General features: G+C 36.7%; 1 protein-coding gene across 2 annotated transcripts; it reads right to left on the bottom strand.

Moving 5' to 3' along the window:
* Window positions 1-114,998: 114,998 nt before the first annotated feature.
* COL11A1 (collagen type XI alpha 1 chain) lies at window positions 114,999-248,714 on the bottom strand. Of its 2 annotated transcripts, XM_088060257.1 has the most exons (68): window positions 248,351-248,714; window positions 232,149-232,316; window positions 228,049-228,262; window positions 225,432-225,594; window positions 212,945-213,073; window positions 202,225-202,341; window positions 201,809-201,955; window positions 201,520-201,615; window positions 199,110-199,355; window positions 196,462-196,524; window positions 195,868-195,909; window positions 195,451-195,513; window positions 193,815-193,889; window positions 192,435-192,518; window positions 192,212-192,268; window positions 189,739-189,792; window positions 188,323-188,376; window positions 188,154-188,207; window positions 187,511-187,564; window positions 184,146-184,199; window positions 183,986-184,030; window positions 182,613-182,666; window positions 182,480-182,524; window positions 181,994-182,047; window positions 181,486-181,530; window positions 180,315-180,368; window positions 178,196-178,240; window positions 176,614-176,667; window positions 176,466-176,510; window positions 172,241-172,294; window positions 171,232-171,339; window positions 168,571-168,624; window positions 165,549-165,602; window positions 163,408-163,452; window positions 163,228-163,281; window positions 163,096-163,140; window positions 160,002-160,055; window positions 159,100-159,153; window positions 154,934-154,987; window positions 153,872-153,979; window positions 153,018-153,107; window positions 152,677-152,730; window positions 147,253-147,360; window positions 146,654-146,761; window positions 145,535-145,588; window positions 141,989-142,042; window positions 141,315-141,422; window positions 140,747-140,800; window positions 139,770-139,823; window positions 139,615-139,668; window positions 133,206-133,259; window positions 132,631-132,738; window positions 132,396-132,449; window positions 132,049-132,102; window positions 131,490-131,543; window positions 126,386-126,439; window positions 125,902-126,009; window positions 125,767-125,820; window positions 124,691-124,744; window positions 123,600-123,707; window positions 122,935-122,988; window positions 122,811-122,846; window positions 122,654-122,707; window positions 121,577-121,826; window positions 119,846-119,958; window positions 118,990-119,058; window positions 118,088-118,321; window positions 114,999-116,426 (listed from the first exon to the last, which is right to left on the bottom strand). In XM_088060257.1, the coding sequence occupies exons 1-68, from the start codon at window positions 248,463-248,465 to the stop codon at window positions 116,280-116,282; spliced, it is 5,571 nt and encodes a 1,856-aa protein (XP_087916383.1). In that variant the 5' UTR covers window positions 248,466-248,714; the 3' UTR covers window positions 114,999-116,279. The 2 variants fall into 2 exon arrangements, with proteins under 2 accessions (XP_087916383.1, XP_005520987.1); XM_005520930.3 differs by lacking the exon at window positions 201,809-201,955.
* Between the last annotated feature and the right edge of the window lie 39,644 nt (window positions 248,715-288,358).

Below are 288,358 nucleotides of genomic sequence, written 5' to 3'. Positions count from 1 at the left end.
AAAGAGTCCAAATTTGGACTCTTAAGATGGGAAAGGGCCATAAAGTTGTAGTGTAGAAGAGAAATTTTAATTTAAGAAAGCATTTTCAGGTAAATGAAAGAGCTATTATAATTTGATATTTTTCTGTTTAAATAGCGACTTTAATACAAATTGTATGCATTTAATTAAATATGCTTTTGAATAAAACTGTACACAGTTTATTAATAAAAAATCATATTATGCTAATTTGTATCTGCTAGGTATTCACTATTTCTCATGCATATATTAAGTATTCATTTAGAACTTTAAGAATACTGAATTTCAGTGTTTAAACAATGACAACCTATTACAGGAATTAAAGGTTACACCTAGCAATTTTAATCTTGTTCCAGCAAGATGTATGGAAGTATTTTGTGGTACTGATATTGAATTGCTAATGATTTCCAGAGCTCCTTTATTCTTTTAAACAATTAAGTATACAAAAGGTAGTTTTGATGATGGGGTATGATTCATTATAATTTAAGAAGTTACTTTTTCTCTGCTGTCTGAATTTCTTTGCTTTGTGGAACTTGTGTTGAGGGTTTCCCCCCCTTGCTTCTCAGCTCCTGTGGGATGCCAGTGTTATAACTTAAGGAAAGTTCTTGCACTTCCTCACAATTGGCTTCAACAACTCTGGTATGGAACATTTTCACTGCAGGGTTTCTCTGAATTATTATCAAAGTAGAAAGGAGACACTGTATTGTTAAGTTGAAAGTCTGAAAAATATTTGATTCCTTAAGATTACCTTTTAAGAGCAGAATTCATGCTAGTCAAACAGTTATTTTAAAGCAGATGAACAATGATGAATAATTACATTTTCTGTGAAGCTCCTGGTTGGTGTAAGGTGTATCCAGCAAGGCAAAAAACCAAAAAACCCTCAGTAAGATTGGAAGAAGCAATTATGAAGCTAACAAGACTGATTAGTTGAAACAGTGCTTGCAGGTACTTGAAGTCTTTCAGGATCTGGCTGCACATAGCCAAATTTAAAGAAATGTCTGATCCTAAATAATATATTAGGCCCAGCTGTGTCATGACCGTAAGGGAAGTGATCAGTTATACTTGAGGTTTGTTAGACCCCAGTACAACCGCAGTGAAGAGTGAGCTGCAATTGATTGTAGACCAGAAGGCTGTAGTGACAAAGATGCATTCAAAATGGATTTTTTTAAAATTGCAGTGTAAATTCTTCCTGAAAAAAGGAAAACTCTGACCATAATTCCTACATCACTTCTAAAATTCTTAAAATTCAAACTTTCCTGTTCTAATACACTGGACATATTATAGAAAGTTGTGTTTTCTGAGAGTCATTACATCTCCAGTTGTTTTATTTAATTGGTGGAAAAAAGTGATATTAACTGACCACTCATTCAGCTTTTAAACACAACATAAAGTTGCCATAACAGCTTTTAAAGCCATTAGAATTGTTTAAGTTTAGTCAGGAATATAAAGGATTTTGAAACTTTTGATGCACTTCCTATGAATTGTACATGTAGTAATTTATAAGTGCCATGGATGCTTCAAACTTGCCTGTGAAATTTTTAATTTTCTAATTATTGCTGTTTACACTTGTCTGGCTGTTTACAAAATTTTGGATTCTCATTTATTTATTCCTTCTGCTGCAACTTCGTGTAGGTATTAAATGGTGTGTTTCAGTAGGAATAGATAGAAGCACACCAAAACCTCTACTATAAATTGAAAACTTTAGCATGTGTGCAGCATTCACACAATGACATCCCAGAAGGGGAGAAATAACCTTTCCCTTAATTCTCTCAATTAAGGAAGAATTGAATGGATCTGGTAGTCTCAAGAGTACAGCCTGTACATATGTGTATGTATAATCCTTTGATTACAATACACGTAAGGAGGCTAAATGCAACTTCAGGACATTGATTATTTTACCTTTGTAAAATAATACTTTGTATTGACTATTGACTATATTGACTATATTGACTATTACCTTAGTGGTAATCCTCATATGAGAGATTTTTTTCTCTTGATGTCTGAGCAGTGCCTGAAATTTAGAAGTTGAATATACTAAATGAAAACTTAAGATGATGCCTTAATATGCTAATGGTAGAGAAGCATCAGCACCAGCACAAAATACAGATCATAGCTGGAAAAAGACTTGAGGCTTTGTGGGTATTTTCCATGTTTCATCATGCTAAAAGAAAAAACTTTTTTAGTCTAAGCCTAGTCCTATGTATGTGACATGCCTCAGAGTTGTTGCCTGAGACCTTTGTAAGATTAATTACTATAAGATGAAGTCTGGTGATGCTTCCGACAACCTGGACTATGACAGAGGCCATATGAAGACAGCATCTTTACAAATGTACCGTAAATCTTAGTGGGTCACATGCTGCATGAAGGAAAAAAAGCTTATTATAAGAAGTAATTTTAACAGAATGGTTAACCTTTATTAGGTGCATATAAGAGTAAATTGATTTACTAAGAGTTCATGGAAAATGTTTTCTTGTCTCTGTGGATACTAGCTTTAAGATTTGTCTGGGAGAGTTAAACTGATAAATAATATAAAAGTAAATGTAAGTGCATCCTCTTCATGGTTTTCAGAGTGTTTGGAATTGATCAGCGTTCTGTTCAAGTAAGAACAGTGAATTGTTCAATTTAGGGTTATTTTGTGCATTGCACATCTGTGCAAATCATTGCACTTGAAATTACTCGACAATATTGCTCAATGAAGATATTGAAGATGTCCTTGTAATCTACTTCTAGAAAGGTCTGGAGGCATTTTGAGACACCAGTAGTTCTAAATTCCTGCATTAAGATTAATTCTGTTGCCTACACTTTTAAGACCATCAGAAAGTACAGTAGTTGAAAGTGGTGTGTAGAACTGGACTCTTTTCAGAGCTACAAATAAAGTTAAGGCCTTTATACTTGTTACTTTTTATTTCTGGTAGAAAACATGATAGTTTTTCTACATTGATCAAAATCATCTGATGTTATCACTGGATGAATAAATGGTTGTGTGTCAACTTCTGACTAAAACATAATGGACAGACATGTTCACACTAGAGCTTAAAGATCCTCTATTGTTCCAGATGAACACAGTCCATAACAGGAAAAAAACCCCACAATTGCTGATTAGAAATAGATATGTATATTTCTGGAATCTGACACAAAACACCATTAGCTGAACTTCTCTTTGCAAATCCTTTCCAATAGAAATAATTTACAGTTTTTATTTAGAAGGAAATGGGCCATGGCTCTGTTTGTATCTGCAGTCTGCATTACTTTTGTTCCCTTGTAAATGAATGCTGACAGAACTTAGCCAAAATGGTAAATGCTGGCCAATACTGTTTAGACTAACAGTATAAATTAGAGCTCAAGAGCTCTCAGCATCCACAAGGCATGTAATTAACTACTCAGCAGCCTCCTACTACCACTTACTCAGTTTTTACATACCACTAGTGACAAAGGTTATAGCCATGGCTCTTTTATTAGAACATGTGCGCAGGAGCCCTTCCCAGTGTGGCTGCCCAGGGTGTTGCAGGTACTCTTACTGGGGTAGATGCTGGTAGCCCCTGATGACCAACAGAGAGGAGGCACTGCCACACCATGGGATGAGCAAACACTGAAGTGTGCAGGGTTTGTCTCAGCTTTCAGCCCAAACTGCTGGGACAGACACAATGTGGGTGAGGCATTTTTCCAACAAGCAAAGTGACTGCTGGGATGAAGGAAACTCTTTGATGACAGAGTAAAAGGAGAATGGAGTGGTAGAGTGGCAGTGAATTGAATATACTGCAGAGAAAGAGAGAAAAGGAGCTCTGAACAACCACTTACAAAACATGGGGAGACAGAACCAAGGCATAATCCTAGAGACTCTCGGAGTGTCTGCTGCTGTTGTTGGGCTGTTTCTGGACCTGCTATTTTCAAATTACCTTTACTTCTCCAATAGGATGAGCTTTTAGTGTCCCTGAAGCAAAGGAAGGATTTTCCTTCCTCTTTTGGCTTTTTATTCCACTCAGAATTTTTCATACTAAAACCAAATTAATGATAAATTACTGGATGAAATTTTACTCTGCATTTTACCAGTATCAATCAGATGTTACTGACTTCAACTTGCCTTCCCGTTTTTTTGGGGTATTTTTTTCTGTGTGAATGTATCCAGACTAAATTTTCTAAACAAAGTTTAGCCCCGTTGGTTCCTAAGAGTAGAGCTTTGAATTGTTTTCTGGGGATGCAATAAATTCCTGTGTTTGTGCTACCAGTTACATTATGGGTAAAATTACCACAGATGGCCCTCCAAATGAGATGTCAAAAAGTGGTGTGATGTGATTTTAATGACAGAAAATAGCAGAATGTGAAAAACAATGTACAATCTTTAATCAGTTTATCTCTTATTTTAACTGCCACAGTCTGGAATTCAGTAAAACAAAACTGAATAATTTTGTGGGCACCAGACACAATGGTAAATTTATTTTTACTTTCTATAATGTAGTGAACATATTAAGTACCTCACATAGCAATAGAAAATTTTGCAAGAGGACAATAATCATAATACTCAGGTAACAATCAGAATACATGCCATTATCTGAACTGTTCACATTTTGTATAAATTCATGATCAGCTTCAGAGGAAAAGTTGCAGTTCACAAGGAGGAACTGTGAAATGGTTCATCAGAGAGATGGGGAAAGTACACTGACCCCTCCCATTGTGAAAGTTCACTAAAAGATGTGTTTATAGTTTAACAGGAAAGGGGCAACACATGAACAGAACACTCTGAGCATTCAGCCAGTGTAGTCTGGCACAAACACAGAACTACTACCAGACAGGCACCAGACCAAACTCAGAGGAAAGGCATTTTATCATCTTTATGTTATTATTTACCCACTTTCTTTCCTACTTCTGAAAGGCAGAGGAGTAGCAAAGATGATATATTGTCCTGTGCAGGAATTAGAGGTGGCAGATGTGAGGTATTTTGCGAACCATTGTCTAGACTGGCTAGAAAGTCAAGGGAAGTAATCTAATTTTTGTCCTGCATAAACCCCTTTTTTTGCTTGTTTCATATTAATCACTGGATATTTCAAAAGGTAACAGGAATGTCAGATGAGTTAACCTTCATTGCACAGATGATGTATCAAGTTTCAGGAGCAAAGAATTGGCCTCTTTTCTGCTCCATTAGCTCCACTGGTATCACAAGGACAGTGTAATTATTTACTCAGCTCAGTGGGAAAGATCAGCTGTATTCCATTTAGCACTTCCTCTGCTTCATATCTGTAAGCAATGGGAACCTATCATTAGGAATACTTTAACATTGTAAATATACTAGACAGGCATGAGACTGCCCAGAGACTAACAATGCAGTATCTAGTAATTTTTCATGGATTCAAATTTTTTTTTTACAGACTGAGACTGCTCCTTGGTAAGCCCCTACTATTTTATGTTGCAGAGCATTTCATTGCAGTGAAGTAGTTTGTAAACATTTTCTGAATTCCTACTGTATTAATAAGTTAGTGCTATAATATGTAGAGCTATAAGTACTAACTGTTGGATCCAATCTTTAAGTTTAATGATGAAAGATTTGTACAGCTTGTTTGCAACTTCCTTGTCACCCCTCAGTTATGCAGCACCCCTTATCTAGTCAATCATTAAAAATACATTTGGGATCTTCACGGTATCTTCAAGATGATGGAATGGAAGATGCTGTAAAATATTTTTACTTGTATGCAAAATAGGTATTTCGTTCAATATGTGAAAAGCAGCCTGGTGGGAGAGAGGAAGCAGTTGGGTTTTTTTTACCTTTTTCTTTTTTAAGAAGGAAGCTTTAAAACTTTTTCTTGTTTGTACTCCATGCATTCAGCATTGTGATGGGACTTTACAGTCTGAGCAGTCTTTTCTGTTTGGAGCAATGCAAAATAGTGCTTTGCCATCACTGCTAGGTCATCCATGGTTCCATGCCTCTTTTTACTGAGTGTGTAGTGTTTCCCTCTGTGAGATGTAAGAGAAGCAGGTATAGTCTTATGATTTCAAAATGTGTAATCCATTATGCTGATTTCACACAAAGAAGCTATTTTTGAAACTCTAAATTAGTCTGCTTAAAAGACTTTGCAGTGAGCATCTTTGGAATGGCAGAATTTTCAAGTATTTCCTTCACTTGTTTCTCATATTCCCACAGGCTACACCCTTCTGAGGCCATTTACATCCCTGTAATATTTTGAATATTCCTCTTTTGCATATTTTCTCTGAAACTGGAATGTGGTAGCACTCTATTTTTGCCTTTTGAATTTTATACTATTGTTTGTTATTGTTTAGGTAATGAGAAGATGTAGTCCATCCTTCTTAGCTCAATGGTATTTACATATTTTATAGAAAATGCATCTTCTCTATAAGAAATTTTGCTACAGTTGCATAAAAAATAACTGGGATATGATGTTTCTACTCCAAGAAAATGGAAGTGGTACCAGGTGATACTGGGAAGAATAAATGGAGGGAGCATGGATATGTAAGAGGATACTGAAATAACTTAAAACTGTGAAACTGTACTTTACATTGTAAGAGAAAACAAATGTTCATCATGAAAACTTTGGCAGTAGGTTCCTAAATAGCGTTGTGTAGAGATGTTAACAGATGCACATGACAGAATTGTCTTCAAACCCCATCTCAGTTTCTTCAAACTGTACTGTGTTTGAAAGAAGAACAAGCTCTGTTTGCTTTGAGAGAGAGAAGAGAGAAAGAGAGAGAGAGAGAAGGGTGGGTCAGCCTTCTCATATTAAAGGAGGATGAGAATTTTGGCAGTGGAAAGGCAGTGTGTAGCACTAGAGCTAGGAGGAAGATCAGGAACATGAGTTGGCTTTAGATAATTGACAGCCCAGGATTGTATTTTCCAAGGAATGTCTGCATTTTAAGGAGCCCAAATGGTCAACCCTGGAAACGAATGATTTCAAGTCTAGCTACTTAGTATGCAAGCCAGGCTTCTTCTTACCTCTCTCTTATACATTTGGTACCATGCTAACTGTCCATCTGTTTCTTTCACAAGTCCCTGATAATTATTGTGCTTTTCTTGCTTTCCTTGGATGACGTTTTAAGGTTTGGGATTATCTTCCACTACAGGCTATCAGCTAGAAAAGAATAAACTGTCCGGAAGACTGGGTGGGGCCAGGCCACTAGATCTCACCTGCTGAACACTTGAAGCCAATGTTATTTTTTACCACTTTGAAGCAGCGTGAATATCTTATTTCTTCCATTGTGCTCTTTCCTATTGATTTTCACCATAGCAGCCTCGCTTGATTTAACTCCTGGCAGCCAGATGAATTTATATCAGACTGACAGCCTGTGTAGCATCAGCCGTCTATAGAAGCAATGCATAACTGCTTCATTCTCCACAGAAGATACCTGTGATACTCTTATATGAAAGAAATGTGAGAAATATGTAAACATACTGGTTTTATACAAATGGTGTTCAGTAATGTAAAACAGTTGTAATTTTGCACCATACTGTTTTTGCATTAAATGAGTTTTTATTAGATTCTGTTATTAAACTAAGCACATCCTTGACAGTATTTCATTACTGTAGCTTAATTAATACTTGTAGAAGGTGCTTTTATAAAGAAGAAGCATTTAAATGCAAATGCAGTTCTTCAGACAAATGTCCTTTCTTGTGTTTGGACAGTGAAACAAAGCACTGCTTGTTACTGATTCACTGCAAGGCTGTCATTTTGCACAGTTCAGTCTGCGCAACATAAATCTAAAGAACAAAAGCAAATAAGTAATTTCCTCATTATGGATGGGACCAAGCTTAGCACTATAACCTGCAGTATCTGTAATGTATAATGGGGTATAGCTGTGTCACATGCAGTATTTAACTCAGCAGAAAACAAGCGCTATGATAAGCCTTGTGATGTGAATACATTGACCTGTTTTCACTTCTGTTGCTGTTCACTGCACATTGATTTTTGCTAACTGATCCTGTTTATATTACTTCATCTTTGTATATATTCATATATAGCCTTCATTGCTGGGATATGGGAGTGATTAAAACATAAATTCCTGGGTATTTCAGTAAACTGTAATGCAAATTTTGTGACTGTTATACAGTGCTTCTCTTCTGCTTTTAGAGAGTCACTCTGATAACTTAGGTTTCATGCTTAGCCCTCCATTAAATATAAATTGTTAATGGAACCTTTTAGGGTTTATAAAATGTATCTGAAGCTTATTCATGCATTACTTTTTTCAGTATTTGCACTGAGCTTGAGTGGATTTAGGGAAATCATTTTCACCATGAGGACAGTTAAACAATGAAGCGGTTTGCTCAGAGAAGCTCTACTGTCTCCATGCTTGGGGATTTTCAAGACCAGACAGGATAAAGCCCCAGTCAACCTGGTTTGGTCTAATAACTGGTCATATTTGGTTTCTAGCATTAATGTGTGCAAATTAAAATTCCAAATGCCTTAGAAAAAGCCTGGTCTATTAAATATCTGGCTGTGCTGTGTTGATACCCATTGACTATAATTTCTTGAGACTGGGATAACATTTTAAAGTGGTTTGATAGCCTATGATTACACAGTGACTTAAGTCATCTGGGTGCACAGAGATGAGCAGCAAGTGAGAAATCAACATGAAGTGATTGCAAAATGCCATTGCTACTTTATTATGTAATAGTTGTGTTCTCACAGTAAAGTAACTCATGCCCAATGGTGGTAATTTGACTACAGACTATGACAACGTCATATGTCAAGACAGAAGAGCCACTGTTCAGCTGAATTACAAGCATATAAATGAAATGCATGGATATCTGTGAGGTATGATTATGGGTCATTTGCTGGAGAACCACAACGTATGGGTGTATCATGGTACTCATGATCACGCCGTATAATTACTACATACTCTGTCTGGTGTCCCACAGCTGGTGGGCTTCATCTCTGCCAGTGTATATTCCAGCTGCTGTGACATCCCTCAGCCTAGATCTCTCTGTAATTATTTTTATTTGCCATAGGCCAGGAGGATCTTCCTCCTTTGCAATTTTTTGTATCTGTCAAGATAGATCATTAGTTGCTATTCCTGAAATAAAACCAGAAAATCAAGCAAAAGATGACGAGAGCCTTCAATTTTAAAAAAAGAGCGGAATGTGACAGATTTATTCTTAAATCTCCAGAATTTTTATTCTGTGAGAAGATGTGTTTCCTAAGTTCTATGAAACACAGGTAATAAAGATTAAAGACCATGAGCCACTGTCATGTCAGTACTTTTGACTTGGTTCTTTTTCTGTCCCAGGGCATTCATGTCAGACTGTGTTGAGAGAAAGAATTCTTGTTTTCAGGAAACCAATGCCCGTTCTCCTGCCAAATACTGCCTTTGATATGAAAAACACTTTCTTTGTGCTTTCCCTTCTTCCAAGTAACAATGCTTTTCTCCTGACACAGGGTTTTAAAGCATGTTTTTTGTGCATGAAAAAAAATTCTTTTTTTCCCTTGGTGTGTCTACCTGGGCAGAAAACCTGTTGCTTCTGAGAATACCCTTACGTCAAATTTAAATAGAATATTGTAATGTAAATTGTAATAATACATTTCTATTTCATTTGTATGCAGTCTTATCAACTGGATTTCTACCCAATTAGGAAAGAAAACCTGTTACAAAGGGATTCTATTTATTGTTCTTTCTGTTATTACCCATTTTTTATGTTTCTATCTTCCTGAGGAAATGTAATATTACATTATTACCATTCTGTGTTTGCTTTGTCCTTTGTTAATCATATGCTCCTGAGTTTCAATAGCATGAGCGCACAAGTATGATCCATAAAAAAGGGGAAGCTTCATCCAAATCTAAGTGAAAAATAGTAGGTCTGAATATGGTTTCAGTTTTGGAAATCTATTTTCCTACGGTCAGATTTCAAAAAAATCAAAAATTCAGCAGTTTATAGGAGCAGATTGCTTATTTCTTCATTCTTTTGGTAGTTTGGCTGAGGTCAGAAATCGTGTGTACAATCTGAGCATGATTACAGATCAGACTAAGTGCTGCTGTACTGAAATAGTAACAACTTGTGAGATACATGGTGTGAAAATTCTTTCTCTTGTATCCTTTTACAACTGCAGTTGATTTTTCTCCAGTATAGTATGCAGGCTTAAATTTTAGGAGTATGCAGTCTATTTCCATATTTATTGGAGAAAAAGCTAGGAAACTGAATCCTTGAAAATCTTTCTGCAAGCATACATGAGAACTGCAATGCTAGCCTTTCCTTAGACCAGCAGCTCCAGTTGCATGAATGAAAAGCTTGTATTGGTCTCTGAATTGTGAAAATTTTCACCTTGAAAATCTGTCTTTTATAATGAAACAAAATAAAATCTGAATTCTGTTACTAAGTTACAGATGTGGGACCATATGGCAATACACTGAAAGGTCTATGATAGATTGATTGTAATATAGTTTTCCAAGTCCAGTTTGACCTATCTTCTAGTACTAAGTCACTCAAGATGTACATATTGTCCTGGTGTTGTAATTAGGATGGCTTAGACTGCATTAACCTCACCAGTTGTGACAATTCCTTTTTCTTCCCCCTCCTGTTCTTGCTTTCTTTTAAAAACATCAGTTTAAAAGAATCAGTTTGATTCTGCAGTAGAATCTTTTCATTGGCTAAGCTGGATTGGAAGAAAACTCAAAAGGACATAATTTTCATTTTGTCACCTGTCATGTAATAGAATTATTTATAATAGTTGTATATAAATGTTTATACACACACGTCTGCACACACAGATTTACCAAATTCAGTAAACTGTAGCTATTAAATGTTGAGTTGATTTCAAAGCCTTCAAGTGACAAAATGGAAGGCTAATGCTTCTACTGAATCTGCTTGACTCTTATCAGTGAACAGAGTGCAGCTGTTTTTCATCAAAACTATTTCTAAAAAATCTCTTTTATATTATTCTCAATAGTCAGAATGAATAATAACACATTTAGAAATCTGGAATTCCAAATTATACCTGCTTTTCATACACATAACCATGTAGTCCTTATAAAACAGGTAAGTTATTTGAACCCACAGATGGATAAGCCCCTTAGTTTATTTATAATAATATATATTATTATTATTATATTATATATTTATAATTGTTTATAAATGGTAAAACCAAATCTGTGTCCATATGTGTTTACTTAATAAATTAATTAATATTAATTAATAATTAATTACTTAAGCAATTAAGTAATTAATTATTTAATGTAATTTACTTAATTTCTGATAAAAGGGAATCTTTAAGGTTTGATCAAGTGCTTGCCAGAGAACCAGAGAGAAATTAACAAATATTTCTTGCCTTGTAATTGACAGATCCCTCTGTCTGTCAGTCTGTCATTTGTAGTTTTCTATTCATGCACCTGAACTCATATTCACTTTATTCAGGTACTTATGTTTGGGAACAAAAGTATTGAAAGATATCTTGAAATAGAAAATTTTTAGGAGAATCAGCAAAGTTGAAAAGCATTCCTATGTTTGAGAGGAATGTCCATAGAATTTATTGTTTGAGCTCACCATCCAAGTAATTTTATTCAGTTCCAGCACTTGTTTTACAAATGTTCTGAAAACCAGTGTTTGAGACTCTCGGGCGAAAGACAAGCTATTTAATTAATTTGTCAGGTCTGGCATAAATCATAACCCTGTTGCACTTGATGTTGTACAAACAGAGTTAATAAATGATCCTTGCCCCAGGTGCTTAGGAATTAAGTCTAAGACATAAGATGGTGTGTAGGTATGACAAATAGAAGAGGAAAGAAACCAAATAAATAGTGCCAGTTTGGAAGACAGATTACCTCCTGGCATGTCAGCATCAAGGGTTTTGTAGACTTCCCAGAAAGGCCAGGTTTACATAAAGGATTTAAAGGACAGGGGGAGGAGACTATCTTTACAGTATTTATAGAGAAATCCTTGCAATCATGAGGGGGAATATGGAAGAAAAGCTGGAGTTGGCTTGTATGGAAGATAAATAGACAAATAAGCTTTTTATACAATTTTAGGGCGTAACATTTCTCTTCTGACTGAGGGTAAGGTGCAGCTTGCTTTATTGGCATTTTCCTCTAGATTTAGGACATAACTAGGAAAAAAGTAGGTGGAGGTGTTAAGTAAGATACTCTGGAATTGCTAAGGGAGATTCCAAAGACTGTTCTTCCTTCCTTATTTGACTGACAGCCCTGAAGGCTCAGTGTTAGAGCACTCTGGACTTCCCTTCAAATATGTCACTTCAAATTGCATGAGCAAAGAGTGGTCTATTGAGAGTTTCCTAGTCCTGATATCAAGATGAGTTTGGGTAATTACTTTAATGAGTAAACACATAGATATATATGTATATATATCTATATCTTGAGAGGAACATACATAAAGAGAGGATGCTGAGTATCCCATAACAATGTAATAAATGACTTCCTCATACCAATAATAAAAAGCAAACTGGCAGAGCATCTAAAAATGCAGAAGTAAAAATAATTTTAGTTCATCATCTAGAGGAAATTATCCATTGAGAAGATTGGTAGACTGCCAGTGCCTCAGCCTTCATACCCAAGTGCATGGGAAGAATAGAGAGGCAATTAATGAAAGGATTTTTTTTTTGTAAGAGAAAAAGTTTTTTTAATGGTTCTACAGAAACTGTAGTAATTGAAGAACAGCACTTATTCCAAGCAGAAATCTGAATATATGGGTAGTTTGTGCAAGCCCTCACATTTGTACTGCAGAATGAACAAAAAAATAATTAACCACATTTATTTACTGAGTAACTGAAAGCAGCAAAAGCTTTTAGCTCTGAGAAAGTACTATTATGAAAGCTATATAAGGCAACAGGATTAAAAGAACTAACTGAAATCATCCTGATTCAGCAAAGCTGGCTGAAGTACTTATATGTTCCATGTCAAGCAATCTTTCTATCAGAATGTGATCAGACTGAGCTAAATGTGCATAATCCTTCAGCAGCTTGCAGCCACCATAACCTATAAGGAAGAACAAAAATGCTGAGGAGTGTCTGTGGAAAAGAGAAGAAGTTACAGTGTACTTTTGAGTCAGTATACAGCTATCGGTGACAGTTCAACAGGCTGAAAAAGGTAGATGATCTCAAGGAAGAGCATGGCAAAAAAATTCTTGATTAAAATTGCAAACATCACATAACACTGCTCTGAAGATGTAGCACAGTTATATCTGAATACTGTTGGTTTCTGTTACTTAACATAGGTCTGGTGTAACTGTTTTTTTCAATGACTGTACCAATGTCATTCTTTGTAAACATGGACAAATACGTGATGGAAACTACAGTTTGTCTCATCCTCTGGAAGAGGATAATTTTCTTCTAATAATTGTGTAAGGCTTCCTTGAAAGTCCAGTGTGGGTGGGCTTTTTGTGTGTGTGCTGGTCTTTCTGGTTTTATTTCTTTGGTTTTCTTTTTTAGGTTTTTTTGTTTGTTTTTTGTTTTTTTTTTAAATTTTTCTTTTTCTTTCTATTGAAACAAACCACACAAGCTGTAGTAATTGTTTCTTCAATACTGTGGTTCTGGGATAAAACATACAGTATAATAATCAGACCAATTTTTTTGTGTAATTGTAACTGACAGATGTCTGAGGCTCACAGTCATTTTAGCTTGACATTTGCAATTATTGCAGCAGTATTGATGGAAGAGGATTAAGGAGCTCTCAGATGCCAAACCTCATTATTTCAGCTTTATGTAGAGCTGTCAAGTCCTAATAATTCTGCAGGGATTTAGCCTTTACAGTGTAAAAAGGCATGCAAAAGGTTTTCATAACAATCTTAAAACTATTATGGACCATCAAAATGTAAATCATCATAGTTTAATGAATATCTAATGACTGTATTTTTTAACTTTCACTTAGTAATTTTAAATTTATGTCCTGTTTTCTAAGTGGCATAGTGGTCAACAGTAATATCCCTTAAATAAGTCCTAAAACTGTATTTTTCCTGGCATCTTAGAATTGTGATTCATGAGAGTGCATAGTCTAGTCCAATGAAAATATATCCAATGTGCAATAAAATGGATTGGATAGTTTTTCTTTTCATCTGACATCTTCATGTCAACAATCTGCAGTCTGGTCTTTCAAGTCTTTTCAAAGGGAGATAATTCATAAAGAGCTTCTGTGCTTTATTTTTAAGACACTTCCATGAAAAATGAGTCATACTCAGTACATTGCTGAACTCTTTTGTAGTATTGTAGGATACTGTAAAATGAAAGGATTCCATGGAGAATTGATTTTAGTCTATACCCTCTTCTTTTGGAGATTCTGAATATTGTAAAATGCTATTTTTTAAATCTTAGTGTGCTCAGGAAGCTAACTCAGGCTTAAAATCTTAGATGAAAGAAACATATTCTTTGTATTAGACATAGCTATTTCTCTTTAATTACTTTTTTTCCTGACACCCTCTGCTAAGGCAGATACTGGATTGTCCCTTGAAGATGACCCTTTATATCTCCTGGCAGACCTTTTACCATGAAGACTTTTTCATGCTGAAGATTCTATTCCTTTAGTAGTTTGAAATTTCACAAAAAGTTTACATGAAACTTTGCACTTTCACCAGCACAGTTATTTCATCTTTATGGATGAAAGAAGCTGATGTTTTTGGAGATAATGAATGGGCACTGAAAATGTATCCAGAGACAAAGTAGGCTCTTACGGAATTCCGGTGTGTTCCGCTCAGCTATATTTACCTGTTGAAACCTAGATTGACTGTATTCCATTTTTCTAATTGGATTCAGCAGTGTTGCTTTAATTCCGCATTTGTAACAATGAATTATATCATTCCAACAGAGGAGGTGAAAAATATGGCAGTGAGAGGCCACTGTATATCTGTTTGACTGAAATGGACCAAGGTTTAACTGCTGTGATAATGTGTTTGTTCAAGAATAGCGACAGTTCTATAGGCTTTCCAGTCTTACTAGAGCTCTTCTGGAAGAAAAAATACCCATAAAACGTAAGCAGACTTCTGTTCACTTTCTCAAAGTTGTTTCTGGTTTTCAGCCACAGCTGGTAATAATTTCATAGTCTGATAAAGATGCTGAAATAAAATTTATGTTTATCCATTGGTTTACTGAAACATATTCATACTTCTGACAGCCTCCCAGGATGTCTTTGGCTCTCTCAGGATGGAAGATGTTGCTTTATCATGACCAGGCTTTCATTGCCCTTTCCTCGTTGCAATTAGGCATTGATTAGAAGCCACTGTAAGAGCCCTTTTGAACTCCAGCTTTCTGCACTGATCCTTTCCAAGAATTACCCAGACCTTTCAAGGTAAGTGCTGGAATATATCCAGTGAGTTTTAACACTAGTTTACTTTTGAATGAAACCGTTGGTCTCAGTGATAAAGTAGCTGCTCACTTTGTGAGTAACAGACCTCCACAGGAGACAATAAAGTCATGGAATATCTTGAGTTGGATGAGATTCCTAAGGATCATCGAGTCCAACTTCCTACTACATCAAAATTAACCATATGACTTAGAGTATCATTGAGATGCTCTTTGGTTTCTGACAGGCTTAGGACTGTGACCACTTCCTGAGGGAGCCTGTTCCATTGATCACCCTCTTGGTGGTAATTTTTATTAGAATACATAAAAATTAAAGTATTAAAGAAAATGCTTGTTTTTTTCAGTATAGCCAAAAGCCTGAGATTGTTGGATAATAACACTTCCAAATCCTACCTATCACTTTTGGATTTTGAGAAAAATGTAGAGACAAAAATCCAGCCCCATTTGAAACATAGGTCTGTTTCTTCTTCAGAATGCCATAGGACTGTGAGAGTAAACCATGATATCAGTAAACCTAAAGAATCCTTTGTGAGATACAAGACTCAAAAAAAGAAATAAGAATAGCTGAAACAAACAGAAATTAATTTATAAGTAAGGCAAAATGAAAAAAAACTGTAGAATCCTTTGCCCAAATCCTGAGCCCTATTCATTTTTTTATTCTGATTTACATTGTGTAATTCCAGTGAAAATTGATCTACAACAAATAAAAAACCACAAGGTATATTGAGGTGCAGACAGCAAAATGGTAAGAGGACAATTTTGTGCAATTGAAAATGATGAATAAATCTCTCTATCTAACAGTGATAGCACTCTAGGAAATGATGTGGCCTTAGGGAAACTGTTCTTTGGCCAGAAGAGTTAGAACTCTGCTAAAGTCATAGAAGTGCCGTGGGCATGCTTGAGGGAGGGAGCTACATAGCATCACTGACATGGAAGTACATATGAAGTTTTGACCTGGCAAAAGTGTTAATCAGATCCCAGGCTGCAGTACTTGCTTATTACATGTTTTTTGTCTAATTTTTCATGATGATCAGTTTTTATCTGTTAGTCATCAAGACATGATAGCTTTTTGTGTATTCTTCCTTGACAGCTCAAAAACCATCAAGAATTTGGCTGTTGGTTTGACTTTGTGTTTGCTGTGAATGATTACTGTGTATCTTACGCTCACTCTTTTTTCCCACTTCAATTTGTAGTTAGCTAGTTTGCCTGGAGCCCAGTAATTTGTTGCTATGACTGTTGGATGCTATCCCATGCTTGTGTCTTTAATGAGCTCAATGGTTTGTTTTGAGCTTCTGCATCTGGTAAAGATAATAAGGATGACATCTCTGTTAGTCACAACCCTGCCTGCAGTGAAGGGCACACTGAGTTTTGGGCTTAAAATAGATTTTTCTTCTATAGTCTGTGTGCTCAAGCCTACAATAATTACTGAACAAAATGTTCTTAGACATTTGCCTGAATAGCATCAATCAATGGCACTGTTTATGAAGGAGAAAGCTATTTCTGAGACATAAAGAGGCTATGCATATAAGCTGGCATTTACTTTTCTGTAGTTCCAAAATCTAGACCTGACATTTTGTTTCCATTGTCATTTAATCAATAGCTACACTTTGATCAGACAGCTAAAACTCTGTGTGTGTTCCTTACCTACAAAACAACAGATGGGGAGGGCAAATCCCTTTTGTCCTGAAACAATAGACCATTAGCTCTTCATCACAGCAATAGCTGTATTGGGGTGGTTTTAATGGAAGCTCACATAGTTCATCTGTGCAACAGGAAACTGCCAGAAACGGAAATAAAATCCAAGGAGAATCTTCACATAGTGAGTGACCTGAAGAGCTGGGGATTTTTTTATGCAGAGAATAGGGATTGTCTTGGTTTATTAAAATGGGCTTTGTCTCTCTTTTGTAGAAATTCTCCAAGACTAATTTAGCCTCTTGTTCTGCAAGTTGTTCTCTTCAGGAATCCTCCTTGTAACAGGCAGAGCCTTAAACTAGGTAGCTTCTACCAAGATTCATGTCTGAGCCTCTTCCTTTGAAAGATGCACATTAAGAATATATCTTTTGGGGCCAGCTGTTGCAGCTATTAGGAGTCACAGTGGGGAATTATCAGCATATTTCTTTAGAAATATTTTACAGTACTGTAAATTGGTCTTAAATGCTATAGATGATGTAATATCTGGTGTCTGGCAGTTCTCCATAGATTAGCAAGTCATGAAGTCCTATGGTCATGTGAACAGGGCGGATGAGTAATTAGAGCACAGTCACACAAATGTTGCTTTGGAGTGACAGGTTGGGGCTGGCTGCTGATCTGAAAGAATTGCCACGGGGCACACTCTCAGTCAGCTGCAAATGCAATTAGCATTAGCTGAGTACTGCGACTTGTCCAGGCGTGTAAGCCATTACTTAACAAAATATTGTTTCTGATATGCAAGTTATTAAAGAAAGACAAGGGAGTAGCTATGTTTTAGCCATAGGGTACAATTAGCTTTTTGGGAAATGGCAAAGTTTGGAGAAAACATCAGATAAAACACAATCAGGACAGCATAAAAAGTATTTTTAAGTTGGGGAAGAATGAAAAAAGAAGAAACATAACATTTCCAGACCTTTCCTCCTCATGTGATGACCACCGAGGCACATGTGGGTTTGAAGAAAGGAAGAGAATTTCATGATTTCTTCTATCAGGTGAAAGAAGTCACAAAAAGTCACCAAAGCCTCATGGCTGTGTTGAATAAATTACTGCCAGTAGCTCACAAAGGCATCGTAGTTGATTGCCCTAGACCTTACACATCTGATTTTTTCTTTCCACTTGAAAATCAAAGCAAAAATGAACATATGTAAAGATCGACACAGGAGAGAATTGTGTGATTAGTTTGAGAATCTGTAGAACCTGGGTCACCAAGCGAATTTTTAGTGGATCTTCTTTAAAAAACACAGTGGTTTTTAAAGGAGCAGTGGTCTTTTATATACCAGCAATTTCTGAAGAATCTTGCACCACAGACATAAACTGTGATAAATTATACAAATAAGTATATCAAGAAATCCAGTAATAGCATTTAAAATCAAATATGTAGCTTTAGAGTGCTTAGAAGATACTGATCTAGATTTGAAAATGTGTATTCATATTTGCTTTGGTTTACTACTGCTGAGGTAAGATATGTAGCCTGTAAACTGTTATTGTTATAGAAAGCCAAATCAATGTCCTATTGATTTGACAGGAATTGACAAGGAATAGTTTCATTGCCTCATTTTAAAGAATGAAATCTTGGCTAGTAACTTGAAAAGGTAATTATTTGAAAGCAGTATCTTTCTGAATTGAGGCATAATGATGGAAAAATGATTTCTCAGCTCGAGGTGCAATTTGAGTTTCAGATACTGTTGACTTCTAAATGTAAAACTACCTCTATGTGCAGTGACGTTGCTGTTGCCACACCTAAGATGTGCACAGGGTCTAGGCCATGTGTGTTCACTGGGTTTTTATATCTGGATCACATTCAGAGAGAGAGACAGACACATCTGTGAATCTGGCCATGTTTTGCTGCTGAATGCTTTGTGGAAATTTTGGTGATATTAGAGTTCTGAGCTAGTGGAGAAGGGTATGAATGAAAACCATGGTATTTCATGCTGCAGAGTTACAACACAAAGGGAATAAGTACAAGTTCATCCTTTCTAAAATCAAATAGAATTAAAAAAAAAAAATCAAGGGAAATAGTGTGTATTCTTCTGTTATGTTTTGGGTGAAAAATCTAAGCTGTTATGAGAAGTAGGAATAAAAAAGTAGCTTCTTGTCCCATATTGCTATTTTTTATTACATTTGTATTGACTTAAAATTTGAAAATTTTCAAAATAAGCCCCACTTCTCTTTTTACATTTAGTTTAGAATACTAAATTCTTACAAAGACAGATTTTTTGTGGCAGGCATTTTACTGGGTGATGGGCTGCTAAATAAGATCCTTTTTTCCAAGAATTTTAAAGATTTATGGGCAGTCTTCATGAACACTCTCCTTTCTCCATTGTTCTCTTAACTTCTGCACCAAAATTGATACCTGTAATTTCAATCTGTATATGTAATTGCTACAATACCAGTTAGGGATGCATCCAAGAGGGAAAGCATCTGTACAGTTTTCAGATCTGAGCAGCTTGTGCTTATTTTCCTTTCCTAACCCAAAATCTTGTAGGGCTTGAAGGGAAAATTAAGTTTGATAAGCACTGAAGTGAATCTGCAGTTGGATAGGACCTGTTAAGTCTCTGCACAGACTATATTAATTTAATTCTAAAAAATAGTGACACCATAGAATGTTGGAATTTCTCAGTGTTTCCTTATTTATTTGGGCAAGAAGACACAGAGAATATATAAGAAATACCTTTTCCTTATCCCATAAATTTTCCTTAAAGCAGTTTCAAGGATATTTCCTTTAAAAAAGGTAGAGGTAAATCTCTACAAATATTAGTGCTTTGAAAGACATATCTTTCCAGATGAATAAATTGCATTAAACAATATAATTAATACGTCACTATATGAAGCTCTTGTAATTCTATAAAAATATTAATGTTTCAAAGTGAAACTTGGCAGCTTCTCTAGTGTTCCCATAGAAACCAATGGGATGTCATAGGAGGAAGCAATTGTAGTTTTGTATTGGTATGTATTTCCAAATTATATATATATATATATTATTTTTATTTTTAAATTTTTTTTTAAAGTGGGTGCAAATTTCAAAGTTCTGGCTGAAGTCCTGCTATCAGCCATGGCTGAATTTACAGCAGGTCTAAGGCCAGCATGTCAGGATACCTGGAGAGACAGTGCATGGATTTAATATCGTTTGCCAGTGGGAATTCCTGGGGCTCAAAGTAATAATGTCTTCTACATTAATGTGCAGTGAAGTGAGTGTAGCATTAATCTTCATAGAAAGTTCAGTTCTCTTGAGAATGTGGAAGGATAATATAAACCATGGTAATAGGAGATAGGAGCCAGGTAACGTGGGGTTACTTTTATGTAATTTCAATCTGATTAAAGAAAGTTAGAATTTTCTCTCTGCCATTTGCCAGAAGCATGGCAAGATGGCAGATACGAACTGTCTCAATAATGAGAGTATGTGTATGTGACTCATACATCTTACTTGAAATTTAAAGATACAATTAATAGAAAGAATTATTTCTATATTACTGTAGCATCATCATTTATGCCATTGTTCCTGAGAAACTGGATATTATAAATACCCTCTTTTTCAGAGGCTGTATTTCTGCTATGAGAAATGTGCATTAGTCTGAATCATAATTCATGATTTACCAGCCAAGAACAAATTCTTTTCTATATTATCAGTATTTACTAATGTAGCTAGAATTTGTTTGATTGTGTATGGGGAAAAGGATAGAAAGCTGGATGACTTCAAATGGGCTGACTTGGTAGTACAGAACTGTACAAATGAAAATGTACCACTGTGGTTTGTTTTTTGCCTTTATAAACAGAAAAGTCTTTGTATTTGCAAAAGTAGTTAATTGTTGCTCCTTTAATAAAATGAAGTGTGACTTCGTAACTTTCTCCTTTCTTGCTGTCAGTGAATCTCATCAATTGATTTTAAGCATGACTTCAGGATCAGAGAGATGTAGGGTAAGAAGAAGCAGAGCCTGTGACAGTCATTGAACTTGATGTTGCAATGGAGGGTGTGTGTGGGAGAGAAAATGTGCCAAAGTATAAGAGGAGATTTGATAAAGAAGTCAGAGTTAGCAGGAAGATAGACTGGTGATCTGATAGGAGAGCTGTGCCCTGCATTCTTTATGAAATGTTGTGCAGGAACAGCAAGGGCGTTTTTTCACATGTGTCAAAAAAAGATTTCTGTCCCTGTGGCTAATCCACGTGACAGTCTCAGCTCACACTTTCTGTCAAGGTCAGCTCTCCAAATACTTGGGCAAAGCAATACTCCCGGGATGTAGGAGGAGTAAGATGACAGGGGGATGCTAAAGTTCATGTGTATTCACTGAACTGTACCTAAACCAGCATGACCTTACCATGCCCCGTGTCTGCCCTGCCACTCAGCTGCTGTCTCTGTGTACATCAGGCATTTCAATTTACTTGCTCTGCTGAAGCCTAAGCATAATTTTCCACACCCAAGTTTTCGTATATATCCTTTGTTGTTTTAGAACTAATTGCTGGATCAAATCCATTCATTTTTGTAGCTGAGAAGACTGGACTAGAATTGTGGTTTTCTTAGTGCAGCAGAAATCTCAATGACATTGAGGGAATAGGCCTAGAAAATACCTCAGTTTACAAATGAGAAAGAACACAGAATTTCTGAGGTTTAATTTATGGATGTTCATACAAGACTTCAAAATTTCTGGATATATGTATCACTCTGCAAGAAGTACAGTGCAGCCTCCTCTTACTGCACACAGGGGCAACCCAGACTCTTGCAAAAGGTCCTTGAAATCAGTAAAGCCAGTCAGCTGAATGCAGTTTTGGTGGGAGAGTATTTTAATTATCCCAGATGACAGTGAACAAATTTTAGATAGGTACATGTTGTAATACAGTATTTAGATAGAGACATACCTATTTTAGTATTACTAGGTTCCTTTAAGTGTCCACCTCTTGGTTTTTTCCCAGGCATGTAAGATTTTATGAGTAATTTCTTTTACTATCTGCCTGATCAGTGGTATCTGCTCCAAAAAATTATTAGGCTTCCTTATCTTCTCGTGCATGGAACACAAATGCCTTTTATACATGATAAAATACATTGAATGGTGTGACAATTAAAGCCCTTGTTCTTTTTTTTATGCTTGAAGTTTGTAGTCCAAAGACTCATAGATCAAGGAAACTTAAACTCAGGTCGGGACAAAATTGCAACCAACTCTACAACCAGTAGGTTGTAGGAACTTCTGCCTTCCAGATGCCTTCAGAAGGTGAGGGAGGCTTCGCTTAGCATTACAGAGTTTTTTCACATACACAACTAATGGACATAAATATCAGAAATCTTGGGCTACTGCAGTTTTCAAATATCTGCACTGAAGTGAAATGGTCAACACAAATTCCCTGAATTCTCTAAGCTGGCCGTGGCTCTTTCCATCTGGACCTCAGACAAATAGGACAGTATCCACTGCTGAGTTCCTCTCAGGGCTTTCCTACTGTTCTGTACTGATGTGGTGAGGGAGCAAGAGGACAGCTTTGATGTGCTGATGAGAATTATGGCCAGGTTTCTCCTTTATGTGGCGTGTGGGCTCTGATATTCAAAGACAGAACACCATCTTTGCATCCATTACTCATGACAAAGTCAAGCAGGAATGTTGTGGGTGTGAATGTTTCCACTGGCAGTGCCAGCAATGGAAAGCTGAAACAAAAACATCAGTACCTGGGTCAGATATCTACCTTTCAGAATATATAGTCACCACCTCTTCCTAAAAAATAGTAGTACCTTAAGAAATGCAAGTCACCTGAATGAGACCTTAAGAAAAAAAACCCACAAATGCTGATTTAGTGATATATATATATATTGTATTCCATATATGTGTACATATGTATAAGCAGGTCTTAACTGTCACAATAATTTCAGAAGTATATTCAAAACTAAAATGGTACTTCCTGTGCCTTTTCTCTGTTCTTTGGAGAATACTGTGTTACACAAAAGGACTGCAAGGATTGATTTTTAAATACCTGGAGTGTAGACAGCAGAGATTTAATAATTACAGCTAATTAGTTCACCAGATAACAAAGGGCCATGCTTCATGCATGTATGCTGTGAGGTTGTGGGTGTTTAAAGAGAAAGGAAACAGGTAGACTGACCTGCAAATTAATTAGGAAAGGAATTAAAATAGAGCTGTATTTAGGACATCAGAATTATATAAGGTTGAGTTTTTCATTAAAGTCTGAACCATTTATAGCTTCTGTCTTCAGTTGCTTAGAATTTAATTTTAATGTACAATATTAATTAATATAAATTGCTTTTTAAATTATTTTTTCAAAGAACTTCTCATTAAAATAAATTCTGACAAATCAAGTGTTCTACAAGGACTCCACCGTAAATTCAAAAGGGCTTTTCCTGTATTACACATGATGGGCTTCACTTCGTTTAGTTATTTATAGCTGATACAGTAGTGATACATTGACTTTAATCTTGAAGTGATTAATATGTGGTAAGGTATAGAAACCAAGTTAATAAAAAAGTATAATGAAATATGAATTCTGCCTTTCTGAGATAAGTTAAGTGCAGAATTCAGACCTGCATTTTCTCTTGAGCCAGGCAAGTAAATGATACTTGTAGAGGAAGAGTGTTCTCTTACAGTATGAGTGCTCTTTGTGGATTTCTGTCTTGCTCTACACAGCAGTGAGTTTCTAGAGTGCAGTTTGTAGAATACAGTGTTGGGATTTTTTCCCTGATACAATTTTTTCTAAATGGTGAAGTGCTAAGCATCCCCCTTTTTTACTGCTTTTCTTCACAGTTACTTGTTTCTCTACTGAAACATTTTATTTAATTTTTAGATTGATTCTCTCCGCCCCACCCCCCCCGCCCCCAATTTATCTTGGTCATTACATCTTTCTGTATAGTGCTGAAATTCAATCTTATATTTAATGAATCAAATAAAAGTCATTGCTAGAAACAAATGATCATGCAGACATATTAATTGTTTGAGCTAATAACATTTCTTTCCACAAAGCCACAATTTAATGGTACATTAACAGAAAAACTATTCAAAGCTCTTGAAAAACACTCAAGGAAATTTTATATGTCAGCTTGAGAATACTCTTGCCTAGAGATTATAATGCACAGACATTAGAAATAGGGTTTGTGGTTTTTGTCCCTTTTTTTTTTCTGAAAGGTGTGAAAGAGGAACAATTACCTGACTAAATGCAGGCTGGAGCTGGGAATTGTAGTTATGGGGAGAAAAAAATCCTACATTAAAATGCAGATAAAATGAAAAGTAAGATAATTGATGATAATTTAATTAAATATAAGCTATAGAATATGCTGTTGTACTATTAAAAGTTAATGTACATATGAATAGAATTAAATACATTTTTGTCTGGTTCTAGGGTTCCACTGAATTTTCTTCCAAAGGTCTGAGATACATCCTGAAATAGGAAAACACTTTAGGGAAGCACCAATTAAGTGTATTCAAATGCTTCTGGAAATTTAGAAAGCATTTGCAGTTTATGTGCTCACATAAGACAACAGTTACAGGAGAAAACAAAGATGTTTTATTATTTTATTTTTACTGAGCATGCAGTAATTTTGTCTGTCTTTGGAGCAGAATTTAGTACTGGGTATATGGTGAGCAAAACTTCAGTTACCATTCAGAATCCCTTTGATGTGTGGAGACTGAACAGGGAGAGCCTGAGAAAATGCTGGAGGAATAAGGAAAAACTTAGTCATGCTTTCAGAAAGTTAATTGTAAGTAAAAGTGGTAAAATTCTGGTGTGAGTCACTCTGAAGTCAGGGTGATTTGGTATGGTATAAAGCATTGATTGAAAAATGCATTTAACACATGTTTTAGTAGTATGAGAAATTGTGGCCTAACTGTGCAGCATTACTGGGAGAATATAACTAGAGAAGGTTAAAAGAGGTCTGGGAACACAACGCAGCACTAAAGTTTCCCAAAGTTTAAAAATCAGTTTCATTGCTTTATCATGAATCATTAGTTTCCATCAAGTCAGACTTGTATGCAAGGTAATAGAAAAGCTGAAAATCATTTTGGGACAAAGAGATTTTTTTTTTTTTAATGTATATCATGATTCTTTTGTATTTCAACCTCTTGTCTTTCTGTAGCTATAATGAAGGGAAATCCATACTGCAGACTTGTGATTCTAACTGCTTTTTGTTTTCTATTGAATTTTGTTTAGGCACAACAAAGCTGCTGGATGAAAGTGTCATAGTCATAAAATAGAAGAGTGGGTTAGCAAATGGAGAGGTTATTTTCCAAAATAAAAGTAGAAATGGAGAGAAACTGTGTTGATTACTCTTATCCTTCCTTGCAACAAGGTCTCACAGTACTTCATACTCTGTTTAATTAACATTATTCATACATTAGCAATTCCCTTCTTTATTATTGGTTAGAAATTTTTTCTACTTCACTGGGGGCATGTATAAATAAAAATAAAATAAAATTAAAATAAAATAAAAACATTGTGGCATCTTCAGATGAAGATTCATGCCCTTTTACTGTAAAAATAGAAACAGTATATCATAATAGTATATCATGTAAAATATTTTTTTAAAGGCAATGTTAACTCATTGTTTCAAATTTTTATAGAGCCTCCTGGGAAATGCATGTTCATGTAGAGGACCTTAGTGTTTCTATCTATAAGGGAGTTGGGCACTGCTTGTACTTACATATTTGTTTAGAAAACTAGATTGATTTGCTATTTAAAAGGGAAAGATCTTCTGGTTTTTATTTTAGTCTCACTCGCAGGACATATGAGATTATTCTGGAAAAAAGTTGCTTTCGTTATCTGTGCAATGGAGGTGAATCAATATTCCTTTACAGCTCTTGTGGGATGTAACATGGTTAAATTCAGGGGTGAGTTTATCAGTAAGGACAAGGGCTGTGATGAGGAAGTGGCTGTGTGCTTGTTCAGCCCTGAAGCCAGATGACAGCTGGTTCCCCTTCTCAAGTACAAGTTGGTTTCTCAACTACTTGTATTTGCTTCAGTGAAATCTAGACCAGCTTGTGATTTATAGAGACGTTCTGATCCATTTCTGATTCCATGACTGGGGTTTCCCTGCAGACCCATTGTGAGTTAAACATTCAAAGTCTGAGTGCTGCTGGATCCTGATGAGATGAATCTTCACACTGTAAATATTTCTTTGCCTCATTGTGTAACAATAACAAATCTTGATCTCTTTAATGGTAGCAATTTTTTGTTTATGGAAAGTTATTTACTACTTACTGTTTTTATATCCAGTGTAATTGACATGAAGGAACTTTGTATATGTAATTACACTACCCTGAGATTATTCAGGCTAATGGTTTATAGAAAATTTAAGCATTAGCTTTGTAGCTTAAACAACAAATTCTTTCATGTGATCTGTGTAGTGCAGTTTTAGGCAAATACAGTATTTCAAATTCTTTGCATGAATTATTTTGTCTCACATTTTCTTTTGTCACTTTAATGCCAATCCTATTTATGGATGTTATTCTACAATAGCTGCTAGTGTTAAATATTTTATTTATTTCATGCTATTATTATCCTCACATGGAATGATTAGTATTTTATATGTCTTTGAAAAAGAATATTCTGCAGCATCTTCCAGTCTTTGGTGTTTCCTTGTATAAATAATAATAAAGAAAATAGCTGTATATATATATTGTTTGTAAGAGAACGCAGATTGTGTTTGTACTCTGTTATCACTTTATTTTTCTCTTGTTAATCATGCTGAGCTTAAACTTCCTATTTATTGACCTAAGCAGATGAAATAAGTGCATTTAGAATTAGGTTGTACTTGAAATACAATTGCAATATATAAAGTATATTAACTTTTAGCAGCTGTATACCTCTCTGAGCTTCAGCCATCCCTCAATAGTCAAAGCAAGTTTATCTTCAGTTGTCCCTTTTTGGACAGTAGTTGTTTTCTGAGGTGAAATAGATTGCTCTTGGTATAACAAGTGTCATTTTATGTGTCTGTGATGTTGTCAAAAAGAAAAATCTGTAATCTATAATGTTGACATGATAAAATTGCAACAAAGCCTGCTTTAATAGCATAGTTACCTAACATTTGTTGTTACAAGTGCAACAATGCACCACGACAGGGTCTGATTAAAAACATTGATCAATCCCAGTTCTCACTTCCTGCTGTGGACAGTCAGGGGAATTTACTGAAACACCTCATGTTTCTTATTTCTGATTTTTCTAGAGGGAAACTGTGCCGTGAAAAAATTGGTCAGTGTAACTGTATTTACAAAAATTACTGTGAAATTTATTAGAATTGATGGATAAAGACAAAAAAAGATAACTTTCTATATAATTTTTGCTCTTCTTACGTCACTTCCAACACACAAGTGCTTAGAAAAACAATCTATTTGATTAACACAATTTTCACAATCCAGGGCCATTTTCTTCCATATTAGGAAAAAGAACATATACATAAAAAAATTACATAAAATTTACCTAAGGTACTGTGTTTGTAACAGAAAAGTTCCTCTTTTTTTATTTATTCCACTTTTTCCTTGTTCTGTCCACTCCCTATTGCCTGCCAAAAGGGATTGATTCTATTGCCCATGTCTGCACATGAATCAGACTGGGCTCTACTTTACTCTGAAGTCTATTGTGCTGTACAGAGTGACATTCAGATAACTCTAAGTAATTGCATGAAATATTTTAACAATACACACTGTAGTAATTCATTTTTACAAAGCAGTGCATTAATTATGGTTGGATAGTTGCTGACGCTGCAATACTTTGAGAGAAAATTGATTTGTTTATTGATGTCCCTTTCATCTGTACATTGCTCCTACTTTATATGCCTTCCTCCTTTGCTAGTGTATGTGTAAACAGTCCCAGTTTAAGCTGATGCATTCATTCTGAGGCAAAAAAAGAGGCTGAGAGAAATTCAGTGGCAGGAGAGAGATTGAACTAGAAGCTTCTGAGCCCTATCCATGACCTACCATGCATTCTTTTTAATTTCCTAAAATGCTTCAAATAGTATAGGGAACCATATAATTTTAAATGTTTGGATCTTACAATATATTTTCTGTGATAGCTTTTTTTCAAGATTGCTCTCTGTATTTCTTTATCTCCTGTCCCAGGATAGGTGCAGAGTGATTTTGCCTTGAGATGGAAGGTTGGTAACAAGTCTTTACGTGTCCTGGATGTAGGGGGCAAGAATCACTATGGCTTGATGAGGAAGACTGCTTTTATATGAAGGAAAAATAAAGTAGTGCCAACAGAGATGTGTGGGAGCACCATATGAGCCCTGCAAAGTGATGCTGTGACTCTGGCATTGATCTCAGTGACTAATGCAGCTCTGTTGTCCTGGATTTTAAGGGGGAATTCAGATATCCTGCCTCTGCCTGTGTTATCTCTGTAGAGGAGTGTTTTGGTGTATGGCAATAGTGGATTTCACTCTTAGATAGCTATCGAGATGCTTTCGTGTACTCTGAGGTTTAAACTGGTGCAGGGCATTGTAGCTTGAGAAATTATGCATTATTATTTCTATTAGGTTCAGCAAAATACTTGATAAGATGTTTCCTCCAGAGAATATCTCCATGGCTGCTGCTTCTTTCTTTTAAGCTGAAGAAGTCATGCCACTGAGAAAAAAAGAACCTTTTGTCAATAGATAAAAAAGCTGGTGATGTCTGTGCTTGGTCAAACATCACTAGGTTAAATTTGTAATTATCAATTAAGTGGTTCGCCATATAGGCCAGCTGACAAACAAGTGACTACCAAGTTCTAGGAGTGAAAGTGTGTTTATATTAATTGATTAGAAACAAAGACATTAATCCATTTGTTACTCTTAATCATTACTCTTACTATTACTCTGACCTCTAAATATTCCTGTGGATGAATACTTTTTGCCTCACTGTTCATAAAAAAACATCAGCTTACCCACTTCCTCATTAAATATGTTTTTATCATACACAGTGATGACAAGAAAAAAATTGTTGTCTTTAGGAGGATTAGGAAAAATGATACCACTATTTAATCATCCAGCTGAAATACCATCATCCAAGGACTCTGAAGTTTAGTCTCTGGACTCCCCAGATATGTACTCCCCAGATCCACTTGGTATTAGATTTGTGAAGAAATACACTGTTTTGCTGAAGTACTTGCTTCCCCGGAGCAGAAGTTGACACCTAGGTTTAGAGATTACACTGAGTGTAGCGAGTTAATGATTTTCTATTTATTGTCTAAGTGCCGTTTCTGAAAACAAAGCTGTATTGCAGGGCTCTTGAATAGTCACTTTCTCCCATATTGTGCTGTTCTGCATTACACTTTCCACCTTCTTCTGCCACTTTCCAGGGCAAATTTTACAGATACTGCATGGTTTGTTGCTTCTATTTTTTTGGAGGAATACCTGGAGGGATGCTGCTGAGAGCACTATAAGACGTAGCAAGGGATCTGATATGTCATGAATCATGTTATTACTAGGAGCTGGTAGCTTCTGAGCTTTTCTTTCCTCTGCTTTTTCTTAGAGAGAAAAGTGAATAAACCTCATGAAAGATGTGCTTAATTTCCTCCTGGTATTTTCCATTAGGGATCTTAGAGCTTGTTTCATTCCTTTTGGAATTCTGGTTGAGCATATGGAAGCCCTTCATAAAACTTGTGGTATGTTTCCTTTTTTTAGTATTAATTTATTTAGGATTATGAATTTTTTCTTTCTGCCTTAATGAGGTTTAAAAAGGAAAATCAAAATCAGCTGACTTACAAAAGGGAGGACTTTCCACCCATATGAATATTAAAAGTGATAGTCACCATTTAAAAAGATCCACTTTGCTTGTAAAAGCTTTTTTTCAATGACCCTTATGGATGCTAACACCAAAAATGTCTAGAAGATTAAAAAAGTAGCTCACCCTAAAACAAAAGCAAGCATAGATGCGATCTGCAGAGCTTTTAGTACCGGATGACCCCTGGCTATGGACTGTATCTCTAAAAGGAAGGGTTTCTGTGAGGCAGCAAAGCGTTTATGTTTAGATTAGAGTAAGAGCCCACTATGTTGTACAAGAGATCTTATTTTTCTTGCACTTATTTCTACTGCTGTTTCTCCTGTCTGACAGCATGTCACTTGCATTCATTCTGTGATTGAGCTGGTTGTGATTGACCATGTATAAATGGCTTGGTTTTTGTGTTTTGTTTGGTTTTTTTCCCTGCACAGCTTTATTTTACTTTTTTTTGCTTTCATATAGTTACCAGTGCTACAAGTAGGGTGGGGAAAAGGAAGCATGTTTCTGACAAGGCCATTGGCCTTGTTTTTATTTGATGGCACTCATAGCTAAAATCAGATCTGTCACTGATGTCAGCACTTAAAGCTGCCTGGGTTTCTTCACCACTGTTTTCATCCTCAGAATTGTAAATCAATACCCTTTGATCTAAACATAAAAGCCTGGGAGGCTTATGTTGAGGATATCTTCCCTTGTGTCTTGCTTCATTCAGTTCAGCTACTAAATCTGGTCTAAGGAAATCAAAAGTGATACTGAATTGACATTTAATAGCTCTCCTCAAGACTGCCAGAAAGTAATTTCTCAGGAAGTTTGAAGTTTGAAACAAACTTTGCATTTTACTGGTTTATTATTAGCACTCTACTTAGCATATGCAAGTAGGTTTTTCAAAGCAGCAGATAATATCTGAACTAGGAACTATAAATGCTTCTGCTTTAATTAAATTGAATTTTCTGAGGAATATTCAAAGGAATATGGAAGAGGAAGAATTCCTGTTGGGGAATTCTGAGGAACATATGTGCTTTGTCAACTGGACCAGTTTGACCATATGGAGTAAACTGCAACTAAACTAAAACACAGTCGCCTCCAACTTTTGCAAAAATGAATTTTTAATTTTTTCAGTGTCTTGTTAGTTCACTTCTACAGACTAGTACTCAATGGTGTGTCTCTTTTAGTTCTTATAGCACAGTAGGAATTAGTGTTTTTTTCCAAGGTGCCAGGAATCCTAATGTCTATTAATCAGTTGCTACAAATCTGTGCTTTCTTTTAATTGATTCTGTAAGGCAGTAATGAAGTTTTTATTCATAAGTTTGCAACACATTGGAAAACTAAAATGTTGGGAAACATTAACTGGCTGTTTTTGTAGAGTATAAAGTAAAAAGCAGTGTCTCTGCCAGTTGGACTAACCTGAGGAGACTTCCTGTAAAAGCCGAGCTTTTTCCTATGTAACTTCTGTTATAAGGGTGGGGACTTACATCATTATCTAACTCATGCCTTCAGCATTGGAGCAGTACGTGCTGTTATGTCTGGGAACTCAGCCCCCTGGACTGAAGGAAACCTTATTTCTGTTTGTTTGCTGTTTAGGGGCAGCTTACCCATCACAAATGGTTTGTTTGTGACGCTTTCCGAATATTTTCAGCTGGGAAAGCTTTGATATGGCTTGCAGTAGAAATATTTTATCCTGAGGAATGTGGATATATGGGGAAAAAATGTTACTCCCACAAAAAACTTCATACAAAAAGAAACCTGGCATGACTAATGAAGCCTGTTGTTTACTCAGGAATTATCTCAGTATAGCTGAAAGCTGATTTTGACCTACTATTTTATGCTTTTAAATTTTTATTTATTAAAAAAAACTTATACCTCTTAGATGTGACATAGCTTCCTGTTTGCTTGTTCAGGTAGAATTTAAGTAAAACTAGAGTTATCATTGATGGGCAAAACTTTTCATGGAGAAAAGTCAATGAAATTATGCTGGGAAAAACAAGATTGAAATTTAATGAACAACTGTTACAAACACATTTCTTATTCAAGTTCTACAGCACTTAATATCTGACGTCTGCTGCAAACCAGTAATTAATGAATCTTCATAGAAATGTGATTTTAAAGCACTGAACTACCTGGGGAAAAAAAAAGCTGTTTTGGTTAATTGCACCTTTGCAATTGGATTTACTAAAAAGCATGGCAATTTAACATACATATAGAAGTGGTGAGGTTTTCTGCTCTCAAAAATGGTGTTGAAGTGATTTCCCATTTAAATGCAAAAATAATCATGTATTTCTGAGATAACCTACGTTTTGTAAACTCAATAGTATCAGGAACTAAAAACATTCCAAATCATTACGCCCGAAACTGTCAGTCCAGTTTTCAGCTTTCACTCCAACTCACAACTAGAGTTCTACAACGTCCTATTAAAGATTTTCCTGGTTTTTATTTTATTAACTTCTAAATGTATGTAAAATAAGCAAAAAGTGTATTTTAGATATTCTCTGCATTTTATTTTGCAATGGGTATTTGGAACTGAAGCACCCATATTGAGAAAATCTTGGCCTAAAACTCAACAGGTGTTCCTTGGCCTTCAAGGAAAGGTGTGTTGTCCTAGTACGAAATGTGTAATGAGCCATCACCACTCTTTTATTTTTAGTGTTTTTAAAAATATTTTTTGTAGGAAAAATGCTTTGAGAACCACAGGGAGAAGGAAAAAATGCAGAAATAAATTCATTCTCTTTCCAAATTTCCAAATTGTATGTGTGTTTCACAGGATTTTGTTACAATAAAAAATTTCTACCTTGCTTCTTCCTGTTTCCACAGGAATGGTGACTTTCTCTTTGATTTTAATCTTAGCAGTGATGTGAGCACTGAGTGTTTCTTGTAGTTGAGTTCTCTCTGTGACAGGTCTGTGGATTAAACCAGCCAATAAATCAGGGAGGTGGGTTAGTTGACTTTTCTTTGCATGAATGCAATTTAAAAATACAATGGTTTTCAAAATGTCATTTCCTGATTAGTGCCAAGCTTTATTAACATTACTGTGGTGTGGCCTGGCTATTTCTGCTGAATGGAAATATATCTGGACTTGCTAAAATGGCAACTGTTTTATTGCAACTTAGTAAGTCTGTGTATTGCAAAAAATGCCGTGTGTTGCATGGCAGAAGTGAAAATGTAAATACAGGTGGTCCTAAATACAATAAGAATGAGAACAGGAAGAATACCTGTGTGTGTAATAGTTCTTATCACAGAACTAAGATATTGGAGGTAAACATGATAACCTGTGTTCAGCTTAGCAGATCAATAACAATATCCTTAGCTGACGCTTTCATAAAGCTCAGTTGTCAGTGATTGTCACAGCTTTCATATCAACTTGACTAAATTACCATAACTTTCATATTTTATTTTTATATTGTTTATCAGTGTTCATAACTCAGCTGAAACTACAATGGTATTTCCTTTGGTAATGTATTTCTGGTAATTACATTTCTATGTTTATATCAAAATGCCTAAAATGAATTTTAGTAATTTTCAATTTATTTCTACTCTTCTGGAACCTAATAATGAAAATTAAAGTTTTGTCCTCCATGTTAAATATATGAGGCATAGATACAGGACAGGAGCTGCTATTTCTTTCAGGTATTTTTAACTGGAGTTACTGTGGCATCATTCTGCTGGAGTTGTACAGAAGTCAGTATCTTCAGCCATTTTCAATGTCAGGGATGCTGAATTCTTTAAATTGATGGCAGTGAACACCTGAAGTATTGCTACAGAAGCTGATTGCTGTTTGCTGCTGGATCAGGAGTCTAGAGAACATTTTGAACAGTTTTGATTTATAGTGAAATTTGCAATCTGTTTTCTGAATTGTCATCATTCCAGAATGAAAGTGATATTTTGATGTCTCATGTTATTCATCATCACACAATGTGGGAAAACTAACTATATATACTGATAAGAGTGAGATACATGGGGGAACCTGTGCAGGGCCTAAATATTCTACATTGAAATGTCTCATTGCTTCTCTGCTTAATAACACTCATTTTTCCCTTGCTACTACCTTCACATGGATTTCCTACATCACTTCCATGACAGAGGAGAATATGATGAAATCTTATTTTATCTGTGAGATAAATATTTTTGTCCTCTTTTATCAGTCTGAAGTAACAAACAATACAAGAACAGGGAGTTTAAAGGCTTTGCTGTCTCCTTTCAGTACATTAACCCAGGACTTCACATTACTTTAAACTAAGAGTTTGTCAGCTAGTTTACTCTTCTTATCAGCAGGGCATCTAGTCAGAACTAAATTCTTGGGACAATCTCTGAGATTTTAAGTTGCTCTAGGTGCTACTCCAGCCCTCTGAGGTGGAGGGGTCACAACCAGAATGTGTCATTGCCCAGAGGGAGCTCTCAGCACTGCTTGTGACGAGAACATTCAGAGCTGCCTGATTGCTTGATGGCTGATGTTGGATAAGATTAAATTTACCTGAGGAGGTCAAGTGAAGTCTTTAGTAACTTGTTGTTTATAAGTGGTTTTTATACCTGAAAATTATTTTCAGGCATGAAATATACTTCAGTAGACACTTCAGGTGTGTGTCTATCTATATGTCTGTCTATCTATCTATCTATCTATCTATCTATCTATCTATCTATCTATTTATCTATCTATCTATCTATCTTTATTTTACTGGTGTACTTTGAAATTCCAGAAATTCGTCAGAGATTTATTTGCTGGGACCAATTATATATCCTGACATGTTAATCAGTATTGCTGTTGTATTTGTAAGACCATACTTTCCTCAATATCAGTGCCTAACTGTCCCTTCCCATCAACATAATTCTCATGGTTTTCCACTTCTTTGTGTAATTTAGTGGAGTTAGTGCAGTTTGTGAAGCCTTTTTATGGCTATAGGGATGTTCAAATAACAGGAAAGTTTATAAGTCTTATGATCCCAACTCTAAAGCAAGGCCTGTTTGTCAGTGGAAATACATAATAAGAGTTTTCCAGCTTTCCTAAGGGCGGAATAGCTTTTCAAAAATTTGAAAAAGAAGATTTTATTGGGAATTTTTTTGAGAGGTTAATAGTTAAATATGTTTGGATGCTTGAGGGATAGCCTTTATCCATATTGGATACTGTGTTATGTGGAAGGTGGTACATTGTGTGCTTTAGTAGGTGGGAGATTAATTTTAAACTCTTTTCTAATTGATTTGTCATTTTTCCTGATTGAATTTTGAATGTTATTGAAAGGAAAATAAATAAATAAATAGCTATATATTTTCTCCTGAGAAATTAAAAAGGTGGTTTTTGGATATTTTGGCTCACCTAAAACTGCAGTAGCTACACATCTATGGACGGTTGAATAATAACAATGACAACTACCCTGAAGTTTTCTGAAGAATATATTTTACATGGTAGCTTTTCAAGCTGCAAGATGAGATCTGATATATAATCTTTACGCATATCACCACACAAACGCATGATGCACGTGTTTGTATAAGCTCAGAGACATTAAAATATTCAGAAATACTTTAATAAAACTGATTTTTTTTCATGTTTTATGTGAGCAAAGCCATACTGTCTGAAACAGCAAAATCTGAAAGTCTCACAGACTTTTAGAGAGAAGCCCTTTCCTCTTGTTTCCCCCTATCGCTTGCTTTCCTGGGAATGTACAGTAGTCTGTCCATGACATGGAGAAGCTGCATCTTCCCAGTAATGACAGCATCCCTGATGGCTGCTTACCTCAGAATCTGATACTTCTAAACACAGTTCCGTCTTTTCCTGAATGCAATCCCCAAATCTTTGTTCAGACAGTCTTCTTATATCTGATGACCTTTCCATTTTCCCATAAGTGAAGTGGAAGTTTTAATATGATTTTTCCTATTGTCAGAGATATTTTATTATTATTTTTAATATTTATGCTTTTTGCTGGAACAGATTTGGTTCTGTGTGAAGAAATAACTTCATAAGTTCAAAAAAGAGCCCTAGTCCTGCTTACAACGCAGAAATCCAGTGCTGCCAGTGATGGTCTGACAGTGTATATGAGAGTGGGAATCCCTAGTACTGAAATGTTCAATGGGGTAAATAGAGCATTGCAAATCTCAAGGGCTTCTGAAATAGAGAATATGCAAGGATGATTTTGAGAATATGTATTACATTGCTGCTTCCTCTCACAGCATCTACCAAACATCTCTTTCCTCTCTTCAGTTTCTAAAAATCAATTTTATGTGACTGCCTCCAGTTTGAAATTAGTATGACATAATCTGGTACAGGAAAAATCTCTCTCCATGGAAAAGGCCCAAATGGGAAATCTAATGATAGCATATTCCCCAAGGAAAGCTGCCACCTTAGACAGTGTCCCTGTAGGAGGGAAAGTGAACAGCTGCAATATTTCCTGTATAAAATGTGTGTGTGCATGTGTATGGTGACGTGACACAATACTTTGTGACAGCTCTTTTTATTCTGGGTTCTTCACATGACGGATGAAATGATTTCTGTAATTATTCTTAGGTATAAAACACAAAGTCAGTTCTGTTAATACTTGGACTGTTAGGCATAAAATACATTTAGGTATCTCATTGGAGCATCCCTCTGGAAAAAAAGCTCTGGAAATGAGAAGTGATTGAGTGGATGAGCTGCAACTGTATTGCTTCTAGGCCCAGTAAAAAGGCAAGTATAAGGGGCTGATTTTCATTTCAAGTGTTTCATTTGAGGTGAAGTTTCATCCCAAGGCTTACATAACTAGACTAGCTTTTCTTGTAGTTGAATTAGCTCTTGTTTTACTTCTAAGTGAAATTAAGATCATTACATTTTTATTCTAAGGAGTAGGAAAAGTTTAAATATATCCTTCCTTTAGAAGAAAAATGTACATTAGCCATAACTACTTGCCACTGCAAGCTTTTACCACTACTTAGGATTAGAAATAGATCAACTATATAATTTGACATACTTCTGGGGAAATTATTGTACATGTATCTCTGCCTTATTTTAAAATAATTGTTAGGTTTGTAATTTAAAGTGAATGTAGAATATTTTAAAAATACATACTACAATTAGTAAACTAAGTAAGAAAAATCTATGTAATCTCCTAAAGAATGAAGAGGATTTGTTGTGTCTGTATTTGTTGTATAGCAATAATACAATTCTTATTATTCATTTAGAGAAAATACTCTTGAACTTTGGTGAAAATTCTTTTCTCTTTCTGAACAGTCAGTGTGACTGTCATACGTTTTGAGGTTTCCAGCTGGGCTGGTTTGTTTTCATTCAGGATTGAAGTCCGTTGCTGTGTTTTCAGTATTACTGAGAGATTGAACCTTTTCAATGATATATAGGGTCTACAGGATAACAGTTTTGTAACTTATATTCTTAAGATAGAGGGAATATATTCAGAAAAATTCACTTAAATCATCTCTCAAAGGTGCCAGCACAGCTAGTGGCTTTATTTCTCAGGAAAGCACAGAGAGATGGAAAGGCATGAGGGCAGCTTTTATCAATTGCTTTCTGGGAAAATTATTCTATGAGTTACTTTTGCAAAAAATGTGATTTGCCTGGGGTATAGCAGGAATAGTATGAAAAGCTCCAGGAGAAACAGTGCCCTGATATATAACTATATCAGCTCCACAAATATCACTAGAGGTGGGTATGACTTCATGTGCTTGATAATGCTACAGGTAACTTTTGAAAGGTCTACTGGAAGGAAAAAATGGAAATTGGGAAGAACAGAGATTTTTACTTCTCAATGAACTGTTCATGTAACAACAAAGAAGGCAAATAATTAATTGTGGGATGTACTGACTTACAAGGCTACTTTCTTTCCCATATCTGTGCTGAAAGCCTTGAAAATATACTAGTGCAGATCATGATACTTTTAACCTCTACTGTAATGTTTACTGTTTTAAGATCTGACACCAAAAACATCATCCTTAAAATTGAAACTGGGACTTTTACAACTCTGTCAGTTTTTCCACATCAAATTCTATGTATATGGCTGCCAAACTGTGATTCAGATATAGGCCCATCTCCCACAGGTGAAAGCAGCTTAAAAATTAAAAAAAATCTCTGTTTAGACATTATATTATTTTATGAATTTGTGTAATATTTACCATTTTGCAGTATTATAGAAATCTGATAAGTGAATTGAAGTTGAAATTGAAATTTATATAAATGTTTGTGGAAAACTAGTATTTTATAATTAGGGAAGAAAAACAATATTCAAGAAGAAAAAACACAAAAAGAAAAAAGAACTTGGTGTCCCTGCATGTGACAGGTGGAAGGTCTAAAGTCTGAGGAAATTGGATGTCACTCAGTTACTATCAGTCCTCATTGCTCACTGTCACCCTGCAGAAGAACAGTTAATTTTTTCTGAGTTGCAGAGCCTTACTGTACAGCCACACACTGACATCATTTCACATTGGTATTAATGTACAATATTTGTAAAACAATCTTGTTGCTGGAAAACATTGCTTCGGTAGTCAAAGTGATGGAGTCATGTTCTAAATTTAATTTTGATACACTGTATTGTTTCTTAGAGCAATTGCAGGCTGTGTATGTATTTTTGTGCTCAAAAATCAAGAATGTATTATAACTCACCTCACAAGAGGTGACTTACTTTGTCCTCCTCCAGACTAAGATGAGACCCATATAATTTGAAGTTCACAAAGACAGCAACCAACAAACGAGCAGAATTATAAATGAAGAACTGTTCTGTGGTGAATAAACTGAAGCTTTCATACTTTGGGCTTCTTGAGTGAAGATTCTGTGGCACATGCCTCATATAAGTAGAAATGACAAAGTATCAATAATAGATTGAAACCTCAAGGAATTGTTCTTGCAAACAGTAAATATAAAATAAAAAATGAAATATTTATTACTGTTTCACTACTTTAGCTAAAGTATTTCATTCTACTGCAGACCTTTGTTTTTCTTCTGGTTTGATGAATATTCTCACATTTTACTGTTATTTTTTGACATCTAATACTAAATATTGTAGTTTCCTCCAACAATTTCTGTAGCTGTTACCAATTAAGCACTTTTGACTGGTAAAAAATCTAATCCTTAACAATCTGAACATCCCATGGGTGCTTTAGTTGCAGTTAAGTACTGTGGAGTGGCACTTCAGGCACTGACTGTGTAAGGACCTCTCTGTTTTCATCTGTTCTGGTCACAGTCAGCAAGTAGATAAAGCCCATTTTTGCCAAGTTGCATGAGTTCTTGCTGGAGACTGTAATGTTGCTCCGTGAGGATGCTCCTTGGTGCAGCCCCAGGCCAAAGAGCTGAGAGAGAATTGCAGTAGGCAGACCAGGATTCTTCCCACAGGGCTGAGCCCTTGAATGCAAAACACCTCCTGAGGTGGGTGCAGGGGTTCTAACACTGCTCCTTTCTTTCCTGATATGCACAGCCTTCACTTTTCTGGAAAGCAAAGCCCAAGTATCTGTAAGTGATTGTGAAAATACTGAGCTTCTTTCCTGTGAATTTACTCTTTCTGGGGCACTGACTGCACAGAAGAATAAATAAAAAAGGAACTAAAATTTGGGAACTTTTTTTCCCAAATTGTCTCTTACACTGTTTTACTGAGGCCTTGATTTTGTTTAGTGGAATAAATGGTGGAATAAATATTCTGAAAATGATTTGGCATGCAGATACCACGTTTTATAGCTGAGAAATTATTTTAAGGATCTCTTGATAGTTACAGAGAGAAAATCCCACAAATTCTAGTGAGATTTCCATGCTTAAATCCTTCTGAGCCAGTATACTGGTCAGTAGCAAGAAGATGATGGCTGGAAAAACTGTTGCCCAAGAGAAGACATTTTCCTAATTCTCCTTCAAAAGGAGGCAAGGCTGGATCTGCAGTGGTTTTCTAGAACATACAGAACTTGTCTTAATGGATTAGCCTCACTCTCTTGTGTGGCTTTTCTCCCTTGTAATTGTGCAGGAAAATGTGTTTGCTATGCAGAAGCATTGAGTGACTGCCTCATCCTCTAGGGAAAAACAAAAAGACTTTACAGCAAAGTAGATTTTGCTCCTTAGTAGTTGTAATGAACCACAGAGAGCTTGTCAGTAAAAATTATGTATGTGTATATACATATATATATATATGTATATATGACATGCACGTCTTTGTTGTTGTGTATGTATAATATTTATATTTGCTATATGTATGCATATGTTTAGTAAATGCATGTGTATTTAAATGTATTTATAGCTATATATGCACATATGTGAAAGAGGAATCAGGAAGTGGTCTTTAAGCTCTGTGGAAGAAATAGAAGATAGTGCTATTACTTCCAATATATGTCTCATGGGAAGTATCACTTAGCATGACACTTTTTGGCTGGTAATGACTCTTTTCACTGTTTGCTCACTTCTTCAAGCAAATGTAAGACTGATGTTAGAGCTATTACGTTCTTTAGATCTATAACTTTCTTTCCTCTGTTCTTTATTTTCTGCCCAAAGTTTATTGCCCCATCCAAAAAGCCTTTAGCTGGTACTTTCTGAATGCATTTGCACTCAGCTCAAAGGATTTTGTATTTCTCTGGCAATGATGCCTAAAATGAAGAGCTCCAACACACCTTGTGATTGAGCACACTGCCAGCATAACAGATGGATCTGATTGCTGGCAGCCAAGAAGCCTTATGAAATATCGGTGTCAAATGGTTAGAGACAGAATTTTTAAATCAAAAATACATGTTAGATGCTCTGGGTTTATGCACATGGTGGAGCATAGTCTAATTGGGTTGACAGAGTTATTTTCAATTTTAAACTATAATTCTTTAGTGTATCATTTGAGTGTTAGTTGCATAACTTTCAGCTGTTATATTTCTGTGACTTCAAGAGTTATATTTACTTTGCCCTAAAAAGAATTGTGTTAGGAATAAGTTCAAAGATTAATACCTGTGCCGACTTCTTAGACCACGTTGTGTGTGATGTGATATGGTATCAGTATCATGTCATATATCCTGATCCCTTGCACAAATCTAGATCATGTGGAATTTATTGCAGACATTTATTTTCTTTTCTCTTTTAATATCACATACTGCTGCTTTTTCATGTTGTATTCTTTTATTTTAGCTAACTTAATTATGCTGAGGTAGGGTGACATTTTTGAGATAAAACTGACCTACTACTTTTTTCTCTCCTTTTCTGTTCCACATGGAGAGAAAATATTTACAGGTAGAAAGCAGGGTAGGTATTTAGGAGATCCCACTGGATGCTTGTCTGTATTCCTTAGTTCGTAATTACCTTGGAAATGAACCAATTAAATAATGTTAAACCATACTGATTTTTATTAGGGTTTTGTGACCAAAAATCAAGTAAGTGCTTTAAGACAATTACCCTAAATAAAAAAAACAGTAGGCTTCCTTTTTGGAAAATTATTTGGTTATCCTGTTGAGTATGAAATGCATATACAAAATACTTGAGATCCTCTGGTTTGTTACACTGCTCAGCATAATCCCATAAAACCAAGTTCCTGCCTTATTTGTTAACATGTTATCATGTATTTCTGTTAATTTAATTGCAAGAGAGCTTTCTGTATCAGAAGGTGAGGGGTGTGATGGTATGTGGAAGCTTTAATTTATCGTAACATAGTGTTCACATCCAGATAAGTGAAATAGGGAATATTTTCATGAAGAAATAGAAACAAGATGTTCTGAAAAGAAGATTCACAGCTTATAAAATCACTGTAATGTGATAAATTAGCGCATTAAATCTACTCCCATAAATCAATTTTAAGCTAAACACAGTTCTATTTCATATTTAAAATTAATGTCTGAGGATATTTTTTTAAAACTGAGATAGTTTCATTTCAGCAACTATCAGTATTATCCTCTGAAATCCAAAGCACTATTAAAGAGATAGGCAAGCCAGTAGATAGCAGGTTGGAGAGTAATTTAAAAACATGAAGTTCCATATTCTTATCATAAATGTGGTGAAATGACAATAGAGAATGTCACGAGGAATTTAATGGAATTTCCTTCATCTTAAGGTTAAGAAGATTTCTGAGTTTGCATTTATTCTGGTTCTCAAGTATGCTTAGGATGCCTGGAAATGAGACATCACAAGCGCTTAAGACTACATGAATATAAAGTACAAAGAGAGATAGAATAATTTATAATGCAGTGTTGATGTTTCTGATTTTAAAACACCATCATGTCAACCCCATTTTTTTCTCCATCACATTAAAAAGAAAAGACATATATTACTCCACAAGAGAGTTTTACTTTAATTCAGGTTTCATATTATGCTTTGCTTATTCTGCAGCTACCTAGATATTTTCATACCAGATATGATAATGAAATTATATACTGGATGAAAGTGTATAGTCAGCGTTTTAAAAAAGTAATTAATTTTATAGTCATTCAAAGTGGCAGATTCTAAGATGACAGTAGAAAAACTTCACCAATGTCCATGTGGTCATGTATATTTGTAAGATTCTTGCCTATTCTGTAAAGCAAGTCCAAATTTAGGATGTTTTAATATTAGACTTGAACCATAAAACCCCCACATAATTTTTAGTCGTGTTTGTTACTAGAGGCTCAGCCTGTTCCTCTTCTTCAAATATATAGAGAACTAGAGTTTGGTGTGGGAACAGGAGAGATCACCTTCATACTGAGAAAGTGGTGACAATATGTATCAGTGTACACATCTATACCCATAGGATATGGGGAAGGCCATTACTAGGAGGAAAATTCATCCTCTGCGTTTCCAGGGCTGACACCCACTTATAAGCTTAGGCACTTGCACTGAGAACTATGATAAGGTATTGAATAGTTCCAAAAGCCAGGCCAACCTGTGACTGCAAACCTCAGCAACAGTATGCCTGCTGATGAAATTGTAAGCATCTTCCAGGAAGTCAAGGAAAGGTTCTCAGGCTTGTTCCTTAGAAAATGCCTTCAAAGGAGTTTTTGCAGTGAAACACCTCTACTGCATTTCAGCTCTCACTCTTTTCAGAGCAAGACAGGCCAATGTACACACTATTTTCGGATCTACTGTGACAGCATATGCTCCCTCTCTTACTGAAATAATTTTATTTGACTTCTAGAAAAGCAGCAGAACACAGCAGGTTGAAATGGTGTTCTTTTTGGAAATGGCAGAACAGTATGTCAGTGTTCTGTGTGATGCTGTCTCTCAAATGAAAGTAAAGAGAGAGGTTAATTTTTCCCATCTCCCATAATAAAACACACTTTGCTTAAATTAGAAAATAATTTAGATTAGTTTATGAATTTTCTACACTGCTTTTAGGGGCAGGGTCAAAATGTTATAATTCTAGTTGATAGGTTGAAGCTGCATCAGCAGAGATTAAAATGCTGAGATGCATCTTTAATTCATGGTACTGACTGATGAAATGAAGTAAGGAAGTGGTGGTGTAAAGCAGTGCAGGACAGAGCATGGGATTTGGATATAATTCAGAGTGAGCTACAGAATCCAAAGGTGCTGCCAGGCTCAGCAAAGGACTGATGCTGACTTGAAACAGCCTTTTAGGTTGAGGTGGGGAAGTATCACTAAACTGGGGATAAGTGATTAGAGTTGAATTTTTGTCAAGGTTCAGGTAGCAGGTTCATTGAGTTGGAGAAAAGTTTACCTAAAAAAGGCTTGGTATTGATAGTGAGGAGCCATTGTCTGGGGCTGGGGACTTGTGCAGGGGGAGGATGACATGTCCAACTTGCCCAGGTTGATCACTGGTGGTAGCACTGGCTACAGACTGCTGATGAGGCTGCTTATGGGTGTTGGACTCTGAGAGGGCACAAGGTATTTCACTTCCTTTGGCAGTCATTCGTCAAGGTGATGAATAGCTGTCTTGCATGGGGCTGTGTATTCTTTGTGAAATGAAGATATGACTGCTCAGACATACACACCACGAATAGCTGCTGTTTTGGCATTTACAGAAATTAAACACATTCAATTGTGATTCCCTACATGTAATATTTAAGTCAACTCTTTTTTTAATCCGTAGGTTTGTAAAAAGAAAATAAGGCAAAAGGCTGTTGAGCTGGGTGCTGCTACAAAAAGGAGACTGTGAAAGTAAAGAAAATTTCAAGAAACCAGAGGAAATAGAAATCAGAGATGGCTGGGTTTACTCCTTCCTGTTTGAAACCATTTGCTTTTTAGGGCTCAGATTTTATAAATCATATTAGCATCTGCGTAACCTTTATCACCATAACAGTCCCTTTGATTTCAGTGTATTTACATGGGGAAAGTTAGAGATGTGCAAGAATCTGCAAAAAGTAAAATGAAGGTAGGCATGGTGGTAATATATTTATACTCTTACATCCAGCAATACCCTAATGCTGCGTGTCGAAATCCTAATGAAATAACACACAGAACACCACGGTAGTGATAAGCATTCTAATTCTTAAGTTTCCCACTGGGATTTAAATTAGAATCTGATTTGCAGACATCAAGGCTACATTCTGAAGGCAAGTCAAGTCTTGTTGTAATTGCACAGGCTCTGATTTGTTTTCTAAACCACCTGTTTCTATGGTTGTGCTTATTTTAGGAAATAAAGCTTATGTTGGATGGGAAGTGATCTGAAATCTTACAAAATATCCTCTGTATTTGTAAGCATTTAAGACAAAGACAAATTAACCATTTTGAAAAAACTCAAGTGCAGCAGGAATAGAAATGTAATGTATAGATTGGACAGGGCTTTTTCATTGGAAATCTATCACATATTTAGGTGAGTTTTCCTGTAACTAGCTACTTTTATACACCAGTATGTCAATGATTACTGCATGCTTTTTTTTCAGCAAAGGCTGTGTCTTCCCTTCTGGCCATTGCTGCACTTCCAGCTTCCATCAGTGGAAGCTCTGCCCTGTGTTCCAAATCTACTCTGCTTTAGCATTTACCAAAAGCTTGGCAGTGGTGGTGGTTCAGCAGGAGACATCACTGTTTGGCTCTCTAGTATAAACATAGCACTTTTGTGTTTTCCTGTGATCCCTTTCTCTCAGCCTTTCTCATTTCCATTGAGACTTATTCCTAAAATAGAAAGTCACTGTGATATGGGATGTTATAATCATCCACTTTTAGATGTAGTGAGAGGCACATCAGCTGCTTGAGTGGACAAAGGTGAGCTCATGCCTTGCAGGGAGGTACCAGATCACCAGAAGCCTTCTGTCTGAGAGCTGGTTGGAGACACTGTTCACACTGGGGAACTTCACAGTGCTTGGCTTCTGAGGCCCTGAACTCTCTATGGCACTCCAAGAGCTAATGCAATCCAGAACACTTGATCCCTACCTGTTCAAGGTCTCCATCTCCTCCCCTCTTAAACCTACGTTCTGATTGTCAGGGAGAATAAGTCTGTACATCAAGGTCAGAATGAAGTCATGTCCTTTGCATTGGGAGCAGCCCCCAACGTGATTCTGCAGGTCAATTTCTAAATGTTCCTGTCTTTGTTGGTAAGGGTTAAATGTCACTTTTCACCCTCTTGGGATTGATAGAAGACCTGAACTTTGTCCCAAGGGAACCAAGTTTTCCTGTCTTGATGTGGTGATGATGATAGTTCAATAACTAACTATGATATGAGAAGTCCAGGTTAATTTTTCAGTTTTGACCAAAGCTGTTCATCTTCCTGGCATGTGGTTCTTGAGGATGCCTTAACCATTATGATGGGATAGAGAAAAAGAAGCAAGGGAGAGAGTGAGGGAATTGTTTAAATCTGTTGAAATTTTTCCCCAAATAGTGATACATACCTCTAGTGGTACAGTGAAAAATTAGAGGAACCAAACCCAGGAAATTAACATTTTAGAACTGTTTTTAAGCATGTCTAATCCTTTCAAATCCCTTGAAACAGCTTTATGAAAATGAATTCAAAGTAGGAACAGCTTATGAAAATTAATTTAAGCCAGGCATATACGTGAAAAGCTGCTGAGCAGTGCTACTGAAACTGAGTTACATTCAGGTATTCAGGTCTTTGGAGACCTGTACAGTGAGCAGCTGATGTTTCTTTCTGGTATGAGCAACTTCAGTGTTAAGTAAAACTCCAATAGAGAGTTTAGGGTAATTTGGGAACTGGGCTCTGGGTTTTCATGCAAATATTTCTTTGATTGCTTTTCTTGAACCTTACCCCATTTTTTTCACATATTGTCTTCTAATGAAGTGTTACCTATGACTCAAATTTGAAGACTACTCCAAATAAAATAATAATTGAAAAAAAATTATAGCAATATCACTAAGGTCAATTATAGCAATATCAATAAGGTCAGTGGGATACACACTCTTCTAGATAGTATTGTAGAGTAATTTTCACTATAGTTTTATTCATAATACTGTGAAATCTATGAGAGTTCTGTTTTTTAGCTTCATTGGGTAGTAAACCAAAGCCTAGATCCTCTACCTCAGCTGTGGTAAAGATATCTGAATCCAAATAATTCCTGCAGTTGCAGTTATGTACTGAGCATTTTTGTGTTGTTACTTCTGAGTTATTGCATCTTTGTTTTAAAGAGAACAGAGACTTTTAAAACATACAGTTAAGCTAATTAAAAATAATGCAGAGTTGTCCTACCACATTGATTTTGAGTATGAAAACAAAGTATGCTGATTTGCACTGAATAACTGATAAGAGATTGTCAATAACACACACATCCCCACTCATTTTTAATGCTTAAAGCTAAGCCTTAAATTGTAGCTTTTGTCTTGAAGATCTCCTGGAGAATGCTTGCTGAGGAAATTAAATTATTGCCTTCTCCTAAGGGCCTCTCTCTTTTATCAGTATGGGGAAGAGTTTTGGGGACTAATTTATGCCTTCAGTCTTCACTTGTGAAATATTTTATCTCAACTGGATTGGTCAGAACTGATGCCCAGGTTAAGTTAGACCAATTAAACAGCAAAACATGAGTCTGTCAGATTATACTTTCCTCTAATTTGTGTAATTTCATTGTGTGGGATTAACACTGGTAATTCTGTTTTATAGTGTTTCATTATGGTAAAATGTGATCTTTCTAAACACATCTAAAAGAAATGCCTGTGCATTCTAGTCTAATTAAAAGCAACAGTTCTTCTCAGTAGGAAGTATTCCTATTGAAGATCAAACTATTTTGCTACTTTTTAAGAGTTCTTCTCTGAAACATTGAGTTCAGCAGGGTGTATATACTTGGAACCTTTGAATTTTCAATGTGATTCATGATATATTGTATTTGTCATAGGTTGGTAATATGGTAATATTTCTCAGGGTGCTGTTTAGATGCTTCCATTGAGTGATGTGAATTGATATCTAATTCCAACTCTTGATAACATTGTTCAGTCATTATTCAGTGCTGTGAGATGTGGAGAAGCTGATTTATGCAAAGGAGAAGCCTGTGGCATTAAGCATGTGTTAAGCAGAGTTTAAGTCTTATGCTGGGCTGCAGCATGTGAGTGGATGTCATATTGAATGAATGTAATAATTAAAAAAATAAACCTTTTTCATGCTCAAAAGTCTTTAATCAAATCTCACTAACTTGGAATTTATTAAAACTGGATTTGAGGGAACTTTTTCATAAGATTGAGAGCTGGTGAGCAGACAAATATTTCATAACATGTATTGAAAAAACTCTTTGTTTGGAGAGCTACAATAATTATAGCAGGAATTTGGATTTATGTAGTTCAGGAAGTTCAGTCTTTGGAATCATATTAGTATATACCAATTTTTTTGATAATTCCATCTGTATTTTGTAAGTTTAATGCTGTTAGAAAATAAATTCTATTATGGGAAGTGTGGCACCATGTGTGAGACTTTAAAGTGAATTCACATCCATGTGATCATGTGGGACAGAGCAGGAGGGGATCAGAGAATGGCACCAGCTCTGAGAGAGCCAGAGGGAGGCTGTGAGCCTGTTTGCAGCAGCCAGGTGAACAGAACACAGCTGCAATGTGCTACATGCATCACCCTCCTTCTTATCGCTTCCTTTGGGCTTTCTTATCGTCTAGAGCACCTGTGCTTTAAACACAGGCTCCTGCCAGTCTGTTTGCCTCTCGCTCTACTGATTCAAGGCACCTCCTGGCAGTACTTTGCTAGTCATTAGGATGAATCCCCATGGAAGTAACTGGGAGTCAGATAAAGACTGGGAGCCTGGAAGGTGAAGCTGACATTGGCTTAAGTTTCCTCCAATTTTGCATAGCAAACTGTGGCAAATAAAGGAAGTGTTTTAAGCACCCTTACAGCCATTTTCATCTCTGTGCCCATATTACCACAGTACCTGTGCCCCAGCCAGTGACCAGTCCTCACATCTGGGGATGCACTCAGTGCTCCTCACTGAGAGATTTCAGCGTGGCCTCGAGGGAATGAACTGAGAAAGTCACAGCTTCAGTTCTCACTAGTTTAATGAGGTTAGTGATAGACTTTGAAAGAGGTCACTTGATTGATTTCTTGGAATTACAGAATTCCTCATAAGGATGCCTCTTTCTGTCTCTCCTAAATTATGGTGATCAAACAGCCCAAAGCTGACCAGGAAATCAACTTACAAAACTTTTGTTTAGGGCAGAGTAAAGTGAGAAATTTAGAATATACACTTGATTTATATCTAGGTAATGTTAATTCTTACACCTACATTATTTAGGTTCATGATTTTTGTTGCTGCATGTCCAATACAGTAAATGTAAAGTTTCTTTCTAAATTTTTTTTTTTTTTTAAAAAGGTGATGAGGGGATGGAATTTGGTAAAGTTACAAAGCATGGGATAAAACAAGACCCAAACAAGTTCTTAAATTAGGTTTTTCTCTCTTTCTCCCCATTTTACATTAAAATAAATATATATTAGAAGAAATAAAGTACACCTGGGTAGTTTAAGTTATTTGCATTCCCCTGAATACTTCATATTCCACTATTCCACCATATTCATATAGCACTGCAACCTACAAGTTGAAAATGCTTTCTGTGGTGTAGGAAGTCATACACTAGCCTATTAAAAACATAAACCTGTGAAAACTGGGACATCTCAGCTATTTGGAAGTTTGAAACATGTGCAAATATTACTCTAGGTCTCCCTGCTTGCCTGTGGGCAATTTGTTGAAGTTGCACATAGTTGATTTTCTAGTTTGTTCAAGTGAGTTGTCTCTCTGTGGAGATGAAAAACTGCTAGCACCAGATTTATAATTTGAATGCTCACAAAAATATTGTAAACGTGTATTTTCCACTGCATTTACCCACCACTTAGGGGGAAGAAGTGAAATCCTGAGGTAAAGTAATTCTAAAAATCTTACTCAAATAATTTCTAATGTTAATTTAAACTTTATTGAACTGCTATTCCTGTCCACAGGCTGAATGGCTACCAAAGTGTATAAAGGTCATGCAAGAAGAATTCAATTATCAGTGCATCTCTGTCTTACACTCTTACCTAAGGATACATTCCTTCATCATTTGCCCATTGTTTAAACAAAATGCCAGGCTGAATGCATCTGTGCTTTTCACTGGTACTGCCTTCTAGCAGTAAATGGCAAATGCGTGTTGGCTACATTACAACTGCAGTCCCACACACTTCATGAATATTCATTAAAAGAACAAGATTATTCATTGCAAGTAAACATAGAAAACAGGTAAACTTAATATAAAAACCAAAACACACAAGTGAAATTTGAGTGCTGTTGCCAACACAACTACCATGGAAACTTTGTTACTGCATTTTTAAAATATTCATCAATGTTTCCTTTTCAGTTAAAATAGTCTTGTTATCTAAAGGCACAATTTTTAGGAGATATAAAGCACTTGGCTGGGAGACCATTTGGGGATGAGGGAAGAGTTGAAGGTTATTTATAGTGAACTTTTAGAATACTTTTCCACTAGAAACAATTCCCAGTGAAGTAAAGACATTTAAGTGGAGTATGGTTTGTATGGTTTGTGTTCTTTTTTTGTTTGGTTGGGTTTTTTTGTTTGTTTTTTTCTTTTTTTTATATTCTCTTGGTAGTTCTCTCTTAGAAGGTACCATCTAACTGATCTGTTTGATTTCATGTAAATAGTAGCAAAAATACCAGAATGCCACTGTGTGTATTTCCAGAAAGGACAGAGTAGAAACATAAAGAGGTATTGTGTATTTGAAGAATTAGATTGCATGCTGTTTTTCTGGTGTATCTTTCTAAACTGGTTACATTTCTAGCTTTGGATTTCCCCAAGGGACAAATTCCTGTGGAATTTCCCTTTTGCTCTGTCATCCCTCACAAGGCAGTATATGTGTGGGTCAGACATAATTGTTTTCTGATTTATGATTTATGGCTCACATTAACTGGCTCTTCAAATGCCTTTTTTAAAATACTCAGTAGAAGAGCAAGAGTCCTTATTAGGTAAACTTTTTTTACAAAAAGGTGAAACAATTTGGTTATATTTTTGAGCTTTTTGTTATTCTCTTCTTTGAGTCCGCTGCTGTTCTTTTATGCCTGCCTAAAATCATGATAAAATATAGCAGTTATTATTTGTATTTCGGCAGGTACTGTGGCTGTTTCCTCAACAGCTAAAAATGTACCAATCTCTGAAGGGTTTAAAAGCTGTGCTGAAATGCAATTAATCCTGCAGTGTTTTGTTGTATTTTTATCATCACAGATTAAAGTCAAGGGGGAAAAAATCTATTAGGAAAAGGAACTTGAGATATTTCAGAGGAGGAGGGCCCAGCTCTCCTGTGGCATTGACCCTATTTTGATTACAGCTGGCCAGCAGACACCAGGAAAGCTGAGACAGTCCATCAACTCTGTTCGGTAGAATTGAGGCTGACTTTAATACTTTATAGCATTTAATTCCCCTTACTGCTAAAAAAGAAAATTCACTGAATTGAAGTTATGGTTGAAGCCTTAGCTGTATGTTCAATTTGTTCAGGACAAGAAAGTTGGCTGAATGGGACTATATATTAATTGTTTAGGTTGGGAATGTGGGGCATTTCAGTAGCAACTCGGTTTAGTGGAAATCCAGCTCTTTCTTCCTTCCCATTTATAAGCTTTGAGAACATAAGCCATGTTTTTATTCTGTTTTATGAACAAAAAGGGTGTTAATCCATGGCTTATGCTGCTCATCTCTACCCTAGTACACCTCAGCAGTGAAGTGGCAAGTGGTTGCTTGATAATAAACAGATTATTGGACAAGGTTTGGGGGACATGGGTGCAGTGGGGTGTTGTTTTTTTCCCTTAATCAATTTTTAAGAAACACAGGATCAAAGGCAAGCTTTTTCTATCTAATCCTTCCCATGATCCATTTGAAATTGAACTGTTTGAAGTGTTTGTATATTTTATAAAAAAATTAGGGTGGGCATGTTTTGAAGCCTCCTTTTTTTTTTCTTATCTGTATTAATTTTTGTACATTCACCAGCTCCTAATGTGTGATATGCTAATTTGTAGCTAATTCTAAGTGGATCTTCATATCTCTTTCTAGTGTGTAAACAAGATGATTCAATTTTGGTTTTGTCTGTCTCTTACCTAACCTCTACCATTTGTTCTACTGTTTTGAAGTACTTATTTTTCTCTGTGACATTCAAGAAGATAGATCTTCCCATGCTTCACTGCACAGCTCTTAGGTTTATCTTCATATTTTTGATGGACTGTTACTATATTTTATTGATCCATACTTCACGGTTGCCATTAAGCATATCTGGAACTGGAATACTCTGTCCTCTAAAATAGAAAGTTTAGTTTTAAAAGTATTTTTCCAGTCCATTTACAGAAATGGAGTTTCTTAATATAAGTATGTTCTTTTTTATTTTTAGTGAAAATTTAATTTTTAGTGTAGTAGTGGATGCTATAGGTTTTGTTTTTTTCAGCAGAGAAACAGTCTGTCATTAGAGAATAGTTAGATAGTATTTTTCTGGCTGACTGTGATTGCAAGAAAAATTGAGATATTCAGAAAATCTTGCAGTGGTGTTAACTTAAATTTTGGTTCTGATCAAAACATCTAAATACTGGTATCATTACAGATTTTCACACTCCGAAGAGCTAATCATGCTACCCTCTGTAACTGAGCATATACTGGGCACTGACTGTGAATGACTGTGCCAAAGTGTAATTAGAACACCAGCTGAGCTGCAGAACTGCAGGAATTTCTCTTTCAAGTGGGAAAGGGATTCCATTTCTTCAGTAATTTTCCTGCAAGCCACAGCACTTGAAAGTTTTTCTTAATTTGCTACTATGTCACCACTGCTATGTTTTAGAAGAGCTTAGGAACAATCTTTTAAACAACTTGAGTGCAAAATCCATCTCTCACTTTTCTATATATCCACCTCAGCATATTGCTGGGGTTTTTAGTTTGTTCAGAGTATTTGCAAGACATCATGTAAGCATTTCTTGCTTCCTTTTCAAAATCTGAGCCTTAATGATTGTAATTTATTTGCAATTGCAGTCCTAAGCCATTGCCATGGTTTAAGCTGAAGGCTTGGCATTGTAGATTGTTTCCTCTTCAGAAATCTCCTTCCTTTGCACTGATCTTCTGGAATAAGATAAAGCAATATATCTTATTTTGTGTCAATCACCACAATTCCATTCTTGAAATAAATTGCTCTTGTTAACCTTAGGTTCATGTCCTTCTCTTCATGGCTTGTCTTTTTTAATGTTCATTCTCAAGCGTAACTAAAAAAATAACTGGAACAAATGGAAGTAAGCATGGAGTGAGATACTATAGCTATGTGATGATTTCTGATGCAGTTTTCATCATGCTAATAGTAATTATTTGTGTCAAATTACGTGATGCATCGTTAGCTTCATTCTCACTATTAATAAAGGGCTCTGCTTTGCAAATTATTCTGAGCAATTAACAATAGTTTTTCTTTTAATTGAAATGAAGAAAAATCATTAATGTTCTCTGCAGATAATTAATTTATGTGAAACAATGTCACTAGGTTCAAGTTGTATGTTTTTTTGTGAGTGGAGTTAAAGGCAAAATTAATATTCATCTCTATTAAAACTCAAATGGACAAATTGCTATAGAACTGCTATTCTTCTAAAATGGAAATAAGTATGTCTACTTTTGTAAGTGGTTAGTAGTCATTTTAATACTAAAAGACTTTAATTTAGTATGGAAATTCACTCTAATGTTGTTAAAACAGCACTATGAGTTCGTCATATGTAACAAACATTTCCTCACACAGTTCTCAATAGCGTAGGTATTTCTATTCTGTATCATGACAGTGGTTCAGAGGAGCACATCAGGATTGATGCTTCACATCCCTCTGAAATGACAAGCCAAAGAATTAATACAAAGTCTAGCAAGCTGTCTCTATGGTTGGTGCAGATGCTAAAGAGAATTCCACCAACAATTTTTTTTTGTAGATACATAGAAATAGTAGCAAGAGTTTTGTCTGAGGTTTATCTGGATGTCTTTATTATCAATTATAGAAATAAATGCACAATAAAAATCTTCTCATTATGAAATAATTTTCTCTATATATGTGCTTTCCACAAAATATGTCTACCATGACAATGGTGTAAATACATATACTTTGGTGAACACTGTGGAAGAGTACAGAGTATTGTTTTGGTATGGGGAGGTTTGTAAAGAGTTGTATCATCACCCTTAACTGGCCAAGAATATTCCAAGAGAGAAAAGTTTATTCCTCACCACTAGTGTTTAGTAGCTATTCATCTGTCTTGAGGAATGACAGCTCAAAGTAGAAACATCAGTGGATGTAATAGAAGGGTCTGCCTTTCTAAGCTGCTGGATATTGATGGCACTGAAGCTACTGGGGGAATATCCTTCAATTTTCTTTGGGAGTAGTACTTACATGGTTTTAAAAGTTTGGAGTGAAGGCATCAAAATAGTGTGTGTTTTTGAGGGCAATGGCTGTGCTAGAGCAGTTAGGAGAGCTCTACCTCCCGTGCACTCTGTCTGACAGGGAGAGCCCAACACTGGAGATGCTGCAGGGGTAGTGGAGGCTGCAGCTGCATGGAGACTAAAATGTGACTTAATTCCAGATAAATCTGGTCTAAGGCCTTGGCCTAACCCTGTATGAGTGCAGGATTAAAAAATCCAAAGTGCTCTTCATGAAAGCATTCTGATTTGTCTGCCTGTCTTTTAATTTTCTCTCTATCTCCTCTATTTCCCCTGCCCCCACCAAGTTTTATTGCTTACATTGTTCATTCTGTACATCAAATATTAAAGGTATAGCCTGATATAAATAAAATCATTCATGCTGTTTGTGTTGGCTTGGGATCCATAGCCAGCTAAAGAATACTATTCTGAGAACTTTGTTGCCGTCAGTTGAAGCTGCTGTGTTCAGCAGGGCCTTGATGGGCTCGATTGCTATGTGTAAGGTGGAGCCTTTTTGATTTGGGAACCAGAAAAAATCACACCAATTTCAGCACCAGCTAAAATAAGAAAAATCCCTGTTTTGGAGAAATAGAAAAGGACAAGAGCAGAAAGGAAAACTGAATACTTGGTGCCTGTATATTGCAAGCATTTTAAACAACAAGTGAACACTATGGAAATTGTGCTAACTCTCACATCATCTGATGAGATGATTTAGGTTTATTCAGACCACAGTGAAGAAATTGAAAAATTAAGATGACAAATTAAAACAGGTTGGTTGTTCTTTAATGAAAGAAGTATGCTTAGATCAAAGTGAAAACTGAAAAGGGAAGCTAAAAGGTTAGGCATACATTAATAATTCAACATTCCTTAAGATTACTTTCATCATAGTAATATTAAAAAGTGCTTTAGTCTGTGTCTTCATGTTCATCACTGAATCTGTGTGGAGTCTTTAAGTTGTGATATAGGTTGTCAAATAGGCAAAGTATAGCATTTTGGTTAGCTTGGCCCTTCTGCTGCCTGTGGGAGGCAGTTTATGAAAAATTCCAGGGCTTCAGAAAGATCTCCAGGACTTCCAGGGGACACTGCTAGTCAGAGAAGGTGAAGCTGAGAGGGTTAGCTAAATAAAATATGGGTATTCTGCCTAGAAGTGATCCTTGGAAAGGGGAGTGAGGTGAAGGGAGCAGCAGAAGAACTTAAGAACAGAGAGCAACCTCAGGACTAACTACAATCCATTTTTTTTTCTCATTTATTTGTGGTATCGTACTGGTGGTGTGATGCATACAACAAAATAAATTAACAGTGTTTTTATGATAACAAAGGTGTCTGTATTTTGAAAATCTAACTTTACCTTACATTCTTGGATTATTGGGGAATGCTACATGTTTTCATAGGACAGTGGCTGTGTGTGTGTACACAGTGCATGATATAATGTATAGACCTTTAATATGCAAATATCAGGTGTCGCTTTAAATTATGTTCATACGCTAAAATGTATCCATAACAAAAAAATTGTACCTTTTTCTTGCTATAATTAGTTATTGGATATTTAGTGTTGATTTTTACTATGCACTTTCACTTTGGTTTTGTGCATAAACCAAAAATAATTAGAATATGTATCTGTGCTTGCATGCCCAAATGTCAATTTTGGTTCAATAAAGAGTTGTCCATACGTTAGGCAGCTGGCCATAGCAGTCCCTGCAGTTTAAAAGATTTAGTGAATCTGTTTTCCCATCATTAAACTTACTGTGAACACATAGGCAAGACTGAAGTTGTGGGGTTTTTTGAATTTGCTGGTTTGGTTTGGTGTGGTTTGCTGATTTTTTTGGCCCAAGTTAGTAAGGGTTTTTTGTTACATTGGAAATCACATGACCATTTCCAACTCTTAAATTGAAATGGGAATAGCAAAGAGCCAGGCAGACAAGATTTACAAACATCTGGCCCGGGGAAAAACTTTCACATCCAGACTTGTTAGAATTCAACACAAGTCTTTGGTTTTTTACAAGCATGGTTTTAATTTTGGCCTGGATTATTTGTGTGCTTGCATTTTATGTTCCAGTAAGAATGACTTTCATTAAGTTTAGGATGCCCTTAAGTGTTTCCTCAGGGTTTGTTTGAATTATCATGTTTTAAGACTTTTTTTGTGACAAGGAAATTTATTAGACCACTATGTTTTCAGCAGGTATGTTGTACTTCTACAAATACACTCACTGCAAACATGGAAGGCTGCAGGCTTGGAAGTAAAATTCTGAGAGAGAATAAAAATGCAAAAGGCAGAAGTACTTCACTCTGAAATATTATTAAATGGGATGTCAGTCATATTTGTGGAGTGCTAGCAGAGAGATCTTGACAATGATTTATGAACTTTCACATAATTATCATTGCTGGGGACTCCTTTTTGCCTCTGCTCAATGCAGCTCTTTAGTTTTTTTCATCCCACCTAGGATTCCTCCTCTGAACCTGGTTTGGTGAGTCATTGTATATTGTGTTTCAATAAGAGAAATGGTATGCTAAAGAAGAAAGAAAGATAATTCAAAGAAACACACCCAAAGAATTTGAAAACAAAATTTTTTTAAATCAAAATTCTTTCCAGTTTTGCAATAAGAAGAAACAAGAGTAGCTCGGAAAGAAATGCTCTGCTTATATTTGTGTTTGAAGATGAAAATAATAAATATTAATTTTAGACCATATAGTTGATGATCAACAAGATGACTGACTTCTTAATTGTCTATCTTTAGAATAAGGTATTGTAGATCCCAAGGCTTGTATTAGTTTATTTTCTCCTTTTTCACTAGGACAGATATTTTTATGTTGGTTTATGTAGATAGTTTGCTTTGAATTATGAGATAATTTAATCTTAAGAGTAGGTCAAAGGAAAGTCCATAAGCTGCTCTATTTGCCAGTAGAAATACAGCCTTCATGTTCTCCCCTCCTTTTCCAGTGACACAACACAAGGTCTCAATTACCCTTCCTGGTTATTTAACATTCTTTTACTGCTATCCCAGCCCTCCCAACAGGGATAACTTGCGTGGAAACACTTAATTCTTATAATCTTGGCAGTGTACAGCATTTCAGTGCGCAGGCTCCTCCTTCAGCACCTCTGCATTTGAAACAGCAGGCGTGCAGCACATGCACTTCCTGCTGCTCCAGAGAGCTCCTGCTTTGCAATTATCTGGGCAATCCTGGCTCTGCCTCACCAGTCACTGCTGTGACACAGAACTGACACTGGACAGGTTTTCTTAGTTCTCCCTTGCTTTTATGCTGTGGTCAATTTCTAGTGGCTTTTAACCTTTTTCTTAGCTCCTGTAAATCTATTTTGTCCTAAATATACTAAAATAGGTAATACATAATCTATTTGAGTCAATGTATTAAATCTTAGAAATAAATCTTTTAAGGACTCTATAAACAACTCAGAAGATTATTTTTTTTAATGTATACTAATGTAATCTACCTTTCCATTTAATGCCTAGCCCATTTCAAATCGTTAATACTTCCCAGTTACTCTGTGTTTGAGATCTCTAACATGTATTTCTTTTTCAGCTTTGGCAGAAATTTTGCAAAAGGGTTGCAATCGTTTGCAGTGGGTACTATACTGAGTCATTACAGAAGCATTCCAATGTGCTTGAATATGCAACATATACAAGGTCCTGGTGGGATTTGTAAATTATAGCTGTAGAGCAACTGTGAGATGCAGGACAAGTGGTAGAAAAAGTAAGGCAAAGACCAGGATAATTGGGAGAAATGGGTGCTGTGGATATCTCAATACTACTTTCTGCCATGTCCCCTGTATTTATAAGCTCTCCAAATGCCTTGCAGATCCCATGAGGGAATGTATGTGCAGTGTGTGTGCAAGTGTCTACCTTGCCACTACTGCCCATTACTGTTGGCATCCCTGTGAGGCAGATAAAATGTGTTTAATTAAGGTAGTGATCCTCAGCCATTGCAGCCCAGGTATGCCAGGTGGTATGTGCCAGATGGCATAGCCCTGGTGAGGGCTTCCAAATACCCAGCTCTGAAAGATGAGGGAAACATCAGTGACAGAATGATACAGTGTCACTGAGCACATACTCCCAATACTGTTTGTATTGCCTTGGTGTGGATCTTATCAGAGAATTTGTAAAAGCCAATTTGTTTGCCTATTTCATACAGAAGTGGAATCTCCTGTATGGTGTAAATAAGAGGCCATGCAGCTTCAAGTGTAGAACTAGCCTTACTGTCTTCATAACGTTAAAATTACACACAGGTTCAATTATCTCAGTCATTCAGGGCTTTTGATTGTTTAACCACCAGTGAAACATTTCCAACACTTATGTACTTTGCTAGGCTATGTAGAGTGCTAGCACAGATGAAGACAAGATAGCAAGGTTCACAAAAAGGACTAATAGATCATTAGACTTTTTACAAAGTAATAATTGCTTTAAGTGGTAAGCCTAAAAGCTTAATTGTCCTTGGATGTTCTGATCAATATTGCCAAAACCAACTGTTTCTTCAGGTTGATTAAGTGTAATGCCACAGCCGAGGTTGTTAGTGCAAAATTGAAACAAATATTATTCCACACACAAAAGAAGAGAAAGATGGAAAAATAGAGAATTCCTGAAAACAATTTTTTTCCTTAAGTTTAGGGAAAAATACTGTTAATTCTCATTGCAATCAAATTCTTATCAGCTTTTAAAATGGGTAACTAACAGTAAAGATGATAGATGGAGTGGATAGATATTTTAAAAAAATTGAAGGGAAGAGGGAAAGTGAATTGAGGAGGTGTGTGTTTGTATCCAAACAGACTTTACCACTGTGTCTGGGGGTTTTCATGCCATGTCTTTATATTTTATGGCATTGAGTAGCTTTCCTACAGAAGTGAGATCTTCATCTGAGCAGTCTAGTACTTGTTGAGCTGAGCTTTCAACATCTGACATTCTTAGCATGGAGACCATAGCTGTGTAAATTCCTCCAGTATTTGTTAGTGTGACCTGTTTAGCCATCATTTTCTTTCTGCCATTTGACATGCAAGTCACAGTCCCTTGTTGTTCTTAAGTTCCAGTTTAATTATTTTATGTCTGCACCAAATGCATGCCCAGTCAACCCTAAAAGCATAACATAATACTAACCATTAAAATTAAACTGCTTTTCTCTTTTGGCTTCTCAAATTCCTGCAGACACTAGAAGTCTCAAACTACATTAATTATGCTTTGGGTAATTGCAGCAGAGTTGCACATTTTTATGATGTTACTTGAGGTCTCTCAGTATTGAAGGTCCCTCACTTAAGCTTTCCCAGATAATTTAATTGATGTTGGATTAGAATATCAGTGTCTCTTTTGTTTTCTTTTTTCTTCTTCAGAATTGGTCAGAAATAATTTGGTTATGCTAGAGAGTGATTTTGGTCATTATTAATTGACCCCCAAAACATTTTCCCCACAAAGAAATTGACAGTCTTTTTGCAATGTGATTCAGGTGATATTATCTTCATTAATTCATCTTCCATTTTTATTCTTGTGGAGTTCACTGTACACCTTTAGAGACATCTCTAGTGCAATTGTTAGTATAGTGGACTAGATTGCAATGAGAAGAGGTTAGTTCAACATCTGTCTTTCCTATTTTGCCTACACAGTAATGCACACCGTTCTGCTACTTTATAAATCTCTGGAGCACAATATAAACTGGTATTTAATGACTTGGAACCTGCTGTTTCAACTGATACTCTGACAAGCTCCTAGCCTGCTGTAGCTTATGCAAGATTGGTTGTTGTTTATTTCAGACTGCATGATTTCACCAAAACATTTTTAATCACCAACTTCAGGGTATAACTAGTGGATACAGCAATTTCTTGAATGAGAGACTCACCAGAGTTTAACCTGTCCCACTGAAGTGTTCCTCAGTGTTTTATTAATTTCTGCTTTCAGCTTCTCTTAGGCTTCACTAGTTTTCTGGGAGGCATATCTCTTTCTGTGACATTTATCAATGCTTTACAATAGCAAATGTGTGACATGCATCAGAAAAAGTGATTGATTTTTTAACTGAAGTCATTATGCGTGTCCTATACTCCAACAGGTTACAAGTAGCAGGCGGTGCGAGGTTGCCATGAACATCAGTATATCAGAGTTGGGTCTTGGTTGCCTAAGTCTAATCACAGCTATCCCATGTCAACTATAGGAAATTACTCTGCTTTTACTGAGATCTGAATGTTGTGGCTTTTTCTTTCAGTGCAGGGTGTCCTTGAGTAAGCATGTGCTTTTTTGTTATTGCAGGGTTAGCAAGAGGGAAAACTACTTTTAGTTAATGTGATTAAAAAAAATTAGTCTCACTTTTCAGTAAAGCAGGGCATGGGCTATATGTAAGATTCTTAAATATTCTGAGCTTACTTTGTTCCATCCATTCTGGAACATATTTAAATCAGTGAAAAGTTCTGCTTAAAAAGAGATTTTGCAGTCGTTTTAGTAGAGAAGATTCTGGGTTTGGGGCTTTTTACAGTCATTGAAAGTTGAAGTAACAGTTAAAATTAATACGTTAAATAAACATGGTTAAAGCATTGTGTCTGGATTTATACATTCAACTAATTAGTATGTCAATTAAAAATTGATTGATTTATTTTTTTTTATTGCAGGGTACTTAAAGAAAATGCCCTGCAATTAAAAAAAATAAGACATATTTGTCTTTTCCTAGTAATTTACCAGTTAGGTACCTTCTCTTTGAATATTGTTCCTTCAATAAATTTCAATACATGTGGATTACTTTAGAAATACAAATCCATGTTCCCCTTCAGAGCACTTTTCTGTGGAAATGAAATGTTGACTTCTATTCTAGTAAGCCTGTGACTACTAAAACCATTCATGGATTTGGATTTCTCACCTGACCAAACTAAGACTGCCTGGAAAATGGGACAGCATCTGTAGGTGCCTTGCAAAGACTGTCTTTGGAAACTTGAGTTAAAATTAGTCTCTCCATGCCTGTTATTCTCAAACCAGGAGGGCAAGAATAACAAGCATATGAGTTATAGTATGTTTTCTTTTTAAATTATAAAACTCAAGGCCAGAGTAATTCTGCTTTCCTTGTCCTTTTTTTGAGGGAATTTTTTGGTCATTCATACTCTAACGAAGAAGACCAGACATTCTGATTTACAATAGTGTGGGTTGCAATTCTATAATCAAGGTAAAAAAGATAACCTTGTTTTGTAGACTCAGGATATATGGGATTATAATACAATCATTTATGTTTGTTTTTCTGATCAAATCTTTCTTCTAATCTACTTTTTGAACCTGATAAGAAGCTGATGTGAGGTTTTTAATGGTATTTATTATAACAACTAGTTGAAAATTGAAATATAATTTGAGTTTGTTGCCACTTGTAATCTGTTCAGGAACCTGTAACAAGAGTTTTAACACTTGCTGATGCCTCTGGTCTAGCTGAGCTCTCACAGAATACTACTAATATTAGAATGAATAATGACATTAGCAGAAAATATATTACTCTTTAATTGCAGTATTTTGGAACTTACCACAAGTGCCCAAATGTACAGTACCACAGCTTTATTTTTTTCTTAAGTTTTATGAAAAATCCAGTAATATTAATAATGTATTATTCCAATATGCTTGGAATCTTATAAATAAATAAATAAACACATTTATTTTCCTTATGTCCTACAATGCTACATTAAAAAACCCCTCCAACTTTCAAGAACTGTTCAAAGACTTGGAAAAAAAAATTGTTCCAATAAGAAGTGATGTAACTGTTACATTGATCGTGTGAACAAGTGATGTCAGAAAAATATCCTCTCATAAGTCACTGTTAAATATACTGTGTAGGTTCTGTTCTCTCCATTAACCTATAAGCTCAAGGTAAATAGTATCTGTTTCAGTAAATATGCCCCTTTTTATTGTATTTTACGTTCCAGATGGGTTTCAACCAGGTCGATGTTGAGGAAATATTTCTACCAGGTAGTGAGGCAGATTAAACCTTTTTTCTGGATTCCAAAAATAGGAGATTTGCTTGCCATTCTGGTCAAACTAAATTACCCTAGATCCAGAGAGTCTATTGATTTTTTTCATTATTCACACTTGAGAGTTTCAGCACTTATTGCAGTGAATTTTGATGTGCAATCCCAAAGGACTGAAAATTTGCAGGTTTTGCCTCTAATTTTACTGTAACCATAAAAAAATGCAAGATAATGCAAAACCTAGGCATTGAAAAATCCTAAATAATTTCTGTTTCTTATGTACTATGGCTGTAATTGTGTCTTGGCAGCTCTTGTATGACCAGCCATTTTTGTTTTGGAACAAGTTAACAGCCATGGTGAGTCTCCAGACATGGTGATTTTCCAGACCAGCTGAACTCTCCTCTGTAAATACTTGTCACTGCTCCCCAGTGCAAGGAACTACAATACTGCACAACCTCCACCACCAAATCCTGTCCCAAGACTTGCTTTGAACTGCAGTCTCACTTTCTGGAGCTGTTCTCTGATAACCCAGCTTCCAAATAACAAGGTCTGTGGGAGACTTATTATTACGTTTTGCTCCTCTGGTAATCCAAACAATAAAATTACCTTCCAAATTGGACAGTTATAAAATCATCCTAGAAATCTCCTTGGGCTACATATCACACCAAAACATGCTGATGAATTTTAAAATGTACTTTGGTGTTTTTCCAGTTTTTGGTTTTTCACTGACCTGGAAATTCTATGTGCATGTTCCTATTTCTTGTAGTTTTTCTTTGACACAAAAAACATTGACATTTTGAGACTGTTTATCATGAAAATGCAGTATGAATATTGTCCTTGATGTCCTTTCTGGCTGATCCAACTTTGTTTCTTCTGCAGATTATCTAATTTTGTTTTATTAATTTCTATTCTGTTACAGAAAGCTCCCTTGTTTTCCTCACAGAATGTATGATGGTGGTGTAGGATTGGGGAGCCTGGCATTTGAGGAAAGGTTTTTCAAGGGGAATGATTAGATATTTTCTTTACAATCTGAGCTACTTATGGATGGGCTGGAGTCATAGTATCACTTTTTATGGATTTCATAGGATCATGGAATAATTTTGTTTGGAAAAGTCCCTTAAGATCATGGATTCCAACCATTAACTTAATGCTACCAAGTCCACCAAGACTTTGCAACACTTGTGCAATATCTCTGCTAGGACTGTGATCTGATCTTTACAGATAGCTCAGAGTATCTGGCTTATGCACACTGTGAATGTGGGAGACACTCTTGAATAGCTGAGTTCATATTAAGCAGAAGAAGGTTTGAGATAAATATTTTAATTTTGTGTTGAAGCTACACTCACTGGTAGAGGCCTAGAATGTCAAATTTATGCATCAGATGTATTACTGAATCTGTACCACTAGCATCTGAAATTTGCAGTTTCAAGGGGAATAGGGAAAGTGTAAATAAGCAAGTAAACAAAATACTCAAAATGCCTTTTCTTAAAAAAATAAATTGCCCAAAACACCATTATTTTCCTTTTATTTTCCAACTCCCTACAGGACCCTTCTGAATGCCACCAGTCAAGTTCTGTTTTCTCTATATGTTAAAAGAGAGAAAAGCTTATGTTCTGCAAACAAACCATATAACTAAAAATAGCATGTTTTGCTTTTGTTTGGTTGCTTTTTTCACCTTCTAGTGCAAAAAGCCTGAGATTTCCTTAACTCAGCAAGTAGAGGGCTGTGTCTCAAAGACTCTAGGGCTTGCAAATTAACAGATGCATCTCTGCAAGAAATCCTTATGCATACAGGGCTGTATTTAACATGATCCTGTCATTTAAATCAAGATTACACAAGGAAATTCAGAGAATTGTTTAAGCATCTCTTAAACTTTTTCTAAGTCCTTTGGTCTTTGTGGTATTTTATGTTCAGATGTTCTGATAAATGTCAAATTAGGAAAACATTCACTCTAGAGAGAAGAAAGAGATTCTCATGATTGAGCACATTAACAAAAGTGTGATAAAGTTGTTGATATATAGAGTGAAAATTCATCATCAATGACATTCTCTTGAGGCACTAATTCTGATTAGCCATCATTTGCAACTACTGGGCCTCCACTATATTGATTATTTTAGTCATGTGCTTATGATAACCAGGAGTGCTCAGAGTGGGACTGAAATTCCAGTTTTCTCTGGAAAAATAATAGAGCTGAGGATTGAAAATTACAAATGGGATGATTGGAAAATTTCAGGAGAACTAAAGAAAACATTTTAACTTAAGTATGTATTATTAAAATATTCCTCTGATTATGCTCAGATTTAAGCGTACGATTATGTGTGTTGAAAATCCAGGGCCTGGAAATCACATATTTAAAATGCAGCTCTTAGCCAAAATGATGTTATTTACTATTCATTCTGGAGTATTGAAATAAACACAGACAAAGGAACAGGGGAAAGCAGCTTATCTGAAATATATATATATTACTGTGTAACTTAATTAATCATTATAAATGCTATAGGGTTTACTTACCATCAGCACTTTTAGTATCCCTCTTCATTGGTACCCATTAAGTTTTTTGGGGCTTTTTTGAGATCAAGTGTCTAATGATGTTGACAATCACACTGCCATATTTTAGATGCCTAGCTGAATCTGAAGTGTTGGTTCCCCTGAAATCAGAGGACAATGCTGAATACACAAAGAAAAATTCAAGTTCAGTTGTCCTAGGAGAGATAGTAATGATTTCTTTAATGGCATATATAGATGTATCCCCCATATTTCTCTTTACTCAATTCTTTTTTATTTTTGAGTTCCAGCCACAGATTTTCCAAGGGACTCTAGGCATGAAGCCCAGATAACTATCTGGAGTGTCTTATAATGCTGTAGGTTTTTGTGAGGAAGATAATAAATAATTGTATTTTTAACACATATTTGTTGTAAGCATTACTTAATCTTCTTTAAAAAGGTAATTTTCTTTTTGCTTACATTCTTTTACTTACATTTTTGCTATATGTTCCTAAGCAAATTTTACTGGAGGCTGCTTTTACACCATAGAGCATATTTACTAACATTCTGATTATGGACATTTAAATTAAATGCTCTCTTCTTTATTACATTATTTTAATTGAATGTTATTACAATTTATACAAATTTGTATAAATTAATTGTATAAATTATTATAAATGAAGGGATTTACATGTCTTTGAATTATGTAAATCCCTTAATTTCACCTTAAAGGTGTCACATATCCTATTTTTGCCACTGTCTTAATAAAAATATTCTGGAGTCTTTAATTTGCTCATTTAATATACATTAATCATCCCAGCTAATGAGCATCATTTCTTTCACACAGAAGATTCACTAAAACTTAAAAATTAATTGCTCATGACCTGGAATGATACTGTGTCTCAGCTGTCATAATGAACACTATGGTTTTCAAACCATATTTTCTTTTTTTTAACCTGTATAACATCAACTGCTATTGATTGAAACAGGCTGGTGCTGCCAACTATCTTACACTGAGTGCAACAGCAGAGGAGTAGCAGGAAAATCATTAGGCCCCAGCAATTAAACACACAAGGGTACAAATTTACACCGCTGTCTCTTAAAACACAGTTAATTTGTTCATGTTTTCCTAAGAGCAATTAGCAGCAGGCAGGAGTTTTAATGAAATAAGCTGGTGTTTCCCACAGGGACTATTTATAATGAGCATTACTGAGTAGCAACAACTTCGAAGTGTTTACGTTAAAACATGATTAATAACAAAGCTGTTAAGCTACATGTTAGGTAAAATGAAGACCCAAATCAAGGGATATTTCTAATGAAGTAATCAGATCCATTGGCGTTTTCCCTGCCTAAGTATATTTTTGCAGAGAAGAGAGGCGGAATTTACCTCTCTTAAAATTTTTTTTGTGCAAAAGCAACAGAATTCAAGTCACTTGTTGCACAACGATGTAGTTGTTTTCAACAATGTAATAGTTCAGTAAAGTGGGTGTTGAAATGTTTAGAAATTTCCATTAGTGTCTTTTTATGAGTTGCTTGGAGCTGTACAAATGAGCTTTTAAAGGAATTAATTAACTTTCTGTTAGGGTTAAACAGGACATTAAACATGCTAGTGGAAATCAATTTTGGGAGTTTAAAAACTGCCAAAAGTTTAATAACCAGATTCTTAATTTCCTTATGACTATCAAATCAAACATTTCTTTTTTTTTTTTTTTTTTAAAAAAAGAAGGAGCTCTTTAGGTGAAATAATTATCCAAAACATGAGACATGTTTTTGAGAAATTTCTGCTAGAAAGTGAGATTTTTAAAGAACCTGAGTAGTTTAGAACCAAAACCACTGCTTGAAATCAAGGAGATTCATGCTTCTAAGGAATGTAAGTACTTATGGAAATCTATGGAATGATGAAATAAATCCCTGGATTTTTCAAAATGTCATATCATTGTTCTACAAGACACTTGCATGCTCTGTGAATTGTAGTGTGATGTAATTTCATACTTATTGGTGTCATTGAACTCAACTGGTATTTGACTCAGATTGCTTTAAAATACTGCTGCAATTAAAATTCTGGGTTGTGTTTCAGTAACCTCGATGAGTGTCAGCCTTTTGACTGAGGGGCCTTGATGCTTTGGCACAGCCCTTGCCTTGCCGTTCACAGCACGGGGCCTTTAATCTGATTCACTGTGGCAAGTTTGGAAATCAGAAGCAGTTGTGCTTATAGTTCCTGACTGAGTAAACTAAATCTGCTCTTTTGATTGCACTTGTCTTACTGCAGTCCCTTAAAAGTGGGACATATTAAGTAAAAAAATGTACTGCCTTCATTATGAACCCCCCTCCCAAATCAACATAATCAAAGAGTAATCAACATTTAAATATGGCATCTTTCCAAATCAGAATTAACTCCCTTATTTTGGATTCACAATTTTTTGTTTATGGAGTGCTTAAGCATTTATGTGAGAAAAATCAGTTTAATGTAATTTGGAGTTGTTTCTGTTGAACTTGTTAGGCATTCACTTGTGTTTAGGACAGGAGTTCTACCAGGAGCTCTTATTCCTTGAGGAGACCACGAAAGGCAGCAGAAATGGGAAGTGCAAGTGAAGGAGCACCTCTGCTCTGCACTGCCTTACACCACCATGGAAAGAATTTGGCCAGGGTGCAAAATTACACTGCAGTAACGTAGACACACTAATGTGAGTGCTAATGCATGAATGGTCCCGTGGACAAACTGCCACTGATTTCTATTGAGCTTAAAATTTACTACAGTAAATTTTGATGGTGCTTTTATTTTTTGCTGAAGTTGCTGTGTTTTCTATGCTACTTCAGATAATTAGGAAAAAGAAAAGCTAAATGTATAAAAAGCCATGAGATCATTTATATTTATAAAGTTTATTGATTCTAATACTGGGCCCAAGATTTTGTGACCTGATCTTTTCATAGAAAAAAAGAGCATAATACTTGTGTTGGTGGACAAGACCTTAATTTTTGGCTTCCTTTGGGGAAGATGGATGGTTCCCTCTACTAGGACAGGTTAGGTGAAGAAGAGGCCTGAAGTCATTAGAGGATTTAGTCTATTAATTAACCCTTTAGATTTAGAAAGGTTACAAGTATCTATTGAAATGACTCATATGAAGCTCTGCTTCATTAAATATCCTGCATTTTCCTCTGATGATGATAATTACCCACAGTAGTCAAATCCCTTCTCAAGCCTTTGGTAAGATAAATATACCAATTTCTTTGTAAGGCACTTTAAAAACAATATTCTTGTTGAGGCTACCTTCTTTCTAATCTTCTCTCTTTTCTAGTAATTGTTTTGCTAAAGCAATTGTAAGGGAGATTTTGCTCTTTCCAAATAAATCCAGCTTAATAATTGCTGTTCTCTAGCCTTGAGTTAATCATTAATTCCAAAGCTATTACATTGCTGCTATAAAAGCACCATTACGCATTTTTATCATACAAGCCAATTATTGATGTAAACAATTGTACCTACAGGATAAGCTTATAAATTGGGAAAATATAGAATGATTTTGTGAATAGAATAAAAGATCCTAAATATGAAGGAAAACTTCATGAAGGGATTTTTTTTTTTTTTTTTAACACAGTGAATCTAAAAATGCATTCCATTTTGGTTTATGCCCTGGTGAATATAGCACCAAAGAATTCACACTGCTTCTTTCTGGGTCTAGTCCATAGGTTTTGTTTGAAAGGGCATAAGGAAAAGCTGGTTTCCTATACAAACAAGTACAGCAGTGACTTTAGTAGAGGACCGAGTGTTGTGAGATAAACACGTACCTGATGTGATGGACTCGAGGGCTCCTTTGAGTCAGCTCTTGGCCCCAGAACTCCAGTTAGTAATACAGTACTCTTTCTACATTCCCAAAGTGTTGGCATGCCACAGTCTGCAAAACTTTCTTTCCAGCGTGGAAGGATAGCACCATGCCAGGGAGTTTCAGAAAGCACAAGTCTCTGTGAGCTTAAGGACTGTTCCAGCTGCAGAAATGCAGTGAGATACTTGCCATAAAATTAAAACAAACAAACAAACAAAAAAAATTCCACAACACTTCCATGAAGTATGTTGTATATTAGAAATATTAGAAATAAAGAACAATTCTGGAGAGCTTGGATGAAAGGGTGGACATTAACATTTCTAAATCTAGTAAATCTTTTAAAACAGCCATTATAATCAACCAATGCCAATGTAATTAAGTATGAAGACTGCAAATCATACATTAATTCTTCTTTTTAATTTTCAGCATCACTTCATAAAAAAAATCCCAACTACCTCTCAGCACATCTGTTGATATATTATAAATTTGCTATTTATAAAATTTTGGAAAAGTACTTGCCTCTGATTACCCCATTTTCATTATATACATATTCAGATGTATAATTATAGCTATTCAAATTCAGTGTGTATAGCGCAGTGTTAAACACAAGACAGGTTTCAATTAGAAATACAGACACTATGGGGTTTCTACTTTTTATTTCTATTGCCTATTTTTAGGTATTTATACTTTATATTTAAGTATTCATTTCTAGGTATCTTTTTACTGAATTGTTGTATATTCAGTATTATTTTCCCCCAATTCTGTATATGCATAGTCTTCTATGTCTGACAAGAGGAAATCTATGTTTCTTCTGCCACCTTAAATATTTTTTTCCTGTTACTCTATCTATTCATAAAGATTTATCTTTTTTTTTAATTTTTTCTGAAACCATATGGTTTTCTGCAATATTTATTATCTTAAGAAGCAATCTTTATCCTCTGTTCATTTTTGTTAAGGTAGCTTTCATTTCGATATTGATGCTGTGACCAGTAATGTTCTGCAGTGTATTTGGCATAAATGAGCAAGCTTCTTCTTAATAGTTCACAAATACCTTATTCCTTAAATACCCCAGTGAATTATGGTTAAAGACATGGATTAAACCGCAAAATATTTCAACAGCCCATACTTGCATTCTGGTTAGTTTGGTTTGTTGTCATCCAAGTGGAAATGAAGGACTGCAGTTGTGCTGTGTACACTCAAAAATTACAGCAGAACAAAACTCTCCTAATGGACTATATCTGCATTTGAAATATGGAGTTCATATTTGAAATAGGAAATGTGGAGTTCCAGCCTTCTTATTCCCTCGATAAACATCGTGTGCAGAGAGCTTTTCCCACTGAACTTGAGTAAGTTGACTTAAGCTTTGTTGCCAATCTCTCTGTAGGGGACTGGCACTCAGGTTGCTGACAGAGGAACCCTGCAGATTTCTCGGGGGCATTTCTGCATCACTTCAGCTTCAGCTATTATCAGCTTTTTAAAGTTCTCCTTGAAGATGGACTGTAGCAGTTTGAAAGGCAAACAATTCTGGTAACAACACCTAGAAGACAGAAGTATTACAGTCAAGTTCTTGGTGACACAATTGAAATATCTTGGTGATATAACTGAAATAATTACTTGCAGGTCAGTGAAAAATCCTGTGAGTTTGTGTGTTGTTAATTGAGTGTGTCTTCAGGGATAGTCCTGCCACAGCATAATGAAGAGCACAGCCTCAGCTATTTTTTCTGATGAGAAACTTAGATAACACAGAAAAGTGATGGGATTTGGAAAAAAATATCTTTTAAATATGCTGGTATCTGTGGTCAACGCTATGGGCAAATGACAGGGTCTGATTGTAAGTGGGACTCCTTTGTGCTCAAAGCGTAGTTCACTGGTCATCTCTTAGGAAATTTGAAATTCTTTTGAAATGGCTGCTTAAAATGCCAATTTAACTTTCTCTCTTTACAATTTTTTTTTTAATTTTTACATTTTTATAATCCTGTCAAATCCATTTAAAATTCTCATTTTATGATATTACCTCAATTTCATCAAAAGTGTTTATGAATAACATAGTAATGTCCTGGTATGGATAATTTAAATTCTCTGACAGTCTTTACTTCATTATTATACAGATTTTCCATAGTTCCAGATTACCAATCACAGTAGAGATGATTATACATGAGAAAAGTTATTTCTAGCTAAACAAATGAGCTTTGTCTTACAAATTACTAAATTACTAGAGTGCCATTATGCATGATTAACCCTGAATTTTGATTACAAACTTCAGTGTTGGTTAGAATCATGTCAAACTGAAGTTAACCACAACTGAAGTAGGAAATCAAACCTAGTAAAGTGTAATATTAGTCTAGGTGTTGCTAATACAGTTGCATATCTTAGATAATGCAGTTTAATAATTGCTCTTTCTTACAGTCAGTTCTACTGTAGGAAATCCATGTTGTGATCTGAAAACCAGATACAACTCCGAGCATTCCTGCTCTTTTCAGGCCAGAATGATTCATAAACATACACCTTCCATGAAAAGAATTCTTTTGTTTTCTCTCTTTGAAATCCAGTTCCCTTACAATCTAGTTGAAAATCAGGACTTCCCCTCTTACTGGGCAGTCTCCTGTCCAACCCACCCTAAATTTGACTATCATTTGTTAGCTGCCTGCAGTTTTGATAGCTCTATTCTGCCTTCCCTTGAACCATGCAAAAGATCTTCCCTCACTACACAGAATGAGGATGAGCAGAACCTGCTGAAGCTGCAGAGAATTTGGATAGGAAAATTTGGAGGAAAGAGGTTGGGGAGGAAAGCCCAGTTGTAAGTAATAGATGAGAAGGGGATTAACTGAGTGGGTAAGGAAGATTGAAACTGGGTGGAAGCATGAAGAGCAGCAACAGAAAAGCAGTTTTTAATGGTGAAATAGAACTGGAGCTATGGCTACCATAGCTGTTTCTTTTCCTGAAGCTAGAATAGAGCTGAAGATTGTGAGATTTTTAACATGTCTGTTATTAGCAAATTGCTGGGAAATTCAGTGATTGTCCTGTGGAGCTCTGGTTTGCATCTAAGTTATTGAAAATATGAGATATCATAGCTGTAGAAAACTGCAGGAGAAAACCATGAGGGACTCAAAAATCTCAGCACTTATTGTCTGGCTATATATTATGCTGTCATCCCAGGCATTTTATAATCCTATAAACACTTCAGTTCCCAAGAAAGTACTATTCTTTAAAAAAATGTGTCAGTCGCACATAAAGCACCTGAACTTGTTATTCTATGTAGTATGTTTTTTGTCACAATGTTACCAAGTTTCCCTTTTGAGAGGAGGAAAACAGAATAAAACTTATTCAGGGAGATGGGAGCCATCTGTGCCTGTTCCGAAGAACACCAAGGGGATTTCATCACTTTTTAGTTTTTTAATCAATGACAGATTGTGCTAAGTCAGGCACCCAATAATTTAAGAATTGCCAGTTTCTGATTCATAGAGCTTTCTGAAAATTGACTGAGTGACTATCTGGTGTCCCATATTATTTTTGAAAACAAGTTCAGTGTATCTTTCCAAAGCAAACCATATGGATGTTTTAGCTGATCAGATACAAACAAAAATAAACATTTGAGCAGCACATTTTAAAGGCAGTATGCACAAATTAATATGGAAATAATTATTGCTAATTACTAGACCTGAACAGGAATGGAATTATCTTTTGGAGAAGAAAATGTTTTCTGCAGCTTTCCAAAACAGAATAAAGCAATGCATTTTACAGAATGAAATAAACCCTACAAATACTCAAAGTCTTTCAGCTTGACATACTAAAAAAATTCCACTTTGTTTTTAACTTTAAAAAAAAATGTTCACTATGATATTCATATTTACAAATGTATTTATTTTCAGGATATTATTATTTTTCTTATTTGCTCTACTTATATTGAAAGTTACTTTTTTTTTACATTTTCAAGGAGTTAGGTGACTAGCACAAGGATTTTTCCTTTCTTTTTCCCCAATTCCTTTTTTGAAATGAAGCATTGCTCACACACTAACAAATGTTTTCTGTTTGTCAAAACTCCCACAAACCCTTGGAATTTGCTGATAAGTTTGACTTCTTTCATATGCATAAGCAGTTCAGAGTTTTAGTAATGCAGATAAAATACCCAGTAAATTTGCTTTGCTGTATGTTCTACTTTAGTGAACAACAGTGTAAAACAGGTTTTCTTTAAAGTATGCAACAAAAATTTAGGAACACTTAGGTTAGTGGATTTCAATTATTCCAGCTTTTACATTTTTATTCTACTAAAGCAAATGTAAATTTGACTAATGAGAAAAAAGTTTTAAATTAAATTAATATTTTCAAAATACAAGGTCTGCTTTCAAGCAGCACAGTGGTACTAAAAATAAATAAGAAAAAGAAGCAGAAGCAAAATTGTGTACAGAAACAATTCTATGTAAGAATAAAGAAGAATGGCAGACAAGAATGAATAATGTAAGTCTTAACCAACTGGCTCTTCAAAAGAATTATCTTACTAGAAAAACATTGTCTAGCAACACATGGAGGGCAGAGCTTCCCTTCTGGGTCATGGATACCATGGGAACATTTGGAAGTTTGCTCCAATAAAGATATTGCAACTCTAGGTCTCTGTGCTAAAAGTGTTTACTCTGTGCGAAGTGTCCTGCTGCTCATAGTCTTTCTAGTGTCCTTTAACCTGTAGTAACTGGGCTGCTACACATTTTTCCTCGGTGGAGATGCATTCTCAGTATTTCAGAATGGGTTATTAAGCTATCATCTTCCCATACATAATGTTACTCATTAGTGTATTCTAACAGCAAAGGCTGTCTCATTGGCTCTGAAGTACTATGGAAGATCCAAATGCAAGAGAAAATCTCCATGAACATAAACAGTAAAAATACTTTACTGTTAGGAAGTGCTTTTTATCACTTGGCCCCACAGTTTGTATCTAAATGTTTGCATGTCTGTCTTGTGGTTGGGTATTTTGGAGAATAAAAGGACAAAGCAATTGCTCAGCATCAAACAGCACAGCTCAGAGAAACCTCCTGAATTTGTGACTTAAAGCTGAGATAAAGTATGCTATTTTGTGTCTGATACAACCCACCATAATTAGGTTCATAAAAGGAATGAATAGTGAATCCAGCTGATGAGAGAGGAAGCCAAATTTTTGTAGCCAATATGATGCAAATCATGATGTTTTCATACCTTTTTTTTCCCCATCTGTTCATGTTGGTTATATCTGTCCTTCCCACATGTGGCTGTAGAAGAAAAGGAATAACTTTGGCCCTCCTCTTAGAAAGATTATTGTTTCAGTAATATACGTGAATGATTTGGTGTGAAAAGATGTGCTGGAATTACCACAAGAAGGTATTTTTCTCCTAAGTTCTTATGTTCTACATCATAGAGAGGCCAAGTCATTATACATTTAGATTAGATTATTTTCTGAAGTTAAAGCACCTTTCAGTTTTCCAGGTTAAATTTCTCCTAGGTAATAAACATTAGTTGTTATTGCCACATTGTTCTAGCTTCCGTAGCTGTCTTTTTCCTTCTTCCTGGTTGAGCCTTCCAGCAGAAACCCAGAGCTCCTTTGATCTTCCTTTGCTAGGCTCCCTTTGAGCAAGCTCTCTGTCCTCTTCACCTGTAATAAACACATTAATTCTGGTAATGCTAGCAGCCTTCCAATTCGCTTGTTTCAGTCTGAGTTCAAATTGAGCATGGATTACCATAATTGTGGTAGTACACTTAATCACTGCACTTATTCAAGATGCTGCAGCTGTGTTTGCTTTCCCTGAAGATTCCAATTGTTCCGTACAATTCTAGCAAGAAAACATCTTTTCAGACTCCACAAGTTTTAATATTAGTCAGGGAACTTCTTATGAGAATTTTAGTCTACACAAGTATATAGTATTTGGAGTTGCTTAAGGCGGTTCTGAGATTCTTGCTTACAGATATATTTGAAAACAATTGAAAGTCACGGCTGCATCTCAAACACTGCGGGGTTTGGTTTCCAGTATTGAAGCTTATTTTTTCAATAGACGATTCCTAAAAATTCTACTACCAGAGTACAAATGAGAAAACAAGCATTCATATTCTAAGTGAATGTTGAGATGGAAGTGAAAGCCAAGTGAAATCCTCTCCTTTTCATGCATCATGACCTTTCATAAATATTCTGTAAGCTCAGACCCTAAGCTCCACTGTAGGAATTCATTTTGCAGTGAGGTGGCATAACTATAATTAAGGACAGAAATGACTCTGCAATTTGTAATCCAGTTCTGGTCTTCAGTGGGTATGAATTACCAGAAGTTATGAACTTCATTGGAGATGTTCTTATTTATTCTTGGTACCTGACACACAGTTCATAAGCCTGCCAATACTTGTTGAGGGAAAAGAAAACTTGGAATACTTTCTTCTTGGCTCTTAAGGCTAATGCAATTTAAAAATGTATTGTTTTCTATTCAAGTAAGGAAATGAGACTAGGAATACAAAGCAGAGAATGAAACAGCTGAGTTGGAAGGTGACATTTAAACAAGATCATTTGTTGTAGTGTTTTGTATTTGTAAATTATCATATACTATGATCTAAGGTAGATGGCTAAAATTCTGATTGTAGGATAAACTCTGCACTGCTATTGTCAGGGTAATTATCTGCCAACAAGGTGCTGCAACATACAATATCCCCACTGTTATTGTCTGAAATAGGTACCATTTGTGTTCTTCTATTTTTGGTGGGTTTTTTTTTGTAACTACTGATTTCACTGTCTTTCAGTTGAATTTTTGTCTTACTGTTTTAGCACAGCTGCATTTCACAAGGTTCAAGCAATCTCACATCTTAGTTATGTTGTATATTTGAAAGACAATATGCTGTGAAGAGATTATCCCCTAAAAACAGATTTATGACTCTATAGAAAAAAATTCAAAGATGACAGTTGGTGGATGATAGCAGCTTGTACAACCTGTGTTATAAAACCAGAGCCACTGTGTGATAAATTGATATCAGGTCATCCTTTTTCCCTGTGAACAGGTCTCACTCCTTAGATTTCCATTCAGTTGACATGGGGTCAATACCCATGCTACCTCTTTTTTCCCAAGTCCCTGTGAGCCTGAATCCTTTGTTCCTAGTGTGGCAGCAGCAACCATCTGTAAAACCCAGAATTTGGGGTGTTTTCTGTGACCTGTGTTACCTACATAGAAACTTACTGTAGATGCCCTGCTTGCCCTGGCCCTTGCATGCGTCTGCTGAATCCTTTACATAAGTTTATTATGCTCAAAACATTTTAGGGTGTGCTATTTTTTCTGAGATTATAACAGCTCAATGAAAACAAGGCTTAATGAAATTTTAATTTTTCTCTTAGGATACTTAGTAATATTATGAGTAAAAATATCTATTATAGAGAAATATTTCAGTGATCTGTGTGGAAGAGCTAAAATAGAGTGTGACCTTAAGTGCAATTTTAGCTAAAGAACAGGCTATAAAGGTAGAGCAAATCCATCTTGGAATGACTGCAGTCTCTGATACTTGATCGTGCATGAAAAGATGATTGATCTTCTGCTGTTAAAAGAGAGTATGCTGGGAAGGCCTGTATAAAAAAAGTCAATGGCAGCAAAAAGCAGGGACATAAGGGAAGCTGGAATAGCTGCTCAATCCATAATAATGTCATGTATTTGATGTAACTGCCTGACTTGGAAGAGCAGGATTATAATGAAGAGGTTATACATAAAAGAGGTAGATAATATTCCATTAGCTTTAAAAGAAAATTGAAAAATTAGATTGGAGGCCATGTTTCCAAATTATTACCTACAAGCAAAAAGTCACAGACAAATGCTCATGCAAGTCCACCTCAACCCCTTAGCTGTGGCATGCTTACATCTCTCAGGAAATGGGGATGCAAACACGCCTCTACTTAAACAGATAATGAGGGGAAAAAAAAGAAAAGAGGAAGGTGTAAAATTATAAACTTTGGAGGAATAATTAGCCACAAAGTTATCTATGATAAAAGCAAGTGTGATGCAAGAATGGATGAAGTTAGGCATTTCTAGGAATGTGGGTGCTTTGTTATAAAGGCTCAACATTAAAAAAGAAAAACTTGAGAATAACATTGGCAAAAAAAAAGAAAAAGGACACTTCCTGGTAACAATTTCAGTCTGCAGATGAAAAATCTTAATGTGTGACAACTTATGGCAGAAGAATATCCTTGGACCTTGCTGGAAAAGTAATCAAAATGTTGATGTTTCTGGGGATTTTGACTTTTATTCCTTCCATGCTGGGTGTTAAACCTAGAGAGCAGAAGCAGTGCTTTCTTAGGGAAGTTTTGTTTGCTGAAGGAGCTCATATGTGTGGCTCTTGGCTTTTGACAGATGTTGAATGAACTGAATGGGTTACACTGCTTGTCTCAAGGAATATAACTCAGTCACAACACAACAAAGCAAAGTGACACCATACCGAAAAAAAACAAAAAGCAAACCTATCTTTTTTTTCAAAATACCTGTGTGCCCTGAAATTGCCTCATGATCAGTGCCTCTCCAGAGCCTGAGTCAGAAGGCTGGAGCATTAGCCTTCATTTTTCATACAAAGGCAAGTGCTGATCTGTGCATGGACCCAGTGCAAAGCCAGCTGCCACCAGACTCTTCTGACCTGCAGACCTGGTGTGGGAACTACAGGAGCCAGTTCCAGAAAAAAAAGTGCATAATTTTTCTGTGCTTGACTTCCCTTTTTGACCTGATTGGAGCTGAAAACCTTAGCTTAAAAACATTCTGCAAAAGGATCCGATTCTTCTTTTTTGTTTCTACCAACTCTTTAAAATATGCGAAGTCACTAATTCTCTTGCAGCACATTACGTAACTGAAGTTGTGGAATATCCTCTAGTGAAATTCAAACCCATCTGGGCAGAACCCAGAGGAACATGCTCTAGGGGACCTTCCTGAGCAGGGAGGTGGGACCAGGCTCCAGTGGTGCCTTCCAGCCCTCCCCATTGTGTGTATGATTCTGGGATAGCGCAGCTTTGGGCTGGGGCTGGGAATCCTTGCTGCTGGTAAAGTCTGTACACTCAACCCTGTTCTTACTGGGTGCCTCTGGTTTCATTTGGCCATATTTTTTTTTCTTAGCAGATCAACCTACATGTTCATCAATGATATCATAACAAAGTCAAAGTGTCTTTTTTCTGAACCTTTCTTTGTGGGAGAAAATAGAATGCTTGTGGAGAAAAAGAAAAGTTTTGGAATCATACTATTAGTTAGAAATATATTATTGGCTCTATTTTTTTGGCTAAGAAAGTAAAGCTATTTTGAAAATATAGAAAAATTTCACTGGGGAGAGGAAAGTTGGTATCATGTCTTAAATATTTTATTTCAATAGTAAAATGTTTTGGCCTAGACAAGAAACTTTGCTCAGTACGAAACTTTGCTCATAACAAAAAGTTAATGAATTAACTAAATGCCTTGGGTTGTTTGTGTTTTGGTGCGTTTTTTGTTTTTTGGTTTTTTTTTGTTTGTTTTTTTTTCTTTACAAAAAGACATTTTCAATGCAATTCCAGAATGCCAAAATTAAAATTCACTATTGGGTAGTTATATTAAATGACCAAGACTTTTAAGGTAATCATCAACTGGTATGAGATATGTTTTCTCATAATTTTCATATTTAAGATAGTAAATATAAAATATGTGGGTTCTCACAAATGTAAATTTCAGTCTTTACATACACGAATATATGGGAGACTTAAAATTAATAATATTAAATCCAATATTTTCCTTACTCACTTAACTGTGGTTAGCTGTGAATTGAAGACCTATGTATCTATTTATGGATTAACAGATTAGTGTTGTGTATTCAAGATCCAGCAGCATCTCTTAGACCTCAGCTCCACAGTGTTATAAAAAACACATTCTCAGGAAATGATGAACTTTTGCATTACAGAAGCATTCTTCTTAGAGATTTTCACAAGGTTTTATTTCAAGGGACTGAAGGCAATATTAGAGAAAATGGATTTCCACTGAGTCACGATGACACAATTACAACTTTGCTCCTGAAAAAGAGAGACCCGAGTGATATCAGGAATTTGCACAAGGCCCATTTCTCTGCTCACCATAAAATAAGTAATTTGCCTTGGACATTTAGCAATGCTTATGAAAGTTGTAATTTGCTGGGCATTTCTCTTTGCTGTATTACATTTCCACTTCTGATACTTGGTGTTAATAGAAGGGTTTCTGCAATACTATACATTTGTTTTTATATTTATTTGATTATGTCAGATCAGGAGAAATGATTCATTACATTAATAATATAATACTTTCCAGAACTTGTGTTTAAAGGGAAAGGTACATTGAAATGAAATACAGTTAATATCAATGTTTGAGACTAAAAAATACACTAAAATTGCAAGTGCCATGTCAAAAGTGCAAACCCAAACTATATTTATTTCTCTGTTTTACAGAGTTCTCATGTCAGCATGTACAGGGTTAATGTGAACATTAATCTCCTAAGATTTTTGTTTCTTAGGCCCCCCCTTGTGGAATGAAAACCCTAGATGGATATGTCTGCAAGAAGTGGGGTGATGCTGTAGAGTAGTGGACTAATTTCAGGACTGAGAAGACAAAACCTGTACTTTGCACAGTTGTGATGGAAGTCATCAGGCAGTGAAGGAGAACAAAGAATCTTCCTTTTGTGAGAACATTGGAATGTTAACAAGAGCTGTGGCTTCTACAGTGGCAAGAAAATAGATTATAGAATTTTTTTTCGGGGGGAGGTGAAACCCCAAACACTCAAAGCAAAAGGAAAACCTTTTGTGATTCCCCAGAATTTTATACTTTTCTTATGCTACTTACCACAAATTACATACAGTGGGGCAAGCCTGTAAAAACAGCATTTGGTTCACAGGCTGGAGGCAAAGGCTTAAGATCTCAGGGCAATGAAATACAAAATAATTGGGTGTTATAAAGAAATTTGAGAAGCAGGAGGAGAATGGAAACTAAGAAAACCACCATTTTCCTTATAATGACAGAAGTCTGATGACTAATAGTTTTTCTGTGGCAGAATTTATCATCTTAGTTTGATTCAGGACACCCTTCAGTCTTACAAGGGTTATCTGACCTAGATTCTTGCCTTCTTAGGAAACCTTTGTCTCTTTATTGCAAAGTCTTGTAGCTGAGAGCAGTCTTGCCTTCTGGGTTGCGTATTCTGTCCACATTTACTTGATGTTTTAAAGAATCATTATACATTTCAGGAAATAATGGGAGATTTTGTGAAAATTAATTACAATATTGGGGACTCAGTGTAAGTAACTTGATGCAGGATGTAGATCTTTATGGATATATTACTGTTGAGACAGAGAGGAGGACAAAATGGAGTTAAGAAAATATGGGGACTGTTGGCAACAGAAATGCAGGCTCAATTTCTTTGCTAATAAGGTAAGAAGAAAGGTAAAGACTAGGAGTTCCTTTCATTAAGTACAAAAGTGTCAAGGCTACTGGTCATTTAGTGACCCTTCACCATCTCCTTGTAAGGCTAAATTATTCTAATATATGTGTTATACTGGTAGGTATGTCAGGAAGGGAAAGAAAAGCACACTAGTGGACAATCTATGGTAAGGTAACTGAAAGGAGAGCTCTCCAGTTTATCTGTTGTTATCCAAGCCTTACTGTAACTTCCACTCTGCTCTCTGAGGTGGCTCATCACCACATAGACCTTCCAGCTGGTAAGGGAAGTGAAAAAGGCAGATCAATCTTCTCTGATATATAATTTTTTGGGCAAGGTTTGTAAGGAGTCACAATGTCATTTCATAGGTGAAGCTTCTGAAGGGTTTGTTTTGAATAATAAACCTTCAGTAGATGAGCATTCCTTTGTGTGTTGCAGTGGCAGGTCTGAAAACTCCTGTGACATTTCCAGCTAGGTGAATTGCTAGTCAAATGTTCCTCTCTCCCTGTAGGTTTTGGCTTTTATTTACCCTTAGGCCACTAAGCTACAACAGCTCTATAATCCAAATTTCAAGAGAAGCATTTTATATAACCATACAATCATCTGATCAACCCCACGCTGAAGGACAACTTCTAAAAAATTTTAAAATATAAATAATGCAAATAATTTTGATAAATTACTATAAGTTTCCTATTTGCATTAGGTTCAGATAGAAAAGGAAAACAAAAAAAAAAGTCAAAGACAAGGTTGCAAACAGATCATAAGAGACTGAAATTAATTAAATATATTAATTCATTGCCTTTAACTTTGAACAGAAGTGATCATAAGGACAGCAGTATGTGACAGCATCATGACAGTACTGCAGAAAAAAACAGAGTGGATATGCATGTGTGTGTGTGTACTTAATGCCTAGAACTCCTCAGCCAGTTCTGCAAGTAATTCCAATAATGAAATGCACATTCTGACACATAGACATGGCTTTAAACTCTTGACAAGCTTTGCTGATGTTGCACATGAAATGTGTTTGCTGAATGCATGACCATCATCTGAGAACATTACAATGTCTGCGCACTAGGATGTGTCACCATTGGTCGTGTTCTAGCTGCACTGGTTTTGAAAAGTAAAAAATGCTTTCTGATTATTTTGCCTTAACTGTCTTGAAGAATGTTGGGTAAGTTGCACAATCATTTTCATTTATTCTTCAGGCACTGTTGTAGATCCATCCTTAAATTAGGCTGTTCTAGGATAGGCCAACAATAAATCTTGTAGCCTTGCTGATGTTGCAATTAACAGGTCAGCCATTGGCAAGGAAATGCATGTAGATTAGACCCCTGAAATAGTAAATGAGGATGGTGGATACTTCAAGTGACATATTAATGAATTACTTACTTAACATGAATACAATAACCCATACATTTCTCAGTGTTGGAAAAAGTACATTATATTCAGCAATTAATCATTATTCTTCAAAATCTAATGAGCCCTTAGGAAAAAGACACTGGAGTAAACATCATAAGATGGCTAAAAATGCTAGAGTGAGTGTTCATTATTACTTTTTGAGCAAACTGAAATATAACTAGTCCTTAACATCTTTCTGCACTGGGAGAGAAATGAGCTTGCCTGACAATTTACCATTGTAAAAAAAGGAAAATGAAAAAATGAACTTATATTAAAGAAATAAAAATGAATGTAGGGAGGGACTGGAATTTTAAGACTTGGTTCTGTACTCCTCTGCATTCCAAGCCCATAATATTGTAGTTATGTAATGTTAAGCAATCTATTTTCAGTATAATCACAAGAACAACAAAAGCAAATATTTAAATACAAAGAGTTTTAAGTGTTCTCAATAACACTATCTGCAGGTGTACCTAGGAGCTATGTTATTTCTGCTCAGAGCTGAGCAAAGCGGCTAAAACTACTCCAAAGAGTAGTGATAAGCACAAGACATAGGAAGAATGATTAAAAAAGGAAGTAAAAGTCCATATAACAAAGAATGTAAGAATGTAAGAATGGTTATGTTGTTCCTGTTAATGGATTGAACCATGTGAAGTGGTAATTGTTAACTGGTACCTATGCAATTCATTTATGATTCGATGTTTAGCTCATATTACTGCCTTTGGAAACATATCAACCTATCTGCCTTAGTTGTTTTGTGTGGGTTTTAAAAAAAACGTTTGTGAGAACTATTACTCAATAGCAATGGAAGAAATACAGAATTTAATTTGATTTTCCTGATTGTAAAGCAATGCATTTATTTAAAATGGTTCAGCTTTGAAGATGCTCCCAGAGTTTCAGCGTGTTTGCTCTCTGAACTGAAATAATGATACCAAGCAAATGAAATGGGGCAGTTTTCCTGAGTTTCCTACAGTGGTAGAATTTACAGTGCCTGAATTCTATCCTCAGAGGGAAAGGCAGAGACAATTTGAGTGAAGTTTATTAAAATCCATGAGGATATCCCTGTATCTGAGCTTTAATGTCATTTTCAGTGCCTTTATTTCAGCTTTTACGCAGAATCTTGGTTTTGCCCTTAAGCCATCACAGACAGGGAATTGAAGAGTCAACTTTCATTATTTTTCTCCAGTGCTTCAAAACCACAGTGTTCAAAATACACAGAAATATTCACCAATAATTTTTTTTTTTTTTTTCTAAAATATTAATGAGAAGGATGACCTAGTAGTGATGAACATCTTTATTACTTTCAACACTTGGTTTGGGAGTCTTGCATGTGGCTTTTCCTCTTTTTTCCATGTCCCAGCAGACATTACAATTTTTTTTACAATTCATGTGTGGTAGCCCTTGCCCCCACATACTATTCCAGAAGTCTGATACAGAATTCTTAGATCAAAAATATAAAATTTACAATTTTTCAAATGCAACAGTAACCAGTTCTAAACTAACACCAGGCCACCCATTAAAATGACATAAAAATACAGTCAAGATACAAAGTAACATTGCCTGAAGGAGTGATAGCATTTGATTGATTGTGCAGATGCAGAGTCGGATAGACAGAATAGAATGGACAATTTCAGTTGCAAGGGACATACAATGATCAGCTGCTCCAGCTGCCTTAAATAATTTTGTTTTCCAAATATTGCAGTGATGCTGGAAAAAAAAGAAATTACTATAAAACAAAGAAAAAAAAATCACAGAACGCTGTTGCTGGGCTTGCACATGAAGGTCAGAAAATTAAATGCCCTCTTTCAAAGCAAAAAATGCACACTGTATTTTCTATATGTGCAATCTGTTTAAGGGTGACTGTGCTACTCCCTTTGGAATTACAAGGCAGTGTTATTTACATGATTATTAATTTATTTGGCTTTTCATTCTACCTGTTTTATATCATAATTAAGGCCATATCTAATGGCAGCAGGATGAGTCTGCAAGCCCAGTCGTGCCAGATATGCAGAACTGAGCACTGCATGGGAAGTGTAATTGCTGAGCTCTTTATAGAGCATTCACTGCTTGACTCCAAACTGGGAAGGGCTGCTGCAAGCAATTTTGAAACCAAGAGTAGAATTGAAAACAGTGTAGACAAGTAGGAAATATAAAAAAACCCCACCAAAAACCCAAAACCTTAAAAATGGAAGGCAGTTCTGTGAAGCCAAGTACAAAGTTTCGTGCTTTTTACAATACTGGTAGTCAACTGCAGAGCAGAAGGTGGGGTATGGCTGGCTTAGGAGCACTTTAATTGAATCTGTTATTCTTCTGTTTAGAAGAGGAAGGAAAGCAAAGTGTAAAGGGTATAGAATAGTTTGTACTATTTTTAACATAAGCTTAACTGAAGTTCCAATATTATCTTCAGGTGCGTGTACTAGACTGCAATTTAAAGATGAGAAGTTTACTTTGGAGAAGGGAAATAGGAAGGAGCAGGTTACAAGACAAGTGATTTGAGAAACAGTTGCAAGCCGCAGGTTGTTTTGTTTAGTCAAGCTAATTTATAGCTGCCATATTGAAACCACCAGAATTATTTCCTGTCAGCTGACCTGTGAAACCTATGAGATGGCTCATATCTTGCCTCTCTTGTAAGAGCCCTTGCTTTTAACTTCAACTGGTTTTATGCACATCCCCTCACAGCTGAGCCAGGAAAGAACAGCTGAGTTATCCAAGGTGGCTTGGTGGGTGGCACAAACACATGACCTCAGATAAATTTAGTTTTTGGTTTTTTTTAATAGATCATCACTGAGAACAGTCTTCAAATGTTAAAGATTACTGCAAAGAGGAGGAGACTACATTGATTTCCATATTCATTGTGTGTAAGAGAAAAGTATGGCAACTACAGCATGAACATTTTAGATATTGGTTTCCCAGCTATAACAATTGTTAACACTGCAGGGCATTTCCTAGGAAGGCAGTGTAGTCCCCTTCAGTTGGGATGGTGAAGAATGCACTAGGCAAATATCTATCAAGAACTGCTTAGGTGTAGTTGAGCTTGTCACAAGGACTTTTTCTGAAGTCTTCAATGAAAAGAGCTCAATTTTTCTTGCTTGCCTGTTCTCACACACATAAAAACCTCAGAAAGTAATAACAACACCCTCTCCTCCCCCCCAAAAAAGCCCCAAACCTAAATCAGCTTACTTCTAATTGTTCTATATCAGTGGAAGTGAAAACTTAAGCAATAAAATTTCTAAAATAAAAATTAATATGTATGTCCCAAGCCAGAAAATGGCTACTGGCATATGATTACATATGGATTTTTTAAAATTAAATGCTCTGACAATAAAGGCCAGATGCAAGTTATCCCAACTTTTGTAGCTTCAAGCTGGCTTTATTAAAAGCTCCAAAGACTTTCTGAAGTAACAGAATTGCTCTGCTTTGCTTGTAAAAACTAAGTTTAACTCTGATACATACAGAGTAATGTCAAAGAGCCTCCTGCAAATTTAGCTTCTGACAATTTTTCTGTTGATTTTTTTTGCAATGACTTTTTGGAAAAAAAATCCCACACTTAATTTCCTTCCTATTTTTTTTTTACCAAAATAACTTCAAAAAAGATGTTCAGTCAGTCAGTGGTGTATTCTGGCAAAAGACAGCTGGGTAAAATTATAGCAGATAATGAGAAACTCACATTTATCATACTGACTGATTTTTCAAAACATTCAACTACATCAAAATGTAAATACTATCAATCTTTGCCTGGTATATAAATCTTCCTGAGAACACACCCTACCAGAGCAGTTTCAGCTGGAATCTGCTAATTTCTCTCTCCTACCACCTGAATGCTTCTATTGCCATGACAACTAACATGTTCTAACTCTGGTCAAGGTTGCAGGGGAAAAAACAATGTTTTGTAACCAGCTGATGTGCTTCAAAAATTACGCGAAGGGAGTTTTTTTCCAGCTGGTTAATGGTGCATATTCAGTACATAATTTTTAGCAATGCTGCTAATTATTTAACGAATGGATACCCACTGATTAAAGGTATGTCAAAATGAGTAATTATGTATGTAATTTTGTAGTTTTTTTTATGAGACAGATTTCCTTTGGAATAACCTGTGTCTGGTTAGGAAGACTAAGGTGGAAAGAAATGGCTCCATCCCACTCAAGATGACACATGCAGCTCAAAAAAGTGGGAACTTTGAGCTGGTTGGAAGTCAAGGTAGGCCACAGGCAACTAATTTAGTGTATCAAAACTTTTAGCCCCAGAAACATCAAGGCCTGGAACTTACAGTTCAAGTGATTTGCGTGCAGAAAAAATTGTGTTTTCATGCAACTGGGTGAAAAACCTACCACTTAACCTGTTTTTAAAAGCAGGATGTTTAGATTTCCTTTCTAAGAAATGAAATTCCTACTGACTAGGCTGAAGAGCCTGTTTTGAGTTAAGTATTAAAATTGAACATGAAGGCCCACCTGATGGTCAGGCTGTTAATCTATTGATCACACTTTGGTGGCACTGTTTTTTGGGGTTTTTTTTAACTGCAGAGACCAGGATATAGGCACCTAGCTGTAAGCTCTGTAAGCTACTGCCCCTTCCCCAGTATTTAATATGTAACTACAAGGTAAGGTATGTTTCTAGTTTAGGAATGCTGCTCCTTTCTCAGAAAAGAGCCCTGAAAGCTTAACCCCTATCTTGTATTTCAGTGTGGATTCCACTAGATGACTGAAGTCATAATGATTGTTGTGGGCTGGGTCTCAAACCTTGATCTGCCATTGGCACTGAGGGGAATCTAGGGTTCCTTTTAAATATGTAGAAAATTAAGTCCTTGATTTCTTCTGTATAACAAGTTGTGAAGAATATTAGCAATTAAAACTAAAACTATAGAGTTGTTTGCCTTTGAGGATACAAAGATTCAGTGAAAAAAAATACTAGGTTCTTTGTAAGTCTTGACCTTTTGAGAGGCGAGAGAGAAAATCCTGCAAAATGTTAGATGGAAAGGCTTACTGTTTCCTAAAAAAAGCCTTGGTATGTTCTCATCTCTCTCAAAACCCCTACTCTCTGTGAAGCAGAATGCTTAGGAATAATTTTCATTTTTATTTGCAGTTAGGAAGCTAAAGGACTGAGGAGGATGGGATGGCAAATGAATTGTCTGTCTCATTAACAGAAATTCTTGGGGTTGGCAGAGCTTGCAGGGTCCACAGGAGAAGAGCAGTGAAACATAAATTGTAACAAGCCTGAAATCTCATGTGACCTACTATTGAACCAGAACGAGGGAGACTGCAGACAAGACGTATAGAATCTGAAATCTGCACCATCTGAATTTGTCACCCAAATTAACTGCTTGTGTGTCTTTGGACTCTCAGCAAAAAGAAATTATTACAGCTTTTAGATCTAAATCACAGCTGTTTAAAACACCATGACCTTGAAAGGGAAAAGAAGGTAATGTTTGTAACCCAAGCAAAAGAAATACAAGTTAGAGGTGACTTGTGTCTTGCAAAGGCACACAGACCTTTCCCGGCGGGGGCTTGTGTACACTGTGGTGCCCCTGACCAGTGCCAGGCCATGTCCTGAAGTTCTCTGTCAATTCTCTCTACAGCTGAACCACAACCTCCCTTGAGGTGGGGAGAATGGATGAGAAATAGAAGACTGTGTCTAAGAATGGAATTCAAGACAAGGGGAAGAAACAGAGGGAATCCACTGTGTTGGAAATATACTTCAATTACCTGCTTAAGTTTCAGCACATAAAAGGAAAAAGTAGATTGCTTAACCTGAAAAGGTGGCTGAACAACAGGTCAGTAGGTTCAAACCAAAGAAATAACAATGAGATAGTTGCCAAAGGAAGTGATTATATACAGATTATATACAGAAGTATGACAAACTTCAAAATCAGTGACAAATGTCTTCAAAGGGTAAAAGAATAGAGAATGCTTTCTAATAAGAAATGCAAAGATTATTGTATGTCTAAACTAAATATTACAGTCTAGCTATTTAACAGCTTTCAAGAATTAACTGGTGATGGATGAAGGGTCCAGATCGCCTTGCCTGCTTTTCCGAGCCAAATAAGGTTTAGTTGGAGTCAGTAAGATTCACACAGCCACTCTTCTAGAAACTGAGAGGCATACTCTTACATGAAAATGAAGAAATCAGAATCATTAAGCTTAGCATGTAGTCTAAAAATTAGTATTTGTCAAAAAATGTATATTTAAATCCAGAAGAAGGAAATTAGTCATTTTATAACATGAATAAAAGGAAAACTTGTCCTAATTAAGCTGTGGGAGTTGAACTCATGCTATGGCGGGAGATGGATTGAGCAGAGCCCCACTGCTCTGGAAGTGGCAGAATACAATACTTGAAGCAAAGGAGCATTGTCTTGAGAGGAGATGCTGAGGGCTGACTCAGAAGCATATTTTTGCCAAGAAAGCCAATTTCCAGTCCTTTTGTGCTTTGAGTACTAGCAACTCTATTATTGATTTGCAAGGAGAGGACACTGACTAACAAGTTGTATCTGACAAAATTTCTTTGAGAGGTATTAAAGTACACTCAAAGTGGTTTTGCTCTAGTTCTACTTCAGATTTTAGTTGTTATATATAGAAATTGGAGAAATGGGAGGAATGAAAGTCTTCCAGGAACATGTGTGCTCGAATCTATTTTGCATATTGAACTGTATTTTTACTAATTTGAATTTAGAAATTATGGGCTTTTGCAAGTATTAGTTAACTTTTAGTTTCAATGAATTATTAGTTTGAAGGGGAAACTTCTTATTTTGCTGGTGAGAACCAGTCACAATAATCAAAACAAACATGTTTTGGGGAGGGATGGGGAAGGAACTTTCATCAGACTTTGGTCTTGGTAGCAAAAATTTAACAGGTAACAAAATCCCACAGAAACCAGATAATATTACACCAAGTCCACCAATTATTAATTTTGTAAAAATTGGTGTAGTCTTACTCTGTTATATTAATCTAGTAGCTGATTTTTACAGTAAAGTAATTACAATATTTCAGTAAAAGGTAAAGCAGAAGAAGGAATTTATAACAATAGCAGTAGTTGCAAGTTGTCTATATAAACCTTAATAAAGTCAATCCTGGTAGCTGAGAATGTTCTGAATTAGCTTTATCTCAGTTTCCCAAACTGCAAAAGAAAAGGAGAAAAAGCTGATGTAATGCCTAGTGAAGTACCATGTGAAATGAAGCAAAATGTGAGACAAGATATTGAAAAATAGTGCATCTGGCTTGTAATACATCCTACAAACCAAATGTCCTGGAATATTCATCATCTGGTGTTGCATTTCAGGCTTTTCAATTTCTGTGGACAACATGGGAACTCAAATTATGGCTTTACTTTTTCAAAGCCCTGTGAAACTCAAAAAACTGGGAGAGGAAACAAATATCTTTGAAACAAAATGATGGATTTGAGACTTCCTCTTTTTGCTGTATGTGACTTACTGGCAATGGTGAAAGATGCAAAAGATCTTGTCTTTGCACAGTCCAAGTCTTGTTTTTTGCTGTCCTGGGTTGATTATGATGTTAAATTGTATCGCCATTCGTCCACCTAACCCAGACACAGGTGGCCTTGGCTTTCCAACTAGCCGGAGCAGAGAGGTCTTCCTGGACTGTTTTATTTCCCTTTTTCTGAAACAAATCGAACCTGCTCTGGACTGGGGACTCGGGGGAGCACCGGGAGCTTGCACCCATGGACTACCGGGAGCCCAGCCTGGGCAGCGGCATTTTCCAGCGCCAGAGGGACTGATAACAGAGTGAACACCCACAGGAAAGAGACCCTCTGAAGTTTGTCATCTCTTCTGAAGGGCGAGAGGTTTTGTAATTTGATATCATTCATTTTTGTGCTGGGTAGTGCTGAGCCTGTGAAATAAACAGGTTTTTTCCACTTCTCTCAGAGAAATCTCTTCCCAAACCGGTTGGGGGGTGGGAGAAAAGGGCCACGTGGGTTTGCTTCCCGGGGGGAGCCCCACTGGAGGTTTTCCCCCAAATTTGCCCTAAACCAGGACATTTGCTTTCCTGGATACACAAAGTTCTATGGCTGTTTAAAACCAGGAATGCAAATGTGGGCTTTTCTTGCAGGAGTGATGGAGGATTGGACAGTTGCAGGACCAAATTTGTTAGGGAGTTGGAATAAGCTACAGAATGAGAAAATTTCTGTGCTATATTGGTGGTGCTTGTGCAAAAACATTCACTTCCACACTTTTCCTGGAAGGCCTTTTTGAGAGGTGATTGGGAATATAGTACTCAGTGCAGCCTGTCTTTCACTTATTCCCCTGAACGATGAGCCAAGCTGCAAAGTGCCTCTGAGCCTCTCATCATTCTCTTATGACTTCTCACTCTGCAGGCCAAGCTAGACAAGGATGCAGCTCCTTTGTTTTTTCATTTGGGGAAATCTTGGTGCCAAGTCTGTAAGTGGCAAGGGGTTATGTTGTCCAGAATGCCTTGCAGCATCTATGACTGAACTTTTGTATCAAATTAGAACATATTTTATCCTTAACAAAGGTTTATTGCTAGAAGAAGTAATTGGTTCATTTTTTTAATGACTTGAAGGTCACCTGGAGAAATCTTTACACACTTCCAATGTTCTCTGAGGGGACATTTTGGATCAGAAGAAAACGGAGATCTAATCTGATGGTAACTGGTTTGTTCCTTGGGTTCATTATTTGGTGTTTTCTGATATTAACTGTAACATACTCTAGTAAGAGAAATCACCATCGCCTATTCCAGTGGCAATAGTTTGATGGAAAATGTGACTGCAATATCGTTCTGTATGAAAGACAAACTGTGAGTGTTTGATCAGTGTACAAAGAAGAAGAAAATATATATGAGGCAATAAAAACATAGGAGCTAGAGCAAAAAGTTAAACATGCAGAATGAGGAATAATGTGTCAAGTAAAGACTTCTTCTTCATCATCTTTTTTTGCTCACTGGTGAGGCTTGTTCACTATCTAGTCCTGCATGTTGGAATTGAGCATCAATTTTGCAAACTAAGTAATGAATCCATCAGTAGTATTTCTCTTTACAATAGGTGATTTACTGTGTGGTTGAAACATAAAAAATACAAGAAAGTGTAGGAAATAAAAGCATAGAAATCTGAATAAAAGCTTGATCTGAATTATATTGGATATTCCTACCAAATGCAGAAAATTAGGGACTAGACCCAGATGCTAACCTGAATAAGTTTTGAATTCACTGATTTGAACAACAGAGCTCTGATGTGAAAGAAGTGACTCTGTCAACATGATATATATCAGGCTGCAGAGCCTATACATTGAGGTGAAATTCAATGCTATTCTTCAAAGAGTTGCAGCTCATAACTCACACTCATAGAATGGCCCATGGCACAATTTTGAAAGCCCCAAGGAACTATCTAAATGAGTTCAATCTGTCTTTGCCTACAGGCCAGCAGCACTGCAAGTTCTCTGCAGCTCTACCTGCAACAGTCCTGTTTTTGAAGTCCTGCCAGACTTAGCTCTCAGCTATCTGCAGTAGAGTTAAAAAATATATAAATCAGGGTGGAACTTGGTGTGTAGATTCTAAAATGCAGATGATATTTTTTTCCCTTTTGAATAATTTGGGATCCAGTTTTGAAGAACTGTCATGAAATTAGAACTATTAAAATGGCTGAAAGCCATTGAATTCTGAGAGTCTCTGTATATATGGAAAATAATGGTTCAGAACAATACCAGGGCTGTAAAACTGTATTAAGTCACTTGGGTAATGAAGGTTTAGAACTCCAGCATGTAGACTTGCAAATTGTACTGGTTTTGGTGACGCCATGTCAATTTACACCAGCTGAAAAATTTGCTTTAAAGTGTTGAATAAAAGATAACCATAATCCATTTGAATAGGTGATTTTTTTTCTTTCTAATAAAAAATGTTTAAAAATTGTTTTATATGCTAGCTATTCTAAAACTTTTACTTCTGGATAATCTTTCACTATTCATCTGAATTCTTGCAAATAAACACATTTCTGACTTTTGATTGGGAACTTCAGAACTATAATTTAAGTACCTTGTTAGAAAAGTTGCATCAAAAATATAATCACAAAAGCAAAGCCTAAGGTATGTCCCTATGTTAGAATCAACTGACTTTATAGCTGGCATAATTTCTGCAGAAAACAAAGGTGTGTTTTATTTGCAGTAGGTCAAATGTTAAGTCAAACAATGAAATATGTATTATTTTTACCAAAAAAATATTTTAAAAGTTTTCTTAGGAGCTTCCACTGTGAGCACTCCTGTATTAGTGCCATTCAAAACAATAATGAAAAGTAAGATGAAACCTAAGGACTAGTGAAACAGTGCACAGCTAAGGTTAGAGAGAACTTGGCAAGGAAAGGAAGTCAGGCTTCCAAACTGCCGGGTTCAGCCTCAGTTTGCAATATAAACCTGCCTGTTCATCCTTTCAGCACTCAGTGGAACTGAACTGATTGGCACACAGTGTTTTCTGGATGGTTTCGATGAAGCGGCGCAGTCTCCTGAGACAGACATTCCCTCTCCCATTGAAGATAAGCTCTCTACTTTTCCTCAGAAGTTAAGGCAGAGTTTTATGCTTACTTGGCAATGTAAAAATAGCACTGCTGAATATGCTTTTAACTCTTAAATCTGCTTCAAATTATTTTTTTTCTTTTTTTATCCATAACATTAACACTGCTGTGGAGTGCTAGTCTGAAAATTCTGCAACTCTTGGAAGAGAAAGTGATCACCATGAGAGACTTTGGTCCTAATGACCTGTGAGCTGTACAATCCAGCAGGGACTTGCTGAGCACCTCTTTCCCAGGTGGTCAAGACAGACAAAACCTTCTGATAAGAGGCTTTCTGTGGTGTGATACAAGCAGCATGGGCTTAGCAAATTAGACTGTAAGCAACATGCTGGCTAAAATATCCATTATTTTGAGAAACACTTACTGGATGAAAAATTAAATTTAAAATTTTTGAAAAAATTCTTAATTCTAATTTTTGAAGCCTTTTTTTTTTTGACAGCAGAGAGGTTATCTATCTCTGGAATGTTAGTTCTAAAATGTTGTAATTTCTGGTAAGAGCTGCGAGGATCTAGGAAAGAAGAATCAATATTTAAAATAAGATATCATTCAGGACTAAGCAATATATTTTCTTGTACATATATTTTTTCCTACAAAAACTTGTTGTCACTCATTTAAAAAGGTAGTTCTTAAACACCTAGCACTTGAGTAGCCCTATGGACAACAGGAGGTTGAGGAATGTATGGGTAAAGCAGATTTTGCAGACTTCTTTTTGCTGCTCAAACAATCAAATTGCTTTTTGTATGAGCAATTACTAAATACTGTGTGAACGTGTCTTGAGGTAATGTAGTATTGTGTCCTCCCAATGTTGGTAGAAAATAATCAGATCAAAGATTATCTCAAATATTATCTCAGTTAGTTCTATGGTGTAAGCCCTAAATATGGCAATTAGGAAGTAGTGCACATCTGGTATCTTATGATAATAGATCATCAGAAATGAAAAATACATTACAGTTTTATACAATGTATAGTTCCAAACCCACAGAACTCTTAAAAGACAACATTCATGGGAATAAGTGGTGGGTGGAAAGAGATTGATTAGAACCACCTGCTGTTTACTGTGAGCTGTTACAGGTGATTATGATATAAGGAAAAAAAAAACCAAAACACTTATTTCAATAAAATTAAGGATAAAAAATTACATCTGATGTCACTAGAAAGGAATATAAGAACTGTTAAAAATTATAAGATCAAGCCTCTAAAAGCTGCAAAGTATTTAGTACATAGCAAGGTAGGGCAGAATATTAAATAGCTGCAAATATGGAAAAATAAAATATGAGCAAACAGTACTACTTTTTTATCATCAGTAAGTAGCTTTAGGCATAAATAGTTCTCTTGAAATCATCTAGAATTTTTTTTTCTGTGCAAAAGGAATAAAGTTTTTTAAAGAAGAGGAAAAACCACTAAAAATTGAATAAGCACTCTGTGAGAATTGTGGTAATTATTGAAGCCCTGCAAGGTCATTATTGGTAATTGAAATCTGATCACTTTTAAAACCCAACATGCCCAAGCAATTGCAAAATGTTATACACTCTTTAAAACATTCCTTGAGGGAGCATGAAACAAAAAGAGGAATTCAATAATTTTAAAACAGCAATATATTTTTTAAACTTGTTTAGTAGAAGTTTAATTGGAAGTCATAGATTGAAAATAAATTATATGAGAAGGTGGAGAATTCTTTGGAACTGAGCAATGGAAAGGAGATCTCAGGTTACATTTTTAAAGCTGTGTAAATGAGTTACAGACATGGGCGCAACAACTTCCATCATTAGGAAACAGCCATAGAGAAAACATGGGGCAACAATGTTGTGTCAGTCCCAGAAGTGATTTAAGCCTTTTGGACTGTACTTTCAGAGGTATTTTCCATAAAAGAAATGTGGGAGTTTCTTTGGAGAGTCTGTTGACTTTCAGCAGAACTTAGACACTTGAGTACACATAAATAGAAATGGTACTGGGAGGTGAAGATGTTTAGCAGAAAAAAAATGGAACTGATTATTTTGTACATACAATGACTGCAGATGAGGAAAAAAGATAATGCAGAAGTGGAAGTTCTGAGGCCTTTTTATCTGTTAACTAGAAAAAAAATTAATAACAGTACGGAGAACATAATATTCATGTGTGCAAACTGGGTGACAGAAGAAATAGACAAATCCAGTAATATCCAGTAATTTAACTTTTCTAGTTCCTTTATGCCAGTCAGTTATTCTGCTGTGTTCCCCAAGCATCCAAGTTGAAGATTGGCTGGGTTTGAAAAATTGATTTCTCTGTACTTTATCGAGCTTTCAGATCTCTTTGATGACAGCTTCTTAGATCAGTCAGTCAGACTCCCATGACTGTCTAAAAAAAGATGGCAGCTGGATTATTTTCAGACAAAACCAATGCTGCCAAATGCCTTTCAGTGACTCTCTCACTAATTTGTCATAGTTTTCATTTCTACATAAAGAAATGCCACCTTATATACCACCTTAATTTCCTTTTTTGGGTGCTTGGGTATGTCCTATACACTTGCAAGGTATTCAGCTGCTATGTGAAAATGTATTACCATCAGCAAAGTAAAAAATATCATTCATAAATGCTAAATGTTTTCCTTAAATCAGGAGGTATCTAGAGTACACGAGTGAAGTTTTTTTATTTTTCAAGAATTAGAATGAAAAAATCTCTGAAGATGATTAAATAACAGTACTGTGTTACAGGTTTAGCTAAAATAAAAGAAAAAGTTTTAAAAACCCCAAAAAACCTTTGAAAATTGCCTTAATGAAGGCAATTCTTTATACATATCAATACATATCAAATAAAGATTAAATTATATTTTAAATTGTCCTCCTTAGAACAGTGCTGATTTGAGAAAAATTCTGATTTGAGGGGGGAGAAAATAAAACCTCAGTGGGTTATTGTTGCCAAAGCCAGAGAAAATTCTTGTTCAGAAAAGTGTTATTACCTGTACAGACCTTGTGAGCTTTTAGACAGACTTGTGCAGTCATGTTCCCACCTGTCCTGAGACACTGGCATCTGGGAATCTATTTCAATATTTATAACCCTTTCTTCATTCTGACTGGTTCCAAGCAAGGGAAATGCTGTTTCACACCTGCATGCTTGCAGAGCTGACTCCACACAAGCAGCAAGGGAGGTCCAGCAGACCCATGGGATAACAGATTTCAGGAGGAATACCATTCCAAGCAGATCTTCAGGAGTTGCAGGAGCTTTAAAGTGCTGCTGGTGGTCTGCACTTTGTGTTCTTGGCACTTGGCAGTTTCTGGCCTGTTGTGTTCCTGGAGTCAGGCTTTTCCAGCTTACTGCATGAACACTGGCAGCTCTTAATGAGCACTTCCATCAGAATGCAGCTGCTGCTCAGCACTTGGGGCTCCTCTATTGTCCAGCTGGGTATGTAATGACTTTTTTATCCTCCTCTGTGTAACTGTGTTTGCTTGGATGACTTCACCTTGCTGGGTTTCCCTGACAGAACTCTGGGATGTGACAAAGATTCTAGTCACTGTCATGGTTTCTGAGAAAAGTTCTAAAGCTAAGTTTCAATATCTGATCACAGGAATACAAGACAGATGATCCACATACTGAATAATGTTAGAAAAAGGAATCGGTAGTGAAAATGAAGTTATTTAATTTCTGTATGATGTTATGTAGCTTTTCAAAATCAACAACACTGTGAAAAACATTGCAATATCTTGATGAGTGATAATGGCAATTCTAGATTTTTCAACACTTTTGAAAAAAAAGGAAATATAATTTGCTTATTACTTGTATGGGAAGTGTCTGAAGGCATCAACATTGAGAGTTGTCTCTTCCCATAGTGAAAGGAAGGTGTGGCCCTAGCCCAAGAGAAGGGAAGAAAAGGAATCACTTTTCCATTTGACAGAACAAAAAATGTATAGCAAGAAAAAGAAATAAACTAATTACTTTGGATATGATATCTTAGACAGTGTCTCCTTTCCTTTTTTAGATAGTGCCCCTTGTCAAGCTCAGAACTCTCCATTTTGTTGAGATAAGTGCCACTCCTGCATATACTCCCTCTTGGATCTCACATGGGTAGAATATCTCCACTGATGGAAACCTTGCATTTGTGAATTGAGTTGTGCTTCTCACTGAAGTCTATTTCCTGTTGTGCTGTTAGATAGAAATGCAGTTTGATGTGACAGCTCCCAATCCCTGTTGTATGCGGTCATTAAAGATTCCATTATCTATTTACTAAAACCTAAGCCATACATTCTATTGTATGGAATCTTCAGCTGGATTCCCTTCTTTTATAATATATTTCTTGTAGGTATAGTAGACATCACATGAACTGAAGTGAAAAGAAAAGAAAAAAAGCTGATTTATGACCTATCTTCTTCTAGTGAAAGACTGAAAGGTTATTCCCTAGGAAATGCTGAGGTAATTTGTTACCTTGTTTTATGAGTGTGCTGTTAAATAGCTGATATGTTTCCAATGAGAGGTGGCTGCAGTGGTGAAGTTAAATCAATTGCTTTGGTGAAATAATCCCCAGAGCTTGGTAACTGATTGCATTTTACTTTAGGTTTGCACAGTCTTTTGATGTTCTTCAGGACCAAAAGCAATACATAATTAGAAGGTTGCCTTTATTTATTAATGAGGATTTTTTAGCACTGAGTATAACTGAATGCAAAGTAGAAGTTGAGATATAGAGAAATGCAAACAAATGAAGATTCTGTCTTTTCTCTCTCTCCCCTTTCTTTTTCTCCTTTTCCTTTGGCAATAACAGTCCATTCTCTTGGTTCAGGAAATTTCAAAAATTAAGGCAAGTGAGTGCAGGATTAAGTGATTAACTAGATAAAGATAAATGAAATCAATCATCTCTATTATAGCTTTCTTTTTAGGTGATGTTTGGGTTAGGTATAGCCCAACCCTAAGGACATCATGTGATGGAGAAAAAGAATTAATATTAGCAGAGTAAAATCAGTACTAGGGGAGGATTAATAAAGTCTGTGTATCTACCTTCAGACCTCATCTCTGAGCCAGGATTAGTTTAAATATTGCATATTAGCACTTCTACACACTCGAGAACAACAGTATCAGGTATTTTGAGACACTATAGTAGCAGAACCAGTTGTTTTAATTTCTCTTTTGACTTTGCTAATTTTTTTTTTCTGCAGAGGAGCTCAGATGAGTTTCTACATTTCTTAAACATGGTTTGGCATTCTGCAGAGTATCAGAACATGGCAAAGTCCATCTGTTGCTGATGTTTCCTTTGTTTTGCTTACAAACATGACACAGCACTGTTAAAACTACTTTGTCTTTAATAATTAACTTGGGCAGCCTAATCAGCAAATCTCTTCCAGATGACTGCTGCTACTACTTTGTATTGCAGTGTTTTAGAGCCCAGAAATTACTGGCAAGTTTATAAATTTGTCCAAATTCTGCAGTCTCCCCAAAGGGCAGCTGAGGTAAACATCAACACCAGAGAAACAATGCAGAGGGGCACACACAAAGCCTTTGCTTTAATTTGCTGTCCAGCATTTCAGGTCAATATATCCTAATGCAGAGTGTCAAATTTTCAAGGAAATAAAACTTGATTTTCCAGGCATTTCCTGGTTGCTTGACATCAAATGCACTTTTTTTTTTTCTTTTCATTGTTACTAAATCATTCATATCTTGCATGTCTGTTAATTGTGTTGTAACTGTATTCACCATAGCTTTACTCTTCTCCAGGGTTTGCTTAGCTTCAAAAGGCAATTGTTAAATAAAAAATACCAACAAGTATTATGACAAACCTATCTACAAGAATTCCTTTGCTGATGGTATAAGAACAATTAGAAAAGCTCAGATGAGCAGCTCTGCATTGTTTCTTGGTTTATGTACAAGAAGGACTACACATTCATATGAGACCCAGAATCGGTATTGAACAGCTGTAAGATAATCACTAGAGACTCAAACTTCAGTAACAAGACCCTCTAAGGTCAGAAACACCCTTATATTTTGTTTTTAAAAGGAGAATACTCATTAGATGCACTTTCTCATTGGACATCTGAAAGAGGGAATATAGTATTCCAAATAAATTAAGTGTGGAAGAAATTAAGAGTCGAAATGTATCTTTCCTCTTCTTTTTGAGGAGAAAAATATAAATACTAAATAGTTTCTTAATCTCACAAATCCCTACTTTTCAATATAAGAGAAATTTCCAGATCAGATGGAAGCTTCAAGATCAGAATGGGATGATTAGAATGACAATACCATGCTTAACATCAAGCTTTATTTTAACTTTTGAAATTATGACCCACTACAGAGTGAACAAATTTAAGATCAAGAGCTTTAAGTGGATCTGGCCACAGCTGCTTCTGAGGATATATTCTGAGGTGGTGACATTTTGTAAATGCCTTTAAGACATGTAAATGACTGTGCCAGCTACAAGATGGTTCATAAACGGTCCCAGACAGGAGGTCTGTAGCACCAGTGAGCAGATCCACCATATGTTGATGAGGTGAGCAGCCAAGTGGAAATTTGGAAGGCATGAATTAAAAATAGGTGGGTAGTGTTATATGAAGAGAAGGATTTAAAGCTAAAGCAGGGAGGTGGGGGAGAGGGGATGAATAGGGCAGTAAAGAAAGAAGATATTAATATTGCTTATGGGCAAGTGGAGCAGATGGTCACTTGGGAATTGATATAGGCACTGAATTTGAGTCTGGTTAATGTAGGTCTCGTATTTTTTTTGATTCATAGTGAAATCACCATGATTCAAACATCATTACCTCTGAGGTTTAAGTCTAAAAATATGGGAAAATCCCTATGCAAGAGCAATGTTATTGCTACAGGTATGATGTTTTTGATATTAACCGGTACAGAAGATGAACCATAAGTCTCCAGATTTTAAAATTATGAACAGTTGTAGCATGAACCAATTCTTCCCTGACTGAAGCTGAGTTGCTTGAATTTGCTGAATCTGGAACTGTAGTGGAATTAAGATCTATTTATTCATTAAAAAAGTAGAACAATCTTTTAAGGTGGCCAGACATGTAGTTATGAAGAAGGGAAGCTGGGTTTCATGCAGGGTTTTCTCTTTAGCTTGTCTACAATAAAATGTGCTCTCAGGATGATAGACTAAAGCATCCATTTATTGCCTATTGGGAATACACTGATCCAAGTATTGGAGAGGAATTTAATATATTTATTTATATTTATTATATACATTTTTTTACCTGCAGAACAGGCAGCCTATCCAACCAGTTACAAACCCTGCTAGCATTAAACATTAAGTTGAATGCCTGAGTATAAACAGTGCTGAACAAGGAAAATAAAAGAAAATTTCTTGTTACAGTTTGAAATCTTGAAGGTGAAATTTTGGTAAGGAAAATCTTACATGATTTTAAAAAGTATTTTGAAGTGATAGTACTTAACAGATCTCTATTGTATAAAATTAACATGTTTCTTTTTTGAAATGCAGATGACAGATGATATGGTTAACTTTTAGTAAATACTTTATCTGTCCACAGATTCTTGCTGTGATAGAGTAAATGTATCTTATTCCTGTTAGGATGACTTGAAAGGAAAAAAAGGTATGGGTCCCTTCTTATCTTCCATTTAGTGTGTACAGCTCAGTGAAAGCCCTTAATTACAGTGTGGCTTTGAGGAATGCTTATGTTTCCTTATTTGAGGCTTTGCTCTTTTTGCAAGAATTTAAATATTTGGCTTTATTTCTATATTTAGGGGCTTTACCATATTTAACCTTCTTGCTAAAATCCTATGATCTCTTTTCTTAGATGATTCTTGGGTAGCTTCAGTAACTGCAATAGGAGAACTTCTGCTTGGAAAGGTCTTCTGGGAGTTACTGACTCCAGGCCCCCACTCGAGGTGGTGCTGTAATTAGAGCTTGGTCCAGCCAGTCCTGGCCTTGTTTTGCTGAGTCTCAAATGGCTCCGAGGTGTTCTTGCTGAACAACCTGTCCTGTGAGCAGCATTACCTTTCCTGAGAAGGTAACCCAAAAAAGTGGGTTTTTTGGTGTCTATGTAACTCCAACTTGTTTTTTTGATTATCACTTTCATATTAATCTTGAGTTTTTGGAGCAAAAGAAAGCCTTTTGCAGCTTAAATTTCTATCCTGTTATCCTGTTATCAAGAGCTGACCAAATCCATCTGTGGTTTGTTGTTTTTTGTTTTTTTTCCATTGGATCTTGCAGTATCATCAGGGAAGAAAAAGTGAGTTACTTCTAAGAATTCTGTTCTTTTTTATAGACCACAAACTTTTTTTAAGGAGTAAACAAAGGGAAAAAGGAAAAGATTTTCAGGCTCCTTAATAAATGAAAACAAACTTTTGTTTCCTTACACAAAAGGAACACTCCTAGTGAAAACTTGTGGTTTGGGGCTTTGAATAATAAGTGCAATAACTGGTCATCAAAAATAACTTACAAATTTGTCTGATTATCTATTTATAATTTTATAATATAAGTTGAAAATAGTAAGGCAGAAATCCCAGTGTAGTGGATAATCTGGTACCAATGAGCTCTTTGAAATCATTTTACGTCTTCAAAGCGCAGTACACTTCCTAATGCTAACGGCACCTCATGGCTACAGGATTCTTAGAGGAGCTAATTACTGCTGGCCTAAGGACACCTCCCCAGCACGTGCTCTTCCAAAGGCTTGCTTATGTACTCAACAAAATCTGTACCTGCAATGAATGCAAGTCTGCTAGGGCCTAACAATGACTTCAGACAACCACCCCTTACCTGTCCTCACAAAATGGGAATCTCAGTGACATTTATGGCTTTTGAAAGTACCCTGGGTTAAAAATAATTTTATTTGCTAGAGTACTGGCCATCTGAAGCTGTAATTTAAGAGTATGGTGGGGTTTTTTTACAATTTTTCAATCATTCTATGTCCATAAAGATAAATTAGGAGAATCTTCTAGTCAAGACTTTTTCTAAACACAGTATTAGAACTGAAATGGACTTCAAAAAGTGGTGGCAAAACACTTGTGTGTTGTTTTGCAGTTAAGTTATAGAGTCTGTGTCCAGAATTTTCTGTCTCTGATTTACCTTTTTGTTGAAACTGAGACCTCCTATGATCTGAAATCCACTAGGACCTGGGATCTCCTATGACCTTCCCACACAGAGAACAAAAAGCCATTAATCTGTAATTTATGGCACCTCTCTGTCCTCCAGGAAACATTGTAAATAGTTGATCTCACTTCATTATGAATACTCTGATCTGAGGGATGAGGATGCTATTCATGCAAGCAGCCTGGAAACTTGGGTTTTTTAAAAAACAAAGAGAATTTTGAGAACAGGTACATTGCAATGTGATTGCCTGTATCTTATTTTCTGTTGTTGTTGTAGAGTTCCTATTTATAACAAACAAATTCTTTTTGACAGTTGAAACAGAATGAGAAATAGAGGTCTGGATAATACATTGATCTAGGCTGTCAAGCTGAGGGTTGATTTGAAGGTCAGTCAATATATATTCTTTTCCCACATATTCATAAAATGATGACTGTAATGATATATGTGTATTGTAATTTGGGAAGAACAAAAGAAGGGTTTTCAGATTTCTGACTATATTCCTGTACTAATATATGAAAGTAGGTGTTTCCTTTTAATTGATACAATTTTATACATCATTGTCCTTGTACTCTTAGTCATCAGAGTCAGGCCCTTTTTTGCCTTAAGTGTAAAAACTGACAGAATCAGAGCAAGCTGTCCTGCGTGAACTTGTTCCTGATTTTGTGAGATTTCAAGGGGAGTGGGATGTCACATCAACGGTTTTCCTCTCTCCTCAGAGAGCAGAGCAGGCCAAAATCCTGAGGAGGTGCATCTGCAGTGGCAGTACTGGGGTTAGCTATTGTAACACACATTGGTCAGGGAATTTGATAAGACAGGTACATATAAATATACACACTAAAAAATACATCAGTTCAACAATTATCAGTTTATTAAACAATTATCAGTTTAGCAGATTAGATTTGATTTACATAGTCCCAGTGCGGGCTTAAAATAGCAAATATAATTACATGGGAATACATTTCTGGAAAAATGGTGTAGAGGGGAAGGCCAGAAAGAGAGCTGAGAAACTCTTCAAAGAGAAAGCTTCTTCCAAAGCTAGTCATAAAACAAAGTTAGGAAAAAGATATGTTAGCATCAGAAATATAGATTATAAGAGTTTAGTTAACACACATGGACGTAGATAATTTACTGGACTGCGGCTTACTCACAAAATTACAGTTTGTGATGGTTGTAGCTGGGGTTGGTCTCCCTTGCTGGTGGGAAGTAGTTGTGATTTGACCCTGCTGATGGATTGAGACATTCTGAGTTTGGATAGCATCACTCTTGCTCCTCTTAGCTCTGTATCCACACTCATTATGTGACTGCTATATCAGTGAGAGATGAGTGATTTCTTCTGACCTACCTGCTGCATCTGCATGTTCACTGAAGTTCACTTTGAGCATCTTAATTCCCCCATGGCTAATGTGGAAGGAGAATAAGTACACAAAGGAGTACATATAGGAACCCATCCTTAATGAAGAAGCTTCTTATCCTGCAGACATTTTTACTTTTAATTTCAGAGAAAATGGAAATTGCAAGTGTTTCTGAAACACATCTGCATCTAATCTGATCTCATCAGGTCATATGCTGCTGCACAGTGGCAAATAATTTTGCTTCTAAAAAAGCACTAGACTTATAAGCTGTGCACAGCCCCCATGAGTTCATTTCATGCAAGAGCTGGGGAGCAAACCTGAGATGCTGATGAAAGTTAATTCTTTGGTGAAGTGAGGAGTACTCAGTCAAATGAATATATTCCCTTGAGTGTGCATTTTAAAACTTATGAAGGTCAGTACTGTAAAAGGCAAGCCATCCTCTCCCATCCATACATTTTGTCCTCAGGAATTACATTTCTTTTTCTACCAAACACTGGAGGCCAATGACTCATAGTAAAAGACTGTTATGTCAAAAGTAATGATGGAAATGCTGAGCATAATAAGTGCTGGAGACAAAATTAACATAGGGACTTTGTACAGCTGTATGGGATTAATCTGGTCTGGAATCCTGAATCCTCCATGATCATCACAAGCTGATTCAGAGGATAAACCAGCAGCAGGTACTTATATGAGACAGTGTCTTCAAGGAAAGCTTTACTTTTTAAGCACAGTAGTTAGAGATTGTAGCTGAGCTTCACATGGTATTTAAAGAGTCTTGCATCTTTCTAAGAGCTCGGTATCTTGAACATCTGCTAGATATTCAAAAGTGATTCAGATGAGGTCTCTAAGGAGGAAAAGTAGCAAGGGTTTGTAAATATGATCAGATCCTACAATAATAAATGAACATCAGTGCCAGCACTAATGAGAAAAACAGAAGGTGTTAAAATGAACTAGAAAGTTTTTAGGCCTATTAGTCTCTCTGCCAAATGAACTTTTGAGCTTTAATACACAAGCTTTTAGGATGCTCATGCAGTTAACTCTCTATGTTTTTTAATGCTTGTCTTGTCAGTAGAAGATAATAATTTCACTGAAATATAACAACTTTAGTGAAAATATCTGCTATTTCTTGATTTCTTAACAATTCTGATTTTTTCTGATTTTCAATCTCATTGCAAGAATTACAAGTAAAGGAAGACTCCTATACATCTGCTTCAGGAATTTTTTATCTGCAATGGCACATTTATTTTCCATCTGAGTGTTTGCTTAAATTGCATTTCATCCCTCATTTATATTTCTCATCTACGTGTACGTTGTGCACACTGATGCAGTTTCTCTTGCTGTCATCCACATGACTCTTTGTGACTTCATTTGACACTGTATTAAGGTAAACCACAATCTTGTTAATGGCAATAAGCACCAAGGTGGTTGAGTGCTCCTTTGAATGAAGACAAATGAAGGTAGGGAAATGTAATGACTATGCACACTGTGAAGTAAAAGGGCTGTCTTAATGGACTAAAATCAACTTATGTGAATAAAATGACTTGACTAACAGTTGAGATTAACTTGACTGATTCAGCCAACAACTTGCTTAAGGTATCTTAGTATTGCCATATCACTAAGCTCTAAATCATAACAGGTTCCCTGAGTGATACCTCTGGTAGCACTCATGTCTGTAAAACCTAAATTTTACTCCTGGGTAGGTACTTAGTCTAATTTATTTCACTACCTAATGCTTATTGCAGAGAATATATTTGGACATGACATTTGTTCCCAAAGTTTTTGAAACAAAAACCCCCTCAGCTACAAGAAATGTCCTATAAGAACAGATGGCACAAAGAGAGTGGCCAGTTCAGAGAATTTTCAATGAAACTGGCTCTGAAATCACACTAAGCTTTTCTCTATTCTAATATTTATGCATTGCTTAAACTATCAGCTGCTAGATGGCACAATATATTTCCAGTTCCAATAGGCAATCATACAAACACTATATTATACATGCAGGAAAAACACATGATAATGATTTAATTTTGGTTCATGGAGCTGTAGAGCTCAACATGGTGGTACACCATATCTGCAAAAAAGGTTGGTTTTCCAGAACTTACTAAGACATTTAAATTGGTATGAATACTGGTAGAAAAATAAACTTTAATATTTGAAAGATGGTTGAAATAAAAATACTTTAAATCCAATGCAAGATTTAAAAAAAAAAACCCCAAACAAACAGTTGGGAGTTCTTCTTTAACCTTTATTTTGTACTTTCGTTTCTAACATACAAAAACATCACTGTCTTTCAATTTCCAAAGGGTTTTGCTTTTTATTATATCATTACTTTATTGGTCTTGTAGCAAGTAACATCCCTGGCAACAGATCAATGTATGTATATGGACAATTTTTTCCAGTAGTTTTATTTAAAAGTTTTGATAGGGTGAAATGTAGATGTAGCATGTAGTATTCTTCCTATCCTAGGAAAGATGGATAACTCATTTGCCAAGGATTCTCTGGAGAGAGAGAATTTTGTCATGTCTTTTATTTTTGAGAGTGAATTGAACTCATGGTTCAGTCATGGATTCAACCAAAGAACAGACTTTAAGGAAACCCTGATGTCTTTTGGTTGTTTTTGATGCAGTATTGGCACACAGAAGATAATGAGATGGGAAAACAATGCCCTAAGGCAACTTGGGCTTTGGGTGACTTGTAGCCAGTCTCTTACTCCAGTGGTGCAGCTGACTCTGTGGAGAGTCAAAGCAATGGCTACACCTGGGCTGTGCTGAGCTTCTGATACTGTCCACTATGTCCTTCTCATGTGCAAACCATGGAAACAAACTCCAGGTAAATGCCATTCAGAGTCTTAGTGATAAAGTAACTGCCACACTATTTCCAACTTTGCTAAGTTCCTGACTCCAAGCAAGAAGCTGCTTTACTCAGAGAATATCAGAGGCCATAACTATGAATGCTGCTTTGTTGTTTACACTTGGAGTGATTTTTTCCCTGCTACCACAGTCTTTGAAATTATATTTTCCTTAATTTACTTTCAGATTCCTAAATAAAACAGGCAAAGGGAGGGACTGCCATCTGATTCTCCTGTGATGCACAGTACTCTTTGCTGTGCTGAACATGTCTGAAATGCTGTCCTACTGTTCTGCAGCTTACCTTTTTTTTTAGCGGACTTTCTTCTCCAAAATCTTATGTGAATAATGAGAGAGCAACACAGTAAATAAGTAGGTACTTGACTAGAAAGTTCAGCTACTGATCTGCCTGCTAGGGATGATTTTACATTTCCCAGCATGCATCCTTTAGAAAGTTATTGAGGGGGATTTGGACTTCCAGGCCACTGCAGTATAATCACTGAACACTTATTTGCTGGAGGCAATCACCATTATTATGGCCCTTACTCCACATCTTTTGAAGGCACTGAAGGATTGATATTGATTTTTGAGTAGCATTTATAAGAGGCCTGTGCATTTGAGAGTAACTGGACCATATCATTAGATTACCTAGGGGATTTTCCATCAAATATATTTCTAAAGGTAACACTAGTAGAAGAACTCTTAACCTCTGAATCAGAAGATGGATGTATAAGAGACATTAGAATTTTAAAGGAAAGAACTTCAAGAAAACAGCTGCTAAATGACTGTTTGAAGTTATGGTTCACAAGCTAACTCTTGATTTATGAAGGCAGCATAGTAAGAGTTTTCTAATTAATTGATCTGATTGTTCTCAAGAGTGTTTGAGTCTTAATATTCGCAGAAGTCAGTGATTAGGAAAAACTATTTCTTGGCATCAAAACAAAAGGAACCCTAAGAATAGTAAAAGACTATAAGAGGTGCTTGGCCACACTCATTGCACCAGTGGCAGCTGATAATGTAGCATGTGGGTCCTGGCCAGTGGACTGACTCCCACAGCCTTGTCCTGTGACATGGTCCCTCCTCTGCTCTATCAGTATTTTAGGTATTCCCAGCTCTGCTCTGAAGCTCCCTGGCTCTGACAACACTGGGCACTCAGGAGCAGTGGCTACAGGTGCAATGTGACCTCAGTCCATGAGCAAAGCTGCAGCTGGGGCTGCCAGTGTGACCCTGTCCCCCGTGTGGTCTGAGATACACTGGTTTGTGTTAGGCTTTAGATTAACACATCTGAATCAGTTGCAGAAATCCCGGAGTTTTGTAACAGGATTTTAGAGTCAGGTCAGATTAAGATAACTGAGATTTAGGTGAGATTACAGTAAATTTCACTTATAGTTAGCTGAGAGATAGCACCTCAGCCAGAGAATCTGCCACTATTTTTTAAGAAAAAAAAAGATTTCACACCCAAGTTTCAAATAAAACTTTAACATCTTAACTTGGAAACAATATCTTTTCTTAAAAGAGAGTACATATTCCCAGGGTTTTACACTCAGAATCAAGCAAAAGCATGAGGAAAGTAGTCTTCAGCTTTCAGATTTTTCTTTCTTACTGCAGGCTGGTAATTATCTTGGCCACCATCTTAACTAGCAAATTTGCGCACATACCAGTTCTGCATTCTACTAACAAAATGCCTATGAATAACTTGCCCAAACTTGAGAATTTTTTTAAGAAATAAGAAATATGAGCTTGAGAAAGGCAGCATATTTTTATGTTCATTAGACTGAATATGTCCTTTGAAAGGACACAGAGTTTTCCCAAAAGTTTGGCTTTAAGAAGTCAAAAGGATTTTGAAAACATTTGCCTAAACCACAAAACTTTGCATGTGTTTCCCTTGTAAATAAAGGATAATGTAATTCAAAAGAATCTTATTTAAACTTTGCGTACAAATATGCATGAATGCCAATTAGATTCAATTTTCCTGACTTAATTTGAATTAACTGATGGGTCTTTTGACACAAGCTGTACTAATTATTGCTTATTTGGGTGCACTATATCAGTGAGCATGGCAATCAAAAGCTCAGCCAGATGTTCATATTTTCTTTGATTGCCCACAGCCTTGGGTTTGAAGAAAAGTCAATCAGCAAAATTATTCTTCTTAGCATCTGTCAAGGTACTGATCACATTACCATAATGGCAGTCAGAAAAGCAGAACGGCTCTGATTCCCTTTCACTTAACCTGGTGTCAGCCTTCAGCTCTCTGCAGTCTTGGTTTGATACCATCACAAAACATGGAAATTTTGTGAAGTTAGTCCAAGTGTATTTATGAGTGGTTGAGTTCACCACTGAAGAGTGAATGTATTTTTATCTTCATATAAACTTATATTTATGTGAGTAACTTCTATAAAAGTATATTTTGTATATTTTATATTGGCATATATTTACAATGTCTTATTGACTGAAGGGATATTTTTTTTCATATGTCACATAAAAGCTTTTGAGAAGTTGAAAAACTAAATGCGTTCCACCTATGTACAGGAAATCTAAGCCTACTGAAACAGTTTCTTTTGATATGCATTAAAATTTTTGGAAGCCTGTAAGATACATAATTTATATTTACAGCTCAAACAATTTTTTTCAATTAATTAGTATTTTTATGAAAGCATTAGGGAAAAAATAATTTTTGTGGGTTTGGTCTTTTCCAATTATTCTAAAAGCATCTGCCAGAGAGAGAATTTGCATTTGTTTTCAGATGGGATACAGATCAAGACTGTCTTAACCTTTCCCTCCTTTCATCCCTAGGTGTTTAAAGTGCATCTTTGCATTTCCTGCATAACTGGATCCTAGCTCATTAAGGGTAAGATTTTTTTTTTGCAGTCCCCATAGGAGCAGTGCCTAGCAAGGGAGAGTGCATAGTTTGCACCTTTGCTAATTTAAGAATTTACCATGGCCTAGAGTTCTACCCTGCTCAAGAGTGTTTTAACTTGCAATCCCCACCTGCCTACCTGGCAGCTGAGTATTTTGAGCAAGATTTATCATTCCATTTGTTTCTGTAGGATACCTTCAGCCTAAGATAATTCACAGCTAAGGATAACCATGGGAAGAGAAACTAGCCTAAACTACAACTTTAATTTCCTGCTTGTCTATGTGTAAGACTGGTGCAGGTCTCTCACTTTGTTGTACATGTTGCATAGAAACTTTCTAAAGCTCTGAATGTAGAAGAATCCTTGCCGTGGTCCCTAGAGGTAATGGACTGTGGACAAGAGAATTCTTTATTTTCAACTGTTAATCTTTAAAATTCTGTTTTGTATTTCACCAAATTTCTGAAACCAGACCTGTCAACAGTAGCAAAACTCTGCTGCTTCTCCCTATTGAGTAGTGAAACTTTTGTTCCTTGTTTACAGACTTTATTGTATGTCACATCAAAAAGATGAATTTAACCTGACAGAGAAAGATGAAAGGGACCTGACAGGGAAAGATTTTGAAAATATTATTATGGGTGATGAGCTCCAGCAGCAATTAATTCAGGCAGTTTACTGAAGGAAGCTCCCACCCTCAACCACTAAACTCTTAATACGGCTTAGCTCTCAATCAAAGCTTTCAGAGAAAGATATTGCATGAAGGAGGAGCTACTGTATCTGCCACAAAGCTGCTTAATATGACTCATGTTATGACTCTCAATGGAAGTATTTGAAGCATAAAAACTCTTTAGATAGTTCTTCAAAACCAGTGGCATACTTCCCTAGCTCATTTATAGAGTTGATTAAATATTTGCATGCCTGCTGTTCGGATATTCACAGATACTCAGGTTTTCAGCCCATTCTACCACAGAAACACCTGGGTAAAGAAAACAAACCCTTTTTGTTCCTTCACTCTAAAAAGATCTCTCACCTCAGGTTGCGGACATCAGCCTCTGGAGAGAAGACAGAGTGGTGCTAACTCCTGGGAAGTGCTTTGCACGGCATGACAGGGAGAAAGGCCAGAGTGCCATTGCCCTTGAGCATCATGGGCAGGGATTTGGAGCACATGCACAGGTTTGGAGGAGGAGAGGTCAAGGTTTCTATTTGGTGGGGTTTCAGACTTTGTTGGTGGTTTTTTTTTTACTTTAATTATGCCTTTGAAGAGGTAACAACTAAATGAGAATCCACCTCTTCCACATGTATAAAACCCTGTGAGTGCTGCAAGTGGTACATTTTTTAATATGCTTTTAGAAGAAATGAGAATTAAGGGGAGGAAAATTCCCAACAAAGAGATAATGTTGGGTTTCAGCTAGGGGTAAGAGGAGGTACATCTCTTTTTGACACACACATAGGCTCGAAATTATCTTGTGGGCTTTGGAACCACCTGACAGAGCACAGCTTCCCCTCAGGCCAGGCTCCCAGGCCCTGAGTGGTCACCCAGGGGCTGCTGCTGAGAGCGCCCAACCCAGGCCTCTGCAGGGAGTTTTGATCAGAACAAACATCTAAAAACATCCTTAAAGCCACCTCTTAAAGAAGGACTTTTGAGTATTTCCTGGAGTATTAAACTTTAAGTATCACCTTGAGTGCAGTTTTGGGTGCCATAATAGAAGAAAGTTTTAAAACAATTGGAGACCTACCAAGACAGTGAAGGGCTTTGAGGGGAAGCCATCTCTGGAGCAGCTGAGGTCACTTGGCTTGGTAAGTGTGGAGTAGACACAGGTGAGACCTCAGGGCAGTCCACAACTTCCTCACGGGCAGAAATGGAGGATCTCTCTCTGGTGACCAGTAGTGGGACTCAGGTAACTCATGTGAAGCTGAGAAGGGGCTCAGGTTGGATATTAGACAAAGGTTTATCCCCTGCGGCTGTTTGGGTTCTGGAACAGGCGCCCCAGGGCAGTGGTCACAGCATCAAGCCTGGCAGAGTTCAAGAAGTGTTTGGACAATGCTCTCTGGCACATGGTGAGTCTTGGTGATGGGCCTGTGCAGGGCCAGGAGCTGGGCTTCGATAATCCTTGTGAGTCCTCCTGAACTCAGGGTACTCTATGATTTTATGATCCCTCAGCTGTACTTGGTCATCTTCCTCTGTAACTTGTCACACATACATTGTTTGCAGGCTCTGGGCTTCATCCTTTTCTGGTTTTTGCTGAGTTGTTACAGCCCTGATCTCTGTGTGTAGGAGTCACCCCGCATTTATTTACAGAGATCTGGAGGCACACATCAAGCTCTGTCTTCCTTCCCTGTTGAAGCAGAAAAGGAAGAATGCTATCTGGCTATCAAAAATATTCCAGTGTTGAAAGAGAGCCCTTAATTACTTTGTGCTTTTGCTTCCTCTGAGTTATGTGTCTGATTAGAGTTAAATGTTATCATTTCATACACCATCACAGCTGAGTTCCACTTGGGTAACATGCATCCAAATTTGCTGTATATCTATATGATGTATTTATTGTTCTGCATGTTAAGAGGGTATTAACTAACTGTACTTGCATATGTTTCAGCCCTTAGTTAGCTTTCAAATTTGTGATTTTGCTTTCATCTTAGTTTTATAGTAGATAATTCTAACCTTCTCATTAAGTTTAATGAGTAATCACATTGGCTTACTGCTGTTTCTACATGGTACACTTGTGCATACAGTCATCAGAAAGATTATGCAAAACATGAGAAATGAATGCACATGTGCAAAACTGCATAATGCATTGAAATAGTCAAGAATAATTTAATCAGGAACATTTTCAGGTATCCTCAGTTCATGTTGACTGTCCATTTTAAAATTCTTTATTGTTTATTTCAAAAATATTTTCATGGAAAAATGTGATGCTAGTTCAAATGTGGTTCCTCAAGATATTGTGTATTTTGTTTGAGGTTAATATGTTCAAAACATGAAACAGGTTAATTTTAAAGTGTGGAGAGAGGTTTCAAAGGGTCAGTAGTGTGAGCTGATCTCCCCATTGTTTTTATCTGTCTTTCCTTACAGAGACAGTCTTCAGTGCTGCCTGGTCTGTATACTTCTCTGTGGTAGGGAAAGGACACAGAAATTGCCTGTTCCTAATCTGGATGGTCCAGACAGGCTTTATATTTTATGGGTCTGGCAGCATGTTAGTGTGCGTGTATATTGATTTCTGAGCCTGCTCACCCTCCTCTGCCATCCATTCTCTCTTCACCTTAAAAGTTAAGCATTTCATCCCCCCTTTCAGACCTTCTGTGCTCTCCAGTGCCCCAGCAAAATGTGGGTTCTCCACAAGAATTGAGTCTGCAGAGTGTTAGGTGTGTCTGAGAGAGAGGGGAGGGAGGCACAGGGATGTGGCTGCAGGCAGCGCTGTTTCCCACAGAGGCCTGCAATCTTTTCTACTCTTCAGGTGTGTTGTTTATAAACCAGTTTTGCTGCTGCCTCCTAACTATGGGGCAATTTCACCCAGCCTTTGCATGGACTGTGAGGAACAGACCTGAGCCCTGCAGTACCAGTGATCACATGGGATGCTCCCAGACTGCCCACAGAGATTTCTCACCCTCCTGCCTGATGTTGAGGGAAGCCAGTTCTCCTAACATTCTTTTCCCATGTACTTCCCCACTGCTTACTTATTTCCTCTTTTTCCCCCTTCTACATTTTCATCCTTTCTGTTATACATTGAGAATTATTTTATTGTGCCTTTCTTTTCTAGAGATGCCTTTATTTCAGTTAGTATTGTACTCAGCTTTTATCTCCCAGCACATGAGAAAACAATTTTGGTGAGGGTCCCAGTGGACTTCCTCCTATCAATCAAATACTTTCAACGAGTTTGGACAAAAACATCTCATTATTTCAAATGGAAACATCACAATTAAAAAAGGGGGAGAAGTTGGAAGGTGAAATGTACTTTGTTCTTTTCAGAATTTGGAGTGCTGTGGTAAGTTTTCACAAATTAGAATTCCATTTTTGGCCCTTTCTGACAGTAAACAGCTTTGATCTTAATATCTGTGCACTGAACAACTCTGCAGGCTTAGAGCAAAGTGGATATTTCAAAAATCCTTCTGAGAAATGACAAAGGGATAAGTGATCCCTATATATCCAAATCAGAAAGTTACTGAATAGTGAATGTTAGGAAGATTATCTATTTATGTATTCTCCAGAGCCTGAGCCCTGATATTGTGCTATTTTATTTTGTGAGCTAATTTGGGCACCAGGACCACAAAGCATAGCTACTTTCTCACCTGAGCTGCCATTGAGATGATATTGTAACAAAAAAAGGCACAGGCTCAAGAGACTGTAAGGATAGAATATAAAACCTTACCCTTTTTTTAATTATTATTTATTTATTTATATTTAACAGAATAGCTTTTATGTCAATAAAAACAACATTCTAAATCTGTCCACTTCTCATTCCACTTAATATACTTTCCTGCTGTAATGAGGTGGACCTGCTCTAGAAGTCGTGCAGCTGCATGATATACCCTGGCTGACTTGTGTGGGCTTTCTGAGTAACATTCTGGGTAAACTAACAAACAAGAAATCAATATTTCCCTTTCAGAAACAACAATTATAGTGTAATGTTTTTATTTTATTAGTCACAATCTGAGTCTCTTAATTTAGTTATTTTTAATTGAAAAACTCAGCTTTATGGCTCTGCTGTAGCTATGTTTACTTTTTACTTGTGCTGGGGAACTTCAGAGCTGGCAGGCTGGGTCTCTGCAATCCTCGACTCACTGGCCTTGCATGGCTGCAGCCCACGGGGGACCAAGGCCATATGCAAGAACTCTGGCTATGAAATATTTCAGGTGAGAAGGGAGCTCAGTGTGAGGCTCCTGTGTGCATTCCTGTTTATCAAGATGACCTTGGGGCTCTTGGCAGCTTTGTCCAGTCCTCTGAACTCAGAAAGGTTCTTTTAATTAACCATTGAAAACACAACAGAAGATCCAGTTTAGAGAACTTCTGGGGCTAGAAGAGAATTAATTTGGTTTCCATCCACCACTTTATTGTATTGACTGAATTTTTAATTTTCATACACATTTTAATCACAGTGCAAGCTGGAACTCTTTCATGCAAGATTTAGCTACATTGCCTTTTTGATGTTAAAAAAAATAATTTCTTAGATTATAATAGCAAGCATAGGAGGCACTTAGATCCCAGTCCCACTGGTGAGTTTTTAACAACTCTTGTCTGTCTTCGTGAAATTAGGTGTTTTGATGGAGATCACTTCTTCCACCCTTGAGATATTGGAGACAAAGTCAAGGTCTGCCAAAGCTCCCTGGACAACCTAGACAAAACATGTCCATTGTGGGCTTTGCCTGCATCCTCTCTCATTAGAACACAGCCTTCATTCACACAGCCGAGAAAGAAACGCGGCCAATTTTGGCTAGAACAGAGTGTCTGAATATCTGTAAGCTTGCAGCCTTCCTTACTGTATTAATCTTCAATGTTCTTATTGAAAACAAAATATATAAATAGCTTTAGAGCCATCTACTCCTTGGCAATAATCTTGGCATTGCTTTTCACTGAACTAACAATGAGTCGCTGATAATTTATGTGCTTTCAAAAGGAACACAAATAAGACACGTTTCCAGGTAAATATAATAGACATGACATTTAATATCCTGTCTTTGTAATTTTCAATTTTTTTTGGTGCATCTACAATAAAAGATGTTCTTTCACAGAAAAATGAGTGTGCTTGCAATAGAGAATAGTGGCTATTAAAGCCTCTCCGTCCAGCCATTAGCATTTGAAGATTAATTTTAAAATTAACAAAGCTGTTCCCAAGGGGAAGAATCTTAAGGAGCTCACTGTCCTTATTTTTTGTAGCTTTTTGTGTTGCAAGGTGACTGTTGATGTTAGCCATAATGGCTCTCACTTGGACTGGAAAAAATATCTTCATTGCATTTTATGAAGTTTTCCAAGAGATGTGCCAGTCATGGTCAGTTGATATTACCCTATCCTGGGTGAGAGAGAGAGAGAGATACAGAGGCAAAGAAGCTCTGCTCATGCACACAGAACAGTTTCTGCCAGTCAAGTCAAGTAAATCTCTCTTGTATGTCCATGTGATTCAGGACAGAAGGCTGCCTCAGTCTGCAGTATCTTTGGGCTTGGTTTGCCATCTGCTGAGTTACTTCATTTCCATGTGACACAACCACAATCTGTGTTTGCAGTGAAGAAACCATCTTCATGGAAGAAACCATGGCTTTCTGTTTAGAGGGACTTGAAGCAAACTTTCAAAACAAATTGCCAGTCTGCTTTAGATAGGGTGAACCCTCAAGATCTCAAGATCACAGAAAATCCAAGTTCTGTTTCTAGAGTAAAATCCAGATGTCATGTAACAATTTCAGTCCTTTTGTGATTGCACATCTTTAATTTAGAGTATGAAGAATATTGATCGTTATTTTATTTTGGGCTTGGTTGAGTAAGGATTTTGACTTGCATGGTTTTGGAGGTTTGATTAGTTTCTATGTATTTTATAATACTGTATCATGAATCTGAGATTTTATGTTTTTATGGCTATTATGATTTGACTATAGAATCTGAAGCTTTATTCATAGGAAGACCAATATGTGAGTTTTGATGTGAAATTTCTTTCTGTTCTGAAGTGCCCTTCTGGTTTGTTAATTTGGGTTTTAAGCACTGCTAATAGGAGACTTCTTTCAAGGGAAAAACAAGAGCATAATTTTTGCTCGAAGGAAGAATACATAATGGATTTTTTTCACCCTTTAATCTGAAAGCATGAGAGAACAAGAACAGCAGATTGAAAAAAAGAATGGACAAAGAGGAGTTAGGTAACAAGCAATGATGAGATCCTTTCATGACAAGGATAAATAGTAAGGTAAGTGGTTAAGACTTAAGGAAGGTTAAAGGATAAACCAGATGGGTCCTTGCAGAAAAGTGTAGAAGACTCAAGTTCATTTCCTCTTTTGTGATGTTGCCAACACAAACCTTGGCAAGATGCTTGGACTAATTCTGGAAAAGATCTCGTTTCATTTGGCGGCTTGAATACATCACTGCATTCTTAGAAACAACATTCTGCTGCAGACTAATCCTGACTGCCAAAACGCAACCATATTTATTTGTTACCCTAAAACACTCACCTGAGGAAGTTTTTTTTTTTTAGATAGGCTTGAACAGGTGAGTTCCTGACTTAACCCAGCCCCCTGAGCGGGAGAAAGTGGCTGCTTCTTTGCCAAACTTATTGCAGTTGCCCTCACATCTTATTTAGACATAGCCAGAGTTCATAAAGAACAGGTAGCAGATTGAAAAGAGAGAAGGTTTTTTAGAGAAGGGGCATATGTTATGTCATTGGACCCATCACTGGTTCCACTGTTAAATCAAGGTGCTGGACATTTTGTGTTCCATTATTTTCCAAATCTTGGTCTTGTTCTTGTCTTCCATTTCCTATTAATAAATAGGGTCATTTGCCTACCCCATGGAGTCCTACAAGGATAAGGATTGAGGAATGGACAGTCACTGTAGGTTGTGAGTGGCTGGGGAAGGGCCACCAGGCTCCTCTCTTGTGTTTGATGGTATTGTCTGGACTGCTGGAACTATAAATCCATACCAATGAGGTGTGAACTTATCCCTGCTGCCTACTGCCAATGGCCAGATCAGCACCCTGTCTGTCAACACTTCCCAGTGCTGTTGCCCAGTGCTTGCCAGGACATGTAGTAACATTCCTTTTTTTCGAGCCTGGACTGTCTGGAAGCAGAATGAAGTTACAGTAATGGCAGTGGGTGATTTTGGACATTGAAATAAGAGAATGACCAATCCAGATAAACAAGACTTGATTTTATTAATAAAATTTGTATTTCCCTCTTTGAGGTGACAGTTACAAACTTTGGTTCAAAAATAAAAGAAAATATGAACAGCAAGAAGATGACTTTTGGAATCTCACTTTTACATGTATAAACGTGCATAAGAAAATACCAGTTGGAAACGAGCCAGCAGAAACTAGTACTATTTAATTTAACAATTTATAAGAAATAGAAACAAACATTTCTTTTCAAGTCTTACATATATTATGAAAAATAATTACAAAAGGATTTGTGTTGTAAAGCTAAAATGTAATTTCTACTTCCAACTACCTGAATAAAATGTTCAGAGGGAAGGCCAAACCAACATGTTTTTTGGTGAGCTTTGAATAGTGAAATGTAAGGTTTGGGTCAAAGACAGCTCTTTAGGAAGCAGTCCCTTGTCTGTTGCTTAGCAACTGTGTAGAATCACATGACCTAGACATATTGCATCCCTGGCCTTCAGGTGGAGTGACAGGAAGAAAAGTAATTCATATTAATGGGACGGGCAAATATCGTATAGACTATTCTGTGAAACCGTTAGTAGCCAGTTCAGGAAGAAAACATCCATCATTGCTTACACAAACATCTAAGTAAACACTTAAAAAATCCATAAATAACTGTTTCAAATCCAGTTTTTATACTTATGTAGCCCAAATAAGCACAATGGAAACAAATCCAGATGAGATTTAAAAAAAAAAAAAGCTATATGACTAATTTATTTCACAGATTTTTAACAGTTCTCTTACACAGAAGTTTGGTTTTTTCTTACATATTTTCCCCACCCAAAAATATAAATTTGTTTATTTTAGGTATATACAGTTATCTTATGAAATTATGGAATTAGAATAGAAAATAAAAAGTCTGAGGTATAGCACCATGGAACACAGCACCTTTGAAAGTGCTTTCATTTCATTATCTAAATTCCTTGTCACAGAGTGATACCAGCAGAAAAGAGTTGTTTGAGTGTGCTGCTCGAGATCTTCCAGTTTTGCCACCTTAATTTTATTGGCGACTTCAAATAACAAAGCTCTTCAACAACAATATATACAAAGGGATTTTATTATTAATCAGAAATGGAATTGGCTTCACTGGCAATTACAGTTTTATTTTTTCAGAATACATACACAGTATTGACAATGTAGTTTGTAATTGTAAAATAAAAGCCAGATGCAATTCAGAGACACATGCAAGTTTTGGAAGTGGACAGAGAAATCACAGTATAGTATTGTACATAGAATAATTACAGTTTATATTAAACACTTTCTAAACACCTCTTTGTTGCATTTAATGGAAGGAGCACCATTGTCATTGGTTTTTTTACAGCACCAAAGGAATCCAAAGGGGGTGTTCCTGAAGTGAGCCCTATGTTGTCTGTCTGTGCCACAGCATCTTTGCAAAATAAGTTTAAGTCATGTGATTCTGGCCCTACAAGGGCAACAATTACTTTCTAGATAAGACATACATACACAGCAAGACATTTTCTATGCCATCCTTATTCAAAACTTGCATGTGGCATGAAGTGGGTTGGTAGCACCAAAGTGCAACATTTGTGTTAATCTGATTTTGTCTTAAGCTTAACCGAGGAAGCAGACAGGACCGACCTCAAATCCAAACTTCTGGTTCTGATCACCAAAGTCATTGATCATCACATCAACTATGGGCACTTGGTCTATCTTGGGCGTGTTGATTTCCAGCACCGTCTTCGCATAGCCCTTTCTTGACTGTTCAAAAAAGAAGAAAAAAACCCAAACTGTTATAGATCTGAGCATTTAACATGTGCTGTAGTTTAATCATAGAATTTTAAAATTATTGACCTGTTATACACCAGGTATTGCAAACCCCAAATCTTGTGTTTTCTTATGATTTCATTTTAAAAATCTGACATGGGATGTTCTGACTTTAGATGGAGAATGGCCCGTAGGTTTTAACTTACTAAAGTAGGCCTACAAACGAGAAATAATCAAAGATAGCTCAGGCTTCTTAGACAATTTTCAGTTCATGTCTGTACTATTTAATAAACAATAATATTCTCAGAGCAGTGCACATCTTCCCTGTGAAAAAAAATCACTAATTAGTTCTGAAAGACAGAAGATCCACTTCTAAGAAGAAATACTGTAACTGCCTCACAAAATATTAGAGCAGCTGTTTGGACAGCGAAGAAAGTAGTATTCTGACAGAACTGCCAACTGCTGCACTTAGAAGCCAGCTTTGAAGGCACACCCTTGCTGCCTGAAGCAGGCTCTCTATCTCCTGTATGCATCACTCAGCCCAGTCATCATGTCACTTATCAGCACTGCACTTCCTTTAGAAGGTCTCTCATATCTGCTGAGACCCCTTTCAGCTGTTCCAGGGTCTTGGAGGTCAGATGAGCATCCAAGCTGACAGATCAGAGTGTTCTCAGTTTAGTGACAGTTGCAACTTTCAGCTCTCTCTGGAGTGCTACATTTACCCTCTGTGGATACTAAAAGGGAAGTGAAAATGCAAGGCACATAGAAAAGCTGACATGAAGCAGTTGTGTATCAGCCTCACTGCTGAGGGGAGGTGCTTTGCACCTCCTGAGCTGCATTGCTGCCTCACAGCCAGGTGTATCCTGGCACTTTCAGGTCTCTAATTCTCTATCTCTAACTTCTCAGAATCTGCCTTCTGAATCCTACTATATCAAACCCCAAAATAATCAATGAGGCTTCAACTGTCACTTGTTCTCTCCATGTCTTTGTTTCAAAGTGTTAAATAGAGCCTTCTATTTCTGAGAAGTGGTAACAGTTGCTATGCCCACACAGACCCTGAAAGAGGAGTGCTCTGATGCTTGGACACCTCTGGGGATTTTTAGCTAAAGGAGGATTCTGAAAAGTAAAATCCACAAACTTCACCTGTCTTTGAATACACAAAACAAGAAAAGGAAATACAAAGTCACATATCAAACTATTCAATTAATTCACTATGTTTGGGTTCATACATAGGACTTAGGAGATACATGTTTTTGCTGCATTCAATAAATATTCTATTTGACTTTTAGTATAAATATATTCTGCTTATAGGCTGCCTCCTCTCATTATCTTTTTTGCTTCTGCTCTTCCCTTATACTGTGCTCATACATAGTAGCAGATAGTCTGCTTTCAGCACAGTGGTGCTGACAGCCTGCATCCATTCCAAGTTTGTTCAGTTTCTGCTGCTTGGTTGTGGTTATTACTTTTTTGGTACACAGGCGAAAACTGAATATGGCGCTAGTGTACTGTGGTTAAAAATCTACTAAAAAATCAGTATATGACAAGTAAAGTGTTTACAAAGGTTTTCTCAGAAGAAAGCTGTGAAAAAATAGATTTGTTTGATTTCTACTTTAAATGACAGGTTGGTTTTGTAGACTCTTTGAAGCTCTACTTACTGCACAGCCGTCATGGAGAGCTTTGATGTAAGGATTGTTGTCATAAGACATTTCTTCATCATTGGATCCTAAGAACCTTAGTGCTTTGTCATAGCTGTCAGAGGGTGCGTCGTGCCAGGCTACAGACTGGTGACAGTTGTAAGTGAAATTTTGTCTGGCAGAGGCACTCAGTAGTTTAAGGAATGTCATTTGGACCATGTTAATGGAATTGCCTTCAACATCCAAATAGGAAAGCTGGAAAATACGAAAAGTTAGATGAATATTTATCTGTTTTCTTTGGTACAAAGCAAACCAAAATTATTGTTGACGAAAGACAACCAAATAACTACCCTTAATAAAAATATCAACCAACACATAACATTTTATGAAGTTTTAAAGGTTAATACAGCTATGACTCAGTAAATAGATTTTCATGATGTAGCAGGACATTTAGGATGAAGATTGAAGAATTACATATTTCATCTTTTTTCACCTGGGAAAGACAGAATTACTCCTACCTTATAGTGTAAAGCAGCAGAATCTGTTTGGTAATCTGTTTTTAGTTAAACATAAAGTTAGTCAGCCTGCAGCCTCACCTCTGCATACTCAGTATATTTCCAGTTACCTAGACTAGGGTGGGTGATCTATGCTCCAGCTGCTTTCCTAAGGTTTGGTGGTGAGGTGTGTCTGCCAGAGGCCAGATCCTCACCACCAGCTGTGCAGGTGACCACTGGGATCACTGTGGGACAATACAAATCAGGCTTCTGCTGTCCAGGAGCAAGAGGCCATGTAGCTGCTGTAATATTTAGGGCAAAAAGACTGGGGGTCTTTATATAAATATTTATAAAATTCCCTGTGATCTGCTGACCACTGAAAACATGTGCCTGATTTATGAATACAGTTATATTGCAGTGACAACTTACAAGTTTGCCTCGCTTAAATTCACTAAACCAAGATCCTGGATTCTCCTTTGGCCACGATGAAATTCTAACCTGTGTGGTCAAACAGCAGAGATAGAAGTATTTGAAACATATGTTGACAGATATGAAGGTTTTACATTACTTTGGACAAATATAAAACCAGATAATAAAGAATGGTTCTTCCTGAAATCTCAGCCACTTTAAAGGTCTAAAATAGAATGTTTTTCTTGTAGAGAATGCCTTCAAATTGGTGACTTCAAATAGAAACCAAGAGATAGCTGGTTCTCTTTGGGGGAGATGGTTGTAATATGTTAAGTCAGGTAAACTGCTGGTATAAATTGTAGCTGTGAAGTATCTAAATGTTTTCACCAGTGTTGATACTATTAGATCCCTGTCATTTGGGCAAGATTTCAGAAAGCCTTCCTCTACACCATATGCCCCAGCAGATGTAATCTATAACAGTGAGTAAGGACAGTGTTAATATAGTCTTTTACATCTACTTTGCATAGGAATAAATGAATAGATATAAATGAACCCACAAGAGAAACACAGGAAGGTTTAGCTTTTAGGTGAGAAACACTAGATCATGTACTGTAAGTGGCTGTTCAGCTGTGTTACATTCTGAAATGTAGTGAAATGTTAGCAAGCAGGTGCATAGATTCTCTATCTGAAGCTGAAAATGTTATTTGTTAACTCTATGTACCGTTTTACTGCTCCATTCAGATGTATGCAAATGTAAATGTAATTAGAAAGACAGATACTTGAAAATGTGGCAATGTAATTATCCTGTTTAGTTCAACATTGTAACAGCACAGTAGGAACTGTCAACTGCCAACTGAAAACACAGATTGGTACTTACTCCTTCAGATTTCTTATCTGGGTAGATGCAAGTTTCCCCACCTGCTGTGAAATTGCAGTATACTTTGAAGGAGTCTCCAGAACAGCCCTGGTTAGGATCAATCCAATATTCCCCTAAGACAAATGAGAAAATATTTGCCTTATTCAGTAGGAATGGTATTCAGAAGAACCGGGCTTTACTGCTACCTAATGGTTCTCCAAAGCTTGTAGGAAAGTTATTTTATCTGAATGGTTTAGGTCAGGGAGAAAAATCTGGAGGGATTTGCATCCTTATCTGGATGTAAAAATTGTCTGCATGGGGCTTGGTTGGGGTTGTAGCTGGCACAAGCACCACTGAGAGGGATCCACCAAAGCAAAGGCCTTTTTACTGCTGGGTTATGAAGCTGCACCACCAGTGAAGCCTGGGCATGAAAAGAGCTGCAGCCCACCCAAGGCCCATTCAAAGTCAGGGCTTTTTAAAACCTGCTATTCTAATTAGAATGATGATTTCTCTGATGAGGGTTCTTATCTTCAGATGTTTCACAAACAGGGCAGAAAACTACAGTTCTAATCCAGTTTCAAACAAATAATGGAGGTTTCAAAGAGAAATGACAAACCCTTTCACCAGTTCTGTCTTCTGAATATAGGGCACAGATAAAGTATTTATGGAGTGTAACAATTCTGTTGATTTAGGCTGCATATTGAAAACAGTTTTTCCTTTCTGTAAGTCTTATCCCTGGAGAATTTTGAATTTTAATGAACACATTTGCTTTTATTTTAACCAACATAAGATTATTTTTATATGAAGACAGCTCTAAAGAGGAAGCAAATACTGGTAAATGAAGAAGGTGAATGTGTTCAATGAACACATTCCTTATTATGGAGGGTGCTGAATTGTAAAATTGTAAAATATGTACTTTTCATATAACACATACACTGCTTAACTACTCCTCAAGGCAACCATCTGTTCTTATCTATCTAGAGTGAAAGCAATAAAATATTATTAAACTGTCAAAATCTATTTTTCCTCCCATTTAAAAGCTGAAAAATATTGCTTTGAATTGGGAAAAATATGCATTGCAATTGAAGAAATTATGAAAGGATGAAAATTTAGTGAAGGCTGGATTTCATTTAAACATTTTCAGAGGGGTAAAATTATTTTGAAGAAAAAAAAAGAAAACAAAAACCAATAATAAAATCAAGATAGTTCTTAGGAACATTTGGTCTCTTCATATTACTTTGCATTTTATTATACTACTTCTTGGTAGCATTAAACAGTATCAAAGAAACTTCCCTGCCTCTTTGCCAGCTGATCTAGAAAAAACAGTGCTGATGCAGTAGAGAAAATTAATGCTAAAAGACTAGTAAACTTTTTGAGAATCATTATTGAATATGGATCTCATATAATACCAATGCTGTTTCATATTGTTACACTAAACTCTTTCATCATACTCCTGTTTGATTGTCCTGGAAATGTGATGCTCATCTTTCAAAACAATAACTGTTTTTTATTCATAATTTTAAAAGGTTTTAACTCAAAAAAACAGATCAGGTTATGTATTTAAAGAACTCTGACTCTTACCAAGAGAATATGTCTCATATTTTTAAACTTTTATGGCTGTAAAAATGGATGCAGTGAGACTGTATTTGTTGAGCAGCTGCATGAGCCATCCACCAAGAGGGGTTTAATGCTGCCCGAGAGCCCTGGCAGAGCCCAAGCGCAGCGGTGTGTGCCTGTGCAATATGAGCTCACCGTCGGGGAAGTCTGGGTGGCAGAGCTGCAGATCTTTGCAGGTCCGGGCCGGGTTGTTCTGAGTGCCCATTGGAAACTTCATGTGCTCAATATCTTGCTTCAGTGAATTCAGGGAGCCAAAGATCTCCTCCATGCCATCCGAATAATCCAGAATATTATCACCAGCATCAGAGAGCATATAGTCAGGAGATCTTCTTGTCTTCTTGGGTGACTGAATTGGCAGTGGCTGGATTACCTCACCTGGAGGGCCCTAAGTGGAAAACAACATGTCTAATTATATATATCTTTGTGTAGTTTTCCAGCAGAGAAAAAACACAGAATGTGGCTTGGAGATGCTTTGAATAGGCTTTCTTCTAGGTATTAATTCCTTTATTTCACCTGTTTTCCTTTTGATTCATACCTATGGGCTTTGATTTACTTGGAAAAAAAAAAAAAAAGAAAAAAGATTGTAAAAGGCCAAAGCATTGTTGTGCTCTAAACTCTTCTCACTACATTGCTTTTTGGGGAAGAGTGTGCTGCCCTCACACAAGTGACATGCAGAAATGATTCACAGTTGCCTCTGTATCCCTCTTAATTCCCTCAAGCACAGATATATTCTATGAAAATTGAAAACTCTGGATGTTTCCTATAATAAAAGTTGAAAATTCCACTTGGGGTCTAGGAAACAATATGTAATTTCAAGAAATTGAAACCCTTCACTCAGATTTGGACTCTTCATTTTAGTTTGTTATGATATAAAAATATATGGAAACAGAAGAATATCATCAGGGGAAACCAGTAGAATTCTGCTTTCTGTGCTTCAGTGTAACACATTAAATAATTATTGCATGAGGGGCTTCTTTGTTTGGGGGGGTTTATAGGGATTTTTTTGGGTGTTCTTTTTGGTTTTTTTTTTTATTTATTTAAGTTTCTTCTGGCTCTTTCAGTGAAGATATGTATTTCTGTGCCTGGTGGATCTGTGTTTCCTCAAAAATAAGTTTTCAATCATTCATATTTTAGCTCCCAAATGTTGTTTTCTATCCATGTCAAAACAGGTTCATCATGTCAGTGTAATACAAGATAAGAATTCTTACTTACTGGAGGACCAGGTGGACCAGGTAAGCCACTGTCACCCTTCTGACCAGCAGGACCCTACAGAGCAAGGAAAGAAGTATTGACCATGCTACACAACATTTAAAAATAACACACACAAAGCTAAGGAAAAGAGGAAAATGTATAGAGGAGAGTTACTCACACTGGATCCTTTGGAACCTTTGGGACCCTGGGGACCCTGTGGGCAAGAACATATAACTCTGGTTGAGTGTGTTGTACACAGCTTGGGGGTGGTTAGAACAGGAGGGCTGGATGAAATTACTTACAGGTAATCCAGGAGGACCAGGTGGTCCAAGTGGACCAGCAGGACCAGAAATTCCCTAAAATAAAGAGAATAAGCACAGAACTAAAGTATTCTATGTACTGGACTGTGTTAAAAAATCATATCTTTATCTAAGTGTCCAACTGTGGTGAGTTTTGAGTTAGGCCACTTGCTAGAGGCTAAAATAGTTGGCTGATTTAATATACTGTCTGACAATCTGAGTTGCTTGTAGCTGTTCTGACACAGTGCAGTGTATTGTCACAGCTGTGTTCCTCTTCAGATTGGCTTGCAAACCTCACATTTTACATAGTGCCCTAAAAACATGGCTTAGTAACTAGAAAAGAGGGAGCTGCTTTGGGTAATGCAATTAGTAAATATGATGAGATTGCTGCTGCTACTTTTATCTTGTTGCTAACTTGTTTTGTGTGTATGTTGGGGTGTATGCATTTCCTTCATTTTCTCAAACACTCTATAATATCATTTTAAGATGTTTAATTTTGCTGTGTTTGTACAATGCCTAAGAAAGTTCTAACCTCTTGCAGGAGTCTCTGGATGTTAAATGTTTATAGCAACTTTATGTCTTTCAAAAGGAAGCATGGAATATATATATATATATATACTCCTTGCTTGCATGGAACGTGAATGGAAACACAAGTATGTTGTACTCACTGCATCACCCTTGGCTCCAGGAGATCCCTGTGGGCCAGGAAGACCCCTATCACCCTTTTCACCCTGTTCTCCTGGAGGTCCAATCAGGCCAATCAAACCAGGATGTCCCTAAACAAGATTTAAGAGAATACAGTTAACATACATTAAAGTAAATGTGTTGTAAACACGTAAATTATACCTTTCACATGCTACCACTGTTGCTGGTCAAGAATCAACCTGAAAACAAGTTATTCTAAAAACATATTTATTATATTTATTATAACATATTCATTATGTGTCTATTTAATATTTATTTATGTTATATTAATTTAACATATTTATTATATTAAAAGCATATTTATTATATATATTCTAAAAGCATATGGTTAGATGGTCTTTCAAATTTTCAGATTACTTACAAGTTGTGACTGCATATTCAGTGAAAGATCTAAGCACAAGGCAGCCCTTACTGAAACCGGTACAGAAATCACAGTACCCTGGGCACAAATTTCATACCAATTTTCACATGTAGCTGCTATTAGCATCTCACAGAGCTCCACATGTGATATGGCTGCATAAACAGCTGATCCAAGAAGATAAACAAAACCTGCAGTTCACAAGGCACTGTCATATTCATGGCACTTTTTCTATAGTTTTTCTCTGATACACAGGCAATCAATATATTGTTGGGACTCCATAGGAAAACGCTATCTCAGATGTCTCAATCCATTATTCCAAAAGGAAGTATTATAGCTTTCAAATATTTATGTTCCATTCTTTTAAATAAAAATCGCCAATACTCATTATTTCTACTTGCTTTGTTCTTGTAAATCTGGCAGTTGTCTTTACATCAATATCTCCAGGATTTTCACTGCAAGGATCACATGGTCAATAGATTACCACACAGGCAGTAATCTTTCTCTTTCTAGGTGTTTCCAGGTTATCAAATATGGCTTAAAACTTCATGATGACTATTAAGGCTGTGGGAAGCTGTTTGATAGGCGTGGTGCAATGCCTTGCTGATACAAACCCTACTGCTTCTTTCTGCTAATTTTATACAGGTTTTAGACCAGACTGAAGTTAAAAAGCCACAACCAATTAGCAAAGCATACCTTCTCTCCTTTGGAACCTGGGTCTCCTTTCAGTCCAGGCAAGCCAGGTGGGCCCTATGTGAATCAAGGGAAGTAATGTTAAAATGAGTTCTAACATCCCACTCAGATCATGTTTTCTAGAAACGTTATTAAAGGCAGTTCAAATCAAACTACACATTCAGTGGTTGATGGTTGTGATTGATGATGTGATTTAGAGCTCGAGATGAAGTATGTTTAAAAAATCATAATGATGCTACAGTGGTATTTCCTTTATAATTATAAATCTATAAAGGGTTGTATGACTAGAAATCTATGAAGCAGAGGGTAAACTAAATGTGAGAAATATTTAGATTTTATAAGAATGGCTGATTTTGTGTAATTTGTACAAAGTGAGGTAAAAAATGCAGGCCATGCCTGTACAATAGACATGAATTTTTCAGAGGCTGTTAATCTCATACTGCCCATGTCCATGAGGAGTAGAGCCACTACACTGTGTCTGTCTCCTCACCACTGCTTTCCTGGTGGCAGTGGACAACTTCTGATATGAATAGGAGTGATAAGAGACCTTTTCCACCTGGCACATATTCAAAAATGCCATAACATTTCATGTACAAAATATTATTCAGTGCTTAGGGTTTCCATCTCCACTTCAGGATATCACTAGATGCAAAAGCCTAGGCAAATACATAATTCATGAATGAAATGTGAAATTTTTAAGCTTCTGGAATGCAGAATCAGACTTTTCACCTGCAGTGTGTTGTGCTCTACTGCAAATCAGGCTTCATACTCTCCTGATAGCAATCTCCTGTGGAGGATGGGAGGGGAAGGAGGGAAACCTAACTCAGAAGCATAACAACTTTATTTTCTTAAAATCCAAAATTAAGTTGCAGCAATGCATTGAAAAATTCTTGTTGAGCTGACAGAAGTCTGTGCATTTGTAAGCATGTAGTTAATATATTTTGTATGAAATAATAGTTCATTAATATTCTCAGCTCCAGATTTTAACAGAATATTTAAGCTCTCAAATGTTAGAAGAGAGATCTCTGGTGATGTTTTTGGAGGCTTCTGTGACTGACATGTGGGAAAAGGATACTCACCAGAGGTCCAGGAGGGCCATCCTGACCTGGTGCTCCAGGCATACCTTGTTCTCCCTAGAAAAAACAAAAAGCTGGTTTGACCAGAGCATAAACAGGAAATGCAACATTTAAACTATTATGTGCACTGTTACTTACCACAGGGCCAGGAATGCCCCGGAGACCCTCTGGGCCAGGTTTTCCTGCAGGGCCCTGTGGACCAACTGGCCCTGTTTTTCCAGGAGCCCCTTCTGCACCAGGTTCACCCTGGAAAGAACAGAGCAGGTCAGAGAGGGGGGATAATCAGTTTGGCACTGGAGGGATGTACAAGAGGGAAAGTACTTTTGAAAAGCCAGAGTTCTGCACAGGACAATTTCCTGAGTGAAATGGCTCTGGCTTCATAGAGAGATGTGGGGCCAGCAGGGCAGGTTCCCATTGCTTGTTACAGGTGAGCTGTGTTGGGCCTGCACTGCTGGGTCCACTCCATTACATATTGCTACTAATTCTGGGTCTGAATTTGGATTTTACAGATTACCTATTATTACTTTGAAAAGTTCCACACTCAGTGCATCATAAGCAATTTACTTTTAATTTATAAACAGTTTATATTTCTATGCTTCAAAAAAAATCTTTAGTGTATTACCTTTGCACCTTTTTCACCTTGTCTGCCTTCAGCACCCGTTGCCCCAGGAGGTCCCTGTAAAATATGGACACTGAGCTCATAATCTCAGGTTTTTTCAAAGATAACTGGTGAAAAAAATTCTGAAAGTGCAATTCCCGCTATATTAATAAGTAGAAAATGCTTACAAAATAGCATTAAATTTCTTTTTTTGACATTTTATTCACAGGATAAAAAATACCGAACAGCCCTATAAAATTTTCTGGGTTTTTAGAATGTCTAAAAGATGATGAGGTTCAAACCAAAGAATTAGCTTGGGGAAAAAAAATAAAAAGCAAAACAGGATATAAAAGAAAAAAGGCAATACAAATTTATATGAACAATAACAATTAATTTTAAACTTGCTTTGCATTGACTTCTATCTATTCACTGTAGTTTATCCACTCTTTCCAGAAAGGCTTCTCTTTCTGCAGCATGGCAAACACTTTATTCTCTAAGTCAGGGATGGGCTCAGTAAGGGGCCTGATTACATTTGGACATCCAAAAATTGACATATTATCCACTAAATACAAAAGTGAAAAATAAAAAGACATTTTTCTCCTCCAAAACATCAAGGGCTGGTTTTTAGGTCAGGTAATTAATATTCATAGTTTCAGTTATGAACAGGAGCAGTGTCTAGAATTTAATGTACTCTTCTGGAAATGGTTCTCTTATATGCTTAGTTTAGAAAAGATGCACTCAAGATAATGGACCAACTGTTCTCCTACAAGGTTAATTTTCAGCCTGGGAAATGTCTTTATTACAAGTAGATATTTCTTGCCAACCAATGAGCAGCTTGAAGGAAAATTAAAGAAAAGTGACCGTGCTCAAATGCTGTGATTTTGTGAATCTATACAAGACTCATCTGTTCATTAATACAACATGCAGATTGTTACGTAGAAACTAAAAAAGAAGTTCTGAAGACCAGCAACTAGAAAAATTAAATCACTTCCATTTATTTACTGCTTTTTGCTTCTTAACAACATACAGAAAAACAATTCTGGCTCCCTAAAGGTAAAGCACCAGAACATGATTTTAGTTTTACAAATACGAACTGTACTTCCAGTCAAGCATCTGCCTGTTTGCTTTGTGAGCTCAGGGCTTCGGATCAGTGTTTGACCTAAAGCCATATTTTATATGAGAGTTGAATTTAGCCCACATTTTTTATAGCCTGATATATTTCACTGTCCACTGTTACTGGCACATACCTTGAGCAACTCCACTGGTTTTAATTCCAGGAAATTTATATTCATTTTATAGCTATTTACATAGAAGTATATTAAGATCATTTGCTTCTGAAATTAAGCTTTCTCCAGGGTGACACTGAACATCTGCAGCACTGCATGAACCTTTTGGCCAACAGAGATACCTCAGACTTTACATCAAAAGTAATGCCAAATGAATTGAATTGCCCACAGAGGACTTTGACCATTTGCTGTGGGTATCAATAGCTTTTTTCTTCGGTATTTTTAAGAGCTTTAAGGTGTAAAGGACTTAGTTTTAGTTCTTCAAAATAGAGAAGCTTAAAAGCCAAATGCTGTCTCTTTAAAACAGGAAGAATATTTTAAATCGCTGCTGTTCCAATAATAATTAATAATGTCTGACGCATGTACCCCTTTGTGTAGTTGTAATTTGTTGGGTGGATCAGAGTTTGCCGTGATAACAAGAAAGATCAACATGTACATAAATAAGCTCAGAAACATTTTAGAAACATGACTATTTTTCTTACATGAATTAATTTACATGTCCACTGTCTTTACTGCTTGAAAATTCCTTTCCCTGAAGTTCCCATATGGATTATAACCCACCCTATCTAAGGAATTGAAAAGGGTTGAATGTGGCAGTCTGTACTTGAGAAATATAGTCCCTGCATAATCTAGAAATGCAGCTGCAGCATGGATTAATTAGCAGGGCTAAACCCGCTGTGATGACGAAAATACAAATACAATGACTGACGAGTGCTGGGCAGGGAGTGCTCATTTTAGCCAGTGCCAAGGCTGCCCCAGGCACAGAGCTGCTGCAGGAGCCACTGGCCTGGCACTGCTGGGCTTCTGCAGAGACAAACTGCTCATTATTATTTATCTTACCTTCCTACACTGCCGTTGGTGGAGGCTGGGAAATTTTATCTGACAGATAGGAACTCTGTACCAGTATTTTACATTAGTGCACGATTCTCCCCTCATCCCCAGCTACCATGCTGATTTTTATGAACATTGCACTGTAATTTTGGACATGCTGCTTGATACATTTTATGAACCAAGAAGACAAAAGAAATCCTGCAGAAACAAACTTGTTCTCAATTTTTGTTACGTGAACCTATTGAATATTTTTCTCTGTTCTTCCGTATTTCATTAAAATAATTTAAATTGTTGTTTATAGCTGTCTGTCATCTGGCTTAAAACACGACTTCCAACACAGAAAACCATTACCACATTTCATTGGCCTGCTGAGATAGGAACCTGGAGTATTGTTAGGTATTCTGTGCATTTGCAATCAAGAGAGAAAATCAGTTTAATTTTTAAGTGGTGAGTACATCCTGCTGAGGCAGCACCATGCTGTACCCAAAATGGAAAAAAATCTCCTTCATAGAAACACTTTATTTTTTCCAAGGTTATTCAATATTGTGTTTAAAGGCAACAAATCAAATAAACTTTTGCTTTGCAAAATTGCTGGCTTTGCTTCAGTGTAGACATCTTTTAATGGAAGAAGATGGTATGCCCTCCAGTTGAGAACAAAAATATATCTTATTCTTGAGCTTTAAATTCTAATACCTTTTGGTTGGTGTGTGGAGGTTTATGTGTATGTGATGTGGACATCTGGTTGTCACTCCTGGGGAAAGCAGCCCAGCAGCAGGTCCCAAAGCTCAAGTGCCTGGCATGCTGAAGGGCTGGGAGGAGCACAGGCAAGGAGGGCTGTCTGTGCTGATCTGTATTGATTGCATATTGATCTGAAGGAAAAATACTCTCTGATGGTGTCTTTTCCTCTTTTTAGCATTTTTCAGATGGAACTCAATGAATTCAATCTAGACTACTGTATGGCAAACCAAAAAGAAGTCCCAAAAGTAAAAGCAAGGGACTAAGTTTCAGAAAAATAATAAAAACAACATAATTGTAGCAGGGTTCAGTCTGTATCTCTATTTCTAGAGAAGCAGCCACAACTACTACCATTACTTGCAGCTAAATTACATTGATGTATAAAACCTTCTGAGCATGCATTTTTCTGATCTGTTGCATACACAGATCATTTAAGAAGTCAGAATATGTAAAATAATAATTACTATTTAATGAAAATTTAAAAAAAATCACTTTAAAAGACTTTATCAATTAGTATGTCACAAAAGTCACCCTTTGTAGATTATGGTTTTGGCTTTTAAATTTCTTAGATACAAAGGAAAAACTATTTATGTCCATGTCTTTCACTAGAATTTGCTTCTCAGGGAGAGCTGGAAAAGCTTTGTAATTCTGTAACTAAACAGAGATTGCTCAAAACTCTTACATCTGGTAATAAACATGATTTCAGAAGACCGGGCAGTAAAACTGAGGACAGTTACAAAATAGAATGGAAGAGGGGAATGAAAATGAATAATAAAATAAATAAGGATCCTACTGTTGAGGATTTCAAGAGCCTTTAACTAAAAGTATGAACTCTGAGCTCTGACAGCTCATTATTTTAGACAGACAAACAAAAAAATAGAATATTGCTTTCTAGTAGTATAGCAAGAGTTGCACCTCACCAACAGCAATATTACTGCTGAAACTGTGTCCTTCTCAATCCAAATTAAAAGATTCTTGTTAGGGCTTTTTCTTGAAATTGATTCCACCGTAAAGTGATGAAAACTAATGAAAAACATTTTTTCCAGCTAAATATGAACCTTTCAGTCTTTCACTGTTTCTTTCTAGTGTAACATCAATATAATATATATCCTCTACAAGTTTGAAACATTCTGGTAGTCAAGTAATGTAGAATCTGATTCTACAAAATGTTTTATTCAAAATTCAGAAAGTAACTACATTGCAATATTTAGCCATGCATTTTTCCTAGAGTGGGAATGTGTCAAATCACAATTTCCCATTTGACCATACAGATAACATGGAATTTGTGCTTCAAAATTGTTTTTTTTTGTCTAGGTGCATATAGAATATAGCCCATCTGGGAGGAGTAAGCTATTGCCTTCCTGTATAATAAAGCAGGAAGATTTAATTTGATGTCAAGCAAACACACTAATTGCTAATATTCAATCGAACCATATTTCAGTTCTAATAAGGTTGCTAATGCTACCATAATCACTTAGAACATTATAAATACTTTGCATGTTGGTGGAGCAAATAGATTACTGTGTAAAATAAATAAAACTAATTAGGCATGTCAGTTCACTCAAGCCCATTAAATCAAGCAATTTAACATATTTTGTTAAATAATTCTCAGCTTACGTTTAATAATGACACGTCTTCTGTTTTTTAAAGTGTAAAAACTGCATCTAATTGCTCTCTGGAGCAGACCTAAGGGTTGATGCATCTACTACAGTTCTGTGACTGCAACATTATTTACTGGGTTTGATTAACTATATTTGTAAAGCCTGTGAACCTTCAAAGGCCTTAGAAATAATGGAATAGCTTCATAAATTACAGGAATGTCTGCCTGTTAGTTCTGTATGCAGAGGGGATGACACACTTTTTCACAATAGCTGCATTGAAATTATTTTATTTCTGAGACTAAAGACACCACAAGACACATTCTTCCTGCTCCCTGATAGCAGATATGTGCATAAAGATGATGTCTGCTATTACTGTCCTACTAACTTCTGTCAGCAGACTGATTCAGTAGACACTGAATTCTTGAGTGAAAAGAAAAAGCACCTTTATAGGTAAGCAATACATTCTTCCCTATGTATTTTTGTTCTTATATTCCATGTTAGCCATGTTAAAGAGCTTTCTTTGCTGTTTCTATTTTTTCATTTCTCAATACACTACTTTAAAGAAATGACAAATGTCATATATGAGTGTCCCAGCATAGAACAAGTAGCTGAAATTCTCTAGGACACAGTGTCTCAGAAAGAGGAGTGTACAAGAGAACATGAGATACTCCTTACTCTTTTCCCAGGAGGACCAGGTGGGCCAGCTTCACCTGAAGGACCTGGTGGACCCTGCAACAGAAAATTAAAAACTCAGCAGTAATAAAGGATGAAGTTAAGGATCTTTATTAAATACCACAGATATCTGCCATGTGTTAGCCTCTTTCAGTGGACAGAATCTAGAAACAGAACTTTGATGCTTAATATGGGTATTGGTCAGATGCTGCTTAAGATCTTGGCATAATTTCCTAAGTTCAGCTAATGAAGATTATTTGGCTGCAGCATTTCTTATGCTCAGAGCTGCTCTATTTTTAGTGCTCCTCAGCAGCTCCAGCACAAATCCTTTAACACATCACTACTTCTAAAAGAAATTGAGCTCTTGCTTGTGTTACTGTAATATGGGCAGTTCTACCTCTGCAAGGAAATAAATAGTGTTTTTTCAGTATAATAGAAAAAGCATCCACTCTGAAAATATTTTTAAGAGTGTGACTGCATAGAAACCACTGATTTGGCTAAAGATACTTTATTATCATCAGACAGATCATGCAGGTGAAATAAAATGAGAGAAAAATCTTACAGGTTGACCAGGATCACCATCTTCACCCTTCTCTCCACCAACACCATCCTGACCCTACAGAATTCAAGGAAAATAAACAAAATTTAAAAATCAGCTAATTTAAGTCACTGACTTTCATACATGAATATAAGAGCATTATTTTTCTACAGAGCATTTTCCCAACAACATTATTTTTCAAAACTTTTAAAAGATTTCTAAATGTTTTTAAAGCCTTGAGAAATGAGTGAACATAAAAGCAACAGATCTTACAGTCAAGAGCGCTTGCCCAGACAAGAAAGAGACAGGGTCAACTAGAATTAAGTGCAAACTAAGACTTGGACCTAAAACTGTTTTTAAGGTATACTTACAGCTGGACCAGGTTCCCCAGGGGGACCAGGATCACCAGGAAAACCAACTGGGCCCTAGATCAGGAAAAAAAGCAAGGAATGTGTCGTCCATTCCTAAGCAGGTAGCACTTACACAAATCTTGTATGAAGCATATAATGAACATAGTGCAGTTGTAGAAAATGCTATGGTTCTGTATTCACACAACTTCAGCAATGCTTCACAGTGGTTTGGGTTAGAATTATGAAGCTCACTTACTGGGTTACCCTTAGGCCCATCATCACCTGGAGGTCCTTTAGCACCTGGTGGTCCGGCTGCTCCAGGCGGACCAGCTTCACCTTTTTCTCCCCTTTCACCTTTGGGACCCTGTGGAAAACACATGAACACAAAAATGCCATCTGGAAATGGAAGGGCCAAAAAAAAGGGATCACAATGGCAAACTAATTTTTTCCAGACAAGGCCCATGTCTGTCACTCCTCAATAAATACTGGCATGTGAGTGGGAAATTAGGACCTCTCAGGTTAAGTGCTAAATTCTGTACCCATTTTGTGTCAGTGAACTGCTTCCAGAAAGAAAAAGATGCAAGTCAGGGTGAATACTTATGGAAGGAAAAATAGGTATTCTTTTGGGAAATCTCCATCCTCTGTTAGTACAAGATGTGGCTAATATATGGAAACAAATGTCATTTTAAAGGTGTAAGTTCTTCACTGAAAATTCAAAGAAAACATGCACAAGGACACAAGTGATCTGAGGAAATTGTTACCAAAGCAAGCACTGCCAGATACCTCAGTTCACCATAATAAATGTTAATGATAAGACAACATAACACTCACAGCTGTTCCAGATTCTCCAGGAGGTCCAGGGTTACCAGCTTCTCCAGGCTCACCCTATAGATGCATAAGAATAAATTTATTAGTCATTAGGTAGAATATTTCTATGAATTTACTTCTGTTACTACATATTCTTCCCATACTTATTTATATAAACAGCATATAGGAACTGTTTTTTATTTGGTCTGCCTAGAGGGGGTTGAGTTATGTACATAGTTTTGCAGAACTGGAGTTAGAAATTTGAGAGATAATACATCAAATAAATGTTTTCTTGAACCAAGGAGACTAAACTTCCCTTTGGGCTTTGGGAGATGTTCCCCTTTATTATCCCATATACTGCAAATTTCCTCTTTGTGATTATTGCTATAGCTACTGTTAGAAGAAGAAAAAAATTATATAAAGACCTAAGGATGAACTAATAGCATCAGTTAGAAAAACTTTCTCCACAGGCTTCAGAGGTGTGTGTTATGTATTTACCACTGATGGAATTTATTTTGTAAAGCAGCTGGCTTTCAGATGATATTGTGTGAAAAGAAAATCTGTTCAAGTCAAAGACTGTGCACTACTAAGTGAACATTTAAGATAACTCAATCTCCTTCTGAGCTAATACACAGTATTATCTCAAGGACTGTGTTTTCAATTCTTCAGTTTAAAGTTTAGTTATGACCAATTATTTTCTAGCTTAGTGGTCTGATGCATAAACTTTTATAGAATACTCTTCTGTTAATATAATATTTAGTTATTAGCATCACAGAGACACAAATCATGGAAGGGTAACAGAATATGCTTTGTGATTGTTATGGAGTGCTTAGATAAGAAACACATACTCTTATCCCAAAGGATTTTTCAATCCAACTGCTAATGGGAGGAATTTTTCCCCCAAAATATATTCTTTTCCAAACCAAATGAATGTTGCCAGTAATTACATCTATGAACAAGAATAGTTCAGTGCTGGAAATGCATTTTACCCAATCATTTACTGCATTCACAGAATTGGAATAAATTTGTGTGTCCTTCCTAACCTGTGTGACCTGCATGCCCCTCTTCATTATACAACAATTCAATTAATTCATGCATGTCTGTCATTTTCATGTGGTCAGTATAAAACTATAAATCACAAAATACAATTTTAAAACAATGGTGTAGATACTGAACTTTTTTCAGTGAAGGTCATAGCAGCATGACAACCTCACAGGGACCAGAATTTGGCCCAGTGCAAATATTTCATTAGATTAAAGGAAAATATTTCCTTTAAAATAAATTGAATTCCAGACTAGGATAATTAACAGATAACCAATATTTTAGGAGCAATATTAAAATGTCCTTCAAAAAAAGCACTATCAAAGGGTGAATACACCTTTAGAAACTCAGGTATGTTTTATTAGATATACTTAAATTTATAGGAACCTCAAAAATTAATGATCCCTTTTAGTGTCTAATATTAATTTTCTTTTGTGATGTAGCATTCATTCTAAAACAAAACAAAATCCATAGTGGATGCTTCAGATCAATAAGCAGTAAGTATGTTTTCTAGGAAAATTCATACTCTTCATTTCCTTATTCCCTGCACAGCATGTACTGAGTCTGCAGCCCCATTACCACTGGGATTTTGTCCATGCCTACTATCAATCGATTGAGATTTTTGTAGCAACAGAGAATGAAGTCTGCAATCAGCAAAAATATGTTATTCAAGTCAGTAACCATACTATAGCCACAGAGTGCTCTATATAGAGCTTTTCCAAAGGTGAGCCCATGGCAGGACAAAACAGAGCAGTGACATAAGAGCACTGATTGTGCCCAGTCTTTGCTGGCAGGACCTTGTGCAGTGTAATCCCCTTGGCAGCTTCTCAGAGGGAGAGTTCTTTTTCTGCCTTTCTGCTTAATGATACTGTAATTTATAATGATCCACATTAGATTTATAATATGATTCTTACCCTTCCTGTTGAGAAACACACGTTCATTCTATCATGCCACACTGGGCTGCCTCTGACCTGCACTTGGGACCACTGGGGGTGCCTGCTCCAGCACACTTGGAGATGCTGGTCTGTGCACAGCAGCTGCCCAGCAAGCAGCAATATGGAAAACTGAGAAATTGGAAGGACTACAAAATGTCAAGATGTTCCCTTAAAGGGCATTTGTGAAAGATGAGACCATTTAAAGTTTCATCTCACATTAATATTTCTATATCATTGCTCTACTAAAAAATGTGCCTCTTCCATGTATGCAGTCCTTGTTTTATCTGACAGTGATTTTTATATTCTAAGTATTAGGTACTATGAAATGCTGTATTTGGTTTAGATTGCTGTTAAAGGAGTTAAACAGTGTTTTGATAGAGAAGATTGTAGCTGATATATATTTACAGAGTGCATATTTATAGCTACTAAAACCTGTATAATCTATAGTTGTTGTTGGCCCTTGTCTTCCTTTTCATTTTTAGTAGCAATGGCATTAATTCAGAATCTGATGCATCTTCTCCATGAGAAATATTTCGTGTTCTATTGGGAAACAGATTTTATGATCTAATAATAGATTTATTCCATCTCTGGAGATTTTTCTCTCTTTTGTTAGCAGTTCAGATCTTTTAAAAGTTACTGTGGTCTTTCTTAGGCATAGCCTTCCTCTGACAGAATTTCAAAAAGGAAAGACAGACATCTTAAATTACAAAGGATCATGTCATTTTGCAGACATGCTTAATTCTGAAAACCTCCTTGGATTAAGCAAGGAAAATGGTTTCTACCAAGCTAGGCAAAGTAGTTTAAAAGTTAAAATGTAAAAAAACATTATTAAAAAGTTCTAAGGTTTAAAAAATATTGTTTTCCTTATGATCAGTTCTAGAGAACTGTCCATACAAAGCACAGAAATAGTGGATAGAAGACTGCCACCTTTTGGTTAAATTCTGGGATGTGGTGTTTCATTTTATAACAATGAGAGGAAGCTTTGTAACTGACTGTGTTTTGAAAATTTAGTTTTGCTCCTTTTTGCCATTCTCACAAAAAACAAGAAAAAACCCCAAACAAACAAAAGAGAAACTGCAACTTTAGAAGAGACTCCCCTTTGCATAGGTCTGCATATGTGTTATATTTAATGGCTCTATGGGTAACTAAATTTAATTGAGAGAAATTCTAAAGGCTGTGTTTTCTGGGAGGGCTCTTGTTTACAAGCATGTTTGAAAGATGGAGAAGGATGAGAAAAAATCACAGTCAGTAGGTGATGTAAAGTTATTAAAAGTAATTTGTTAGGATGGGTATTCAGGTAGCCTAAACTGTCACAGACACACCTTGATTAGGTATCTTAGCAATGTCTACACATATGTGTATGGAAAAATGATATGCATGCATAAAATTGTCTGTGAACACTTATCAAACATGTTTCTAAACTTAGAGCCAGGATACTCAATTGATTTTGTTCTCTCACTTCCATCTGCAGTACAAATCAATGATTAAGCATGAGAACTATTGATCTCACTTCTTTACTGTGTGGGATTCCTTATTAATGTACTACTTTTGAAAGTTTTTAGAACAATATAATAGGAAGAAATTTAAACCCGGATGAGTATAGTGTTTTTCTAACACCAGACTTTTTCATGCAGTAAACCAGCTCTGAGAGGCTACAGAACAAATGCTTAGGTTCTGCAGATGCTGAGTTTGCACTGCTCTCTAACTCTGATGGTTTATAATGTGCTGTAGAAGGGAGAAGGGGCAGAATAACAGCACAGTGCTCAGTGTGATTGTGATTAATATTATCGCAAATTAGTTATCACAAATTAATCTAAATTAGAAAGGCAAATTTATTTCATTAGGTTTTGTAGAAGCGTGGGGTTAACATTACTTAATCTGTTTCCCCTGTGTTGTAAATTCTTATGTACATTCTAAGGCACAGGTTAGAGAAGTCATGAGCAACTTCCTGGCTATTCAGAATATCTGCATGTTAGACCTTTGATATCAAATCAGAGATAAGTGTATGTAGGTGTAGGTACACTTTGATTTTCCATTTCTTAATTAAAAGGAGAAGAAAGTGACTGCTCTTGGTGTGGCAGCTGGATTTAAGTGGTTCTGCTGAGTGTCAGACTCCAGGCCCTTGGTGGAGGCTACAGCATTAATAATGCAGGGCTACAGGAGCATTTGCAGTGTTGATGCCTTTGAGCATTCAGGCCCTTGTGTGCAGAGCAGGGGAAACAAGAAGCTACTTAAAAATGTATGGCACTAAGTGTGACAAAATTTGTGTGTCTCTGCCAGAAGATAAGGGGGCTTTGAAACCCCTATATCAATGAAAAAATATCTCCTGGTCAAACAATTAAAGTATGCAAGTGAGCAAACCTGATTCTCTCCTCAACAGTGACAGGGATGATACCAAAATGTTTTTCCACATTCTTCACTGACTGCATTGAATTATCTGCAGTATGGTGTGCCTTTCCTGAAAGGGGTGCAGAGGCCAAAGCATGCTGACATAATAAGGAAAACATTGGGGGAAAAATGTGTGGGAAGAAAAGAAAAAGGCAAAATGCATGTTTTGTTTAAAAGCATGACCTGTCCTCCCATTGCAGCAGCTCCCCCTGACAAAACAACTCTTGATGATATCTCAGCTTGAAATCTCATTAAATGGAATTGAAATTAAGGAAGATATCCTAACAAGGAAAATACCCTGGCATGTACTAACACTTGAGGAGGTGGAGGAGGGAGGAAAGTAATTACAATTAATATAAACTTCCAAAATAATATACTTGGAAGCTTCTCTTTGTGAATGAAGAGATACGGAATATAAGCTAGGAAAATAAAAAGCAAGGAAATAAAAAATGACAACCAAGTGATAAACAGTCTGAACTTCGCATTCTTGAATTAAATTTCATGGCCTAATCATCACAAACAGTGATTCTAAATCACACAGATGAGTTGCAGGGAGAAGCAAAGGAGGAAGGAGTTCAATATAAGGCAATGTGTTTAGAAAATGGCAGGAATATAATTTGATCATGAAATACTGAAAAATAAAGAGGTGACTGAAACCAATGGCAAAATTCCCATCAAGTTCAACAGGCCACAGTCTTACACAAGGTGGGTTTTTTAAAGCACTGAATATAATTGGGTGCTAACCTGAATGTTCTCATAACTAACATTTTTCTCAGTATTGGTCACAGGAAAATTTTTTCTTCCTACAATGCCCATTATTTTCTATATTCCACCGACACACAGACTCTCTTTTCCCAGTAACTTTTTATTTCTCTCAAATCTTAGATTGTGTCACGTTTTTGGTACTCCTCCCAGAGAGAAAACTACAAATCCTGCAGTCCTCCACGATGCCAAGTTCTTTTTTAAAGTAGACTGGATGAACAATGTCATGAACTTGGGACATTAGAAGGAATAGCCTTGTTAATAATACAGTCAAACAGGAGGGCATAGTGTTTTGAGTGTCTGGTACAATTTTGGGGAAAAAAGATTGAAAACACCAGAATGCTGCTCCTGAGAGGTGAGCTGATACTCAGAACCACATCCTGAGAAAGATGGCACTGCCAGCTTGACACAATGACATCTGCATGGGCTCACTACCCTCTGCTCTCAATGGACAAGGGAGACAAAGCAGGACATTTCTCCATCAAACCAAATATTATGTTACATTGCTCTAGGACGCTCTTCGCCACATTCTAGAGCACTAGCAAGTGATTCAGTTGATGGGCATGTAGAAAAAAAATACATGAAACACCTGAAGATTCTTTTAAAAGACTATTTTAGTTAGAAAAAGGGAAATCTTGCTTCATGTTCTGAAAAGTTAATATGGAAAGCTTTCTGAAAAACTACCAATACTGAGATTCTTAGAGACATCTTTCTAGGATTCACTGACATTGGTGTTTGAATATATGTGATACTCTGTGGCAAATTATTAAAAACTCAAGAGCAATCTACATAGTTTCTCAATAAGCAATTTATAAAGAATACATTTCTATTTTGTTTCCTCCAACTTATGCTCCATTCAGAATCTTCTTTTCCATTCCAAAAAAATAATGTTAAATCTGTAACGTTACAGCAAAAGGCTTTTAGGCTTACATAGGTGATGTGATCAAGGTCATGTAGCTTGATAAAATAAACATAAACAAGTATTTTAAGATTCTCTTTTGAACTTTTTTCTTTCTCAGCACTATGTAATAGTTTACTCTGTTGCTTCAAATAAATCACAGAATAAAAGCCCTTATGTTCCTGCATTCCTTGTCTTTCCTTTAAGAACACGGAAGATACAATCTGGCATGTTCCTTGGGTAAAATATGAAAATAACAAATCCCAAACAAACTCACTCCATATCCTGGCAGAAAATTTTTTGAATAGAGAACTGAAAGTAGCAATGAAAATAATTTTAATGAATGAATGTCATGTAGCATTCCTATTCCAATATTTTCTCTTTCTATGAAGTTTCCATCCACACTCACCTTTTCACCAACACCTCCAACAGAGCCAATTGAGCCTGGGGGGCCTTGGGGACCCTAAAGTGATAAAAGATATTTGTTATCCCAAGTATCGTTATCCAAAAGAGAGTGCTTATTACTCAATTAGCAAGACAAAAAAAAAATAGGTGTATTCTTACATCAGCTCCATTAGGACCCTGGGGACCTCTTGGACCTGGTGGGCCAGGTGGACCCTGTATCAAAGAGACAATGTGATATGACAAAATCATAGAACAGATATAATATAGTTATCCTCATGAAGAATTTCTGGCCAATAAAAAATAATATACTCGATCTGTAGAGGGCTTTTAATCTTTGCCATGCAGCAGGAACAGCAGGGCCAGCCTGCTGCCTGCTGGGTGAGTTCACAAGGTGACAGGATACCCAGGCTGTGTCACACAGTACCTGAGCTGGACACAACCCAATGCTCAGGAGCCCCTGAGGACTGAAGGACTGAGGTTCCTTCCCTACAGGTTCTCTGCATGCCCACCCCACTGACAGAGACCCTGGACCAGCTCAAGTGTCTGTGACAGCCCTGGGGCAGAGCTGCACCATGGTGCCTACAGATGGGCAGGAGTGAAGCATCCAGACCTGGCACAAGGTGCTGGGGGTGAATGTAGAGAGCTTGCATGGCAGTCAGGAACAGCCCACAAGGCATTGTCAGCAGGAGAAACAGCTGGAAAATGCATCACCCAGGGAAAGTAAACAGAGCCAGAGTGTTTACCATCTTCTGGCCTGCAGGTACCTGATGCTGTATGTTAACAACAATGGCCAGAACTTGGGGAAGGCAGCTCCAGACTCTCTGGTGCAATGGTACCTACTTTTCCTCTTTCTTTCCTGAACCTGACTGTCATTGTCCTGTCTCAGGCACACAAAGCATCTGCTTTGCTATCTCTTTTTCAGTATTTTCTCATGTCATGTAAATCTCTGCATTAATAATTATAGATGTGGGAAAGCAAAGTAAATCCCAGAGAGAGCTGATGTTACAAAAATGTTTCATACTTGGTCTCCAAATTCAGGAGCAGTATCTTATCAAATGGTGAGCTACAGATAAAATGCAATAATATATGGAGAATATTTATGTCCTTCAGAGTGACCAGTGGGGAAGAAGTCTTACCATTGGGCCCACATCACCATTTTCACCTTTTTCACCTGGTGGGCCAGGCAGACCCTAAAAAACACAGAGAAGAATACTGTAAGTAGCATCCCTGGAATATTTACTTATAAATCAATATGAAACAATGTAAATCAGATCTCCACATCAAACTTTTGAACTTGGGAGGGGGCAGGATGGTGTAATAAGAAGAAAAAGATCTATTTGCACTAACATGGAAAGAAAGGGAAGGGAGTTTTTCATATTACAGTAAATGTATAGGTAATCCTAGGATGTTTAAACTAGGTGACACAATAAATCTGGGGGGAAAAGACCCCAAAAAATGCATACAGAAAGGTTAAACTGCGTGATTTTAAATCACTGCCAGGATTATCCAGAGCTCAGGTGGGAGTCTGGATAATTTATGCTGTGATATATATACATATATATATATATATATATATATATAAAGTCCTGCTGCATAAAATCTCTGTATGCTATAATTTATTTAATAGAAGACAGTAGTAATTTACTTTCTGACACAGAAATCAGTGTTCTTACAGATGTAAAGTAAAATAATAAAGGAATTTACCTGTAAGCCAATAGGGCCTGGGGGCCCAGGGAAGCCTCGAGGACCTTCATCACCTTTTTGGCCAAACATCCCTTGCTGACCTCTTGGGCCTGGCTCTCCATCACCTCCCTGTTTGGAAACAATGAGGAGGAAAACTATCACAGCTCTGATAATAACAACAGGAAAAACTCCATGACTGGAAATGGCTGGAAAACAACTACAAAAGGTCTCAGAATCACACCAGGTGTCTTTACAAATGCATGTTCACCATCTTGGCTGGACGAAATCTGTTGCACAAACAGAATACCAGCACATGCTCTGGTTTAATATAAGCCAGTTAGTGCTGCATGTCTCACAAAAATTTTCCCTGAATTCCCCCTCTTGAGACATTCTTTTAACTGCATCTGTACTGAGCTGCCAAACACACCACCAAGCAAGTTCACTGAAAGGATGGCCCACATTCACTATTTACAGTATTTAATTTTTAATAACTTTTTCAAAATATTGCCCTGCAGTAAATCTGCCACACAGTAACACCCATGCAGGCTTGTTTACAATAAAGAACTGCACGTAAGTGGGCAGGGACAGAACTGTTAGTGGTGTTTTGAAATATATTCCTGAGGAAGGAGCAAACAAAGAAGTCAGTATCAGCTGAGTTATGCAAGGTTGGGGCTGGCTCTGAACAAGCTACTTACAGCTATACCCGGGGCTCCAACGGGACCCTGCAGACCTGGTGGACCCGGAGGACCCTGCAACAAACACACATCCAAAAGGACAAGTTAGTGATTGTGACATCTGCAATGAGACTAAGAGCAAATACAGACATGAGAGAAAACCCGACCTGCACGATCACAATCTATTCAGCATTTCCATGTTTCTCCATAAAGGATGTAGCATCATTCACAAGTCCTTTCCGTTTAGTACAAACTATTTATCTCTCAAAAACTCAGATTTTTCACATCTATAATAGACAATGCTGGCATTTGTTAGAGGCTCATTTTTAATGAATAGATAGAATAGTTTCAGAATAGATTTCCATGCAAAAACGAATCAAAATGAATTTTTTTTTGCAATTAAAAATATCATAACTAAGATTTATGCAGAATATCCCCCAACCTTTAAAGCACCATCTAAAAATATATCTTTAATTCAAATGCTTATTATTTGGAGTAGTTTTTATGAAACTGCTTATTATTTTTGCAATTGCACAAAGCTTATTTTGACCTCCAGGAGACATGAAAAAGTGCAAGTTCTTTCTGAGCACTGGGAATAACATTCTCTTTGATATTGAGTCTCTTTTCAACTGAATGGCAAAAAACCCCACCAGTCTCTGAGAGGAACATATTTTTTTCATTCTCCCTGCAGAATAATAACTAAGTTATATTGCACATAATTAGAAGTCAGTCATGCAGATGTGATATAATGAAGCTATCAGAGTACAGGAATGCAAGATAGTACTTTATGATGAGGTTCAAATGACGTGGTAGTTTGGATCTTGTTTTTGCAACACTAGAGGAAGCAGACTGATAGTGACACTAAAAAAGCACAAAACAGGCACTAACCTGGCCTTGGCTAACTCTAGTCTATTTCAGATGCCAAGTTGCCTGCAATTTCTAGGTTTCCAATTCTGGTTTAGAACTGAATAATGCTGGGATTTACAGACTTTGTTAGGGCTAAAATTAGATTATTGTGCCCTTTATAAGGGGAATTAAATAAAGGGACTTCTTAAGTTTTGTAGTTTATTTCTTTCTCTGGATTTTATATATATTTTGGAGCATTTTATTTTCTAAGGAGCATGAAGCATCAAGTTCTGTATTTCTTCCCTTTTACAGTTTTATTTTTGTCCCATACCTGATGGCAATACATGAAACAAAGCTTTCTAGCCTCTGTAATGACATATCTAAATGAAAGGACTCCAAGGAATGCTCCAGCTGACTGGGAAGTGTTACCATGAGAAAGGGATTTGGCATGCATGGATTTTTCTACACTCTTTGAGATGCTTCAGTGTACTTCACTTTATAGGCTCTGGAATGAGGCCTATCCATTTTTAAACTCATTTAAAAAGCCATTTTAATATAAAGCATTGTTGGAATGTACTCTGCAATTGATTAATGAGGAGTTATGTGGACACACGGCCAGATTCTTTTTTTCCATTGCTCAGGAGGGCAAATGGAGAAAGACTGATCAGAATCATGAGAGAATCTTCAGTTAATTAAGGCAGCTGTGATAACTGTGGAGGTTTTGAAGTTCAAGAGAGGACAGCACATCAACAACAAAATTGTGCTGTCTTAGCTAGAATACACCAACAGAGTTAGGCACAGTATTTTCAAACCCACAAAAATAAATCTTTGTTAGTTTCAATGGGAATTGAAGATTTTTCCAGCTCTACTTAAACAGGAAAGATGAATCAGTTCTTTGATCAGGATTTTTTTTTAATCAGGATCCTTGCTGTGATCAGGCTCTAAATGCCCACCAAGGCCTTTTGTGGTGGTTTGAGATTGTAAATATCTGTTCTTTATGTCCTGTGTTTTCAGAACTGGGTACTTCCTCTTCAGAACCTTTCAGAGGTGACCAACAAGCCCTTTCTCCTTGCCCCAATAGGCATCTGCCAGCATGTAGAAGGGAAAGCAGATTTAAAATAAACACATTCTGAAATTGTCAGGGTTGAACAACTGCAATTTAGGGCAAATAGATTCAAGACACGTGACTCCAACTGGAGTTACATTCACTTCAACTAAGGACTCAACACTGAATCCTGTATTTCTAGAAAAATGTGTAGTATTCTCAAGTGCATTAAACCTCGAGACTGGGAGTCCAGGATACATTCTCAAATGATAATTCTGCAGATACTTTATTTGTAAAGCAGGTCTTCTGGAACAGGCCCAAATGCATCAGTACTCACTATGGGAACGGTGGTCACAGCCTAATGCTCAGCATAACTAGCTATGCTCAAATTATCTGAAACAGAAGAGTGCAGTTTGTGTTTTCTTCCTGAATTTCTCTGATGCAAAGCATCTCTACAGAAGAGGCATGGCAAAGGGGAAAACAGGATGTGCCTGTGATCACATGCAAAGTGGAATTGGATCAGAGGTTGGAACTAGCTGATCCTGAAGCTCATTTCCAGCCCAAGCCATTCTGTGATTCTGTGATTCTACGACCTGTGATTTTCTTGAGTATGTACATATCCTCCCATAAACATCCTAATATGTATTATTGATAACATGATAGTATGATAATATGTAAGCCATAAATTTGGTGTAATTTTTAATAGTAATATACTGTTCTGTAACTTGTTAATTTCAAAAATCACACTGTTTTCAAGATAAATATACTTAGCCATGAATACCCCTGTGATGAGTTTGGAGCTTTGCTAATTGTGAAAAGTGTTGAAATATAACAATAAAAGGGAACATTTTGCCATTACTTCTCAATTTTAAGGAAATGTATTCAGTAAAGTACCACTTTATCTTGAAATTGAACAGAAGTTAAAACATACCATTTTGAATTTTTGGGAAAGAAACCACAATCAAACAGAAATAAATGAATGTTTGTTTTATTCCTTCTAGCTTCAAATTTCACAGTGAAAAAGTTTAATTTTATATGTCTGGCCTAAATAAAAACCAGAAGTGTTTGAACTTCAGAATTATTTTTTGAAGACAGAAAAATGTCAAATAAAAATAGTAGGAACCTGATTAGTCCTAGGTTCACTATTAGACCTAATGATAATATATGAAAACTTGTATAAGCCATTTCATATGCCATCAGTTAATTGTGCTCCCCAAGAATTAGATAACCTCTAAAAAATGAAAAACTACATTAGTAGATTCCTCTAGTATGTCTCTATATTTTTCATCCTCATGGCTAAGAAGCCAAAGCTGGGTATGTTCACCCAATGCAGTCAGTGAAGTTCAGCACAGAAAGAGAACGTATGGGAATGCTTGGTTTCTCCAGATCAAATGCAGAGTGGAGGAATTTCACTGATACAGGAAAGGTGCTTAAGAATGTAGTTTACATTTTGTAATGATTCTGTAATCTCTAGGAATATGAGCAATACTGAATACATGTTGGGATTTGTGAGTACAAACCTCTAGTGTTGCATTAAAAGAACATTATTTTGAAGGAACATTTTAAGTGTCTTTGTTTCTGATCATTTATGTAGCAAGGCTACCTGCATACTTCATGCATGAACACTTTTTATTTATAAAGAATAGATGCAATACACAAAGGATTTTGCTACTCACGTTTTCTCCTTTGTCACCTTTACTTCCTTTCTGACCTGGTTCACCAATTTCACCCTGTAATTGAAATTAAAAGTTAAACTCGTTTAAAACAGTCTCCTTCACACTTAGCTGAAGTCAGTATCACAGTATCTCTAAATGTTCCCTTTGATATGAATATTCTACTTTTTATGCTGCTGCTTCAAGCCTAAAGGGAGCAATTCTGCAGTGATCAATAATATGTCATATTAATCCAGATATTGATTTCTGCATTGAAAAGGGCAACAAGACCGGGCTTTGAAGTATAATGCAACTAAATACAGGAAATTGTGTTGCTCATGCTGCCTTCAATATGAACTTATAATGAAAGTACCCTGATTTACAGACTCATATAACTGTTTATGATGGAACAAATGCTTCTCACTGCAGTGTACAGTATTTCAAACCCTCAAAATTATTCAAATCACCAAGAAACCACATTAGAAAATAATGTTTTCTTTATACAATAAAAAGACACAATTAAATTAAATCACAGAAAATACTGTCTGTGGGATAAAAAACACTCATGCATCACAAAAATGAATGTTGAAATCTTTACCTTTACCCTGTGCTAAGTAACAGAGAAGTGCTGGGTCAAGCAACCACACCAGATGATCCTGAAAGGTGTGGTATGCTAAATTCTGCCAGAAGTCAACAGAATATCTCTACTGTGAACATAATTATTTTGACACCCTCAACCTATCAGCATAACTTCTGGTGGTTCTGAATCCCTGTATGTTACTGAAGCCATTTCATCTTACTCATTCAGTAGACCAAGTTTCTAAAACAGGCAAAAATCAATTTTGGCATCATTTCCCTATTTTGCCACACTTCCATCCTTGTTTCTTTGCCAGGATAAATGTTATTCTACTAGTTTTTTAACACAAATCCCAATGTCCCATGGCATCTGTCCTTCAGACATTTGCTTATAGAAGTGGTTTTTAGGTATTTTTTGCAGTAGGCAGAGGGAATTTGGGGGAGGCAGGGATAAGATTTGTTGCTTCATCACCTTATTTATTGTGATGAAAGCTACAGAGAACTGTACTGACATCTTCTCTTGATGCACTTCTCCCAGATGCATTAATACCAATTATAATGATTCACCTTGTCACCATCTTCTCCAGGAGAACCACTAGGACCAGCAGGACCAGGAAGTCCTACAGGGCCCTGTATTCCATCACGTCCAGCTGGACCTTGGGGACCTTTTTCACCCTAGTTTTGAAGAAAATGAAGCAATACACATTATCACAGGAGAGTAATGAAAACTTCAGTACAGGGAGTCACAGTACCAATACAAAATTAATAAAACTCACCCCCCTCCAAAAAAACCCTCCAACAAAACAGAAAACACCACAACAGAAAGAAAACTATCAAGGGAAGAGAGTATATATGAGAATTCTATGAAGTAATAATGGAAGCCGATGTCAAATACACTTGTACTCTAATGCAGAGTGGCTGGCTACAAAGTTTTAATGAAAGACCGATTTATAGCCACTCCTTGCTGTGGCATTAGCAGGTTTAACCCTTCCTGGTCTTAGAGAGCACAATAAGAAATGCTTTACTATGTACATATTTGTAACTCTAAAATGAGTAGGTTGGATATTCTGAGGATACATATTGAACAGGCAAATGCCAGAGTGGTTACAAGTAGCATTCTGGAATGAAAAGTGCTGGCTCAGTTTTGTGTCCCTGTGGTTACTCACAGGAGCTCCCTTCTCTCCGGCGGGGCCGGGGGGTCCCTGGGGGCCAGGGCGGCCGGGCAGACCGATGGGTCCAGCAGTGCCCGCGGCTCCACGCTCTCCTGGCGAGCCCTGCAAGGAGAAACCGGGGATGAAGGAATTCTGAGACAGCCCTGGTGATGCTGGTGGTTTTCACGAGGCAAGTCAACAGAGAAGCTGTTTAGCAGTGCGAGTTCAGCTGGTTGAAGGTTGTGCATCCATCGTGTGTGCAAGTAAAGGAAAAAGGCTGCAAGGACCGACTTGAAGTTCATTCTCAATACCGTTCATACAACACTAATTCTATTTTTTGTAAATACCACTTTCTGTACTTGTTCATCATAATGAGAGTGTCCTTAAAAACAGCTTGTTTTCAAGAACTTATTTCCCTCTATGTTTTCAAAATATATTAACACACTACTTTGATAAAAGAATATTCACCACATCAAAATACAGAACTAAGCAACACCACAGCCAAAACTAATGGTAAAGTTTTGTGCTGTTCATTGCTGTGATGATCACATTTCTGCATTTCAATTCACCTCTGTAAAAATCCATTGAAGTATAGTGACTATTTTAGACTGTTCTACAAAGGAGGATTTGTATGTACAGGCATCTTTAGATAAGCACAGAAAAAGTTAAAAATGGAATATTAAAAATTAAATGTTTTCTGTCTTTAAATAATTTAAAATTTTTGCATTAAGAGAGTACTGTTAAATGTTTGTTTGCTGTACAAAAATATGTCCCCAACTTTTCAACTTTACACCTTCAAGATAGTTTGCAACACTTCAAAGTTATGATTGGTAATTTCACTTCTCCAGTTGATACACTAGAAGTGGAATGATACATCACAGAATTGAAAAGTAGTAGGTGGAGTACTCTGAGACTCTAAATAGACTTTTTTTCATGTTTCAGCAAGATAAAATTTGCTGTCTTTTAGATACTGGAATTTTAAGATGCTTTCACTTATGAGCACCCTATTTTTTTGCTTTTACTCGTGACAAACTTGTCCTGGACTGATCTCATCAGCATAACTGGTACTAATTTCATAATAAGGCGCTTTTCCCTCCACATAAATGTGACAGAAAAGAATGATGAATGGTTTCTCAAAGTATTTTAGCAAGTTATTTCAGTAAGTTCTAAATCTGCATGAGTGTTTAAACGAAGTATTTTTATGGAAATCATAGATGACATTTTCCTTCCAGGTGCTGGGGCTTAAGTCCGGGTGGTTGCCAAAGTTTCTGTCCTATTTCTGTTATTTTAGTTCCCAAGGCTTCAGTGAATTCAACAAGAAAAAGTCATTACCCTACAGCCATACTACCATGGTCTCTGATCTTGTCAGCTCTCATAAGCTAAACAATTTTAGGTTATCTCATCAGGAGGATGTAAGAATAGAGAGGAAAAAGCCCAGATACTCATAGATCTTTCCTGTGTCAGACAGCAGACACTAACAGAGGACATAATTTCCAGTAGCTCTTTTTAATCAGCCAACTTTTCACATTTATCTTTGCATTTCACATGAGTTATGAAGAGGGACTACAAATTCTATTTTCAAGGAACTTTCTCTGAGATAACGCCTCTGAGCACAGCAGAACATATTAAATTATAGTCCCAAATCAGAAAAGCATTTAAAGCAGCTTCTTAAATCTGTTCTCTCTTTCTGTGTTTTGTTTATTTTGTTTTGTTTGGTTTTTTTTCTGGTCACTCTGTCCTGCTATAAAACATGCTCCTTATGTTATGAAACTTGTTCACGTTTGGTCTCGTGATACTCACATCCTGGAATCTTTTTATTAATTTGTTTGGGTTTGGATTTTTTTAACTTTTCTACAGAAAGGAAGTGTCATATTTTGTCTTGTATTGCTGCTATAAATTCATTAGCAACCTTGGTTTTATCTCACTTGCTGTGAAGGGATATGTAATGACAGCTATTGTGTACATTGCATGTAGTAGCAATACCTTTTACTGAGGGTTAACAAATGCTCAACAAGTGAACATGACTGTAAACTGTTGTCAGATAGATGAAGATAGCTCTAGATAGTTCAGTACTGATAATTGGGTAGCCTACAGCTGGCTTGTTCTGAGTCTAATTTGAGCATCCTATTCCTAAATGAGCAAATGAAAAATGACTGCTTGACATTCCAAAAGCTTTGTCTCATCAGCATTCAGCATTCCACATGGTAGTAGGAGAAGGGAAAAAAACAAACAGAAGCAACAAAGAAGGCAGATAAAAGAGAACTGTTAAAAAAACTCAGCCCCCCCAAAATAACAAAAAATCAACCACAACCATCCCCCCCAAAAAAACCCACACCATGAAAATATACCCCCCTCAATCCTGCAGAACCCCCTCTTGCTCTGACATGCATTCATGCATCTCTTTCTTTTGTTCAAATCCCTCTAAACAGAGTAATTGGCATGCACAGTATTTGGAGCAGTCATTTGTTTGGTATGCTTGCAGATGTATGCACCAGCCAAATAAAGCTTATAATTGACTATATATGCTAGTTAGAAACAATTGGTATTGGCAGGGAATCGCAGGAAAGTCAGCCAGTGGCATGGATTCTTTTCCTATTATAAATGGCAAACAAAGACTCTACTACAATTACACTTCTGTGTGTACCCGCACTTGGCTAAAAATAGATGGGAAAATATTTTCAGACTATTTGATGCTCATGGTCTGCTGTGAGCTTCTGTGAAAAAAAGCAAGCAATTGTGGTTTAATTGTGGTGCTTGAAGGTTCACAGAAACCCAGAATTAAGGGCACCTACACACCTTTATTTCACTGAATACCGTTTCGAGATAACAACTTAGTAATTAAAGATGAAACAGATAAAAATCCTACTGAGGAATATTGGAATACTTTCAGGGCAACTTGCTCCTGTTTGTACCTCAAGTGGCCTGCTTGCACTACAGTGAACTCAAAATATATTTAAAAAAATTAAAAATTTTGCCCTTCAAACTCTCTTTCAATGCCTGCTACCACTACATGTATTTCTTAAAGACAGGAAAAACTATATGCAAAAAATTCTTAGCCTCCTAAGGGTTTCTTTCTATGACTGTTTACCTTAGCAGGAAGGGTGGCCCCAACAGGAACAGTTTTATGAACTGAAGTCCTCGGTAGTGTGCTCCTGACGCCCATACCCTGTCTGTTTCTGGACTATAATTAATGATAATTGCAGTCTGGCACTGAACTCCCATTAGCTGGGGAGCATTAATGGTGCTCCTGGATTTTCTCTACCAATTTAGTTTCACATGAAAGGAATACTATTCATGAGCTCTAAGAGAGCTCCGTGATTTGAACCAAAGTCTGGTAAATGGGGATAACTGAGACATCCTCCTCAAAAAAGCTCTGATGTTTTCAAGTAAAACACTAACTTATATACACCCTATAAAATTAGAAAAACATGGACCATCTGAATTTCAATTCAAACATATGCATTTCAGAATACAGACAACTATCACTACATAAGGTGTGCTTTTGCCTCACATCTTGTGTGATGTGTCTTTCTGAGGACCCATGACATGACAGCTCCTGTGTGGACAATGCTGGCTGGCCAAGGGGGCTGTGTCACACATCAGCTTTGCCTGTGCTGGCTGCTCTGTACGTGCTCAGAAGAGCTCTGGGTCACTGCACCTGAAGCATCTGCTTGAGAGGTCAGTCCAGCCTTAGGGGCTTCTTCAACAAAAATCTAGACATGACCTTTAGATTGAAGAGACTATTCTGGTCTATGCTTTCTTGGCTTTGATTTATCCTTTCTTTTAACATTTCAGGTTCTTCAGATGGGTAAGATGATATCCCTTTTGACTCTCCCTACTAGATTCCATTCTATTCCATTCCATTCCATTCCATTCCATTCCATTCCATTCCATTCCATTCCATTCCATTCCATTCCATTCCATTCCATTCTTTGTTTTGGTGCTTTTTGGGAACATATGTATACTGCACAGTGTTAAGAACTGTAAATTCAGGTTATTGGCATTAAGAATTCAATAATTCATTTTAAGAATTCAAGTCCCATATATTACTTGTACTGTACCATGTGTGGCTTTTTATCCTTGTTTAATGCATTCTAATCTGAATATGAATTGCATGGACATAAGAGAGCTTTGTTGAAGCACATAGAAATTCAGCTCCTCCATTACTTTCTTTTTTCTAACATGAATAGCTGTGATGATTGATACTTTTCTTTTTTAACCTCAATTGCACTGAATAAAAGAAACAAGTTGACAAGACTGTCAAAATCAACACAATTCACACAATTTGGGAATAACTCTACCATGTTTTGAATGCCAGTGCATCCTTGCAGAACTTCTTTGCATAAAGCATGACAACAGAGAATGGGAAACTTGAATACTTTACTACTGAGCTTAAAATGCCAAGAAGGAAAATTCCTGCATGAGATGATTTTATACAGTTGTACAAAGGCAATGTAGGAGTGCTGGGTTTGCATGACAAGGGTTTGGTAGCAGGGGACTACAGGGCTGACTTCTGGGAGAAGATGCCACTTTTCCCCATGTCCAGTGGAGCTGACACCAGCTCCCAGATGGGCCTGTGTGCTGAACCCCTAAGTGAGAGGGCTCCACACCAGAGCAGCCTGCTCCTGAAGGACTGCACCTGGGGGGGACCCAGGCTGGAGCAGCTCGTGAAGAGCTCACGCTGGAGGAGTTCGTGGAGGACTGCCTCATAGCCAAGGGACCCCACACTGGAGCAGGGGAAGAGTGTCAGGAGTCCTGCCCACGAGGAGGAAGGAGTGAAAACGTGTGATGAACTGAGGGCCATTCCCTGCTCTCCTGCACTGCTTGGGGGAAGAATAAAGCAAAAATCAGAAGCTCAGCCTGAGAGGAAGGGAGGGTGGGGAGAAGGTGTTTTCAGACTTTGTTTCTGTTTCTCCTTATCTATCCTACTCTGATTTGATTGAAAGTAAGTTAAACTCATTTTCCTGTCTGTTTTGTCCATGATGTAGATGGTGGTTGATCTCCCTGTCCTTATCTTGACTCACAAGCCTTTCAGTGTATCCTGTCTTCTCCTGTCCAGCTGAGGAGGGCAGGGACAGAGCAGCTTGGTGGGCACCTGACATCCAGCCAAGGCAAGCCCACCACAACAGCATGAGTCCACCAGTCACTATTCATGGATTTTTCCTCTGTGGAAAACCTCTCTCATCTCAAAACCAATCTGTATAAGTGATAAGTATTGAGTGGCAAGTAAATGGCATAACTAAATCTAGTGGCAGAAGGCTTCAGATATTCTCTACGTTCATAATCCCTGTATGTTTATTAGTATGAATACTTAGTAGAGGTCTGATCTGTCTGCTGCTTTACAGTCTGCATTAATGAAAACACCACAGCATCTAAAGAAGAAAAAAAGTTCTTAGGTAATATTGTTTATATTTCCAAAAAATTATTATGTTTACTTACCATTGGGCCAGGTGGACCCTGTGGACCTTCCCCTCCTTTCAGACCAGCTGGACCCTAAAAAATGAAAAGGAAAAAAAAGCTTGTCTACTAAACTGGAAAGTTCAAGAGTGATTTTGCAACACGTATAATAGGAAAAATATAAAGATCCAAAGAAACAAACCAGAATAAATTCCTTTCTTCTTATCTGGCCAATTATATTTGACAATGTTGGATTCTTGATGTCTATTCCCTTACTGCATTTATCTTAAGCACAGTAGAAGACTTAATGAAATAAAGGAGTTAATACATTGTTTCTTTTATTTAGAAATATCATGGCAATTGCTCTAGTGCTTATATCATACCTGACCACCTGGAAGGCCTCTCTCTCCAGGGAAACCCCGAAGACCTGCTGGTCCATCTTTACCAGGAATGCCTTGAGGGCCTGGATCACCCTGGGAAACATATTAAATTTTGATTAAAAAATATGCTTAAAAATTATGTGCACAGTGAGCGATGAAAGTTAACTACCAGACCCTAGTTATAGTAATGAAAACAAAGAATGTGTCCCCAGCTATTCACCCACTAATTCTTTTATCAATACAATAGCCTGGGCTTAAATTCATAATGAACTTTGACAAAATACAGTACCAGTTATGGAATACAAATAATGAAAAACGTAACAAGCCATAAAAGCATGTTTAATGATACATTCAATAAAAAAATTTGATACCCACTTATAATCAAAAATTGAGTAGAATTACATAGTAACTAGATAAGTAATATTTTTCTTGTTCCCCAATGGTAGCCAAAAATTAAGCAAGGAGTTACATTTATTCAGTGAAATTCTGCCTTTTATTCACTACTACACATCTGACTTTAAATGCCAATGTTCAATTTCCTACCTGGGTGTGAATATGTCATTACTAAGTATGTCCGTATTGAATGCATAGTATATGCAAGCGATTTTTAAAAAAGTTTTTATTACAAAAATATTAATTTTTGGCTCAATAGAATTCTCATTATTTCAATGAAAGCAGACAAAGCTCTAAAATTGGAATCTTCCAGTCTTCCAAGTCCTTCTGGCTGAAACCTGCCAATCATGATTTTACGCTGTACGTTTTGATTTTATTCTGTGTGTCTACATGATGATTTGAAATGTCACACTGTCAGCAGTTTATCTGTCCCTTCCTGTTTGTTCCCCAAAGCCACAGCCTACCTTAGCACCTTCTTTTCCTGCAGCACCTGGGAGGCCTTGTTCACCTGGGGGACCAGGAGGACCTGGATGGCCTCTTTCACCAATTGGTCCAGTCTCACCCGTAGGACCCTAAGCACAGAAGTACAGCTTTAGTCGCCTGAAGTAATCAAATATCTTGTGGGGTGTGGGAGGAAGTGGAGAGGAGCAGATTCTCAATATCCCACTGTTATGTTTCCAGAGTTTTGCCATTGGTTAGCATACATTCCTCACCTTCCCTCCAGGCAAGGCTGACTTACAAAATATCTTTGTCCTATAAAATAAATCTTGCATTGCATTTTGCCTGCAGATACGTCTGTGCAGCTTCCAAAGAGTGAAATCCTGACCTGGTTCCTTAAGCACTGAAGCTTTAAAACACAGCGTGTATGGGAGAAGGTTACAAAAACGACATGGAAGAGAAATCCATGTGCTATTCTCGTCTTGAAACAATTCTGTACTGTTGTTTTTCTGAATAATAAGAATTGTAAGGCAGGAGAGTTGAAAGATCTCTCTTTAGACTCCCTATCAGGAAAGTTCCACTGAGGGAATTAGCTAAAAAAGCTCTAAATGCTTGATTAAGTTGTAAATTAATAAAGTTAAATCAAATAAAATTTCTATAATTTATATCTCCACAATATAAAAGTTACTGATAATTTTTCTCTGACAAGAAATTCACACATTACATTGTTCTTTCTAAAATGTTTAATGGTAGAGAAATCTGTCTCCTTGACTTCTGTAAACCACCAATTTCATAATCACATAAAAAACCCCTGAAACAACAATAAACCAACAGAAAAACCAAACTAAAGCATAAAACAAAGTGTAAAGGTAACCCAAATATTTTCATATCTTTGTGGAATCAGTGATGATTACTGAGTATTGCTTTCTATTATTGTTATGCAACTTCTGTTACAGAAGTTAATATAACCATTTTATTAACTTTTGATAGAAAAGGTCCTTTCAATACAGTAAAAGCAACTGCCTTATCCATAATGCAACCATTAAATGTTGGTCTCATGAAGTCAACTATGAAATTAAATTGTGTACCTGAGGGCCAACAACACCACCAGGACCAGGAGGACCAGTTTTTCCTTGAAAACCCTGTGAAATAATTATAGAATATTACATTTCTCTTTACAAGTTATAGAAGAGCAAAACTCATATGTGTGCTGAAGACGTGAATGAGAAATTCCATGTCATACATTTCTTCTCTTTGGGAAATAAAAAAGAAAAATCATTTTTGTCTCTATATGCTTAGAAGTGAAATGCTGATTAATCTCCCTTCTATCTGTCAGTTCCCATCTCTCTGAGGTGGTACAGCAGTAAAAATTGCAGTCAGTTTCATAGATCTCTCTAGGAGAACTTGATTAGATGAGTTTGAATGCATAAGTGATGCAGCTAAAAGACAGTTGAAAATACATTTTTACATATGTATATTATGAATCATAAAGCCTGACATAAAATTGCTTTTTAAAGAAAGACACAGATAGAGGATTTATTTGGAAGGGCATTAAAGTGGAGGCGAGACAAAAAGAAAATGAAAAGAAATAAAGATCCAGGGAAGGTGAAGGTTATATAGAAATGGTAGAAAAGGCAACATGAGTTCCATAAAAAGAATGAAAGTAATGAGAAATCAATGTGATGTCAAAAACAGAATAGAAAGGGAATACTTTTGAGGCAATTTTTTAGAACATGGGCAAATTTTACAGAATTTTCATTTTCTACTCAGTGCCCCCAGATTTCAGGCCAAAACGAGTCAATAAACTGTATGACAATGTCACTTTCCAATAGCACTGTTTAATGCATCTTGGAGTTATGCTAAATTATTTCTTTCAAATATTGTGAGAGTGTTAGACAGTGCATTCCTGCTGGGTCACATTAGGGTCCTACACAATACTGCCTGCCTAACAGCCCGTGTCTGCCCCCTGCTCTGCTCACCAGTGAAAAGCAAAGGGGTCATCTGGCCCAAATTTTTTCAAATATTGGGCCCTACTCAGCTTTCCTCTGGACACAGTCTGACTGATATTTCATCAATCCCTGTTTGAGTTTTCTGCCTCAGTCTGATTCTGTTCTGGCTGCCACCCAGATGTTACCAGGGTTCAGCCTGGCCCATAACTCAGGTGCTCTCTCAGACCTCTGAAATGATCTGGATTAAAAAAAACCAAAAAACAAAAAAACCTCCAAAAGTACCCCTTTGTTCTAATGACAGAAAATCAGAATTGCTCCAGGTGGAATCATTCCCATGTCCCTTCCTTTACACAATCAAAGCTTCTGCTGTAAGCCTGTCGTCAGGAAAGACAAAGAATGTTGAGCATCACCCATTTACAGGAAGCTCCTTGAGAAGACCTGCTAGGCCCGATTTTGTAGAGTGCATTGATACTTTGTGTGCATTGTTGATGCTAATGATGGGTTCACTGCCCTGCTTTCTGTCTTCTGATGCAAGCTTATCTATTTTTACAGATCCAGATTTTTAAAAGATGGAAAAAGCAAAGGAGATTTCAGTAACAACTACTCAAGAAGATCTGAACCTTCCATGGCTCCATCTAAAATATTTAACTATAAAAGAATTACACTAATTACACTAAGTTAAAAAAATAATTACACTAAATAAAAAAATTACACTAAATTTCTCTAATGTCTCGTGTATTTTCAACTGCCTATTTATTTCAACCTTCTATATTTTTTTTGTTATTTTCTGTGAAAGACAATTTCATGAAATGATTTACTGTAGCAAGAAGGTCCTCAATTAATTCTAATAGATGACACAGGTAGTATATTTCTGTTTTATCTTTTCACAAGCATGAAAGACTAAATTCTTGCACAACAGCAGACAATCTAGCAATTTTCACTGTTGATGCCTCCTGCCAAACTGAGATTGACATCACTGGAATTTATAATCACTTCTAAGGACAAACTGGCATAATATTGGTTTTCAGTAAAAAGCTTATTCCTACATTTATATTCTAAATTATTTATCAAGGTATTACTGTTCCTATGTCTACAATTTCAACAATGTCAGTTCTTCAAAGTCTGCATGTCTTACTAGGGGGAACAAGTTGCAGCCTCTTCTCCACCAATAGTTACCTTGGTTGCTGTCAACTTGTGCTTATTATTCCATAAGCAAACTGCAGAGTGCAACCTGGGAATCTGGCTCTCTAATTTGTTAAGCTTGTCTATGTCTCTTATCCTAATTCCCTAATTGCCAAAATGCCCATGTGCACCAATGAATTTTATAATAAGATATGTGTCTAAATAAGAAACAGAATTCTTAATACCCTTATCTACCACTGAGTGAAATGAAGGTTTTCTATTTATACATTTTTTAAAAACTTGAAGTGGATATGTTCATCAGGAAAAGAAAGTCAACAAGACTACTGATTGATTTATAACCATCTGATTTTCTACAAAAACACATATATGAGAACCCATGGGGGAAAAATATTTTAAACACAGTTTTGGCCCAAGTTTACAAACACACAGGGCAGAAAACAGCTCTAATGAAAAGCTGCATTTGCTCCTAAGTTATTCGGGTTTTTTTATCTGTACAACCCTATTAAAGCAAAAGTGAGAAAAAATTAGAGAATCATAGTGCTGAGTGAATCCTGAGGGACCTGGTTCAAATTTCACACAGTAGCAGAGACCACAGTTTCATTGTATTTTGAGTTACAAGTCTTATCACATAATCAGAACGGTTGAGGTGGGAAGGGACCTCTAGCGTCATTTTGTCCGACTGCTCTGCTGAAGCAGGGCTGCTGAGAGATGGTTGCTCAGGAATACATCCAGATGGCTTTTGAATACCTCAGATGGAGCCTCTGCAGCCTCTCTGGGTACTCTGTGACAGTGCTTGGTCATCCTCACACAGAGAAAGCATTTCCTGATGTTCAGATGGGACCTCCTGTGTTTCAGTTTATGCCCATTGCCTCTTGTCACTGGGCACCACAGAAAAGAGCCTGGCTCCATCTTCTTCACAGCTCCCTTCAGGCATTTCTGTACTTGGGTAAGACCTGAGCCTTCTCTAGGCTGAGCAAGCCTGGCTCCATCAGTCTTTACCCACAGCAGACATGCTCCAGTTCCCTTTCTCTCTGTCCTGAGGAGCCCAGAGCTGCTCCTGGCCTCAGCAGGGCTGGACAGAAGGAAGAGATCCCCCTGCTGCAGCACAGGATGCTCTCTGATTTCTTTGCTGTACTGGCACATTAGTGGCTCACGTTCAAAGCAGTAAAACCAAAGGGAAAATTGTAACTTTTTAACAGCAGACTAAAGAACAAGTTTGAGCTTCCTGTATTGTAAACAGTGATTACAATTGATCCTTATGGTACATAACAGAGTCTTTGCATCATTGCAAAGGGAAAGAACAAAGCAGGAGTCAATCATGTTTCACACACAAAAAGCCACTATCATTGCAAAGCATTACAGTGTCACAATGCTATAATACTAGTAGAAGAAAACAGAGATTTTCAGAGGGATGTGTTACTCCAAGTTCAGTGTTCCTCCTTCCAGCAGTGGAAGTGACTCAGCAGTCACTAACAGATTTCTAGTGAAGCTGGAGCCTACATTCTACCTGCTGAGAAAATTCCTCAATAAATTCATTTATGGCTTTCTCTAGCTCTGAAAATTCCAAGTGAGAATTTTTATTTTATAATGGAATATGAGTAACATTCTGACACTACAGAAATAGCATGATTTTTAAAGATAATTTAATTAGAAGTATAACATAGTATTTTTTTCATTTTGATGACAGAATTTATTCACTGTGATTCCTGGCAGAGTTACATAGTTCCAAAATTTTATTTTATTTTAATAGGTTCAATCATTCCTGATCCTACTTTCCAAAGGTCTTGGCTTTTCAGTTTTCTAGTTGTTTATCAATAAGAATTTTTTTTATATTACTATTTTTGGTACATGACATTCAGTGAGAAAACTACTGTATAGTAATTGTCTGAAAAATCTTAATTTAAATTGAGATTTAAATTATTCTATTGAATATTTAATCTCATTCTGGTATTACTAACTGTACATAGCAAAGAATAACCTCACACTTGTATCATGGGAGTAAAATAAAGCTTTCTCATTCCCCATTTACAAGGAAAATACAGTTACTTAACTTTTTGGTGTCAGCCCCTTTCCCTTTTCCCTGTTGTCTCTATTTCTTTGGTTTTGATCACATAATCATGACCTTTAGGACAACACTAACACAGCAGAGTACATTTACTTACAGTTTCACCCCGCTGTCCTGGGTGCCCAGGCAAGCCATCTTTTCCAGGTGGACCCTGAAATTATAAAACACATAAATCAAGCAATTTCTTCGCCATATTCAAAAAAAGTGTGCAATCAGCTGTCAGAATCTCTGCTTTCTGTTTATTTCTAGACTAGTCTTTGGTAAATTTTAACTGCATTATTTAGCTAGGATTTTAAGAATATTTTAACCTTGTGTCCTTCCTATTGTGTCTTAACAATTGCTTGGAGAATGACTGTTGTCACCTGCAAGCATGTTCGAAATAGATTTCTCAAAATTCAGAAATCATGGAAAGTCCCTATACTTCCATTTTTCTTTCGTTAATGACTCAACACAAATCGAACCATTACAGAAGTAATTGATGAAATTTCAGGTTTTGGAATTGGAAATAATTTTGGTTTTGGAATCTCCAAATGCATGGGAGAAAAAGGTTACAGGTGGTTTGTTTCTTTTGTACTGCACAGGAGCAGAGGCCCACCAGAAGAGCACCTAAACTGGTTCAGGGGGCAGCTCAAAGGTGCTATTTCTTCTATATGTTTCTGCTACTAATGACTGCCTCCTCCCTCTTCATTTTTCCTCAGTGAATCAATAATTTAAAGAAAATATGCAGCAGCAAAGTAGCATTTTGTCTGAAGTCAGTGTGTCACGTGGTCACTGGCAGGACATAGCAGACGTGCAGTTTGGTGCATTACTCTCGGTCTTAACAGCTGCACCAGTGACTAAATTAAATATGTGACTGCAAACCCTTAAGGCTCAACAAGAATATTTGTAATCTATACATAAACCATCCCTTCACGTAAATTTTCAGCTATTCACTTCAGAGGCAGTCTACAAAAATTAGCATTCCTGTTGTTGCCCATACTTAAGAAAAGATATACTCACTGGAGGTCCCTTCGGTCCAGGGAATCCAACAGGCCCCTGAGGCCCTTGCGGTCCCTGGATTAAAGGCAACCAAACAAGAAAAGTTTTACTCAAGCTGGATTGAAAAATTTGTTTCAATTATAAAATATAGGAACCCTGCAGGTAAGGTCTGGATTTAAGCATAAAGCCTCAGCCACACTGTCATAAATATTGGTAGCAACAATTCACATGCACAGACACTGGAGGGATTTCCTGAAAGCAATGGTGCTTGTGTAGGAATGCAGTAAAAAAAATGAGGAAAACTACTTACATCAGCTATGTTTGCATCTTACCCCTAAAACTGTGCATGATAAAGTAGAAACCAACTGTGAGTTAGAAACACTGTTCTTCCATGTTGCATAAACCAGAGGATTTAATTAATAGTTTGGTCATCTTTTTAACTTTCAGTCAAACGTTCATCTTTGGCAATTCCTAAACCCTGATAATATTTCAAACCAGTACAATGGTACAAAATTCTAAATAGAACAAACTATTCAGAGGTAGCTGGGATTAAATACAGCATTTTTGCTATTATGAAATACAGTTTAAAAATCCTATAATATATGAAAATTTTATTTTTATAGTTTTGTTTATATACAGATATATGGAGAGAGAAAACTTTCATGCAGCATGGTTTTATAAATTTAGCTAAAGATGATCAACAGAGTGCATTGTGTGCACATGCATGTATGTTCACATGTAAATATCTATACACATAGATACTTACACTAAGTACTAGCTTACATGGCTTTTTCTGAAGTTGTTATCAAAAAATCCCCAGAGAGCAGCTTTTAAAATTTACTGTTCACATGCTGAAAGGTACAATGTCAGCTTATGAAAATCCTTTTTGCTCTTTAGTTTATAGTGTACTACGAGAAATCTTGAGTCTTATTAATTTTCCATGGTTCCACAGCTGAGTTATGTACCCATGTCATATGTGCAAGGCTTTATCCTATTCTGTTTGGTGCATGATGTATGGGTTTGCTATGACATCAGCAGAAATGTTGATTTGGTGCAAAAGACTTGAAGCAGGAGGTCACAGCTCCCAAATTATTCTACCCTTTTGCTCCTCAGAATTCCATAAGCCTCATTCTTAGAGCCCAGGCTTGCAGAGCACAGCTGCCTCTGGTAGCGGGCAAAGCAGAGCACAAATGTAGCTGGGGAGAGGATCCCTGGTGCCCAGCCTGAGAGAATTCGATCTGAAATGAATCTTATTCCAGGGCGGATTTCTATTATACTGAACTACTAAATCTGGATCAATTAAGAAGTGCTAGGCAAAGAGAGAAGTCTTTGTGATCGTACTGCCTGAGCCATAGTTTATTTTTTTTTTCCAAAAAGAGATATAAATCTGTTTCTGAAACCTTCATAACACAAATATGCTCCATATGAGGGTTTGGGTCAATAAAAAATTTCTCAATATGCCATGTCTATGAACAAACTAACTTTCCTCATTTGTTTCTGGGTATAACATAAAGCTTAAAAAAAAAAAAAAGAAAAGAGAAGGTGGCACTTTATAGAGGAAAACTAATAAAATTGACTCAGCTAAAAAATACCTGAATTAAATTGGTCAGTCTCAGAAACTGGGTTATAGGAACACAACTCAAAGTTTTACATTTAAATGCACCTTCTTTCTCAGTCATCTCCCCTGTTCTCATGCTTTGAAGCTTTCTAAGGAAGAAATGTTACATTTTTCTTTTCATTCACAGTATGGATTGCATGTTTCAGGTCAGTGGGCTGATGGATTACGTGGTAAAAAGCACCAGAATACTAACAGCGTGCTATCAAAATTACATTTTCATTTTTTTAATTAAATTTCATTTTAACAGTAGCTACACAGGATAGATTATTTATTATTTTCATGTTTGGTAGCTGAAATAGTCTCAGAGGAATAGAGATGACAGTTTTATTTTTTGGCTGACACTCATCCCTCTTGGGAAGCAGATAGATACCTCACACTTATGTTACACAAGTGATGAGAGACATGGTGCTCTATGATTCTTCATCTCTGTTTTTATCAGTTTCTCTCCAGGGATGCCCTCATCTTGGATTGATCTGCTCATTGTTTTAGTACCCCCACAATTTCTCTTCCTTGCAAACTCTTGGAGCTGTCAGCAATCTCCTCTTCCACAAGGATCTGCTATTCCCTTTCTGGTTGGCTGCCTCTGATCATCCTCTGAGTAAAGCCACCTACATTTCCTTTGTTGGTCTATGCCTCATTCTCTCCATCCCACATCCTAGCTAGTGCCAAAAAAAGTGACATTATGGAGTGGGGAAAAAGCACACGGAGCTCCCTCCTGAGGAATAACACTCTTTTAGAACACTGGGACCTTGCCATGAGATCTTCTGGGAGATCTTTAGGCTTCCTATATGAAAAAGATAAGTTTAATGAAATATGACTACAAAAGAAAAGTTTAAGCCTGGCAAAAAAATTTTGGCAGAAAGCTCATCCACTTATACTGACTTGGTTTTCAAGTGCTGCCATTACAGATACGATTTATTAATTCTCTTTTTTCTTTACAGTGCGGTACAATGAGCTGCATAGTGGATTTGTGTATTGATTGTTATGATAATAGCAAGCAGAAAATTTTGTTTTAGAGAGAACAATAGGATTTCTGAAGCATTTTCTGAAGAAAATAGGTTGAAGGGAATTCTTAGCTGATCAGAACAAAAAAACTCAGCTGCTTCAAAAAAAGAATCTTCTGGATGTGTCTTGAGTGTTTGCTAATCCAATGAACAGGGAGTAAACTGCAGTAAGTGAGGAATTCTGAAGAGCCTAAGCTCTTCACAGGGATGTATACAAAGCACATGGATGGAACACAAAGTGTGTATGTACTCTCTGTGACCTATATGTGCATAACTGAGATGCAGTTGGAAAAAGCTTTCAGAAAATTTCAGCCATCCCATTCATAACTTTGTGAAAAGCATCATTGGAACTGAGGTTTTGTTAGTTCTGGTTACTCTGGTCAAAGTAGCACAGAGATATGAGAGGGAGAACTGAAGACAAAACAATCCTCCCACCCTCAAATCACACTCTTATATAGTGGGAAAAACATGTACAAAGATGGCTTTCACAAACCCTTTCGCCTGGTGGGCCAGGAGGACCATCATTGCCTGAAGTGCCCTGGAAAGGAAAGAGCATGTTCAAGGATTTACATTTATTTAAAATAAACAGCCTGTAGCCAATCTATACAGTGTGATTGACAATTACCTTTGGACCTGGTTTACCAGTGGGACCCCTGGGACCTCTTGAGCCTCTTGGACCCTGTCAATTTGACACAGATACACTTGATAATAAATACTGGATATTATAATCTAATAAAAGTAATTCTTCACAGTATAGTGGAGGCAATTTACACAAGCTTCTACACTGCAAATCAAAAGAACTTACTGTTGGTCCTCGCTGTCCTCTGGGGCCTGGTTTGCCATGCAATCCCTGGAAAGAAAAGTTCACAGAAATCATCTTAGCAGGCACTCTGTGTGATAAAGGTTTTTTTTACTGAAGTGTAGGCAGAGAGCAACTCCCTTAAGTTTAAATGTTATTTTACTTTTAACTATCTACTTTGCATTTCAATTTACAGAATCATGGTCCTTGATAAAATTGGTTATCTTTCTGAGTTCACTGAGACTTGTGGCTAAGTGCACTAAATTTGCCTGAAAGTCAGATTCTTTCCGAGGCATTAGACCATTTTAAACCACATTAAAACAGTATTGAAGGTGGCAGAGCCCCTCTGCAGTACTCTAAAGGACTAGGCATAGTGAACAGCCTTAAAAACAAAGTTCCAAGGTTCCTGTAGACAGCTCCACAGGTTAATATAGAAAAGAAAGGGCAAGCCTCTTTTCATTTATAACAGAAATGGGCACTGTAATATCTACCAAAATTATGCATACTCAACAGAGATACTTGGCAGAATACCAATACTTAATTTTTTGCTTTAATGTATGTCCTAATCATGCTCAATGTGATTTTTTTCTTTAGGCTCCGCACTGCAATTTCTGTGCTTTGTAATGCAAAGTATATTAAAATTCAAGAAAGTATTCTTCAGGTAGAGACAGGAAATTGATGGTACTTTCTCATCTCTGAGGTAAACAAGCCAGCAACAAAAAAATCATCAGAGATGTTTTAGCACAAAGCTGCCTTTTTTATTGGAAACCAATTAAATGCATTCACCTGTTTTCTTGACAGGTTTTTTTTCCTTTTCTTTTTTTTACTGTTGGTTTTATTTCACTTAGCAGAATAAAATTTATGAATTGTTTTTGAAATGCTACTCAGACTGTGATCTGCTCAAGGACAGAGACTGTCTTTCCTAGTACCTGTATGTGTGGTAGCATAAAACACCATGATAACCCTCTAGGCAAGATTAGCAATAATATCTGATTGTCATTAAAAAAACTACAATTATGGGCTCATTGATGATCAGCATAATATTTCAGCGGTTTGGTGCTATTAATTAAATAGTTAATACCCTGGCTGAATTTAAAGCTTTATGAAGGCCTGAAAACAAATAAATATAGTAAGATTTTCATAATTTTTAGCCTCCTGTTTGATCCTATCATTTTGCTTTTTTTTCAATCTGCTGCCTTTATTAGCAGTTCCCTCATTTCTTCACAACACAGATGAACTGAGCATTGCTTTATTGCTTGTGCCTGTACATAACAACACAGATAAAATAATACAAGAACAACTTAGACTGTACACAAGTAATGAGAATGCTATTGAATTTCATATATTTCCCCTTAAAATAATGAATTTCTGTTTTAAGAATAATAACCTATATTACCTATTTGACTTGATGTTGCTATCAGCTATGAATTCTGAGTCAAGTCTTAATTTCACTATCTTTCTAACATACCCTACTATAGTCAATTGAGTTTTAGAGACAACAGCACACTGACCTTCTTTCTCACTTATTTTTAATTGCTATAGTTTAAAGAACATGCATAACACATTTCCCCTCACCTGCTTCAAGCAAACAAAGCAGAAGGTGTAATTTTACTTGTTTAAAATATATGTAATAGTACACGTTCTTAATTTGTCTGGTATATTTTGCCTTTTTGAAACTAAGCCTAAAAAAAAACCCCTTTGTGGCAAGTCAGAATATTAATGAAATACAAGCTGAATTTCCTTGAGGGTAAATTGTAGCAGGATAATTCATGGGATACAGGAAAATACTTCTTGCCAACTCACTCAGCTATACTGTCTTAAAAAACCCCAAATCCTTCAGCAAAGGTGAATTTTAGTCTCTTTCTCAAATTATATAATAATGGCAGTATGTGCAGCAAGAAAGTGTCCAAGTTCTTGTATTTAGTATATTATAGATTATATTTAGATTAATACCTTAAAGATTTGTAAATAATTCATCAGTATGTCCTGTTTTACATAAAGATAGAGGTCCATCTTGAATGTGAAAAGCCTGTTTTTATCATTCTTTAGATAGTAACTTGTTACTATTAAACCTAGGTTTCAGTCTTTTCCCCTAGTGCTGAATTTTAGAAGTTAATTAAGTGTTATGCAAGAATTAATTATCATACCCTTGCACCTTTCTCTCCATTGGCACCTGGAAATCCTGGGAAACCAGTTGAGCCCTATGCAAGAAACCAGTGCAAATGTCAGAGGATATCAAGAGCAAAACAGTGCTAGAGCCAACATTTACTGGACACATAAAACACAACTCCAAACTCATGTACATTGTACATGTCAAACTTGCAACTGTGACAGCTGTAAATAAACTTAGGAAAACTGTAAATAAACTTACCATAATGCCTCAAGTCCAGAAAGCATTAAAAAAAAAAATCAATGCATAGAATGGACATTATTTGTCATCTTATTAGACAATAAAATGTTCATTAAATCTGCACCTTTTTTTTAAAGTAGGAAAGTAATAATAAGTAACAGTCCTCTAGAAATAAATGTATCATAATGAAGACAAACAAACAAGGCCTTGTTGCCTCACAGTAAGATAACTCTTTTAAAAAATAATTACAAAAAATGGTAAGGATTTTCCACATCCTCTATTCACTTTACTGAGCTGTAAATTAATTACTTCTTTATTCACTATAATGGACAGTTTCATTTAATTGATCCATGCAACTCTTACGTAAGCAGAATTTATGAGATTATCTGACTTGAAACTGCTCTCAGCACTATTCCTCCTCCTTTTTTCTCCCCTTTCCTTCTGCTAACTGCCCATTCCAATGAGAACAGTACTATTTTCTTCTTTGCTTCTGGCATAGAGGTTTGGTGGGACAGAAGACTTTTTACCTTCCTAATTTTCATAAGGAACTTGGGATCAAGGAGGTGATAATCATGATAAGATACACTTTTAACTGACTGGTGATGAAAATTAAGAGTTTTTTGTTTGGTCAGCCACTAAAATTTTCTGGGCAGAGTCCCTGCTGTCACAATGCATCTATGTCAGTGCAGCTTGCTGTTAGCATTTAGGGCCAAATAAAATGCATATAACAAAGCCCTAAAATATAATTTCTTGGTGCTCTTTGAAATGAACATTTTTTCATTTTTTATTTCTCTTGTTCTTACTCTTGTTTTTCCTCTAATGAACCTTGTTTTACATAATCATTCCAATTATCCTTAAAAGACTTAGAGGTAGTACAACTTCACTAACACAGATTCTAATGAAACCCTTACTGATATTGACTGGTGGCAGAAAAGTAATATTTTTCTTCCTTCCCTTTCCTTTTATATTCATTTTCCTTTCACTTCCATTCTTACTTCTTAATTTTTCACTAGTTATAACTTTATATAAGAATAAAACTAAAAATTCTAGTCTGTGGAGCCCAAGCACATTACAATTAAAAGGATGGAAAAAAGCCAGACCAAACAATGGGGCACTAGTAGTCATGGCTTGGTTGTAAATATCTTCATGTACAGTAGTTTTTGCAACTGTACTAATCAAGAGGACTGGATTGGAGAGAAAAAAAAGTGTACTGAAAATTATCAGATAATGGGAGAACTCTAAAAACAATTCCCAGAAAAAACCTTAATGACAACAAGTATCAACAAGAAGAATGATGTCAGCTTTCTTGACAATACTAGGACAAGATTTCCTATTTGTTTTACATAGCTAATACATTTTTCTGCTGCTTTTTTCTCATTCATGTTTATTTGAACTGGCCTGTGACTCAGTTTCCAAAGAAGTCTCCAGTGAGTTATCTATCGTAGATGTCATTAATCTTTCTTGGAAATTTAAGCAACAAATTAGAAGAGCAATAGTGAATGCAGCTTGAGAACTTTTTTCAATTTTAATGTGATAAAAATGTAATGCAATGAAGTTCTTGGTGAAGTCTTTGTTTAAAAAAGAAGAAATCAACTTTTATTTGAAATATGACATAATTTTTGTTCTTCGAACTGAATAATGTAAAACTCTTATCTTAGATTTTTCACAACACACTTCTAAAGGAGAACAATGAGACTAAGATCTCAGACATTTTGAGTTAAGAAACTGAAGCCAAAACCCCTGTGCCTTTCAAGGTGAATAGTTTTCATGAGTACTTTTAGCAGTTTTAATATTTCTAATTGATGCAGTGTTCAGTGAATAAGCATTCTTCAGGTAGCCCAGTCACTTGACTAAAAAGGGTCAAAGTATAGGGCAGAGTCAGAAAAGCCCTTTGCCAGTCAGGAAGTTGTATTTCATCCAAAACCCCCCCATAATTTCAAATGGAAATAGAAATAAATCCAAAGTAGAGCAGAACTGAGGATTTTACTGCAGGTTGATTGTTCAGGTGTGTAGGAGTGGTAAGGGACTCTTTTACTTGTGGTATTTACCTAGGTGGGTCTTCTTTGGGAGGGGCTGGATCTACAATGTCTCCCTAATGGTCTCCTCTACACAGTGTCTGTAGAATTTTACTTTTATTCCATCTTTTTTCTTTCTATCTCAGAAAAGAGATCCTTCAATTAATTTAACCTGCTCATTTCCTAAAGATGTTTTAGGATTAACTTGATAGAAACTTGTTTCATAAAAATGTTTTAAACCAGAAGTCCCTGTGTGCTTTTCTATTGCAATTCAAATATGTCAAGTAGCTGAAGGATAGATATAGTCACTTAAATTCACTAAGGATTGTGTTTTTTCATGTTTGTCTTAAAAGAAACTAAAGGAAAACATGAAGAAAATTGTAAATGATACATTTCAAAGAAATATGGTTTATTCCATGGAAGAAACAATAATCACACAAATGGAATCCCTGCACCACACTGAAAATTCCCATCACTAGCAGCATCCATTTAGCCAATATAGTGCCTATTCTCTTTCAAGAATGTCAGCAATTCCTTCCTTTTCCAATTACTGGCACAATACAACTCAGGAGAAGATGCTAAAGGGTATTATATTAAGAAGAGGAAAGATAGTGCTCCATTAAGAGCCTGACCTAGGGGATCCCACACTGTAGAAGATTTTACTTCAGAATATGACTGTCAAAAAAGAAAATGGGAAAATTTTCCTTTTCTTTGATGTCCACACCCTGCTTCCCCAAAGACAGAAATGAAGTAAGTGCCATTGTGACCAGTGTCAAAACACTCAACAGCTCATTTACAGCTCACCTTTGGACCTTGTCTTCCTGGATATCCTGGCAGTCCAGGTACACCAAGCTTACCCTGCAATGAGAAGGCAGTGTTAAATTTTACTGTATCTTCCTTTGTGGTTCAGCAAGCTTCCATACAAGTAATTTTTTCCACAACACAGAGTGATGATACTCCATGGAATATAATATTAAATTAAATAAATTTCTCACTTTTGTAATTAATCACCAGTGGGCTTAGTGTTCCAAACGTAAACAGAAATCCCACTCCAATGAATGAATCCAGAGAAACCAGAAAGGTTTTTTTCTTCCATGAAGTGCTGTGCCGTTCTATGTGGTTGAGATCATTAAACAATAATTATTCTCTAAAAAATCAGGTTGTTAATAGGTTTGAGTGAGAAGAAATTGTTTTTAATTAATACTGTGTGATGGTTGACTTTCATGAATAGGCATTTGTTCTTGAGTTGTTCTAAACTGAGACAATGATAAATTTTACCCCAATGGTTACTTGCTGACAATGGATTTGTCAACAACCATTACCAACTTGCTATGTTCAGAACAAACTGATCAGCACTGACATCAACTATTCCCAGAAATGAAATACAGTACCCTACTCCATTGAGCTGGTCTCTTTAGACCTCTAGAGGATGAGTGATGGCCTGCCACTTTCAAAGGCAAGGGAAAGCAGTTCCAGACTTTGAAAGATGGGAACTTTGGGGAAGAATTTCTCTATGTTCTAGAATATCAAGTTCGGGAGAAGATCTCAATGGAAAAGATGATTGTAAAGTATCATATGGTACTCTGCAGCAACCATAGATAATATAAAATAGGAAGGAGAGACTTGCATAGGGAAGGAAATTTTCCCAAAAATTGCTATTGGTAAAAAACCCCACATAAATAAATAAACATGTTTAGCATTATCATATTCATGTAAGCATATGTGTCTGGTGAGACATTATTGAGAACAATTTTTACATTTAAGAAACTACTTATAATGCTGAATACTTATAACCCTGAAACAAGCCACATGCATTGCAATGATGTAAATGTTTTGCAGAATGACAGCACATCAGACTCTTGCCAGATTCAGTGGAAGTTTTGCCCCTGATTTTTTGAGTCAGCAAGCCCAGTTGCAAGTGTGAATACAGATTTTTTTTTTTATTATTATGAGCTCATTTCTGATATGTTCCTCATTTTTTTGGCACCCTACTTGAAATTTCATTAACCAAGCAAATCCAGCTTACGACTTACTCGGGAAACAGGGTTTTCTTATAATGGAATCAGATGAACACAGAGAATAAGAACTACTACAGTACTTTATGAAAGTACTTTCCTTACAAGAATATTACTTTCATTGCAAGAATAGTACCTTTGCATTAAGTAAATCATAGGAATGACAAGGGAACAAGATATTTATATCTGCTCTTACAGATTTTCCAAATATTGTGGGAAGATCTAAAAGCTCACAATGACTATTCCAGTTTTTGCACTTCAAGACCAGCAGGTCTTTAAGGACCAGCACCAAAGAACTCCTGTCTCACCATTCCATTCTAGCCAAGTATCCATAGAATATCCACAGAGCCTTCCAGTGGGCAAGGAAAGCTGTAAATATGTGTAGAAAAGGGAAAACTGTGTGTCTAAACTTCCAAGCTACTAGAGTTATCAACACCAACATTTTTTTTTCAAAATCTTCTGATACTTAGGGCTTCAGATTCTTGTACACTGTGAGAGTCCCAAATATGTCACAGTGAAGAAGAAATGGTTGAAAATCTATATTCATAGTGAGTAATTTGAATAAGAAGAACTAGAAATAACTCAAATTTGAATTTAAAAACTACCAAGTATTAAAAAAAAGGATTGTTTTGTTTGATTTGGTTTATGCACCCTCCATCCTATGGGAGAACTAGAATTGATGTTACAGTTCACCAAAAAATTTGAAGGGAAATATTTTCATCAGTATCTTCTCACTTAAGTGATAAATATTTACTTTTATATGTATATAGCATATACATTTTTGAACCATCATTTTTATGTTATTTTATATTATCATATTTCTCCAGTTGTTTATATTACCACTGCTGAAATCACCCTTCCTTTCTGACAGTACCCACACACACATTTCTCAGCCTCCTTTCCATCCTGTATACCAAACTCAAATGGTTTTTGTTGAAGCCAGGATTCTACAGAGATTTTTACTTTGTGCTTGATCTCTCTTTTTTCACCATCCTTTTATCAGTTCCCCCTCTTAACAACCCCTTTCCCTTTTGCCAACCCTATTCTGGATTTTTATTCAGGAAATGTTTTCCATTTAAAAAAAAAATTCCAAGTCACCATTTGTTGTAATATGACTCAATATCAATTCACTCTTCAGCAGCACCTTTATCCTCCTTAGTGCCCAGCTATTTTATTTGTATTGAGTTTTCCACAGCTGGCATGCACTGTATGTAATTTGGGATAAGAATGGAGCTGCCTTATGTTCTGGTGGAGTACTACAATGTCTCTTTGTATACTTATAAGATAAGGATTCCCAGTCCTTGATCAAATGGGAACTCCAGTGGTCTGTTGCAGCAGTGTCACAAAAAGACTTTGCAGATCTGAGGGCTTGTTTCTGAGTGATGGAGATTACGGGTTCCATCTATGCTATGAGGCAATGGCATGCTTATGTTGATTTCTGGCTACTGACCTTTTCCCCAGCTGGACCAGCAGCACCTGGGTCCCCAGATGGACCTGCTCGACCTTTTGGACCTTCTGGGCCATCTTCTCCTCGTGGACCTGGCTGACCAATTTCTCCCTAAAATACAACAATGGCCTTCATGCATATATTGGGAAGATTACCTACAATTACTTGAAAATAAATTTTCAGTAAATCTAAACAGAGAGTAGAATCATACAATAGTTTGGGTTAGAAGGAACTTTTAAAGGTCATCCAGACTTCCTGCAGTGCACAGGGACATCTCCAAATAGATCAGGTTGTTGTAAGCCCTGTCCAGTTTCCTATTAGAAAAATATCACTACTTATGTTCATTGTATAAATGCAAATATATAAAAATTAGGCATATCACTTTCAGAGTAATATTAGGAATATCACTTTCAGAATGGTCTTGCCTGAAGACAGCTGCATTTGGAAAGGGTATTCTTATTTCCCCTTTCCTCAATTTTTGAGAAGGCACCCTGGCAGTCCATAGAAAGAAAATTGTCTTTATCTAAGTAAAGATAAAGACTTTATCTAACTTATGTGGTTACCATCTTCACAGATATTAATGTATACAGACTACAGACACAGGCCAGGAGCCGCTTACGAAAAGTGTGGAAAGGAAGTAATTGCTCATTGGGCTAAATAAACAGCAATTTGGCAGAGATGTGCAAAATGTTGGGCTGGAATGGAAATATCTTTATCCTAGATAGATAATTTTCCTCAGGCAAATACTGGAAATCTTGGAATCTGGAAAAGGACATTCTCTAAGAAGAAGCTCAGTGAAAAGGATATTCAAGACTGACATTCTCTTCCTCCTTGTGATTGTGCCATTTTTGATTCACAAAAATTGTATCTCTGGATCAAATTTGTGCATGCACAGGGAATAGAAATATTTTAAATACTAGCCTTTATTTTATTTTTGGTTTATTTGTTCACTTCAGTGATCCTTCCAAAACAATAACATTTAAGAATATATGGGCTATGAATAAATGCTTACCCGGTCACCTTTAAGACCCATGTCACCTTTAAATCCTGGAAAACCATCTTCACCCTAAGAAAGGCAGAAATGCATGTAAAGACTTAGTAACATAGAGGAACTTTTTTTCCCTGAAAAAAAGGTAAGAAAATAATTTCATAACAGATTAAAATAACCTGCGTAGGTAAAGTGGGGACTTCAGACACCAGAAAATCTAATCTGGCTACTACTGCTTTATAAAAAATACATCAGTGCACTACACAAAATGAATTTTTAGTTTGGAAATTCTTAATACCAGTTGTTCAAAAATATATTTAAAGGTAGAAACAATAACATTATTCTCTTTCAATATGAATTCTCATGAAAAGTCCTTTCTTAACTACTATTTTGGATTACTATTCTTTTAATAATCATGCTTTAAAACATGCATGTCATGTTTTAAATGACATTTAAAAACTGGTGACAAATAAATCAGCGTTATTGTTTTGATAGCAGAATTTCCCTCTTAAGTAGTTTTTTTTAATCTAGTGCCTTAATAGAATCATGAAAGGAATCAAAAAGTTGACTGCTTGTAACATCTTAATAAACTGACACAAAACCCAAACATCATAATGTTTATAACTTAAAAGGAGTGATCTCTATACAGCAGTTTGTTATGCTCAGCCCTGCGCACTCTCATTGGCTGAAGTGATTGAAAGAAAGTAGAAACAAAATAAGCATTAAGACTGAATCCAAATGGGTGCACATTATTGCTATTTCTAATAAAATTATTTATTTACTGTCTAGCAAATTCTGGCAGGGAATCTACTCCAAGCAATTTAATTTGTCTCCATGTTGAAGTACAAGCACAGTTTCATTTACACATGTATGAGTTAGCTCAGATACAAGCAGAAATCTCCAGATGTGTTCAGCAGAGTTGTTTATCTCTTGCCCCAGCATGAACTGATCAGCTTTTGGCTCTCTCTTTCTGAAGTTTAATAGGTCCAAGTGCCAAGTCCTGTGATTTGGCCACAACAACCCCTGCAGCGCTACAGGCTGGGGATGGTGTGGCTGGACAGTGCCCAGGCAGAAAGGGACCTGGGGGTGCTGGTGACAGCAGCTGGACATGAGCCAGCAGTGTGCCCTGGGGGCCAAGAAGGCCAAGGGCATCCTGGCCTGGATCAGGAATAGTGTGGCCAGCAGGAGCAGGGAGGTCATTCTTCCCCTGTACTCAGCACTGGGGAGGCCACACCTGAGTTCTGTGTCCAGTTCTGGGCCCTCAGTTTGGGAAGGACGTTGAGACGCTTGAGCGCGTCCGGAGAGGGCAACGAGGCTGGTGAGGGGCTGGGAACACAAACCCTGTGAGGAAGGACTGAGGGAGCTGGGGTTGTTTAGCCTGGAGAAAAGGAGACTCAGAGGTGACCTCATCACTCTCTACAACTCCCTGAAAGGTGGCTGTAGTCAGGTGGGGGATGGTCTCTTTCTCCAGGCAGCAGCTGACAGAACCAGAGGACACAGTCTTAAGCTGTGCCAAGGGAAATATAGGTTGGATATTAGGAAATGTTTTTTACAGAAAGGGTGATAAAGTATTGGAATGGTCTGCCCAGGGAGGTGGAGTCCCTGGGCACATCCCTGGATGTGCTTAAAAACAGACTGGATGTGGCACTTGGTGCCATGGTTTAGTTGAGGTTAGGGCTGGGTTGGACTCAATGATCTTGAAAGTCTCTTCCAACCCTGTGATTCTGTGTGATTCATCATAAAACTACTGTTCCAAAATCCAGGCAACAAATACTCCATTTTCATCTGCTACTTAGTTGTAACATGGCAGCAAAGATCTTTGAGATGAATAATAACATAGTAAAACATTTTACTATGATGCTATGAGATTTTTATATGCTAAAGTAAAGTAATACTGCTGACTTCAAATCTGAATATTTGGACTGCCAATAAAACCGGGAGAGAGTGACAATATGCTCCACACTGAAGAAAAAAACAAAACAAAAAGAAGCAAGAAAGCTTTGTATTTGTCCTCATGTTCAAAAAGAAGTTTGCTTTTTGTATTCCTGGGCCCACAAAAGTTTTATCTTCTCCGTGATCACCAAGTGAGATGGACTGCAGAGCTAAAGCCATTTTTAATTTGGAAGTAGTCACAGAGTATTCAACAATAACCCTAAATAAGTAGATCTGCTAGTGGTAAACAACTCAAAATAGGCAAGCAGGCATTAAAAAACAAACAAACAAACAAACAATAAAACACAACAAAAAAAAAAAACCTAGAAAACCAACACCCCAAATAAACATACATAAAAACCAAACCAAACAAAAAAAATCCAAACAAAAAAAACCCCAAACAAAACAAAACAAAAAACCCCAAAACAAATAAAACAAGCAAATATAGTTTTTCAATAACATGTGTAAAAAAAAAACAAAAAGAGGTGACACTATAATTCATTGAAAAAAATATACTAAAAACCAGTCTAAAAGCAGTTTTCCCAAGCTTTCTATATGATGAAACAAAGTTTTATGTGGTCATCTTATATTGCATAAATTAAAATTTTAAGGTGGCTTTTCTTAAAATTTAGAAAGAAATTAAAAAGGCAGTGTGAAGACTACATCACAAAAGCTTCATTTGTAAAAGTTGCTCAGTTGTGGCCAGCAATATGGACTGTAATAATTACATGAGAACCCTTAGCAAGGACTGACCATGTGCAACCACTGACCAAATGGCTGCCAAATGAACTGAACCTCTTCTTCAGCTTTCACAGTGAGGTTCCAGCTGTTGAGATCTACGAGAGGCTGATTTCAGTCTGTGTAGGAGGAGAGAGCTGGATGCTCTATTTCCTCCTCTGCTGGTAACAAGAAATAAAATAGCTAAAGAGTTCTAGTCACATATACTGGTAAGTACAGAGATAGGTCTCCTCTGATATCCCTGGACCACTCCAGATCTGTGGGGCTTCCCTGAAGGATAAGGTTATTTATTTTCTCTTGCAGTGCTATTCCCCATGTAATGGCAGCTGAAAAATTACAGTAAAAAAGGCCTGTGAACACACCCTTAAAGCACTGAGAGAACAATTAAATATCTTTGTGTGACCTTTGGAAGTATTCAATAGAATTCACTGTCTTACTGCAACTGTGAGATCAGTTTTAGGAACACAGAAGTATTGTAGACATTGTGATAATCAGTATTCACTGATACACAGAGACATATATACACACATATATGAAATGTGTTTATATACAAATCCTGTATTTTGTCCAAGCAGGATATTAATCATTCAATAAGGCACAAGAAAAAACTGGGGTTTTGAACTGTCCAGTCTCCATGGATGTTAAACACACTCTTTTTCAGCTTAGATTTAATGAGCAACTTTAAAATGAGCATGCAGTCTAAATAAACTGTGATTTAGGAAGGCTTGAAAATATACAGCAGCTCTTGGCATCTGAGCCAAGCTCTGAATCCAGGCTTTTTGGCAAGACTAAGTATCCTGCTATAGAAATATCTATAAATATCTATATACATATATATATACATAATATATATGTATATATATTATCCAGCAGAGCCACAAGAGTGGATTTTCCTGTGTGGTCAGGAGGTGACTGATGGTGTCTGTTGTGTCTCTTATTTTGAGTGCTGAAGGAAGTGTGACTTTAAACCAACATTGGCTGCAGTTTCAGCCACCACAGACCATCAGGAGTCAGCCCAGATCGCAGTGGATGGTGTTTGCTCTAGGAAGAGCTTTACACACAGAATTAATGGTATCAGGGGAAATAAGAGCTTTCTTCACATTTTATATATGTGGATCTGAGTGGGGCTGTCCATCACTTCAGTAAAGCCAAAGATCTGGGACAAAATGCCTTAAGTCTAGAGCCCAATGTACATAAAAAATACAGATCTATCTTAGGGCTCTATCAAAAGAGATTAAAAACAGTATTGTCACCACAAATCTCTCTGATGCACAAGCCTCTCAATACCCACTAATAAGGGAGGGGATGTCTAATTCTCTACTCAAGGCTGCTTTAGAGAGTAGTTACCTAAACTTGTGCAAAGAGGATTGAAAACTGTTCTGTTAACTGAAGGTTTTATATTCACTTTGTACCAGTATAAATAACCACAAAGGTCGCTGATTTAGGCGCTGGGTTGGGTATGTCTTTAGAGAAAGGCAAAAATAAATTCACTGCTGTGACATAAAAGCACACTGCAGTAAAGGAGACAAAAGAGGCTGCAATGTAAAAAGGAAAAAGAATTAACTGAAGTCAAATTTACCTTTTCACCTTTGGATCCCTTGAGTCCACGTACACCATCAGCACCCTAAAGGAAGATGACAAAAGGTGTGAGAGGAGGAATCCAGTGAGATTCAAATCGAGTGAGATTCAAAAGGTGTGAGAGGAGGAATCCAGTAACTCAATCTTACCTTTACACCACGAGGACCTGGATATCCAATTGGACCCTGAGGACCTGGAGGCCCCTAAAAGATATTGAAGCAAAGAACCTTTGTTTGTACAGTTTTTGATTAGTAAGCAGTTCTCTTCAGAATCTAATCCTTATTCTTTCACTATAATGTATGAGACAGCAAAATAACTGGGCTGCATGCCACTAAGAAAAGCTAAGGCATTAAAAAGCACCACTCAAAGTTCACTATAAATTATTAATAGAATTGTGAACTTGTATTAACTTGTTTGGGAAGCATCTATCCATAATATAAATTATCTGAAACAATGGTAATTGTAAAAAGGAACAAACAAACAAACAAAAATATGCCAGTGAGAAAACAGTGGTGTTTTATTGGAGAAAATTTATAGGATAATTATGATGATGACACAAGTCAAAAATAGAAACCAAAATAATGGGAATAATAAAAATTATGGTCTTAAAAAGAAAGAACAAAAAAGACATCCCAAGCCTGGAAAGCTAAAAGACTCATGGTGTTATCAATATTGACTGGTGCCTGGATTCTTTTAGTGACATTTTGCTGAGTATTTTAAGGATGCTCAACCTGGATCTATGCAATCTGATGGCAGGGCCTAAAGAAACTGAGTTCTGTGAAGAGTGGAAGCCTGGAAATGTGATACCTCTGTCCAAGGCTGAGCTGTTCTGCTGATTCTCCCATGTCTGAGATTGACAGATAACAAAATCTTTTACTAATGGTGACACTGATAGGGTCTTTTTTCTCTCTCCAATGTGTCTTTTCACAAAACTTTCAGACTGTTAACATCTCTGAGAAACTGAACTTTCTATCAAATTTGGCTGAAATTGATCAGTAAATTCAAAAGACAGAAGAACTGGCAGATGGCCACGTCTGGACTTTCTAAACATTAACGCTGTGTGTAAACTTTATTTTCTTAAGAAATCAGGATAAAATTTACAAGTCTTCTACAAACAATAACATTTTTGATAAAATATAATATGCTGATGCCAATGGTGCTGTACTTTCTGAAATGTCCTGTTAATTCACTCATCCTGTAATCCAGAATACAGCCTTTAGTGCTGCCATTGAAAGCTGAAACTGAATTGAGGTTCTATAAAGGGTAAGCAGAACACTTTAAAGAGCTCCAAAGCCCTTTCAGGGTTTCATAAGGTAAAAAAAAAATACACTGACATTGAGCTGAAGATGACCTAAAATTGCACAGTGTCTGCATGTATTTTTATACCTTCAAAAAAAATTAGGCTCCGAAGAACACTTGTGAGTACTCCATAAAACCGAATTGAAAACTCAGTATCTGCAAGTAGTTTGCATGAAGTGTGTGCAGCTTTTCATTGCCACTTTGCCAACTCCAAGATGAGGTTTGATTTAAAAGAGTAATCTTTATATTATTTAGAATTTCTAATATTTTTATATATATGTTTGTCTGAGAAAATATGCTTTGAATGTGTCATGGGTTTTTTATTGTCTTCCTAAATAGTTCTTGCAAGCAATAAAGATGTCATAAAGATTAAAAAGTACCAAAATTTTTCTTGAAATTTATGTAAAAAAATGGAAAAGTTTTAGAACTCACCAATGCCCCTTTATCTCCAGACTGACCCTCTTTGCCAGGGTGACCCTGTTTAAGAGAAATATATCTGATTTTAAAAGCAATAATTTTTAAGGAGTGATTTTTTTATAAAAACACAATTATTTAAACATTTGAATTTCAGGTCATTAATCACATATCTTCTATATTAGAATGGACACACAAAATTTTGAGGAAAGGTTTTACTTTCAATACCAATTTAATTTACATAACAAAAGAAAAACTGGACAATAGTTACATTCATGTCAATATTTTCATGATTTTGCTGACCAGTCCTTCAGTTTAGTTAATGTTTCAGCAGTAAGAGGCTTTTAATGCGAGAGACTCTCACCTTTGATTTTGAAACAAGGGTAATTTATTTTGTAGCACCAAGAAATTCCTAGAAATATTTTTAAATTACAGAATTTATCAAAAGGTTCAATAGAAGGCTGATTCAGTTTCAATGTTCTATGACTTTATTCTAAACTGTGGCTTGCTTTTTAAACAAAGTAAATTCACATTTTAGACTTTGCTCTATATCACTGATGCTAATACTACAGCACTCAAAACATTAGCCAAGCCACTGTTTTTCTTTCTTACAAAATTTGCACTTAAACTGCAAAACTTAAGGACAATTTAATGAAGCTAACGATTAACAGATAATTGTGACTAGGCTGCAGGAGGGCAGCTGTGAGGGGACACAGCTGGCACACTGTTCCAAATTGACCAGGGAAATACTCCATTCCATATGATGTCATACTCAGTAATAAAAGCTCAGGGAAAGGAGGAGGAGGGAGGACATTCATAACCATCCTCCCAGCAAGTGTCTGGCCAGCTGCCTGCAGGTTGGCAGGAGTGAATGAATCCCTTATTTCACTTTGCCTGTGTGCATAGCTTTGTTCCACTTATTAAGCTGTTGTTACCTTACCTCAGGAGTTTTCTTGCCTTTGCCCTTGTGATTCTGTCCCTGCCCTGCTGTGGGAGGAGTGAGCCAGTGAGTGAGTGCTTGGCTGCTGAGTGGCATCAACACCCCACAGCAGGGCTGTGGATCAGGGACAGACCTGTGCTCACACCTGATTATCTCTTACAGCATTTCCCCCCTGCTTTGAAAGATGCAGGTGACAAATAATGCTTGTGTTTGGAAACAAACATTGTTTCCAGTATACAGGAAAGGATAAGGGGAAATTTTCAAATGTTTAGACAATCATTCAAGATACAGACACTCAGCTGGACTATAATTGTATACTTAACATTTCCCATTAAATTGGTACTTTGGCAGATAAAAGGGTAGATTGTGAGAACCCTGGGAACAGTTCTGTATTTGCAATATATTTGCAATGACCTTGTTAAGCCTTGCTAAAAGTCAGGTTTAAGAAATGCAGATTTCACCTAAAAGAAAAATTGTAAGGGACAATTGCATGGGGAGGATAGACAAGGTCTCAGAAATAATATTGTCTAATGGCTCTTAGTGGCATAAAAAATTTACACTTTTGCTGCAAGAAAGCAAGTGTATGGGCATGCCATTATGGACAATGATTCCATTTAAGCTGAATGCCTAAGCTATGCTTAGAGCAATTACACTCACTGTTCACAAGAGCGATTGCAGCCTCAGAGTGAAGCTGAATCCCTTGGAAATCACAAAGTTTGTCTTAGGTGTGTCCCAATCTAGACAATGCAAGAAACACCTCAAACACATGATATGCACCAGGAAGCTGAGAAAGATGTGGTCTGTTCCATGCTTCCTCAGAGAACAAGTGGTGAGCATTTTTACAGGTGATTTGCTCTGCCAGACTGACATGGTAGGATACAGTGGAACTGTATCTGGCCCTTTGTGTGTTAGTAGGTCATTTACACATCCCTGAAGATGTTGCAGATGCATTTCCTCATCTGGGACCACATTTTAAAAACCCACAGATTATTTTAGCAGCTGCTTCAAAAATGTAATTCTCAGTTTTAACAGCTCAAGTGATATAGGGATTTTAGACAGATTCTATAATGCTGTTGTCAACTAGGACTACCATTGGTTTTCCTCTCCATTTTGCTTTTGTAACACAGGTATCCAGAAGTATTTATCACTTAGTAAAAGTAGTTAAACATTCAAAGGGTTAAATATTTCTTCACTTACAGGAGGCCCATCAGAACCGGGAAGGCCAGGGAGGCCAGGCTTGCCCTGTGGTCCCTAAATGCAGTAAGAGACACACATCTTAAAAACAACAGCAAACATGTCCAACACATGTTGACCCTAAGAGCTAAGGATATAAAATTCAGTCATACCTAAATCCCTTGAAATGGATATTGTGGATATGCTAAAAATAAAACTAAAACCAGAATGACACTTTCATACCATCTATAAGTACAAAAATGATCCATAATTTTCAATTAGATGCTTGCCTGAGAACAGGCTTCAGGAATTACCCTATGCAAGTGCACACATATAACACAAGGTGGGGAAGAGTTCTCCAGAGTACAAAATGAAGTACTATTTAGAATTTCAGGAATAAGAGGATTCACCAATGAAAGTTATCAACAAGCACAAGAGGCAAAGAGCGCAGGGTACAGCACCCAGTGCTCATAGCTGAAGGGCCTGGTGTGCCCTTGTGAAAGCCTGGGAAATGCAGGTATCATGGAACTTGTCCATTTTGCTAGAATAGTACTGAATCACTCTGACAGGTAAAAAGTATTGATTTTTCCACAAGAATAAACAGTGAAGAGAAGAAAAATCTAAGAATGAATTGAGCAGGAATTCAGCAAAAAGGGGAGAAAAATAAAATTAGCATAAAATTAAATAGTGCCATTTTTTAAATTAATAAAAGACAGGTTTCAAGCCACAAGAACACATGCAAACAGATGAGGAAAAAGCCACCAAAGAACACTACAGTATGCCAATTACTCTGCAGATTTATGTCAGAACACAATCCTTGAGAAAAAAGAACAGAATCAGACTTGAATAGGTAAAACTTTGTTATGTAAGAGATTAAGAAAAATAATTTTTGCAGCTTGCTGTGTAATTAAGTAACATACAAGTACAAATTGTTTAATATTGTAGGCAGTATTGTATCTGAATGTATTGACAGAAAATTAATCCAAAATAAAGGCAGGAAGTTATGCTTGTGAAAAAGTGTATATGAGAGGAAAGCCATTAGGTATTCATTGGCTATTCATTTACTTGATGATTTCGGGAAGATCTAATATTTAAATTTAGCTTACTATTCCATAAAAGATAGAAAAGCCCTCAAGCTCATAAACAAGGTGGCACAGAACTGACCGTGAAATAACAAAATAATGCTGTAACTTACTTTTTCACCAGGAGGTCCAATAGGACCTTGAGGACCAGGAAGCCCCTGTTAGAAAGAAACCAGTGTGAGAAACCAGGGAGAACAATGCACATACATTCACCCTGCTAAAGGTGCCTCATTAATCTGTTTAAACACACGGGCAAATATAAGTGGCTTTTTTTTTTCCCTTACAAGTTAGATCAGGAGTTTTGTGCTAGCCTTTTGCACAAGCCACTGCTCTGGCAGTAAGTCTGTAACAAGATCCTATTCAGAACCCTCCTCCAGGTGTGGCCATTCCTGCTGCATTCCAGGAACACTGAATGAGTCATTTTTCTCCTGAATGAAAAATCCCTCTGAAATCTTACTTGAAAACTCTGCTCCCACTGCCCTCAGCACATTTGCAGCATTATTTATAAAATCCTTGAAGCTTTATCGGTTTTGCACATGAAAAGCTAAGCTTTTCGTAATTTCCATTTATTAAACATTTGCTGCACATTACATCGTATTTCTTGAGTTCTTTTACACTTACTTGTGGGCCTGGAATTCCTTGCTGACCAGGAGGTCCTGGTTCTCCTTGAGGACCCTACCATGTAAAAAAATAGTAGGACATTAGGTTTGCATTTCTGCAGTACAGATCTTCATTGTCAGGACTAAAAGGAGTACAAACTCATCTTTGTTTCTCTCTCTTTAAAGTCTACCAGCAACTTTCTCTCCAGTATGAATTTTTTTCATGCTAATAAATACCATGACCTTTTCTTTAATAGAGAATAACAGCCCACACATAGGACCTAAGCACTGGAGTCCATGGTGCTAAGGGAGTCTGAAAGAAAGCATGGTCAGGCCTTTTGGCTGAAAACTAAGAAACAGAAGCCTTGTCTTTTCCATATAAAATCATAATGAATCCAAATAGTTGACATAAAAGTTCAATTAAATGGAAGGGGTGGCATAGTTGCAGGGATGAGAGAATGTAGAAAGCATTCTTAGAATCTTTCTTATTCCCAGTTTATTTACTCACCATGTTTCCCTTTGGGCCTGAAGGTCCATCAATACCTGCAATGCCCTACAACAAACAATATAACAAGAGCCATTTTCAGTGAACTTCCTTTTTTCCTTCTGGAAACTGCAGATACTCGACAGCTCATACGTACAGGTTGTCCAGGGGGCCCAGGTGTTCCTCTGGGGCCCAGCAATCCCCGGGGACCCTGCAAGAGAAGAAACCCTTATTGACACATGCATGGTTATTTCTGAACAGAGATTCCTGTGAGCAGGACTGGCCAAAGAATGGAATGAGGAATAGGAAGTATGAAGGGAAGGCAGCATGGGTGTTTAGGAAGTAAGAAAGGAAGGAAGAAAGGGAAAAATTCACTGCTAACAGATTTTCCTCCGGGGCACTATATTTCTGAATCGGATGGATGTCAGTGGAAGGGCAAGCTGTGATTTAGGCTCTGTATGGTCACTTCAGAGAAAGGTGGGAGATTGATATTTATATTTCCTGGTGCAGAACACTGGCACAGCATCTTCCACTAAAACTCCAGCTGTGTCTTGGCCTGAAGGTCTGACCTGAACAGTAACATACATATTTGTATTCCTTTCTTTTGAAAACACGGTTTCTTTATACTACTATTCTAAGTACAAGGGAGTGTTTTTATCTCTAGCAAGGATCCAGTAAGTAATTAAAAATTGCTATTAATTTTATTACAATAAATACAATACACTCTGGAAACAAAAATTAGATTATTTGCACTTATCTCTAAAAACTCACACAAAAGACCAATGGCTATTCTCATAAATAAGGTGAAAAGTATTTTGGTCTATAACATAATCTTTTGGTACTAGTTTTCATTATTTTGTCATCATTCATGCTCTGCTGCTAAAGTAGGCAAAGCTGGGACTCAAGCCTCCTCATGTATGATCCAGTCACAAATCACTGACTGTAGCAGCTTCTTTGTGCTTTGTGAGTGGGCAGCAGTAGATCAGAAATTTAGAGTAAAATTCCCCTTTGTGAGGCTTGATTTCTTGTCTGCAATGCAGAACTCTGTTCTGCAGTGACAGCACCTGCAGAATTCCAACTGACAGGGGTGGAAATTCTGTATGTGAAACAAGTGTAAAATACACAATGAAGCATGCATGAGAAAAGAGGAGAACCCAGGCTCTACTTTCTAATAAGTAGATATTTAGGTAACACTTTAAAAGCAACAGGGGCTTGGCTGTATTCTGATGTATCAAGGATGGCAGTGACTGATTTTACACAATTGGATAAGAAATAGCATTTGTGATTCTGGAAGTTGTATATACTTAGCTGGATATACCCTTGACTTAATTCTAATCCTGTAAGTGGTGTTTCAACCCTAACAAAACTGTCCATTTGATTGCTTTTCAGCCAGAAACAGTATTCTCTATATACAAACACATGAAATAGTTTTTATACCTGTAATTCAGAACAGTTCAATAGAATGGAAAAAAATCTGAATGTGACTTTATTTTTGTAACAGAAACAGAAGAATAAGAAAGAATTGCTTACAGCTTCACCTGGGAGACCTCTTGGTCCAACTTCCCCATCTTCTCCCTGTTTTTGTGCAAAAGGAAAACAAGTCTTAGAAAAAAACCCCACATTTATTGTGACCTTATTCTCATTATATGAGGATTCACTCTAGATTTTTCCTGTGTGAACAGCAACTTACTCTTGATCCATCTTCACCAGGTAGGCCAGGAGGTCCCTGTGGGCCACGGTCTCCCTGTAGGATAAGGAAAGTAATTAAAATAACAGCTGGAAACTTTCTGCTGCTGGAAACAATAATGGATGGGAAGGGAAAAGAAAACAGATATGTCAGCTGAAGTTTGATTTGTCAAAACATGTCTTGACACAGTGATACAAATCTGCAAGTTATAGTACTCAGTAAAATCTTTCATTACCTTAGTATAAGAACAGATGAGCATTTTTGAAACAATGAATAATTTTTGTTTGTACAATTTCATTCTGTAACAAGAGTTGGACTTGGTGATGCTTGTGGGTCTCTTCCAATTTAGAATATTCTGTGATTCTGTGACTGTGTTTTTTGGCCCCAGAACATACACAAGCTATGTCTGCAAAAGGTAGTGTTACCCACATTTTCCTTTGTCTCATCACCACCTTCCCTCTCCCCTACACAATGCATTACTGCAGTAAAATAAGATGTGTACATGGGGCAGAAGTTAAGAAACCAGTTGCAGGGCCCAGGAATATACAGAGACTTACTAAACACCTTTTAGAACCACACACCCTGGCACCAGCTACTGAGAGCCTTGGGACTGGTTTGTCTGAGGCTTTGGAAGGCAGCCAGACTTACACACTTCCCCTCAGAGGCTGGGGCTTTTCAGGTCTATATATGCAGAACCTCAGTAGATTCTGGACCATACTCTTAGGATTTATTTTTCTTTCCCAGTTCCTAAAGAGAACTTGTGTGCCACAGAGCTGAAACACCACTGACGAACCTCCTTCTGGGCAGCGGGCTTTGAGACTGTGACTTCCTTCTGGCATTGGACAACACCCAACTATTCATGCTGTTTGCCTTAATTTTATCAGTGTCTCCAAGGAGCCTGACCACTGCTGGGATTCTGGTGGAGATATATGGAGTCACTGTTCAGTGGCTCTGTTCTTTACACTTCCAAACTTTCCTAGAGAATTTTAAGTAACCCTCATATACCCAGAGCACATCCCCCATTGCTAGGGATGCTAGGATTTTATTCTACTGCCTTTCTGTCCTCCCCCAGCATGGAAGAGAAAGTGAAATTTTATGAAATGCTCTCTAATACCTTCAAGGTTAATTCATACAGCAATTCTTGTATTTTGCTAGGTTCTGCAACTACTCTATGTTAACTGCGGGTAGAGAATGTGTTTTTCAACATGCTAGATCACACTTGTGAAAGAGGACACATGAGAGGCATGGTCTTTCCTCTGGCTTCTCATTAATATCCAGGTGAAGACTGACTTAAGCTTTCAAATACTGAAATAGTTCATACCCTTAAGGGCTACCTTTCTTTTCTTGCATTCACATGGTAGTTAGATATAGATTGCATTCAGTGTCCTGGTATTGTCATTAGTAAGAACAGAACTTCCTACCATTATCAGCATTCTCAGTTTTTCAGCTCTATTTCTTCCCTTCAAATGTTCTCTTAAAGCCTGAATTTCTTTTTCCTTGGACCTATTTTAAAAGTATAATGTGTCTTTCTTTTATACTGTAGAAGAGTTGTGCATCTGGTAAATCTAAATAAGAAAAGGTCAAAGTCACAGATAATGGTGTTAAAAGAAATATGACTTTGTGTGATGTGATCTGCTCTACACTGGAAGTCCAAGAATCTCATTCACTAACTCCTGTCTGAAAACTTGTTTTTGACAGAGACATAACCTAGGAGAGACATTCAGTTTGCTACTCATATGTCAATATGGCTAATTCTAAAGTCAGTACTGAAACTTCTACTCTAAAGTTATGGGTTTTCAATATACTCCAACAGAAGCATTTCACTTGTCTTGCTGTGTTTATTATTGCAAGCTAAAGAGAACATATAATTTGCATTATATGTTGTCACTTTATAAAACTCTGAGAGCTATAACCATCTTATATCTTATGGCTTTGAACTGAGCTGCTTTCACCAGGACAATAGTGCACACTTTCACAGAAGACTTCCACAGAAACACAAGAGTGTAGTAATTTCACTACACTCTTGAAAAAATATGAAGTCATTATTTTCATTACTATTTTGAAAATTTAAACCCAAGCTTTTTTTTTTTCTAATTTTTTTGGGTAGGGAGGGAAGGTGTGTGTTAATTTTTTTATTTGGGGATGGAAATATGGAAAAAAAATTAATATTTGAAAAAAAAAACCCCAAACTTTATTACTTGGAAGGTACCACAGACAGGTCTAATATTCCAGGCTGAAAAGCAGACACACACTGCCTGACCCAGGGCAAATTTCTGCTCAGCCCTCTGAGTGCAGGTGGCAAGTGCTTAATGCCGAGCCCCCTCTGCTGTTGGCCTGCTGAGCACGCTGGGCTTCCCTTATGGGATGGCACTGACTGCTTTACACTCTTTACCTAAGCAGGGATGATGAAAGAGGAGTAAAAAAATTCTTGATGACAGTAGAAGTTCTTTACCCATTGTAAAAGGAACTCAAAAGAATATCCTCAGATGCTATTAAGAAGAACATTAGGGTCTGGTAGCTAACACAGCTGAGTTTTTTAGGAAGTTCAACTGTGCTTAGCCACTGAAGGGTGAGGGTGAGGTAATAATTCCTTGGTCACTGAGCTTTAGCACATTTGGAAATGGTTTTGCTGACATTCCCATTCACTGTTTCTTTCATGGTGCACTGCACTTACCAGGACAACAGAAAAGGAGGGACACTCAGCAGGATGCTAGCACCTACATTAGTGCTATAAACTGAAGCAGAAATCCCTGGCTGTGATTATTTCTTCACCATGTAGGGAAAGATGAAGTCTCATTCCATGGATTTGTATGACAAAAGGAACAAGTACTTTAGTTGTTTCAAATATCTCTAAAAATTTTCCTAATTTATCTGACTTGACTGTGACCTTTCTTTAAGCTGCAGTTGTTGGAATCAGCCTCACTAAATAATTCATTTTGTAATTGACATATTCATATCCATTTTTTTGAGCAGGCTTCTATGCAAGTTAAAATTTGGCATGCTCCTGATACAGAATCTTCATGCTGATTTCCTTTCCCTATTACTCTTTCCTTTAGAGCAATGACTTAAAGTCCAACAGGCAAATTCCTGAACTAAGAAAAATTAGAGCAAAACCTAGCTGAAGATGTGTTCTAAATTCTGCAAATATATTTAAACTATAAATTGATATATTTTTTGTCAATTGATATTACTCAAAAGTTTCACAAGGAACACATTGCCTGATAGTACAGCTATTATTTGTAGAGTGAAAAGGTGACATACTATTTTCACCTTCTCCTCAGTTTTAGTGCTGTTCTTAAAGAAAAGTGAATTATTTCTGGGACTCTATCAGTTTGGTGTGGTATAAATGTACATATTTTTCTTCTTACCCGGTTACCTTTGTCACCAGGGAGGCCAGGAAGACCATCAAATCCTCTGTCACCCTAGGAAAGAAATCACAGTTTTAGTAAATGACTGTTAAATTGTCTGAATAAATAGTGCCTACCCCCTAAAAATTAATTTCTACCCTTGGATTGTATGTACGCTTTTTTTACTGAATGAAACACATGGGAATGATAATAGAATATAGATCAAATATAGAATTTGGTTCTACAAATTGTAGCAAGAGAAGATGCTACAGCTTTTGCACTGTGCTGTAGTTATGCTATTTATAAAAATAATTTTCTCATTGAAATGAAAAGTTTGATTCTAGCTGCACTTTGCAGTTGCAAAACTGACTTTACTATTACTGATACTCTGTACCTAGAAACTAACTCAGAAAGAGAGAGAGGAATCATGCCCCAAGATTCAAGTTTCTTCAAAGTCTGACTGCTAGGAATTACCATTAATTACCATATTTTAAATGGATGATTCATTCTCAGCCCTTGCATCTGACCCAGCTATCTGAAACCTCAGTATTTTCACTTGAGAGAAAAATTTTGGGTTGGCCTGGATGGAACAGTGGAACCTACATAAATTCTCTCTAGCCCATTCCAAGGCTGAACTAAAGCCTCAGGTCTCATTATTATTTACCTTTGCACCAGGTTCTCCTGGCATTCCTCTGGCACCATCAGCTCCAGGACGTCCCTACAAAAACCCAAAGGGGTAAACATTTGAAAATGCAACGGATTCAATTAATATTTAAATATATTTAAATAAAAAACTATTTATCCAGAGCAGAACTGATCTATATGCTACCTACCCTTTTGCCAGCTTTTCCACTTGGACCGGGGGCACCTTGGACACCACGAGGACCCTGAATTTAAAGAGGGTAATACTTAGAATTCTATTAATGTCAGCAAAAAGCCAGAAAAATCCTCACCTCAAGAACAAGGTAAGATTTTTTTTCTACACAAAGCTGCATTTTCCCTAGGAGATGGATTCTGGTTCCCAGATTCCCATTAGTTTTGAAAGTACATGAGCATCCAAACTGGCCTTAGCACTACGAATCTTAACACCAGTTTTCATGAGATGGCACAATACATGACATAGGTCATCCTTTTAACATGTAAGTTTCTTACATTCTTTTCACACCTTTAAAGATCACAGTCCTGTAGCTTGAAAAACCTTCTTCCTCTCATGCCAAAATTATTTTATTCCCATTATAAATATTACTGAAAACATGGGTTTAACTAGAGAGATACTAAACTACCCCAGACTGAAAAAACATTACACTTTCCAAACACATGTAACTTTCACTGACAACTGTGTGGGTGTAACTGTGAAAGTTTTTTCAGCCCCCATCCAAATGCATTTTCAGGTGAAAAAAGCAGTGATAAGGACAAGCCATCCAAAAATATTGTACAGGAAAAGAAAAAACAATTAAAAATGTTAGTAAACAAATTGAAAGAATTTACAACTGTTCAGAATGCTTTTTTATCTTCTTTTTTATTGTTTTATTTTTCTACTTCAAGTATCCATGTGCAGTTTTAAGACAGGCACTTAGTAATGTATCAAATCCATGATACTACTTGAGATCTGGCAAAATCATTGTTCTGGATACTTCCATCATATTTCATGACTTCTTTCACAATCTCCTTATTGTTTTTAGGTTTAAACTGAAAAATTTCCATGTGTTTCAGTGCTCTTCAACATCACTGTGGAGAATTTTATAGAATAGTAGGCTGAGAAGCTAAACATGCACTGCTTCCTAAAGATTTATAATGAATTCATGGACCATTTTCTATGTCACATCTTGAAAACAGACTGACTGTTTAATTATCAACCAAATTCAACCTCCCTCATCTTATGAGGTCTGGTAAGTTCAGAACCCAAGGTCATCCAGTTGCAGACTAGCATATCATTACTGAACAGAGAAAAGAGACTGAAGTGACAATATTAAAACAGGTTTTCAACTGATGGCACTCTACATGTGATAATTGCTCTTTTTTATACAAAGATTGTTACTTTCATATCTCAGAATGAACTATCAAGCTATTGATTTTACCTACAATTTTAATATTGATCAAGCTACTGAAGTTATATGATAGTATAATGAATGATATTGTTCTTAAATTGCATGCAGGAAGCATATAATTAATTTATTTCTTCTAATTGATATGAATACATTTTCTTAAAGATAAAACATGCTTAAGCATAATAGGGAATAATACTGTACCTGGGGACCTGGTTCACCACTTTCACCTTTAGCACCTGCTGCTCCAGGTCCACCCTTGATGAAAAAAAAACCAACATATATAATTTAAGTATACAAAAGCCTCTTTAAATTAATAAGTTACTTTCTATACATAAGTATATTTCCATACATGAATTACAGGGAGAAATAACAAATAATCCTCTATTCACCTGGAGATGTGAATTCACCATTTGTGTCTACATATTCATCTACCTTGATTTATCATTGTCTAAACATAGGGCAGAAATATTTCTCTTACCAAAGAAAACTCCCACGGATTTGAATGTAAAATGTAACTCCTTTTTCTATATTAGTATTTGAGAGCTAAGTGTGACCACAGTAAGAACATAAGTAGTGCAATCAGAAGTGCATCCACTGTAGGGAATAAGACAGAGCTGAAAGTCACCTCTTTTTACCTTCATTTCTGTGTTGTACAGAAAATAACAGTCTCAGTTCAATCCAAAGATCACTGTAGTCAATGAAAAATACCCTGTCTAATCTTGTAATGAACTTCAGTGATGTTTTAATCAAGTCCTTTGTGCACCTGGCCCTGAAGAAGTGGAGAATCTACATAACTATATCTCTTTATTATTATGAGATGAAGATATAAAAATTAAGAGTAAATTTTAATCATAAACAGACCAAAAAAAGATATTCATTCATACTGTATATGAAATCAGAGGCAGAACTAGTGAAAGTAAGTTAGAGGTCCCACAAAAACAGACAAAATAAACCAAAAATATCTTGGCATGCACACATAGAATCCAGTCTCAGAGAAAGAGGAGTTTATTACTCTATGAAAAAGAATAGTTGCATTTTTGACCTTTGAAACAAGTTGTGTGTGACCCAAAGTATGTATTTAATATGAAAAAAAATGTTGCAGACCTTGGAAAATTGATAATCTTCTACTTTAACGCTGGAAGAAAGAAGTAATCTAATGGCTTGGCTTAATGCTGAGTCTCACATCCTGGAGTAGAAAGAACCCCACCAACCTTGCAGATATTAATTCAAGTCTTTAGCAAACTAAAAATCAGATCCCAAACTGGTACTGGCAGTGGTGAGAAGATTGGTTTTGATAGGTGGTGACTCTATCTTGGGATTTCTCTGATGTAACCTCTGCTTTTAATTAGTAAAATTGATAACATTTACTGTCTGTAGGCAGAAATGTATTTTCTGTGCTATGTTAAGCTGTTCTAAGCATGTGAACACCAGACACAACTAATGCGAGACTGCTAGACTGCGGCCTAAGATTTTTAGTAACTAATATGTTACAAATGTATCTTATTGGCAACTAATTAATTCAACAAAATAAATTTCATATAAAGAGTAAAAGTTTTCTTTTTTCATTCTTAAAAGAAGCTGTGTAGAAAAACAATTTACAGACCAAGAAACTTGCTTTTGAAACTGTAGGCAGAAAATGTTTCTAGATCAAAGAGTTGGATTTCTAGAGCCTCCTGGTGGTTTAGAAGCAAAACAACAATTAATATTATTAATTTGTTGAACTTTGCATACAGGCATGAAGGTTTATAAAACACAGAAACACGAGTATGAAGGCAGGTTATACTTCTGCTAAAGTGTAAATTGTCAGTCTCATATCAGCCTTGGCAAAGTCCTCCTTGCTTACAGCAGTTCCAGAGTTTTGTCTGTATCGACTGAATGTTATCCTGCAGCTCTCGAATTAAATCAATTGCTGGAAATAGTGTATGAGCTTGTTATCAATTGCTGGAAATAGTGTATGAGTTTGTTATATAGACCAAATATATTTGACTGTTTTTAACTATTGCATGTCTAATTGTGATGAATCAGGAGGCTGTGAGCCAGATTCTCTGCTTGGTATCTGGTATTTACTTCGGAAGAATTACTCTAGAAAAGAATTGCTCTTTTACAGATCTGCTTAAAAATACAAATGTACACACTCCATAAAAATACTAAGATATTTTAACATCCACAGGGCCATTTCCAGATCATTTGGTGTTAGCAGTTGAGTCAAATTCAGGATTGGAATAAAAAAGGGTAATTCTTTTTGAAATCTGTGGCTCTTAATTGCTTATAGGAATGCCTCTTATAATCTTTTCTGATTTAGCTTAAATACTGAGCAAATGTGACTCTGCAAACTCTTCCTTTACTATTTCTTTCTGTAGAGTTTCATATTTACTACAACTTGTATTAATAGTATTATGGAGATGATTGACTGTAGAGGTATATTTATGTAAAACTATTCACTAGTTTTGTAAGTCCAGTAGTGTGCTCTGTCTGAATACCACAACACCTACAATAAAAACTCATTTAGTATTTATGTTGCATTGCAGACCTTGAATAAGCATACACACTATAGCGATAATTATGTAATATTAATTTCAAAGAAGTACAAAATAGGTACAAATACAGAGGGGTAGGCAGGGCCAGAATGAGATCCATGGGCTCTCAAACCTGTGCCCCTGTTTTATCTACTTACCACAGGACCTGGTCTTCCAGTGAGTCCCATAGGACCAGGTGGACCTCTCATAGCAATCTGAGACGACAAACAAACAGACCACCAGGTGTCAAGAAAAAGCTGCCAGCCAGCATACATATTCTATACTAACAGAGTTTTAGAATGTGCTAGCAAATAGCCCCCATCTTTGACTTCACATCCTGCGGGATATAAAACAAATTAGCTTTTGGCTCCTTGTGCTCACCCTAGCTTGCTGAAGAATTGCTTGTGCTTGAGCTTCCTGAGCTGAGATTGTTGGGCCCTTCTCACCATCTCCACCGAAGCGGAACTGCAAGTACCCAAACAAGAAAAGGATTTAGAATTTGTCAAATCTAAATCATACCTGTTACTTGCTGAAATGGTGCAAATCATTTCAAAGGTCACAGTCTCCAGTCCACTCTACTAACTGCAGAAAATGGCTGCATGGAGGCCACTGCATCCAACGTGAGTATGAAGTCATTGGTGATTGTAACTGAAGTCTAAATGTAATCCCTAATGAGCAAATATTTTCCTGATTTCATAGGATTTTGGTTTTTGTTTGTTCACTTGTTTATTTAAAAAGACGCCAAAATAGATTTTACTTGCCTGTAAAATTTCAATAAAAATATGTACCAAAATTAACTCATTGGTAGCTACTCACATTAAAAATGTAATTTAATTAAAGGCGGACGCAAGTTTGAAAAATGTTTGGTATCTAAAATAAAACAGTTTTGTGTAATTTCTGATAATTTCAAAATAAATTACAGAATAAAAATTTAGGCACTTGTTCCTGTGCTCCTGCACTGTTATTGCTAATAAAACTGCTGGTAGAAGCTTTGCAATGTTGCAGAAATGCTAGGCTGCAATAAGAAGCACAGCTTTCCAAAGGTGTGACATAGGCACACTGGGTATCAGGGCCATGAATCTTGCACTGCCCACAACAGTTTGTCCAGTTTGCTTCTGCACAGAATTGACACAGATCTTTTTCATCCATACACACACTTAGGAATAATTAATTCCAAGCACACAGTGCTTTTCGTACCCCAGCTCTGCAAGATACTTCAACAGCTTTGGGCTTGTTCCTCCACCTGCTAAAACAGATGGTGTTTTGCTTTGACTCCAGTGGGAGCAAAGCTGGCTATGTGCATATATTTCTATTCAAAGGATGCACTGACTCTTCAAAGATCTGACTGAAGTCCGATTTGAATCATGGAATACTTAAAAATCTCCATGTCAATGAGACTTGAAAGCACACACGCCTGCTGGGAGTACAGGCCCTCTGTACAACAGCAAACTCGTTGTTTCTGACATATAGTAGAAAAAATATAGTCACTGTTAAAAATATAAGGTGGTTTTCAGTGTCTGTAATTCACTTGTGTAGGTTCCAACCTGTCAGCCATGCAGGAGCTAAAGCATTTAAAGGCATTTTTGAGGAAAAAAAAATATGCACCATATATATGAATTTCAAATGCTTACAACATAAAAGAACTTCTGTATCATTCTCTCATTCCACAGATCAAATCAGATGAGGAAAGAAAATACCTATACATTTTCTGAAAGACACTTCCAGTATTTGCAGGCTGCTTACCCTGTAACCACAACTTACCGGCAACATTAACATGGTACCTGGGGGACCTGCTAAACCATCAGCACCAGGAAGACCAGGGCGACCAGGTGGACCCTAAGAGAACAAGGACATGAGAGAAAAAAGGTGACAACAAAAAGACAGTAATGTAAGAGAAACCTTTTGAGTCACTTACATAAATTTACACTCATACAAATGGCTTGGAAAAGACCTTAGAGATTTAGTTTCAACTTCTCTGCCATGGGCAGGAACATGTTTCACTAGACCAGGTAGCTCAAAGCCCCAACCAACACTGCCTTGAACACTTCCAGGGATGGTGCAGCCATCTGGGCAACCTATTACAGGACCTCACCACTCTCAGCGTAAGGAATTTCTCCCCAGTATCCAACCTAAACCTGCTCTCTTTCCATTAAAAAAACTTCCCCTTTGTCCTGTCACTATGGGCCCTTGTAAAAAGTCTCTCTCCATCTCTCTTGCAGCCTTCCCCCACAGCTCAGCCTGTTGTCATAGAAGAGGCACACAAGAGTGGCAGAGGGGCAGAACCACCTCACTTGCTGCTCACGCTTCTTTCATGCAGCCAGGATACGGTTGGCTGCAAGTGCATGTTACTGGGTCATGTCAAGCTTCTTGTCCACCAACACCCCCAAGTCCTTCTCTGCAGGGCTGCTCTCAATCCATTCTCCTCCCAGCCTAATTGCTGCAATTATATATTTGTGTCGTGTCTGGTCCGTGACAGGCACATGACGTGCTTAGTCAAGAATTTCCTTATGATGAATTAAGTAAGCAGCCAGTTACAAAACTAAGTACTGTCAGTAGTTATTCCATTAACTAGGTGTTAAAATTCCCATTTTACTAGTTCAAATTATAGAATATTTAATTAATCTACAGGACAGAAATATGAAAGTGTGGATGCTGACTTATATTAGCAACGTAAAGTATTGTTGGGATATTAATATTATCTCATTATATAGAGATAGAATCTTTTCAACATCTTGTATATATAAATACAACATGAGCATGCTGAATTAATGAGTAAACTAGCACTCATAAAACACAGGAAAGTTCTTTAGTAACTTATTTCATCAAATATTTAGGCTGTTTTAAAATTGTGTTTGTGGTGGCAGTAAGAAAAGGCTTATGAAAACATGAAGTCTAAAATAATAGATTGTAACTAGTTTCATGACTGGATAGGTTTCTTAGGTCATAAATTATTTAATATGGCAAATAAATTCTTCCAGGATCATCTAAATATTACCCATCACTTTCAATATTCCCATGTGGTTTGATTCTGAAAGCTTGTTTTTCTCTATATTTGTACATATTGTAGCTGAGGCCATACTGATTTTTAAAAAATTAATTCAAATCCATGTGAAATGTTTGCATCTGTTACTTTAGTATATTTCAAACCACACCAAAACAGAAAAAATACAAACAAATCAGAGATTAAGCCTCTTCCTGTATTTACAGCACATATTTCTACTGCTAAGAAAATGTTTGTCCATATTCTCAGCTGATTTGTTTAGCTGGATGAATCAGCCTCAATTCCACTGAAGTTTCTAACCTCTGGGTCTATTTCAGATCAGGATCTAACTCACCCTTGAAACAATTATTGTAAGCTATCCCATGAATGCATGGGATAATCTGTTTGTTGACTTACCCTTTCACCAGGGTCACCTGGAGGACCAACAGGACCTTGTAGACCTGGGGGACCTGTAAGACCCTATAGAAAATGAATGACATAATTATGCTGAATGCTTACAGACTTTTGAACTATTTTTTCTCTGGAAAGTTATGAAGAACACATATTTGGATAAAATAATATATAAAGCAGCATATTGTTTTTTCTTGCAAAGATTTATAGTCAACAATCAAAGCTTAGATTTTCATGTGCCCTCAGCTTATAGTCTGCTGTCACTGAAAACACAAGATGACCCTTTTCTATACCCTTCTATAAGTGTTAAGTCTGAAATACATTTGGGAAATATAATAAGACCAATATTGTATTAACTCATGAATAGAAAAGGACAGTGGATGAATCAAATGCAATAAAGGAAATTGTGATTTATCTACTTACAGCAGGTCCTCTTGGTCCCGGTGGTCCTTCAATGAGCATACCCTAGGGGCAGATGAAACACAACATTACATTTATTGTAGAAAAACAATCTTTCCATCTGAACTACTAAAGTTAAAATTTCTTAGAGTTTTGATAAACTTTTCCAGGAATCTTCTCTATACAGTTACTATAATGAGCATCTGAATTGTTGCATGGCATTAAAAGTGAGGCAGACTTCCTTGCACTTGCTGAAACCTGTAGTGATGGTGTTACCTGCGCCTAAGCTGAAAGTTATCTGGGTGGATCTGTCTAAGATGTAGTTAATAGATGGCCTGCAGATCAGATCAATAGTCTGTTTTCCTCTGCACAAGATTCTCTTTTTTTTTTGAAGGAACATGTGGTTAGTCCTTCATGTAACCAAAGGGGTAGCAGGAACAGGCCACTGTCGCAATCAGTTTACATCATCCACATTACAGGGACTGTCTCAGAGATCATGGATAATGTGGATGCTGTCATCCTGTCATGAACAACAATGTTTGATCGAGATTAAATTCAATGAACAGTGAATATATGTTATCCAGTGCTACAGAAAAACTCCCTGACATCTGTACTTACAGGTTCAATCACAGCTGGTTCTCCCTTTTGGCCTTTTTCTCCATAAGCCCCATGTCCTGTCACCTGGCCAGTAAAAACAACCCCAAAAACAAAAATAAGTAGAAGGTCTAAGGACCTGGTACAATAAAGAATTGCAGCAATCTGTAACTGAAAGCTAAAGCTGGAATTGGTCTGTACTGTTAAAAATACATCACAGTTAGAGGCCATATAAATCAAAAATACTTAATACATGAGAAATGGAAAGAGCAAAAACTGTATGCCTGCTTTCTCCATTATTGGATATTGTCAATTCATACTTTTGAATGAGATGTGCATCCCATGAGTATTTATCCCATGCTTTACATTTGAACTTTGAAATTAGAATCTAAAATTTCTGTGTGCAAGTCACTACATTGGGGTTTTTTTTTCTTATTTGATTGGAAATATTCTTGGCAATTGACAATGATTCTTCATGGCTTTATGAATTAACCAGCCTAAATTAAGATGGAAAGAAAGATCCCTTGGTCCAATGTGGACAGTACCTTTCAAGTTCCTAATTTCATTCATTAGACATCCACAGGATGTAAAGTAACCTGAGAAGGGTCTGTGATTTTATGGCATAAATAAGAAAGGAGATAAGTGGCACTGTGGACACTAAAGAATAGCTCATGGACAACCAGTGATGCCTCGTCACTACCTGAATTAGCATCAACTGCCAAATTCTTTGAGGACCAGCTCTGTGGGAAGTTTTGGGTTCAGGATTAAGGTAAAAGAAGTACCTAAAATAGTATGTCAATAGCACAAACTAATGGAAGACATGGATTCAAGTTTCAAACAAGGAAAAAGGAACTGGTTTTTTTTAAAACATGAGATAATGTGTTTTTCTTCAGAAGTACCTCTCTTGATTGCTAACATATCCCCTAGAAATTAACTTCTGACCAGTTTAAAATTTAAAATGCTTTTTTTTTTTTTTTATTTCAGTAGAGTGATTCAACATTTACTCTAAAATAGCTGGGGATTAGTAATAGTAAGGATATTTCTATATGAAATATTTTGGAATGGAAGAACAGAGATTCACAGACTGTGAATTGATTGCACTGATTTATAAATGCGCAGATCTCACTAGTAATGATGTTCATAAACCCATTGGTAATTTATAAAAATCAAGTAGAAAGTGGAATAGACAATCATGTTTTATTAGATTAACATAAATTACTTGTAAAAAAATGACATCAGGGTCTCCATCTTTGAAAATATTTCCCCTTTTTGAAAGTTCCCAAATACTGAGTACTTTCCATCTTGCTTTTTCTACCATAGGTAGAACCTGAGTTATTCTAAATACATCCACGTGTCAAAGGAAAATGACATATTTCTGGTTCAGCAGATGAGAACTCTAATAAAGCTTGCACAGACCAGAGCCTGTGTTCTAATTCAAGATTCCTGACTCCTTCAGCTTTGTATCAAGGCATTTGAAGTTGGAATTTACACCAGGGGATAGAGTCTACACAGTCATTTGCTTAATGCAGGCACAAATGGTGCCTTATGGGCTCTGTGCTTCACAGATAATCTGACCTCTTCTGTGTCATTCTGCAACAGGGTCCCCATCTGGCTAGAAGGAAAAGGGTACACTTGTATCACATTGCACAGATAAGGATCATTAAAAAGTACAATGACTCCAAAAGGGTTTAGAAAAGAGCAGTAAATGAAATACAGAAGGATGGGTTTCAAGGTTGGCAGAGAAAAGCAACCTCACAGCATTTGCTGTTATTTCTTGGATCCTTTGTAAACTGAAGTTTTGTCTTTGTGAGGAGAAAATAAAGATAAGACTGAGCAAATAGTGCAAACAAAATTCTCCTTTTCTACTATATTGAGGGTCTTCCTAATTAAAAAATCCAAATGGAATTTGTTGGTCCTTCCAGTCTTAGCCATACATAGTTTTCTTTGCAGCTTCCACAGTTGGTCAACTGGTAAACAAGGATCTTGGCACAACTCAAGGAAAGTTAAAGCCTTGCTGTTTAGCCCATGATTAAGTCAGAGGGAAAGAAAGCTGTAAAACTCAGAATGAAGAGCATGATTCAGAGGATCCACCATGTCATCCTATCCTTCTTTATATATACTGAGCTGTTAAATCACTTCTGCAAGACCATAAACCTGTCACCATTGACTAAGCTTATTTTCATGAAAGGGTTCAGGCCTTAACCTTCCCACTCATGAATTTTCTTCTTGGAAAGCAGCAAAAGCCACAGGTTTCTAGACACCTATATGCATTTCAATTTCTTAAGGTAATAATAAAAATATATGAATTACAGCACTTGTACCTGTATTAGAACTCATGTTCTTTCCAGCTTTAGCTCTAGTTTAGAAAGATTTTTAAACTGTTCATTTATAATTTATTTTTTTAATTCCACCTCCTCTTTCCTTTCCCTCCCATCTTCCACCCTCCCTTACTCCCTTCAGCAAACAAGACAAAAAATCTTACATGATAAAAATAAAAAGTTCAAGATTACTAAAACAAGAGAACAGCCTTGATCCAAATGTTATCAGAAATCAGAATGTATCTCAAATGTACAAGGAGCTCTGGATCAGGGTCTGTTGCAGTTCTGAGACTGTGTAATTATAAAAGAATTGCTAAATTAGATTAATCTGCATTATGCCTCCAGTCAACTTACGCTTGTTTCTGTGATATCGGTCTCTGCAGGAACACCTGGACCAAACTCCTCATTAGTGGAATCAGTTGGTTTCTCTTCATATTCTTTATATTCATAAAAATCATATTCTCCTAAATCTCCATCTACCAGCAGATCAGATTCACTGAGGTCTACTCCTCTGCTTCCATATTCAGTTGCCTCATTTTTTTTATCATAATCCTCTCCAGTTATGTATTCTTCAGCAAATACTTCTTCAACAGGATTTTGCTATTCGTATCAGTAGCAAAGATTTGGGAATAGGAGGAATATGTGGGTTATTGTTAGTAAAGCAATGTAAGCATACGCTCATCCACCATGATGACTTGTCAAAAGAAGAAAGAACAGTAGAACTACAGCATATTGTCTTTTAATTAGAGTCTGAAGGAATGGAAGCTCAGCCTTTCAGAGTAATTAAAAGATCTTTGTATAAAGAAGTACAAAGAAGTAATGTTTTCATATGCTTTGGTTTTTTTATCCAAAACCACTGAATTCAATATATCCAGTATTATGTGTACTGCTTGTGTAATGTTACTTTAGTGCCAAATACAGCTGAATTTCGCTGCTTGGTTTCACTCTTACAAATATTCATGAATGAACATATGCAATGAGTAGTGAATAGGTTCAGATCTTTTTACAATAGCAATGTGGAGGAGGTGCAAGCATCACTTCAGTTAAGGCCATCATTTTTCATTATTTTCTGTCTATAAATACCAATGTTGAGCTAAACTTCTCTTGTTACTGATTTTGAAGTTTACTTATCAGTAAAAGTCATGACTCACATGTGTCATGTTAATTTACATATTTTTTTTGTCTGAGTCAAAGTTCCACCAGTACAATTCAGATTAATTTTAAGATTTCTGAAATCTAAGCTTTCATCTTAAAGTATGTAAGCTGTCAAACCAAGCAAACCACTTAAAAGCACTAAAGCAGTTTAAAAGAATGCTATATTTTAGATGTACAAAACTATTTGTGAAATAAAGGAGGATTGCTTTATTCTATTACAGAGGTATTTTGATAATTTTGCATACAGGATAATTTTGAAAGAAATTGAAGTTCAGATATTGCTAATATAAAATGATCAGAAAATATGAAGTAGTATGATCTTGAAAATCTTCAGAAGCTAATCAACATCCAGTGTAATTTAAAAATCTTGACCTAATAATGACATTGAAACATTGCAATTAAAATAGAAGGCCAGATTCTGATTTAACACTTGCCTAATTCCATTAGTTACAGGAGTATGACTTCTACGTTACAGCTGGAATAAACACACAACAGAACCAATTCTAAGCCAAATTTTACCTTTATGAAGAAATGCTCTCACCAAGGAGAGCATTTAGCACTTTGATTCTACTTCATTACAGCTCTACTATTGTACAATCAGCTTAAAATTGCCCAGGAAACTGAATTATTTAGATATATCTGTTGATCAACTTGTGACTAGCAAACATGAGACTGAACACAAGAATGCTTTACAGCAAAATGAGTAAAACATACCTTAATTCACCTTCACATTACAAGATATATAGGAAGAAAACCATAGAAAAAATGGGGACTCTTTTTCTCTTTTCAAATGGTCAGGGGACAGGGGGAGTTTTGTACATCTTTTAAGCAACAATCTTTATTTTGAAAGGAAAAGGCAAAAGAAAAATGAGAACAATATTTCTTAAAATCTGCCATCATTTTTCTATACACTAGTGTTAATTAATATGCAAACATATTAATCAACACTGGCTTAGGTGCAGCAATTTTAACAAAATAATGTTTAGACCTGTTATTGTGGCTTTATAGAAACGCATTTTCCAACTGAAGTCAAAATAATAATTTTATCTTTTCTGACAGCTCAAATTACAATGTTTCTTTTGAGTAGAACAAGTGAAAGTCAAATAATTTGGTTTTGTTAGCTGAAGAACTGTGAAAATGCAACAATGGCTTCTGACTCAACTTCCATATGCTGCTATGGTGGCAGCCATTCTTTGTCTTGTGTTAGGCTCTTTTTTGTGCTGCACCTTAAAAATTACAGGAAAAATTAGAGACTCCTCTTTTTAGATCAGGAGGACTATGTCTAATATCTAACCTAGTTTATGCTAGACATAGCTCCATTCACATCCACACTGAAAGCAGCAACACTACATTCCCATACCATATATCACTGAATTATTTCCAGAATCACGGACTCCGCAGGCTGAAGATTGGGCAGATCTGTACAGAATTAATGGGAGTTCTGCCCAAGACAATAGTTTCTGATATTGGTTGAGAAAGCACAAAATCACATTAAGAGCTGATAGAGTTTGTATCTTTTACATAGAAATCGATCTTTTTAAAATGCATTTGTACTTTTTTAATGAATGACACCTGGTGGGACAAGGATTTTCTTTAGAGTTCTTATTACCTCATTTGCTTCAGTAGTTCTTGAGGGAGCTTCTGTCTGGGGCCCATAGTCATTTTCAGCTATACTATAATCTTGAAATCCATCAATAACGTTGGCCTAGTATAAAAATAAAACACATTATTAAAAAAAAAATCCTGTATGAAAAATTCAACAGGTATTGCTGTTATTCAGGTTATGGTATTAGCCAGATGTATTCATCTAGTGGGGTTAGGTAAATTTTTTTCTTATTATCAAAGATCTTCCAGTCTTGGTCTGGGAAAGATCTTGATTAATTCTTGGCTACCTTTACCCCTAGTTTGCCTTTTGCTGCTGCTTGATAACTTTTCTTCTTCTTGGATGCATATTTTTCAGATTTTTTTGTTGTGGCCTTTTGAGGTTTGTCCTTTGAGCTAGCGGCCACTGTCCTCTTCTTCTTTTTGACCATGGCTTTCTTTTTCTGCAAACGTTATGAAAGATGGAATGGGAAAACATAAATAAAATGAAGAGAAAATTGAGAAAGGGTGAATGAAAGAAGGGTAACCAAATGGAAGATGAATGCTGTCAGCCGTGAGACCTTCCATCTCTAACTGAAAGCAAAGGTTACAGCTACAAAGTAAAGAAATGAGTGAGAGGATAGCATTAAGCTCATATAAAAGACACAAACTGACAAACCATGTGGTAGGGGACAGCTGGACACCACACAACAAACAGATCAGATTCTGTTACCTCTGTTTGTGCTACTGTCTCTTCGAACAGTGGGAGTCCCTCTGTTACAGAATCAGTTTCTTTATAATCTGCATCCCCATACTCATAGTCATATTCGATAAAATCTTCTGGTGTGTACTACATTGCAAATGGAAAAATATCAGGCATTCCCATGTTAGTGGTAGCAAACTAGATTAGCAATACTGGAAAGTATCTTCACCTTTACTTAGGAATAAAGTTTAACAAAATTAATGCAGTATGAACAATTCAATGTAATTATTCATTTGGGGAAAAAACCTGACAACTTATTTCTTTCAAAGCACAGTACAAAAGTAGTAAAAAAGTAAGTAGTAATGCCAGGAAAAAAACCCTCTCTTTTATTGGACTACAAAGAAGAATCAAGTATAATTTGGACTACTGTGAGCACCAACAGATCTTTGTGAAACTATGTATTTATTTAATCTTTAAATTTCAAATAATATCTTTTACCTGTATTTTTTTCAGGTGACCAGAAGAGCAGAGATGCCAATATCTGACATCAATAATTTCAGATACAGGAAAGAGGCCACAGCTCACAAGTAAACATGGCTATCATCCTCTTGTTTGATGTTGTGTTTGAAAGCCAGGGCAGCTCCATAGTATAAATTTCCTGAGCAAATGCCTCAACGCTGTAATTTCATTTCAGATTCAGCTTCTGTAAATTGCTCCATAGCTCTGTTTCTATAATTTTTATCAAATGAAGATTTGGCACACAAATTTTACAAGAGAAAGTAGCTTTAGAATTGGCTTGTGTAGTGCTGTGAGCACAATCTAGGGAGCCAGGAACTCCTGAGCTGTACTCTTCACTGTGCCAAGAAGATCCCGGTCTCCATATTATCTGCAGCAAGTACAGCTCATCAAAACTGAGAAGAAAGGGCACCTTCAAAATACCTTTCCACTCCTACAATGCTTGAAGCTACAAGAACTGGTTGGTCTGGTAAATTAAAGCAGTCTCCTGGCAGCTACCAGTTCTTTTTATGTACCCAGGGAGGTAAAAGAAGGCAGATTTGTGGCCAGAGTCTGGACAAGTGTTTGCTTTCCCTTTAGGAAGAAATATTCAAATGTGCCTCATGTGAACTTGTCCCTTCTGAAATCTCTCTCCTATTACAAATCAGCATCATTGTTTGTAAAATGAAGACAACATCTGTTTGTTTCATTATGTTGATGAGAGAGAGAATTGGTACACTTCACTTCCAATCCAGTCTGAGGATTCATAGAAGTCATCATTATCAGAAAGAGATGGACATTTAGAAGAAATTACAGATTAAAATAGATCTCCATATTCCAAACTATATTCTACCATGTGACCAAAACACTGGTTTAACTGTTCCCTCTGGCAGTGTTTTTTGATACAAATTTTTACTTGTGATTTTAATGCACAGAAGTTGATTTCCTCAGCAAATATAAGACTAATGATGAAAGACACTTAATCACTTAAAAAAATCCTTTTACATGAGTTTCTATTACTCCACTCCTGTGACTCCTCAGAGTCTTACTATGATCAACAGCTTTTCTTAAAAAGAAGACAGATTTTTTTCAGAAGGCAGATGCTTTTTGCTCAATTATCCTCTGTTTATTTCTACCCTTGCACATATAAGCTGATTAGTCATGAGATTTGATAAACCTTTAAAAAGGATGTAACACACTTTTGGTACTCATTCAAAACTATATTGCACATTAATAAGTAACTTCAAACTACGTTTAAATAACAAAATATCATTTTATCTTTGTGAAGTATATGGGCATTTTACACCTGCCTCATGTAACATAAACAATGCTTTGATTTCATCAGTGGTATCTTTTCTATTACCAATGAAAGCTGACACTACTTATACTTTTCCAAACCAGCAGCATTTTAGACTTAACCATGTGAGTCTAAAGTAAGTCACGTGGCTATTCTTTCTGTGTTCAGCAAATTAAGGTTCAGTCCTAACCCCAGTGAAGTCAATGAAACGTGTTTGACCTATAACTGGTATTGCTGAAGAGCATCACATGCAGCAATGATACATTTACAAGTCTGTCAAGGTATAAACTCAAATATATGCAATGTATAATTTTCTGGCTTTTGGTGCAGTTCTGGAAATGCAACTCAGTACAGCTGGTCTCTAAAGAAGTGTACCACTGCCAGCCATAAAAGAAAATGTGATTACAAACTTCGAGGAGACCATAACCAGCCACAGAAAGGAAGTAAAGGAAGAACCACATGGAAATAAATAGATTTTTAAAAATAGTTACAGAATAGCATTGAAATTGCAGTATATATTTGGAAATTATAAAACTGTCTGCAAATGATTTGCTTATCTTCTCTGGAGAAGTCTACACAAACAAGGTTTATCTACAAGGCAAAAAAAAAATTATTCAGTGAAATACACCTCTCTAAATTCAGTTATTCCACCCTAACAGTGGTAACCAGTTCCATCCTTTTAAATGCTTCCTTAGCCAAACAACATGAATCAAACACTCTGCTATGCAATTTTTACTGGAACCCAAGCAAGTGACACTACCTATGTTAAATAATAGTCAATATCTTAAGAGGCAAGTGGAGTAACTTTTTTGAGAGAATTACCATGTCGTTAGCCAGATTTAAGTTTAATATGCTGTTATGAGTTTGTTTTAGTGACTTACAGACACAGATTTCTCTTCAGTAAGCATTGCAAACCTATTCTGAAACTGGAAGCATTCATTCCATAAGTCACTTTGACCAACTGACAGTTAAAATATAACTCTGTGTTGCTCAGTATTATAACTGTTTTGCAAATCTCAGAAAATTTGGCTTTTCTCAAGGTAAGCTGTGCTGAATTTTGCCAACCACATGACTAATAAAATTGCAGCACAGTGAGTTACAAGTAGTTTTTTCAGAGGCCATAAACTAAACAGATATGTAGATTGGGGGAAAAAGAAAAGGAAGGAAAAATATCTATGCCAAGTTAGTATTAAAAAAGAACGTAGTGAATAAGCTGATATTTATGCTGAGGCCTAGTTCAAAAAGTCAGAAATTTATGAATGAGAACTAGAAAACATACAAAAAAGCACAATCATGTGGACAGATTGATTGCATCATGCATAATTACACAGAAAATACTTTTGGGTATAGTGCTTCACTCATTTCTGTTAAAGAAAGAAACTTTCCTTATATGCAAAATGTGTTCACAAGTACAAGAGTATATTTTAGTTGCACCACTATGCAGGCACACAGAAGGAAATAACAGGGATGGATGAGAAGTGGGAAAGCTGGAGTCAGATTACTGCCAAGCAGGTGAAGATCTTGTACTTTAAGAGCACAGTATCAGAGGGGTATCACGAAAATTTTTGTGACTTACAAACTAGGACATGTGGCAACAACGCCAAAACCATCTTCAAGTAGTTTTGAAATCACAGTACTTTGTAGTCCCACCGATACAAGGAGGACAAGTGAAAATACGGAATAGCCTAATTATTCTACAAGGTGAACTTTATTCTTAGCAGTCCTTCCTTTCCCTAGATTTTTTTTGTCTGAAAGACCAGCGACCCTCATCTTTAACAGCAGCCTATAAACAGAGAATATGTTTTATATTGAACTCCAGGGGTCCTGCTGCAAAGAGTTAAATACAGATGCAAAATCTTCCAGGTGTATTTCCTGAGGCACAATCTGTCCAGATGGAGGAATGCATCTCTACACCTCTAGCTGATGTAAAGATGCACTTTAGAAATATGATTTACTCACAGAATGATTTTACCAATTCAACCTGATGAAGGTTGTTCCCTGTTTTTAATAGGAGACAACAGGACTAGTGAAGGACTAGTCAGGTAAATGAAAACTAAATATACAAACAGCAGGGACAGATTTAATGGCTTTAGTCACCTGCTGTGAAGCTGGCAACTCATACTTACCCTGCCATTAACAGTTAAGGCTGGGCATGTGGCACAAACCCCTTCTTTTTCTGGAGCTACACAACCAAAATGTCACCTTTATCAGATGACCAGAGACAGAGGTATGATCCAGTCAGTTTGACCTCGACAAACCTTGAGAAAAATTCCTTTACATTCTGCATATGCAAAACCCAGGCCCTGCTGTGAGTTCACAGAAGTTAGGGAGCTCACAGAAATCTATCATAGTTGTAATACTAATCAAGGAAAGATAATAAATAGACTCTTGAATATATAGGAGAAAGGATCTAGAATTTCAAAATAAATATTAGGTTAAACTTGGCGAGAGATTTCAGCTAAGAGATGTCAGGTGACACATACTTCAGATGTGATGCAATTTTCTTCCTCTTGCTTTTCTTTCTTCTCTTAGTAAGACCACCAATAGTTACTAAACAGCCATTCTTGTAATGAATATTGCATATGACTATTTTCTTACAAATGAAAGGAAGAATGAAACCTGCTGCTTTTTGATGGGACAAAATGTTTCCATTATGACCTCATGCTTTCTTTACCAGAGTGATTATATTACACTACCAGATCATCATGCAATTCCAATTTAAAGAGATGAACTGTTTTCTTCATCAGATGAATTTTAGAAGCAGAGGATCAGCGGCATGCAAGGCCTATTTGAATTGGAAAAAACCTTAAATATACTGAAGGAAACCTTACTTTGGAAACCGATTCTTCTGCTATCCATACTCTAAAAACCTAATTTCACATTCCAAAATATAGAATTTATCAATTTTTGGTTTACATTTCCAAATTAAAATAATTAATAAACTAAATCCTAAACCAGAGAACAGTCTTAAGCTAAATTTTACCATTTCCTAAAGATTATGCTAAATCATGAGCAAGCTAAAGAGGCAAAGATGACTTTGAAATATCCTAGGCTCACTAACGCTTTACAATATGCAATAAAATAAAATTAAGGATGCCAAGCAAAATGATTGTTTTACAAATCAGCTGCAGTAATATAAACAAATAAATGGTAAAAGACATCAATCTTAGGGCAGAAGTTAAAAGATTGAAAGGATGGCCTCTTCTACCATATAGTCCTTTTATTGTTCATAAAAGTGATACAAGGAGACAAAAGGAGATAAGAACATTATCTTCAGTTTCCAAAAACATCCTATTTCAAAAGGAGAATAAATCTCTTAAGGTTCTTTATTATGTTACTTCATTATATAAAGTGTCTATATATCTATGCAAAGAAAAAGAGAGCTGGGAAGATCAGTACTTTCAATATCTGGTAAATTAGCTACTTGCAGTTCTAAAGATAACAATAAACATAAAATTAAACATAAAAATAATATTTCTGCATTTTTCAGAAAACTAGTCTTTCTGATCAGTCAAACACCCAAAAGGACACCAAATTAACATGTTCTGAAAGGATGTTTGAAGCCTCCAAGTCAACATATTTGGGGGCCACTTGCACTTTTAATTTACCAAATTAATTTCATTAAAGGAAAATATTTAATGTCTCCAAATAATCCATTAGTTTGGGATAGATCCAAAATAAATGAAGCTGAGTTCCTACAGGGAGCCATTTCTTCAGCAGAAGTCAGACTGTGTGATTCACTGGGTTACAGAATAATCCTCCAAGAGAAGATTTGAAAGCCTGATTGTTTGTTCCTTTGAAAACTAGACCTGATGATACTCCAGAAAATATACTGCCCAACATCAAGGATGATGAAGACTAGGTCTGTCACTGCTCTAATCTCTGAGAGCTGGCCAAGCATATGTGATTGAACTGGAAAAGAATTTAATACATTTCTATTTATAGTAAAAAGGGATTTGAAAACAAGACAAACACCAGAATGTTCACAAGGTATTTACAAGAAAAGCATAGGTGTGTATCTTTAAGAAAGGCAATGCTGATAGTTTTAAAAAATAATTTCAAACCCATATGGGATCCTTAAAACCAAGTCATACAGTCAATGTGAAAAAAAACCAAAGATTCCTCAACTTCTAGGCAACACTTTTTGTGTAGTGCCAGCTGCTGTGGTCATAACTCTGACCTTCACAAGCTACAGAGATTCATACCTGGCTAGTCACAAGCAAGAGCAAGAAAGACCGATGCACACTTCAATTAAAACAGGTCTTGAAGATGGAAATAAGTTACAATAAATAACAGAGTAAAGTATGTGGATATTACTATTAATCTACTGCTTTCCTGTTTTCAGACTGAATGACACTTGGGTCTGATGAACGAATCCCAGCGGAATAGAAGTATTCTGTATAGGGAGGCTTCTGACATGCACCTATCCCATCAGCTGAGCCTGAACTGCTCACACAGAGCCCACAGCCATGGCCAGCAGCCAAGTGCAACACATTCTGCAGAGCCTGAACACAAAAGGTAGTTAGTTAGAGGCTGCCCAGTTAAATAATTCTTATTTAGACATATAACACAGTCACTTGAGTCCAGAAAGGAACTGACTGAATTAAAATGGAAATATAAAGACACAATCAGGTCCAAAGCTTATATCAGATATTAATTATAATTTTCATTTTTAATTATGATCAGCTATTATTAAGCTTGTATCAGGTCACCCCTTATAGGAAGGGAGAAGCGAGGATGCAGGAGCTGACCTTGCTGAGAGAGAAGAATGGCATGGGGGATCAGGACAGCACAGCTGGGTAAGCCTGCAGACAAGGGTAGAATTTAAGATATGTCCTCCCTTTCTAGGCTGACTATTCTCTGTCTTTAGTCACAGCTTGCTATTTTTGTGAATCCCACTGTGAGATACTTGATTCTTCCTGAATTGTGTTTTGGGTAAACTTGGAATTTGATTCAGTCATGAAGAGGTCCTGTAAGTAAAAAGTAGGCACTGAAATCCTCTCAGATCACCCTAATTGCAGTTTGAATGAGATGTAAAAGAAAAAGAAAATGCAACAAGAAAAAGGAAATCTCACTGCAGCACTTAAGGTATCATTAATAAAGACAATTTGATTACAAATCAGTGTCCAGTAAATTTACATATGGGAGTACAGTGAAAGCCTTAAGGCCTTGAGAAAAACATTTTAAAGAGCAAATATTTCATTTCTGATGTTACAGTGACGTGACATGCACTCTGAGGCTCATTTAATGGAAACTTACCACAACATATTCCATATTCTGATTTTAGGTAATTCTGATTTTAGGGTTGGCAATTATTTTTAGTCTAGATGAAATCTTAGACCCTTCCCACAACAAACACATAGACAATTCCACCTGAATTGGAAAGAGGGCATAGGGTGGAAATAAATTCAGAAAATGACTCATTTAAATCGACACTGCCTATTGAAAGGAAATGCCCCCAGACCTAAAATTCTGGATATTTGATTATTTGCTTCTTCGGAGAAAGAAGCACTGCCTAGAGCAATAAGGATTACATTCAGCTAAACAAAGTACTTATGCCCTTAAACCAATATCTTTTTATCTAAATCCTTCTCTCTAGATGCCTCTTTAGTGGTCTAAAAATAATCCAGCTTTTCAGACTGAATGCCTTCCTAGGCTGTGAACTTGCCAGGAGTCTACAAAAGCGTGCAATTTCAAGAGAAATCCTACTCATCTTCCTAAATGCAACTTCACAAATATAATTTTCTATTTTACTGATGAAAAGTCAACCACTTCCTTTGGGTTTTGTAATCAGTGCTGGAAACACCCATTAATAGGCTCTGAAATCACATAATTTATCTTTAAGCCAAGTATCAGTTTCTTACTCTGGACTGCAATAATTCAAAGGCTCAGAGACGTAAGGACAAAAGGGACTATTAGACCACCTTGGCTAACTCTTGTGCACATGCAGACTTTAGAACTTCCTACAGTAACTCTGTAACTGAGTCAACTAAAGCATGAATAACATTTCCCCAAACTTTCAGAAAGGTATCTACCCTTGCGTTGAAGATATCTAGAGATTCACCATTTTCATAATTTGTTCCTTCTTTCCTAAAATTTTTAGTAGATATTTTCCTAACTGAAATTATCTATCTTTCTTCTTGCCCCATCCCATTTGTCTGCACTCAGTATTTTGTTTTTGTTCTGGACCTTTGCATACAGTAAATGAGCCACATATGTGATGATGCAGTCCATGTTTCAAGTGACAGCATACAGAGGTAATATTGTATCTGTATTCTTACTTCTTTATTTACAAACCAAGAGATGCACTGTATTATTTTGGGAAAAACTCTTTCCCTTCCTTAACAACCAGAATATTTTGAGGCTAATGCCCAACAAATATTTTCAGCTTCTGCTGGTTTAATCCAGACTCTGAAGACACAATCCTGCCTAGCCTTTTGCCCAGTTTTCTCTCTTCCCTCTTCCTACCACAAGAGTTTGTGTGAAAACATTGAAGATCAAACCATGAAACCAATCAAGCTGAACAATAATCTTTCCCTGTTGGCCTTCAGCATGATTAGTATCCCAGATGGGGACAATCTGCTGCAGATGAAAGGTTCTGTTACCAAATGCACGCAGACTGTTATTGCAGTGTTCTTCTGAGTTCTTCATGTTTGCCCTGCAGTTATTTCTTTGGCTTGTATGTGTGTAACATTGTCTAAAGTTGTGTTACCATCACTGTTTACTGCTCTGCAGTATCATGACTCTGACAAATTTTAATGACATCCATTTTACACACATTATATTTCTAGCACAATTACTAAGAAACTCTGCTATAAATTTAATTCAGTGACAGCTCATTGTTACAGTAATTTCTGAAATAAGGCACCCAGATTCTGATCTATTAGTCAGGTACTTTGCCATACAATACCTTTTTTTTTAAGTTAAAATATCGTATGTTGACAAGTCAGAAGCTTTGCAAAGGTCTAAGTCTATAAATTCTATCAGATACCACTAATCAAAGTTGTAATCTCCTCAAAACATGTAATCAAGCATTTTAAAACAATCATTATCCTTATAGACTAGATGCAAATATATTTTTATTTTTTAAAATCTTAGTTTTGCATTTACAGTTTACAAAATCAGCACTGCTATCTTCTATGACTTCCTTCAGTACCTAAATAAAGCTTGTTTCATTTATTTCTTTAAAATAAATTATCTGTGTGATTTGACAGGCTGCTTCTCAAAAGATAATGAAGTAGTCTGCCTCAACAAGCTGGTTTTTTACTATTTAGCAGACAATTCTGTAATTCTATAAATTCAGTCATTTATTCTATTGCATATTTATCACATTGGTAGCATTGCTGATGCAGTTTTTTTAGATCACTATTACACATTGAAGACATCTATTGACTTCACTGGGAATATTTATGTAAAGTGATACATAAACTCATGAAGCTCAACAAGGAAATTGTGTCTTAGGTCAGAAAGCTAAACAAAATAATCCAATCACCACTCTCAGCAAAAAATGAAATAAATAGAAATAGCAGTTCTCCATTTGATTAATCATTACTTGCTTTTCCATTTGTTTTCAAATTCTTTTTAATATATTACACTACAAATTAAGATCTTTGATTTTACTATTTTCTCAGTAGGTACTCCCACAAATTCTGAGTGCTACCATGAGGGAAGAATAGGCCTTTGAAAAGCACATTAAAAACCACTAAACCCAAGAGCAACCAAACAGCAGCAAAGCCCAAGAAAGTTCCCAAATTTTCTTTCAAACTTAATTATGAAAAAAAAAAATAGATCTTGCTATCTTTTTTTTTTTTGTCTTTGCATAAATTAACAGCAATATGCTTTCAATCTGTTCTGGTTTGGAATATGGAGATCCAGGTATGCAGTCACACAGACATCAGAGCCTCTGGGATCCTCCTGAAAAGCCCAGACCCCACCCACTGTAATGCAGTGTAAAGTCCTCTCCCTGTGTGTAGGTGATTTGACACGTCTTGAACGACACCTCAGATGGAATGGATGTGGGAGGGAGTCCCTCTGAAGAAGTTCTGCGCCCTATGGCCTTTGTCTCCTGCTGACATACCTTTCAGTCAGAATAAATGGTAACAACAAATAAAATTACCATGTGTTTAGGAAAAGTTCAGTCCCAAAACAGACTCAGAGCAGACATCTATTCAGCAACTTTTAATGCAGATCTCTAGAGCAAGCAGTAGCAATAACCAATCAGATCACACTTGGTGTGCATACTAGCTGTCCAGAGACAAGTTCAGTTATGACTTGTTACATTTTGGAAAAGCTTTTCCCTTTACACTGTTCAATGCAAGTATTTAGAATGTGTACAACAATACATAAAGTGCTCAGAGGTCTAATCTGAGGAACTAACTTGACCTGGGTGACAGTTTGTGACTGTGAGAACTGTCTACAGTGACTAATGGTTTCTCTAAATATATTTCATGTTTCTGGGAAAAAATTCTGTTCTGTTTTGTCCATGTCGGCTTACCTCCTATGAGTGGAACTGGCTAAAATACTTTTGTGTGCACATGCATTTGTGCATGCAACTCATTAAAACACAAGGCACTTTTAACAGAAGTTTACAATTGTGGGATACTCAAAGCTCTCATGTCTTTTAAATGTGGCATTTGTTGATATCCAGCATTAGTAAAATTATAAACCTACACAGGAAGAATAAATATGCACAAGTAGACAAACTCACACTGCTATAATTTTTTAAAAGAATTATAGTTTAACTTCATTGAGAATGCTGCTTGCTCAAATATCACCAGAGTGATAGGTTCTTTCAAATGCTTGACATAAATGAATGGACAGCAAAAATGAATGCACTTCTGCAACCTGATTTCTTCACCTCTAGAACAATGCATGCCATTTAAGTGTTCCTCGGGTAACTTTTCTCCAGCACAACCACTAATGTGCAATAAATCCAGTAATACATGACTGATTACTCACCTCATCAACTCGAGGATCTTGAGCCTGAGCAGCATTGGGCACTGGGGAGTCACAGTCTGGGCTATAATGCTCACAATAGTCAAATGCAGCTCTGGGATCAGCTATAATCAACAGCTGCTGGATCTCACCCTGCAGAAAAGCACATGCAGATTAAATAACAAAACCAAAGGTAGTCTACAGTTCATCAGGAGTAGAGTTCACATTCAGAAACAGAAACAGGCACATAATACTTAGATATTTCCATCTGTGGTTATAAATAACATACCCACTTAATTTCTGCTGCTTTTATAGAAAACAACTATTGTTCACATGACAAAACAATGCAAATTAATACCAAATGGACTAGGTGCAAAATGCTGGCTTAAAATCATGTCTGGTTTTGGAAGGAGAGAGTGGGAAGGTGTAAGTTCTGATCTGTGATTTTCATGCTGTTTGTTTACTTCTTCACTGGGAATCAGTCTAAATTCCTAAGATTTAATTCAGAGCACTTCCTATTACCAGCATGCAGCTCAGCATGCAAGTGATCAACAGTATAACTCTGAGTTTGTATCACATATGCATTCTCAAAGAAGACCATGAAATAAATTAAAGTAAAATAGTCTGTACCAGAGGGAGTTTATTTGAATAAAATGTAATTAAGTGAGCACTGCGTAAATACACACTATAGAATGTGTTGAAGAAAATGTAACTGCTAAAAAATGCTGGTTTTACCTCAATTTCCATGTATCATGCATAAAAACAAAATAACAGAAAGAGACCCACTATTCTGGATAATAAAAATGGCTCTGCTGAGATCCCCTACAGAGACCTTATATGTTTATCATTTTCCACAGAAAGCTGTCTGGTATGCAGTGTATTTCTTAACATAGTGGTACTATTTAAGCAGCATTAGGTTAATTCCTGCCAACATTTCCACTGTAAATTTTCTCATCCAGGAGCTTCTTATGCTCACATAATAATAAGTTTGTTGGAAATTGGCACACATTCTTGGTCAAAACCCATTAATTTCAATCTCTCACTCCTTCCCTACAAGGGGTTGACTTTTAAGATTTATATACTTTTAAAATGGTTTTATTTTGGTTTTACCCAAAATAGGGGCAAATGAATACCTTTGTTAATATACCTGTGTCTGTCTTGTCTTTAAAGACAAGATATAACTGATGAAAATCTGCAGCTGGGAAAATTCACAATTCTCTCAGTAGTTCCAGAATCACTTTACATCTATCATGACAGTAACCTTTCACAAATTAACATAACTGGAGAATATTTTAAAATAGTAAATAATAATTGCAACGTTCCTTCCTTTCAAAATGAAAAAACAGAGACATAAGCAAAATTTCCTCACAATGAAAGAAAAATAAATCAAACAATAATCTGCAATTTTACTAGTTCTATAACTCTTTCACTAATTTTTCAGTCATAAAGTAGGAAATAGTTTCATAGCACATAATGGCTATATGTTACAAATCTGCTTTTTACAGTATTCATAGCCCACTTCACTTTTAAAGACTCATGTGTGTCTCAGATTAATTTAGATTTAGAATAAATTTTTTTAAGCTTCCAGAAATACTACATATGCAGCAGTTTGTTTCTCTGTCAGCAGTTCTGGACTGTCTCCTTTATTTTCCTTAATTCACTAATGTTTCCTGATTTGGATGTTTTAAAAAACCTACTACACATACAGAAAAATTCCCCTTTTGATTCCTTCCATGACTCCCTCCAGAGCTGGAGTGCTTTGAGACGTTTTGTACAGTCACTGTCAGCCTGGGCTACGCATCCCCCATCTCCAGCAAAATGTTTCCAAATTGCTCTGCCCTTTCTCTTTCACCAACCACATTAAAACCAAGTGAGGCAGAGGAAAAAATGAGAGAGAATAGGCAACTGTAAGACAAAAGAGGTAAGTGACCCTGTTGGGCTACCTAGAGGTGGATGTGTGGAGCCTCTGTCCTCATCCTGCTGAGTTCAAGTCATGGTCTTACTCTTTGGCCCTGAGCATTCCTGGCTGTCTGAGGTGCCTGGACAGATCTCTGTGTCCACAGAGTGCCAGCCAGCGGGAGCCGTGCCCAAGCAGCTCCTGAAACTACTGTTTAGTCGGAGAGCCTAAGAGAACGCAGCTCCAGGAATACAGCCAGTACTCTGGAGCTTTCTGCTGGCCTTGAATGCCATGGAATTTTGGCACTGAGCTCTGTTGGACTGTGTGCTTCCAAGAAGCACTCAGTATGTTGTTACCACTTGGCTTAAATGTTCCTAAATTGTTTAAAGCTGTTCCTGATCCATTGACTGTATTTCTCAGCCCCGCCTGTCTGCCTGTCAAGGCTCCACATAGATAGAGACCCTCAGAAATCCTGTGCAGACTACGTAATTTTTTACAGAATACATAAATTGCTACTGGCTATTCATTTGTGAGGAGATTACTGAAGAACCAATTGATTTTACATTTGGAACCCCAAATATTAATTTCCCTCTTTTTCCTTCAAGATGTGCTATAAAAATATTTTCAGTAAATTATTCATCTTCCTTTCCGTTTTTGGTTTTAATTTTCTGTCTTTGCTAATTAAATTGTTTCTCTGAGTATTTTGTTCTGTGAAGTATTGGCTGTACTGTAAGAATAGTCCAAGAGCTGTCCTTTCAGATCAGGTCAATCATACGAGCTCATGAAGTTCCACACGCATTACTGCAGATTTCATTACTGTGTTAATGAATTTAGGTTACCATTCTAAGGTATTTGTTGTTATATCTACACTTTCTCTTTGAAAATTTTTTACAGAATTGCTTCAGTCTTTACAAACACATTCTTTGATTTTAACTGCTTGACTTTATGAGACCAAAATAGAATTTTATAAAGTTCCTTGCAGATAAACTACAAATAATCTGGTCATATTTCATGATCTGGAGTCATAAATGAGGATCGTAAAGATCTACCTGCACAAGTCCTGAGAACATTGAATTATGGGTTATTAAGAATTCTAATAGCTGACCTGTAAAAAAATTCTGAGGTATCTATCCTTATGTCGTATCATTTTTCTTATATGAAAATTTCAAGAAAAAAGGAACTCTCATGGTGGAGAGCAATGAAAGTAAGAGCAAAAATGGAGGAGGAGGATGAAAAATTGATTAAAATGTACAAACACATTTGAGCATCCTTAAAGTACTCCAAAAAGTGCATAGAGAAAAAAAGGAAGTGCAACAGGCTACTGTGTCTATAGAGTAGCTCTTCCTTCTCTATGAAAATTTCATGACCACATTTGCTGGCAAAGACTGCTCAGGCAATTTTGAAGTTGGAAGGTATCTATATGCTAGATATCTAACATGTTCTAGAAGTGAAGCCTTTCACGTCTCTGCTGAGCCAGTCTTCCACCATGCTCTGGTGTCAGAGGCAAGTGGGATGACAGCAGAAGGCAGCCACAGAGAACACCTGCTGAGGTATCAGGTATACACTGCCACTCCTTCATATCAACACTTGCAACATGCTGCATGCTTAACTTGCCCCAAAAAGCTCTAAAAGCCTAGTTCACCTTTGAGAAACATAACCTACTGCCTTGTAACAATCTCTTTTTATCTGGGATAACACTTAAAACAATGTGTTTTAAACAATGTTTAGTCAGATACATAATGTAACTTGCTAATTAGGGATAAGAAAAATGAGAGCTACATCTCAGTTGCCTAGAGGTAATGGAGAATATCCAGCAAGGTATTCTATCTAACATTAACCATACAAGTATTTTGGAAGTAAAGTGGACCAATTTTAAATCTTAATACTTAGTTTGGATCCTAAATTCTTTCTAGAAAAAGGCATTAAGTTGTTGTCAAAGCAACATATAACTCACAATGACAATGCACAGTTCAATAATTCATTGCAATATGGAATAAAAATAGTTAAAGTCTAACGAACATTTTCATTCCTCTCTATTTCAGGGATATGTTCATAATTAAAATCAGATACTTTTGAATCAGCCTCATGGTTATATGATAAAAGCTGCCTGAGAATCATAAAATATCTTGTTCACCAATCATGCCTAGTGTGAAAACATGTTACAGAAAGATTCCTTCTAAGAGGTACTCCACCAAATAAGTTATTCTTTGCAGAATCCTCCAAGAGTACTAAAAGGAACAGTTTTGATTGAGGAACTATTCTTCTTTGTTGCATGCAAGAGCAAATGTGGAGAACCAGGCTAGAGAGCTCAAAGGAGAAAATTCTCAAATCAGTAGAACTCCTGCCAGCTGGAAGAACTGCACACACATCCACTCACATCGACTGTTCTACTACAAGGAACAGCCCAGCTAAGCTTTAGTGTGTGCTGAATTCACTCATTGAAAATTCCTCTGTGAATCTCACAGACATTCCACAGTGACATCCTGGAATAAGAAAATTTATGTGTATGTACACTTCCAGGACTTACTGAAAAACTCAGAGCAGTCATGCACAAGGTGGGGTATCTGCACTGGAAAAATAGCTTTGATATGAAAACAGTGCAACACTAGAGAAGTGCAGTGTTGAACAACAGTAAAAAGAAATGGAGACCAAATTTGTAGGAAAGCAGTAAACTAACAAGTTCTCTTTCCAATTCTGGCTAATTCTTCATGCAATTATTGCTTTAGTTTCCACCGTGGCAATAATAGTTACATCTGATTCCAAATTTTGGGAGTCCTCCTTAGATTCCACAGTAGAAATAGGAACAAAGAAAATTTCCAGTTAGATATGGTTTCAGATTTTCTCAATGGTGTAAATCATCAATGACTAGTAAGGAACTAATTATTTTATTGTTATATTAATGAATGCTAATGGCTGCTTATTACCTTAATTGACTTCATAAAAAGTTTTATATATGATCTGTCTTCTTGAAACATTCTCTTCTCATTCTAACTAGGTAATCTTACTAATGCTTTCTAAATATGGTACATTAGAGAATTTCAACCATAAAGTAGTCCATTTATACTCTACTTATTACCTAAAAGTTCCCATCACTGAAAAAAGACACCTCTACTATCAACTGCCACATTGTTAAAAAGGCAAAAGTATGAATTCATAGAAGGCTGTAAGGGCACTGTATGAAGAAATCAGTGCAAAAACTAATGTTTTCTTACAGTCTGTAAAATTTTAATGGTCTAGTTGTTCTCTAGTTCTACAAGAAACTCAAACAGTTCAGAGGCAGATTTTGGGATATCTCTTTTACAAGAATCTTAATAAAAAAATAACCCTATCAGGTGAAAGTTATTTTGTCCAGGGAACAGCAGGTAAGCATTACTTCAGAAGCTCTGCAAGGAAAAGAACCCCAGCAATTACTTAAATGACTAATTTATATATTAAAGGTTCAAAAATACTTTCTACAAGAAGGTGTGACAGTTAGAATTAGAAAAATACATCTTCTTGATTCACACTGGATAAAATTAGTACCTCTTATGTGCTCATAAGGAGAATTAGATTTTAAATATATTTACATAAATGGTGATGCAAACAAAACAAAATCAGTGTTAGGCACTAAATCGACTCAGAAGAACAAAATCAAAATCTTTCATTTTAATATTATGGTTAAAGCCTAAAAATTACAAAGTTAATTTTTCAGTAGATCAGCAGAAAAGAGCACAAATATCCTGAGTACTTGTGCCGACTTCCTCTAATTAGTTAAGTGACAGTACAGCTATAGACTCCAAAGAACAAAAGTCTAGACAGCATGGATGTTATTACTATAGAATTTAGAAAAACCTGCTGCAGAATTCAATTAATCTTCCTGCAAAGATTTGAGGGATTGAGGAATTCCTGGAGCTTTTAATATAATATTCCATAACCCAGGCCCATTGTATAATATAGCTGGAGAAAGATATCTAGAGCCTGCCAGACTGATGCACTGTAAAAGCAATATATTGTGGAAGCAGAATACTGTACAGGTCAAAGTTTCCACAGAAATCAATGTCTTCGTGATTCTTTCAACACTGTGCTTATAGAAGAACAAATTCAGCTTGATTAAGAAATAGGTTTGAAATGCCAATTATAATTTTTGACCTTCAAAACATAGTTGTTTACAAAGTCAACTGCAATTCTTGGCTGAGAGATTAGATTTTACTACAATGCATTTGCAAGAGCAAGTGTACACAGACACAGGCATGCACGTGTGCCCAAGGACATCCTATTTTCTAGATAAAAGACCTACAAATCTCTTACTTTTTCATGTGTCTTTGCAATCTTATTTACATCTCTTTAAAACTGAAATGTATTAGACACAATAATAAATGAGGTGATAATAAATCCTATCTGTTAAATCTTTTGAAGCTGATGCAGCTTGTAGCATTCTTTGATCCCGGGTTGTTAATTTTAAATGTAATTACAGAGAGTTTAGTCAAACGACCATTACTTTGTTTCCTGGGAACATTCCTTGAAAATTAACTTGAATTCCAATGAACTACCAGAACTTTGCCTTCTTTTCTCTCCCTCCTGCTTCCAAAAATAAGAAAGGGAAACTGGATTTACCTTTGTTCATTGAACATAAGTTTGGAAATACTATAAAAAATTAATAAACACCAGATCACCATTCTTGGAGATAAAAAAGAATAAGTAAAACAAAACAAGCCAAATAGAAAGCTTTTGTAAGAAATCCTTTTTTTTTTAATTAGATTCCTCTGAAATGAAAAAATTGTCTGCTTTGGTTTACCTTTATTTTGGTGTTGGTTTTCTTTTTACTTCTCATTGCTCAAATTGGCCACTTACTCTGGTTGAGTAAGTGTTGATACCTAAAAGGCTGATTTTAAGTATTTATGATTTAAATATTTTTGCCTGGAACATTAGACATTTCTTTTCAGTCTGACAGACAGTCAGTGGGTCAGCAGCAATTACTACATTACTACAGCGGGAATAATTTTGGCCGTGTCTCCATGAGCTGGTGGTGCAGCTCCACGGGCCATGTGAAGCAGAGGATACTGAGGACACCTCTTTCACACTACATGCTGGGGGCGCATTTTGGGCTGGCTGCTCTGTTTTACCTTTGCTGCACAGCAAATCTGAGCAGTCAGTAAAGCCCTGCTCATTCTGCTCTTCCACCCTGGGGCTTCCCATGCTCACAGATGTGCGAGGGACAGGTCCCAAACTGCAGGCTAACCCACACTGCTGCCAGGGCACCCAGTCTATCTCCAGCTGCTCACTCAGCTATTCCTATTCCTTTAAATAGCAATCCCATGCTGTACACAGGTGTTTTATTGCTTTTTTTCATGAGAACAGATTAATGCCCAGTATCAAAATCTAAACCCTTTATTAACAAGTATTACTGCAAGGATTTAATCCATAAACTCTGTGCTGTTAAAGCTTTCATTGGCTTTAAGTGAGAGTCTTATATATCAGGTTTTGTCTTTTTATATTAATTTACAGCACAGTGCCTAAAAAAATTATAGTATTGTTCTGGAGTTTTGAAGGAAAAATGGTGCCTATAAGGAAATATCTGCATAAGGACTCTGTTAGTTATTAAGTTATTATAAAATACTTATAAAAAACTTGTATTGTTCACACCAACAGTACTAAATGAGGAGTGACAAATCCTTAAAGCTGGCAAAGAATAAAAAGATCTCTATTATTTATAAAACATTTAAGCTACAAACATATTTCAATGAATACAATTCAAAATTCTTTTACTAGGTGCCATGTACCAGTATCTCACTAATTTTTTCTTCTTTTTTTTTTTTTTTTTTTTTGGTTTGCTTTTTGGGAATTCTTTTCTTTGCAGCAAGCACTTACAAACCAGCTGTTCTTGCAATATGTATTTGAAAACACAGAAGACATTAATTTCAAAAGACACATATAGAGGTTTGGGGAATGTTGTGACAGCCTTTCAAAAACAAGCATTTACAAATTAGTCCCACTGATATCAAAAGATTCACTTCAGTGAGCAAGGGCTTAGCAGTGTAAATGAAGGTCTCATAATTTGGCAGTTAATAATAATACAGTTTCTAGACAGCATAATTTTATTATTTCAAGGCACTCATGGTTTTTGCACTCATGGTTTATAATTTGCTTCTCATCATTTGTATGCACCTGATGTTTAGTGCTTGCTGAATTCAGTAGCTGTTTTTTAACATCCTATTGATTTCCATATTAACAAAGCACAATGTCATAAAATCTCAGATTAGCACTTATATTCAGGAATGAGCAACAGGCAACTCCAAACTGGAATTTTCTCACATAAAACACACAACTGCCCACTAGATTTAGAAAACACTTTGGATAATTTTTTCTCGCTTTTACAGCTAAACCAGAATCTTTCTGACAGCGCCACTATAAAAACGCCTCTTAGCTTTAGCACCAGTAGGTAAACTTACCAAGGAATATTTTGTGTTTTGGATATACAAAACCAGCAATGGTTGGCAGTGAGTTATCATGTTCTCAGGACACTAATCAGCCCTCTCCCTCTTTCAGTGATCTACCTGATCTCTGGACACCCAGTATGCTTACTTAGTCAGAAATTATTGATGATCATAGGAAAGTTATGTCACGAGGTCATGTCACACCTATTAAAATGTATACACTTAAAATTTGCCAGTGTGCTATAACATATTCTTGTTATTATCTGTTAGCAACAGTCAGACAGCTGGAAGCAGAATAAAGATAGGACAACTGCCTGGAAAACAGGTTAATATTAAGAACAAAAATAAAAGTAAAGGAAATAGTCAAGAATTTAATTTACTTAAATCTTGTATTACAAACTTAAAATAACACAATTAAAAAAAAATAATATCTGAGCCACTGGGATATAACATTGTTTTAAAGTAAATGAAATGTTCCTCACAGGAACAGTATTTATTCTGAAGCTTCTAAGTGAATGATCCATGCAAATATGTTAAAGCAATACGACTGAAAGAGTAATTCCTTTTTCAAAAGATACAATCAAATTGTGAGGGGGTCAGAATAATGTAATGTAATAATACCTGTTTTGGACTCATTTGTGTACACCTGCTCTCAATGGGAGTGAGTTACCTTAGACATGCAATAGGGTTTGCTGCAGCTGTGCTCTGCTGCAAGCATTGGTTCAAGACCAAAAAGAAACAGTATCATCTTCAATTAGTAGGTCACTGAAGTCTAAGAGTACATTATATGTATCTACAAGTTATTATTTCCACATTTTAAATTTCTATTCAGTTTAAAGAGATTTAAGAGTGCTCCACTGCTCCTAAGACAAAATAATTGCCTTATTTTGAGTAAAAATATCATTATTACCCAAGATAAGATGACTTCTGTGATGCATGGATAAAATATGAATCCTTCTGACACTCAGCAAAGGGGAATTGTTTTTAGGGACTTCCTACATTAAAGCTAACAAAGTCTATAAGTGTCATGAATAGTCTGTAGAAAACAGTTTTAAGTCTTAAACAGTTAAATCTAATGTCATGACTAGATAACTTCTGGAATTTCCTGCACAAAGAATTAGACACATTGTGTTATGTGTATCCTCAGTGACTGTTGGGGTCTCAAGATACAGCAGGGTTCATAACACAGAAATACCAACAAGGAGACCTGTGAAATCACCAAGTGTCACCCCAAGCTGCCATGAATGAGAAAAACAGAACATTTAACACACAATCACAACACTTTCAAACAGGGATAGATTTCAGGAAATGGCACGAAACTTTAGAAATTGTAGCAGCAGTAACTAAGGGATGGATAAATTCTTGTTAATAAAACAAAAATAGTGCTGGTTAGAAAGTAGAAAAGCAGTAGACAAAACGAACTAGATTATGTTTTGTTTGGCCAGACTTAAGACAGAGGTCACTTGGCTTGCTCACCCTAGAGAAGAGGACACAGAGGTGAGAGAGACCTCATTGCAATCTGCAACTTCCTCGAGAGGGGAAGAGGAGGGGCAGGCACTGATCTCTGCTCTGGGGTGACAGTGACAGGACCCAGGGAACGGCCTGAAGCTGTGTCAGGGAAGGTTTAGGTTGGATATCAGGAAAAGGTTCCTTACCCAGAGGGTGTTAGGGCACTGGGACAGGCTCCCCAGGGCAGTGGTCACTTCACCAGCCTGGCAGAGCTCAGGAAGCATTTGGACAATGCTCTCAGGCACAGGGTGTGACTCTGGGGATGGCCTGTGCAGGGCCAGGACTTGGACTCGAGGATCCTTGTGAGTCCCTTCCAACTCAGGATATTCTGATTCTACAATCCATTAAAAATGTGTATGGCCCAGTATTCTGTTTAATCTTTGAGGTACATTCTAATTTCGACATGCATATTTTTACCTACAGACTCAGATAATTGAACATAGATATAAATTATTCCATGGTGGCTGTACAGTAACAAAGTATGCAGAAACCTATCCCAAAAGCAAGGATTGCAAGCCTCTAATTTAAGTGAGACTTGAGACTAAATCTAAACTATCAACTTCAAAAACAGCCTTACAAGACAGTAGCTGATTTCTCTGAATAAAGAAAGAGAAGAGAGGTGCACTCAGTTGAGTAAGAAAACCTAATCACTGAAGAAATTCACAAATGTACAGTGAGGTAGAAATGTTGCTGTTCTCTGTACTGAATCTCAAGATTCTGCCTCTAAACTGACCTTACAGACAGCTGCACAATTTCTTTTGTGAGTCCAAAGCCTCCTTCTCAGTGGGTCTCAGCTGGAATTGAAGCACTGATTTGCCATGTCAGTGTACCAGATTTCAGAAAAAAAAATCGGGCAGGAAACCAGATACCACTACTTTCCTTTTCCCTCCTTCCACAAGTGACAACACCCTCAGAGAAAAGTAATTTTAACTCATTCTAGCAAATTCTGTGAAGTTATATCCCCATGCCCATTTTGACTTTACACAAGCTTGACTTCAAGAAAAATACAAGGTTATTTTTGAGTTTCTTCAATTAATGTGGTAATTGTGATTTAAGAGCTAATTTCAATTTGCTAAGTTATGTCTTCATCCAACTTTACTGATTATTTCAACATTTGTTCACCAAAAAATAATTGCACTCTACCACATTCCTTCCAATCTTTTAAGGTAAATGAAAAAAAACAAAAACAACTCCCTTTATCCACATATTATAAAAAAATATTTCCAAACAGGTATGTATGGTCACTTCAGCACCTCTGAAACTTCAAACATATATTTTTGTTAGCTATTTAATTGAGTTAAACAAACCAAACATTAATGTTTAGCTATTGTGCATTTCCCTGCTTGACAACTTTTGAAATGGTTACAAACTTTGCAAGAACAAGCCAGACCCTGCTGCTTTAGCTTCTGTTATAATCTAAAATCACATGAAAAACACTAAAAAAAAATAAATTGTTTATCTAATTTTATTTTTCTCTGAAATATTTTTTGCTTATGCATATTCACATTGCACACATTTTTGACAGTTTATTGTCAAACACAAATATTGGGGAAGCTGGTTTCTCACTTAAGAAAGGAATACTAATGAAAACTTAAAGTAATTATCCCATGAGGAGACCAAAAAATCCTTGTCACATCTCAGACAGAGGCAACTGTGGAATTCATCTTCAAACAGAAAATTATGTTCCTCAGATGTGCAAACTGTATTGGGGACTACAGGTGAATTAAGCTGCAAATACCAAACACATCATACTGGTTGATCCACTAAATTACCTCAGAAATTTCCATATTCAAAAGGCCCACAATTCATCATGTCCATGGAAAACAAGGATAACAATGCCACAATGTTACACTCAAAATTCCTATTTTTTCCCCTCTTGATACCTATGCAGCTTCTCAAGTGGATGTTCCCCTTAAAGCTAGGATTAAAACTGTGGATATTTATAGAGCACAGATGTTCTGTAGATGGAATAACAATCTGTAATTACTTATTTTTCATTTTTAATTTAAATTTAACCATTGCATAACAACGTTAGAAAAGAAACTCAATAGTGTAGGCCTAAGAAGCTTCATAATTAGTCTGTAAAAATAATTATTGACATAAGGATTCTACCCAGAAAGGCCTCATGATTGGCATTTACTTACTTCCTTAAAGGCATTTTACCCTTCCTATATGTACTTCTTGGCCAGTAAATGATGGAAACATATATGTCCTTATTGCCAAAGTATGTTCCATTTACTGGAAAGAGTAATAAGTGGGATAAACACTATAACAGATTCATATTACACAGAAAACTTTCCAGGTCCTTCTCCCCTGCTCTCAAATACTGTTAGCATACACATAGATCTGCAAATGTTTAAGAAAGACAGAAAGACAATGATTCAGTATCATACTACACAACTTTCCATGATTAATTCTCCCAAATATCTCAGGTATCTCAGTATTAGGCAGAAAGACAAAAAAAGCAAGTTTCTTCCAGATACAACAAAAAAGGCAGAAAAATGCACCCAATCTTCCAACAATACTCTTCCCTGTTTTACTTCTCTTTTATTTCAGCCTATCCTAACAGGTTTTATAAATCAGAGTTTCTACATTATACCAGCATTTGACCTAAAAGATTTTTCTGGTTTACATTAAGCACCTCACTCAATATAAAATAACTCAATTTTATTTTTTCATTATTGATTTGTACCTCAAAAACTTCTTCATCCAGAATCCTGGTTCCAAAGACAGTGATGCCATTGGTGTCCACAACTGTTTTGTCACTTCTGTCAAGTGGTTTTGTAGTTTTTTTGTTACAGTCAACAATCATTGTAACACTCTTTTTCTCCACACTGATAGCTACTCGATGCCACCTATTAAAAAAAAAACAATATAATTTGTCTGTAATTTATGTTTTTAAAACTAGGTCATCGTGTTCTAATCAAATCAGTTTATAGGAGATGTGCAACAATTAATTCACTGATAAAATTTAAAATGCCTCCTTTTATTCCTTTCTTTCATGCACACACAAGTGTACAAAGTGTTTTGACTATTTGCTGTATACATTCTGTCCCTCAGCACAAAGGAGTCTGATCCATAGCTCGCTGTGAACCCTCTGTAATGTGAAGCTCAAGCTGACCTTCTCTGCAGCTTTAACCAGAGAACATTACCAAAATCAAATTAGAAGCCAGTGCACAGTATACATTTTAATAGACTGAATGATCTGACATGAGTTTGATTTTACAAATTATATGTGCAAATATAATGAACCCAGCAGGCTATTTTTTATAATTTAAAATTTACTATTTTTCCTGTGTGATCAACAACAGAAATTTTACCATGTTCTTTGGCATATTTGAAGGTAACCCATAGCTATATAAATTTTTCAAATGCATACAACAGTTCCAACACAGATACTTTTCCAGATAAATATATATTCACAAATACTTGGCATATTCCTGCAACAATAGCCTTGTCTATGTAATACTCACCAAAAAGTGAATGAAGTGACTCAGACTACTGACAAGTGACTTTATTTTTAGAGACATTTTAGAATAAAGTTTTTTTTTCCGACTCTTCTATGTTCTTTGTGAGACTTTATGAACAATCTTGACAGACTACATTAATTTTGTGAGCCACTCTGCTCTGATAAATGTTTAACAACAAAAGCAGACCACTCTGTAATCCAGCATGGAGCAAAACATTGAAGAATCTTAGACAGAGCCGGGTAAAAAATGTAAAATATGTCATACTAGTGGCTGGTAAGAGGAAGGCAGGAATCAAATTATTTTAGTTGGCATTTGGGGCATTAAGAGTTGCCTGAATCACAGAGAAAGCTTAGATCATTGTTACAAAGAGTGTCTGTGTATCAAAAGGAACACCTTGAAGCTAATGGAATCTGACTGCTAAACAGTATCACTGAGCCAGAACTATAATTCCATGTTTTCTCTGGAATGGTGTTAAACACTATCATTATAAAAGCAAACTGGCCATGCATCCTCAGGCGCATTACGCTGTTCACACTTCTAAAATATATCTCAGTTTGAGATGAAGATTGTTGTCCTAGATCCTTCATAAAATAGCCGAGTCAGAAGAAAATTGTTGGCTTATCTTTTGAAAGTGTGTAGAAGCTGAAAGCATGAAATCATAGCTCACTGTGTCTAGGATTGACTCCAGTTGATTTAGAAGTTCTATAGTCTCATTGTAGGAAATTGTACCAAACCAAGTTCATTTTTATTTCTTCATTTTTCCCAGTTTATCAACATTTTGGGTGAAATTCTATGTCAAAGCTTCGCTATTTAGCAAAAGTCCATTAAAAAAAATGTTGTTTTCTTTTTTATCACTCCTTCTTCTAGGGAAATTAATCAAATCTAGGTTTCATTATATAATTTCGTTGTCTGGTAATACTAGGCCAAGTAAAGAATTTATTTTTTTTCTTTTTTTTTTCTTCTTTATTGCTTTATAAACATATTTCATTATTGTTCAATTTTTGCCCTTCCTCACTGAGTTTTTTTCTTTTGCTTTAGTAAAATTTATTTCTGTGTGTCTCTGAAGGCTGTGGCTGCTCCTCTTGGACTGCAGCACAGCAAATAAAAAGCCTTTGAAAGAATGGATGTCCTTTTACAAGCACTAGAATGACATTCCCAGAGAATGATTGCTTGTCTACAAAACTACAAAAAACTAACTGCATTACTAAAGAAATGGGAATTTGAGATTAATTCCTTTACTGGGGGTGCAGTATAAATCATCGCAGCACTTGCGATTAATTGTTTATTATCAGATTAATTGTTTATTATAAGATTAATAAAAGCTTATTCTTTCCTGATGTCCTTATACATAGGATTTCCTTATACACAGATAGCTCACACTATTTTAATTATCTGCTGGTTTGGCTCAGGGTAGAAGAAATCCTATGCTGTCTTGTCAACTTGTCTTCATGCTGCCCACCACTTTCAAGCAGACCAGACATTTCTTTTATTGAGACTATTCCTTGAGACGTTTTGAAAACAACTGCTTTGTACATTGCACAGGAAGAAGCTTCATAGGTTTAGTTTGGGTCAGATTAACTTCTATGACTATTTCCTCACCCTCAATTTATAAAAATGGCAGGTAAGAAAGGTGGTTTGGTTTATTTATAGCTGTATGCACCATTTGGAGCTGAAACTGTATCGTGCCACAAAGCTTCTCTAAGTTTGTACTACACCAATCCAACTAACTAGAAACTATTTTATTGACTTATTTAAATATTTGAGGAAACTGTTTGTAAATAGATAATCACATATACAGTGGTCTGCAATACGTTTTCCATTTAAAAATTTTACACTTACTTGCCATCAGCGATGTTGACTGTTCTGAAAAGAGGATAGTCTTCTGGGGCAGGTTTTCCATTTTGGTCTTCAAACAGGAAGACAGGGGATCTACCAACTTCAACACCTACTTGCTGAATTCCTTGTTCATTGTAGATAGACAAAAGGAAGGACTGAATACCCTTTTTAGGTTTTACTGTCATTAATATTGAAAAATCTTCTGGAAAACCTCCAACTGTAAACAAAGTGATATATATAGCTATAAATTCAGAAAAGATTAAAGCATTTTTACATTTTTTCTATAAACACATAGGATCCAGCATAAAAACTGCAGGGTTTTCTGATTCTCAAAAATGAGTGCAGAAAAAATTATATTAGTAATATTTTCTGTCTTTTTTTCCTTTCTGGTCTCACTTTAGTTCCTGAAAGGTATACCTTAATGGTTCTTAAAAAATAACTTTAAAATCATACAATGATAAAATGGTTTGGGTTGAAAGGGATCTTAAAACTCATCTTGTGCCACCTCCTGCCATGGGAGGGATGCCACACACTAGACCAGGTTGTTCAGGGCCCCATCCAAGCTGGCCTTAAACACTTTCAGGGTTGGAGCATCCACAGCTTCTGTGGGCAACCTGTTCCAGTGCCTGGCCACTCTCTGAGGAAAGAAATTCTCGTAACATCCAGTACTACTCTCTCCTCTTATACTTTAAAACCATTCCCCCTTGTCCTATCACTACCTGCCCATGTAAATAGTCCACACCCCTGTTTTATTATAAGCCCCTTTAAGTACTGAAAGGATTAAGAGAACTTAAAGGTTACTGAAGGACCCAACCCCATAATGGGGTATACTCAGAGCCTTCTCTCCTCCAGGCTGAACAAGCCCAGCTCTCTCAGCCTGTGTTTGTAGGAGAGGTGCTCTAAATCTATTGTGAATTCATGTAATAATACAAAGTATGAAGGAACCACAGTAGTTTCACATTCACTGCTTTTTAAATTCATCTTCTGTTCAGCAACCCTCTAATTTAAAAGTATGCACTACAATTTCACTCAACATAACGAGCATCAGTACTATAGCAAAGAAGGCTCCCAGGTACTTCAGTAGTCCTTGATAACAATTTATTTTAGTTTCTCTGTAGCAATATATCTTTGAGTCTTTCTGGAATTATATCCTGTATAACATTAAAAAAAAAATGCAACTAGTTTTCTTTAATGGGAAATCTAAGCAAAATCAAAGAATATTACTTTTCACTTATTTCCCGAGGCTTTCTTTTTGAAGAAGAGATTATATATCAAACATTGTTTTCACCTTTACCACTTAAAATAAACAAAATTAAAAGTAGATATAGTTTATAAAGGAAGTACTGAAGTACTGCTCCTGTTGAATCTTGTGGTAAATCTGCATTTCACTTGATGCAAAACCCTATTAGCCTTAATAACAAACAAAGTATAAGACTGAGATTCTAAAATTCAGACTATGCTCTGGATCCATGTGGCTTCAGCTGTAACTTGACATACAAGAAATAGATGAGAATCTAATAATAACATTGGCAATGAATATAACTGCAGCTTTGTGTGCAGGAGAGTGGCTAAAATGTTCTTAAACATTTCAATATAATAGTAGAAAAAGCTTTAATAAAATAATACCTTGTGGTTTTGGAATGGATGAAAGCATGTAAGAATTCATAAAGCTCTGATTTTGGAATTTCTTCTTCAAATGGGGAAAATATAAGACTGTTTCTAAGACAGGTATTGTTGGAAAACTCCAAAGATTCTAGATCCTTCCTTGAAGAAAAAAGTTTTTACTTCTTGAATTATAATGTGAAAACAAAATGTGTAGAATTTCCCCTGCTCTTTAAATGACGTACTACCCTTCTAAACCAGAAACCCCTGGCCCTACATCTTTATTTTGACTGCTGCAATGATACTTTATGTGCTTTCTACCCTTTTCTAACTTTTTTTATGGAAGTTTGTTGAAATACTGTAGTAAAATAAACCATGTTTATACATCTTTTTGACATCTTATTTTGAAGAGATCAAAGCTCAACAGATAGGAAACATTCCATTTACTCTGGTGAGTCATTGGTAGAAGTTTTTCATGACAGGGTAAAGCACATTAAATTAAACTGCATGTTATACCTTCTAATGACATAGCAAATAGATGACAAAAAATGGAAAAGAAAAAAGATGACTGTCAACACAGACCAAAAAAACTATTAGAAAAGCACTGAGTACCTGCCCTATCTGCACAGTTAATCTGAAAGATATGTTGAAAGTGCTTAAGGCAGGTGATAATAATTCAGCTTGTCTGGGCATGTGCTCTTCAAACCTAGGGGAAAACCTTCATCCTAGGGGAAAAAAAGTGAGCTGTTTAGGAAAGGTGACTGAAAATGAGCCATGTAGTCAGCTCAGTAATTTCTATAATCACTGCTATGACATAATATTTCCAAATGTTTTATCTTGAATCTACTTTGTGTAATCAGAAAAAAATTCCCTCCAAATACCTCCTTGACTGAAAAAGTCGGAAAAGAAATTACATTTTAGCATTATATATATATATCTATATATCTATATATATATCTTGCATCTAACATATAAAACTAGATGCATATATAGTTCATGGACATATATCTGGAATAGTCTTCAAAGCCTTCTCAAATACTTTTAAATTTCTTGTTAATTGGAATGTTTCTATTTGCACAGTAACTGTGGATAATAAGAATTGGAGGGAAAAGATCTAGAAAAACATTTTTATGTATCTGGGTTATCATACCTTTATGCTTTTGTAAAAGATAACTAAGAGCATGTACAACAACAATACCACAAAATTCTAAGCAGTTTACATATTACAATCATATAATGCCTTCTAGTCAGTGAAATCATTCTGGGAAGTTGGTAAATTAAATTAATTTCTTAAAAGATGGAAAAATTACTGGATATTATAGTTCCTGATGAGTTACAGGAGTTAGATGAAAGCAAGGATGGGACACATTAAAATCTGTATTGTTTAGCTGAAATGATATTTCAGAGCTTGATCTTATCTTGGATATCTTCTATAGTCTTTCCACTGCTACAGAGCACTAAGAAAAAGAGACACTCACTCAAGTTTCTTTAAGAATAGTCTGAAAAACGAGGGTTGCTTCTGGTGAAGAGAGAGAATGACTGCTTCACAAGATTGAAAAGGAAGTAATTACCATAATCACTTCCAACAAATTGTTTCGATGTTTTTTTGCTACTGTAAAGGATAGCAGGACATTTTTCATTCAACTTAGTTAAGAGGATATATTAAAACCCGAGGAAATGTATTAAAAATAATATAAATATTATATCTGTAGTGAATTTTGCTTTGATCTTCTTCCACCAATAAGAAGCGATGAGTTACGGGAACGTGTAAGTTACTCTTCTAATTCGTATGTATTCTGTATGACTTGTTCAAACCCTACATGATGTGTCCAAACAGAAAATTTAAATCTTCAATGGTTTTGGGTTTTAATATTCTTACTATCATGTTCCTCAACAGTTTGAGTCAAGTGACAAGTGTTAGCAAAACAATGGAATAAAAGTCTCTCCATAATATCCAAAGAATCTTTCCCAAAGTATGCCTATTTCATTTTAGAGAAATTTGAGAGAAGATGGAATCACAGCTATCCACAACTAGCCTTGTTTAGTCCCCAAATACCCAGATAGTCTGAGGTAATTCTTACCAGATGGTACTTCTGGGAATGATTTTACAATGGCCAACCACAATTCATTTCTCCCACTGCACCATTATTATTATTATTATTATTAACTGCTCTTAAATGCACCACTGAAACAGGTGGAAAGTTGCCAAAGCCACGGAATTAGGACTCCATCAGATAGCATCATGAAAGAACAGGTAATATGACTTACAAGTCAATTCCAGCAGTGACAGAATTTCACAAAGAGCTTTATAACTGAAGCCAATAAAAACTGAGTTATTTCATGGATAGAGCCCATCCTGCCATACATATGCAGGTCCAACTCTAGGGGTAAGTGAAGTGTTTTGTGCTACTGATGGTGGACTACACACCGTTCTTTAGAGAACATAAAAACATATGCAGCAAGGTAATGTACAAAAAGCAGTAGCTTTCTGCCAATCTTACCTGGGTACAGCTGCTTCGTTGGGGCACTCAGCTGGGCAGCTTTTGAAACTCTGTATGCAACATCCGATCCTTTTGAATTCCTTCTGTTTGTGCAAAATCCTGCTGTTCTTGTTACTCCTTCTGGAGAATTGTGAAATTCTAATGCTTTTAGCACATCAACGGGTTCAGCTGACAAAGATAAAAAAAACAAACAAAAAGAATTATTTGTCTTTGCATCTCTACGGCATGCAGCCTTAAAAACTTTTAATTCCTTTATAAAAGAATTCTAATCAGAGCAGTAGCTGCATCCAATTTTGAATAATTGCACATTATTCCTACACCATAATATTATTTTAACTGGATTATTAATTTTTAAATATGTAAGAGTTCACCCCATCCAATGTGATTTTTATGATCACTTTACTATACACTGAAGATCACCAATTGCAAATGCTGAGGATCTTGCTGATTGAAACTTCCAATACATGCTTTTAATGAGTGACTTCTGAGAAGCAGAACTCATCTTCAAAGTTTGCACAAAACTTTCAGAAGCATTCAGCTGCTAATAATCTGCTACCACAAAATTATCTCTTGCTAACAACAAAATATATTCTGATTACTGATTCCTGAGACACAAAGGAATAAGGAAGCAGCTAAACTAATTTCACATTCAAGTTAGAGAAAGAAAAATGTACTTGCTGTGCCTGCAAGGACTAAATGGACAGAATTGCAGTCTTTCATTATTTCCAAGTTAAAATGCAAATTTATACTTTAGAGACCAAGTACAATAAGATTGCATTTGTGCTCAGTGTCTAACAATCTAAAGTTTGAAATCCAGAGCTGTTATTGCACTGATATTGATGCAAATCACAACAAACAAAAAAGCCTGCATATATATGTAAAGCCAACAAAAAACCTTAATATATAAAAGCTCTCCATGGCAAAAGGACAGTACAAAATGGACAAGCACTTCAAGAAAGCCAGTGAGAGAAAACAGCATACTGCATGACTTCTCCTAGGAAAAATTAAGATGCTCATTCTCATATTCCCTACAAATCATGGCTTTTTAAATGTATTTTTTTGGGTGGAAACAGAATTTCAGTAGACTTTTTTTTCACTTGGATTATTCCACAGTTTTGGCAAACTCCTAACCAATTAATTTGGGAAGACAAAGTTTTAAATTACTTTCAATGTTAAAGCTGAGAAATGAGCTTGCTAAATTTGACTTCACATCTTTGAACTACACTGTGGCATTAACTACAGCCCATTTGTTGTCTGTTATCATTCATTTTATGTGTCAACAAATACCAACTTAAGGTTCAAAATTCACTGCCTGCGAATATTAAAACAACTATTTGCACAGATATGAACAAAGTTAAGTTTAACTAGCTCATCCTATTCACCTCCTGACACTGTCAAATATGAAAAACTCAATTTCATGTGGTTAAACATGAGACTGTTTTCTCAGTCAGCCTAGAATGCACATAACTTCTTCTTTCTTAAAATATATTCACAAGAAAATGCTTGTGAACTTTTAAAATTTTTCTTTACATCTTGCAATTTTTCATTTCCTTTTTGCATTGGATCATCATTTTGTTATTAATCAAATATTTATTAATTTATTCAATATTAATTGTATTATTAAACAAATATTCAGTGTTTGTTGCAAGCTAACACACTGGGAATGAATGCTACAGTACACACCTGAATTTACCTAAAATCTACATATACGGCAAATTCAAGAAGTTATGTTTAAATATTCTCAAAAGAAAAGTTTCAATAGTGTGAAAACACTGTGGTATAACTTCTCTGTTGAGTAGTGAAAAAATAATTTTAATGGATATAATGTATTTTCTATAGGTGTTCCACACAGTTCTGAAGGAATTGCCACACATACTGAAGGAACATTCTGAAGGAACTGCCATACATTTTTTTCTAGTAACCAACAGCTATTTTTTATGTACCTATGTTAATCTGAACCAGTAAAGAAATGTAGAACCAGTCACCAGAAATATTAGTAAAAATTTCAATCCACTGTGTAAGTCAACCACTTCTCCGCTTCTACATTCCTTTATCCTTTGCTCTTTTCTATAATTTGTACCAGATTCTTCATTATTTTTTAGAATAATGGTTTTTCTTTGCCTGACTGACTGGGAGACTATTCACCCATAAACAAGATTATTCATTACTCCCTGCTAGTTCTGCTGCTAAAAAACTTCCAGACAAGAAACAGAATAATAATAGGACAATTTTCAAACCACAAATTCCAAATAATAAGAACAAACATTCTGCTGATAGTCCACAGTTGACTATTTATTTATTTCCACAGAGTGTGATTCACAAAACATAAAATAGCAGGACTAGTCAGTTTAAAATAATTACTAGAAGTGTAATTTTTCATAGAAGCACCAAGTTAGATGAAATGACAATTTATACAGAAATGACAAGTTACACAGAAATGACAAGTTACATGAAGTAATTAACACAAAAATGTCTATTCCCAAAGATAATATGGCTGACCTATTAAATTCATATAGATGACAAGTAACAGCAACTGCTTCCCTAATTTATATTAAAGAGTTCAGATAGCCATTTTAACCAATGAGTAAAAAGTAGAGAAGCTCTTTAGAAGTCTTATCTAAGGGGAATACCAGACAAGAATGTATAAGAAGCATGAATCCTGCTGTGTCATTGCTGGGGCTACCATATAGAGAGGTTTCTGCAGGAAACCCCTCTTTTTGCCCTCAGTGATTTTGTCTTGGGGAATTTCAGGATTTTAGTTATTTATTTATTGTATCAAACCTTCAGTGCTATTACCTTAGTCTTAAAATTCTTGATGAGCTGACTGTGCCTGCTCAGATAACCTGCTCGGTGCCTCTCCAGAAAGCAGCAGATGCTGTTGCCACAGAACACACACATGTAGGAATACAGTCTAAAGAAAGCAGCTCCCAGAAAAGCACAGCTCAGGCCCAAGTGGTTACAGGTCACTTGCTCAAAGTGTAAAATACATGAGCAGTCCTTGCACAGCCAGCACTGCCTGCTTAGAAGACCAGGGAGAGAGGTAGGAAAGCAACTCATAGGCAAGGAAGAGCAGAGCCTGTGGCTTCTCTCTGCCTGTTTCCATAGGTTCTGCAGTGTTCAGTGTCACTGAACAGCTTCCTGACAGCTTCTGTTTCTTCTGAAAACCGCCTCTTCTCTAGCATGCTGTTCCCACATGATTTCTGGGAATGGTAAGCAATAACCAGAAGGAGCAGCAGTGCTAAGAGCATGCAGTTTGCCTATTTGTGTGGTCCACAAACTAGGATCTCAGCTTGTACTCATATGGGGCAACATTAATATAACCCATATATTGACATGTCAAGAGTTCTTCAAGAGACCTTCCTTCCAGTGCATAAAACAGCCCGCCTAAATGATTTAACCTTTCCCCAATAGTTTTCTCAAGGAAAGAAAAATGCAGATTAATGCTATATAATGTAATTACTTTGTATCCTTCCAGTTTGGCATCAAGATTTCAGATGACAATGAAATAACAAATAAGAATCATGCAAATAGTTCTCTGTTCATCAGTCCTTGGGATGGAATTAATTCTCCTTACGAAACTTGGATATCAGCTTTGAAAACTCAACTCTGTTTGCCAGGGCAAATTTGACAAAATAAAAGATCCAGACCCGGAAAGCAAGTCCCTCATGCAGATGTTCATGGCGATGTTGCACTGCTGCTTAAAGGCTTAAAGGCCACCTCTTGCAGGCAAGCCATACTATGCCAGAAGACAACCCTGTGAAAAAAACCCTGTGTTCTGCAAGCCTGCTGTCTACAATCAAAATGCAAATTTCTACTCTGCTACTTTTGCAGGGGATTACAATTGCTGATGACTAAAATGCAAAGTTCAATGGTGTTATGTCCTTGATTCAAGACTTCAGAGAGACATGTGCAGCTCTCACTGCCACTTAAAGACTGTACAGCAGTGGCCAAAGCAGAACTGCTAAAAATACCAGAACTTCTGGAAAGGCAAAGGTGAATTCTTCAAAAATCCCCTTTTAAAAATCAGAATTGTGTAAAATGGGAACCTGAGCATTCCAGTGTCTTTCAAGATCATTTAACTCCATCATAAGTTCCTGCATTTTCAAATATAAAGAAGCTAAAACACACAAAGAAAAATTAGTGGTGTCACCTCTCAAGATCCAAAATTACTTGTAACTTCAATATCTAAAACTGTAGAGTCAAATTCTGGTCTTCATTATTGTGGTATGACAAAAGTAGATCCATTCACTCAGTGAGCTTTTCATGTTTACATTGGTATGGACCAGAAAATTTGGTCCAGAGCATTTAATATCAAATATAACTCCAAAACCATATTCACCTTTCCTTTCCTTTCCTTTCCTTTCCTTTCCTTTCCTTTCCTTTCCTTTCCTTTCCTTTCCTTTCCTTTCCTTTCCTTTCCTTTCCTTTCCTTTCCTTTCCTTTCCTTTCCTTTCCTTTCCTTTCCTTTCCTTTCCTTTCCTTTCCTTTCCTTTCCTTTCCTTTCCTTTCCTTTCCTTTCCTTTCCTTTCCTTTCCTTTCCTTTCCTTTCCTTTCCTTCCCTTCCCTTCCCTTCCCTTCCCTTCCCTTCCCTTCCCTTCCCTTCCCTTCCCTTCCCTTCCCTTCCCTTCCCTTCCCTTCCCTTCCCTTCCCTTCCCTTCCCTTCCCTTCCCTTCCCTTCCCTTCCCTTCCCTTCCCTTCCCTTCCCTTCCCTTCCCTTCCCTTCCCTTCCCTTCCCTTCCCTTCCCTTCCCTTCCCTTCCCTTCCCTTCCCTTCCCTTCCCTTCCCTTCCCTTCCCTTCCCTTCCCTTCCCTTCCCTCCCCCCTCCCTCCCCCCCCCTCCCCTCCCCTCCCCTTCCCTTCCCCTCCCTTCCCCTCCCCTCCCTCCCCCTCCCCCTCCCCCTCCCCCTCCCCCTCCCCCCCCCCCTCCCCCTCCCCCCCCTCCTCCCCCTCCCCCTCCCCCTCCCCCTCCCCCTCCCCCTCCCCCTTTCTTCCATTAGGAAACTTATGAAAATATAATCATAATATCTCTGCTGGAAATTAAAAGGATTCACTGAAGCTAAGTAGTTGTAAACTGGATACTAGATCACACTTCTACATCACCAGGTCAGGAGAGTATCAAACATCAAATACATGAGGGGAGCTTCATGTGTTTTCTTTTTACTTGGAGAGGGAAAAGAATGCATGTAAAAATTTACTTCCAATTTTGGTTAGCCTAGATTTCTTCTACAATGATATGTTTGTTTTAAAGACTATAGCACTTTCCATTCTATTAATTCATAATCCTATACTGTAAAAGTAGAACGCCATCAAAGATTTTAAAAGTCTGTAGATATCTAGACCACATTATTATCATATAATAACAGTTGAAAATATCATAGCTTTCATTCACTCTACAATATCTAAATTGAAATGGAATCTGTGATAGATCATTATTAATGATACTGATACAACATATATGGATCAAATTCTGCTGCCTTTACATTGCATTACACCTAACAATTACTGTCATTGCTCAGTGTGGTGTCATCTGGAGTTAAGCAGAATCTGGTGAAAACAGCAGATTCATTTCTGACATGCCCTAATGTCACAAATATAAACATGCATTATCCAAGCTCAGAGGACTTGCTTCCTTTACTTAGACTTCTTGACATTTGAGCTGGAATCTATTACACAACATGGCTCTGCCTTTCTCTTGGTCAAAACTGTCCATGGAGGAGGTTCTCAGGTACCATAACAATACAAGTTATGATAGCAGAAGGAGAAACTGTAAAGGAGGGCAGAAACTGACGTCCTCTGGACATACAGCCTGTATTCATGACTTCTTCAATGTGCTACATCAAGTCTCCTCTCTTAAGGATGACCCCAGTTTTCAGTAAAAATGCTTAGCAATTCTGTCTCCCTGTGGAAATGCTTCTTGTAGATGATCACAACCTTAGGCAAAAGAATAGACATTACAAGAAAGGAACAAGTTGAAACATATGCAAGGAAATTTGCATTGGAATGGACATGTCTGGTTCATTACATTTGGATTTATTAAAAGGTAGACAGTAGTGAAATGAATGGTGCTTAATCCTATCTTCTCAGTTTATAAAATACGTATCCCATCTGTAACCAAGATCATGGTGAACTTAGTACCGTAGTAAAAGGCAATAGAATTCCTTGCCTCTGCTTCGGCAGCCACCATTAAATTTCATTAAATTGTGACAAAGCCTATCTGACCCTGCAAAGGCAAACTACAAACAACCCAAAAAAGACAGATCAATGGTCCATCAATGGTGGATCTAATGGCGGTAATATCATCTTTGGAATTATAGGAGCTGCTATAATTTTGAATAAAGGAGTAAGAGCTATAGATACTATCTTTGTAGCTACAATAACCTTTAAAGGTTAATTATCTTTACTTATCAGACTTTGCAATATTGAAAATGTTTTGATCTACAACATGGTTTTTACAATGTTTTAGTCAGATCAATTTAGTGAGTGATATTACAGTCAGTGTGGGATTTGTAAATGCTAGGCCATTAATACACGCTGAAAAAAGAGCTGTACTGTTTCACCTAAGTAGAATGTTCTGTCCTGGATCACCCTAAGTAGCTAATGTCAATAAATTGACACTTAAGCATTTGAAAAACCTGATTTTCTGTTTATTAGTACACGTATCATCTTCCAATCACAGTATCTTACTAGTAATTTAAGCCTGCTGTAGTCACAAATAAATTGACAAATTCTGTATCATATTATTTTCATTCAAATAAAATGACATGAACACTTTATTACTGGAAATTTCAGAAGAAAAAATTTACCACATACTTGTGCTTTTTCAGAAATTTTTTTGGACCCACCTAGGCTAGCTGGCTCTCAGTCAGGTTTCTGACCTAGATATAGCTGTATTAAGAAGCGGTTTATGTGTCAATTCCATGAGTGGCTGCAATTCCACACTAGTGTGGATCTCACGTGGTATTTCATGTCTTACTCAGATCTGAAGAGGTCAAACATTTATAGTGATCTATCCCAGATGTATGCAGTGGTCCTCAGTAGACTTGGAATGCATACAGATTGAAAATCTGTTACTCACTGAATAGAGAACTTCTGAGTTAGTTTGATTACTCCTTAAAAGATAACCATGGAAGTCAGAATGGGCCTATCTAAAGGTCCAGCACCTTTCTTCTATTTAACATGGAACATGCTGCAAACCACTTACATAGCAGTGGGAATAGAGCCCTTTGCAGATAGGGTGTACTAAGCTTGACATCTGTTCTCGTGCTACAAACTGCATGGCAAAGCACTTTTGAACTGCAGATGAAGGTGCTGGTGCCTAAGGACCAGATAGTTCAAGACAGTTATTGAAGATAGGGTAAAATCATATTGAAGACAGGAAACCATAATCTGCATTTTCAGAGGGAGGGACTTGATCATCACACCTCAACATGGAATCCTCCAGGACAGCGACTGTGGTAGCAATGTCTGGCTACAAAACTCATTCCCATAAGAAATTGTCCAGGGGATGACTCTTTTAGACTAAAATATGTTTATTTCTGTCCAACTATATAATAAAGCAAAGAAGTTGAAATCCTATTATATTTAGATTTTATTCTGTTAACTCCTGGATGTTAGTCTCTTAATTTTATGAGAGAACACAGGTACAATGATCCTTCACTATTTAAAGGCTGTGTTTACATAATTTACAAGATGCTTCAGATTGCCTGCTGGGGTACATACTTTGAATGCAAATAATAGACTAAAAATAATAAACAACATAACTCAAAGGGAAAAAAGAAAAAGAGGAAGTATTCTTTACAGATACACCTTAGCAAACTGACATTGCAACTCAGTGTTTGCTATACTGTTAATACCTACAGTAACTTTGCCTTTCCTTTTTAATACAGTAAAGAGTGCTTTTAAACAGTATTATATGTTCTTCTGATATAATAAACAGATAACTTGAGTTCTCATAATTCTTCAGCAATGCACTTTTCTGATTGAAGTGAAAGTGAAAATTTATCAGTGTTCACTCCACAAAGAGCCTTTAAGAGTTACAATCAATAGCTTCTAATTAGGGAGATACAACCCCGTAGTAGAAAAGACCTTAAATTTTCTCAGTACAAAGAATTATATGAGAAATTTAGGAAGACTAATGTTTCTAAGTTACTAGTATTTTGCTTCATATTTTTTCCATGGAAATAGGCTTCAATATGCCAGTAATCTGTTCCAATGGAACCACTGCAAAAACTAAAACTTAAAGAGCCTTGAAACATTAATCTTCAGTCTAAATGAAGTGTTTTCTCAAAGTTTAGTCCAGTTTTATGTCACTGTAACAGATCATTTAAAACCCACAAGCTGTGATGGCCTGGTAGGCTAAAATGTGTGTATTTGGTAAGTTCTAATAAAGGGACTCCTTATATTTGTGGACAAGATTTTTCAAAAGAGGCTACTTCTAGTTGGATTTCTAGGTATATATTTAAGGACCTAATTATAAGGTATTGACTGCACCACAGGTTTTTTTAAACCATGCTACCTATTAAAGACAAAATAACCTATTGTTGTTCAGTTTATTTACTTTTCTTAAAACTTTGAATCTTTACAACTCTAAGAGCTTATTCTAAGGACATTCCATGTATTCTATAAGTGAGTAAAGATAAATAAACACTACTATGATCTAAGTTTCTAACTGACACTCGTTAAATGGTCCAAGACCTAATGAATGTAAGAGGTCTTCACCTCTTTTTTACCAGCAACATTAGAATCTGTATTTGACAAACTGACAGTTTGTTGACTTGTAGGATACAAAACAAGACCCATCAATTACTAGAAAAATATGCTATTTCTAATGTGGTAAGAGTATTTCTGTTCTTATTTTACTCTTGGACACTTCTACCTATAGTGGGAAGTTACATTAGATATCCTTTAAAAACAGAAATACATATTATTATCTACACTTATTATTTTACTGTGTTCTTCATCTGTTAGGTACTAATACAGAACATCCAAAAGCAGGAATTGAAAAGTATGTTATGCCAAACTGCTTCACTGAGCTTTGCAGTACTTAAAAAGGACTCTATTGCCTTCCTGATGCAGGCTCTAGCCTCTGTATCCCAAGAAATGACTCCCTGCACTTCAGCCATAGGTGTCTAAGCACCAGAAAAGGATCAGGCACTCCAGTCCTCACCATTTCCCACTGACCAGCTCTGGGCAGAGCTGCCCTTCTCACAGGCTTTTGGGCTTGGCAGTCTGAAAACTTCCTGCCTCCCAACTCTGCTGAGAGCCCAGCCCTGTAACAGAAGAACTGCTCTGGGAACCAGCATCAAAGCACTGGTTCTGCAGTGTCCTTTGGGAAGGTTCCAACACTTTTCAGAGGTGGACTTCACAGAGCTGGATAAAATGAGCTCTCTGTTTTATGGGCTGCAAAAGTGAGTTACAGAGCATCTTCAAGGTACAAAAATGAAACCAATTGAGTTGCCTAATTACATAGTGCTCCTGAAAATTAAGCTGGTTTTTTTTCCTAGGAATCTGAATATAAATCTATGAGATTAACTGAATATATGTTGAATATATATACTTCTAGGAACATACTTCAAGGTTGTTTTACCTGTTAAGAATTTTCCTACATGAATTTTCTAGATGAATTATGTAATTGGAATCTTGACTGGTGACATTTTTAGGAATAGGTGTTATTGCAGTGAATTCATATTTAATGCTTACAAGAACTAGAGATTATCCAGATGCATACAGGAATGCTTTAAATAGCCTAGGACTGACTATTTCACCAACAGAGGCTTCTGTGAAACTGCTCAGAACTGGCTATTTCTGTTTCCACACCAGTTATTTGGAATTTTTTCATTGACTTCCTATGCTGCAAAATCTACTAAATACATTATAGTATTTTAAAGGCTATGCAGACAGTCTAGGCATGTACAGGAGGCAATTTAGATACTCACCAACTACTAACTTTACCTCACTTGAAAGACCAACCTCTAACACTCATACAGTGTTACCAAAACCCCAAAAACCACCCCAAAAGCCCAAAAATCCTCTCCCCGCACCACTTATATCCTATACTGAAACCAGTGGAAAACTTGTATGGGTAAAACAACACATTCAGATTTTTAGCAACATTAGCTAGTAGACTGATTTATATACTGGACATATTAAGAAAAAAAAAATAATTTAAGTTTTCATTACATTGCATAATTCTGAAATGTAACCTAGATTTTAAGGCTTTTTATCATAATGTTTTTCACTACAAAATGGGACTTTTGTGTTATTCAGAATCCTCTTGAGACTGGATAGATTGTGCTTTTATCACTTGTTTAGCAACATTGACTGCCATCAAGCACTAAAGACCTGATGGTGATTCCATAAAAGTTTTCACTTGCTACCCCCAGAAAACTGGGCTTGTTCATCATCTGTGCAGACCTGTATTGATCCATTATTTTACAATACTTTAAAATCTGTCTTCATATTTCTATGAACTTATTCTTATTTTGCACCACAGCAAAACCTTTTAGGACTGTATTCCAAGTGTCCAACTGTATTGAGGCCTCTGCTAAAGATCCAAAAAGTTCTCTTTGTACAGACTGCACACACAGCAGTTTCAGCTGTGAAAATCAGCAAAACAAGTATTACGTTCTTGAGTACCCTATTTCTATTACCACATAAAAAAGAGACACAGTCTAAAAATGGTCCATGCTACAGGAAGAGACAAGGTTTTCCCTCAGCAATTAATTATGAAAGAAACTGAGTCCACTTAAAAGTTTTGTCATCAAGGTATTTATTGAGAAAGAATTCAAAGAGTTCAAAAATATCTTCCCATAAATGAGAGTTTTCAAAAATGGAACATTTGTACATTTTTCAGCTTTAAGCATAGAATGAAACCAAGGACAAGATTTAGAAATTATGCCATTTAGCATAATCTTATTTAATTTGATAAAAACAACTTATACAACTAAAATATTTCACCATATTTTTCTTGATGTCAAAGGTATCTCTCTTTTGAGAACAATGCAAGGAAATCAGATTCAATTCTGTATCCTACCAATATTAGCAGGAATTTGTATTAAACAGACACCAAGGTTGTAAAGTCTTTATCTATAAACTGTGAATATTTGATAATCTATCAGATTACTATGATAATTTGAATAAGATAAGGTGCACAGGTAAGGGACAGAGTAGGTAGCACTTAGCCTACTTTAAAAATGTGACCATAATTTGATTTACTACTAAGTTAATTTCTATCATAGACAAAGCTTAGCTGTCAGTGACATTATTTACAGCAGGACCAGAATCTAAGTTGTTTTTTTATTAATCTTTTATAATACATTTTTCAATTTGGTTTGCAGCAAACACTGCTTCTATAATATGAGCTCTGGCAAATACCTTCTGTTTCACAGACTGTGTACATTAACACTTGGACTTGCAGTGAAGTCCCAGACCTGAAATTCACAAAGGTTTTTACAGTCCCTTATGTGTGCTAATGTGCTAAAAAGAATTTAAGTTCTGCCAGATTCTACTACTATTGTAATAACCGGGTCAACAATTAATCCTTACATTTACAGTCTGTAAACTTGGTCTTTAATACTGAGTAGAACAGTTATAAGCCCTTGCAACAGGCATGTGTGTTAACCTAATTCCTTCTAAGCCACTGTTCTCTATTGTGTCCATCCAGAGAGCAAATCTCTATCACTGCATGAGACTTCACATTCTTAGAACATTAGAGATTTCTCCCAAGCTCTGCTTAATTTATTCCCTCCTATTATCAACAAATACTCAGAACAATGATAAATTACCCAATGCTAGGAGGATTTCTTCTGAAAAGAAGAAGAAGAACACTCTACAGAGAAAAGAAAAGCAACTTCTTAATCTTGCTGGCAGATGGAAACCCTACTGTTCACCACTGTACAAAACAAATCTGGGAAAGACATAATTGCTCCAGTGTGTTTTAGGTATAACCTCAGCAGTAATGTCATGGCTCCTTTAGTATGCTGAAACTGTCTCAGAATTAAGGGTTCTCTTTGGGGGACGCCAAGTAACTTTGGGCATGACAGTTGTAAAAATGACAACTTTTTCCTACATTTTCTATCTGCTGCAGACACCAATTTTACAAACAATTGGCAGCTTTGGGGGTGGGCTGTTTTTCATGGGGGTTTTTAGCAATCAGAACAAAAGATAAGACCAGGAAAGTTTTTATAGCAAAGATTTTTTTTTTCCTATTGTCATTTCTATTATAGGTACTAGGGAAGAGATTATTTCAATCCAAACCCACAGAGTATTTGTGCACCTATACACAGTTAAATTTGTTAAGATATACACAAAACTGAAGCTGAGATATTTTTTTTCTGCAGAGGTAGGAAAGAGACATAGTTTCCTGCAGCCTGAATAGTCCTTTCTTGTATCCATGTGAGGTCTCCTTCTTAATTCAGTGCAAAGATACACACTCTAGAGAATTAGCAACACATACCAGTCATTTTTTCTGTCTCTGATGTCTTCTGCTGAAGTTGAAATAATTATTTTACCCTAGAAACAATTAGGAAATCAAAATTACATAGCAAAACAGATGTATACATGCAGGTGTCTCTTACATTATTCGAGGAAGATTGGACCATTTCACCTGCTGATCCCTGGGACTCAGAAAAACTTCAGCTAGAATCACTAGCTGCATCTAGTGAAATCACCCTTTGATTATTCATTTTTGCCAACTTTGGGAATAACAAACTGAGAAACACAGACGCAAATTATAACACAAGACAATTTCACTGAAAAACAAAGGAATGCTTATAATGTTATATTATTTTTAAATCTTAAAAGTTAATTATCAGTTAAAATTAAAAGTACTTTACATCATAAATTTTGCTTAAAAGAAATTCCTACTTTTCTAGTTTAAAACACATTTTGTACAGGTTTAGACTAGCTGGATACATTCAAGAGCTTTCATTCAACAAACAGATCCATATCTTCCCTACTAAGCAAATACAAATAAGTAGCAGTGTTAAGTGTGCATCTACAAAGAAAACTCTCATTTTGCCATCACTAATTGGCCCAGTTCTGCATTCCTTCTGCACCTAGAACTCCCACTGCTTTCCAAGCCTGTGTGTGGGAAGCACAAGGAACCTTTCTATTTCCTAAGATGACAGCAAGAAGTATCTATTTGTTTTAGAAACAAAACTGCTCATCGCTTACACAGAAGGACCAAAGTTTTCTATATATAGGTTCATAGCCTCATTTTCAGTAAGGCTTCTCAAACCCTTTTTTCACTCAGATTAAGAGCTAGATTTCCATTTGCTTGAAAAAACTTATAAATAATAAAAAGGCTGATTTTTCATTTCTTGCCCATGAAATTTAAATCAGCATCACAATAGTGCATTGATGTCAAGCCCTTACAAAAATTTATAGTGTTGAAGCCATGCCATTTTGACTAAATGAGTTTATTCATTCCAAACGCATTACCAACAGCTTTAGTATTAAAGGTGAGGAAGGGGAAAGGAAATCAAAGGATGTCTTTAAAAATACTGAATTTTGTTTACCTTAGCCAAGTCATAAAGCAAAAACATTTTCTGAAAAGAGCTACTTAAGAGCTAGTGGGTACTGAGCTGACCAAGTATGAGTCACTGCTTTTCCCATGCAGTTGATTGTCACTTCTGTAACTTTTTCTGTCTAAAGAATAACTTGAGAGCCCAAACACTTCTTTGCACACCATTTCTTACAGGTATGAAAGACACCTCATACTTCTCTGTGTTTTGGGTGTTTTTTGTTAAATAAAGAAACTTTAAAAAAAGTCAAGAATTTTAGGAATGTGTTGAGGTTTGTCTACATGAAATGATTTCTGTTGTCTTTAAAAAGACACTGGAAAGATTAACACTTTATATGAATATACCATGTAATTTTCTTTTCATAGTGATAGTTTATGAAAAGAAAATTGAAGAACAGAGGATTTAAAAAAGTTTAAAAGAGCAACTCATATTTTTCCCAGCATTTATATTTTATCCAGCATTTTCATTTAGTCATTTTGTTTACCTGCCATTTATGCTATTTTATTTTATTCCCTGGTATTTTCCCTCTCCAATTTTCAAGCAGGAATCATTATGTCCTATGTTATCTTTTAACTACTTTAAATAAGATTAGAATGCATAACAGATGATTCAGAAATAAGTCTCTTGTACTCTGTTAGAGAAATTAGGTCAACTTCTAGTCCCTCTGTGGTCAATGGAAAAACTCTTACTGACTTCAATAACAGATCAAGCCCTGAACACACAGCTCCCTGTAGTTCCTAAGCAAATAGCATACTGTATCTCAGAAAAGGTCAAGAACTAATTTATTTTCTGAATGCTTCTACAAAGAATAAGAAGCCTGTAGTTCTGTATTTCTGAAATGTCCGTTATTCAGAAGACAAGAAGACTATCAATATAGCCTTTTAGTTTTGAATAAAGTTACCACTACCAAATTAGTCTACCTAGTGTTGCTGAATACAGTCCAGTAAGTATCAGTTCTGTTGATTTCAGCGTAAATTCTGTTGATTTTTCCTGTGCTTGCTTGGGTTTAGATTTTCTTTCAACTTGTCATTTGCATCCAACGCATTATGTAAACAATGTCTACATAAACCCTACTTAATTTAGTCAGTTCTACTGTGAAAAGTGGCATAAGAATAGATCATGCCTTGAAGGATTGTTTTCTTCTTGAAGAAATTTAGTTTCCACTTAGTAACGAGTAGCCGAATCCTTGAAGCTCTGCGAGGTTAATTCACCCTGGTGTAACTCCAGCGAGTCCCTGGAACTGCAAGAGGGATGAAATCTGACCCCTCCAGTCCCTGTCAGAAACGGGGCCAGCAGGGGGCAGGAGCCCTGATTGATCTGACACCGTCAAGGCTGTGCCCAGGTATAAAGGCTTGAATGGAAACTGATCACCTTTCCCTGCTCCCTCTAGGACGCCTGTTGATTCTGGAGTCAGATCGAGAAATACTTCGTTAAAATAATAAATACATAAAAAAGTAAACCTTTCATTTCGGAGAGTTAAGCCCCTTCATTGATGTCAGACCCACAAAAAAATAAAAACCTCAGTCCCAGCCAGACTGGCCTCCAGATGCGCCTGCGGGCTCCGGTGGGAGGGAGGAAGGAAGGGAGGAAGAGGCAGCGTTTTCACCCCCAGTAGGAGATGAGAACTCTCCCGCCACCGGAGACTCCGCACTGCAGCTCGGCGAGCAGCGAGCTCAGCCCAGAAAAGCCAGCTGGGCTGGCGGCGGTGCGGGGAGCGCAGGGAAAGCGGTGCGGACGGGAGAAGTGCGCAGAACGCGAGGGGCGCTGCGGGGGAGGGGGCGGCGATTCCTTTCTACTGAGGCTGCTGCGCTGCTGCCTGCCTCTTGTTCCCCCTGCAAGTCCCCCGCGGGCCGCTCCCTGCCCACCAGGTCCACGGACACCTAAGGGACCACGCCATACCCCGGGGAGGCTGCAGACTTGGGAGGAGGCTGGGGACGGCGCCGCGGCGCTGCCACCGCCCGCGGGGAGCCCAGCCATCCTGGGGCTGAGCCCCGCGAGCCCCCCCGGGCATCTCCGGGCCCGGCACCGCTCGCACCACCTGCGGGGCGCCGCTGCCCCGGGAGCTGCCCTCCGCAGCGGCTGGCAAAGGGCCCCTGTGCAAGTGCATTTTCTCCTCCGCTCGCGCCCTGGAAAACTTTTTGACCACTAAAACCCGTTGCAATAGGAAAAAATAAAAGAGAGGAAAAAGGAGAAAATCAGAGCAGAGAGCCTCCGCCCCCAACTTTCCCTTTCCCCTCCGAGGAGAAGGCAGATACTTGACGGTCAATTTCAGTCACAACCTGGTGAACTTCAGCAGCTCAACAAAACAAAGTTGGACGCACAGTCCACAAAACAAGATTCCAGTGCTGGAAGAGGGTAAGTCTCTGTTCAACAAGTATTTCTTTCATTTTCCCACCCGGCCAGTGCATCTCCTTTAGCTCATTAAAAACACATCCGAAGTTTAAGGCTGACCGAGAACCGTCCCTCGCGGTACCTGGGAGGGACGTCCCAGCCCGCGCTGCCGGGGGCTCCCCGCGGCTCTCCGCGCCCGGAGCCGGCTCCGAGAGCGCTCTCGCCTCCCCAGCAGCGGGAGTCGCTCTGACAGGTTTCCTCTGAAACGCGGCCTCAGCCGTGTCCTGGCTCTTTTCCCCGAGGAGGGGAGAGAGGCCACCGGACTCCCGGCTACCCTTTGCTTTCTTACCTCCTCTGACCTCTGCAGCCTGGAGAAGGAAAGCGAAGGTGATGAGCACGGTTACAGCCGAGTCCCAGGGCCACCTTCTCGTTTTCCACTTCGTGGACCATCTCTGCATCTCCATGCTGGGCACCCACAAGTGTGAATTAAACACGGGCGCCTTCAGTTTATACCAGCTCCGTCCTTTCCACTATATTCCCAGAGATGATTTCTCCTATAGAGCCATACGTGATAAACCGAGAGAAGGTTTTCTCTCTCGCCCCGCTCCCGCTCTGCCCGGCCTTGCACAGGCCACTCCGACCCGTCCTCCCCGGTGCCCTGCCTTCACACTGAGGGGAGATGAGGGGCTTTAATCAAAATGCAAAGAGCTCCGCATCCCCCTAAAGGCTTCATCCCGTCAGAGGGCTGGGCGAGCGGCTCCCAGGGCCACCCCTGGAGCCCGACTGACACGCCAGCCGCCGGGCGGAGGCCAATCGCGGGGCCCCCCCGGCCGCCCACAGCACCGCCCTCCGCCTCGGCGGCGGCACACCGGCCGCTCCGCGGGCACCGCCGGCCCCCACGGCGGAGGAGAGCGGCCCTGCCGAAGGCGCTCGGGGTGCGCAGAAGGCGCGGCGGGAGGAGCCGGGGACGGGGCTGGGGTGTCCCGTCGCCGGGTCACCGCCGCCCCCCGCCCGCTCACTCCGCGCCGCGCGGGCCCCCTCGCCCCGAGCATGCGCAGAAGCGGCCGCGGCGCCCCGCGGAGCGAGGGCGGGGGCGCGGAGCGGGGACGCGTGGGGGACGGGCGGGGGGCGACTCTGGGGACAAGGGGGGAGGGGGACGCCGGCGGGGGAGGGAGCGAGGCAGGGCAGGATTGAGGAGAGCAGTGTGCGTGAGAGGAGCCGGGGCGCTGAGGTGAAGCGCCTGCGGGGTGGCCCTCGGGACTCCCCGAAACAGCCCGCTGGCCTTGGTGCGGCGGCAGGTCCGGCCCCGGCGGCCCGTTCCTCTTCACACCCCTCCCAGGCTTGTTCTCACACACCCTTGGGGGACCTCCGGGGGCTTCGCTCTGAGGCGGCTGTAAGAAAGGAGGGAGCGGGGTGGTGAAGGAAAAGCCCGCCACCGAACATTGCCCTTGCCCACCTCACGACACCGTGCAGCCCGGCGGGCCAGGGGTCCGCTCCTCCCGGGAAACCTGCCGCTCGCACTCCCGTCCTGTCCCACCTGTGCAGCCATCGGTAACAGGGACCGGCCCGCAGGCTGAAGCCTCTGGCAGAGCGTACTTGTGCAGCAGGTCCAGCCGAAATCCTCGGTTGAGGTCAGGTTCTGCCCCGGCTTCTCTGGAAAATGAGATAAAATCACGGTCACGTTTTAGCGGAAATGTATATAATTTATTTTAAAAATCTGCCATCACTAAGATCTGTAATGCCTTACAGCAAATTAATACATAAATGGTTTATCAATAAAATACATGTTTATTATATGTGTCAAATTACGCTTCAGAAATTTATTATCTTTCATAAAATATCTTACATTTTGCTGCACCCCATTAATAGTAGCTCTTTCTGTTCTTGGTTTCCTGAAACAGTTGGTATTGTCATTAGGTTTGCATCTGAGGGAACTGGAACACAGCACGGTTCCATAGGAGTTCCCTTAAGTGCTGTGCATGGGGTGCCATTCAGTGAAGAGATACTCAAGGTTATTCTGGCACTTCAGGTACTTACCCTCAGTACAGCTGTGGAGCACCAGAATGTTGTATGTATCCAACCTTTCTGTACCACAACTTACATATTGGAAAAGACCTTTAAGATCATCAACCATCTAACCCAACGGCACCGTGTGTACCACTCAACCATCTCCCCACTGATCGTGCGGCTACTCCCAGCTGCTTATGGAATATTTCAGCCTGTCTTAAAATTGTCTGTCTTACACCCTAACTACAAATAGGTCCCTGAAAGTCAGTACAATTATTGTTGCTCTGCTGGTCTGTGTAGTTCTCAGCCATTTACTAGATGCTTTATAGAACAGACCAGATTAACTTGCTGTTTCATCCTCCTTCCTTACAATATCAGTAGGTAGACCCAGTGGCAATTTATTTTTACTCAATACTTTGTCATGGGAAAATCTCATATGCTATAAAGTTTCAAGTTTCCTCTTCATGCTTATATATCTTTGTCACCAGCATTCTTGCATCTTCCAGCCTCTTGTCACACATTGCTTCTCTGTTTTGGGCCTGTTTACCTGAATGAATACAGCTAAACTCTTCCTTAGTAAAAAGGAAAAAAGTCTGACTCTGCCCAGGAGAAGAAGTGGAAGCATTTCAGATAGTGGTGAAAAAGAACAAGTATTCTCACAGTGCAGATAATAGTAATTTCACACAGTACCTTTACGGTTATTTAAGTTTAGGGGATGTGGTTCATTTCCCAAACTGTCAGTGGAAACTACTACTGATTTTCATGGTTCATCAATCCAAAGCAGAACAAAGAGGAAAAAATGCTAAATATTAATTCAGGTAAGGTTGCATACTTATATTAATATAAAAATATGTATAATTCTATATAAATTCTGGTACCAGGACCACTTTAATTTAGAGATAGCTCAGTTATTTTTGCATGCCAGCATGTCAAGCCATATAGACATGTAATAAATTGCAATCAGATTCAGCAGTTACAAGAGAAAAGTTACATGCCATTTAGGTTAAGAGACACATTTTGCCACCCATCAAATTATTTATTTAGGAAATACTGATTTATATTTAATTGATTTACATTTAGCTTATTTTCCTAGTTATTGTTCATAATCTTCTAAATTGTAATGATGGTGCTCTAATGAAGTGCAGAGTGAAATAATTGCAGCCATGAAAATATGTCAAAGAATAGATAATGATTCAGAGCATAGATAAGCTTTGTGAATGCCATAAAATTAAAGATTTTTGTTAGAAAGTTTCAGCTCTTAGATATAATTTCAGGAGAAATATTTTCTTTCTTGAATCTGAAAGAGGGCTAAAATGTGAAATAATATTTTCAGAGAGAAACAGACAAGAAGTGAATGATGTTATTTATTAAATCATCTGTGATCCACAGTGGTTTGTTCTTTCTGTCGGCTTTTTTGTTCCTCATTACTCTTCAAGACAGTTTTAGTGAAAAGAAAGATTAAGCACTGTGACATTCATTATGTTCTGTCCCTGATACATCAACGTTGGCAGATTAATCCATGTTTAAATATTAGGAATTGCTCTCTTGTATGTGCACAGATGGGTCATTGTTGTATTTTGGGGCAGAGAGGGGGAGGGGCTAGGAACTATGGAGAAGAGAATATGTTTCCTTGGACCACTGTAGGTCACAAGAAATTCACAGCAGCAGCAGCTTTTTCACATTCTTCAGGCTATAGGCACCATAATGAAACAAAACTGTAAATACAGCATTCTTTGGCTCTCTTGCAACCACACTGTGTTTTTCTAACATATTCCTTGACATCACCAAAAGTGATAGACATCTCTCTCTATATAAAGGGGTTATTTCACTGGGAAAAAACAATGCAATGTAAAGAAGAGTATGCTTTTATTGTTGGTTTACCTGTATCTCAGGGATATTGACTTGACTTTTTTTTTTTTTATTTCGCACAGATGTTGATGCCCTCTCCAATTCTATTCACAGCACATAAGAGAATATGGCAAAATAAATGTCTGCCTTAAAAGTCATCACCCACTGCCTTCTCTGTTGCTTTAATTCTTTTGGTTTAGGTAGGTGGGTATTTTATCATTGTCTCATTTCTGGTGCAAATTATGTTTGCTGAGAGTTTTCTGTTACATTATTATTAGGAAGAAAAGTGAGTTATACTGCTTCAGAGAAGTGAACCCTTGTAAAAAAAGTTGTCTCACCAATGGAGATCAGTGGAATGATCTCTGCTAGGTGAAATACTAATCAGCTCCTTTTTTGTAGTTTTAAAGGGAGAGAAATACACAAACACATGAATATACACAAAATAATAGAAGCGTTACTTACCATGATTCTATATTCAAGAAGGGTAATATACCTTTTGCTAATATGAATAGTAGCTTACAGCTTCATTGAACTCCCCCAGTTCCATTATCCAAGGTTTTGAAGAATGAAGCCAAGGCTTTCTCTGGCCCTCAGCAAACCTCTTTGTGCTAGGGAATGACTGTGCCCATTGAATTTTTCTTTCAGATTCCCAAGAATCAGGGAGGAAGAAAGATAGTAAAAGAAGTTAAATACAAAACAGTATAGTTCAGTACTCATTATCTCAGGTACCACGAGACTACATAAATATTAGCGCTACTGGGTTTTTTCCTATGGAAAATGTATTGAGAATGACATAACCAAAACTGGAGTGGCAGCTGCACTGTGCAACCTACACAGATCCAAAATCAGGTCTGGGATGTGGTCAGAAATTGTATGCATATGTGTTGCTGTATGTGTATTGAAGGTTGAATTTGTACAGTGTCTGGTGAAAAAATCCTTACAGTTTTAAGTTGAATGTGTACTAATGGGAGTTGCTACCAGAAACACCAATATGAGAGTTTAAAACTTCTAGCCTGTGTAAGGAATTAAGTCAGTATTAAGGTTAGAGTTAGGGATTCAAGGGGTTAAATGACATGTCTGCTGTTTGAAAGTCTGCTGAATTGGAAGGGGGCTGTAGTTGGTAGGAACTTACATGTTTCTTGATGCAGGGGTTTATCCCATTTTTTAATTATATGGTTAAAACTGAGTTAAAAATATCAACCATCAGACTTACATCCTGTTCCTCAGCTCACATGAAGAGAAGCCATTGGCTGTAATTGATCCCGTAGTTATTAATAATGTAAGAATTACAATTGGGAAGATTAAGAATTTAAGATTAATGTTTGAGAATTTTTAGATGGAATCTGGTAAATAAAATGATCCCGGGAATGTTTTATGGCCATGAGGTGTCTGGTCTTCTGGATGGAGTTGATGTAAGATTTACTATCCAGAGTCCAATTTACTGTTAGTCTCTGGAAGGTTTTTAGAGTCAGGGAAAAAAAAACCAGTGATGCTAGAAACTGATGCTATTTGTTCTTTTTCAGTAATGATTTACTGTATTTCAGATTAAGATTAGGAAAGTGTCAAGACTCCAGTTTACAATCAATTTTTTATAGATCTGAAGTGTTAGGAAGGCTGCTGTCAACAGTAGGAGAGGTTGAGGTGAGGACTATAATTCATAGACAACGTAGTTTATTTGATCTAGAGATACAAAATGATCTGGTATCATCAAGGTCTAGCATCTTATTTTCAGTTTGCTATCTTTCTGCCAGGTCTTTATACAGTCTTCATTAAGGTTATGCTTCAGGAGACTGAGTTATTACTGGGGAATACAAAGCAGCTTACTGCTATCAGTGGCAAATGCCTTGTTTTCAGCAATGGGCATAGTGAAGGTTAGGGATAAGATTGACTTGAAGGTTAGGATGGAAAAAGAATATTTTCAAATCTATGTTTAAAGCAAGAGTCTTTAAAGCTTGAAGGAATAGGATGTTCATGGAATTATTATTTAAATTCTTTTTGATACTCACATATCAAAATATATGTGTTATATGTATGCATATAAAATTAGGAGTTGGGGTGAAATTAGGAAGTATCATTTGGAAAATGAAAACTTAAACTTACGGGATAATTGTTTGGGATAATGGTTTAATTCTGTGCAGCTCCCTGAACAGCTCTCATGTTTTCCAGATCGTGTATGCTGTAAGTGTTGCAAAACAGGCTACACCTGACATTACAATTTACCAAAGCTTATACTGATCCACTCTCTTGCCACAATGAAAATGATGTTTAGGATTGGAGTTATGTTCAGTGCTTCAGGCAATAAAATTGAAGAGTCTGGTTTTGCCAGACTTTGGGGCTTGCCAATATTATGAGAATCTTTTGTTATAAGTGCTGGTTACATAGGTAGGTGTTAAAGGTTGAGCTTGAGAATTCTCTGGGAGAGCCTGAACTGTCAGTTGATTTTCATGTTTGCTGTGATTATTGGTCTGGTTATGGTTGTGATTTAGGAATAAATGGATGAAAAACCCTCCACATGTGGGTTCTCTGTGCATCAAATGGTGAGGAAAAGAAACTGTTATTAACAGAACTTAATGCATTATTTTTAAGGTTTGGTTTTGTGGTTGTTTTTGGTGGTTTTGTTTACATAGTCATAACTGAGATGCTTGGAAATAAAATTAGTTCATTGCTTGCTTCTGACCTGTCTGCAGACAGGATGAGAGCATGTGTTTTGAACTTGAGCCTCCTACTCGTACTTTGATGCACACCTCCCTGTCACACAGTCACCTTCCTTCATGTGTTCTACTCCCTAAACCCTCCTTTTGATCAGCATGCTTCTATATTTTTATATGTGAGGAAAAGTAACTGCATTTACATAAAATCTTGCCACAATTAAGAAGCACCATTTTTTCATTAACTTTGTTCTTTTCATTACTCAATGTAGTCTGACAAATTTGTAATTCTCTATGAAGTTCCTCCTTTCTTGCTTTATATAGCCTTAATATGCACAAACGTAAGCAGTGTTTTGATGCTGATTCAGGTGATCTCTTTCAGGAGCTACCACATATTGACATTTGTGAATGGAATATATTCTGGAATGGAATGGAATTTTTCTGGAAATGTGCTATGTGTTTGACCTCAGGTTAAAACAGAAAGTAAATAATGTCTGCCTATGAAGTTCATTGGAGAAAAGCAGCAATGACTGTGTTTCCTGGTGTCATTGACTTAGCTGGAACTTAATCATGACAATTTTGTAGAATAATCTGGTCTTCCTACACCTTCCTCCGAGAAAAATATTGCTGAATTAGTGTTTTACAGCATATAAACAGCACATCTCCATCCTGTTCAGCAAGCTGCAAGAAGTATCAAGTATCCTGCAACATTACCAGCTCAGCTTTGTCATTCAGTTCAACTTTTTGGAGGCTTATTGCAGCCAAACTCCCCAAGCTTCCAAGGCTCACCTGCTGGTAGGTAGGACTGCACTGTGTATCTGATACAGCAACACACCATTCTTTTCATTTGTATGAACTTCTTTTTGAGATCATAGCCTGTAGTATTCATAATTATATTTCATTCAAGAGAAAATCAAAAAGAGCAGTTAGTGTAATGTGCATTAAATCTTCTAAAATATAATTCATAAGGGATACCAGAATTTTCCTCATTTAAGACAACTGAAAATGAGACACATATATTTGATGCCATTTCTCAGTTTTTCTTTAGTTTTTACATATTGCTATTACACACCAGAACTGCCAGAAATCTGCATTTTTATTGCCATTTCTGAATTTTTCTAATGACTGACTAAAACTCAAGTCTCTAGTTTTGTAACACAACACTTTCAAATATTTGTTCCCAAGTGTTTTTCGGGGGTTTTTGGTTTTTTGGGGTTTTTTTTGTTGTTTTTTTTTTTTTTACATTTTATCTGAAACTTCCTTTTGCAGGAGAGTTAAAAGGGGACAGTGTGGGCAGGCTCAGTTACTCACGTTGGCAACTGTTTATCATATTATCAAAGAGAGTGTTCCTGTTTAGTTCTGCTTTAATCAGTGTTGTTCTTGAAAGCAGTGGGCCTATATCTACATACCACAGTCCATTTTTAATTATGACTTGGGACAAATTAGGAACACAGATGTTTAAGAATAAAAAGCCTCTTAGAGTCCCTCTTCTGCATTGTTTTGTGGCATTGTTTTGTGTTGGAGGAGCACTGGTGGCCTATCTAATACACAAGGAGGCAGTGCAGGCACAGACTAATGGTCTGCATGTGTCACACACTTGTAACATGTTTATTAGATTTTGGCAACATTAATGCCGTAACCCTCAGAGTTCCTTTTAAAAGGAAGAAATTAAGACATGGAGAGCATTAAGAAGGTGAATTTATGTCCAGCCATGATAGTTCTTTACTTCTTCCTATGCGCAGAAACCTCATAACCTATCGCTTGTTAAAGCACTGTGATGTAGAAGAAAAGTTTATCCTGTTCTATAAGAAAGAACACAGAGAGAACAAAGGCAACATTTCAGGGAGGCCTTGTGCCTCAGGAAGCTCCATTTCATACCTGCCCAGTTTTGAGAAGATGAGGGCCAAAACATAAAGTACATCTAACTAATAATAAAAGAAAAAATACATTTGTAGTCCATAATTTAATAAATATAAAAGTCCCATTTTATTTAACTTATTCCTCACAAAAATGACACACCCTCTCATAAAGTCTCAGAGGTTGCCAATTGATGACTGCTTTGGAATATGAGTGCTCTCAGACTTAAAAAATTTCTCATTATCCACCTCAGATCATAAAATAATGGTCATTTTAGTAGTCCAAGAGGATGAAAACTGAATCCACGTGTATTAGCATGCCATGCAATATGTCTTCTTTAGACCAAATTCCAGTTTTATCCCAGAAAATAAAGAAACCCCTTTGAGGAAAGTGGCTGAGTTACATGTAGCAACTTTAAAATCTAGGCATGGAAAAGCTTTTAATTTGAGTTTGTGACTTTTAATTGTCTAAGATTTGAAAACCCTGTTTAGGGCTGACCATTCCCTTTTGAGATGGGAAGCAGCCTTCAGTACACAGCTCCTACAGTCTTTGGGACCAGCCTCAGGAGCCCAGTGTGTTAACAGCAGTTCCCAGAAGGCTTTGAGTAGTTCATGTCACAGGGGATAGTGAAACAAGGATTGCACTAAAACTCACAAATTGCCTTAAGCTTCCTGTCCATGGGCATAGATTTCTGCAGAGTACAAAATTCCTCTCGTAGAGGTGGTGTGTTTACATGTTGTTTGGGAATTTCTATGGATTTGAAAAAGCAAGTCAAGAAAATACTATTTTGATCATTGTCTAAGGTAAAAGAATATGAATATTTTCATCTGATATTGGGACAAACAGGAGAATATAGCAGCTCTGTGAGAATCACAAAAGAATCAGTAAATGCAGAATGAGCAGAAATCTCTGCATACACCTTTTCCTATCTGATGTTACTTTGAAATTGTTATACACCTTTTTTCTCTATAATGTGTGTTAGACTAAATAATCAGTATGTTGATTTCTACTTCATTCACTTTTAGTGGTTTTCATTTCCCTCTTAACATTTTAAAAACATATTTAACAGGTGCTCACAATGCTTCAGGAATTATCTTGCAGTCAGTTATAAGCTATCTCAGCTGCCCATATTCTGATCTTTTTTCCAGGAAGTGAATATTTTCTAGTCAAGATCATGAAAATTAAAAACTTTATCAGAAAAATATCAAGTTTTTCTTTCAACATGTATCTTCAAAGCATCAGTGGGTGTCCAACCCTGCTGTCTGCCAGGCACATTGCCCAAACTATAAAATAATTAGATGCATTTGTAGTCAGTCTGAACTGAAGTAAAAAGTAATGAGTTCTACTACTGTAGTGATGGTTGAGGAGGATGAAAAGGTACAAAATATAAAACTCTGGATTAAAATGTATCTTAATTTACTTGTATCTTAATGAAATTCTATAAAACAGACAGTAAAAAAGATAGGAATATGGAAGTTCACATTTGGATTCTTAGATAAAGAAATCCAAATTCCATTAAATTGCTTTTTCCACCACTCCATTATTTTAATACTCATGCGATCAGACACTCAAGATTTAAGGATATTAATTATCAAACTATCATATCAGTAAGTAAATGTTGTACTACATAACAATCTTCAGTGATGCTGATAAGTCCCAAATTCATATATTTCAGTATTAAATTTGTTCTGGTTATTTTTACATAGATTGTGAGAATGTAAATATTTTGCTTATTTACATAATGACAGTTACAGAGGTATAATGCAAAACATTTTGATGAATTTATACATAATGCCTTGAGATAAGATTGCTAAACCAAAATATCATTCAGAAAAAAATCTGAGCATTCTACAGGGTAGTACTGTGAAAAGACTATAAAATCAGTTGCAGAATTTCTGAAATGCAGTGGGCAAAATGTCAAGGTTGAAATAGGCCTATTTGTTTGTGCTGCTGTGAGACATTAAAACCAGAGATCACCTCCCTGTTACAGGTGCAGTGCTGGTGCAGATTCCCAGTGTTTGGAGAAACTAAGGCTTCAATATATTTATAGCCTCTACAGTGTATATTTTCAGGTTGTGAAGTATAAGAGGCAATGTTTATTTTATACTACAGATTAATTTATTGTATCCAGTATGGTTCCAGGTGATGACTGCAGTAATTTTCCAAAATTTATTATATGGTTTAGTCTTCTAACTCTCTACCAAGTTATAATCAGATATGAGAGCAAGACTGAGAAATGGAGAAGAAAAAAACTACTCCAAGTATTGGCTAGTATATATATGATACCCTGCTATCATCCCTAGATTGCTCAGAATCCCTTAGTCCTCCTAAAGATAGACCTTAAGGATCATCACATTTGCAGACAATAGCCTTTTCAAAGCTGGGCTTTGTTATGCCAGTAGGATTTTATACATCTGTTTTTATTTTTAGGTATGGAAAAGGCTGAAAATTCATTCCAGATGAAATATAGCAATCTTTTCTTTTAGTTTCCCCTAGATAAAAACATCCAGCCTATCTATTTCTGTTCTTTATTTATTCTCACATCTGCAAGCCAGCTATGATTATGATCCTTCTAGTATTTTGGCAGGTGCCTAATTTTTAAGCATATAAATATATCTGTGTAATTCATTGGGATTTATATTTCCTGTGTTGTTTTTCTCCCCAGGACTAGTTCCAACTACTACAAGGTAGCTGGACATTTCTAAAATCAGTGTATGTAACTGGGGGGTTTATATAGGAAAAGTAAAATCAATATATATTTCCTGGGCATTTGTATGGGGCTAAGACAAATATAAACCAAGATGACATTACCTTCATTGTGAGTTGGAGAAATGTTAGAGGAAAAAATCAAAAAGATTATTAGTCCTCTGTATATACTCTTCTGTTGAACCCCAGATGATTATGGTACTGAAAATACCTGGAAAGACCCATGGGAAGCAGGAATGAAAAAGGCTCATTTGCAGTGCGCTGCTCTTTGGGAAAGAAAAAAAGACTAAATAAAAATGAGCATCTAGTGCCCACCATTCAGTGATGCCTGTGCTGCTAACAGCAAGGGGAAGAGACTGATGTAGTGGTGATACTAAAACTCAGAAGAACAATTCCAGATAGTATCTGGGATAAGCTACAATCTTTCAGTTTTCCTGTTTGATTCCTGTTTGTCCTTAAATTCCTACAAACCCGTGCTAAATAGCACCAAATTGAATAGGTCAGAATTTCCCACATTTTAAGATACTGAGACAAAATTCTTCATGAATATATTAATAAGCATAGCTATTGACTTCAGTGGGCTCGTGGCAGATAGCTAGAGCTCCGAAATTGGCCCGTTTGCCTTTGGAGCCTAAAGTGAGTGTTTTGTGAATGACAGTGTAGCAAGAAAGATGCATTTTGACAGGAGTGAGAATAATGAACAGGCAGGTGAAAATACCTGGGCATGTTATGCTTCGTGGCAAACTTCACGGAGAAGCTTCAGGAGAGCTGCTGCATTCAGAGTTGCCTGTGGGTCTGTCACTTTGTTAGTCTGTCAGGGTTCATTTGTCAGAACTGCTTTGTCTCCAAGGCTTGTATCCCTGATGGCTTACCTTAGCCTGTAAGGAATTTACGTGTTATTATCTACTTTGAATATGTCTCAAATTCCCACTCTGGAGCTATTTCTTTATTATAAAAAAGAATGGTAAAGTCATGATAGCTCATTGTCCTGTTGTTTAGAAACGCAACTTGTCTTACTGAAACTCACTAGACTTACTGTTTTCGAGAAAAAAAAATAATTAAAAGTACTCATTAAGTGATCCTACAAAATGAAGCTGCTAATTTATTTTATATTACTTACCATTACACTATTAGTCATATAGTGAAATTTAATCTCAAACTGAATTGAAAAGGAGGAACGCAAATCATGTTTTAAGAGTTGTGGTGGTGGAGAGAGAGTAGCACACCGTCACAGTGGATATTCATAAAATTTCAAACACCTACATTGATCAAACAATAAAAAATGGAATGAAAAAATGCAGAGCTCGATTTCAAACATGTCAAACTGGTACAATCTACTAACTTTGAAACCTGACCACAAGTTTGCATTACCCACTTTTTCTGTTTAATTTCCAGCTGTGGGAGCCACAGGAATGGGCTGCAGGCATGGGAATGTTGCTGCTGTCCCTTCAACAGGGAGTTTCCCTGTTCCTGACTTCCCCTCCCCAAAGGCAAAATGGTCTGGCTTGTAAAACAGTGGCTTCTTTCTATGCAGAAGACAGCAGCACAAAATGCAGCAATTATTTTTTTAAAAATTTCCCTCAAAAATAGATGTTCACTGCTTTGCTTCCTCTCTTACTTTTTATGACTCTCACTTTAAAAACTGTGTTCATCTTCATTTTATTAAAAATTGCTGATTTTATTTAATCAAATTAAAACTGTGTATTCTGAGGTCATGATTTGGTAGATAACTCAGATCAAATATTTTTAATAATTTGTTTAAAGAAAAGTTTAAACATCAAGAGTTACTAAAAATTGAAGACCACAGCAGTCTTTCATAGGTCTCTGTCAAACCTATGTTTGAGGAGCTTACAAAAAGCCACCATAACAAACCAGCGAAATGTCTAATACCAGTAAAGGCCACTTCATGGGAAAAGATGACCTGCCTCAGAAAACAAACCCTCCCTGCTCTTCCCTCACCAATAAATTGGCCTGAAACAGAAACATGCTCCTTTATCCATCCAGCAAATATCTGAGCATGAAATTAAAAATCTCATTTTAAGTGAAAAGAACAGAGATCAGTGAGCTCTTGGTCAAGTACACACATTAAATAAAAACCTTGTGGAGCTCCTAAGGATTCTCTGCTGTTGTGGTACTGCCAAGAAGCACAACCAGGAGGCCTGGGTGGTAGAGAACATCCCGCTTTACTGTGAGAGTAAGCAAGTAAAATTTAGCAGTAAGATATTTTTTAAAACTAACAACTGAGCACTGTATTCCATTGATGGTGTGATGAAAGGTGTATTGTGTCACTTGTTTGATCTCAGCTTATTGTGCACTACACTTTATGAAAAGATGAAATTAGGCCTGATGAGGGATTTGTTCAGTTCAGGTGAACTTTTTCAAAGGGAAGGGATGTTGGGGCTTCCCTGGAATTAGCTTCTGAGTTTTACTGGCCATGCTTACCTGGCAGAGCTTTCACATCTCAGTACAAGCAGCTGGGAAGTTTGCAGAGGACCTGGGAAATACTTATGGGGCAGGGAGCAGAAATATAGCTACATATAAAGGGAGAAGGAAAGCTACTTTAGGCTTTAAAAGGGATTGCTGAACGTTTAGTAATCCAAGGCTTGAAAACTGCTGAACCTGGATTTGGATATACAGGTACCAGGGACAGAGAATAAATTGTTTAAGAATTGTTGTCTAAACCTGCATTTTTCAACAGATCTGCATTATGTCTACTTGAAAAGCAACCTCGCTCCAGTTTGGGTTCTACTAAAACCTAGCTTAGGAATGGAAACCCTTTAACCACTTCTGAACTGCTGATCCTAAGCAAGGTGCAAATAGTGCTGCCTTAAAGTCCTGGCTTGCTTCCTGCCCTGTCACACAGGGTTATAAAAGAAGTCTCCTCTAAAGCAGATACACTGATTCCTGTGAAGCTAAGCTGGGTCTATCTCTTTGTCTGGCTTTTAGCATGTGGCTCTTGGTGTTCCTATGGTGAGTCTGAGTCATGATAAACTCCAGTTATCACACATCTTTCATTATTTCATTTGCATTTGATTTTTTCAGCCAGCTTCTCACAACATGGCTGAAACACTTCAAACATTCGAGCAGTCTCAGCTGTTTTTTTTTTCCTTTCTTTAAATGAACTGCCATAAAAATCTACCTTTATGTGTTCTCTGTGCTACCTATGGAGCTTCATCTCACAGTTATGGTAACCTGAAGACCAAAAGCATGAGTTTTTATTCATGTTGAGTTTGTTTGAGATAGTCTATTAGACCAAAAGAAACAAGGAGTGAGAGCTAGGACTAGGAGAACAATATAAATAAAAAGAGGAAATTCTCTGAGTTAGAAAGTCCTGAGATGCCAGAATTTAAAGCCCAAAATTTCTATGTAAAATAAAACAGATCAGGTTGATTTAAAAAACAACCAGTAAATAGCATTTCTTAGTTATATTTTTTCTCTTCCAAGTCTGTAAAATTAGACTCATCATACTAAGGCAGTCTATTTTGCAATCACAAGAATTTTAAAGTATAATTCAATTTAAATGTGTTAAGCTGAGGAAAATGCCTGAAAATACTATACATTTGTTCTAAAAGAAAATGCAGCTGTATGGTTTATCATGAAGTTTTCATCACTCCTTATTATGCTGTAACTTGATGCTAATTCCTGCTGTGGTAAATCCTGTAGACTTCCCTTCCACTCTGTGTATTTTGCTATCTACTGTGGAACAAGTATTTGGAAATCAGCAGCAAGGAAGATGGCTAATGACAAGCTTGAGTTCTCAAACATAAATATCTCTGTAAGAGAACTTTAATTCAGGCCATGCACAGTATAATCTCATCCTGATGCCACTTCTATTTACATGGTTGTTTAAATAAACTTATGTGCATTTAAGTCATCAATAAGTGATATCAGAAGCACATGATTTGGTCTTCATTAGCTGAAATTATGCTGTTCATTTGCTCACAGTAAATCTAAGAATATCAATGCACCAGAAGTATAGAGGGTTTTTTGCTTATATTCTTACCACAGTAGATTATTATAAGCATATTATGAAATTTTCTGTTCCTTGCTAATCAATCTAAATTACTAGGAACCCAACAGGTGCAAAAACGGATCCTTATTTACTGTTTCAGTAGTGTTTCTCAACAGCAGACTTAAAAGGTAAGTTAATTCTGTGTGTTTATACTCCATATTTTCCCTTGTGTTTTCTGAAAATTTGCTGGACATTTAACTCCTTTAGATCACTACTATTTTACATTGGCCAGGGTAGTAGCAAAAGTTATGAAAGCTCTTCATAATTTTTAAGAATCTTAAATCTACTTTATCACAACGAGGACACAAAACAAACATCTCAATGATGCATTAAGTTATCATAATTTTCCCCAAAATTATGAACAAAGAAAAGATTTGGTGAGATTATGGAAGTTGTTCCTGGGGTGATTTTGTTTATTTTTGGTTGTGTTATTTTTCCTGTTTCTCACTTGAAAAATAGTTTGTGACAGAGGAATGGAAAAGCAAATAACATCTACCTAAGAAATATTTAGGTGCTGTTTCCAATTCAAAGGGTTTTCGATGTAGAGCATCATTTAGATGTCCTAGTATCAGTTTCCCTTTTGTCTAGCCCTCTTCAGTTAGTGTCAATGAATGCACATCAGAATACACAAAACAACTCATCCAGAGGGCTTTCCCAGTATTTTGGAACTTTGACATTTTGCTGTCATCTTTGTAGGGAAGAAAGCGGCGGGGAACACTAGGATTTGAAATATACAGGCGAAGAATCTGTAGCAAACCATGTAGCCATAGGCTGATACTGTGGATATTCCCTAAGCTGGAATAGTATGAGTTTATCTCTATGGGTGTTTGTGATTATAGGATAAAAAATTAGTAGATTCTTGCCTTTGGTAGTGGTGAAAGCAAATCAGACTGGGTAGTTGATCTCACCAGGTTTTCATTCAAAGCAGAGAGGATTCTAAACTTGTATTTTAGAAAATGCCAAATAACTGAATTTAGAAATGGGTAAAATCAAGATTGTAGATTGTTGGAAAACCTCCGTGACAAACTGGCCAAATTATTTACTCCCTTTTCTAAATATTAACTGGATTTCCTTTTCAGAAATATTTCTGCCAATTTAATTTCTGTAAATTGAGTCAGTACCTGCATTCCTTTAACTTCTTGCCTGGTCTTTCTATTCACTTGTGGAAGATTTGAAGACACGACTTAGAGTGTGATTTTCTAAACAGGGAAGCAAGCACAAATCTCCCTTGGCAGTGCATAAAATGCTAGGCACAAATGTGTTTTTCAGTAAAAGTAAAGTTTCCCTTGCTGCCAGGTAGGCATCCCTCTAACCCCAGTTAAGTGATCAGTATCTCTGGGTAAAGCTTCCCAGCCCTTCCTGATGGTGTCAAGGACATGAAAGCATGGTACTGCAAAAGCATTTTGAATTAAAAAAAATACAACTTCCTGTTTTCCATTGTTTTTCTGTTCCTGAGTAATATTCTTAAATAATTATTATAAACCACAAATTTCAGGCTATAAGACAGTATGCATCAAGCACAGTGCTATTTCATCTTCAAGGTAATGATTTCACCAAAGTTATTTCTGTGGAACACACTGGCTGAAATTTGAATATACTTTGTATAAACTGTCCTCACGCTGACTTGTACTTCCACATTCAACTAGTTATATTTACACCTGGGATGGATGTATATTTAAATTGGAAATTACCTTAAAATAATAATAATTACCTGAAAAGGGAAACTTGGATTGAATAATGTAGTTTTAGTCCATGAAAGAAGATTAAAATGGCAATGGGAGTAGGAAAATGCTGGTAACTGACAAAAGGAATTAAGAATGGGTCATGGAGTATGACCCATTTACCATCAAGAAAGAAGGAAAATGCATGATGAGTTGTTTGAGAATGGGGGGGACCAGTCTTTTTGTGGGAGCTAGTGTGATAGTAGGTGTTTCTTCTGGATGATTAGAAATGTATTTTTCTGGCACAATTGTGTTTAAAAAATATTTTATTTGGTTTATTTTTTTGAAATATTTTTTTTGGTGTAGGATAGTAAACAGGCAGCCACATCATACTGAGGTACAAGGACAAAATAATAACGCACATGGAAGCCTTGGTAAACACACTATCAAACCTACACATGGTTGATTCATTTCAGAGTTTGTTGCTGGGCTAAACACAGGGTCTCCAACTTCTGAAACAGAAGTTCTGTTATGAAGCAAAAGAAACAGCTCCCTGAGCTCAAGCCAGCTGAGTTTGTTATATTCAGTCCAGACTGCTTTACAACCAATAATTTTTCTAGTTTATGTACAGTACCCTGCTATTTCCAGGGGGATGATTTTATTTGACTGTCCATTCACCTAGGATACAAGTTTAACTTAAACTTGATGGTGCCAAATATGGCAAGTTGATCTTATACTGCTTTGATATCCCATTTTGCAAAGCCAAAGCAAGCATTACCGAGCTCTACAATTGTGGCTTACCACATTTACCATTAAATGCAGCATTTAAAAACTTACTGTGGCATATCAAAGGCATGTGATCATTGAGATGCACAAGACCAAAATTACAGTGACAGAATCATATCATTATATATGGTTTCCTGCATTTTTTTATGCTGTCATGAAACACAAAATGGATGCTAAAAAACAGATCAAGCAAGAAAAACAATAAAGTATTAGGAAAGCATTCCTACACTTGAGAGGTTAAGAAATGTGTAAAACAGCAAGAAAATTAAGTCTATTTTAAATTTATCAGGCCACATCTCAGATGAGTGCAGTTCTTTCTGCTACTGAAAGATTGTTCCAGAAGTCAATCCTTTGATATTAAAAAGAGCCTTTTAATTTGCTGGCTACATCTATCTATGGCTAGTTTATCACATACTTGCATAAATAGTACTTTTTACTTTTCTTGGTATATTGATGGTAAATTATCATATTCTCCATTAGCATCAGCTTTGGTAGACTGAATCAGGCAGTATTTGTAGTCATTCATTGTAAAAAAAGTTCTTAGTTTCTCTGCTACCTTTTTGCATCCATTTCATTTTGAATACATCTTTTGAAAGAAATGCTTAGGGTCCTTGGGTAAAAGACTTACATGAAATATTTCTCTCCTATTGTTTGGTAATAAATACGGAATTTTTTCTTCTATTTTTTTTGTCTTTATGCAAATTTCATGCTGTAATGCAAATCTTGGATACATTTTTGCCCTCAGCAGAGGTTTTTATTGATTGAAGAAGTATACTAAAGTTTGCAGCTTGGACATGTTTTATTCTTCTGGACCTTTCAGGCATGAAGAAAGCTGTGCAACAAATCCCAGAAATATTCTGTATTTAATAAGATTTACTCTCAATTTGCATTATTCTTCACAAATATATGGATGATAAAATTCTAATGCCATTAGGCATATGCACCAGCTTTATTAAAATGCAGAAATTAATTAAAATGTGAAGAAAAACCCCCAAACTTCCAGAAGACACACATGTCTGGATAAAATAATGAAGTACAGCTAAAGACCTTGCTTTAGGCTTAAATCCCATTAATTTTTTTCACTAGGAAGTATCTTTCAAAAAAAGTTTTAGGATTTTTAGCCAATTTCTTGATATAAGGATGCTTGCTTTATTTTGTGAAGAAAAATATTATAATGATCAGTTCTATTTGCAGTGATTATTTACAGGTGCAGTATGGAGATATTTATTAGATATCTTTTAAGTCTGAATATGAGAACACTGAGCGGTTGGTACTTTAGAGAAGGGAAACCCCTTCATCCATGTTATTCCTAAGCTAGCCCAGCTGACAGTTTGAGACAGGACAGAAATTTTGTGCAAAGGCAGTAAAAAAATGGCTGAGAGTAAAAATCTATTTAATGATTCTGTCACTGCTATAGTATGCTACAGACTTTGAATCATGGGCTGAATCCGTCAGGCTAGATTGGATAAATTTATTCCTAAAAGATTGTTTTCAACATCAAAGACTAATTATTTTTAGTTTTTAGCTTTTCCCACATTATTCTTCAATATTTATATTCCTAACATAAATAATAAGACAGGATGAACTATAGAGTGAATGTGCCACAGTGATATTTGAAGATGAAATATTTTTGATTTATCACAAAATATGTATGTCTTAAGAATAGTGTGTTATTTTCTCTTTTGCTATGTTGACTCATCTTAGTCAAATACCACAAGATGGGCTTTCTTTAAAGTGTCACATGAATTTAAAACGTTGGCACATGGGTTTGAAGAATCTACAAGAATAATTTCTATAAGAATTGATTTTTAAAAATAGATTGCTTATTATGTAAAGGAGAAGCAACTACTATGGAAAACTAGAGGAGGGGGAAAACCTATGCAAGTAAAAGAAATTTCTAGAGATGGACATGGGGGAAAAAAGAAAAGATAGAGGACTGATACAGAACAAGAAACGAAACATTTTGGACAATATTTTTTTTCCTGAGATACTACACTTCACTTTAATGTCTTTTTTTGTATCTTTAGTGTCAGTACTGATGCAAAATAAATATCCTGTGCACCTTTCAATGAGTGAAAGAGATGATTGCTTTTGCAGCCAACCTTTTTTGAACAGAAAAAATTCTAATTTCTCAATTGTTTTTGAGCCAGCTGCTGTTTGTACAATAGCAATTTGACATAACTACTGTGTGATTCATGTTTAACTTAGGCTCCTCTTGCTTCTTTCTTAAATGTAGAGGATTTCTGTGGGGTTTTAAAAGTCGATTTAAAAGTGCAAATGCTATTTTTTCAGTATGTCTTCAGTTTGCCTTTTTTTTCTGTGTGTATGTGAATAGCTACAACTTCTTTAGTGTTTGTGCCAGCTCTTCTTGAATTACTGAGCTACCTTAATATAAATCAAGGCTTTATCACCTCAACAAGGCAATTTCTCCTGGTCCTAAAAATCCCAAAACACAGCCAAAGGTATAGGTTCTACTGGCACTAACCTGTTACGGATAACTTCCTTTGTCATTGGAGAAGTGGAACAATGTACTACAGCTAGAACCAAAGCTGGGAATAACTGAGCTGGATGAGTGACAAGTCACTTCAAATACTCCCAGTGTTAAAATAAATTAGTTATTTCATTTAATAATCAAATAATTTCATTAAATTCTCTATTAGAAAGTGACCTGAGTTATTTCAGTCCTCTGATTTACAGGTGTGGGTTTAGTGTCATCATGCAAATGGGTTTTTTTGCATCAAATCACATCATTGATTGTGATCTTGAAAAATAGAACCATTCTATTAAAAAAAAATGTCTGCCATTTGTTTTTGTTTCCACATTAAAGCTAAAACAATCTCAGGTAGTCTAAAAGTGAGCTTGATGCAGGCAGTCATCTTGTTCCCTTAAGGAGCTACAGTATAAAATGCAATATTGCTTGCCTGCATCATTTTTTTCTGCTGCTTTTTTTCTGGTAAATGATAATGGCTCTTGTGAGTCTAAATGTCTTCTTTGCAAGGCTTTCATTCCTTAATTGTTCATATTGTCCTGTCTCTTGTAGCTGTGCATTCAAAGGAAGAGAGCCCTTGCTGTAATGAAGTCTTCACTGAAGATACTCTGGGATTCTGTTTCTCTTGCTTTCATATTTGGTGGAGCTTCAAAGTAAAAGGGTAAAAGGGACATGTAAAACACTACACTGCCTTTTTGTTCAGTAAATATATTGTGTTATTCATTAGTGGAGTTTGTTAAACCTGTGAATTTGGAAAACATTTTTAGTGATGCTTGCCTTTCCTACTTGCCTGTATATATGTGCTATACATCTGAGCTCTCTCTGGGGTTTGTTACTACTGTATTTGCGTCACCTAATTTAAAACAGACTTTCTGCTGTTTTCAACTGTAATGGGTTTGTGGCTTAGTACGTGAAATAGAATTGACTGCACAAAATGTGAAATTCTGATGCTAGACATTCCGGCTTGGTCTCTACAGACAGGAATGTGCATTTGTCTGGGCAAGCATTATAGTCCTAGGGGTGCTTAGCTATTTTAGTGACAGCCTGAATATGTTGAAGTTGTTTGATTAAAAAAAAAAAAAGTTTTTTAAAGAAAGAAGAGACTGCCTCAGCACAGCTTCAGCATTTTTGCAGTGTAAATCTCATGCAATACAACTGTGGAAAAATTAGTGAAAGAGACTGAAAGAAGAATAAAATTTCTTATGCATATAAAGTGTGAATATTAAGTAAACTGTAAAAACTATGAGGAATGTTTACTAGCAGGGGTAAGTCCTACTGAAAGAATCTGATGCTCCTAATTATCATCTATTTATTATACTGAACTGTATCTGCAAAGGAATGCAAATGTACTAAGTACACAAATCCCCTAAAAGTCTTTAAATTTTAAAGCATGAGATGGCTTATCCCTTCTCCAGTCCTCTGTTTTGGAGAAAGCAGATACTTCACGTTACTCTAATAGTGATAAGCACAAGTCACTAGTGCAGCCACAAGTGTTTCATAACCAGAGAACAAGTTGTTAAACTGAAATTGTCCCTGTGGGGAAGAGATAATATCTCCAGCAAGGTTAGGAGAGAATGAAGAATGAGGGAGGAGAGACTACTTCTCTTGGATTAGAAAGAGTGAAGGAGTTTGAACTTCTCTATGACAGAAACTTCTCAGGGTGGAGTGATGTGACTACTGAAAGTTCAAGTACTTGGGTCTTTTTTTATTTCAGAATTTTATTTCAAATTTCAGAATAGAGACAATACCTTCCCTTCAGCCAGCTGCTAGGAGCCACCTCTTCCCTCTGCCTGAAGCAGTTTCAGGCTGTCCTGTTATGACTTTGCATTCTGGAGGTGCCTATAAAACCTTGTTCCCAGGGACAGGAGCAATCGAGTCAGCCCCTCTGAACAGATGTAGCATGACCACATTGTCCTCCAATAGAAAATCAATTGAAAAATAATTTGTTCCTTATTCCTGGCCCAGGCAGTGCCAGGGATCTATTGCCAATTCTCCTGCTTTTCTCCAGCAGCCTGGCTATCTGAATTGGTAGGACTCATCTTAGCAACTCCCAGGTCCCTAGAAGGATTCTTTTTTAGAGGCCACCTGCTGCTCTTCTGGTAGCTTCAATTAACTCCTGGAGCAGGGTGCACAGTGTGGGAGATAACAGGCCACAGGCTGACACAGCAGAAATAATGATTTTCTGACAGTTTCTGTAATGTCACTTTTATGTATTGGACTCTTGTAGCATGAATGGCTCATCATCTGTTTTAACCAGTTCTTAAAATTAATGGAATGGAATGAAAATAGAAGAGCATATGGATGTGTTTTTATCATTTGCAAAAAACTAACCTCCAAAGTAATGTGTCAACTTCATTTTAATTCAATTTCTTTTATGTGAATAAGGAGATTTATTTTATTATGAACTGAAATGAAAATGCTAAGAGAAAACAGAGCTCATGTTTATATTGTATTATACAGTGAGGCACGAGGCTCCTGAAAGACAAGAAACTGATTGTTTGATCTGGTAATTCTCATTTTTTCCCATTCCGAAACTTTGTCTTCTCTGAGGACCTTTCTTGTGTCTGCTCAGGAACTAGAGATGATTTCCTGGGTATTGAGGAAGTGTACAGTAGCCAGAGGCAGAACAACTTAAAGACTTAAAATTTAAATCCTATATGATCATTGGGAAAACTGTATCATGCAAATTCCTTTTCTAGTATCTTTGGAAAGCAGTCAGATGCTTTTTTTTTTTTTTTTTTTTTTGTATTCATATGCTGTTGTATAAAATGGAAAGCACAAGTAAAGTGCCAAATACATGATCATTCTAACCCTTTATTCTGTCTCAGAGTGGCCAAGAGTGGAAGCTCAGAGGTGTATATAACATCTCTCAGTGCACTGTCCCAGTTTAAAGGAATTTGCTATTGAAGATGTTTCCTCTTCAGAACATCTCTACTGTCATGTTTCAAAGCTGCTCACAGACCTATTTATACTAATTTCCTTAATTATATTTGAATCTTTATATTTGCATTCAAAATATTGAAGTTATAAATGCTACCGTTTCAAGATTCAATATGTGAAAAAATATTTCCTATTGTAACTTTAAATCTACCGAATGATTACTTCTTTGTGTGAATAGCAGTTTTCTTGAATGATAACAAACACTGAGAAATAATTTCCGACCATTTTCTCTATTATAATGTTTAATTTTTACATTTAGTGCAACTTATATCAAAGCTGAAGTTTCTTGATCTCTTAAATTTATCCTCGTTCAGAAAACATTACATACTTCTGTTTGAACTGGTTGTATAGTGTGATACTGAAGCATCTTTCTGTGAAAGGTGATCACTCGTAGCAGTTTTGATGTGTTTGCTAGAGCTCTTGTCAATGTTGAATGATTGTTTATCTCTTTTCTTTTAATTTTTGTCTTTTTGTCAGCATCTGAGCTTTATTTTTCAATATTTAATATTATATTTAATATTTATACTGAGCTTTAGTTTTCAATATTTCAGAAATTCAGAAATTTGAAAATGAAATAGATTTCAGAAAATTATCCAGAGTAATTCTAAGATGTTACATGCATATTTAAAGTAATACACACAGCCTGAGAAACACAGGTCTCTTTACCAAGGCCAAAATATTCTGCCATCTTGACACAGTGAAATCACACTGGAGCTCTGTGTGTAGCAGGGGAGGGTTGGTATTTGACACAGTGGAGCTCTGACAAGTCACAGTTCTTGTGAGCACTGTAGAATTTGGACTGCAAAGAAACTGTGTTTTTCTAGATGAACAGTTTGAAACACCCCATACTGACTGCAGATTTGCTGTGACTGCTTTCTAGTTTTGATTAGCCACAGCCATCATAGTACTGGTGAAATATGCACTTAAGAAATCTAACATTCTTGCCAGGTTATCTAAAGCGTTTCAGTCTATATAAAAGAATTGTTATATGCTTTGTATGATAGCAAGCTATTAAGAAAGCAGTTTGGAAACTTTCTGTCAAAACATCTATAATGAACTGATACACACTTGAAACCCTTTTTTCAAGAGCTTGTTAGGTGTTGCTATGTTAAAATATGATATTTCAGCTTTTTTTTAATCATGCATTGAAGTAAATGAATGTAGAAAATTTTCAGAAAAAATTAAGATGTAAGTGAATGTTCATGAACACATACCTCAAAAACTGCATCAAAGCCTAATCATTTTATGCATGCATGCTGGTCTCTTGGTGTCAGTAACAACAAAAAAAAAGTATGTATTATTCTAATCCCTAATACTTAGTAGCCTATTTTATATTCTAGCCTATTTTATGATCTAACTTCTAATTCCTAAATTACAAACTCCAGAATAATTGTCCTCTTATTCAAGCCAAAGTTACTATATTTTACCAGTAAGTTTCTAACCACATTTTCCTCTGTGTTGCACAAAAATAAGGCATTTTTGTAAGGCTACATATTTAGAGAAAATGCTACAAAATTGCCCCTGTATTAATAGAATCCAGAGCATTCCTTGGTGGTGGCTCAGCACATTACCATGTGAGTTGCTTGCCCTTGAAAAGGCATAATTTGATCTTAACAGGTTTCCTGAATTCTCTGGTAGTTGCAGAGAACAAGTGACCACAGTTCAGCTGCTCAAGCTGAAAGCTGAGATTAGAACCACAGTGGTGCTGACTTATATGTTTCTGAATCTCAACAAGAGAAGTAAAATTTTTTTTTGCAGCTAAGTCTTTCTGATTCTAGTGAAAAGCTGGAAAACTGAAAATAGCGAAGTGGTCCCAGATGGGTGGATTATTTTTATTTTTTTTTATGAGAAGCTTCTTCAGTCTGTCAGCTTCTATAGTTACCTGTGTGAGGTAAAAGGCTGGGTCATGTGCTAGAGCCAATAGGGATGTCTGGTAAACGCTAGGAAGGGCAACATTAGTACTATTGGGCCTATAAAAATTATACATCGAAAAAAATATTATCAATATTGTTCAGATTTGTTTTAGCACACTTTATTTCCATTGCTAGAGATAAATCTTTATTACCAAGGAAAAAAGTGGTACTAACTTAAGTGATATCTAAGGAATCAATTTGCCCCAAACCCAAAATATTGGAAAGCCTAAAATAAAGCAAATAAATACTTCATATCATCTGCTTTTAAGAGAGGGAATGGGGTTCAGAGGCCAATGCTGATCTTGGCTCCAGTAGGGCATATCCAGAATGGCCATCTGGGAAAACAGGAGAATTGCAGAAGACTCATGAATAAAACTAAAATTTGGCCATTAGAACTTCATTAGGAGGGAGTGTATCTTATCCTGCTAAGTTTGTTTTGTGTTTCTTATATCCAAACATTGGTAAATTCTACTTATAGTTCTTGCTGCAAATTTTTCCTTAGGTTAATTTTTTTTTCCTTGACTTGGCTTTGAATTGTCCAGCAGCATAAGGGTGGCCTGCTATTAGGTCTTGATTGTGTTTTATTTAAGTAATGATGGCTTTTGGATTAGTGAGATGATGTGAAGTGGTATTATTAATGGACATTGACCAGTAACAAAACAGAGCTGCTTAGGCAGATCTCCAGTTGGCAAAGTGAGGCACAAGTTGGAAGCCAGCCTGGAGCAGAGGAGGAGGGAGTCTCAGCAGGGCACAGCACACAAGACGTCTCTGGCAAACACACACAAGGAACAGCTGAGGGGATCTGACAGACAAGCGGAGATGGCAGATAGTGGATCTCCCACAGGGATAAACAGAATGCCAAACAGATAAACATGGTTTATATCTTACCTGTGATATAGCTAAGAAATGTGCCATAATTAGACTGGATGCTTCATAACTTATTTTTTAACTTATTATTTGCTTCATAACTTTATATCACAGAACTTGCTTATCAAGACAGTCTTAGGAATTTATTTCATAAAAAGGATAACATTAGATCAAAAAAGAAAAAAAAATTGCTTATATGCAATGAGAAGTTGCATAGCATGTATAGTATAGGTTATAAGAATATCACTAGTTAATCTGCTGTTCAAAAGTTATTTAAATTAAAGATTTATTTTTTAACTCAGTAGTTAAATTCAACCTAATCTTTATCTTTGAGATAATAAGGCCTTCTGAGAAATTAATTAATATGTTTAGTTTTGTTGGTGGTTTTGTTTTTATTAATTTGGATTTTTTTAATTGAGAACTTTACAGTTCATACTGATTATTTTCTGGAAGTTTGCTCCAATTTTCTTTTCTTGTGTTTCTGTGCTGACTGGTCCATCACCCCAACTCCAGGTCTTGCACTCATGTGAGCACACACACAGATACATGAACACAGCAAGATCTGCCAGGCGAGCAGTCTTTGAAATGGCAGAATTTAAATTGTAATTTATTTCTCCAGGCGTTTCAAAATGCTGACACCACCACCCACAGAGGAGATGAGTAAGCATGGGTGGTACATGAGAGAGAGACGGAGGCTCAGGTTATCAGAGGAATGTGTGCAGGGGACAGGGCCTGGTGTGCAGGAATGTTTTTGTGCATGGAGAGAGGTGGAAGCAGAGCTCTAGAGCCATCTGACAAAGAGTAGTGCCTTGTGAGGTTTCTCTGGTATTGCCATGGTGCCATGGGTGGCCATGTCCCTCTTATGCAATGACCCTCTTATGATTTCTTCATAATATATTTGTAAGGTGCCCCCGCCCAGAGAGACAAAGACTCAGTTTCAGATAAGCATTGTTAAAGTGAGAGGTGTGGCTTTAAAACCCGGGAGGTGTGAATTCCATCCTCTGTCTCAGGGGATGTGTCCTGTGAGCCTGGGAAGAAACTCCACCCTGGACCCTCATGGAGTGGCAGCCCAGGGGTTCTGATTGGGTTTGAGCCCCTTCTCCCTTGCTCTGTCCCTGTTAATCCTCGACCTTAAACTTCACCCTGGTCCTGTCCCACAAAACCCATCACCCTGCCTCTGTTCAGGGCTCTCTGTCTCTGGATCTGAGTTAGTTCCTGTGTTGAATAAATGGTTTCCTGAGCAGAAGCCTGTCTCACTGGTGTCCCATGTGGGTCACTGGTAACTGTAGCCTGCCTGGACAGGATCCTGCAGCCCCAGAACGCTACATTTATTGGCAAAGTCACTGGTAAAAGCAGTGCCAAGGATCAATATCCAGCCACGCTGGTGAGCATCTGGAATGCCTCCTCCTCCCCTCCTTCTCTGACCTTGGCGGGGGTCACAGGGCTGTTTGCCACACTTTTTTCTTCACTGCTCACCACCTTTGTGGCATTTTCCCCTTAAATACTCTTTCAGAGAGGCACCAGCAGCTTCCCCAAGGGCTCAGCCTGTCTGGCTGTGGGGTGCTGTGGAGCCAGCCAGGCCTCCCCTCATGGCAGCCACCCCTCAGACTCCTGGTACAAATGCGACCTTGCAACTTCCCTAGGAGCATTTTTTATTCCTGTCCATAAAATCCTCCTGTGAACTAAACAGAACTTGCAGGTATCAATGGAGAAGGGAATAGATGAGGTGGACAATGAAAATTTGTTTCTTTCTGGTGTGTTTTGGATGAACAGCACCAAGTCTGGGAGAACAACAGGTGTGAATAACCTTCAGCAAGATTCCAGCCCCTAACTGAATATAAACCAAAATCAGCAGCCTGGGATTTTTCCTGCCTTTTATACATTTATGATTTGGTTCATTAACAAAACTGGAGACCTACCCCAAGCTGCCTGGCAGACCCAGGAGGGTGGTGGGGAGGACAGAGAGGTGGCACTGCTGGCTGGCAAGGAGGGCAGCAGTGGAGCTGGGCAGAGGAATCCTCTGTTGGGACTGCCTGAACACCCTCAGGAACAGTGGGGACAGCTGTGCCAGCTTCCCACAGCCCTGCCAGCTGAGAGAGGGACAGTGCTGGGCAGCCATGCCCGTGGTTAGGCCTGGGCTCTGCACTCTGTACTTGTGTCGCCTTCCCTCTTTGTATTTTTGGACAGTTCTTAATTGCAACTTCGTAACTGATTGAAGAATTAATGATGAAGATATGGTAGTATGAATTACGTTCAGGTATGCATCATAAGCTATTTAGTGGAGCAAACTGTTTTCTTTGGAGTGTACTCCATAGCAAAAGAGATGAAACTTTAAAAATATACCCCAAGTTTGTAAACCCCCTCTTTCAGTGTCTACTATAACTAAAATATTTGTGTCAGATGTGATGGAAGCTGGTTATATGCTTTTTCTTCTAGTTCTTGTCACTGTTTGCATAAATTAATGTGACAGAAGAAAGAATGGAGCAGAGGCAAAGGAATGTCACTAGCATGCTGCTCTGTCATCCATCCACTGGTTTTATTACTTGCTGCCTTTGGTTTTATTTCTTTTTTCATAGTAATAGAGACAGAGGTCCATGAGGGGATGAGGATGCTTATGCTGTGAAGTAGATGTAGATTTCTTATGAATTCTGGAATGCAAATTTGGCATTTTGCTTGGTCAAGGATTATCTTAGTCTGGTTTTAATTTTGTGAACATATACATTGACATACAGAAGGCAAGTAGTGGTCAGTGCCAGATGCTTCAGAATTAACTGGGAAAAGCTGCCTCATGCTTCTAATTACATCTTAAATAAAGCATATATGTTGGAAAAGGGGCTTCTACCTAAGAACTGAACTGAACCTTTGGGACACAGGGAAGACGATGGTGAGGTTATTGTTGATTTTAATGTTGCTTACACGTGAAAGTCTAGAAAGACAAAAGGCGGACTAACAGGCTTGCGCAAAGGTAGCCAAAGAAAGAAAGAAGGAAATGGGAAGGTAAATCAGCAAATTATATGCTTAAGTACATATCTGCTTGACTCATTCTGAGTAATACAATCTGTGAGTATTAAGTGAAGCCAAAATGAGAGCTTTGTGGATACGTTCCTGGAAGTTACAGTATGTGCAGGACTCAAAACCTGACATGGGAAGTTGAGATAAGGTCACTAAGAAGGAGCTAATGTGAAACCAGAATTTGGAGTACCCATGATAACTTTGTATTTTGTGGAATCTGTGTTTTACTGGTGGTACCTTTGAGTGAACTGTCTTGCATGTACTCACATCTTTTGGATGTGAGTACACATGGTTTTCACATTAAATCACAAAGAATTGGGATGTCTTCTGGACACTACAAAATATGAGGGAATTTGACTACTTGCCCAAAGTGGTTTTATTTGAAGTCTAAGGTGCTAATGCAGTTATCAATAGGATATACCTTAAATATAGAGGACAGAAAAAAAATATTCAAAAGGATCCATCTAACAGACTAAGTCCCATTTTAACATTTTGGAAAAACCTGATTAAGCATCTACATTCTGTAAGCCCTTTGAATATTTTGCTACTGGGGCTTTTTTTGAAATATTTAGTGGAGCTCATGATGAATTCAGAATGCAAAAAATATTGATTCATAAGCATAAAATACCAATGAGTATTTTACTGTATATTTTTATTTGTTTCATATTATCATTCTGTATGTTACAGTCAGCTGAAGGATTATTTTTCCTCTCATAGCCTCTGGCATACAGTCGATATTCAGCTAATTATTGGCATGTGTTCTTGAAATGGTTGCTCAGAAGATGGCCTGTAGACTAAACAAAATCTGTGGAATCTGTTGCACTACTTAAACAAACCAAACAACCGGTACTTAAAAAGGCAACAGGTAACACTATAGTAAGAAGTAATCTCTGCTTTATTTCTTACTTGTCTGAGAGGAAAAATTGTTGAATGCATTGTGTATGGGCCACATAATTCTTGATCCCCAATTTCAGAGTTAATCCAGAAAAAAATCAGGCCTATCAAAAATTAATTACTCCTGAGGTTCAAGACAAGTCCTAGAACTTGCTCTGAGGGAAGCTTTATATAATTTTTGGGAAAAAGCTATGCAGCCATGTGTGATTGTATGTAGTCACCTTTTTTTGCATGCCTAGTCTTATTATTTCTTAAATTAGGAAATAAGATCTTACATTTTTTCCCCTTCTTCAGTATCTAGGGAATTTCTTTCCTTCTTTCACAGCTATGTACTTTTTTCGTTCCCCCATTTATACTTGCACCTTTTGTAGATCTGAAAAGTTTTGATCCAAGTCTGTATTTTGCCCAGTTTTTACCTTGTGATAAGTTTGTAACTGCCTTACAAATACTCAGAAATACTATTTAGAAAATTTCAGAAAATACTCTGACAATACTTTTCTTTTGCTCCTTTTGTTTACCCATTTTTTACCAGGTGACTGGCAACTGGCTGTTGACTCCCCTTGCAATGTCCAGCTAATTTAAATGCCAGAGATGACACAGAGATGAGGACTAAGTAGAGGTCTAAGTAGACCCCTACTCCAGCAAAACACCTGTGTCCATTCCAGATTCCAGATTCCTGAAAAGCCACGCTCACTGCAGCTGCAGGTAAGGGATGTGTAATTTGGTAGCTGTAGCACTGTGGTCCTTACAGCTTACTTCACCACACCCACTGGCAAGGTCACCTCTGTCTCATTCACAAGGAAGTAAAATTTTATTTTACATTATAAATTATTTATTTAAATTATAAATTATATATATCATTTTATTTTATACTACATATGTGAAATACATTTACTTACTTCTAACAAAGGAACATTATGCCAGCTGTAGATTGGACATCTATGGAGTGAACTCTGGGTGACAGGAACATTTAAAAGGGCAAGGGAGGAAGTGGTGGCTCTTCTTCCCTCTGGGGTGTTTGGAGATTTCACAAAATAAGATGCCACTTAGTTAATTTTTTTAATTAATGATCAAATATGAAGTATATAGACTTTTATTATCTGTGCACTGCTCTTCAGTGGGGCATTACTGTAGAAGAGTGAAAGTTTGGGAACATGTATGGAAAATCACTAGGTTTGTGGGGTTTTTTTTACCTTTTAATATTGTTTTGAATAAAACATTTGGGTCCCATATATATGTTTAAAATTCACTTTTTTTCAGGGAACACCATGCTCAATGTCTTTTTCAGATGTATTGGAGTTGGAATAGGTTAAAAATAGTCTTTCCACTTTTGGGGAAAGGAGATCCGGGATTCTGGAATTTTGGTTTAAAAAAAGAATCTTTCCAAACCCAATCGGAGTGCTAATAGACCTGTTAATACTTATTATGAAAAGCTCCACTTTCACTAATATCAGACCTTAGTTTCACACAAAAAACCTCAAGGTAGCCTGTGTTTATGGAAAATCTTAAAGTACCGCAAAAGTAAACTCTGTGTGTGTGTGTGTGTATGAAAAGTAATAGATAGAAAAATGTCCTCCTTATTCATTTCAAAGTTGCCACGTAGTTACAGCTGTAGCTTGATCTCTTATTTAAATTGTAGGTGTCAGTATCCCACTGCAGGATAGGAGAGCTAGAAGTTGATTGTGGTGAGAGTGGTGTCTGGAGACACAACTGAAAAGGTGGCTGACAGTTTCAAGGCATAAGGAAGGAGTTTGATAAGGACAAATTAATTCCTCTGGCATTTGAAAGATTTGATTTTAGACCCTCAAAAAAAACCGTAACAAAATAAACTCCCATCAACCAACACAGCAGCAAACAGCTTTTCCAAAATGTTAAAATTTCTTCTTCAAAAAGATTCACCCTTTCATGGCTTGGAAGTTTCCTGGGCAAAGCACAAGTCCTGTGGGTTATTACCTGTGGTGCTGGAGCCGTGGCTCTGAGCACCTCTCTGAGCCTGGGCTGGCTGCCCTGGGGCTGTGCCAGCTGTGGGGCAGCTGTGCCAGGGCCTGGGCTGCACTCAGGCTGACCCTGGGCCCTTGCTGTCCCCACAGCCTGGCCCTGCCCAGGGCTCTGCAAATACTGCCCGTGGTGACAGCAGCGCCAAGGGTCTGGCTTAACACAGGGGAAAGACAAAGCACTAAAGAATTGTATCATTTGTGTACAAGGTCACTTGAATTTTTTCCAGATTGACCCCCTTCATTTAGCCCTTGAATTGCAATACTGGCATTTTATTTCCAGAAAAATTACTTAGCTAAAGAGTCTCTCCTAAAAATGAGATATATTTATTACTTTGAGTGTGTTTCTATTACATTTTTTGCCTAGGATTTGTATGCCTTTCCAAGTGGCAATATTTTGACAAACTGGATAGAGTTTCTTTACCAAATACAAATGAAAGGATTATTGTCCCTTGATAAAATACTTTAGTCAAAGAGATAGCAACTGGTCCAATCTCTCTATATTTAGAATAGCTGGGGGTTTAAACTACTCAAGAATATGGATGAATGCATATTGATCATTATATATTTGTATTCTAAATTAATTTTGAAAGTGTATTTTAACTCAGCTGTTACACAAGGCCTAAATAAAAATAGTCTGATTTATCTGCTTTTTCTGAGAAAAAAATGTAAGGGAGTGGACTGGCTATATGTTCATTATTCACTTCTCAGCATTCCAGCATCTCGTTCTCTTAGTAAAGTTTAGGATGTGGTGCTTAGCTTTTACCTCCCACAGAAAGAATTACATAAGTTTATGTGTTTCATGAGTTCTGATTACATAAGTTTTATGATTTGATCTTCCTCTTAGTTTGGAAAATCTGTGATATCACTAGAATATTGTCTATATTGAATATAGGCTACTATATTTCACCTACATATTTCATACAGTTAATTAGATCATCGCATAATGGTTTATATTGACCTCATTCTAATTTGTTCAAGCTTTTTCATGTTACTTATTAGAATATCCACTGGGACATATTTTTTAAAATAGTGTACTTTCTGGGATCAATGTAACTGTTTTTTTTAAAAAAATTAAGGGCTTTTTTTCCTGGTAAATAAAACTGGGACTTCCTCCCCTGAACTGCAGATGTATTCCATATACAAAATCTGATTAAGTTAAACAAAGAATTAGTTGATTGCTTGTTTATAATCTTGAATTTCACATGGATCCAGTATTTAAGTTTGAATACTACACACCACTTTTCCTTAGAAATGGTAATTCTTCCTTGCTCCACCATCAAATATTTTTCTGACAGATTGTCCTGCTGCTTCTGCTATTTCTGATGTATGCCTTCCTCAGAAACTACCTTTTAAACCTCAAATTGTCAAATTTAGGAAAAAATGTAAAAAAAATTCCAACTGGAGTCTGAATTTATTCGCTAATTATGAAGTCTCACTTTGTCCCAGTAAAAGATGGATGGATGTGTGTAGAAAATTAAATGGAAGTATGCTATAGATTTTCTCTAAATATCTTTATGAGAACAAAAAAATAAATGTAATCCAGAAAGTATTTCTGTCAAGAACCAATAGCATATAATTAGCAGCCAACGTGTAGAAGAGGTTTTCCTTGATATATATCTAGAAGCAAAGTACTGACTTCTGTCTGGAAATTCCATTTTATTATGTAATACATTTTGGAGCAAATCAGCAGCTATGGAGCCAAGACACAAGTGCTAAAAGAAATGGAATTTTCATTACTGCAAAACCACTGCTGTATCTTTCAACTGCTTTAAATAAATCACTGAAAGAAAAATGTATGAACGAAATCTGGTACTTAAAAATCAATCCCCACAGCTGCTGCATGGCTGTATCGAGTATTTCTAAGAAGTGTGGTGTACCTTACTGTAACAAACACCAAGCTTTAGAAAGTTTTAGAAAGACTAAGCATATGACCTAATTGTTCTTAATTTTTCTCTTTAGAACATGATTAGAGATTTAAGAATTCCAGGAAGAAATGAAGATTATTTAGTTCCTTTACATATGTCCCCACATCCTCATGATTCATACTTGTGAGAACCCAGGTGAATCCCTACATTCCTCTTTAGAATTGCCTCATACTGTGCTTGGACCAAGTAAAGCCAATGACAAAATCTTATCAGGGCTTAACTCTGAGTTTGGTGGAGGTTTTTGCTTTTTTTTCTTTTTTTCTCCCCTTTATTAATGAGTATATTTGTCCTTAAAGACGGCAGACAATGAAATTTTTGTGTATTTTATGAAGTGCTTAATTTTACCTTTACAGAATTCTACTTTTTGAGATTGTGGAAAGATGAGAATTCAGAGACAAAGCAGAAAATATCTCTATAGTTAAGATTATAGGTGCACGCTGGTTATAGAATATTCAGGCTGTGCAGGTACATGGGCATCAGGTGTGAAATATGTTAATCAGGCAAAGAAATTGTGTAAGTGTCAGGAAAACTCAGCCCTGTAACTTCTGATAAGCCACAGATGCACGCACAGGAACCTTACCATCAGCATCTTCAACAATCAAGCAGAAGTTTCAGATGTGAGATTTGGAAAGAAGCTGTATTTTGTTTCACAAATTCTCTGGTTGTGCAGTATAAAAGCTTAGATTTAAAAATTCCTGGACTGCCAATTTGATGTCTGACTCTGACTGGAAGTTCAAGTGCATCTTTCTGGTACTTTTAAGGGTTCCATAATCCAGTTTGGGGGTAGTTGTATGATATAACAATCAGTACCCAAATAAGCTTGACAAATACTGAGTGAAATAAATATATTTAATATGAGAGAGAATCTCATTGCTCCTAGATTGCTGTAGTAACAATGACTAATAAAAGAATTTAAAGCAGTTTTGTTTTTTTGAAAAATTTTACTTGTAAAACCCAGGAAAGTTTAATATGATTCTTACTGCAGAACAAACCTGGTCATACTTACCTGCTGAAGCACCTATTTATGAATAATTCTTCAAGCATTTGGAGGGTTTTTTTGTGAAAATGTGGTGATGGGCCTAGTAAAACTACTTTATTAGCACTGTTTTTGATACATCTCTTGATTATCAATGTTAGTTCCCCTGAAGACAAGTGTAAGAATATAGACATATTTTTTGTAACATCTCCAAAATAAGAAAATCAAATGAAGTTCATAAAGAGCCCAATAATAGTTAAATACTGGAATATTCTGTCCAGGGTGGTGGTGGGATCTCAGGCTCTAGTCAAGGCTCAACTGCACAAGGCCTTGAGCAACCTGATCTAATTAGTCCTCTTTTGAGTGGGTTTGACTAAATAATCTCTGGAGGTCCTTTCCAAACTAAATTATGCTATTATCCTAGACTTAAGGGAATACAGACTTAAAAGTGGTGTAATTCACTGTTGTTGCTGAGTTATATTTCAAGCAGGGGGTAAATCAGCAATTACTACAAAACCATTGTAGTGTGCTGAGGCACTGTGAGTTTATTTGATTCTGTCTTAAATTGATGATACCCTACTTAGGTGTGAGTTGCAAGTTACATTTTCTGAAGAAGTAGCTGTTTAGTAGCTTTGGTTGTTGTTCAGGAGAATACTTCCATACCTATGTATGTGTCTGTGTTTACATTATCTAGGGCTTGCACACCATTGAGTACAATCTCATTTTATGAGGTTTAAGACAAGTAAGGCCTGGGGAGCCTAGAGCACTGAAGTTTGTCCCAGGGAAGGAAAACTGTGTGTTCTGAACATACCACACAATCTTTTTGTCAATGTCATTAGATGTACATCTTGAAAGTTCCCCTGCTGCAGACTGAAAATGAACTATCTGGTCTTATTTTTTATATGAAGAGCAGCTTACTCCCTTGTTTGTTCTGCATATTTTAGAGTGCTTCACTGTACCTTTCTTTAGTCTGCTCTTTAGAGAATAAATCCAGTTCTTTCAAATGTTCTGCACATGTGAAAAACTTGCACTTTTTATCCATTCCTGATTCTCCCCACACATTTCACATGAAGTGGGATCCCCAGAGTGTGGTACAAGCTCCTGGAGAAGATTTTACTCATGCTCTGTAGGATGGAAGAATTTAATTTTGTATTGTGTCAGGCATCCCTTGCTGTACCCCAGGCAGGATATGTTGCCTTAAAGTAAAACTTTCTAAAACTGTTTGGTTTAGGTTAAATACCTGATTTTTTAATGTAATTGCTGTTCTGAATGCCTCTCAGCTAAGTTTAAGTTTCTGCTTATCTACATGTAGCACTTCACTCATTTATGTGTAAATACAGTTTGTAGCTGTTTTATAAGATTACTCTGTTAATTTCCAAGGCATAGAAAACTGTTTTTTTCAGCTGTGCATGATAAAAATGCATTGTATGTGCATTCAGAGCTATAACAATAATGTCAGCTCTAATTCCCAAGGCAGCTCGGGTATTAGAGCTGGTTTTGAATGCCACCAGTGAAGTACTTGCTCTCCTGGCAGCTGATTAAAATTTCAGTCAAATCAGAACGAATTATGTCTGCGACAGAGAATTGGCATAATGTAGTGGTGTGTGTTACCTTAAAATACCTCTTGATGAGAAAGGATCTGTCTACAAATAGATGAACAATTTCACTGAGCTTGGGTTAAAAATCGTGCTTTAGTTAAAAAAATGCAAATATGAGTGAGTCAGCTGTAGGATTTGGGTTTGACTGTTTTTGCTCTGAGGTAACCAGACTCTCATCTGCTAATTTGCACTCATTTAGAGCTGCATTCAGTATACAATGAAATAATTGAAGATTTTTTTTTCCCTTTGCTTTAAATGAACTGAATGAAGTCATCAGAAAGAAACATTTCTTTTGGTATTCTAGCTATTTTATCTGTTTTTTCCCACTAAAAACCTGGTCTAGTGGAAGGTGTCCCTAACCATGGCAGGTGGATTGAAACAAGGTGATCTTTAAGATTTCTTCCAATCCAAACTGTTTTATGATTCTATAAAATTACTAGAGAGGGTTTTTAGCAGTAAAACCCAACTTTAAAAGTGAGACTTGCTTAGGCTCAAAGAAGCCCAGACATTCAAATAAAAGAATATAAAAAGCCTATTGGAAGCCTTGAGCATTTCTCTAAAGAGTGTTAATCTGAAAGTTGTCACGTTTCTTCTGATTAACTTTTGGGCAGAGAATCCAGAGTTTGTTTCTTTTAATGATGCAAGAGAAAAAACTAAAATAGCTATGCTTGCAAAGACTTCACTTTGATGGAATGCCAAGAGTCATTGTAATTTATAGTTTGAATTAAAGATTACTGGTTTCCCAAAACAATGTACTATGTCCCAGAAGGACATTATTATCAGGTCCTCGTTAGTAAATGGCCTCACACTAAGTGCTCACATTCTCTTTTTAGTGGTGTTTGTAAGTAGTCTTACAATGTGGAATAGCATTTCATAACAGTAATGTGACAAAATTGTTACCTTATTATATATTGTAGCAACTTAATGAGTTTAAAATAGAGTTGTAAAAAACAGTATAGGTGGAATAATCAGAGAAATAATTTCCTTTCTGATGGTGACTAATGTCAATAGTTCTGTTTGTTTTCCTATTTATAGTATCAAGTTGAAGGGAAGTCTTTCAATCTACTGTGTAATCAGTACATATTTTCAACTTTTTTTCCCTGACCTACTATCCAGTTCTTAGAGGGAGAAAGAAAATGAGTGGAAGACCTAAGAGTACAAAGTTCCAAATCTGCAGCAGGAAAGTAAAATAAATTTGAAAAAATTAATCCCTTTGGGCCCTGGAGTCCGATTTTCCAGACACAAGCTCCACTGGAATCCACTGTTACCACTGCCAAGGAGTTGAGTTCCTTTGATATATTTTGTTTACTTATCCAATTCACTTTGACTTTTTGGTCTAGTATGTTTGATTCCCCACCTACTGAAAACATATCAGCCTATTTAACTTCTAAGCACAAACCAAAATGAGCACCCCCAGCTGCATGGGCAGGAGACTATTAATTTAAAGCACTGGCCTCTGCTTCTCTTTTATGCTTTTATTTTCAGTAATAGTGGTTCAGACAGCCAGGTAAAATGGGTTGATTCCTGTTCCTGGCTGGTGTGTGACCTCAATTGTCACCCAGTCTCTGTTTGGTCAGAATGGCAGTGCTACGGCAAATCTTCCGACTCTGTCCAACATCTGCTGAACTTATTTTGGGACAGGGGTGTGGTAGATATGAAAAGTTGTCTTAGAACATATCAAGAAAACAAGATAAATGTAGATCTAATATTTACAATTCTATGTGGTGACACGACTGTTTGTTTGACTTTTGAAAATATTGTTACCCATCCCAACAAGAATTTCTACTCTCCCCCACACTGCTGCAAAACCAAAACAACCAATAAGCCAAACAACAAACAAACAAACAAACAAAAAAGAATGATTAAGGAGCATTTCTGAAAGAACCAGTCTTGACTCCACAGCAGTAAACTGCTGACCTCTTGCTTGATGGGACAGAGATTCCCACTGGTGGGAATCATGTTTTTTTCAGCTTTACCTTCTTCACAAGGAAAAAATTATTTTGGTGCAGAAATCAGATATTAAATGGGAAAGCTGTTCTCATATTCTACCTGAGCAACACAACACTGCCTGTATTTGTAATAGAAAGTTGAATAATGATGCTCACTTTCAGCATCTATATTTTCTAAACTGATTTTTTTCAACTGCTTAGCAAAACAGTTTCTGTGCATTTTCTTAGTGAACTAAATAGTATTGCTGCTTGGAGACTAAATTTATGGTGTTCAAATGTTAATGCTTGCCCTTAGGTAAAAGAAAACATCAATTGTTAAAAGGAGACATGAAATATATTTGAACTCATAGTGGCCTTTCACTGGAAGGAACAACATTTTTGTTTGAATAAATGAAAATCAGTGATATGTAGGATAATTGTTTTATTAAGAAAATTTGATCTACTTACTGTAAAAGAAATTGTTCCTCTTCAAGTTTAGTTTAAAAAAGCTAGTTTATTGTGCCTTAACTGCAAATGTCTAATGTTTTAATATCCCACTTGTTAATGAGGAAGGTTCATTTTAGATGTTTATGTAGTACTGAACTCATATTTAGTCATATGTAAGGGAAGTTGGAAATTGCAGAAAGTGATCTAAAGAGTTATGGTTTTGTGTGAGCTGCACACGTATGGTTCTTCCATGAAGAACAGACTCACAGACTCCAGCATCAAAAGTAGGAAGTAATTTTGTCTTATAAAAATAATTCTTACAGAGAAGAGAGAAAAACTGCCTCTGAGCTCACTGCAGCATTGCTGATTTCAATAATTGTCGGGGACTGGTTTCTTTCCTTCTTCTGAGCACTCACTCAACAACAGCCCAGTATCCACCAGCAAGATGAAGCTTTTTCTCAGCATTTTATTCCTCTAAATACCCAAGTGTCTCAAACAGAATTCATCCATAGGTAGTGTTGCTTGAATGAGTTTTGTTTGGAATGCATTACCCAAACAACCAATACAGTAAAGGACATTCAGATAATTGTAAAATAGTAACTGAAATATGAATGGTAGAAATAAACTCAGGGATGAAAATACACTGATAAGGCCTGGGGCACTGCTAACTGGAGCAGTGCTGTGTTGTCCAGATTTCTCTTCTCTTCTCTGTTGGGCTGGGCTGACTGACATCAGACTGGTTGGCAGTCGGAATTGTGCTGTTCTCTTTATTGCCATGGTTTCTTGTATAGTGATATACAATATCTTCTTATTAGATGGAAGCTATGTACCTGGTATGTGATGGGTCATCCCCAGAGAGTTCCTCGTACTATAACTAGCCAGTCATTTGTCCATTTTCTCCAAAAAGAGGTTCTCCCACCAAAATAACAGTAGAATTCTCAGCCTAGTGGTTCACTTGAAGACAAAGTCTAGCCACTTGAAATTTGAATAGTCAAAAGCAGCATTACTTAAACTACAGATTGTGGAGTCTTTGTGGATCAGTGGGATAATTCCTGAGATCTGTGATACGCTAAGTGATGCTTATTCCCAGGAAGCCAGCAGTCCCCTCCTGTCAAGTACTGACTGCAGGTCTGGCTTTAAGGAAGCAGCTGGCTGGCCAGAAGGCAGCCATGGGGTTCTGGGAATGAAAGCTCTTGGGAACTGGCCGTATTTACTTGTCTTGGCTCTGGCAGTCTGTTTCCAGCCTTTGTCTCTGTTGGACCAAAGAGTTTTTAGTGAGGGCTGAAAGCAGACTCTGGGCAGATCTGTTGCAATACTGATTCTACCACACACAGCCCAGCAGTGTCACAGACACCCAGCAGTGTCACACACACTGGCATCTTTCTGGGGTTACACTCCATATACTAATACTTGGGAATGTCCTGCCTGCCCTACCAGAGGGATTAGTCACCACTGCTGAAATGCAAATTCTGTAGCTTTGACTTAATTATTTACAATTACATTTTTTCCAGGTAGTCTATTTTCTAAAAAAAAAAAAGTATGATTATAACACAATTGCTAATCTATAATTTAATGGGCCCTTGGTGCTGTAAGACTGAATCTGAAGCCATCTAATTAACTCCTTGAACATGTTGGAATGTGTTCATATATAGAAACTCAAAAATGGGTGGAGTAATCAAAATTTCCTTTGCCCTCTCTTCTGGGGTAAAGAGCACCTTAGATGTTAAGTCATCACGCATCTTTGCCTTGCAGTTTTTTGTTCTTTATTTTTAGAGAATAACATTTTTGTCCCAGAGAATAATTGTGTTCCCAAGGTTCAGGTCATCCAACAGAATTCAAAAGAATTC

Source organism: Pseudopodoces humilis, chromosome 10, assembly GCF_049639895.1.
Source record: "Pseudopodoces humilis isolate 2021_Gansu_Grassland_sample_001 chromosome 10, ASM4963989v1, whole genome shotgun sequence".
Taxonomy (NCBI): Eukaryota; Metazoa; Chordata; class Aves; order Passeriformes; family Paridae; genus Pseudopodoces; species Pseudopodoces humilis.
Note: the sequence above shows the minus strand (reverse complement) of the source record. Positions and strands in the feature narration are given on the sequence as shown.

Bases quoted from the DNA above. Each gene is read 5' to 3' on its own strand.
- COL11A1 (XM_088060257.1), bottom strand. From the start codon at position 248,465: ATGGAGATGCAGAGATGGTCCACGAAGTGGAAAACGAGAAGGTGGCCC. The intron at 188,208-188,322 runs GTAGGTAGCATA...GGGTTTTTGTAG, and splicing joins GTGGAAAAGCTGGCAAAAGG to GGACGTCCTGGAGCTGATGG. The intron at 139,669-139,769 runs GTAAGAATACAC...TTATCACTTTAG, and splicing joins AGGGTCCTAATGGAGCTGAT to GGTCCCCAAGGCCCCCCAGG.